Raw genomic sequence first — 285,893 nt, forward strand, 5'->3', positions numbered from 1 at the left:
GTTCAGCGACGTCAGGACTCCTGCCTAGTTGCGAGGGACAACTAGGGATTCTCCTCGAGGCTTGTCAGGGCAATTGGGACGCCTCTCCAGCTGAGGCGGGAGACCAAGGGTCCCTTTCCACGTGCCACAGGAATCCTGGGACTCCTATCAAGTTTCATGAGGAGTCAGGGATCGTCTCCTTTGGAGGCACTGATCTCCGCGTCCCTCTGGAATTTTCAAAGGATGTGAGGCCTCCGGTCGCGATGAGGTGGGGAACTAGGTCATTCTCTGTGGTCTCCACAGGTTATTCAAACATCCTTTTGTCTTGGAAGATGCAAGACGAGCCTGCATTCAAGTCACTGCAGGCATATCCGGCCTTATTTCGAGTCACGGCATCGCGGTGTCCATTCCACTTAAGGCCGCAAACTCAGGGTCCCTCTCACATACCTAGAGCTGAGAGAAGCCTCCTCTTGAGGTGCTTGTGGTAAGGTGGTATTCCTCTGGAGTCGAAGCCAGGGACTAACCTCTCATCTCGAGTTGATTTTTGGTCCACGGAGCTCTTTCGTGTTGCTACAGTGACCTCAGGATCCCTCTAGCCTTGAAACAGTGTTCTTGGGCTTTCTCTGGAGTGCCATCAAGGAAATCAAGGCTCCTTTCCTGTGTGATGTGCAACACGGCATTGCTCTGCACGCAGTGCAGGGGAATCGGGCCTCATCTCGCGGCGAGGGGGAAGTCTCATGGTTTTTCTCGAGTTGCGGCGGGAACCTGGGGTATATTCTCGAGTTACGACGGGGATGGCCCTTCCACACACGTGTTTGTTCAGCGACGTCAGGACTCCTGCCTAGTTGCGAGGAACAACTCGGGATTCTCCTCGAGGCTTGGCATGGCAATTGGGACGCCTCTCCACCTGAGGCGGGAGACCGAGGGTCCCTTTTCACGTGCCACAGGAATCCTGGGACTCCTATCAAGTTTCACGAGGAGTCAGGCATCGTCTCCTTTGGAGGCATTGATCTCCGCGTCCCTCTGGAGTTTTCAAAGGATGTGAGGGCTCCGGTCGCGATGAGGTGGGGAACTAGGTCTTTCTCTGTGGTCTCCACAGGGGATTCAGACATCCTTTCGTCTTGGGAGATGCAAGACGAGCCTGCAATCAAGTCATTGCAGGGATATCCGGCCTTATTTCGAGTCAGGGCATCGCGGTGTCCATTCCACTAGAGGCCACAAACTCAGGGTCCCTCTCACATACCTAGAGCTGAGAGAAGTCTCCTCTTGAGGTGCTTGTGGTAAGGTGGTATTCCTCTGGAGTCGAAGCCAGGGACAAACCTCTCAACTCGAATTGATTTGTGGACCACGGAGCTCTTTCCTGTTGCTACAGTGAACTCAGGATCCCTCTAGCCTTGAAACAGTGTTCTTGGGCTTTCTCTGGAGTGCCATCAAGGAAATCAAGGCTCCTTTCCTGTCTGATGTGCAAAACGGCATTGCTCTGCACGCAGTGCAGGGGAAACGGGCCTCATTTCGCGGCGAGGGGGAAGTCTCATGGTTTTTCTCGAGTTGCGGCCGGAAATTGGGGTGTATTCTCGAGTTACGACGGGGATGGCCCTTCCACACACGTGTTTGTTCAGCGACGTCAGGACTCCTGTGTAGTTGCGAGGGACAACTCGGGATTCTCCTCGAGGCTTGGCAGGGCAATTGGGACGCCTCTCCAGCTGAGGCGGGAGACCAAGTGTCCCTTTCCACGTGCCACAGGAATCCTGGGACTCCTATCAAGTTTCACGAGGAGTCAGGCATCGTCTTCTTTGGAGGCACTGATCTCCCCGTCCCTCTGGAGTTTTCAAAGGATGTGAGGCCTCCGGTCGCGATGAGCTGGGGAACTAGGTCTTTCTCTGAGGTCTCCACAGGGGATTCAGACATCCTTTCGTCTTGCGAGATGCAAGACGAGCCTGCATTCAAGTCACTGCAAGGATATCCGGCCTTATTTCGAGTCAGGGCATCGCGGTGTCCATTCCACTTGAGGCCGCAAACTCAGGGTCCCTCTCACATACCTAGAGCTGAAAGAAGCCTCCTCTTGAGGTGCTTGTGGTAAGGTGGTATTCCTCTGGAGTCGAAGCCAGGGACTAACCTCTCATCTCGAGTTGATTTTTGGTCCACGGAGCTCTTTCGTCTTGCTACAGTGCCCTCAGGATCCCTCTAGCCTTGAAACAGTGTTCTTGGGCTTTCTCTGGAGTGCCATCAAGGAAATCAAGGCTCCTTTCCTATGTGATGTGCAACACGGCATTGCTCTGCACGCAGTGCAGGGGAATCAGGCCTCATCTCTCGGCGAGGGGGAAGTCTCATGGTTTTTCACGAGTTGCGGCGGGAACCTGGGGTATATTCTCGATTTACGACGGGGATGGCCCTTCCACACAGGTGTTCGTTCAGCGACGTCAGGACTCCTGCCTAGTTGCAAGGGACAACTCGGGATTCTCCTCGAGGCTTGGCAGGGCAATTGGGACGCCTCTCCAGCTGAGGCGGGAGACCAAGGGTCCCTTTCCACGTGCCACAGGAATCCTGGGACTCCTATCAAGTTTCACGAGGAGTCAGGCATCGTCTCCTTTGGAGGCACTGATCTCCGCGTCCCTCTGGAGTTTTCAAAGGATGTGTGGCCTGCGATCACGTTGAGGTGGGGAACTAGGTCTTTCTCTGTGGTCTCCACAGGGGATTCAAACATTCTTTCGTCTTGGGAGATGCAAGACGAGCCTGCATTCAAGTCACTGCAGGCATATCCGGCCTTGTTTCGAGTCAGGGCATCGCGGTGTCCATTCCACTTGAGGCCGCAAACTCAGGGTCCCTCTCACATACTTAGAGCAGAGAGAAGCCTCCTCTTGAGGTGCTTGTCGTAAGGTGGTATTCCTCTGGAGTAGAAGCCAGGAACTAATCTCTCATCTCGAATTGATTTGTGGTCCACGGAGCTCTTTCATGTTGCTACAGTGACCTCAGGATCACTCTAGCCTTAAAACAGTGTTCTTGGGGTTTCTCTGGAGTGCCATCCAGGAAATCAAGGCTCCTTTCCTGTGTGATGTGCAACACGGAATTGCTCTGCATGCAGTGCAGGGAAATCGGGCCTCATCTGGCGGCGAGGGGGAATTCTCATGGTTTTTCTCGAGTTGCGGCGGGAACCTGGGGTATATTCTCGAGTTACGACGGGGATGGCCCTTCCACACACGTGTTTGTTCAGCGACGGCAGGACTCCTGCCTAGTTGCGAGGGACGACTCGGGATTCTCCTCGAGGCTTGGCAGGGCAATTGGGACGCCTCTCCAGCTGAGGCGGGAGACCAAGGGTCCCTTTCAACGTGCCACAGGAATCCTTGGACTCCTATCAAGTTTAACGAGGAGTCAGGCATCGTCTCCTTTGGAGGCACTGATCTCCGCGTCCCTCTGGAGTTTTCAAAGGATGTGATGCCTCCGGTCGCGATGAGGTGGGGAACTAGGTCTTTCTCTGTGGTCTCCACAGTGGATTCAGACATCCTTTCGTCTTGGGAGATGCAAGACGAGCCTGCATTCAAGTCACTGCAGGCATATTCAGCCTTATTTTGAGTCAGGGCATCTCGTTGTCCATTCCACTTGAGGCCGCAAACTCAGGGTCCCTCTCACATACCTAGAGCTGAGAGAAGCCTCCTCTTGAGGTGCTTGTGGTAAGGTGGTATTCCTCTGGAGTCGAAGCCAGGGACTAACCTCTCATCTAGAGTTGATTTGTGGTCCACGGAGCTCTTTCGTGTTGCTACAGTGACCTCAGGATCCCTCTAGCCTTGAAACAGTGTTCTTGGGCTTTCTCTGGAGTGCCATCAAGGAAATCAAGGCTCCTTTCCTCTGTGATGTGCAACACGGCATTGCTCTGCACGCAGTGCAGGGGAATCGGGCCTCATCTCGCGGCGAGGGGGAAGTCTCATGGTTTTTCTCTAGTTGCGCGGGAACCTGGGGTATATTCTCGAGTTACGCCGGGGATGGCCCTTCCACACACCTGTTTGTTCAGCACCGTCAGGACTCCTGCTTAGTTGCGAGAGACAACTCGGGATTCTCCTCGAGGCTTGGCAGGGCAATTGGGACGCCTCTCCAGCTGAGGCGGGAGACCAAGGGTCCCTTTCCACGTGCCACAGGAATCCTGGGACTCCTATCAAGTTTCACGAGAAGTCAGGCATCATCTCCTTTGGAGGCACTGATCTCCGTGTCCCTCTGGAGTTTTCAAAGGATGTGAGGCCTCCGGTCGCAATGAGGTGGGAAACTAGGTCTTTCTCTGTGGTCTCCACAGGGGACTCAGGCATCCTTTCGTCTTGGGAGATGCAAGAGGAGCCTGCATTCAAGTCACTGCAGGGATATCGGGCCTTTTGTCGAGTCAGGGCATCACGGTGTCCATTCCACTTGAGGCCGCAAACTCAGGGTCCCTCTCACATACCTAGAGCTGAGAGAAGCCTCCTCTTGAGGTTCTTGTGGTAAGCTGGTATTCCTCTGGAGTCGAAGCCAGGGACTAACCTCTCATCTCGAGTTGAATCTTGGTCCACGGACCTCTTTCAAGTTGCTACAGTGACCTCAGGATCCCTCTAGCCTTGAAACAGTGTTCTTGGGGTTTCTCTGGAGTGCCATCAAGGAAATCAAGGCTCCTTTCATGTGTCATGTGCAACACGGTGTTCCTCTGCACGCAGTGCAGGGGAATCGGGCCTCATCTCGCGGCGAAGGGGACGTCTCATGGTTTTTCTCGAGTTACGGCGCGAACCTGGGGTATATTCTCGAGTTACGACGGGATGGCTCTTCCACACACGTGTTTGTTCAGCGACGTCAGGACTCCTGCCTAGTTGCGAGGGACTACTCGGGATTATCTTCGAGGCTTGGCAGGGCAATTGGGACGCCTCTCCAGCTGAGGCGGAAGACCAAGTGTCCCTTTCCACGTGCCACAGGAATCCTGGGACTCCTATCAAGTTTCACGAGGAGTCAGTCATCGTCTCGTTTGGAGGCACTGATCTCCGCGTACCTCTGCAGTTTTCGAAGGATGTGAGGCCTCCTGTCGCGATGAGGTGGGGAACCTTGTCTTTCTCTGTGGTCTCCACAGGGGATTCAGACATCCTTTCGTCTTGGGAGATGCAAGAGGAGCCTGCATTCAAGTCACTGCAGGGATATCCGGCCTTATTTCGAGTCAGGGCATCGCGGTGTCCATTCCACTTGAGGCCGCAAACTCAGGGTCCCTCTCACATACCTAGAGCTGAGAGAAGCCTCCTCTTGAGGTGCTTGTGGTAAGGTGGTATTCCTCTGGAGTCGAAGCCAGGGACTAACCTCTCATCTCGAGTTGATTTTTGCTCCATGGACCTCATTGGTGTTGCTACAGTGACCTCAGGATCCCTCTAGCCTTGAAACAGTGTTCTTGGGCTTTCTCTGGAGTGCCCTCAAGGAAATCAAGGCTCCTTTCCTCTGTGATATGCAACACGGAATTGCTCTGCACTGCATGCAGGGGAATTGGACCACATCTCGCGGCGAGGGGGAAGTCTCATGGTTTTTCTGGAGTTGAGGCGGGAACCTGGGGTATATTCTCGAGTTACGAAAGGGATGGCCCTTCCACACACGTGTTTGTTCAGCGATGTCAGGACTCCTGCCTAGTTGCGAGGGACAACTCGGGATTCTCCTCGAGGCTTGGCAGGGCAATTGGGACGCCTCTCCAGTTGTGGCGGGAGCCCAAGGGTCCCTTTCCTCGTGATAAAGGAATCCTGGGACTCCTATCAAGTTTCACGAGGAGTCAGGCATCGTCTCCTTTGGAGGGACTGATCTCCACGTTCCTCTGGAGTTTTCAAAGGATGTGAGGCCTCCGGTCGCGATGAGGTGGGGAACTAGGTCTTTCTCTGTGGTCTCCACAGGGGATTCAGACATCCTTTCGTCTTGGGAGGTGAAAGACGAGCCTGCACTCAAGTCACTGCATTGATATCCAGCCTTATTTCGAGTCAGGGCCTCCCCGTTTCCATTCCACTTGAGACCGCAAACTCAGGGTCCCTCTCACATACCTAGAGCTGAGAGAAGCCTCCTCTTGAGGGGCTTCTGGTAAGGTGCATACCTAGAGCTGAGAGAAGCCTCGTCTTGAGGAGCTTCTGGTAAGGTGGTATTCCTCTGGAGTCGAAGCCAGGGACTAACATCTCATCTCGAGTTGATTTTTGGTCCACGGAGCTCTTTCGTGTTGCTACAGTGACCTCAGGATCCCTCTAGCCTTGAAACATTGTTCTTGGGATTTCTCTGCAGTGCCATCAAGGAAATCAAGGCTCCTTTCCTGTGTGATGTGCAACACGGAATTGCTCTGCACGCAGTACAGGGGAATCGGGCCTCATCTCGCGGCGAGGGGGAAGTCTCATGGTTTTTCTCGAGTTGCGGCGGGAACGTGGGGTATATTCCCGAGTTACGACGGGGATGGCCCTTCCACCCACGTGTTAGTTCAGCCACTTCAGGACTCCTGCCTAGTTCAGAGGGACAACTCGGGATTCTCCTCGAGGCTGGGCAGGGCAATTGGGACGCCTCTCCAGCTGAGGTGGGAGACCAAGGGTCCCTTTCCACGTGCCACAGGAATTCTGGGACTCTTATCAAGTTTCACGAGGAGTCAGGCATCGTCTCCTTTGGAGGCACTGATCTCCGCGTCCCTCTGGAGTTTTCAAAGGATGTGAGGCCTCCGGTCGCGATGAGGTGGGGAACTAGGTGTTTCTCTGTGGTGGTCACAGGGGATTCAGACATACTTTCGTCATGGGAGATGCAAGACGAGCCTGCATTCAAGGCACTGCAGGGATATCCGGCCTTATTTCGAGTCAGGGCATCGCGGTGTCCATTCCACTTGAGGCTGCAAACTCAGGGTCACTCTCACATTCTTAGAGCTGAGAGAAGCCTCCTCTTGAGGTGCTTGTGGTAAGGTGGTATTCCTCTGGAGTCGAAGCCAGGGACTAACCTCGCATCTCGAGTTGATTCTTGGTCCACGGAGCTCTTTCGTGTTGCTACAGTGACCTCAGGATCCCTCTAGCCTTGAAACAGTGTTCTAGGTGTTTCTCTGGAGTGCCATCAAGGAAATCAAGGTTCCTTTCATGTGTGATGTGCAACACGGAATTGCTCTGCACGCAGTGCAGGGGAATCGGGCCTCATCTCGCGGCGAGGGGGAAGTCTCATGGTTTTTCTCGAGTTGCGGCGGGAACCTGAGGTGTATTCTCGAGTTACGACGGGGATGGCCCTTCCACCCACGTGTTTGTTCAGCAACGTCAGGACTCCTGCCTAGTTGCGAGGGACAACTCGGGATTCTCCTCGAGACTTGGCATGGCAATTGGGACGCCTCTCCATCTGAGGCAGCAGACCAAAGGTCCCTTTTCACGTGCCACAGGAATCCTGGGACTCCTATCAAGTTTCACGAGGAGTCAGGCATCGTCTCCTTTGGAGGCACTGATCTCCGTGTACCTCTGGAGTTTTCAAAGGATGTGAGGCCTCCGGTCGCGATGAGGTGGGGAACTAGGTTTTTCTCTGAGGTCTCCACAGGGGATTCAGATATCTTTTCGTCATGGGAGATGCAAGACGAGCCCTCATTCAAATCACTGCAGGGATATCCGGCTTGACTTCGAGTCAGGGCATAGCGGTGTCCATTCCATTTGAGGCCGCAAACTCAGGGTCCCTCTCACATACCTAGAGCTGAGAGAAGCATCCCTTGAGGTGCTTGTGGTAAGGTGGTAATCCTCTGGAGTCGAAGCCAGGGACTAACCCCTCATCTCGAGTTGATTTTTGGTCCATGGAGCTCGTTCGTGTTCCTACAGTGACCTCAGGATCCCTCTAGCCTTGAAACAGTGTTCTTGGGGTTTCTCTGGAGTGCCATCAAGGAAATCAAGGCTCCTTTCATGTGTGATGTGCAACACGGAATTGCTCTGCACGCAGTGCAGGGGAATCGGGCCTCATCTCACGGTGAGGGGGAAGTCTCATGGTTTTTCTCGAGTTGCGGCGGGAACCTGGGGTATATTCTCGAGTTACGACGGGGATGGCCCTTCCACCCACGTGTTTGTTCAGCGACGTCAGGACTCCTGCCTAGTTGCGAGGGACAACTCGGGATTTTCCTCGAGGCTGGGCAGGGCAATAGGGACGCCCCTCCAGCTGAGGCGGGGGACCAAGTGTTCCTGTCCTCGTGCCACAGGAATCCTGGGACCTCTATCAAGTTTCACGAGGAGTCAAGCATCGTCGCCTTTGGAGGCACTGATCTCCGCGTACCTCTGGAGTTTTCAAAGGATGTGAGGCCACTGGTCGCCATGAAGTGGGGAACTAGGTCTTTCTCTGTGGTCTCCACAGGGGATTCAGACATCCTTTCGTCTTGGGAGATGCAAGACGAGCCTGCATTCAAGTCACTGCAGGGATATCCGGCCTTATTTCGAGTCAGGGCATCGCGATGTCCATTCCACTTGAGGCCGCTAACTCAGGTTCCCTCTCACATACCTAGAGCTGAGAGAAGCCTCCTCTTGAGGTGCTTGTGGTAAGGTGGTGTTCTTCTGGATTCGAAGCCAGGGACTAACCTCTCATCTCGAGTTGATTTTTGGCCCACGGAGCTCTTTTGTGTTCATACAGTGACCTCAGGATCCCTCTACCCTTGAAACAGTGTTCTTGGGCTTTCCCTGGAGTGCCATCAAGCAAATCAAGGCTCATTTCATGTGTGATGTGCAACACGGAATTGCTCTGCACGCAGTGCAGTGGAATCGGGCCTGATCTCACGGCGAGGGGGAAGTCTCATGGTTTTTCTCGAGTTGCGGCGGGAACCTGGGGTATATTCTCGAGTTACGACGGGGATGGCCCTTCCACACACGTGTTTGTTCAGCGACGTCAAAACTTCTGCCTAGTTGCGAGGGACAACTCGGGATTCTCCTCGAGGCTTGGAAGGGGAATTGGGACGCCTCTCCAGCTGAGGCGGGAGACCAAGGGTCCCTTTCCACGTGCCACAGGAATCCTGGGACTCCTATCAAGTTTCACGAGGAGTCAGGCATCGTCTCCTTTGGAGGCACTGATCTCCGGGTCCCTCTGTAGTTTTCAAAGGATGTGAGGCCTCCGGTCGCGATGAGGTGGGGAACTAGGTCTTTCTCTGTGGTCTCCACAGGGGATTCAGACATCCTTACGTCTTGGGAGATGCAAGACGAGCCTGCATTCAAGTCACTGCAAGCATATCCGGCCTTATTTCGAGTCAGGGCATCGCGGTGTCCATTCCACTTGAGGCCGCAAACTCAGGGTCTCTCTCACATACCTAGAGCTCAGAGAAACCTCCTCTTGAGGTGCTTGTTGTAAGTTGGTATTCCTCTGGAGTAGAAGAGAGGGACTAACCTCTCATCTCGAGTTGATTTGTGGTCCACGGAGCTCTTTTGTGTTGCTACAGTGACCTCAGGATCCCTCTAGCCTTGAAACACTGTTCTTGGGGTTTCTCTGGAGTGCCATCAAGGAAATCAAGGCTCCTTTCCTGTGTGATGTGCAACACGGCATTGCTCTGCACGCAGTGCAGGGGAATTGGGCCTCATCTCGCGGCGAAGGGGAAGTCTGATGGTTTTTCTCTAGTTGCGGCGGGAACCTGGGTATATTCTCGAGTTACGACGGGGATGCCCCTTCCACACACGTGTTCGTTCAGCGACGTCGGGACTCCTGCCTAGTTGCGAGAGACAACTCGGGATTCTCTTCGAAGCTTGGCAGGGCAATTGGGAAGCCTCTCCAGCTAAGGCGGGAGACCAAGGGACCCTTTCCACGTGCCACAGGAATCCTGGGACTCCTATCAAGTTTCACGAGGAGTCAGGCATCGTCTCCTTTGGAGGCACTGATCTCCGCGTCCCTCTGGAGTTTTCCAAGGATGTGAGGCCTCCGGTCGCGATGAGGTGGGGAACTAGGTCTTTCTCTGTGGTCTCCACAGGGGATTCAGACATGCTTTCGTCTTGGGACATGGAAGACGAGCCTGCATTCAAGTCACTGCAGGGATATCCGGCCTTATTTCGAGTCAGGGCATCGCGGTGTCCATTCCACTTGAGGCCGCAATCTCAGGGTCCCTCTCTCATACATAGAGCTGAGAGAAGCCTCCTCTTGAGGTGCTTGTGATAAAGTGGTATTCCTCTGGAGTCGAAGCCAGGGACTAACCTCTGATCTCCTGTTGATTTTTGGTCCCCGGAGCTCTTTCGTGTTTCTACAGTGACCTCAGGATCCCTTTAGCCTTGAAACAGTGTTCTTGGGGTTTCTCTGGAGTGCCATCAAGGAAATCAAGGCTCCTTTCCTGTGTGATGTGCAACACGGCATTGCTCTGCACGCAGTGCAGGGGAATCGGGCCTCATCTCGGGGCGAGGGGGAAGTCTCATGGTTTTTCTCGACTTGCGGCGGGAACCTGGGATATATTCTCGAGTTGCGACGGGGATGGCCCTTCCACACACGTGTTTGTTCAGCGACGTCAGGACTCCTGCCTAGTTGCGAGGGACAACTAGGGATTCTCCTCGAGGCTTGTCAGGGCAATTGGGACGCCTCTCCAGCTGAGGCGGGAGACCAAGGGTCCCTTTCCACGTGCCACAGGAATCCTGGGACTCCTATCAAGTTTCATGAGGAGTCAGGGATCGTCTCCTTTGGAGGCACTGATCTCCGCGTCCCTCTGGAATTTTCAAAGGATGTGAGGCCTCCGGTCGCGATGAGGTGGGGAACTAGGTCATTCTCTGTGGTCTCCACAGGTTATTCAAACATCCTTTTGTCTTGGAAGATGCAAGACGAGCCTGCATTCAAGTCACTGCAGGCATATCCGGCCTTATTTCGAGTCACGGCATCGCGGTGTCCATTCCACTTAAGGCCGCAAACTCAGGGTCCCTCTCACATACCTAGAGCTGAGAGAAGCCTCCTCTTGAGGTGCTTGTGGTAAGGTGGTATTCCTCTGGAGTCGAAGCCAGGGACTAACCTCTCATCTCGAGTTGATTTTTGGTCCACGGAGCTCTTTCGTGTTGCTACAGTGACCTCAGGATCCCTCTAGCCTTGAAACAGTGTTCTTGGGCTTTCTCTGGAGTGCCATCAAGGAAATCAAGGCTCCTTTCCTGTGTGATGTGCAACACGGCATTGCTCTGCACGCAGTGCAGGGGAATCGGGCCTCATCTCGCGGCGAGGGGGAAGTCTCATGGTTTTTCTCGAGTTGCGGCGGGAACCTGGGGTATATTCTCGAGTTACGACGGGGATGGCCCTTCCACACACGTGTTTGTTCAGCGACGTCAGGACTCCTGCCTAGTTGCGAGGAACAACTCGGGATTCTCCTCGAGGCTTGGCATGGCAATTGGGACGCCTCTCCACCTGAGGCGGGAGACCGAGGGTCCCTTTTCACGTGCCACAGGAATCCTGGGACTCCTATCAAGTTTCACGAGGAGTCAGGCATCGTCTCCTTTGGAGGCATTGATCTCCGCGTCCCTCTGGAGTTTTCAAAGGATGTGAGGGCTCCGGTCGCGATGAGGTGGGGAACTAGGTCTTTCTCTGTGGTCTCCACAGGGGATTCAGACATCCTTTCGTCTTGGGAGATGCAAGACGAGCCTGCAATCAAGTCATTGCAGGGATATCCGGCCTTATTTCGAGTCAGGGCATCGCGGTGTCCATTCCACTAGAGGCCACAAACTCAGGGTCCCTCTCACATACCTAGAGCTGAGAGAAGTCTCCTCTTGAGGTGCTTGTGGTAAGGTGGTATTCCTCTGGAGTCGAAGCCAGGGACAAACCTCTCAACTCGAATTGATTTGTGGACCACGGAGCTCTTTCCTGTTGCTACAGTGAACTCAGGATCCCTCTAGCCTTGAAACAGTGTTCTTGGGCTTTCTCTGGAGTGCCATCAAGGAAATCAAGGCTCCTTTCCTGTCTGATGTGCAAAACGGCATTGCTCTGCACGCAGTGCAGGGGAAACGGGCCTCATTTCGCGGCGAGGGGGAAGTCTCATGGTTTTTCTCGAGTTGCGGCCGGAAATTGGGGTGTATTCTCGAGTTACGACGGGGATGGCCCTTCCACACACGTGTTTGTTCAGCGACGTCAGGACTCCTGTGTAGTTGCGAGGGACAACTCGGGATTCTCCTCGAGGCTTGGCAGGGCAATTGGGACGCCTCTCCAGCTGAGGCGGGAGACCAAGTGTCCCTTTCCACGTGCCACAGGAATCCTGGGACTCCTATCAAGTTTCACGAGGAGTCAGGCATCGTCTTCTTTGGAGGCACTGATCTCCCCGTCCCTCTGGAGTTTTCAAAGGATGTGAGGCCTCCGGTCGCGATGAGCTGGGGAACTAGGTCTTTCTCTGAGGTCTCCACAGGGGATTCAGACATCCTTTCGTCTTGCGAGATGCAAGACGAGCCTGCATTCAAGTCACTGCAAGGATATCCGGCCTTATTTCGAGTCAGGGCATCGCGGTGTCCATTCCACTTGAGGCCGCAAACTCAGGGTCCCTCTCACATACCTAGAGCTGAAAGAAGCCTCCTCTTGAGGTGCTTGTGGTAAGGTGGTATTCCTCTGGAGTCGAAGCCAGGGACTAACCTCTCATCTCGAGTTGATTTTTGGTCCACGGAGCTCTTTCGTCTTGCTACAGTGCCCTCAGGATCCCTCTAGCCTTGAAACAGTGTTCTTGGGCTTTCTCTGGAGTGCCATCAAGGAAATCAAGGCTCCTTTCCTATGTGATGTGCAACACGGCATTGCTCTGCACGCAGTGCAGGGGAATCAGGCCTCATCTCTCGGCGAGGGGGAAGTCTCATGGTTTTTCACGAGTTGCGGCGGGAACCTGGGGTATATTCTCGATTTACGACGGGGATGGCCCTTCCACACAGGTGTTCGTTCAGCGACGTCAGGACTCCTGCCTAGTTGCAAGGGACAACTCGGGATTCTCCTCGAGGCTTGGCAGGGCAATTGGGACGCCTCTCCAGCTGAGGCGGGAGACCAAGGGTCCCTTTCCACGTGCCACAGGAATCCTGGGACTCCTATCAAGTTTCACGAGGAGTCAGGCATCGTCTCCTTTGGAGGCACTGATCTCCGCGTCCCTCTGGAGTTTTCAAAGGATGTGTGGCCTGCGATCACGTTGAGGTGGGGAACTAGGTCTTTCTCTGTGGTCTCCACAGGGGATTCAAACATTCTTTCGTCTTGGGAGATGCAAGACGAGCCTGCATTCAAGTCACTGCAGGCATATCCGGCCTTGTTTCGAGTCAGGGCATCGCGGTGTCCATTCCACTTGAGGCCGCAAACTCAGGGTCCCTCTCACATACTTAGAGCAGAGAGAAGCCTCCTCTTGAGGTGCTTGTCGTAAGGTGGTATTCCTCTGGAGTAGAAGCCAGGAACTAATCTCTCATCTCGAATTGATTTGTGGTCCACGGAGCTCTTTCATGTTGCTACAGTGACCTCAGGATCACTCTAGCCTTAAAACAGTGTTCTTGGGGTTTCTCTGGAGTGCCATCCAGGAAATCAAGGCTCCTTTCCTGTGTGATGTGCAACACGGAATTGCTCTGCATGCAGTGCAGGGAAATCGGGCCTCATCTGGCGGCGAGGGGGAATTCTCATGGTTTTTCTCGAGTTGCGGCGGGAACCTGGGGTATATTCTCGAGTTACGACGGGGATGGCCCTTCCACACACGTGTTTGTTCAGCGACGGCAGGACTCCTGCCTAGTTGCGAGGGACGACTCGGGATTCTCCTCGAGGCTTGGCAGGGCAATTGGGACGCCTCTCCAGCTGAGGCGGGAGACCAAGGGTCCCTTTCAACGTGCCACAGGAATCCTTGGACTCCTATCAAGTTTAACGAGGAGTCAGGCATCGTCTCCTTTGGAGGCACTGATCTCCGCGTCCCTCTGGAGTTTTCAAAGGATGTGATGCCTCCGGTCGCGATGAGGTGGGGAACTAGGTCTTTCTCTGTGGTCTCCACAGTGGATTCAGACATCCTTTCGTCTTGGGAGATGCAAGACGAGCCTGCATTCAAGTCACTGCAGGCATATTCAGCCTTATTTTGAGTCAGGGCATCTCGTTGTCCATTCCACTTGAGGCCGCAAACTCAGGGTCCCTCTCACATACCTAGAGCTGAGAGAAGCCTCCTCTTGAGGTGCTTGTGGTAAGGTGGTATTCCTCTGGAGTCGAAGCCAGGGACTAACCTCTCATCTAGAGTTGATTTGTGGTCCACGGAGCTCTTTCGTGTTGCTACAGTGACCTCAGGATCCCTCTAGCCTTGAAACAGTGTTCTTGGGCTTTCTCTGGAGTGCCATCAAGGAAATCAAGGCTCCTTTCCTCTGTGATGTGCAACACGGCATTGCTCTGCACGCAGTGCAGGGGAATCGGGCCTCATCTCGCGGCGAGGGGGAAGTCTCATGGTTTTTCTCTAGTTGCGCGGGAACCTGGGGTATATTCTCGAGTTACGCCGGGGATGGCCCTTCCACACACCTGTTTGTTCAGCACCGTCAGGACTCCTGCTTAGTTGCGAGAGACAACTCGGGATTCTCCTCGAGGCTTGGCAGGGCAATTGGGACGCCTCTCCAGCTGAGGCGGGAGACCAAGGGTCCCTTTCCACGTGCCACAGGAATCCTGGGACTCCTATCAAGTTTCACGAGAAGTCAGGCATCATCTCCTTTGGAGGCACTGATCTCCGTGTCCCTCTGGAGTTTTCAAAGGATGTGAGGCCTCCGGTCGCAATGAGGTGGGAAACTAGGTCTTTCTCTGTGGTCTCCACAGGGGACTCAGGCATCCTTTCGTCTTGGGAGATGCAAGAGGAGCCTGCATTCAAGTCACTGCAGGGATATCGGGCCTTTTGTCGAGTCAGGGCATCACGGTGTCCATTCCACTTGAGGCCGCAAACTCAGGGTCCCTCTCACATACCTAGAGCTGAGAGAAGCCTCCTCTTGAGGTTCTTGTGGTAAGCTGGTATTCCTCTGGAGTCGAAGCCAGGGACTAACCTCTCATCTCGAGTTGAATCTTGGTCCACGGACCTCTTTCAAGTTGCTACAGTGACCTCAGGATCCCTCTAGCCTTGAAACAGTGTTCTTGGGGTTTCTCTGGAGTGCCATCAAGGAAATCAAGGCTCCTTTCATGTGTCATGTGCAACACGGTGTTCCTCTGCACGCAGTGCAGGGGAATCGGGCCTCATCTCGCGGCGAAGGGGACGTCTCATGGTTTTTCTCGAGTTACGGCGCGAACCTGGGGTATATTCTCGAGTTACGACGGGATGGCTCTTCCACACACGTGTTTGTTCAGCGACGTCAGGACTCCTGCCTAGTTGCGAGGGACTACTCGGGATTATCTTCGAGGCTTGGCAGGGCAATTGGGACGCCTCTCCAGCTGAGGCGGAAGACCAAGTGTCCCTTTCCACGTGCCACAGGAATCCTGGGACTCCTATCAAGTTTCACGAGGAGTCAGTCATCGTCTCGTTTGGAGGCACTGATCTCCGCGTACCTCTGCAGTTTTCGAAGGATGTGAGGCCTCCTGTCGCGATGAGGTGGGGAACCTTGTCTTTCTCTGTGGTCTCCACAGGGGATTCAGACATCCTTTCGTCTTGGGAGATGCAAGAGGAGCCTGCATTCAAGTCACTGCAGGGATATCCGGCCTTATTTCGAGTCAGGGCATCGCGGTGTCCATTCCACTTGAGGCCGCAAACTCAGGGTCCCTCTCACATACCTAGAGCTGAGAGAAGCCTCCTCTTGAGGTGCTTGTGGTAAGGTGGTATTCCTCTGGAGTCGAAGCCAGGGACTAACCTCTCATCTCGAGTTGATTTTTGCTCCATGGACCTCATTGGTGTTGCTACAGTGACCTCAGGATCCCTCTAGCCTTGAAACAGTGTTCTTGGGCTTTCTCTGGAGTGCCCTCAAGGAAATCAAGGCTCCTTTCCTCTGTGATATGCAACACGGAATTGCTCTGCACTGCATGCAGGGGAATTGGACCACATCTCGCGGCGAGGGGGAAGTCTCATGGTTTTTCTGGAGTTGAGGCGGGAACCTGGGGTATATTCTCGAGTTACGAAAGGGATGGCCCTTCCACACACGTGTTTGTTCAGCGATGTCAGGACTCCTGCCTAGTTGCGAGGGACAACTCGGGATTCTCCTCGAGGCTTGGCAGGGCAATTGGGACGCCTCTCCAGTTGTGGCGGGAGCCCAAGGGTCCCTTTCCTCGTGATAAAGGAATCCTGGGACTCCTATCAAGTTTCACGAGGAGTCAGGCATCGTCTCCTTTGGAGGGACTGATCTCCACGTTCCTCTGGAGTTTTCAAAGGATGTGAGGCCTCCGGTCGCGATGAGGTGGGGAACTAGGTCTTTCTCTGTGGTCTCCACAGGGGATTCAGACATCCTTTCGTCTTGGGAGGTGAAAGACGAGCCTGCACTCAAGTCACTGCATTGATATCCAGCCTTATTTCGAGTCAGGGCCTCCCCGTTTCCATTCCACTTGAGACCGCAAACTCAGGGTCCCTCTCACATACCTAGAGCTGAGAGAAGCCTCCTCTTGAGGGGCTTCTGGTAAGGTGCATACCTAGAGCTGAGAGAAGCCTCGTCTTGAGGAGCTTCTGGTAAGGTGGTATTCCTCTGGAGTCGAAGCCAGGGACTAACATCTCATCTCGAGTTGATTTTTGGTCCACGGAGCTCTTTCGTGTTGCTACAGTGACCTCAGGATCCCTCTAGCCTTGAAACATTGTTCTTGGGATTTCTCTGCAGTGCCATCAAGGAAATCAAGGCTCCTTTCCTGTGTGATGTGCAACACGGAATTGCTCTGCACGCAGTACAGGGGAATCGGGCCTCATCTCGCGGCGAGGGGGAAGTCTCATGGTTTTTCTCGAGTTGCGGCGGGAACGTGGGGTATATTCCCGAGTTACGACGGGGATGGCCCTTCCACCCACGTGTTAGTTCAGCCACTTCAGGACTCCTGCCTAGTTCAGAGGGACAACTCGGGATTCTCCTCGAGGCTGGGCAGGGCAATTGGGACGCCTCTCCAGCTGAGGTGGGAGACCAAGGGTCCCTTTCCACGTGCCACAGGAATTCTGGGACTCTTATCAAGTTTCACGAGGAGTCAGGCATCGTCTCCTTTGGAGGCACTGATCTCCGCGTCCCTCTGGAGTTTTCAAAGGATGTGAGGCCTCCGGTCGCGATGAGGTGGGGAACTAGGTGTTTCTCTGTGGTGGTCACAGGGGATTCAGACATACTTTCGTCATGGGAGATGCAAGACGAGCCTGCATTCAAGGCACTGCAGGGATATCCGGCCTTATTTCGAGTCAGGGCATCGCGGTGTCCATTCCACTTGAGGCTGCAAACTCAGGGTCACTCTCACATTCTTAGAGCTGAGAGAAGCCTCCTCTTGAGGTGCTTGTGGTAAGGTGGTATTCCTCTGGAGTCGAAGCCAGGGACTAACCTCGCATCTCGAGTTGATTCTTGGTCCACGGAGCTCTTTCGTGTTGCTACAGTGACCTCAGGATCCCTCTAGCCTTGAAACAGTGTTCTAGGTGTTTCTCTGGAGTGCCATCAAGGAAATCAAGGTTCCTTTCATGTGTGATGTGCAACACGGAATTGCTCTGCACGCAGTGCAGGGGAATCGGGCCTCATCTCGCGGCGAGGGGGAAGTCTCATGGTTTTTCTCGAGTTGCGGCGGGAACCTGAGGTGTATTCTCGAGTTACGACGGGGATGGCCCTTCCACCCACGTGTTTGTTCAGCAACGTCAGGACTCCTGCCTAGTTGCGAGGGACAACTCGGGATTCTCCTCGAGACTTGGCATGGCAATTGGGACGCCTCTCCATCTGAGGCAGCAGACCAAAGGTCCCTTTTCACGTGCCACAGGAATCCTGGGACTCCTATCAAGTTTCACGAGGAGTCAGGCATCGTCTCCTTTGGAGGCACTGATCTCCGTGTACCTCTGGAGTTTTCAAAGGATGTGAGGCCTCCGGTCGCGATGAGGTGGGGAACTAGGTTTTTCTCTGAGGTCTCCACAGGGGATTCAGATATCTTTTCGTCATGGGAGATGCAAGACGAGCCCTCATTCAAATCACTGCAGGGATATCCGGCTTGACTTCGAGTCAGGGCATAGCGGTGTCCATTCCATTTGAGGCCGCAAACTCAGGGTCCCTCTCACATACCTAGAGCTGAGAGAAGCATCCCTTGAGGTGCTTGTGGTAAGGTGGTAATCCTCTGGAGTCGAAGCCAGGGACTAACCCCTCATCTCGAGTTGATTTTTGGTCCATGGAGCTCGTTCGTGTTCCTACAGTGACCTCAGGATCCCTCTAGCCTTGAAACAGTGTTCTTGGGGTTTCTCTGGAGTGCCATCAAGGAAATCAAGGCTCCTTTCATGTGTGATGTGCAACACGGAATTGCTCTGCACGCAGTGCAGGGGAATCGGGCCTCATCTCACGGTGAGGGGGAAGTCTCATGGTTTTTCTCGAGTTGCGGCGGGAACCTGGGGTATATTCTCGAGTTACGACGGGGATGGCCCTTCCACCCACGTGTTTGTTCAGCGACGTCAGGACTCCTGCCTAGTTGCGAGGGACAACTCGGGATTTTCCTCGAGGCTGGGCAGGGCAATAGGGACGCCCCTCCAGCTGAGGCGGGGGACCAAGTGTTCCTGTCCTCGTGCCACAGGAATCCTGGGACCTCTATCAAGTTTCACGAGGAGTCAAGCATCGTCGCCTTTGGAGGCACTGATCTCCGCGTACCTCTGGAGTTTTCAAAGGATGTGAGGCCACTGGTCGCCATGAAGTGGGGAACTAGGTCTTTCTCTGTGGTCTCCACAGGGGATTCAGACATCCTTTCGTCTTGGGAGATGCAAGACGAGCCTGCATTCAAGTCACTGCAGGGATATCCGGCCTTATTTCGAGTCAGGGCATCGCGATGTCCATTCCACTTGAGGCCGCTAACTCAGGTTCCCTCTCACATACCTAGAGCTGAGAGAAGCCTCCTCTTGAGGTGCTTGTGGTAAGGTGGTGTTCTTCTGGATTCGAAGCCAGGGACTAACCTCTCATCTCGAGTTGATTTTTGGCCCACGGAGCTCTTTTGTGTTCATACAGTGACCTCAGGATCCCTCTACCCTTGAAACAGTGTTCTTGGGCTTTCCCTGGAGTGCCATCAAGCAAATCAAGGCTCATTTCATGTGTGATGTGCAACACGGAATTGCTCTGCACGCAGTGCAGTGGAATCGGGCCTGATCTCACGGCGAGGGGGAAGTCTCATGGTTTTTCTCGAGTTGCGGCGGGAACCTGGGGTATATTCTCGAGTTACGACGGGGATGGCCCTTCCACACACGTGTTTGTTCAGCGACGTCAAAACTTCTGCCTAGTTGCGAGGGACAACTCGGGATTCTCCTCGAGGCTTGGAAGGGGAATTGGGACGCCTCTCCAGCTGAGGCGGGAGACCAAGGGTCCCTTTCCACGTGCCACAGGAATCCTGGGACTCCTATCAAGTTTCACGAGGAGTCAGGCATCGTCTCCTTTGGAGGCACTGATCTCCGGGTCCCTCTGTAGTTTTCAAAGGATGTGAGGCCTCCGGTCGCGATGAGGTGGGGAACTAGGTCTTTCTCTGTGGTCTCCACAGGGGATTCAGACATCCTTACGTCTTGGGAGATGCAAGACGAGCCTGCATTCAAGTCACTGCAAGCATATCCGGCCTTATTTCGAGTCAGGGCATCGCGGTGTCCATTCCACTTGAGGCCGCAAACTCAGGGTCTCTCTCACATACCTAGAGCTCAGAGAAACCTCCTCTTGAGGTGCTTGTTGTAAGTTGGTATTCCTCTGGAGTAGAAGAGAGGGACTAACCTCTCATCTCGAGTTGATTTGTGGTCCACGGAGCTCTTTTGTGTTGCTACAGTGACCTCAGGATCCCTCTAGCCTTGAAACACTGTTCTTGGGGTTTCTCTGGAGTGCCATCAAGGAAATCAAGGCTCCTTTCCTGTGTGATGTGCAACACGGCATTGCTCTGCACGCAGTGCAGGGGAATTGGGCCTCATCTCGCGGCGAAGGGGAAGTCTGATGGTTTTTCTCTAGTTGCGGCGGGAACCTGGGTATATTCTCGAGTTACGACGGGGATGCCCCTTCCACACACGTGTTCGTTCAGCGACGTCGGGACTCCTGCCTAGTTGCGAGAGACAACTCGGGATTCTCTTCGAAGCTTGGCAGGGCAATTGGGAAGCCTCTCCAGCTAAGGCGGGAGACCAAGGGACCCTTTCCACGTGCCACAGGAATCCTGGGACTCCTATCAAGTTTCACGAGGAGTCAGGCATCGTCTCCTTTGGAGGCACTGATCTCCGCGTCCCTCTGGAGTTTTCCAAGGATGTGAGGCCTCCGGTCGCGATGAGGTGGGGAACTAGGTCTTTCTCTGTGGTCTCCACAGGGGATTCAGACATGCTTTCGTCTTGGGACATGGAAGACGAGCCTGCATTCAAGTCACTGCAGGGATATCCGGCCTTATTTCGAGTCAGGGCATCGCGGTGTCCATTCCACTTGAGGCCGCAATCTCAGGGTCCCTCTCTCATACATAGAGCTGAGAGAAGCCTCCTCTTGAGGTGCTTGTGATAAAGTGGTATTCCTCTGGAGTCGAAGCCAGGGACTAACCTCTGATCTCCTGTTGATTTTTGGTCCCCGGAGCTCTTTCGTGTTTCTACAGTGACCTCAGGATCCCTTTAGCCTTGAAACAGTGTTCTTGGGGTTTCTCTGGAGTGCCATCAAGGAAATCAAGGCTCCTTTCCTGTGTGATGTGCAACACGGCATTGCTCTGCACGCAGTGCAGGGGAATCGGGCCTCATCTCGGGGCGAGGGGGAAGTCTCATGGTTTTTCTCGACTTGCGGCGGGAACCTGGGATATATTCTCGAGTTGCGACGGGGATGGCCCTTCCACACACGTGTTTGTTCAGCGACGTCAGGACTCCTGCCTAGTTGCGAGGGACAACTAGGGATTCTCCTCGAGGCTTGTCAGGGCAATTGGGACGCCTCTCCAGCTGAGGCGGGAGACCAAGGGTCCCTTTCCACGTGCCACAGGAATCCTGGGACTCCTATCAAGTTTCATGAGGAGTCAGGGATCGTCTCCTTTGGAGGCACTGATCTCCGCGTCCCTCTGGAATTTTCAAAGGATGTGAGGCCTCCGGTCGCGATGAGGTGGGGAACTAGGTCATTCTCTGTGGTCTCCACAGGTTATTCAAACATCCTTTTGTCTTGGAAGATGAAAGACGAGCCTGCATTCAAGTCACTGCAGGCATATCCGGCCTTATTTCGAGTCACGGCATCGCGGTGTCCATTCCACTTAAGGCCGCAAACTCAGGGTCCCTCTCACATACCTAGAGCTGAGAGAAGCCTCCTCTTGAGGTGCTTGTGGTAAGGTGGTATTCCTCTGGAGTCGAAGCCAGGGACTAACCTCTCATCTCGAGTTGATTTTTGGTCCACGGAGCTCTTTCGTGTTGCTACAGTGACCTCAGGATCCCTCTAGCCTTGAAACAGTGTTCTTGGGCTTTCTCTGGAGTGCCATCAAGGAAATCAAGGCTCCTTTCCTGTGTGATGTGCAACACGGCATTGCTCTGCACGCAGTGCAGGGGAATCGGGCCTCATCTCGCGGCGAGGGGGAAGTCTCATGGTTTTTCTCGAGTTGCGGCGGGAACCTGGGGTATATTCTCGAGTTACGACGGGGATGGCCCTTCCACACACGTGTTTGTTCAGCGACGTCAGGACTCCTGCCTAGTTGCGAGGAACAACTCGGGATTCTCCTCGAGGCTTGGCATGGCAATTGGGACGCCTCTCCACCTGAGGCGGGAGACCGAGGGTCCCTTTTCACGTGCCACAGGAATCCTGGGACTCCTATCAAGTTTCACGAGGAGTCAGGCATCGTCTCCTTTGGAGGCATTGATCTCCGCGTCCCTCTGGAGTTTTCAAAGGATGTGAGGGCTCCGGTCGCGATGAGGTGGGGAACTAGGTCTTTCTCTGTGGTCTCCACAGGGGATTCAGACATCCTTTCGTCTTGGGAGATGCAAGACGAGCCTGCAATCAAGTCATTGCAGGGATATCCGGCCTTATTTCGAGTCAGGGCATCGCGGTGTCCATTCCACTAGAGGCCACAAACTCAGGGTCCCTCTCACATACCTAGAGCTGAGAGAAGTCTCCTCTTGAGGTGCTTGTGGTAAGGTGGTATTCCTCTGGAGTCGAAGCCAGGGACAAACCTCTCAACTCGAATTGATTTGTGGACCACGGAGCTCTTTCCTGTTGCTACAGTGAACTCAGGATCCCTCTAGCCTTGAAACAGTGTTCTTGGGCTTTCTCTGGAGTGCCATCAAGGAAATCAAGGCTCCTTTCCTGTCTGATGTGCAAAACGGCATTGCTCTGCACGCAGTGCAGGGGAAACGGGCCTCATTTCGCGGCGAGGGGGAAGTCTCATGGTTTTTCTCGAGTTGCGGCCGGAAATTGGGGTGTATTCTCGAGTTACGACGGGGATGGCCCTTCCACACACGTGTTTGTTCAGCGACGTCAGGACTCCTGTGTAGTTGCGAGGGACAACTCGGGATTCTCCTCGAGGCTTGGCAGGGCAATTGGGACGCCTCTCCAGCTGAGGCGGGAGACCAAGTGTCCCTTTCCACGTGCCACAGGAATCCTGGGACTCCTATCAAGTTTCACGAGGAGTCAGGCATCGTCTTCTTTGGAGGCACTGATCTCCCCGTCCCTCTGGAGTTTTCAAAGGATGTGAGGCCTCCGGTCGCGATGAGCTGGGGAACTAGGTCTTTCTCTGAGGTCTCCACAGGGGATTCAGACATCCTTTCGTCTTGCGAGATGCAAGACGAGCCTGCATTCAAGTCACTGCAAGGATATCCGGCCTTATTTCGAGTCAGGGCATCGCGGTGTCCATTCCACTTGAGGCCGCAAACTCAGGGTCCCTCTCACATACCTAGAGCTGAAAGAAGCCTCCTCTTGAGGTGCTTGTGGTAAGGTGGTATTCCTCTGGAGTCGAAGCCAGGGACTAACCTCTCATCTCGAGTTGATTTTTGGTCCACGGAGCTCTTTCGTCTTGCTACAGTGCCCTCAGGATCCCTCTAGCCTTGAAACAGTGTTCTTGGGCTTTCTCTGGAGTGCCATCAAGGAAATCAAGGCTCCTTTCCTATGTGATGTGCAACACGGCATTGCTCTGCACGCAGTGCAGGGGAATCAGGCCTCATCTCTCGGCGAGGGGGAAGTCTCATGGTTTTTCACGAGTTGCGGCGGGAACCTGGGGTATATTCTCGATTTACGACGGGGATGGCCCTTCCACACAGGTGTTCGTTCAGCGACGTCAGGACTCCTGCCTAGTTGCAAGGGACAACTCGGGATTCTCCTCGAGGCTTGGCAGGGCAATTGGGACGCCTCTCCAGCTGAGGCGGGAGACCAAGGGTCCCTTTCCACGTGCCACAGGAATCCTGGGACTCCTATCAAGTTTCACGAGGAGTCAGGCATCGTCTCCTTTGGAGGCACTGATCTCCGCGTCCCTCTGGAGTTTTCAAAGGATGTGTGGCCTGCGATCACGTTGAGGTGGGGAACTAGGTCTTTCTCTGTGGTCTCCACAGGGGATTCAAACATTCTTTCGTCTTGGGAGATGCAAGACGAGCCTGCATTCAAGTCACTGCAGGCATATCCGGCCTTGTTTCGAGTCAGGGCATCGCGGTGTCCATTCCACTTGAGGCCGCAAACTCAGGGTCCCTCTCACATACTTAGAGCAGAGAGAAGCCTCCTCTTGAGGTGCTTGTCGTAAGGTGGTATTCCTCTGGAGTAGAAGCCAGGAACTAATCTCTCATCTCGAATTGATTTGTGGTCCACGGAGCTCTTTCATGTTGCTACAGTGACCTCAGGATCACTCTAGCCTTAAAACAGTGTTCTTGGGGTTTCTCTGGAGTGCCATCCAGGAAATCAAGGCTCCTTTCCTGTGTGATGTGCAACACGGAATTGCTCTGCATGCAGTGCAGGGAAATCGGGCCTCATCTGGCGGCGAGGGGGAATTCTCATGGTTTTTCTCGAGTTGCGGCGGGAACCTGGGGTATATTCTCGAGTTACGACGGGGATGGCCCTTCCACACACGTGTTTGTTCAGCGACGGCAGGACTCCTGCCTAGTTGCGAGGGACGACTCGGGATTCTCCTCGAGGCTTGGCAGGGCAATTGGGACGCCTCTCCAGCTGAGGCGGGAGACCAAGGGTCCCTTTCAACGTGCCACAGGAATCCTTGGACTCCTATCAAGTTTAACGAGGAGTCAGGCATCGTCTCCTTTGGAGGCACTGATCTCCGCGTCCCTCTGGAGTTTTCAAAGGATGTGATGCCTCCGGTCGCGATGAGGTGGGGAACTAGGTCTTTCTCTGTGGTCTCCACAGTGGATTCAGACATCCTTTCGTCTTGGGAGATGCAAGACGAGCCTGCATTCAAGTCACTGCAGGCATATTCAGCCTTATTTTGAGTCAGGGCATCTCGTTGTCCATTCCACTTGAGGCCGCAAACTCAGGGTCCCTCTCACATACCTAGAGCTGAGAGAAGCCTCCTCTTGAGGTGCTTGTGGTAAGGTGGTATTCCTCTGGAGTCGAAGCCAGGGACTAACCTCTCATCTAGAGTTGATTTGTGGTCCACGGAGCTCTTTCGTGTTGCTACAGTGACCTCAGGATCCCTCTAGCCTTGAAACAGTGTTCTTGGGCTTTCTCTGGAGTGCCATCAAGGAAATCAAGGCTCCTTTCCTCTGTGATGTGCAACACGGCATTGCTCTGCACGCAGTGCAGGGGAATCGGGCCTCATCTCGCGGCGAGGGGGAAGTCTCATGGTTTTTCTCTAGTTGCGCGGGAACCTGGGGTATATTCTCGAGTTACGCCGGGGATGGCCCTTCCACACACCTGTTTGTTCAGCACCGTCAGGACTCCTGCTTAGTTGCGAGAGACAACTCGGGATTCTCCTCGAGGCTTGGCAGGGCAATTGGGACGCCTCTCCAGCTGAGGCGGGAGACCAAGGGTCCCTTTCCACGTGCCACAGGAATCCTGGGACTCCTATCAAGTTTCACGAGAAGTCAGGCATCATCTCCTTTGGAGGCACTGATCTCCGTGTCCCTCTGGAGTTTTCAAAGGATGTGAGGCCTCCGGTCGCAATGAGGTGGGAAACTAGGTCTTTCTCTGTGGTCTCCACAGGGGACTCAGGCATCCTTTCGTCTTGGGAGATGCAAGAGGAGCCTGCATTCAAGTCACTGCAGGGATATCGGGCCTTTTGTCGAGTCAGGGCATCACGGTGTCCATTCCACTTGAGGCCGCAAACTCAGGGTCCCTCTCACATACCTAGAGCTGAGAGAAGCCTCCTCTTGAGGTTCTTGTGGTAAGCTGGTATTCCTCTGGAGTCGAAGCCAGGGACTAACCTCTCATCTCGAGTTGAATCTTGGTCCACGGACCTCTTTCAAGTTGCTACAGTGACCTCAGGATCCCTCTAGCCTTGAAACAGTGTTCTTGGGGTTTCTCTGGAGTGCCATCAAGGAAATCAAGGCTCCTTTCATGTGTCATGTGCAACACGGTGTTCCTCTGCACGCAGTGCAGGGGAATCGGGCCTCATCTCGCGGCGAAGGGGACGTCTCATGGTTTTTCTCGAGTTACGGCGCGAACCTGGGGTATATTCTCGAGTTACGACGGGATGGCTCTTCCACACACGTGTTTGTTCAGCGACGTCAGGACTCCTGCCTAGTTGCGAGGGACTACTCGGGATTATCTTCGAGGCTTGGCAGGGCAATTGGGACGCCTCTCCAGCTGAGGCGGAAGACCAAGTGTCCCTTTCCACGTGCCACAGGAATCCTGGGACTCCTATCAAGTTTCACGAGGAGTCAGTCATCGTCTCGTTTGGAGGCACTGATCTCCGCGTACCTCTGCAGTTTTCGAAGGATGTGAGGCCTCCTGTCGCGATGAGGTGGGGAACCTTGTCTTTCTCTGTGGTCTCCACAGGGGATTCAGACATCCTTTCGTCTTGGGAGATGCAAGAGGAGCCTGCATTCAAGTCACTGCAGGGATATCCGGCCTTATTTCGAGTCAGGGCATCGCGGTGTCCATTCCACTTGAGGCCGCAAACTCAGGGTCCCTCTCACATACCTAGAGCTGAGAGAAGCCTCCTCTTGAGGTGCTTGTGGTAAGGTGGTATTCCTCTGGAGTCGAAGCCAGGGACTAACCTCTCATCTCGAGTTGATTTTTGCTCCATGGACCTCATTGGTGTTGCTACAGTGACCTCAGGATCCCTCTAGCCTTGAAACAGTGTTCTTGGGCTTTCTCTGGAGTGCCCTCAAGGAAATCAAGGCTCCTTTCCTCTGTGATATGCAACACGGAATTGCTCTGCACTGCATGCAGGGGAATTGGACCACATCTCGCGGCGAGGGGGAAGTCTCATGGTTTTTCTGGAGTTGAGGCGGGAACCTGGGGTATATTCTCGAGTTACGAAAGGGATGGCCCTTCCACACACGTGTTTGTTCAGCGATGTCAGGACTCCTGCCTAGTTGCGAGGGACAACTCGGGATTCTCCTCGAGGCTTGGCAGGGCAATTGGGACGCCTCTCCAGTTGTGGCGGGAGCCCAAGGGTCCCTTTCCTCGTGATAAAGGAATCCTGGGACTCCTATCAAGTTTCACGAGGAGTCAGGCATCGTCTCCTTTGGAGGGACTGATCTCCACGTTCCTCTGGAGTTTTCAAAGGATGTGAGGCCTCCGGTCGCGATGAGGTGGGGAACTAGGTCTTTCTCTGTGGTCTCCACAGGGGATTCAGACATCCTTTCGTCTTGGGAGGTGAAAGACGAGCCTGCACTCAAGTCACTGCATTGATATCCAGCCTTATTTCGAGTCAGGGCCTCCCCGTTTCCATTCCACTTGAGACCGCAAACTCAGGGTCCCTCTCACATACCTAGAGCTGAGAGAAGCCTCCTCTTGAGGGGCTTCTGGTAAGGTGCATACCTAGAGCTGAGAGAAGCCTCGTCTTGAGGAGCTTCTGGTAAGGTGGTATTCCTCTGGAGTCGAAGCCAGGGACTAACATCTCATCTCGAGTTGATTTTTGGTCCACGGAGCTCTTTCGTGTTGCTACAGTGACCTCAGGATCCCTCTAGCCTTGAAACATTGTTCTTGGGATTTCTCTGCAGTGCCATCAAGGAAATCAAGGCTCCTTTCCTGTGTGATGTGCAACACGGAATTGCTCTGCACGCAGTACAGGGGAATCGGGCCTCATCTCGCGGCGAGGGGGAAGTCTCATGGTTTTTCTCGAGTTGCGGCGGGAACGTGGGGTATATTCCCGAGTTACGACGGGGATGGCCCTTCCACCCACGTGTTAGTTCAGCCACTTCAGGACTCCTGCCTAGTTCAGAGGGACAACTCGGGATTCTCCTCGAGGCTGGGCAGGGCAATTGGGACGCCTCTCCAGCTGAGGTGGGAGACCAAGGGTCCCTTTCCACGTGCCACAGGAATTCTGGGACTCTTATCAAGTTTCACGAGGAGTCAGGCATCGTCTCCTTTGGAGGCACTGATCTCCGCGTCCCTCTGGAGTTTTCAAAGGATGTGAGGCCTCCGGTCGCGATGAGGTGGGGAACTAGGTGTTTCTCTGTGGTGGTCACAGGGGATTCAGACATACTTTCGTCATGGGAGATGCAAGACGAGCCTGCATTCAAGGCACTGCAGGGATATCCGGCCTTATTTCGAGTCAGGGCATCGCGGTGTCCATTCCACTTGAGGCTGCAAACTCAGGGTCACTCTCACATTCTTAGAGCTGAGAGAAGCCTCCTCTTGAGGTGCTTGTGGTAAGGTGGTATTCCTCTGGAGTCGAAGCCAGGGACTAACCTCGCATCTCGAGTTGATTCTTGGTCCACGGAGCTCTTTCGTGTTGCTACAGTGACCTCAGGATCCCTCTAGCCTTGAAACAGTGTTCTAGGTGTTTCTCTGGAGTGCCATCAAGGAAATCAAGGTTCCTTTCATGTGTGATGTGCAACACGGAATTGCTCTGCACGCAGTGCAGGGGAATCGGGCCTCATCTCGCGGCGAGGGGGAAGTCTCATGGTTTTTCTCGAGTTGCGGCGGGAACCTGAGGTGTATTCTCGAGTTACGACGGGGATGGCCCTTCCACCCACGTGTTTGTTCAGCAACGTCAGGACTCCTGCCTAGTTGCGAGGGACAACTCGGGATTCTCCTCGAGACTTGGCATGGCAATTGGGACGCCTCTCCATCTGAGGCAGCAGACCAAAGGTCCCTTTTCACGTGCCACAGGAATCCTGGGACTCCTATCAAGTTTCACGAGGAGTCAGGCATCGTCTCCTTTGGAGGCACTGATCTCCGTGTACCTCTGGAGTTTTCAAAGGATGTGAGGCCTCCGGTCGCGATGAGGTGGGGAACTAGGTTTTTCTCTGAGGTCTCCACAGGGGATTCAGATATCTTTTCGTCATGGGAGATGCAAGACGAGCCCTCATTCAAATCACTGCAGGGATATCCGGCTTGACTTCGAGTCAGGGCATAGCGGTGTCCATTCCATTTGAGGCCGCAAACTCAGGGTCCCTCTCACATACCTAGAGCTGAGAGAAGCATCCCTTGAGGTGCTTGTGGTAAGGTGGTAATCCTCTGGAGTCGAAGCCAGGGACTAACCCCTCATCTCGAGTTGATTTTTGGTCCATGGAGCTCGTTCGTGTTCCTACAGTGACCTCAGGATCCCTCTAGCCTTGAAACAGTGTTCTTGGGGTTTCTCTGGAGTGCCATCAAGGAAATCAAGGCTCCTTTCATGTGTGATGTGCAACACGGAATTGCTCTGCACGCAGTGCAGGGGAATCGGGCCTCATCTCACGGTGAGGGGGAAGTCTCATGGTTTTTCTCGAGTTGCGGCGGGAACCTGGGGTATATTCTCGAGTTACGACGGGGATGGCCCTTCCACCCACGTGTTTGTTCAGCGACGTCAGGACTCCTGCCTAGTTGCGAGGGACAACTCGGGATTTTCCTCGAGGTTTGGCAGGGCAATAGGGACGCCCCTCCAGCTGAGGCGGGGGACCAAGTGTTCCTGTCCTCGTGCCACAGGAATCCTGGGACTCCTATCAAGTTTCACAAGGAGTCAGGCATCGTCTCCTTTGGAGGCACTGATCTCCGCATACCTCTGGAGTTTTCAAAGGATGTGAGGCCTCCGGTCGCGATGACGTGCGGAACTAGGTCTTTCTCTGTGGTCTCCACAGGGGATTCAGACACCCTTTCGTCTTGGGAGATGCAAGGCGAGCCTGCATTCAAGTCACTGCAGGGATATCCGGCCTTATTTTGAGTCCAGGCATCCCCATGTTCAGTCTACTTGAGACCTCAGTATCAGGGTCCCTCTCACATACCTAGAGCTGAGAGAAGCCTCCTCTTGAGGTGCTTGTGGTAAGGTGGTATTCCTCTGGAGTCGAAGCCCGGGACTAACCTCACATCTCGAGTTGATTCTTGGTCCACGGAGCTCTTTCGTGTTGCTACAGTGACCTCTGGATCCCTCTAGCCTTGAAACTGTGCCCTTGGGGTTTCTCTGGAGTGCCATCAAGGAAATCAAGGCTCCTTTCATGTGTGATGTGCAACACGGCATTGCTCTGCACGCAGTGCAGGGGAATCGGGCCTTATCTCGCGGCGAGGGGGAAGTCTCATGGTTTTTCTCGAGTTGTGGCAGGAACCTGGGGTATATTCTCGAGTTACGACGGGGATGGCCCTTCCACACACGTGTTTGTTCAGCGACGTCAGGAGTCATACCTAGATGTGAGGGACAACCCGAGATTCTCCTCGAGGCTTGGCAGGGCAATTGGGACGCCTCTCCAGCTGAGGCGGGAGACCAAGGGTCCCTTTCCACGTGCCACAGGAATCCTGGGACTCCTATCAAGGTTCACAAGTAGTCAGGCATCGTCTCTTTTGGAGGCACTGATCTCCCAATACCTCTGGAATTTTCAAAGGATGTGAGGCCTCCGGTAGCGATGAGGTGGGAACTAAGTCTTTCTCTGTGGTCTCCACAGGGGAAACAGATATAATTTCGTCATGGGAGATGCAAGATGAGCCTGCATTCAAGTCACTGCAGGGATATCCGACCTTATTTCGCCTCAGGGCATCACGGTGTCCATTCCACTTGAGGCAGCAAACTCAGGGTCCCTCTCACATACCTAGAGCTGAGAGAAGCCTCCTCTTGAGGTGCTTGTGGTAAGGTGGTATTCCTCTGGAGTCGAAGCCAGGGACTAACCACTCATCTCGAGTTGATTTTTGGTCCACGGAGCTCTTTCTTGTTACTACAGTGACCTCAGGATCCCTCTCGCCTTGAAACAGTGTTCTTGGGGTTTCTCTGGAGTGCCATCAAGGAAATCAAGGCTCCTTTCATGTGTGATGTGCAACACAGACTTGCTCTGCACGCAGTGCACGGGAATCGGGGTTCATTTTGCGGAGAGGGGGAAGTCCCATGGTTTTTGTCGACTTGCGGCGGGAACCTTGGGTATATTCTCGAGTTACGACGGGGATGGCCCTTCCACCCACGTGTTTGTTCAGCAACGTCAAGAGTCATACCTAGATGTGAGGGACAACCCGGGATTCTCCTCGAGGCTTGTCAGGGCAATTGGGACGCCTCTCCAGCTGAGGCGGGAGATCAAGGGTCCCTGTCCACGTGCCACAGGAAACCTGGGACTCCTATCAAGGTTCACAAGTAGTCAGGCATCGTCTCTTTTGGAGGCACTGATCTCCCAATACCTCTGGAATTTTCAAAGGATGTGAGGCCTCCGGTAGCGATGAGGTGGGAACTAAGTCTTTCTCTGTGGTCTCCACAGGGGATTCAGATATCCTTTCGTCATGGGAGATGCAAGATGAGCCTGTATTCAAGTCACTGCAGGGATATCCGGCCTTATTTCGCCTCAGGGCATCACGGTGTTCTTTCCACTTGAGGGCGCAAACTCAGGGTCCCTCTCACATATCTAGAGCTGAGAGAAGCCTGCTCTTGAGGTGCTTGTGGTAAGGTGCTATTCCTCTGGAGTCAAAGCCAGGGACTAACCTCTCATCTCGAGTTGATTTTTGGTCCACGGAGCTCTTTCATGTTGCTACAGTGACCTCAGGAACCCCCTAGCCTTGATACAGTGTTCTTGGGGTTTCTCTGGAGTGCCATCAAGGAAATCAAGGCTCCTTTCATGTGTGATGTGCAACACGGAATTGCTCTGCACGCAGTGCAGGGGAATCGGGCCTCATCTCGCGGTGAGGGGGAAGTCTCATGGTTGTTCTCGAGTTACGGCGGGAACCTGGGGTGTATTCTCGAGTTACGACGGGGATGGCCCTTCCACCCACGTGTTTGTTCAGCGACGTCAGGACTCCTGCCTAGTTGCGAGGGACAACTCGGGATTCTCCTCGAGACTTGGCATGGCAATTGGGACGCCTCTCCATCTGAGGCAGGAGACCAAAGGTCCCTTTCCACGTGCCACAGAAATCCTGGGACTCCTATCAAGTTTCACGAGGAGTCAGGCATCTTCTCCTTTGGAGGCACTGATCTCCGCGTACCTCTGGAGTTTTCAAAGGATGTGAGGCCTCCGGTCGCGATGAGGTGGGGAACTACGTCTTCCTCTCTGATCTCCACAGGGGATTCAGACATCCTTTCGTCTTGGGAGACGCAAGACGAGCCTGCATTCTAGTCACTGCAGGGATACCCGGCCTTATTTCGAGTCGGCATCGCGGTGTCCATTCCACTTGAGGCCGCAAACTCAGGGTCCCTCTCACATACCTAGAGCTGAGAGAAGCCTCCTCTTGAGGTGCTTCTGGTAAGGTGGTATTCCTCTGGAGTCGAAGCCAGGGACTAACCTCTCATCTCGAGTTGATTTTTGGTCCACGGAGCTCTTTCGTGTCACTACAGTGACCTCAGGATCCCTCTAGCCTTGAAACAGTGTTCTTGGGGTTTCTCTGGAGTGCCATCAAGGAAATCAAGGCTCCTTTCCTGTGTGATGTGCAACACGGAATTGCTCTGCACGCAGTGCAGGGGAATCGGGCCTCATCTCGCGGCGAGGGGGAAGTCTCATGGTTTTTCTCGAGTTGCGGCGAGAACCTGGGGTATATTCCCGAGTTACGACGGGGATGGCCCTTCCACCCACGTGTTAGTTCAGCCACTTCAGGACTCCTGCCTAGTTCAGAGGGACAACTCGGGATTCTCCTCGAGGCTGGGCAGGGCAATTGGGACGCCTCTCCAGCTGAGGTGGGAGACCAAGGGTCCCTTTCCACGTGCCACAGGAATCCTGGGACTCCTATCAAGTTTCACGAGGAGTCAGGCATCGTCTCCTTTGGAGGCACTGATCTCCGTGTACCTCTGGAGTTTTCAAAGGATGTGAGGCCTCCGGTCGCGATGAGGTGGGGAACTAGGTCTTTCTCTGTGGTGGTCACAGGGGATTCAGACATACTTTCGTCATGGGAGATGCAAGACGAGCCTGCATTCAAGGCACTGCAGGGATATCCGGCCTTATTTCGAGTCAGGGCATCGCGGTGTCCATTCCACTTGAGGCTGCAAACTCAGGGTCACTCTCACATTCTTAGAGCTGAGAGAAGCCTCCTCTTGAGGTGCTTGTGGTAAGGTGGTATTCCTCTGGAGTCGAAGTCAGGGACTAACCTCTCATCTCGAGTTGATTCTTAGTCCACGGAGCTCTTTCGTGTTGCTACAGTGACCTCAGGATCCCTCTAGCCTTGAAACAGTGTTCTTGGGATTTCTCTACAGTGCCATCAAGGAAATCAAGGCTCCTTTCATGTGTGATGTGCAACACGGCATTGCTCTGCACGCAGTGCTACGGAATCGGGCCTCATCTCGCGGCGAGGGGGAAGTCTCATGGTTTTTCTCGAGTTGCGGCGGGAACCTGGGGTATATTCTCGAGTTACGACGGGGATGGCCCTTCCACACACGTGTTTGTTCAGCGACGTCAGGACTCCTGCCTAGTTGTGAGGGACAACTCGGGATTCTCCTCGAGGCTTGGCAGGGAAATTGGGACGCCTCTCCAGCTGATGCGGGAGACCAAGTTTCCCTTTCCACGTGCCACAGGAATCCTGGGACTCCTGTCAAGTTTCACGAGGAGTCAGGCATCGTCTCCTTTTGAGGCACTGATCGCCGCGTACCTCTGGAGTTTTCAAAGATGGGAGGCCTTCGGTCGCGATGAGATGGGGAACTAGGTCTTTCTCTGTGGTCTCCACAAGGGATTCAGACATCCTTTTGTCTTGGGAGATGCAAGACGAGCCTGCATTCAAGTCACTGCAGGGATATCCGGTCTTATTTTGAGTCCAGGCATCCCCATGTCCATTCCACTTGAGATCGCAAACTCAGGGTCCCTCTCACATACCTAGAGCTGAGAGAAGCCTCCTCTTGAGGGGCTTCTGGTAAGGTGCATACCTAGAGCTGAGAGAAGCCTCGTCTTGAGGAGCTTCTGGTAAGGTGGTATTCCTCTGGAGTCGAAGCCAGGGAATAACCTCTCATCTCGAGTTGATTTTGGGTCTACAGAGCTCTTTCGTTTTGCTACAGTGACCTCAGGATCCCTCTAGCCTTGAAACAGTGTTCTTGGGGATTCTCTGGAGTGCCATCAAGGAAATCAAGGCTCCTTTCATGTGTGATGTGCAACACGGAATTGCTCTGCACGCAGTGCAGGGGATTCGGGCCTCTTCTCCCGGCGAGGGGGAAGTCTCATGGTTTTTCTCGAGTTGCGGCGGGAACCTGGGGTATATTCTCGAGTTACGATGGGGATGGCCCTTCCACACACGTGTTTATTCATTGACGTCAGGACTCCTGCCTAGTTGCGAGGGACAACTCGGGATTCTCCTCGAGGCTTGGCAGGGCTATTTGGACGCCTCTCCAGCTGAGGCGGGAGATCAAGGGTCCCTTTCTACGTGCCACAGGGATCCTGGGACTCCTACCAGGTTTCCCGAGGAGTCAGGCATCGTCTCCTTTGTAGGCACTGATCTCAGCGTACCTCTGGAGTTTTCAAAGGAAGTGAGGCGTCCGGTCGCGATGAGGTGGGGAACTAGGTCTTTCTCTGTGGTCTCCACAGGGGATTCAGACATCCTTTCATCTTGGGAGATGCAAGCCGAGCCTGCATTCAAGTCACTGCAGGGATATCCGGCCTTATATCGAGTCAAGGCATCGCGGTGTCCATTCCACTTGAGGCCGCAAACTCAGGGTCCCTCTCACATACCTAGAGCTGAGAGAAGCCTCCTCTTGAGGTGCTTGTTGTAAGGTCGTATTCCTCTGGAGTCGAAGCCAGGGACTAACCTCTCATCTCAAGTTGATTTTTGGTCCACGGATCTCTTTCCTGTTGCTACAGTGACCTCAGGATCCCTCTAGCCTTGATAGAGTGTTCTTGGGGTTTCCCTGGAGTGCCATCAAGGAAATCAAGGGTCCTTTCATGTGTGATGTGCAACACGGAATTGCTCTGCATGCAGTTCAGGGGAATCGGGCCTCATCTCGCGGCGAGGGGGAAGTCTCATGGTTTTTCTCGAATTGCGGCGGGAACCTAGGGTATATTCTCGAGTTATGTCGGGGATGGCCCTTCCACACACGTGTTTGTTCAGCCACGTCAGGACTCCTGCCTCGTTTCGAGGGACAACTCGGGATTCTCCTCGAGGCTTGACACGGCAATTGGGATGCCTCTCCAGCTGAGGCGGGAGACCAAGGGTCCCTTTCCACGTGCCACAGGAATCCTGGGACTCCTATCAAGTTTCACGAGGAGTCAGGCATCCTCTCCTTTGGAGGCACTGATCTACACGTACCTCTGGAGTTTTTAAATGATGTGAGGCCTCGACTCGCGCTGAGGTTTGGAACTAGGTCTTTCTCTGTGGTCTCCACAGGGGATTCAGACATCCTTTCACCTTGGGAGATGCAAGACGAGCCTGCATTCAAGTCACTGCAGGGATATCCGGCCTTATGTCGAGTCAGGGCAACCCCATGTCCATTCGACTTGAGGCTGCAAACTCAGGGTCCCTCTCACATACCTAGAGCTGAGAGAAGCCTCCTCTTGAGGTGCTTGTGGTAAGGTGGTATTGAAAGGGTAAGAGGCAGCAAGGCCAGGGATCTCTAAATGGAGGAAAAAGGCTGTAAGTGCCAGACATTTTTATCTCTCTTAAGCGGCAGGAAGAAACAAACCAGAGATCGGTTTTTCCTTCTCTATACAAATTTAAAAGGAGGTTTCTCTTAACATTCTGTGTTGCCATGACACCTGGTCTCACCTAAAGCTAACTACTCTCAAACTTTGAGTTAACCAATACATGCCTTTTTCGTATGGAAATGTTGTCTTAAGCTATGTTAATGAACTCCAGACTCTATCTTAAAGTTGGTTCCGCCAAACGGCCTAACTTACTTACTCAGGTATTGTTCCCCTAATCTATGTAAACCGAACTATTTGTTGGTATTCTGCCCTTCTACAAAATTCAAGTCAATTGTTTTATGGCCTGGGATGAATTATCTGATGCCATTCTAAATTTTATGACATTACTTTCATTTCATTAACAGACTGTGAGTGACTATATAACATACAGCTAAAGACTAGGAGGGGGGTACTCTTTTGCCCCCTTCTGATGCCTATGTCAGAAGCTTTCTCTATACTTTAATAAAACTTTATTACACAAAATCTCTGAGCGATCCAGCCTCGTCTCTGGCCCCGGATTGAATTCGTCTCCTCCGGAGGCCAAGAATCCCGCGTCTTATCGTTCAGCAAGAAACTTTCATCTTGGGGGCTTGTCCGGTATCCTTCAGGACAAGGTAAGGATGCTTGGAGCTCTAGTTCTTTGTTCTCCTAGAGAACACATTTTCCACTGTACTTTACTAACTCTATGGTGTGCTTGTGTGAATGAATGAAATGCCCTGCGCGAAGCAAATGAGGAGCCCTGCTCTGCGGTCCCACGGTGACCTCATAAGGCTATGGCAGAAACCTGTCGGGGGTTTATACCGACCTGCCAATGCCAAGAGGCAACCAATGTCTCCTTCAGGAACTGACCAGAAACGGGCAAAGCGTGTGGACCAAACTCTCCTTTCTCGGTCAAACTTTTCGGTCTCTTTGACCATTTCATAACTCCTTGGGAATTAGAAATACTAACCTTATCTATCGGATCATAGACTTTCAAGGGACTTGTGACCTATGTTGCTGCTATACTGTGGTCTAGGTCTCAAACTTGGATTGGTAGTCAGGAAGCGCCTAGCCTCGCTAGGCATGGAAAGTTCGGAAGCTAGATGGAGCTGTAACTCCCGGAGCGTCTCTGAGGTTAAAGGTTATTTGGATTGAAACTGCAATGGTTTTTTCCTTTGGTAACACTGGCTCTTAGTGGACCAGAGGAGGCTCTTATACCGGTGTGGTGACGCTTGGAAGGAGCATCTCAGTTTAAAGTTCGTGCAGGTCTTATTGCGGTCAGGAGTGTACTCAGGGTTGTGCACAGGCACTCAGGTGACGAATGTGTCCCCCAGAGGTCTTAGCTTGGGAAGCATTCCGGAAGGTTACTCTGATTGCACCCTGGGTGGCATCAGAGGCAAGCAAGGTGAAGAGCTGGACGTCAGTCAGGGATGCCATCAGGTCTACCCCTGGTGCATCCCCATCCCGTCTCGGTGGAAGAACCGGGAGGGACGAGTGTGACGCCTGCGTCGGTAAGGGACAGACTAAGTCCGACCAGGAAGGAAAAGCTTTTGGTGTAAAGTCTGTCTACACCCCCATCTAGAGCAGGGAGGGACGCCTCCGGTAGAAAAAATGGCGCTGGTCGCTTTTTTCTCTCTTACAGATGGGAGCTAACAATTCCAGCCTCACTCCTTTGAACTGTATCCTGAAAAACTGGGATAGATTTGATCCCCAGGGCTTGAAGAAGACACACCTGGTCTTCCTATGTGATACTGCATGGCCGCGGTACCCACTGGGAGTCAGGCGGTCCCAGCTACAGAACCAGACTGGGACTATAACACTGCTAAAGGAAGATGGGATCAGAGTCATTTTGTCAGATGTATTCTTGAAGGACTCAGACAGGCACGTTCTAAGCCTTTAAACTATGGCAAACTGGCAGACATAGAACAGGAGGAGAAAGAAGCTCCTGGTAAATTCCTAGATAGACTGAGAGAAGCCCTTCACAGATTCACTGAGATTGATCCCGAAAGTGAAGAAGGGAAAGTGATCTTAAAAGATAAATTTCTCACTCAGTCGGCTCCAGATATTCGCCGTAAGTTATCAAAACGGGCGTATGGACCAAATCAGTCTTTAGATAATCTGTTACAACTGGCTCAGACAGTCTATTATGGTAGGGAATATGAAGAAAAGAAAAAAAGGCAGAAAAAGACGAAGGAAGAAGCCCTCGCAATGGCTATGAAAACCGTTCTTAAGCAGCCTGAAAATAATGCCCAGAGGGACCCAGGTGAAAAGGGATGGGCTTGCTATTGCTGTGGAAAGGAGGGGCATCTCAAGCGGGATTGCCCTCAGGCATCTAAGCCGCCCCCGGCTCCATGTCCGGTCTGCAAGGGACCACACTGGAGGAGAGACTGCCCCCAGAGGCGTAGGTCTCAGGGGTCTGACTCTCAAGACAATCAGGACTGAAGGTGCCCGGGGGTCCCCACACAAGCTCCCGTCCTAATTACACCTGAGGAACCCCGGGTATTGATAACGGTGGGAGGCCAATCCATCAATTTCCTTTTAGATACTGGGGCAACTTACTCCGTGCTTACTGAAGCCCCTGGCCCACTTTCTTCCCGATCCGCTTCCGTAATGGGACTGTCTGGACGAGCCAAAAGGTATTACTTCAGTTATTCTCTATCATGCAACTGGGATTCTGTGCTATTTTCACACGAGTTTCTTATCGTGCCAGAATCACCCTCACCCCTTTTGGGGAGGGATATACTGAGTAAGGTCCATGCCTCTGTTTTCATGAATATGGAGCCTTCCCTTTCTCTCCCTTTAGTTGAACAAAATGTGAATCCTAGAGTATGGGCTGATGGAAAATCTGTGGGTCGAGCACAAAATGCTATTCCTGTAGTTGTCAAGCTCAAGGACCCACACCTATTCCCACATAAGAAGCAGTATCCACTAAAACCTGAGGTTAAGGAAGGGTTAAAACCCATCATTGAGAATTTAAAAGAGCAGGGACTATTAGTTCCCTGTAACAGTCCATGCAACACTCCTATTTTGGGTGTAAAAAAATCAAATGATAAATGGAGATTAGTTCAAGATTTACAAATAATAAATGAGGCTGTGGTTCCTTTACACCCCGTGGTGCCTAATCCCTATACTCTATTGTCTGAAATTCCTGAACGAGCCAAATATTTTTCAGTAATTGATTTAAAAGATGCCTTCTATTCAGTGCCTTTGGCGGAGGAAAGTCAATTTCTATTTGCCTTTGAAGACCCCACACAGCCAGCTTCCCAGTTAACCTGGACAGTTTTGCCCCAGGGATTTCGTGACAGTCCTCACTTATTTGGACAAAGTTTGTCACGGGATCTACAAAACTTTAATAGCTCTGAAGCGGTAGTGTTACAATATGTAGATGATATTTTGCTCTGTGCTGAGACAGAGGAAGCTTGTTCACGAGCCTCAGAAGATTTCTTAAACTTTCTGGCAGGCTGCGGTTACAAGGCATCAAGAGAAAAGGCTCAGCTTTGTCAACAATCTGTTAGATATCTGGGCCTAATCATCTCAGAAGGGACTAGGGCCATAGGCCCTGAGAGAATTAAACCTATACTAAACCATCCCCTACCTATGACTTTAGGACAATTGAGAGGATTTTTGGGAATCACAGGCTACTGTCGTATTTGGATTCCGAGCTATGGGGAACTTGCCCGGCCTTTATATAAACTTATAGCTGAAACTCAGCAGGCCCAAACCGACAAACTGGTTTGGTCTCCAGATACTCAAAAGGCTTTTAAGGTTCTTCAGACTGCTCTCCTGCAAGCTCCGGCTTTGAGTTTGCCCACAGGGTCAGAATTTAACCTGTTTGTCACTGAAAGAAAAGGTATGGCCTTGGGAGTTTTGACACAACCCCGGGGGCCTCACCAGCAACCTATTGCTTATCTAAGCAAAGAATTAGATGTAATTGCACGTGGGTGGCCCCACTGCCTAAGAGTAATTGGGGCAGCGGCTTTATTAGCACCTGAAGCTTTAAAAATAATTAATGGGCGAAACCTTACTGTATTGACTTCTCATGATGTGAGTGGAATCTTAAATTCTAAGGTTAATATTTGGATGACAGACAGTAGGCTTCTTAAATATCAGTCACTGTTGTTAGAAGGACCAGTAACTAACCTTAAAGTTTGTGGAAATTTAAATCCTGCCACTTTCCTTCCTGAGAAGGAAGATGAAACACCTGGTCACGATTGTTCCCAATTCCTAACCTTAAACTATGCAGCTCGGGAGGATCTAATGGATACCCCATTAGACAATCCTGACATGGAAATATTTACAGACGGCAGTTCTTTTGTTCGGGATGAAAAGCGCAAAGCAGGTTACGCTGTGGTGACTGCTGAACACGTTTTAGAAGCAAAATCTCTCCCCCAGGGAACCAGTGCCCAGTTAGCGGAGCTTGTGGCTCTGACCCGAGCTCTAGAGTTAAGCAAAGGGCAGCGAGTAAATATCTACACTGATTCTGAGTATGCTTATTTGACTTTACATGCTCATGCTGCAATATGGAAAGAGAAAGACAGTTTAAAACAGCAACAGGAGAACCTATTAAGCATTTCAGAGAGATTGAGAGACTTTTAACTGCTATCTATTGTCCTAAAGAAGTAGCGGTTATGCATTGCAAAGGGCACAACAGGGATGGGAGTAAAGTAGCTGCCGGTAACCTGTTAGCTGACTCTCAAGCCAAAAAAGCGGCACTTTATGAAACCCCCTCCCTACAGACGCCTTTGATCTGGACAGGTCCTGTGGAACAGGAAAAACCACAATATACTGAGGAAAAATTAGAAAGATATGAGAAAAGAGGCGCAAAGATTACTGATAAAGGATGGTTACAGTCCGAGGATGGACGATTAATAATTCCTGAAAAATGCTCAATGGAAAATTCTTAAGGGTTTACATCAGAGTTTTCATTTGGGTGTAAAAAGTACTTACCAGATGGCTTCTCGTTTGTTTGAAGGTAAAAATATAATGAAAACTTTAAAGAACATTATCAAACGGTGTGAGGTATGTCAGAAAAATAACCCAAAGACTGAAAAGCTAGCAAAATCTGGATTACAACGAAAGGGAAAGTATCCTGGAGAAGACTGGGAAATTGATTTTACTCATATGCCAAAAGCTAATGGATATTCTTGCTTACAAGTTTGGGTGGATACTTTTACTGGATGGATTGAGGCGTTCCCCTGTCGTAGTGAACAAGCTAAAGAGGTTATAAAGATTTTAATCCATGAAATTATCCCCAGGTTTGGGCTGCCACGGAGCCTTCAGAGTGACCATGGCTCCGCCTTTAAAGCTGCTGTAACTCAGGGGGTGTCTAAAGCTCTAGGAATAGAGTATCACTTACACTGCTCCTGGAGACCCCAATCCTCAGGAAAGGTTGAAAAAGCTAATGACGTTATCAAAAGACATCTGCGCAAATTAACTCAAGAAACGCAGGACAACTGGATTAAAGTCCTACCCATAGCTTTAATGAGGGCTCGAACTGCCCCAAAAAAGGAGGGACTGTCCCCCTTTGAATGTATTTATGGAAGGCCTTTCTTACGCACAGACATTGTTATAGATCCTGAGGCCTTAGAGTTAACTAATTATGTAACTCAACTCTCAGCTTTTCAACAGGCATTAACAGAACTCCGGGAGACGACTCCTGACCCAGCCTCTGAATCCAGCAAGCCTCTATTTGAGCCAGGAACCGAGGTCCTCATAAAAACATTGGGATCTGGGGGCCCATCCCTTGAGCCCCTCTGGGAAGGCCCTTACCAGGTTATTCTTTCTTCTCCCACAGCTGTCAAAGTCCCAGGAATTGATTCGTGGGTACATCACACTCGAGTCAAGAGGTGGCACCCTGACCAGAACTAAGTGATGTCATTTTATGTTTTACTTTCTATGCTCTGACTTTGTATGTTTCAGATGGGCCTGATAATCTATGTGAGCCTACTTCTGCTGACTCCAGAAATCCTGAGTCTGCCCTTTGATCCTCAAGACAGTGCCTTCCTGTCCTGGGCTCACTCCTATGCTGCATTCCACAATCGGTCTAACTGCTGGGTCTGCGGAGCACTCCCCTCTTCATCAGTGGAAGGCTTCCCGTGGTGGACATCTCCACTTCAAGGAAAGGACTTTCTCCAAGTCTGCGAATACCTTCGACAACAATCACATGTGATGCCTCTTCTTCGTCTGATGACATCTAACAACCCTAGAATGGTCTGGTGCAATACTTTGTACCTTCACTATGGACGTAACGTGACTTTTAATTCTGATTGTTTTGTTTTTGCTGTTTGCTCCCTGCATCTGTAACTGTGTAACTGGATTTGTTTCTAGTCGCCTGAAAGCTTTTAAGTTACAAATGGTTGCTCAAACTCCTGCTATCACTGCAGCTTCTTCCGACTACTATTTGGGGCCCCTGGATCAGACATCCTCACTATGAGGATTAGGAGAATATGTTGCCTCACCAATTTAGGGACAATGCCCCTTGTCAGCTCGGAAGCAGTTATGGAATGAAAACGACGCCCCTTTTCCCTAGGCAACATAATTCTCCTAAAAAAAAAAGGTGGGGAATGAGAGGGTAACAGGCAGGAAGGCCAGGGGTCTCCAAATGGAGGAAAGAGGCTGTAAGTGCCAGACATTTTTATCTCTCTTAAGCGGCAGGAAGAAACAAACCAGCGATCAGTTTTTCCTTCTCTATACAAATTTAAAAGGAGGTTTCTCTTAACATTCTGTGTTGCCATGACACCTGGTCTCACCTAAAGCTAACTACTCTCAAACTTTGAGTTAACCAATACATGCCTTTTTCGTATGGAAATGTTGTCTTAAGCTATGTTAATGAACTCCAGACTCTATCTTAAAGTTGGTTCCGCCAAACGGCCTAACTTACTTACTCAGGTATTGTTCCCCTAATCTATGTAAACCGAACTATTTGTTGGTATTCTGCCCTTCTACAAAATTCAAGTCAATTGTTTTATGGCCTGGGATGAATTATCTGATGCCATTCTAAATTTTATGACATTACTTTCATTTCATTAACAGACTGTGAGTGACTATATAACATACAGCTAAAGACTAGGAGGGGGGTACTCTTCTGCCCCCTTCTGATGCCTATGTCAGAAGCTTTCTCTATACTTTAATAAAACTTTATTACACAAAAGCTCTGAGCGATCCAGCTTCGTCTCTGGCCCCGGATTGAATTCGTCTCCTCCGGAGGCCAAGAATACCGCGTCTTATCGTTCAGCAACAAACTTTCAGTATTCCTCTGGAGTCGAAGCCAGGGACTAACCTCTCATCTCGAGTTGATTTTTGGTACACGGAGTTCTTTCGTGTTGCTACAGTGACCTCAGGATCCCTCTAGCCTTGAAACAGTGTTCTTGGGGTTTCTCTGGAGTGCCATCAAGGAAATCAAGGCTCCTTTCATGTGTGATGTGCAACACGGAATTGCTCTGCACACAGTGCAGGGGAATCGGGCCTCATCTCGGGGCGAGGGGGAAGTCTCATGGTTTTTCTCGAGTTGCGGCGGGAACCTGGGGTATATTCTCGAGTTATGACGGGGATGGCCCTTCCACACACGTGTTTGTTCAGCGACATCAGGACTCCTGCCTCGTTGCGAGGGACAACTCGGGATTCTCCTCGAGGCATGGCAGGGCAATTGGGACGCCTCTCCAGCTGAGGCGGGAGACCAAGGGTCCCTTTCCACATGCCACAGGGATCCTGGGACTCCTATCAAGTTTCATGAGGAGTCAGGCATCGTCTCCGTTGGAGGCACTGATCTCCGTGTACCTCTGGAGTTTTCAAAGGATGTGAGGCCTCCGGTCGCGATGAGGTGGGGAACTAGGTCTTTCTCTTTGGTCTCCACAGGGGATTCAGACATTCTTTCGTTTTGGGAGATGCAAGACGAGCCTGCATTCAAGGCACTGCAGGGATATCCGGCCTTATTTCGAGTCAGGGCATCGCGGTGTCCATTCCACTTGAGGTCGCAAAATCAGGGACCCTCTCACATACCTAGAGCTGAGAGAAGCCTCCTCTGGAGGTGCTTGTGGTAAGGGGGTATTCCTCTGGAGTCGAAGCCAGGGACTAACCTCTCATCTCGAGTTGATTTTTGGTCCACGGAGCTCTTTCGTGTCGCTACAGTGAACTCAGGATCCCTCTAGCCTTGAAAGAGTGTTCTTGGGGTTTCTCTGGAGTGCCATCAAGGAAATCAAGGCTCCTTTCATGTGTGATGTGCAACACGGAATTGCTCTGCACGCAGTGCAGTGGTATCGGGCCTCATCTCGCGGCGAGGAGGAAGTCTCTTGGTTTTTCTCGAGTTGCGGCGGGAACCTGTTGTATATTCTCGAGTTACGACGGGGATGACCCTTCCACACACGGGTTTTTTCAGCGACGTCAGGACTCCTGCCTAGTAGCGAGGGACTACTCGGGATTCTCCTCGAGGCTTGGCAGGGCAATTCGGACGCCTCTCCAGCTGAGGCGGGAGACCAAGGGTCCCTTTCCACGTGCCACAGGCATCCTGGGACTCCTATCAAGTATCACGAGGAGTCAGGCATCGTCTCCTTTAGAGGCACTGATCTCCGCGTACCTCTGGAGTTTTCAAAGGATGTGAGGCCTCCGGTCGTGATGAGGTGGGGAACTAGGTCTTTCTCTGTGGTCTCCACAGGAGATTCAGACATCCTTTCGTCTTGGGAGATGCAAGACGAGCCTGCATTCAAGTCACTGCAGGGATATCCGGCCTTATTTCGAGTAAGGGCATCGCGGTGTCCATTCCACTTGAGGCCACAAACTCAGGGTCCCTCCCACATACCTAGAGCTGAGAGAAGCCTCCTCGTGAGGTGCTTGTGGTAAGGTGGTATTCCTCTGGACTCGAAGCCAGGGACTAACCTCTCATCTCGAGTGGATTTTTGGTCCATGGAGCTCTTTTGTGTTGCTACAGTGACGTCAGGCTCCCTCTAGCCTTGAAACAGTGTTCTTGGGGATTCTCTCGCGTGCCATCAAGGAAATCAATGCTCCTTTCATGTTTGATGTGCAACACGGAATTACTCTGCACGCAGTGCAGTGGAATCTGGCCTCGTCTCGCAGTGAGAGGGAAGTCTTATTTTTTTTCTCGAGTTGCGGCGGGAACCTGGGGTATATTCTCGAGTTACGACGAGGATGGCCCTTCCACACACGTGTATGTTCAGCGACGTCAGGACTCCTGCCTAGTTTCTAGGGACAACTCGGTATTCTCCTCAAGGCTCGTCAGGGCAAATGGGACGCCTCTCCAGCTGAGGCGGGTGACCAAGGGTCGCTTTTCACGTGCCACAGGTATCCTGGCTCTCCTATCATTTTCACGAGGAGTCAGGCATCGTCTCCTATTGAGGCACTGATCTCCGCGTACCTATGGAGTTTTCAAAGGATGTGAGGCCTCCGGTTGCGATGAGGGGGGAAACTAAGTCTTTCTCTGTAGTCTCCAGAGGGGACTCAGAAATCCTTTCGTCTTGGGAGATGCAAGACGAGCCTGCATTCAAGTCAGTGCAAGGATAGCCGGCCTTATTTCGAGTCAGGGCATCTCGGTGTCCATTCCACTTGAGGCCGCAAACTCAGGGTCCCTCTCACATACCTAGAGCTGAGAGAAGCCCCCTCTTGAGGTGCTTATGTTAAGGTGGTATTCCTCTGGAGTCGAAGCCAGGGACTAACCTCTCATCTCGAGTTGATTCTTGGTCCACGGAGCTCTTTCGTGTTGCTACAGTGACCTCAGGATCCCTCTAGCCTTGAAACAGTGTTCTTGGGGATTCTCTGGAGTGCCATCAAGGAAATCAAGGCTCCTTTCATGTTTGATGTGCAACACGGAATTACTCCGCATGCAGTGCAGGGGAATCGGGCCTCGCCTCGCGGCGAGGGGGAACTCTCATGGATTTTCTCGAGTTGCGGCGGCAACCTGGGGTATATTCTCGAGTTACGTCAGAGATGGCCCTTCCACACAGGTGTTTGTTCACCGACGACAGGACTCCTGCCTGGTTGCGAGGGACAACTCGGGGTTCTCCTCGAGGCTTGGCAGGGCAATTGGGACGCCTCTCCAGCTGAGGCGGGAGACCTAGGGTCCCGTTCCACGAGTCACAGGAATCCTGGGACTCCTATCAAGTTTCACGAGGAGTCAGGCATCGTCTCCTTTGGAGGCACTGATCTCCGCGTCCCTCTGAAGTTTTCAAAGGATGTGAGGCCTCCGGTCGCGATGAGGTGGGGAACTAGGTCTTTCTCTGTGGTCTCCACAGGGGATTCAGACATCCTTTTTTCTTGGGAGATGCAAGACGAGCCTGCATTCAAGTCACTGCAGGCATATCCGGCCTTATTTCGAGTCAGGGCATCGCGGTGTCCATTCCACTTGAGGCCGCAAACTCAGGGTCCCTCTCTCATACCTAGAGCTGAGAGATGACTCCTCTTGAGGTGCTTGTGGTAAGGTGGTATTCCTCTGGAGTCGAAGCCAGGGACTAACCTCTCATCTCGAGTTGATTTATGGTCCCCGGAGGTCTTTCGTGTTGCTACAGTGACCTCAGGATCCCTCTAGCCTTGAAACAGTGTTCTTGGGATTTCTCTGGAGTGCCATCAAGGATATCAAGGCTCCTTTCCTGTGTGATGTGCAACACGGCATTGCTCTGCACGCAGTGCAGGGGAATCGGGCCACATCTCACGGCGAAGGGGAAGTCTCATTGTTTTTCTCGAGTTGCGGCGGGAACCTGGGGTATATCCTCGAGTTTCGATGGGGATGGCCCTTCCACACACGTGTTTGTTCAGCGACGTCAGGACTCCTGCCTAGTTGTGAGGGACAACTCGGGATTCTCCTCGAGGCTTGGCAGGGCAATTGGGACGACTGTCCAGCTGAGGCGGGAGACCAAGGGTCCCTTTCCACGTGCCACAGGAATCCTGGGACTCCTATCAAGTTTCACGAGGAGTCAGGCATCGTCTCCTTTGGAGGCACTGATCTCCGCGTCCCTCTGGGGTTTTCAAAGGATGTGAGGCCTCTGGTCGCGATGAGGTGGGGAAGTAGGTCTTGCTCTGTGGTCTGCACAGGGGATTCAGACATCCTGTCGTCTTGCGAGATGCAAGACGAGCCTGCATTCAAGTCACTGCAGGAATATCCGGCCTTATTTCGAGTCAGGGCATCGCGGTGTCCATTCCACTTGAGGCCGCAAACTCAGGGTCCCTCTCACATACCTAGAGCTGAGAGAAGCCTCCTCTTGAGGTGCTTGTGGTAAGGTGGTATTCCTCTGGAGTCGAAGCCAGGGACTAACCTCTCATCTCGAGTTGATTTTTGGTCCACGGAGCTCTTTCGTGTTGCTACATTGACCTCAGGATCCTCTAGCCTTGAAACAGTGTTCTTGGGGTATCTCTGGAGTGCCATCAAGGAAATCAAGGCTCCTTTCCTGTGTGATGTGCAACACGGCATTGCTCTGCACGCAGTGCAGGGGAATCGGGCCTCATCTCGCGGCGAGGGGGAAGTCTCATGGTTTTTCTCGAGTTGCGGCGGGAACCTGGGGTATATTCTCGAGTTACGACGGGGATGGCCCTTCCACACACGTGTTTGTTCAGCGACGTCAGGACTCCTGCCTCGTTGCGAGGGACAACTCGGGATTCTCCTCGAGGCTTGGCAGGGCAATTGGGACGCCTCTCCAGCTGAGGCGGGAGACCAAGGGTCCCTTTCCACATGCCACAAGGATCCTGGGACTCCTATCAAGTTTCATGAGGAGTCAGGCATCGTCTCCGTTGGAGGCACTGATCTCCGTGTACCTCTGGAGTTTTCAAAGGATGTGAGGCCTCCGGTCGCGATGAGGTGGGGAACTAGGTCTTTCTCTTTGGTCTCCACAGGGAATTCAGACAATCTTTCGTTTTGGGAGATGCAAGACGAGCCTACATTCAAGTAACTGCAGGGATATCCGGCCTTATTTTGAGTCAGGGCATCGCGGTGTCCATTCCACTTGAGGTCGCAAAATCAGGGACCCTCTCACATACCTAGAGCTGAGAGAAGCCTCCTCTGGAGGTGCTTGTGGTAAGGGGGTATTCCTCTGGAGTCGAAGCCAGGGACTAACCTCTCATCTCGAGTTGATTTTTGGTCCACGGAGCTCTTTCGTGTCGCTACAGTGACCTCAGGATCCCTCTAGCCTTGAAAGAGTGTTCTTGGGGTTTCTCTGGAGTGCCATCAAGGAAATCAAGGCTCCTTTCATGTGTGATGTGCAACACGGAATTGCTCTGCACGCAGTGCTGTGGTATCGGGCCTCATCTCGCGGCGAGGAGGAAGTCTCTTGGTTTTTCTCGAGTTGCGGCGGGAACCTGTTGTATATTCTCGAGTTACGACGGGGATGACCCTTCCACACACGTGTTTGTTCAGCGAGGTCAGGACTCCTGCCTCGTAGCGAGGGACTACTCGGGATTCTCCTCGAGGCTTGGCAGGGCAATTCGGACGCCTCTCCAGCTGAGGCGGGAGACCAAGGGTCCCTTTCCACGTGCCACAGGCATCCTGGGACTCCTATCAAGTATCACGAGGAGTCAGGCATCGTCTCCTTTAGAGGCACTGATCTCCGCGTACCTCTGGAGTTTTCAAAGGATGTGAGGCCTCCGGTCGTGATGAGGTGGGGAACTAGGTCTTTCTCTGTGGTCTCCACAGTAGATTCAGACATCCTTTCGTCTTGGGAGATGCAAGACGAGCCTGCATTCAAGTCACTGCAGGCATATCCGGCCTTATTTCGAGTCAGGGCATCGCGGTGTCCATTCCACTTGAGGCCGCAAACTCAGGGTCCCTCTCAGATACCTAGAGGTCAGAGAAGCCTCCTCTTGAGGTGCTTGTGGTAAGGTGGTATTCCTCTGAAGTCGAAGCTAAGGACTAACCTCTCATCTCTGGTTGATTTTTGATCCACGGAGCTCTTTATTGTTGCTACAGTGACCTCAGGATCCCTCTAGCCTTGAAACAGTGTTCCTGGGCTTTCTCTGGAGTGCCATCAAGGATATCAAGTCTCCTTTCCTGTGTGATGTGCAACACGGCATTGCTCGGCACGCAGTGCAGGGGAATCGGGCCTCATCTCGCGGCGAGGGGGAAGTCTCATGGTTTTTCTCGAGTTGCGGCGGGAACCTGGGGTATATTCTCGAGTTACGACGGGGATGGCCCTTCCACACACGTGTTTGTTCACCGACGTCAGGACTCCTGCCTAGTTGCGAGGGACAACTCGGGATTCTCCTCGAGGCTTGGCAGGGCAATTGGGACCACTCTCCAGCTGAGGCGGGAGACCTAGGGTCCCGTTCCACGAGTCACAGGAATCCTGGGACTCCTATCAAGTTTCACGAGGAGTCAGGCATCGTCTACTTTGGAGGCACCTATCTCCGCGTCCCTCTGGAGTTTTCAAAGGATGTGAGGCCTCCGGTCGCGATGAGGTGGGGAACTAGGTCTTTCTCTGTGGTCTTCACAGGGGATTCAGACATCCTTTCGTCTTTCGAGATGCAAGATGCGCCTGCATTCAAGTCACTGCAGGGATATCCGGCCTTATTTCGAGTCAGGGCATCGCGGTGTCCATTCCACTTGAGGCCGCAAACTCAGGGTCCCTCTCACATACCTAGAGCTGAGAGAAGCCTCCTCTTGAGGTGCATCTGGTAAGGTGGTATTCCTCTGGAGTCGAAGCCAGGGACTAACCTTTCATCTCGAGTTGATTTGTGGTCCACGGAGCTCTTTCGTGTTACTACAGTGACCTCAAGATCCCTCTAGCCTTGAAACAGTGTTCTTGGGCTTTCTCTGGAGTGCCATCAAGGAAATCAAGGCTCCTTTCCTGTGTGATGTGCAACACGGCATTGCTCTGCACGCAGTGCAGGGGAATCGGGCCTCATCTCGCGGCGAGGGGGAAGTCTCATGGTTTTTCTCGAGTTGCGGCGGGAACCTGGGGTATATTCTCGAGTTACGACGGGGATGGCCCTTCCACACACGTGTTTGTTCAGCGACGTCAGGACTCCTGCCTCGTTGCGAGGGACAACTCGGGATTCTCCTCGAGTCATGGCAGGGCAATTGGACGCCTCTCCAGCTGAGGCGGGAGACCAAGGGTCCCTTTCCACATGCCACAGGGATCCTGGGACTCCTATCAAGTTTCATGAGGAGTCAGGCATCGTCTCCGTTGGAGGCACTGATCTCCGTGTACCTCTGGAGTTTTCAAAGGATGTGAGGCCTCCGGTCGCGATGAGGTGGGGAACTAGGTCTTTCTCTTTGGTCTCCACAGGGAATTCAGACATTCTTTCGTTTTGGGAGATGCAAGACGAGCCTACATTCAAGTAACTGCAGGGATATCCGGCCTTATTTCGAGTCAGGGCATCGCGGTGTCCATTCCACTTGAGGTCGCAAAATCAGGGACCCTCTCACATACCTAGAGCTGAGAGAAGCCTCCTCTGGAGGTGCTTGTGGTAAGGGGGTATTCCTCTGGAGTCGAAGCCAGGGACTAACCTCTCATCTCGAGTTGATTTTTGGTCCACGGAGCTCTTTCGTGTCGCTACAGTGACCTCAGGATCCCTCTAGCCTTGAAAGAGTGTTCTTGGGGTTTCTCTGGAGTGCCATCAAGGAAATCAAGGCTCCTTTCATGTGTGATGTGCAACACGGAATTGCTCTGCACGCAGTGCTGTGGTATCGGGCCTCATCTCGCGGCGAGGAGGAAGTCTCTTGGTTTTTCTCGAGTTGCGGCGGGAAGCTGTTGTATATTCTCGAGTTACGACGGGGATGACCCTTCCACACACGGGTTTTTTCAGCGACGTCAGGACTCCTGCCTCGTAGCGAGGGACTACTCGGGATTCTCCTCGAGGCTTGGCAGGGCAATTCGGACGCCTCTCCAGCTGAGGCGGGAGACCAAGGGTCCCTTTCCACGTGCCACAGGCATCCTGGGACTCCTATCAAGTATCACGAGGAGTCAGGCATCGTCTCCTTTAGAGGCACTGATCTCCGGGTACCTCTGGAGTTTTCAAAGGATGTGAGGCCTCCGGTCGTGATGAGGTGGGGAACTAGGTCTTTCTCTGTGGTCTCCACAGGAGATTCAGACATCCTTTCGTCTTGGGAGATGCAAGACGAGCCTGCATTCAAGTCACTGCAGGCATATCCGGCCTTATTTCGAGTCAGGGCATCGCGGTGTCCATTCCACTTGAGGCCGCAAACTCAGGGTCCCTCTCAGATACCTAGAGGTCAGAGAAGCCTCCTCTTGAGGTGCTTGTGGTAAGGTGGTATTCCTCTGAAGTCGAAGCTAAGGACTAACCTCTCATCTCGGGTTGATTTTTGATCCACGGAGCTCTTTAGTGTTGCTACAGTGACCTCAGGATCCCTCTAGCCTTGAAACAGTGTTCTTGGGCTTTCTCTGTAGTGCCATCAAGGATATCAAGGCTCCTTTTCTGTGTGATGTGCAACACGGCATTGCTCGGCACGCAGTGCAGGGGAATCGGGCCTCATCTCGCGGCGAGGGGGAAGTCTCATGGTTTTTCTCGAGTTGCGGCGGGAACCTGGGGTATATTCTCGAGTTACGACGGGGATGGCCCTTCACACACGTGTTTGTTCAGCGACGACAGGACTCCTGCCTAGTTGCGAGGGACAACTCGGGATTCTCCTCGAGGCTTGGCAGGGCAATTGGGACGCCTCTCCAGCTGAGGCGGGAGACCAAGGGTCCCTTTCCACGTGCCACAGGAATCCTGGGACTCCTATCAAGTTTCACGAGGAGTCAGGCATCGTCTCCTTTGGAGGCACTGATCTCCGCGTCCCTCTGGAGTTTTCAAAGAATGTCAGGCCTCTGGTCACGATGAGGTGGGAAAGTAGGTCTTGCTCTGTGGTCTCCACAGGGGATTGAGACATCCTTTTGTCTTGCGAGATGCAAGACGAGCCTGCATTCAAGTCACTGCAGGGAAATCCGGCCTTATTTCGAGTCAGGGCATCGCGGTGTCCATTCCACTTGAGGCCGCAAACTCAGGGTCCCTCTCACATACCTAGAGCTGAGAGAAGCCTCCTCTTGAGGTGCTTCTGGTAAGGTGGTATTCCTCTGGAGTCGAAGCCAGGGACTAACCTCTCATCTCGAGTTGATTTGTGGTCCACGGAGCTCTTTCGTGTTGCTACAGTGACCTCAAAATCCCTCTAGCCTTGAAACAGTGTTTTTGGGGTTTCTCTGGAGTGCCATCAAGGAAATCAAGGCTCCTTTCCTGTGTGATGTGCAACACGGCATTGCTCTGCACGCAGTGCAGGGGAATCGGGCCTCATCTCGCGGCGAGGGGGAAGTCTCATGGTTTTTCTCGAGTTGCGGCGGGAACCTGGGGTATATTCTCGAGTTACGACGGGGATGGCCCTTCCACACACGTGTTTGTTCAGCGACGTCAGGACTCCTGCCTCGTTGCGAGGGACAACTCGGGATTCTCCTCGAGGCTTGGCAGGGCAATTGGGACGCCTCTCCAGCTGAGGCGGGAGACCAAGGGTCCCTTTCCACATGCCACAGGGATCCTGGGACTCCTATCAAGTTTCATGAGGAGTCAGGCATCGTCTCCGTTGGAGGCACTGATCTCCGTGTACCTCTGGAGTTTTCAAAGGATGTGAGGCCTCCGGTCGTGATGAGGTGGGGAACTAGGTCTTTCTCTGTGGTCTCCACAGTAGATTCAGACATCCTTTCGTCTTGGGAGATGCAAGACGAGCATGCATTCAAGTCACTGCAGGCATATCCGGCCTTATTTCTAGTCAGGGCATCGCGGTGTCCATTCCACTTGAGGCCGCAAACTCAGGGTCCCTCTCAGATACCTAGAGGTCAGAGAAGCCTCCTCTTGAGGTGCTTGTGGTAAGGTGGTATTCCTCTGAAGTCGAAGCTAAGGACTAACCTCTCATCTCGGGTTGATTTTTGATCCACGGAGCTCTTTAGTGTTGCTACAGTGACCTCAGGATCCCTCTAGACTTGAAACAGTGTTCCTGGGCTTTCTCTGGAGTGCCATCAAGGATATCAAGTCTCCTTTCCTGTGTGATGTGCAACACGGCATTGCTCGGCACGCAGTGCAGGGGAATCGGGCCTCATCTCGCGGCGAGGGGGAAGTCTCATGGTTTTTCTCGAGTTGCGGCGGGAACCTGGGGTATATTCTCGAGTTACGACGGGGATGGCCCTTCCACACACGTGTTTGTTCACCGACGTCAGGACTCCTGCCTAGTTGCGAGGGACAACTCGGGATTCTCCTCGAGGCTTGGCAGGGCAATTGGGACCACTCTCCAGCTGAGGCGGGAGACCTAGGGTCCCGTTCCACGAGTCACAGGAATCCTGGGACTCCTATCAAGTTTCACGAGGAGTCAGGCATCGTCTCCTTTGGAGGCACCTATCTCCGCGTCCCTCTGGAGTTTTCAAAGGATGTGAGGCCTCCGGTCGCGATGAGGTGGGGAACTAGGTCTTTCTCTGTGGTCTTCACAGGGGATTCAGACATCCTTTCGTCTTTCGAGATGCAAGATGCGCCTGCATTCAAGTCACTGCAGGGATATCCGGCCTTATTTCGAGTCAGGGCATCGCGGTGTCCATTCCACTTGAGGCCGCAAACTCAGGGTCCCTCTCACATACCTAGAGCTGAGAGAAGCCTCCTCTTGAGGTGCTTCTGGTAAGGTGGTATTCCTCTGGAGTCGAAGCCAGGGACTAACCTCTCATCTCGAGTTGATTTGTGGTCCACGGAGCTCTTTCGTGTTACTACAGTGACCTCAAGATCCCTCTAGCCTTGAAACAGTGTTCTTGGGCTTTCTCTGGAGTGCCATCAAGGAAATCAAGGCTCCTTTCCTGTGTGATGTGCAACACGGCATTGCTCTGCATGCAGTGCAGGGGAATCGGGCCTCATCTCGCGGCGAGGGGGAAGTCTCATGGTTTTTCTCGAGTTGCGGCGGAACCTGGGGTATATTCTCGAGTTACGACGGGGATGGCCCTTCCACACACGTGTTTGTTCAGCGACGTCAGGACTCCTGCCTCGTTGCGAGGGACAACTCGGGATTCTCCTCGAGTCATGGCAGGGCAATTGGACGCCTCTCCAGCTGAGGCGGGAGACCAAGCGTCCCTTTCCACATGCCACAGGGATCCTGGGACTCCTATCAAGTTTCATGAGGAGTCAGGCATCGTCTCCGTTGGAGGCACTGATCTCCGCATACCTCTGGAGTTTTCAAAGGATGTGAGGCCTCCGGTCGCGATGAGGTGGGGAACTTGGTCTTTCTCTTTGGTCTCCACAGGGAATTCAGACATTCTTTCGTTTTGGGAGATGCAAGACGAGCCTACATTCAAGTAACTGCAGGGATATCCGGCCTTATTTCGAGTCAGGGCATCGCGGTGTCCATTCCACTTGAGGTCGCAAAATCAGGGACCCTCTCACATACCTAGAGCTGAGAGAAGCCTCCTCTGGAGGTGCTTGTGGTAAGGGGGTATTCCTCTGGAGTCGAAGCCAGGGACTAACCTCTCATCTCGAGTTGATTTTTGGTCCACGGAGCTCTTTCGTGTCGCTACAGTGACCTCAGGATCCCTCTAGCCTTGAAAGAGTGTTCTTGGGGTTTCTCTGGAGTGCCATCAAGGAAATCAAGGCTCCTTTCATGTGTGATGTGCAACACGGAATTGCTCTGCACGCAGTGCTGTGGTATCGGGCCTCATCTCGCGGCGAGGAGGAAGTCTCTTGGTTTTTCTCGAGTTGCGGCGGGAACCTGTTGTATATTCTCGAGTTACGACGGGGATGACCCTTCCACACACGGGTTTTTTCAGCGACGTCAGGACTCCTGCCTCATAGCGAGGGACTACTCGGGATTCTCCTCGAGGCTTGGCAGGGCAATTCGGACGCCCCTCCAGCTGAGGCGGGAGACCAAGGGTCCCTTTCCACGTGCCACAGGCATCCTGGGACTCCTATCAAGTATCACGAGGAGTCAGGCATCGTCTCCTTTAGAGGCACTGATCTCCGGGTACCTCTGGAGTTTTCAAAGGATGTGAGGCCTCCGGTCGTGATGAGGTGGGGAACTACGTCTTTCTCTGTGGTCTCCACAGGAGATTCAGACATCCTTTCGTCTTGGGAGATGCAAGACGAGCCTGCATTCAAGTCACTGCAGGCATATCCGGCCTTATTTCGAGTCAGGGCATCGCGGTGTCCATTCCACTTGAGGCCGCAAACTCAGGGTCCCTCTCAGATACCTAGAGGTCAGAGAAGCCTCCTCTTGAGGTGCTTGTGGTAAGGTGGTATTCCTCTGAAGTCGAAGCTAAGGACTAACCTCTCATCTCGGGTTGATTTTTGATCCACGGAGCTCTTTAGTGTTGCTACAGTGACCTCAGGATCCCTCTAGCCTTGAAACAGTGTTCCTGGGCTTTCTCTGGAGTGCCATCAAGGATATCAAGTCTCCTTTCCTGTGTGATGTGCAACACGGCATTGCTCGGCACGCAGTGCAGGGGAATCGGGCCTCATCTCGCGGCGAGGGGGAAGTCTCATGGTTTTTCTCGAGTTGCGGTGGGAACCTGGGGTATATTCTCGAGTTACGACGGGGATGGCCCTTCCACACACGTGTTTGTTCACCGACGTCAGGACTCCTGCCTAGTTGCGAGGGACAACTCGGGATTCTCCTCGAGGCTTGGCAGGGCAATTGGGACGACTCTCCAGCTGAGGCGGGAGACCTAGGGTCCCGTTCCACGAGTCACAGGAATCCTGGGACTCCTATCAAGTTTCACGAGGAGTCAGGCATCGTCTCCTTTGGAGGCACCTATCTCCGCGTCCCTCTGGAGTTTTCAAAGGATGTGAGGCCTCCGGTCGCGATGAGGTGGGGAACTAGGTCTTTCTCTGTGGTTTTCACAGGGGATTCAGACATCCTTTCGTCTTTCGAGATGCAAGATGCGCCTGCATTCAAGTCACTGCAGGGATATCCGGCCTTATTTCGAGTCAGGGCATCGCGGTGTCCATTCCACTTGAGGCCGCAAACTCAGGGTCCCTCTCACATACCTAGAGCTGAGAGAAGCCTCCTCTTGAGGTGCTTCTGGTAAGGTGGTATTCCTCTGGAGTCGAAGCCAGGGACTAACCTCTCATCTCGAGTTGATTTGTGGTCCACGGAGCTCTTTCGTGTTGCTACAGTGACCTCAAGATCCCTCTAGCATTGAAACAGTGTTCTTGGGCTTTCTCTGGAGTGCCATCAAGGAAATCAAGGCTCCTTTCCTGTGTGATGTGCAACACGGCATTGCTCTGCACGCAGTGCAGGGGAATCGGGCCTCATCTCGCGGCGAGGGGGAAGTCTCATGGTTTTTCTCGAGTTGCGGCGGGAACCTGGGGTATATTCTCGAGTTACGACGGGGATGGCCCTTCCACACACGTGTTTGTTCAGCGACGTCAGGACTCCTGCCTCGTTGCGAGGGACAACTCGGGATTCTCCTCGAGTCATGGCAGGGCAATTGGACGCCTCTCCAGCTGAGGCGGGAGACCAAGCGTCCCTTTCCACATGCCAAAGGGATCCTGGGACTCCTATCAAGTTTCATGAGGAGTCAGGCATCGTCTCCGTTGGAGGCACTGATCTCCGTGTACTTCTGGAGTTTTCAAAGAATGTGAGGCCTCCGGTTGCGATGAGGTGGGGAACTAGGTCTTTCTCTTTGGTCTCCACAGGGGATTCAGACATTCTTTCGTTTTGGGAGATGCAAGACGAGCCTGCATTCAAGTAACTGCAGGGATATCCGGCCTTATTTCGAGTCAGGGCATCGCGGTGTCCATTCCACTTGAGGTCGCAAAATCAGGGACCCTCTCACATACCTAGAGCTAAGAGAAGCCTCCTCTGGAGGTGCTTGTGGTAAGGGGGTATTCCTCTGGAGTCGAAGCCAGGGACTAACCTCTCATCTCGAGTTGATTTTTGGTCCACGGAGCTCTTTCGTGTCGCTACAGTGACCTCAGGATCCCTCTATCCTTGAAAGAGTGTTCTTGGGGTTTCTCTGGAGTGCCATCAAGGAAATCAAGGCTCCTTTCATGTGTGATGTGCAAAACGGAATTGCTCTGCACGAAGTGCAGTGGTATCGGGCCTCATCTCGCGGCGAGGAGGAAGTCTCTTGGTTTTTCTCGAGTTGCGGCGGGAACCTGTTTTATATTCTCGAGTTAGGACGGGGATGACCCTTCCACACACGGGTTTTTTCAGCGACGTCAGGACTCCTGCCTAGTAGCGAGGGACTACTCGGGATTCTCCTCGAGGCTTGGCAGGGCAATTGGGACGACTGTACAGCTGAGCGGGAGACCAAGGGTCCCTTTCCACGTGCCACAGGAATCCTGGGACTCCTATCAAGTTTCACGAGGAGTCAGGCATCGTCTCCTTTGGAGGCACTGATCTCCGCGTCCCTCTGGGGTTTTCAAAGGATGTGAGGCCTCTGGTCGCGATGAGGTGGGGATGTAGGTCTTACTCTGTGGTCTGCAAAGGGGATTCAGACATCGTTTCGTCTTGGGAGATGCAAGACGAGCCTGCATTCAAGTCACTGCAGGGAAATCCGGCCTTATTTCGAGTCAGGGCATCGCGGTGTCCATTCCACTTGAGGCCGCAAACTCAGGGTCCCTCTCACATACCTAGAGCTGAGAGAAGCCTCCTCTTGAGGTGCTTGTGGTAAGGTGGTATTCCTCTGGAGTCGAAGCCAGGGACTAACCTCTCATCTCGAGTTGATTTTTGGTCCACGGAGCTCTTTCGTGTTGCTACAGTGACCTCAGGATCCCTCTAGCCTTGAAACAGTGTTCTTGGGCTTTCTCTGTAGTGCCATCAAGGATATCAAGGCTCCTTTTCTGTGTGATGTGCAACACGGCATTGCTCTGCACGCAGTGCAGGGGAATCGGGCCTCATCTCGCGGCGAGGGGGAAGTCTCATGGTTTTTCTCGAGTTGCGGCGGGAACCTGGGGTATATTCTCGAGTTACGACGGGGATGGCCCTTCACACAAGTGTTTGTTCAGCGACGACAGGACTCCTGCCTAGTTGCGAGGGACAACTCGGGATTCTCCTCGAGGCTTGGCAGGGCAATTGGGACGCCTCTCCAGCTGAGGCGGGAGACCAAGGGTCCCTTTCCACGTGCCACAGGAATCCTGGGACTCCTATCAAGTTTCACGAGGAGTCAGGCATCGTCTCCTTTGGAGGCACTGATCTCCGCGTCCCTCTGGAGTTTTCAAAGAATGTCAGGCCTCTGGTCACGATGAGGTGGGAAAGTAGGTCTTGCTCTGTGGTCTCCACAGGGGATTCAGACATCCTTTTGTCTTGCGAGATGCAAGACGAGCCTGCATTCAAGTCACTGCAGGGAAATCCGGCCTTATTTCGAGTCAGGGCATCGCGGTGTCCATTCCACTTGAGGCCGCAAACTCAGTGTTCCTCTCACATACCTAGAGCTGAGAGAAGCCTCCTCTTGAGGTGCTTGTGGTAAGGTGGTATTCCTCTGGAGTCGAAGCCAGGGACTAACCTCTCATCTCGAGTTGATTTGTGGTCCACGGAGCTCTTTCGTGTTGCTACATTGACCTCAGGATCCTGTAGCCTTGAAACAGTGTTCTTGGGGTATCTCTGGAGTGTCATCAAGCAAATCAAGGCTCCTTTCCTGTGTGATGTGCAACACGGCATTGCTCTGCACACAGTGCAGGGGAATCGGGCCTCATCTCTCGGCGAGGGGGAAGTCTCATGGTTTTTCTCGAGTTGCGGCGGGAACCTGGGGTATATTCTCGAGTTACGACGGGGATGGCCCTTCCACACACGTGTTTGTTCAGCGACGTCAGGACTCCTGCCTCGTTGCGAGGGACAACTCGGGATTCTCCTCGAGGCTTGGCAGGGCACTTGGGACGCCTCTCCAGCTGAGGCGTGATACCAAGGGTCCCTTTCCACGTGCCACAGGAATCCTGGGACTCCTATCAAGTTTCACAAGGAGTCAGGCATCGTCTCCTTTGGAGGCACTCATCTCCGCGTCCCTCTGGAGTTTTCAAAGGATGTGAGGCCTCCGGTCGGGATGAGGTGGGGAACTAGGTCTTTCTCTGTGGTCTCCACAGGGGAATCAGACATCCTTTCGTCTTGGGAGATGCAAGATGAGCCTGCATTCAAGTCACTGCAGGGATATCCGGCTTTATTTCGAGTCAGGGCATCGCGGTGTCCATTCCACTTGAGGCCGCAAACTCAGGGTCCCTCTCACATACCTAGAGCTCAGAGAAGCCTCCTCTTGAGGTGCTTGTGGTAAGGTGGTATTCCTCTGGAGTCGAAGCCAGGGGCTAACCTCTCATCTCGAGTTGATTTTTGGTCCACGGAGCTCTTTCGTGTTGCTACAGTGACCTCAGGATCCCTCTACCTTGAAACAGTGTTCTTGGGCTTTCTCTGGAGTGCCATCAAGGAAATCAAGGGTCCTTTCCTGTGTGATGTGCAACACGGCATTGCTCTGCAAGCAGTGCAGGGGAATCGGGCCTCATCTCGCGGCGAGGGGGAAGTCTCATGGTTTTTCTCGAGTTGCGGCGGGAACCTGGGGTATATTCTCGAGTTACGCCGGGGATGGCCCTTCCACAAACGTGTTTGTTCAGTGACGTCAGGACTCCTGCCTAGTTGCGAGGGACAACTCGGGATTCTCCTCGAGGCTTGGCAGGGCAATTGGGACGCCTCTCCAGCTGAGGCGGGAGACCAAGGGTCCCTTTCCACGTGCCACAGGAATCCTGGGACTCCTATCAAGTTTCACGAGGAGTCAGGCATCGTCTCCTTTGGAGGCACTGATCTCCGCGTCCCTCTGGAGTTTTCAAAGGATGTGAGGCCTCCGGTCGCGATGAGGTGGGGAACTAGGTCTTTCTCTGTGGTCTCCACAGGGTATTCAGACATCCTTTCGTCTTGGGAGATGCAAGACGAGCCTGCATTCAAGTCACTGCAGGCATATCCGGCCTTATTTCGAGTCAGGGCATCGCGGTGTCCATTCCACTTGAGGCCGCAAACTCAGGGTCCCTCTCACATATCTAGAGCTCAGAGAAGCCTCCTCTTGAGGTGCTTGTGGTAAGGTGGTATTCCTCTGGAGTCGAAGCCAAGGACAAACCTCTCATCTCGAATTGATTTTTGGTCCAAGGAGCTCTTTCGTGTTGCTACAGTGACCTCAGGATCCTCAGGCCTTGAAACAGTGTTCTTGGGCTTTCTCTGGAGTGCCATCAAGGAAATCAAGGCTCCTTTCATGTGTGATGTGCAACACGGCATTGCTCTGCACGCAGTGCAGGGGAATCGGGCCTCATCTCAAGGCGAGGGGGAAGTCTCATGGTTTTTCTCGAGTTGCGGCGGGAACCTGGGGTATATTCTCGAGTTACGACGGGATGTCCCTTACACACACGTGTTTGTTCAGCGACGTCAGGACTCCTGCCTAGTTGCGAGGGACAACTCGGGATTCTCCTCGAGGCTTGGCAGGGCAATTGGGACGACTCTCCAGCTGAGTCGGGAGACCTAGGGTCCCGTTCCACGAGTCACAGGAATCCTGGGACTCCTATCAAGTTTCAAGAGAAGTCAGGCATCGTCTCCTTTGGAGGCACTGATCTCCGAGTCCCTCTGGAGTTTTCAAAGGATGTGAGGCCTCCGGTCGCGATGAGGTGGGGAACTAGGTCTTTCTCTGTGGTCTCCACAGGGGATTCAGATATCCTTTCGTCTTGGGAGATGCAAGACGAGCCTGCATTCAAGTCACTGCAGGCATATCCGGCCTTATTTCGAGTCAGGGCATCGCGGTGTCCATTCCACTTAAGGCCGCAAACTCAGGGTCCCTCTCACATACCTAGAGTTGAGAGATGCCTCCTCTTGAGGTGCTTCTGGTAAGGTGGTATTCCTCTGGAGTCGAAGCCAGGGACTAACCTCTCATCTCGAGTTGATTTTTGGTCCACGGAGCTCTTTCGTGTTGCTACAGTGACCTCAGGATCCCTCTAGCCTTGAAACAGTGTTCTTGGGCTTTCTCTGGAGTGCCATCAAGGATATCAAGGCTCCTTTCCTCTGTGATGTGCAACACGGCATTGCTCTGCATGCAGTGCAGGGGAATCGGGCCTCATCTCGCGGCGAGGGGGAAGTCTCATGGTTTTTCTCGAGTTGCGGCGGGAACCTGGGGTATATTTTCGAGTTACGACGGGGATGGCCCTTCACACACGTGTTTGTTCAGCGACGTCAGGACTCCTGCCTAGTTGCGAGGGACAACTCGGGATTCTCCTCGAGGCTTGGCAGGGCAATTGGGACGCCTCTCCAGCTGAGGCGGGAGACCAAGGGTCCCTTTCCACGTGCCACAGGAATCCTGGGACTCCTATCAAGTTTCACGAGGAGTCAGGCATCGTCTCCTTTGGAGGCACTGATCTCCGCGTCCCTCTGGAGTTTTCAAAAATGTGAGGCCTCTGGTCATGATGAGGTGGGGATGTAGGTCTTGCTCTGTGGGCTGCACAGGGGATTCAGACATCCTTTCGTCTTGCGAGATGCAAGACAAGCCTGCATTCAAGTCACTGCAGGGAAATCCGGCCTTATTTCGAGTCAGGGCATTGCGGTGTCCATTCCACTTGAGGCCGCAAACTCAGGGTCCCTCTCACATACCTAGAGCTCAGAGAAACCTCCTCTTGAGGTGCTTGTGGTTAGGGGGTATTCCTCTCGAGTCGAAGCCAGGGACTAACTTCTCATCTCGAGTTGATTTTTGGTCCACGGAGCTCTTTCGTATTGCTACAGTGACCTCAGGAACCCTCTAGCCTTGAAACAGTGTTCTTGGGCTTTCTCTGGAGTGCCATCAAGGATATCAAGGCTCCTTTCCTGTGTGATGTGCAACACGGCATTGCTCTGCATGCAGTGCAGGGGAATCGGGCCTCATCTCGCGGCGAGGGGGAAGTCTCATGGTTTTTCTCGAGTTGCGGCGGGAACCTGGGGTATATTCTCGAGTTACGACGGGGATGGCCCTTCACACACGTGTTTGTTCAGCGACGTCAGGACTCCTGCCTAGTTGCGAGGGACAACTCGGGATTCTCCTCGAGGCTTGGCAGGGCAATTGGGACGCCTCTCCAGCTGAGGCGGGAGACCAAGTGTCCCTTTCCACGTGCCACAGGAATCCTGGGACTCCTATCAAGTTTCACGAGGAGTCAGGCATCGTCTCCTTTGGAGGCACTGATCTCCGCGTCCCTCTGGAGTTTTCAAAGGATGTGAGCCCTCCGGTCGAGATGAGGTGGGGAACTAGGTCTTTCTCTGTGGTCTCCACAGGGGATTCAGACATCCTTTCGTCTTGCGAGATGCAAGACGAGCCTGCATTCAAGTCACTGCAGGCATATCCGGCCTTATTTCGAGTCAGGGCATTGCGGTGTCCATTCCACTTGAGGCCGCAAACTCAGGGTCCCTCTCACATACCTAGAGCTGAGAGAAGCCTCCGCTTGAAGTGCTTGTGATAAGGTGGTATTCCTCTGGAGTCGAAGCCAGGGACTAACCTCTCATCTCGAGTTGATTTTTGGTCCACGGAGCTCTTTCGTGTTGCTACAGTGACCTCAGGATCCCTCTAGCCTTGAAACAGTGTTCTTGGGCTTTCTCTGGAGTGCCATCAAGGAAATCAAGGCTCCTTTCCTGTGTGATGTGCAACACGGCATTGCTCTGCATGCAGTGCAGGGGAATCGGGCCTCATCTCGCGGCGAGGGGGAAGTCTCATGGTTTTTCTCGAGTTGCGGCGGGAACCTGGGGTATATTCTCGAGTTACGCCGGGGATGGCCCTTCCACACACGTGTTTGTTCAGTGACGTCAGGACTCCTGCCTAGTTGCGAGGGACAACTCGGGATTCTCCTCGAGGCTTGGCAGGGCAATTGGGACGCCTCTCCAGCTGAGGCGGGAGACCAAGGGTCCCTCTCCACGTGCCACAGGAATCCTGGGACTCCTATCAAGTTTCATGAGAAGTCAGGCATCGTCTCCTTTGGAGGCAGTGATCTCCGAGTCCGTCTGGAGTTTTCAAAGGATGTGAGGCCTCCGGTCGCGATGAGGTGGGGAACTAGGTCTTTCCCTGTGGTCTCCACAGGGGATTCAGACATCCTTTCGTCTTGGGAGATGCAAGACGAGCCTGTATTCAAGTCACTGCAAGCATATCCGGCCTTATTTCTAGTCAGGGCATCGCGGTGTCCATTCCACTTGAGGCCGCAAACTCAGGGTCCCTCTCACATACCTAGAGCTCAGAGAAGCCTCCTCTTGAGGTGCTTGTGGTAAGGTGGTATTCCTCTGGAGTCGAAGCCAAGGACAAACCTCTCATCTTGAGTTGATTTTTGGTCCACGGAGCTCTTTCGTGTTGCTACAGTAACCTCAGGATCCCTCTAGCCTTGAAACAGTGTTCTTGGGCTTTCTCTGGAGTGCCATCAAGGAAATCAAGGCTCCTTTCCTGTGTGATGTGCAACACGGCATTGCTCTGCATGCTGTGCAGGGAAATCGGGCCTCATCTCTTGGCGAGGGGGAAGTCTCATGGTTTTTCTCGAGTTGCGGCGGGAACCTGGGGTATATTCTCGAGTTACGCCAGGGATGGCCCTTCCACACACGTGTTTGTTCAGCGACGTCAGGACTCCTGCCTAGTTGCGAGGGACAACTCGGGATTCTCCTCGAGGCTTGGCAGGGCAATTGGGACGCCTCTCCAGCTGAGGCGGGAGACCAAGTGTCCCTTTCCACGTGCCACAGGAATACTGGGACTCCTATCAAGTTTCACGAGGAGTGAGGCATCGTCTCCTTTGGAGGCACTGATCTCCGCGTCCCTCTGGAGTTTTCAAAGGATGTGAGGCCTCTGGTCGCGATGAGGTGGGGAACTAGGTCTTTCTCTGTGGTCTCGACAGGGGATTCAGACATCCTTTCCTCTTGGGAGATGCAAGGCGAGCCTGCATTCAAGTCACTGCACGGATATCCGGCCTTATTTCGAGTCAGGGCATCGCGGTGTCCATTCCACTTAAGGCCGCAAACTCAGGGTCCCTCTCACATACCTAGAGCTGAGAGAAGCCTCCTCTTGAGGTGCTTGTGGTAAGGTGGTATTCCTCTGGAGTCGAAGCCAGGAACTAACCTCTCATCTCGAGTTGATTTTTGGTCCACGGAGCTCTTTCGTGTTGCTACAGTGACCTCAGGATACCTTTAGCCTTGAAACAGTGTTCTTGGGCTTTCTCTGGAGTGCCATCAAGGATATCAAGGCTCCTTTCCTGTGTGATGTGCAACACGGCATTGCTCTGCATGCAGTGCAGGGGAATTGGGCCTCATCTCGCGGCGAGGGGGAAGTCTCATGGTTTTTCTCGAGTTGCGGCGGGAACCTGGGGTATATTCTCGAGTTACGACGGGGATGTCCCTTTACACACGTGTTTGTTCAGTGACGACAGGACTCCTGCCTAGTTGCGAGGGACAACTCGGGATTCTCCTCGAGGCTTGGCAGGGCAATTGGGACGCCTCTCCAGCTGAGGCGAGAGACCAAGTGTCCCTTTCCACGTGCCACAGGAATCCTGGGACTCCTATCAAGTTTCACGAGGAGTCAGGCATCGTCTCCTTTGGAGGCACTGATCTCCGCGTCCCTCTGGAGTTTTCAAAGAATGTGAGGCCTCTGGTCGCGATGAGGTAGGGAAGTAGGTCTTGCTCTGTGGTCTCCACAGGGGATTCAGACATCCTTTCGTCTTGCGAGATGCAAGACGAGCCTGCATTCTAGGCACTGCAGGCATATCCGGCCTTATTTCGAGTCAGGGCATCGCGGTGTCCATTCCACTTGAGGCCGCAAACTCAGTGTCCCTCTCACATACCTAGAGCTGAGAGAAGCCTCCTCTTGAGGTGCTTGTGGTAAGGTGGTATTCCTCTGGAGTCGAAGCCAGGGACTAACCTCTTATCTCGAGTTGATTTGTGGTCCACGGAGCTCTTTCGTGTTGCTACAGTGACCTCAAGATCCCTCTAGCCTTGAAACAGTGTTCTTGGGCTTTCTCTGGAGTGCCATCAAGGAAATCAAGGCTCCTTTCCTCTGTGATGTGCAACACGGCATTGCTCTGCACGCAGTGCAGGGGAATCGGGGCTCATTTAGCGGCGAGGGGGAAGTCTCATGGTTTTTCTCGAGTTGCGGCGGGAACCTGGGGTATATTCTCGAGTTACGACGGGGATGGCCCTTCCACCCACGTGTTTGTTCAGCGACGTCAGGTCTCCTGCCTAGTTGCGAGGGACAACTCGGGATTCTCCTCGAGGCTTGGCAGGGCAATTGGGACGCCTCTCCAGCTGAGGCGGGAAACCAAGTGTCCCTTTCCACGTGCCACAGGCCTCCTGGGACTCCTATCAAGTTTCACGAGGAGTCAGGCATCGTCTCCTTTGGAGGCACTGATCTCCGCGTCCCTCTGGAGTTTTCAAAGGATGTGAGGCCTCCGGTCGCGATGAGGTGGGGAACTAGGTCTTTCTCTGTGGTCTCCACAGGGTATTCAGACATCCTTTCGTCTTGGGAGATGCAAGACGAGCCTGCATTCAAGTCACTGCAGGCATATCCGGCCTTATTTCAAGTCAGGGCATCGCGGTGTCCATTCCACTTGAGGCCGCAAACTCAGGGTCCCTCTCACATATCTAGAGCTCAGAGAAGCCTCCTCTTGAGGTGCTTGTGGTAAGGTGGTATTCCTCTGGAGTCGAAGCCAAGGACAAACCTCTCATCTCGAGTTGATTTTTGGTCCACGTAGCTCTTTCGTGTTGCTACAGTGACCTCAGGATCCCTCTAGCCTTGAAACAGTGTTCTTGGGCTTTCTCTGGAGTGCCATCAAGGAAATCAAGGCTCCTTTCATGTGTGATGTGCAACACGGCATTGCTCAGCACGCAGTGCAGGGGAATCGGGCCTCATCTCAAGGTGAGGGGGAAGTCTCATGGTTTTTCTCGAGTTGCGGCGGTAACCTGGGGTATATTCTCGAGTTACGACGGGATGTCGCTTACACACACGTGTTTGTTCAGCGACGTCAGGACTCCTGCCTAGTTGCGAGGGACAACTCGGGATTCTCCTCGAGGCTTGGCAGGGCAATTGGGACGACTCTCCAGCTGAGTCGGGAGACCTAGGGTCCCGTTCCACGAGTCACAGGAATCCTGGGACTCCTATCAAGTTTCACGAGAAGTCAGGCATCGTCTCCTTTGGAGGCACTGATCTCCGAGTCCCTCTGGAGTTTTCAAAGGATGTGAGGCCTCCGGTCGCGATGAGGTGGGGAACTAGGTCTTTCTCTGTGGTCTCCACAGGGGATTCAGATATCCTTTCGTCTTGGGAGATGCAAGACGAGCCTGCATTCAAGTCACTGCAGGCATATCCGGCCTTATTTCGAGTCAGGGCATCGCGGTGTCCATTCCACTTAAGGCCACAAACTCAGGGTCCCTCTCACATACCTAGAGTTGAGAGATGCCTCCTCTTGAGGTGCTTGTGGTAAGGTGGTATTCCTCTGGAGTCGAAGCCAGGGACTAACCTCTCATCTCGAGTTGATTTTTGGTCCACGGAGCTCTTTCGTGTTGCTACAGTGACCTCAGGATCCCTCTAGCCTTGAAACAGTGTTCTTGGGCTTTCTCTGGAGTGCAATCACGGAAATCAAGGCTCCTTTCCTGTGTGATGTGCAACACGGCATTGCTCGGCACACAGTGCAGGGGAATCGGGCCTCATCTCGCGGCGAGGGGGAAGTCTCATGGTTTTTCTCGAGTTGCGGCGGGAACCTGGGGTATATTCTCGAGTTACGACGGGGATGGCCCTTCCACCCACGTGTTTGTTCAGCGACGTCAGGTCTCCTGCCTAGTTGCGAGGGACAACTCGGGATTCTCCTCGAGGCTTGGCACGGCAATTGGGACGCCTCTCCAGCTGAGGTGGGAAACCAAGTGTCCCTTTCCACGTGCCACAGGCCTCCTGGGACTCCTATCAAGTTTCACGAGGAATCAGGCATTGTCTCCTTTGGAGGCACTCATCTCCGCGTCCCTCTGGAGTTTTCAAAGGATGTGAGGCCTCCGGTCGGAATGAGGTGGGGAACTAGGTCTTTCTCTGTGGTCTCCACAGGGGATTCAGACATCCTTTCGTCTTGGGAGATGCAAGATGAGCCTGCATTCAAGTCACTGCAGGCATATCCGGCCTTATTTCGAATCAGGGCATCGCGGTGTCCATTCCACTTGAGGCCGCAAACTCAGGGTCCCTCTCACATACCTAGAGCTGAGAGAAGCCTCCTCTTGAGGTGCTTGTGGTTAGGTGATATTCCTCTGGAGTCGAAGCCAGGGGCTAACCTCTCATCTCGAGTTGATTTTTGGTCCACGGAGCTCTTTCGTGTTGCTACAGTGACCTCAGGATCCCTCTACCTTGAAACAGTGTTCTTGGGCTTTCTCTGGAGTGCCATCAAGGAAATCAAGGCTCCTTTCCTGTGTGATGTGCAACACGGCATTGCTCTGCATGCTGTGCAGGGAAATCGGGCCTCATCTCTTGGCGAGGGGGAAGTCTCATGGTTTTTCTCGAGTTGCGGCGGGAACCTGGGGTATATTCTCGAGTTACGCCAGGGATGGCCCTTCCACACACGTGTTTGTTCAGCGACGTCAGGACTCCTGCCTAGTTGCGAGGGACAACTCGGGATTCTCCTCGAGGCTTGGCAGGGCAATTGGGACGCCTCTCCAGCTGAGGCGGGAGACCAAGTGTCCCTTTCCACGTGCCACAGGAATACTGGGACTCCTATCAAGTTTCACGAGGAGTGAGGCATCGTCTCCTTTGGAGGCACTGATCTCCGCGTCCCTCTGGAGTTTTCAAAGGATGTGAGGCCTCTGGTCGCGATGAGGTGGGGAACTAGGTCTTTCTCTGTGGTCTCGACAGGGATTTCAGACATCCTTTCCTCTTGGGAGATGCAAGGCGAGCCTGCATTCAAGTCACTGCACGGATATCCGGCCTTATTTCGAGTCAGGGCATCGCGGTGTCCATTCCACTTAAGGCCGCAAACTCAGGGTCCCTCTCACATACCTAGAGCTGAGAGAAGCCTCCTCTTGAGGTGCTTGTGGTAAGGTGGTATTCCTCTGGAGTCGAAGCCAGGAACTAACCTCTCATCTCGAGTTGATTTTTGGTCCACGGAGCTCTTTCGTGTTGCTACAGTGACCTCAGGATACCTTTAGCCTTGAAACAGTGTTCTTGGGCTTTCTCTGGAGTGCCATCAAGGATATCAAGGCTCCTTTCCTGTGTGATGTGCAACACGGCATTGCTCTGCATGCAGTGCAGGGGAATTGGGCCTCATCTCGCGGCGAGGGGGAAGTCTCATGGTTTTTCTCGAGTTGCGGCGGGAACCTGGGGTATATTCTCGAGTTACGACGGGGATGGCCCTTTACACACGTGTTTGTTCAGTGACGACAGGACTCCTGCCTAGTTGCGAGGGACAACTCGGGATTCTCCTCGAGGCTTGGCAGGGCAATTGGGACGCCTCTCCAGCTGAGGCGAGAGACCAAGTGTCCCTTTCCACGTGCCACAGGAATCCTGGGACTCCTATCAAGTTTCACGAGGAGTCAGGCATCGTCTCCTTTGGAGGCACTGATCTCCGCGTCCCTCTGGAGTTTTCAAAGAATGTGAGGCCTCTGGTCGCGATGAGGTAGGGAAGTAGGTCTTGCTCTGTGGTCTCCACAGGGGATTCAGACATCCTTTCGTCTTGCGAGATGCAAGACGAGCCTGCATTCTAGGCACTGCAGGCATATCCGGCCTTATTTCGAGTCAGGGCATCGCGGTGTCCATTCCACTTGAGGCCGCAAACTCAGTGTCCCTCTCACATACCTAGAGCTGAGAGAAGCCTCCTCTTGAGGTGCTTGTGGTAAGGTGGTATTCCTCTGGAGTCGAAGCCAGGGACTAACCTCTTATCTCGAGTTGATTTGTGGTCCACGGAGCTCTTTCGTGTTGCTACAGTGACCTCAAGATCCCTCTAGCCTTGAAACAGTGTTCTTGGGCTTTCTCTGGAGTGCCATCAAGGAAATCAAGGCTCCTTTCCTCTGTGATGTGCAACACGGCATTGCTCTGCACGCAGTGCAGGGGAATCGGGGCTCATTTAGCGGCGAGGGGGAAGTCTCATGGTTTTTCTCGAGTTGCGGCGGGAACCTGGGGTATATTCTCGAGTTACGACGGGGATGGCCCTTCCACCCACGTGTTTGTTCAGCGACGTCAGGTCTCCTGCCTAGTTGCGAGGGACAACTCGGGATTCTCCTCGAGGCTTGGCAGGGCAATTGGGACGCCTCTCCAGCTGAGGCGGGAAACCAAGTGTCCCTTTCCACGTGCCACAGGCCTCCTGGGACTCCTATCAAGTTTCACGAGGAGTCAGGCATCGTCTCCTTTGGAGGCACTGATCTCCGCGTCCCTCTGGAGTTTTCAAAGGATGTGAGGCCTCCGGTCGCGATGAGGTGGGGAACTAGGTCTTTCTCTGTGGTCTCCACAGGGTATTCAGACATCCTTTCGTCTTGGGAGATGCAAGACGAGCCTGCATTCAAGTCACTGCAGGCATATCCGGCCTTATTTCGAGTCAGGGCATCGCGGTGTCCATTCCACTTGAGGCCGCAAACTCAGGGTCCCTCTCACATATCTAGAGCTCAGAGAAGCCTCCTCTTGAGGTGCTTGTGGTAAGGTGGTATTCCTCTGGAGTCGAAGCCAAGGACAAACCTCTCATCTCGAGTTGATTTTTGGTCCACGTAGCTCTTTCGTGTTGCTACAGTGACCTCAGGATCCCTCTAGCCTTGAAACAGTGTTCTTGGGCTTTCTCTGGAGTGCCATCAAGGAAATCAAGGCTCCTTTCATGTGTGATGTGCAACACGGCATTGCTCAGCACGCAGTGCAGGGGAATCGGGCCTCATCTCAAGGTGAGGGGGAAGTCTCATGGTTTTTCTCGAGTTGCGGCGGTAACCTGGGGTATATTCTCGAGTTACGACGGGATGTCGCTTACACACACGTGTTTGTTCAGCGACGTCAGGACTCCTGCCTAGTTGCGAGGGACAACTCGGGATTCTCCTCGAGGCTTGGCAGGGCAATTGGGACGACTCTCCAGCTGAGTCGGGAGACCTAGGGTCCCGTTCCACGAGTCACAGGAATCCTGGGACTCCTATCAAGTTTCACGAGAAGTCAGGCATCGTCTCCTTTGGAGGCACTGATCTCCGAGTCCCTCTGGAGTTTTCAAAGGATGTGAGGCCTCCGGTCGCGATGAGGTGGGGAACTAGGTCTTTCTCTGTGGTCTCCACAGGGGATTCAGATATCCTTTCGTCTTGGGAGATGCAAGACGAGCCTGCATTCAAGTCACTGCAGGCATATCCGGCCTTATTTCGAGTCAGGGCATCGCGGTGTCCATTCCACTTAAGGCCACAAACTCAGGGTCCCTCTCACATACCTAGAGTTGAGAGATGCCTCCTCTTGAGGTGCTTGTGGTAAGGTGGTATTCCTCTGGAGTCGAAGCCAGGGACTAACCTCTCATCTCGAGTTGATTTTTGGTCCACGGAGCTCTTTCGTGTTGCTACAGTGACCTCAGGATCCCTCTAGCCTTGAAACAGTGTTCTTGGGCTTTCTCTGGAGTGCAATCACGGAAATCAAGGCTCCTTTCCTGTGTGATGTGCAACACGGCATTGCTCGGCACACAGTGCAGGGGAATCGGGCCTCATCTCGCGGCGAGGGGGAAGTCTCATGGTTTTTCTCGAGTTGCGGCGGGAACCTGGGGTATATTCTCGAGTTACGACGGGGATGGCCCTTCCACCCACGTGTTTGTTCAGCGACGTCAGGTCTCCTGCCTAGTTGCGAGGGACAACTCGGGATTCTCCTCGAGGCTTGGCACGGCAATTGGGACGCCTCTCCAGCTGAGGTGGGAAACCAAGTGTCCCTTTCCACGTGCCACAGGCCTCCTGGGACTCCTATCAAGTTTCACGAGGAATCAGGCATTGTCTCCTTTGGAGGCACTCATCTCCGCGTCCCTCTGGAGTTTTCAAAGGATGTGAGGCCTCCGGTCGGAATGAGGTGGGGAACTAGGTCTTTCTCTGTGGTCTCCACAGGGGATTCAGACATCCTTTCGTCTTGGGAGATGCAAGATGAGCCTGCATTCAAGTCACTGCAGGCATATCCGGCCTTATTTCGAATCAGGGCATCGCGGTGTCCATTCCACTTGAGGCCGCAAACTCAGGGTCCCTCTCACATACCTAGAGCTGAGAGAAGCCTCCTCTTGAGGTGCTTGTGGTTAGGTGATATTCCTCTGGAGTCGAAGCCAGGGGCTAACCTCTCATCTCGAGTTGATTTTTGGTCCACGGAGCTCTTTCGTGTTGCTACAGTGACCTCAGGATCCCTCTACCTTGAAACAGTGTTCTTGGGCTTTCTCTGGAGTGCCATCAAGGAAATCAAGGGTCCTTTCCTGTGTGATGTGCAACACGGCATTGCTCTGCAAGCAGTGCAGGGGAATCGGGCCTCATCTCGCGGCGAGGGGGAAGTCTCATGGTTTTTCTCGAGTTGCGGCGGGAACCTGGGGTATATTCTCGAGTTACGCCGGGGATGGCCCTTCCACAAACGTGTTTGTTCAGTGACGTCAGGACTCCTGCCTAGTTGCGAGGGACAACTCGGGATTCTCCTCGAGGCTTGGCAGGGCAATTGGGACGCCTCTCCAGCTGAGGCGGGAGACCAAGGGTCCCTTTCCACGTGCCACAGGAATCCTGGGACTCCTATCAAGTTTCACGAGGAGTCAGGCATCGTCTCCTTTGGAGGCACTGATCTCCGCGTCCCTCTGGAGTTTTCAAAGGATGTGAGGCCTCCGGTCGCGATGAGGTGGGGAACTAGGTCTTTCTCTGTGGTCTCCACAGGGTATTCAGACATCCTTTCGTCTTGGGAGATGCAAGACGAGCCTGCATTCAAGTCACTGCAGGCATATCCGGCCTTATTTCGAGTCAGGGCATCGCGGTGTCCATTCCACTTGAGGCCGCAAACTCAGGGTCCCTCTCACATATCTAGAGCTCAGAGAAGCCTCCTCTTGAGGTGCTTGTGGTAAGGTGGTATTCCTCTGGAGTCGAAGCCAAGGACAAACCTCTCATCTCGAGTTGATTTTTGGTCCAAGGAGCTCTTTCGTGTTGCTACAGTCACCTCAGGATCCTCAGGCCTTGAAACAGTGTTCTTGGGCTTTCTCTGGAGTGCCATCAAGGAAATCAAGGCTCCTTTCATGTGTGATGTGCAACACGGCATTGCTCTGCACGCAGTGCAGGGGAATCGGGCCTCATCTCGCGGCGAGGGGGAAGTCTCATGGTTTTTCTCGAGTTGCGGCGGGAACCTGGGGTATATTCTCGAGTTACGACGGGATGTCCCTTATACACACGTGTTTGTTCAGCGACGTCAGGACTCCTGCCTAGTTGCGAGGGACAACTCGGGATTCTCCTCGAGGCTTGGCAGGGCAATTGGGACGACTCTCCAGCTGAGGCGGGAGACCTAGGGTCCCGTTCCACGAGTCACAGGAATCCTGGGACTCCTATCAAGTTTCAAGAGAAGTCAGGCATCGTCTCCTTTGGAGGCACTGATCTCCGAGTCCCTCTGGAGTTTTCAAAGGATGTGAGGCCTCCGGTCGCGATGAGGTGGGGAACTAGGTCTTTCTCTGTGGTCTCCACAGGGGATTCAGATATCCTTTCGTCTTGGGAGATGCAAGACGAGCCTGCATTCAAGTCACTGCAGGCATATCCGGCCTTATTTCGAGTCAGGGCATTGCGGTGTCCATTCCACTTGAGGCCGCAAACTCAGGGTCTCTCTCACATACCTAGAGCTGAGAGAAGCCTCCGCTTGAAGTGCTTGTGGTAAGGTGGTATTCCTCTGGAGTCGAAGCCAGGGACTAACCTCTCATCTCGAGTTGATTTTTGGTCCACGGAGCTCTTTCGTGTTGCTACAGTGACCTCAGGATCCCTCTAGCCTTGAAACAGTGTTCTTGGGCTTTCTCTGGAGTGCCATCAAGGATATCAAGGCTCCTTTCCTGTGTGATGTGCAACACGGCATTGCTCTGCATGCAGTGCAGGGGAATCGGGCCTCATCTCGCGGCGAGGGGGAAGTCTCATGGTTTTTCTCGAGTTGCGGCGGGAACCTGGGGTATATTCTCGAGTTACGCCGGGGATGGCCCTTCCACACACGTGTTTGTTCAGTGACGTCAGGACTCCTGCCTAGTTGCGAGGGACAACTCGGGATTCTCCTCGAGGCTTGGCAGGGCAATTGGGACGCCTCTCCAGCTGAGGCGGGAGACCAAGGGTCCCTCTCCACGTGCCACAGGAATCCTGGGACTCCTATCAAGTTTCATGAGAAGTCAGGCATCGTCTCCTTTGGAGGCAGTGATCTCCGAGTCCGTCTGGAGTTTTCAAAGGATGTGAGGCCTCCGGTCGCGATGAGGTGGGGAACTAGGTCTTTCCCTGTGGTCTCCACAGGGGATTCAGACATCCTTTCGTCTTGGGAGATGCAAGACGAGCCTGCATTCAAGTCACTGCAAGCATATCCGGCCTTATTTCTAGTCAGGGCATCGCGGTGTCCATTCCACTGGAGGCCGCAAACTCAGGGTCCCTCTCACATACCTAGAGCTCAGAGAAGCCTCCTCTTGAGGTGCTTGTGGTAAGGTGGTATTCCTCTGGAGTCGAAGCCAAGGACAAACCTCTCATCTTGAGTTGATTTTTGGTCCACGGAGCTCTTTCGTGTTGCTACAGTAACCTCAGGATCCCTCTAGCCTTGAAACAGTGTTCTTGGGCTTTCTCTGGAGTGCCATCAAGGAAATCAAGGCTCCTTTCCTGTGTGATGTGCAACACGGCATTGCTCTGCATGCTGTGCAGGGAAATCGGGCCTCATCTCTTGGCGAGGGGGAAGTCTCATGGTTTTTCTCGAGTTGCGGCGGGAACCTGGGGTATATTCTCGAGTTACGCCAGGGATGGCCCTTCCACACACGTGTTTGTTCAGCGACGTCAGGACTCCTGCCTAGTTGCGAGGGACAACTCGGGATTCTCCTCGAGGCTTGGCAGGGCAATTGGGACGCCTCTCCAGCTGAGGCGGGAGACCAAGTGTCCCTTTCCACGTGCCACAGGAATACTGGGACTCCTATCAAGTTTCACGAGGAGTGAGGCATCGTCTCCTTTGGAGTCACTGATCTCCGCGTCCCTCTGGAGTTTTCAAAGGATGTGAGGCCTCTGGTCGCGATGAGGTGGGGAACTAGGTCTTTCTCTGTGGTCTCCACAGGGGATTCAGACATCCTTTCCTCTTGGGAGATGCAAGACGAGCCTGCATTCAAGTCACTGCACGGATATCCGGCCTTATTTCGAGTCAGGGCATCGCGGTGTCCATTCCACTTGAGGCCGCAAACTCAGGGTCCCTCTCACATACCTAGAGCTGAGAGAAGCCTCCTCTTGAGGTGCTTGTGGTAAGGTGGTATTCGTCTGGAGTCGAAGCCAGGGACTAACCTCTCATCTCGAGTTGATTTTTGGTCCACGGAGCTCTTTCGTGTTGCTACAGTGACCTCAGGATCCCTCTAGCCTTGAAACAGTGTTCTTGGGCTTTCTCTGGAGTGCCATCAAGGATATCAAGGCTCCTTTCCTGTGTGATGTGCAACACGGCATTGCTCTGCATGCAGTGCAGGGGAATCGGGCCTCATCTCGCGGCGAGGGGGAAGTCTCATGGTTTTTCTCGAGTTGCGGCGGGAACCTGGGGTATATTCTCGAGTTACGCCGGGGATGGCCCTTCCACACACGTGTTTGTTCAGTGACGTCAGGACTCCTGCCTAGTTGCGAGGGACAACTCGGGATTCTCCTCGAGGCTTGGCAGGGCAATTGGGACGCCTCTCCAGCTGAGGCGGGAGACCAAGGGTCCCTCTCCACGTGCCACAGGAATCCTGGGACTCCTATCAAGTTTCATGAGAAGTCAGGCATCGTCTCCTTTGGAGGCAGTGATCTCCGAGTCCGTCTGGAGTTTTCAAAGGATGTGAGGCCTCCGGTCGCGATGAGGTGGGGAACTAGGTCTTTCCCTGTGGTCTCCACAGGGGATTCAGACATCCTTTCGTCTTGGGAGATGCAAGACGAGCCTGCATTCAAGTCACTGCAAGCATATCCGGCCTTATTTCTAGTCAGGGCATCGCGGTGTCCATTCCACTGGAGGCCGCAAACTCAGGGTCCCTCTCACATACCTAGAGCTCAGAGAAGCCTCCTCTTGAGGTGCTTGTGGTAAGGTGGTATTCCTCTGGAGTCGAAGCCAAGGACAAACCTCTCATCTTGAGTTGATTTTTGGTCCACGGAGCTCTTTCGTGTTGCTACAGTAACCTCAGGATCCCTCTAGCCTTGAAACAGTGTTCTTGGGCTTTCTCTGGAGTGCCATCAAGGAAATCAAGGCTCCTTTCCTGTGTGATGTGCAACACGGCATTGCTCTGCATGCTGTGCAGGGAAATCGGGCCTCATCTCTTGGCGAGGGGGAAGTCTCATGGTTTTTCTCGAGTTGCGGCGGGAACCTGGGGTATATTCTCGAGTTACGCCAGGGATGGCCCTTCCACACACGTGTTTGTTCAGCGACGTCAGGACTCCTGCCTAGTTGCGAGGGACAACTCGGGATTCTCCTCGAGGCTTGGCAGGGCAATTGGGACGCCTCTCCAGCTGAGGCGGGAGACCAAGTGTCCCTTTCCACGTGCCACAGGAATACTGGGACTCCTATCAAGTTTCACGAGGAGTGAGGCATCGTCTCCTTTGGAGGCACTGATCTCCGCGTCCCTCTGGAGTTTTCAAAGGATGTGAGGCCTCTGGTCGCGATGAGGTGGGGAACTAGGTCTTTCTCTGTGGTCTCGACAGGGGATTCAGACATCCTTTCCTCTTGGGAGATGCAAGACGAGCCTGCATTCAAGTCACTGCACGGATATCCGGCCTTATTTCGAGTCAGGGCATCGCGGTGTCCATTCCACTTGAGGCCGCAAACTCAGGGTCCCTCTCACATACCTAGAGCTGAGAGAAGCCTCCTCTTGAGGTGCTTGTGGTAAGGTGGTATTCCTCTGGAGTCGAAGCCAGGAACTAACCTCTCATCTCGAGTTGATTTTTGGTCCACGGAGCTCTTTCGTGTTGCTACAGTGACCTCAGGATACCTTTAGCCTTGAAACAGTGTTCTTGGGCTTTCTCTGGAGTGCCATCAAGGATATCAAGGCTCCTTTCCTGTGTGATGTGCAACACGGCATTGCTCTGCACGTAGTGCAGGGGAATTGGGCCTCATCTCGCGGCGAGGGGGAAGTCTCATGGTTTTTCTCGAGTTGCGGCGGGAACCTGGGGTATATTCTCGAGTTACGACGGGGATGGCCCTTTACACACGTGTTTGTTCAGTGACGACAGGACTCCTGCCTAGTTGCGAGGGACAACTCGGGATTCTCCTCGAGGCTTGGCAGGGCAATTGGGACGCCTCTCCAGCTGAGGCGAGAGACCAAGTGTCCCTTTCCACGTGCCACAGGAATCCTGGGACTCCTATCAAGTTTCACGAGGAGTCAGGCATCGTCTCCTTTGGAGGCACTGATCTCCGCGTCCCTCTGGAGTTTTCAAAGAATGTGAGGCCTCTGGTCGCGATGAGGTAGGGAAGTAGGTCTTGCTCTGTGGTCTCCACAGGGGATTCAGACATCCTTTCGTCTTGCGAGATGCAAGACGAGCCTGCATTCAAGGCACTGCAGGCATATCCGGCCTTATTTCGAGTCAGGGCATCGCGGTGTCCATTCCACATGAGGCCGCAAACTCAGTGTCCCTCTCACATACCTAGAGCTGAGAGAAGCCTCCTCTTGAGGTGCTTGTGGTAAGGTGGTATTCCTCTGGAGTCGAAGAGAGGGACTAACCTCTTATCTCGAGTTGATTTGTGGTCCACGGAGCTCTTTCGTGTTGCTACAGTGACCTCAAGATCCCTCTAGCCTTGAAACAGTGTTCTTGGGCTTTCTCTGGAGTGCCATCAAGGAAATCAAGGCTCCTTTCCTCTGTGATGTGCAACACGGCATTGCTCTGCACGCAGTGCAGGGGAATCGGGCCTCATCTCGCGGCGAGGGGGAAGTCTCATGGTTTTTCTCGAGTTGCGGCGGGAACCTGGGGTATATTCTCGAGTTACGACGGGGATGGCCCTTCCACCCACGTGTTTGTTCAGCGACGTCAGGTCTCCTGCCTAGTTGCGAGGGACAACTCGGGATTCTCCTCGAGGCTTGGCAGGGCAATTGGGACGCCTCTCCAGCTGAGGCGGGAAACCAAGTGTCCCTTTCCAAGTGCCACAGGCCTCCTGGGACTCCTATCAAGTTTCACGAGGAGTCAGGCATCGTCTCCTTTGGAGGCACTGATCTCCGCGTCCCTCTGGAGATTTCAAAGGATGTGAGGCCTCCGGTCGCGATGAGGTGGGGAACTAGGTCTTTCTCTGTGGTCTCCACAGGGTATTCAGACATCCTTTCGTCTTGGGAGATGCAAGACGAGCCTGCATTCAAGTCACTGCAGGCATATCCGGCCTTATTTCGAGTCAGGGCATCGCGGTGTCCATTCCACTTGAGGCCGCAAACTCAGGGTCCCTCTCACATATCTAGAGCTCAGAGAAGCCTCCTCTTGAGGTGCTTGTGGTAAGGTGGTATTCCTCTGGAGTCGAAGCCAAGGACAAACCTCTCATCTCGAGTTGATTTTTGGTCCAAGGAGCTCTTTCGTGTTGCTACAGTGACCTCAGGATCCCTCTAGCCTTGAAACAGTGTTCTTGGGCTTTCTCTGGAGTGCCATCAAGGAAATCAAGGCTCCTTTCATGTGTGATGTGCAACACGGCATTGCTCAGCACGCAGTGCAGGGGAATCGGGCCTCATCTCAAGGTGAGGGGGAAGTCTCATGGTTTTTCTCGAGTTGCGGCGGTAACCTGGGGTATATTCTCGAGTTACGACGGGATGTCCCTTACACACACGTGTTTGTTCAGCGACGTCAGGACTCCTGCCTAGTTGCGAGGGACAACTCGGGATTCTCCTCGAGGCTTGGCAGGGCAATTGGGACGACTCTCCAGCTGAGTCGGGAGACCTAGGGTCCCGTTCCACGAGTCACAGGAATCCTGGGACTCCTATCAAGTTTCACGAGAAGTCAGGCATCGTCTCCTTTGGAGGCACTGATCTCCGCGTACCTCTGGAGTTTTCAAAGGATGTGAGGCCTCCGGTCGCGATGATGTGGGGAACTAGGTCTTTCTCTGTGGTCTCCACAGGGGATTCAGATATCCTTTCGTCTTGGGAGATGCAAGACGAGCCTGCATTCAAGTCACTGCAGGCATATCCGGCCTTATTTCGAGTCAGGGCATCGCGGTGTCCATTCCACTTAAGGCCACAAACTCAGGGTCCCTCTCACATACCTAGAGTTGAGAGATGCCTCCTCTTGAGGTGCTTGTGGTAAGGTGGTATTCCTCTGGAGTCGAAGCCAGGGACTAACCTCTCATCTCGAGTTGATTTTTGGTCCACGGAGCTCTTTCGTGTTGCTACAGTGACCTCAGGATCCCTCTAGCCTTGAAACAGTGTTCTTGGGCTTTCCCTGGAGTGCCATCAAGGATATCAAGGCTCCTTTCCTCTGTGATGTGCAACACGGCATTGCTCTGCATGCAGTGCAGGGGAATCGGGCCTCATCTCGCGGCGAGGGGGAAGTCTCATGGTTTTTCTCGAGTTGCGGCGGGAACCTGGGGTATATTTTCGAGTTACGACGGGGATGGCCCTTCACACACGTGTTTGTTCAGCGACGTCAGGACTCCTGCCTAGTTGCGAGGGACAACTCGGGATTCTCCTCGAGGCTTGGCAGGGCAATTGGGACGCCTCTCCAGCTGAGGCGGGAGACCAAGTGTCCCTTTCCACGTGCCACAGGAATCCTGGGACTCCTATCAAGTTTCACGAGGAGTCAGGCATCGTCTCCTTTGGAGGCACTGATCTCCGCGTCCCTCTGGAGTTTTCAAAAATGTGAGGCCTCTGGTCATGATGAGGTGGGGAAGTAGGTCTTGCTCTGTGGGCTGCACAGGGGATTCAGACATCCTTTCGTCTTGGGAGATGCAAGATGAGCCTGCATTCAAGTCACTGCAGGCATATCCGGCCTTATTTCGAATCAGGGCATCGCGGTGTCCATTCCACTTGAGGCCGCAAACTCAGGGTCCCTCTCACATACCTAGAGCTGAGAGAAGCCTCCTCTTGAGGTGCTTGTGGTAAGGTCATATTCCTCTGGAGTCGAAGCCAGTGGCTAACCTCTCATCTCGAGTTGATTTTCGGTCCACGGAGCTCTTTCGTGTTGCTACAGTGACCTCAGGATCCCTCTACCTTGAAACAGTGTTCTTGGGCTTTCTCTGGAGTGCCATCAAGGAAATCAAGGGTCCTTTCCTGTGTGATGTGCAACACGGCATTGCTCTGCAAGCAGTGCAGGGGAATCGGGCCTCATCTCGCGGCGAGGGGGAAGTCTCATGGTTTTTCTCGAGTTGCGGCGGGAACCTGGGGTATATTCTCGAGTTACGCCGGGGATGGCCCTTCCACAAACGTGTTTGTTCAGTGACGTCAGGACTCCTGCCTAGTTGCGAGGGACAACTCGGGATTCTCCTCGAGGCTTGGCAGGGCAATTGGGACGCCTCTCCAGCTGAGGCGGGAGACCAAGGGTCCCTTTCCACGTGCCACAGGAATCCTGGGACTCCTATCAAGTTTCACGAGGAGTCAGGCATCGTCTCCTTTGGAGGCACTGATCTCCGCGTCCCTCTGGAGTTTTCAAAGGATGTGAGGCCTCCGGTCGCGATGAGGTGGGGAACTAGGTCTTTCTCTGTGGTCTCAACAGGGTATTCAGACATCCTTTCGTCTTGGGAGATGCAAGACGAGCTTGCATTCAAGTCACTGCAGGCATATCCGGCCTTATTTCGAGTCAGGGCATCGCGGTGTCCATTCCACTTGAGGCCGCAAACTCAGGGTCCCTCTCACATATCTAGAGCTCAGAGAAGCCTCCTCTTGAGGTGCTTGTGGTAAGGTGGTATACCTCTGGAGTCGAAGCCAAGGACAAACCTCTCATCTCGAGTTGATTTTTGGTCCAAGGAGCTCTTTCGTGTTGCTACAGTGACCTCAGGATCCTCAGGCCTTGAAACAGTGTTCTTGGGCTTTCTCTGGAGTGCCATCAAGGAAATCAAGGCTCCTTTCATGTGTGATGTGCAACACGGCATTGCTCTGCACGCAGTGCAGGGGAATCGGGCCTCATCTCAAGGCGAGGGGGAAGTCTCATGGTTTTTCTCGAGTTGCGGCGGGAACCTGGGGTATATTCTCGAGTTACGACGGGATGTCCCTTACACACACGTGTTTGTTCAGCGACGTCAGGACTCCTGCCTAGTTGCGAGGGACAACTCGGGATTCTCCTCGAGGCTTGGCAGGGCAATTGGGACGACTCTCCAGCTGAGTCGGGAGACCTAGGGTCCCGTTCCACGAGTCACAGGAATCCTGGGACTCCTATCAAGTTTCACGAGAAGTCAGGCATCGTCTCCTTTGGAGGCACTGATCTCCGAGTCCCTCTGGAGTTTTCAAAGGATGTGAGGCCTCCGGTCGCGATGAGGTGGGGAACTAGGTCTTTCTCTGTGGTCTCCACAGGGGATTCAGATATCCTTTCGTCTTGGGAGATGCAAGACGAGCCTGCATTCAAGTCACTGCAGGCATATCCGGCCTTATTTCGAGTCAGGGCATCGCGGTGTCCATTCCACTTAAGGCCGCAAACTCAGGGTCCCTCTCACATACCTAGAGTTGAGAGATGCCTCCTCTTGAGGTGCTTGTGGTAAGGTGGTATTCCTCTGGAGTCGAAGCCAGGGACTAACCTCTCATCTCGAGTTGATTTTTAGTCCACGGAGCTCTTTCGTGTTGCTACAGTGACCTCAGGATCCCTCTAGCCTTGAAACAGTGTTCTTGGGCTTTCTCTGGAGTGCCATCAAGGATATCAAGGCTCCTTTCCTCTGTGATGTGCAACACGGCATTGCTCTGCATGCAGTGCAGGGGAATCGGGCCTCATCTCGCGGCGAGGGGGAAGTCTCATGGTTTTTCTCGAGTTGCGGCGGGAACCTGGGGTATATTTTCGAGTTACCACGGGGATGGCCCTTCACACACGTGTTTGTTCAGCGACGTCAGGACTCCTGCCTAGTTGCGAGGGACAACTCGGGATTCTCCTCGAGGCTTGGCAGGGCAATTGGGACGCCTCTCCAGCTGAGGCGGGAGACCAAGGGTCCCTTTCCACGTGCCACAGGAATCCTGGGACTCCTATCAAGTTTCACGAGGAGTCAGGCATCGTCTCCTTTGGAGGCACTGATCTCCGCGTCCCTCTGGAGTTTTCAAAAATGTGAGGCCTCTGGTCATGATGAGGTGGGGAAGTAGGTCTTGCTCTGTGGGCTGCACAGGGGATTCAGACATCCTTTCGTCTTGCGAGATGCAAGACAAGCCTGCATTCAAGTCACTGCAGGGAAATCCGGCCTTATTTCGAGTCAGGGCATTGCGGTGTCCATTCCACTTGAGGCCGCAAACTCAGGGTCCCTCTCACATACCTAGAGCTCAGAGAAGCCTCCTCTTGAGGTGCTTGTGGTTAGGGGGTATTCCTCTCGAGTCGAAGCCAGGGACTAACTTCTCATCTCGAGTTGATTTTTGGTCCACGGAGCTCTTTCGTATTGCTACAGTGACCTCAGGAACCCTCTAGCCTTGAAACAGTGTTCTTGGGCTTTCTCTGGAGTGCCATCAAGGATATCAAGGCTCCTTTCCTGTGTGATGTGCAACACGGCATTGCTCTGCATGCAGTGCAGGGGAATCGGGCCTCATCTCGCGGCGAGGGGGAAGTCTCATGGTTTTTCTCGATTTGCGGCGGAAACCTGGGGTATATTCTCGAGTTACGACGGGGATGGCCCTTCCACACACGTGTTTGTTCAGCGACGTCAGGACTCCTGCCTAGTTGCGAGGGACAACTCGGGATTCTCCTCGAGGCTTGGCAGGGCAATTGGGACGCCTCTCCAGCTGAGGCGGGAGACCAAGTGTCCCTTTCCACGTGCCACAGGAATCCTGGGACTCCTATCAAGTTTCACGAGGAGTCAGGCATCGTCTCCTTTGGAGGCACTGATCTCCGCGTCCCTCTGGAGTTTTCAAAGGATGTGAGCCCTCCGGTCGAGATGAGGTGGGGAACTAGGTCTTTCTCTGTGGTCTCCACAGGGGATTCAGACATCCTTTCGTCTTGCGAGATGCAAGACGAGCCTGCATTCAAGTCACTGCAGGCATATCCGGCCTTATTTCGAGTCAGGGCATTGCGGTGTCCATTCCACTTGAGGCCGCAAACTCAGGGTCCCTCTCACATACCTAGAGCTGAGAGAAGCCTCCGCTTGAAGTGCTTGTGGTAAGGTGGTATTCCTCTGGAGTCGAAGCCAGGGACTAACCTCTCATCTCGAGTTGATTTTTGGTCCACGGAGCTCTTTCGTGTTGCTACAGTGACCTCAGGATCCCTCTAGCCTTGAAACAGTGTTCTTGGGCTTTCTCTGGAGTGCCATCAAGGATATCAAGGCTCCTTTCCTGTGTGATGTGCAACACGGCATTGCTCTGCATGCAGTGCAGGGGAATCGGGCCTCATCTCGCGGCGAGGGGGAAGTCTCATGGTTTTTCTCGAGTTGCGGCGGGAACCTGGGGTATATTCTCGAGTTACGCCGGGGATGGCCCTTCCACACACGTGTTTGTTCAGTGACGTCAGGACTCCTGCCTAGTTGCGAGGGACAACTCTGGATTCTCCTCGAGGCTTGGCAGGGCAATTGGGACGCCTCTCCAGCTGAGGCGGGAGACCAAGGGTCCCTCTCCACGTGCCACAGGAATCCTGGGACTCCTATCAAGTTTCATGAGGAGTCAGGCATCGTCTCCTTTGGAGGCAGTGATCTCCGAGTCCGTCTGGAGTTTTCAAAGGATGTGAGGCCTCCGGTCGCGATGAGGTGGGGAACTAGGTCTTTCCCTGTGGTCTCCACAGGGGATTCAGACATCCTTTCGTCTTGGGAGATGCAAGACGAGCCTGCATTCAAGTCACTGCAAGCATATCCGGCCTTATTTCTAGTCAGGGCATCGCGGTGTCCATTCCACTTGAGGCCGCAAACTCAGGGTCCCTCTCACATACCTAGAGCTCAGAGAAGCCTCCTCTTGAGGTGCTTGTGGTAAGGTGGTATTCCTCTGGCGTCGAAGCCAAGGACAAACCTCTCATCTTGAGTTGATTTTTGGTCCACGGAGCTCTTTCGTGTTGCTACAGTAACCTCAGGATCCCTCTAGCCTTGAAACAGTGTTCTTGGGCTTTCTCTGGAGTGCCATCAAGGAAATCAAGGCTCCTTTCCTGTGTGATGTGCAACACGGCATTGCTCTGCATGCTGTGCAGGGAAATCGGGCCTCATCTCTTGGCGAGGGAGAAGTCTCATGGTTTTTCTCGAGTTGCGGCGGGAACCTGGGCTATATTCTCGAGTTACGCCAGGGATGGCCCTTCCACACACGTGTTTGTTCAGCGACGTCAGGACTCCTGCCTAGTTGCGAGGGACAACTCGGGATTCTCCTCGAGGCTTGGCAGGGCAATTGGGACGCCTCTCCAGCTGAGGCGGGAGACCAAGTTTCCCTTTCCACGTGCCACAGGAATACTGGGACTCCTATCAAGTTTCACGAGGAGTCAGGCATCGTCTCCTTTGGAGGCACTGATCTCCGCGTCCCTCTGGAGTTTTCAAAGGATGTGAGGCCTCTGGTCGCGATGAGGTGGGGAACTAGGTCTTTCTCTGTGGTCTCGACAGGGGATTCAGACATCCTTTCCTCTTGGGAGATGCAAGACGAGCCTGCATTCAAGTCACTGCACGGATATCCGGCCTTATTTTGAGTCAGGGCATCGCGGTGTCCATTCCACTTGAGGCCGCAAACTCAGGGTCCCTCTCACATATCTAGAGCTCAGAGAACCCTCCTCTTGAGGTGCTTGTGGTAAGGTGGTATTCCTATGGAGTCAAAGCCAAGGACAAACCTCTCATCTCGAGTTGATTTTTGGTCCTCGGAGCTCTTTCGTGTTACTACAGTGACCTCAGGATCCCTCTAGCCTTGAAACAGTGTTCTTGGGGTTTCTCTGGAGTGCCATCAAGGAAATCAAGGCTCCTTTTCTGTGTGATGTGCAACACGGCATTGCTCTGCACGCAGTGCAGGGGAATCGGGCCTCATCTCGCGTCGAGGGGGAAGTCTCATGGTTTTTCTCGAGTTGCGGCGGGAACCTGGGGTATATTCTCGAGTTACGACGGGGATGGCCCTTCCACACACGTGTTTGTTCAGCGACGTCAGGACTCCTGCCTAGTTGCGAGGGACAACTCGGGATTCTCCTCGAGGCTTGGCAGGGCAATTGGGACGCCTCTCCAGCTGAGGCGGGAGACCAAGGGTCCCTCTCCACGTGGCACAGGAATCCTGGAACTCCTATCAAGTTTCACGAGGAGTCAGGCATCGTCTCCTTTGGAGGCAGTGATCTCCGAGTCCGTCTGGAGTTTTCAAAGGATGTGAGGCCTCCGGTTGCGATGAGGTTGGGAACTAGGTCTTGCTCTGTGGTCTCCACAGGGGATTCAGACATCCTTTCGTCTTGGGTTATGCAAGACGAGCCTGCATTCATGTCACTGCAAGCATATCCGGCCTTACTTCTAGTCAGGGCATCGCGGTGTCCATTCCACTTGAGGCCGCAAACTCAGGGTCCCTCTCACATACCTAGAGCTCAGAGAAGCCTCCTCTTGAGGTGCTTGTGGTAAGGTGGTATTCCTCTGGAGTCGAAGCCAGGGACAAACCTCTCATCTCGAGATGATTTTTGGTCCACGGAGCTCTTTCGTGTTGCTACAGTAACCTCAGGATCCCTCTAGCCTTAAAACAGTGTTCTTGGGGTTTCTCTGGAGTGCCATCAAGGAAATCAAGGCTCCTTTCCTGTGTGATGTGCAACACGGCATTGCTCTGAACGCAGTGCAGGGAAATCGGGCCTAATCTCTTGGCGAGGGGGAAGTCTCATGGTTTTTCTCGAGTTGCGACGGGAACCTGGGGTATATTCTCGAGTTACGCCGGAGATGGCCCTTCCACACACGTGTTTGTTCAGCGACGTCAGGACTCCTGCCTAGTTGCGAGGGACAACTCGAGATTCTCCTCGAGGCTTGGCAGGGCAATTGGGACGCCTCTCCAGCTGAGGCGGGAGACCAAGGGTCCCTTTCCAGGTGCCACAGGAATCCTGGAACTCCTATCAAGTTTCACGAGGTGTCAGGCATCGTCTCCTTTGGAGGCAGTGATCTCCGCATCCCTCTGGAGTTTTCAAAGGATGTGAGGCCTCCGGTCGCGATGAGGTGGGGAACTCGGTCTTTCTCTGTGGTCTCCACAGGGGATTAAGACAACCTTTCGTCTTGGGAGATGCAAGACGAGCCTGCATTCAAGTCATTGCAGGCATATCCGGCCTTATTTTTAGTCAGGGCATCGGGTGTCCATTCCACTTGAGGCCGCAAACTCAGGGTCCCTCTCACATACCTAGAGCTCAGAGAAGCCTCCTCTTGAGGTGCTTGTGGTAAGGTGGTATTCCTCTGGATTCGAAGCCAAGGACTAACCTCTCATCTCGAGTTGATTTGTGGTCCACGGAGCTCTTTCGTGTTGCTACAGTGACCTCAGGATCCCTCTAGCTTTGAAACAGTGTTCTTGGGCTTTCTCTGGAGTGCCATCAAGGAAATCAAGGCTTCTTTCCTGTGTGATGTGCAACACGGCATTGCTCTGCACGCAGTGCAGGGGAATCGGGCCTCATCTCGCGGCGAGGGGGAAGTCTCATGGTTTTTCTAGAGTTGCGGCGGGAACCTGGGGTATATTCTCGAGTTAAGACCGGGATGGCCCTTCCACACATGTGTTTGTTCTGCGATGTCAGGACTCCTGCCTAGTTGTGAGGGACAACTCGGGATTCTCGTCGAGGCTTGACAGGGCAATTGGGACGCCTCTCCAGCTGAAGCGGGAGACTAAGGGTCCCTTTCCACGTTCCACAGGAATTCTGGGACTCCTATCAAGTTTCACGAGGAGTCAGGCATCGTCTCCTTTGCAGGCACTGATCTCCCCGTTCCTCTGGAGTTTTCAAAGGATGTGAGGCCTCCGGTCGCGATGACGTGGGGAACTAGGTCTTTCTCTGTGGTCTCCGCAGGGGATTCAGACATCCTTTCGTCTTGGGAGATGCAAGACGAGCCTGCATTCAAGTCACTGCAGGCATATCCGGCCTTATTTCGAGTCAGGGCATCGCGGTGTCCATTCCACTTGAGGCCGCAAACTCAGGGTCCCTCTCACATACCTAGAGCTGAGAGAAGCATCCTCTTGAGGTGCTTGTGGTAAGGTGGTATTCCTCTGGAGTCGAGGCCAGGGACTAACCTCTCATTTCGAGTTGATTTTTTGTCCACGGAGATCTTTTGTGTTGCTACAGTGACCTCAGGATCCCTCTAGCCTTGAAACAGTGTTCTTGGGCTTTCTCTGGAGTGCCATCAAGGAAATCAAGGCTCCTTTCCTGTGTGATGTGCAACACGGCATTGCTCTGCACGCAGTGCAGGGGAATCGGGCCTCATCTCGCGGCGAGGGGGAAGTCTCATGGTTTTTCTCGAGTTGCGGCGGGAACCTGGGGTATATTCTCGAGTTACGACGGGGATGGCCCTTCCACACACGTGTTTGTTCTGCGACGTCAGGACTCCTGCCTAGTTGCGAGGGACAACTCGGGATTCTCCTCGAGGCTTGGCAGGGCAATTGGGACGCCTCTCCAGCTGAGGCGGGAGACCAAGGGTCCCTTTCCACGTGCCACAGGAATCCTGGGACTCCTATCAAGTTTCACGAGGAGTCAGGCATCGTCTCCTTTGGAGGCACTGATCTCCGCGTCCCTCTGGAGTTTTCAAAGGATGTGAGGCCTCCGGTCGCCATGAGGTGGGAAACTAGGTCTTTCTCTGTGGTCTCCACAGGGGATTCAGACATCCTTTCGTCTTGGGAGATGCAAGACGAGCCTGCATTCAAGTCACTCCAGGCATATCCGGCTTTACTTCGAGTCAGGGCATCGTGGTGTCCATTCCACTTGAGGCCGCAAACTCAGGGTCCCTCTCACATACCTAGAGCTGAGAGATGCCTCCTCTTGAGGTGCTTGTGGTAAGGTGTTATTCCTCTGGAGTCGAAGCCAGGGACTAACCTCTAATCTCTAGTTGATTTTTGGTCCACGGAGCTCTTTCGTGTTGCTACAGTGACCTAAGGATCCCTCTAGCCTTGAAACAGTGTTCTTGGGCTTTCTCTGGAGTGCCATCAAGGATATCAAGGCTCCTTTCCTGGGTGATGTGCAACACGGCATTGCTCTGCACGCAATGCTGGGGAATCGGGCCTCATCTCGCGGCGAGGGGGAAGTCTCATGGTTTTTCTCGAGTTGCGGCGGGAACCTGGGGTATATTCTCGACTTACGACGGGGTTGGCCCTTCCACACACGTGTTTGTTCAGCGACGTCAGGACTCCTGCCTAGTTGCGAGGGACAGGTCGGGATTCTCCTCGAGGCTTGGCAGGGCAATTGGGACGCCTCTCCAGCTGAGGCGGGAGACCAAGTGTCCCTTTCCACGTGCCACAGGAATCCTGGGACTGCTATCAAGTTTCACGAGGAGTCAGGCATCATCTCCTTTGGAGGCACTGATCTCCGCGTCCCTCTGGAATTTTCAAACGATGTGAGGCCTCCGGTCGCGATGAGGTGGGGAACTAGGTCCTTCTCTGTGGTCTCCACTGGGGATTCAGACATACTTTCGTCTTGGGAGATGCAAGACGAGCCTGCATTCAAGTCACTGCAGGCATATCCGGCCTTATTTCGATTCAGGGCATCGCGTTGTCCATTCCACTTGAGGCCGCAAACCCAGGGTCCCTCTCACATACCTAGAGCTGAGAGAAGCCTCCTCTTGAGGTGCTTGTGGTAAGGTGGTATTCCTCTGGAGTCGAAGCCAGGGACTAACCTCTCATCTCGAGTTGATTTTCGGTCCACGGAGCTCTTTCGTGTTGCTACAGTGACCTCAGGATCCCTCTAGCCTTGAAACAGTGTTCTTGGGCTTTCTCTGGAGTGCCATTAAGGAAATCAAGGCTCCTTTCCTGTGTGATGTGCAACACGGCATTGCTCTGCACGCAGTGCAGGGGAATCGGGCCTCATTTCGCGGCGAGGGGGAAGTCTCATGGTTTTTCTCGAGTTGCGGCGGGAACCTGGGGTATATTCTTGAATTAACACGGGGATGGCCCTTCCACACACGTGTTTGTTCTGCGATGTCAGGACTCCTGCCTAGTTGTGAGGGACAACTCGGGATTCTCGTCGAGGCTTGACAGGGCAATTGGGACGCCTCTCCAGCTGAGGCGGGAGACCAAGGGTCCCTTTCCACGTTCCACAGGAATCCTGGGACTCCTATCAAGTTTCACGAGGAGTCAGGCATCGTCTCCTTTGGAGGCACTGATCTCCCCGTTCCTCTGGAGTTTTCAAAGTATGTGAGACCTCCGTTCGCGATGAAGTGGGGAACTAGGTCTTTCTCTGTGGTCTCCACAGGGGATTCAGACATCCTTTTGTCTTGGGAGATGCAAGACGAGCCTGCATTCAAGTCACTGCAGGGATATCCGGCCTTATTTCGAGTCAGGGCATCGCGGTGTCCATTCCACTTGAGGCCGCAAACTCAGGGTCCCTTTCACATACCTAGAGCTGAGAGAATCCTCCTCTTGAGGTGCTTGTGGTAAGGAGGTATTCCTCTGGAGTCGAAGCCAGGGACTAACCTCTCATCTCGAGTTGATTTTTGGTCCACGGAGCTCTTTCGTGTTGCTACAGTGACCTCAGGATCCCTCTAGCCTTGAAACAGTGTTCTTGGGCTTTCTCTGGAGTGCCATCGAGGAAATCAAGGCTCCTTTCCTGTGTGATGTGCAACACGGCATTGCTCTGCACGCAGTACAGGCAAATCGGGCCTCATCTCGCAGCGAAGGGGAAGTCTCATGGTTTTTCTCGAGTTGCGGCGGGAACCTGGGGTATATTCTCGAGTTACGACGGGGATGGCCCTTCCACACACGTGTTTGTTCAGCGACGTCAGGACTCCTGCCTAGTTGCGAGGGACAACTCGGGATTCTCCTCGAGGCTTGGCAGGGCAATTGGGATGCCTCTCCAGCTGAGGCGGGAGACCAAGGGTCCCTTTCCACGTGGCACAGGAATCCTGGAACTCCTATCAAGTTTCACGAGGAGTCAGGCATCGTCTCCTTTGGAGGCACTGATCTCCGCGTCCCTCTGGAGTTTTCAAAGGATGTGAGGCCTCCGGTCGCGATGAGGTGTGGAACTAAGTCTTTCTCTGTGGTCTCCACAGGGGATTCAGACATCCTTTCGTCTTGCGAGATGCAAGACGAGCCTGCATTCAAGTCAGTGCAGGCATATCCGGCCTTACTTCGAGTCAGGGCATCGCGGTGTCCATTCCACTTGAGGCCGCAAACTCAGGGTCCCTCTCACATACCTAGAGCTGAGAGAAGCCTCCTCTTGAGGTGCTTGTGGTAAGGTGGTATTCCTCTGGAGTCAAGGCCAGGGACTAACCTCTCATCTCGAGTTGATTTTTTGTCCACGGAGATCTTTCATGTTGCTACAGTGACCTCAGGATCCCTCTAGCCTTGAAACAGTGTTCTTGGGCTTTCTCTGGAGTGCCATTAAGGAAATCAAGGCTCCTTTCCTGTGTGATGTGCAACACGGCATTGCTCTGCAAGCAGTGCAGTGGAATCGGGCCTCATGTCGCGGCGAGGGGGAAGTCTCATGGTTTTTCACGAGTTGCGGCGGGAACCTGGGGTATATTCTCGAGTTACGACGGGGATGGCCCTTCCACACACGTGTTTGTTCTGCGATGTCAGGACTCCTGCCTAGTTGCGAGGGAAAACTCGGGATTCTCCTCGAGACTTGGCAGGGCCATTGGGACGCCTCTCCAGCTGAGGCGGGAGACCAAGGGTCCCTTTCCACGTGTCACAGGAATCCTGGAACTCCTATCAAGTTTCTCGAGGAGTCAGGCATCGTCTCCTTTGGAGGCACTGATCTCCGCGTCCGTCTGGAGTTTTCAAAGGATGTGAGGCCTCCGGTCGCGATGAGGTGGGGAACTAGGTCTTTCTCTGTAGTCTCCACAGGGGATTCAGACGACCTTTCGTCTTGGGAGATGCAAGACGAGCATGCATTCAAGTCACTGCAGGCATATCCGGCGTTATTTCGAGTTAGGGCATCGCGATGTCCATTCCACTTGAGGCTGCAAACTCAGGGTCCCTCTCACATACCTAGAGCTGAGAGAAGCCTCCTCTTGAGGTGCTTGTGGTAAGGTGGTATTCCTCTGGAATCAAAGCCAGGGACTAACATGCCATCTCGAGTTGATTTTTCGTCCACGGAGCTGTTTCGTGTTGCTACAGTGACCTCAGGATCCCTCTAGCCTTGAAACAGTGTTCTTTGGGTTTCTCTGGAGTGCCATCAAGGAAATCAAGGCTCCTTTCCTGTGTGATGTGCAACACGGCATTGCTCTGCACGCAGTGCAGGGGAATCGGCCTCATCTCGCTGCGAGGGGGAAGTCTCATCTTTTTCTCGAGTTGCGGCGGGAACCTGGGGTATATTCTCGAGATACGACGGGGATGGCCCTTCCACACACGTGTTTGTTCAGCGACGTCAGGACTCCTGCCTAGTTGCGAGGGACAACTCGGGATTCTCCTCGAGGCTTGGCAGGGCAATTGGGACGCCTCTCCAGCTGAGGCGGGAGACCAAGGGTCCCTTTGCACGTGCCACAGGAATCCTGGGACTCCTATCAAGTTTCACGAGGAGTCAGGCATCGTCTCCTTTGGAGGCACTGATCTCCGCGTCCCTCTGGAGTTTTCAAAGGATGTGAGGCCTCCGGTCACGATGAGGTGGGAAACTAGGTCTTTCTCTGTGGTCTCCACATGGGATTCAGACATCCTTTCGTCTTGGGAGATGCAAGACGAGCCAGCATTCAAGTCACTGCAGGCATATCCGGCCTTATTTCGAGTCAGGGCATCGCAGTGTCCATTCCACTTGAGGCCGCAAACTCAGGGTCCCTCTCACATACCTAGAGCTGAGAGAAGCCTTCCCTTGTGGTGCTTGTGGTAAGGTGGTATTCCTCTGGAGTCGAAGCCAGGAACTAACCTCTCATCTCGAGTTGATTTGGGGTTCACGGAGCTCTTTCTTGTTGCTACAGTGACCTCAGGATCCCTCTAGCCTTGAAACAGTGTTCTTGGGCTTTTTCTGGAGTGCCATCAAGGAAATCAAGGCTCCTTTCCTGTGTGATGTGCAACACGGCATTGCTCTGCACGCAGTGCAGGGGAATCAGGCCTCATCTCGCGGCGAGGGGGATGTCTCATGGTTTTTCTCGAGTTGCGGCGGGAACCTGGGGTATATTCTCGAGTTACGACGGGGATGGCCCTTCCACACACGTGTTTGTTCACCGACGTCAGGACTCCTGCCTAGTTGCGAGGGACAACTCGGGATTCTCCTCGAGGCTTGGCAGGGCAATTGGGACGCCTCTCCAGCTGAGGTGGGAGACCAAGGGTCCCTTTCCACGTGCCACAGGAATCCTGGGACTCCTATCAAGTTTCACGAGGAGTCAGGCATCGTCTCCTTTGGAGGCAATGATCTCCGCGTCCCTCTGGAATTTTGAAAGGATGTGAGGCCTCCGGTCGCGATGAGGTGGAGAACTAGGTCTTTCTCTCTGGTCTCCACAAGGGATTCAGACAACCTTTCGTCTTGGGAGATGAAAGACGAGCCTGCATTCAAGTCACTGCAGGCATATCCGGCCTTATTTCTAGTCAGGGCATCGCGGTGTCCATTCCACTTGAGGCCACAAACTCAGGGTCCCTCTCACATACCTAGAGCTGAGAGAAGCCTCCTCTTGAGGTGCTTGTGGTAAGGTGGTATTCCTCTAGAGTCGAAGCCAAGGACTAACCTCTCATCTCGAGTTGATTTTTGGTCCACGGAGCTCTTTCGTGTTGCTACAGTGACCTCAGGATCCCTCTAGCCTTGAAACAGTGTTCTTGGGCTTTCTCTGGAGTGCCATCAAGGATATCAAGGCTCCTTTCCTGTGTGATGTGCAACACGGCATTGCTCTGCACGCAGTGCAGGGGAATCGGGCTTCATCTCGCGGCGAGGGGGAAGTCTCATGGTTCTTCTCAAATTGAGCTGGGAACCTGAGGTATATTCTCGAGTTACGACGGGGATGGCCCTTCCACACACGTGTTTGTTCAGCGACGTCAGGACTCCTGCCTAGTTGCGAGGGACAACTCGGGATTCTCCTCGAGGCATGGCAGGGAAATTGGGACGCCTCTCCACCTGAGGCGGGAGCCCTAGGGTCCCTTTCCACGTGCCACAGGAATCCTGGGACTCCTATCAAGTTTCACGAGGAGTCAGGCATCGTCTCCTTTGGAGGCACTGATCTCCGCGTCCCTCTGGAATTTTCAAAGGATGTGAGGCCTCCGGTTGCGATGAGGTGGGGAACTAGGTCTTTCTCTGTGGCCTCCACAGGGGATTCAGTCATCCTTTCGTCTTGGGAGATGCAAGACGAGCCTGCATTCAAGTCACTGCAGGCATATCCGGCCTTATTTCGAGTCAGGGAATCGCGGTGTTCATTCCACTTGAGGCCGCAAACTCAGGGTCCCTCTCACATACCTAGAGCTGAGAGAAGCCTCCTCTTGAGGTGCTTGTGGTAAGGTGGTATTCCTCTGGAGTCGAAGCCAGGGACTAACCTCTCATCTCGAGTTGATTTTTGGTCCACGGAGCTCTTTCGTGTTGCTACAGTGACCTCAGGATCCCTCTAGCCTTGAAACAGTGTTCTTGGGCTTTCTCTGGAGTGCCATCAAGGAAATCAAGGCTCCTTTCCTGTGTGATGTGCAACACGGCATTGCTCTGCACGCAGTGCAGGGGAATCGGGCCTCATCTTGCGGCAAGGGGGAAGTCTCATGGTTTTTCTCGAGTTGCGGCGGGAACCTGGGGTATATTCTCGAGTTACGACGGGGATGGCCCTTCCACACACGTGTTTGTTCAGCGACGACAGGACTCCTGCCTAGTTGCGAGGGACAACTCGGGATTCTCCTCGAGGCTTGGCAGGGCAATTGGGACGCCTCTCCAGCTGAGGCGGGAGACCAAGGGTCCCTTTCCACGTGCCACAGGAATCCTGGGCCTCCTATCAAGTTTCCCGAGGAGTCAGGCATCGTCTCCTTTGGAGGCACTGATCTCTGCGTCCCTCTGGAGTTTTCAAAGGATGTGAGGCCTCCGGTCGCGATGAGGTGGGGAACTAGGTCTTTCTCTGTGGTCTCCACAGGGTATTCAGGCATCCTTTCGTCTTGGGAGATGCAAGACGAGCCTGCATTCAAGTCACTGCAGGCATATCCGGCCTTATTTCGAGTCATGGCATCGCGGTGTCCATTTCACTTGAGATCGCAAACTCAGGGTCCCTCTCACATACCTAGAGCTGAGAGAAGCCTCCTCTTGAGGTGCTTGTGGTAAGGTGGTATTCCTCTGGAGTCGAAGCCAGGGACTAACCTCTCATCTCGAGTTGATTTTTGGTCCACGGAGCTCTTTCGTGTTGCTACAGTGACCTCAGGATCCCTCTAGCCTTGAAACAGTGTTCTTGGGCTTTCTCTGGAGTGCCATCAAGGAAATCAAGACTCCTTTCCTGTGTGATGTGCCACACGGCATTGCTCTGCATGCAGTGCAGGGGAATCGGCCCTCATCTTACGGCAAGGGAGAAGTCTCATGGTTTTTCTCGAGTTGCGGCGGGAACCTGGGGTATATTCTCGAGTTACGACGGGGATGGCCCTTCCACACACGTGTTTGTTCAGCGACGGCAGGACTCCTGCCTAGTTGCAAGGGACAACTCGGGATTCTCCTCGAGGCTTGGCAGGGCAATTGGGACGCCACTCCAGCTGAGGCGGGAGACCAAGGGTCCCTTTCCACGTGCCACAGGAATCCTGGGACTCTTATCAAGTTTCACGAGGAGTCAGGCATCGTCTCCTTTGGAGGCACTGATCTCTGCGTCCCTCTGGAGATTGCAAAGGATGTGAGGCCTCCGGTCGCGATGAGGTGGGGAACTAGGTCTTTCTCTGTGGTCTCCACAGGGGATTCAGGCATCCTTTCGTCTTGGGAGATGCAAGACGAGCCTGCATTCAAGTCACTGCAGGCATATCCGCCCTTATTTCGAGTCATGGCATCACGGTGTCCATTCCACTTGAGGCCGCAAACTCAGGGTCCCTCTCACATACCTAGAGCTGAGAGAAGCCTCCTCTTGAGGTGCTTGTGGTAAGGTGGTATTCCTCTGGAGTCGAAGCCAGGGCCTAACCTCTCATCTCGAGTTGATTTCTGGTCTACGGAGTGCTTTCGTGTTGCTACAGTGACCTCAGGATCCCTCTAGCCTTGAAACAGTGTTCTTGGGCTTTCTCTGGAGTGCCATCAAGGAAATCAAGGCTCCTTTCCTGTGTGATGTGCAACACAGCATTGCTCTGCACGCAGTGCAGGGGAATCGGGCTTCATCTCGCAGCGAGGGGGAAGTCTCTTGATTTTTCTCGAGTTGCGGCGGGAACCTGGGCTATATTCTCGAGTTACGACGGGGATGGCCCTTCCACACACGTGTTTGTTCAGCGACATCAGGACTCCTGCCTAGTTGCGAGGGACAACTCGGGATTCTCCTCGAGGCTTGGCAGGGCAATTGGGACGCCTCTTCAGCTGAGGCGGGAAACCAAGGGTCCCTTTCCACGTGCCACAGTAATCCTGGGTCTCCTATCAAGTTTCACGAGGAGTCACGCATCGTCTCCTTTGGAGGCACTGATCTCTGCGTCCCTCTGGAGTTTTCAAAGGATGTGAGGCCTCCGGTCGCGATGATGTGGGGAACTAGGTTTTTCTCTGTGGTCTCCACAGGGTATTCAGGCATCCTTTCGTCTTGGGAGATGCAAGACGAGCCTGCATTCAAGTCACTGCAGGGATATCCGGCCTTATTTCGAGTCAGGGCATCGCGGTGTCCATTCCACTTGCGGTCGCAAACTCAGGGTCCCTCTCACATACCTAGAGCTGAGAGAAGCCTCCTCTTGAGGTGCTTGTGGTAAGGTGGTATTCCTCTGGAGTCGAAGCCAGGGCCTAACCTCTCATCTCGAGTTGATTTTTGGTCCACGGAGCTCTTTCGTGTTGCTACAGTGACCTCAGGATCCCTCTAGCCTTGAAACAGTGTTCTTGGGCTTTCTCTGGAGTGCCATCAAGGAAATCAAGGCTCCTTTCCTGTGTGATGTGCAACACAGCATTGCTCTGCACGCAGTGCAGGGGAATCGGGCTTCATCTCGCGGCGAGGGGGAAGTCTCATGGTTTTTCTCGAGTTGCGGCGGGAACCTGGGCTATATTCTCGAGTTACGACGGGGATGGCCCTTCCACACACGTGTTTGTTCAGCGACATCTGGACTCCTGCCTAGTTGCGAGGGACCACTCGGGATTCTCCTCGAAGCTTGGCAGGGCAATTGGGACGCCTCTCCAGCTGAGGCGGGAAACCAAGGGTCCCTTTCCACGTGCCACAGTAATCCTGGGACTCCTATCAAGTTTCACGAGGAGTCACGCATCGTCTCCTTTGGAGGCACTGATCTCTGCGTCCCTCTGGAGTTTTCAAAGGATGTGAGGCCTCCGGTCGCGATGAGGTGGGGAACTAGGTCTTTCTCTGTGGTCTCCACAGGGTATTCAGGCATCATTTCGTCTTGGGAGATGCAAGACGAGCCTGCATTCAAGTCACTGCAGGCATATCCGGCCTTATTTCGAGTCAGGGCATCGCGGTGTCCATTCCACTTGCGGTCGCAAACTCAGGGTCCCTCTCACATACCTAGAGCTGAGAGAAGCCTCCTCTTGAGGTGCTTGTGGTAAGGTGGTATTCCTCTGGAGTCGAAGCCAGGGCCTAACCTCTCATCTCGAGTTGATTTTTGGTCCACGGAGCTCTTTCGTGTTGCTACAGTGACCTCAGGATCCCTCTAGCCTTGAAACAGTGTTCTTGGGCTTTCTCTGGAGTGCCATCAAGGAAATCAAGGCTCCTTTCCTGTGTGATGTGCCACACGGCATTGCTCTGCATGCAGTGCAGGGGAATCGGGCCTCATCTTGCGGCAAGGGTGAAGTCTCATGGTTTTTCTCGACTTGCGGCAGGAACCTGGGCTATATTCTCGAGTTACGACGGGGATGGCCCTTCCACACACGTGTTTGTTCAGCGACGTCAGGACTCCTGCCTAGTTGCGAGGGACAACTCGGGATTCTCCTCGAAGCTTGGCAGGGCAATTGGGACGCCTCTCCAGCTGAGGCGGGAAACCAAGTGTCCCTTTCCACGTGCCACAGTAATCCTGGGACTCCTATCAAGTTTCACGAGGAGTCACGCATCGTCTCCTTTGGAGGCACTGATCTCTGCGTCCCTCTGGAGTTTTCAAAGGATGTGAGGCCTCCGGTCGCGTTGAGGTGGGGAACTAGGTCTTTCTCTGTGGTCTCAACAGGGGATTCAGACAACCTTTCGTCTTGGGAGATGCAAGACCAGCATGCATTCAAGTCACTGCAGGGATATCCGGCCTTATTTCGAGTCAGGGCATCGCGGTGTCCATTCCACGTGAGGCCGCAAACTCAGGGTCCCTCTCACATACCTAGAGCTGAGAGAAGCCTCCTCTTGAGGTGCTTCTGGTAAGGTGGTATTCCTCTGGAGTCGAAGCCAGGGACTAACCTCTCATCTCGAGTTGATTTTTGGTCCACGGAGCTCTTTCGTGTTGCTACGGTGACCTCAGGATCCCTCTAGCCTTGAAACAGTGTTCTTGGGGTTTCTCTGGAGTGCCATCAAGGAAATCAAGGCACCTTTCCTGTGTGATGTGCAACACGGCATTGCTCTGCACGCAGTGCACGGCAATCGGGCCTCATCTCGCGGCGAGGGGGAAGTCTCATGGTTTTTCTCGAGTTACGGCGGGAACCTGGGGTATATTCTCGAGTTACGACGGGGATGGCCCTTCCACACACCTGTTTGTTCAGCGACGTCAGGACTCCTGCCTAGTTGCGAGGGACAACTCGGGATTCTCCTCGAGGCTTGGCAGGGCAATTGGGACGCCTCTCCAGCTGAGGCAGGAGAACAAGTGTCCCTTTCCACGTGCCACAGGAATCCTGGGACTCCTATCAAGTTTCACGAGGAGTCAGGCATCGTCTCCTTTGGAGGCACTGATCTCCGCATCCCTCTGGCGTTTTCAAAAAATGTGAGGTCTCCGGTCGCCATGAGGTGGGGAACTAGGTCTTTCTCTGTGGTCTCCACAGGGGATTCAAACATCCTTTCGTCTTGGGAGATGCAATATGAGCCTGCATTCAAGTCACTGCAGGCATATCCGGCCTTATTTCGAGTCAGGGCATCGCGGTGTCCATTCCACTTGCGGTCGCAAACTCAGGGTCCCTCTCACATACCTAGAGCTGAGAGAAGCCTCCTCTTGAGGTGCTTGTGGTAAGGTGGTATTCCTCTGGAGTCGAAGCCAGGGCCTAACCTCTCATCTCGAGTTGATTTTTGGTCCACGGAGCTCTTTCGTGTTGCTACAGTGACCTCAGGATCCCTCTAGCCTTGAAACACTGTTCTTGGGCTTTCTCTGGAGTGCCATCAAGGAAATCAAGAGTCCTTTCCTGTGTGATGTGCCACACGGCATTGCTCTGCATGCAGTGCAGGGGAATCGGCCCTCATCTTACGGCAAGGGAGAAGTCTCATGGTTTTTCTCGAGTTGCGGCGGGAACCTGGGGTATATTCTCGAGTTACGACGGGGATGGCCCTTCCACACACGTGTTTGTTCAGCGACGGCAGGACTCCTGCCTAGTTGCAAGGGACAACTCGGGATTCTCCTCGAGGCTTGGCAGGGCAATTGGGACGCCACTCCAGCTGAGGCGGGAGACCAAGGGTCCCTTTCCACGTGCCACAGGAATCCTGGGACTCTTATCAAGTTTCACGAGGAGTCAGGCATCGTCTCCTTTGGAGGCACTGATCTCTGCGTCCCTCTGGAGATTGCAAAGGATGTGAGGCCTCCGGTCGCGATGAGGTGGGGAACTAGGTCTTTCTCTGTGGTCTCCACAGGGGATTCAGGCATCCTTTCGTCTTGGGAGATGCAAGACGAGCCTGCATTCAAGTCACTGCAGGCATATCCGCCCTTATTTCGAGTCATGGCATCACGGTGTCCATTCCACTTGAGGCCGCAAACTCAGGGTCCCTCTCACATACCTAGAGCTGAGAGAAGCCTCCTCTTGAGGTGCTTGTGGTAAGGTGGTATTCCTCTGGAGTCGAAGCCAGGGCCTAACCTCTCATCTCGAGTTGATTTCTGGTCTACGGAGTGCTTTCGTGTTGCTACAGTGACCTCAGGATCCCTCTAGCCTTGAAACAGTGTTCTTGGGCTTTCTCTGGAGTGCCATCAAGGAAATCAAGGCTCCTTTCCTGTGTGATGTGCAACACAGCATTGCTCTGCACGCAGTGCAGGGGAATCGGGCTTCATCTCGCAGCGAGGGGGAAGTCTCATGGTTTTTCTCGAGTTGCGGCGGGAACCTGGGCTATATTCTCGAGTTACGACGGGGATGGCCCTTCCACACACGTGTTTGTTCAGCGACATCAGGACTCCTGCCTAGTTGCGAGGGACAACTCGGGATTCTCCTCGAGGCTTGGCAGGGCAATTGGGACGCCTCTTCAGCTGAGGCGGGAAACCAAGGGTCCCTTTCCACGTGCCACAGTAATCCTGGGTCTCCTATCAAGTTTCACGAGGAGTCACGCATCGTCTCCTTTGGAGGCACTGATCTCTGCATCCCTCTGGAGTTTTCAAAGGATGTGAGGCCACCGGTCGCGATGATGTGGGGAACTAGGTTTTTCTCTGTGGTCTCCACAGGGTATTCAGGCATCCTTTCGTCTTGGGAGATGCAAGACGAGCCTGCATTCAAGTCACTGCAGGGATATCCGGCCTTATTTCGAGTCAGGGCATCGCGGTGTCCATTTCATTGCGGTCGCAAACTCAGGGTCCCTCTCACATACCTAGAGCTGAGAGAAGCCTCCTCTTGAGGTGCTTGTGGTAAGGTGGTATTCCTCTGGAGTCGAAGCCAGGGCCTAACCTCTCATCTCGAGTTGATTTTTGGTCCACGGAGCTCTTTCGTGTTGCTACAGTGACCTCAGGATCCCTCTAGCCTTGGAACAGTGTTCTTGGGCTTTCTCTGGAGTGCCATCAAGGAAATCAAGGCTCCTTTCCTGTGTGATGTGCAACACGGCATTGCTCTGCACGCAGTGCAGGGGAATCGGGCCTCATCTCACGCGAGGGGGAAGTCTCTTGATTTTTCTCGAGTTGCGGCGGGAACCTGGGGTATATTCTCGAGTTAAGACGGGGATGGCCCTTCCACACACGTGTTTGTTCAGCGTCGTCAGGACTCCTGCCTAGTTGCGAGGGACAACTCGGGATTCTCCTCGAGGCTTGGCAGGGCAATTGGGACGCCTCTCCAGCTGAGGCGGGAGACCAAGGGTCCCTTTCCACCTGCCACAGGAATCCTGGGACTCCTATCAAGTTTCACGAGGAGTCAGGCATCGTCTCCTTTGGAGGCACTGATCTCCGCGTCCCTCTGGAGTTTTCAAAGGATGTGAGGCCTCCGGTCGCCATGAGGTGGGGAACTAGGTCTTTCTCTGTGGTCTCCACAGGGAATTCAGACATCCTTTCGTCTTGGGAGATGCAAGACAAGCCTGCATTCAAGTCACTGCAGGCATATCCGCCCTTATTTCGAGTCAGGGCATCACGGTGTCCATTCCACTTGAGGCCGCAAACTCAGGGTCCCTCTCACATACCTAGAGCTGAGAGAAGCCTCCTCTTGAGGTGCTTGTGGTAAGGTGGTATTCCTCTGGAGTCGAAGCCAGGGCCTAACCTCTCATCTCGAGTTGATTTCTGGTCTACGGAGTGCTTTCGTGTTGCTACAGTGACCTCAGGATCCCTCTAGCCTTGAAACAGTGTTCTTGGGCTTTCTCTGGAGTGCCATCAAGGAAATCAAGGCTCCTTTCCTGTGTGATGTGCAACACAGCATTGCTCTGCACGCAGTGCAGGGGAATCGGGCTTCATCTCGCAGCGAGGGGGAAGTCTCATGGTTTTTCTCGAGTTGCGGCGGGAACCTGGGCTATATTCTCGAGTTACGACGGGGATGGCCCTTCCACACACGTGTTTGTTCAGCGACATCAGGACTCCTGCCTAGTTGCGAGGGACAACTCGGGATTCTCCTCGAGGCTTGGCAGGGCAATTGGGACGCCTCTCCAGCTGAGGCGGGAGACCAAGGGTCCCTTTCCACGTGCCACAGTAATCCTGGGACTCCTATCAGTTTCACGAGGAGTCACGCATCGTCTCCTTTGGAGGCACTGATCTCTGCGTCCCTCTGGAGTTTTCAAAGGATGTGAGGCCTCCGGTCGCGATGAGGTGGGGAACTAGGTCTTTCTCTGTGGTCTCCACAGGGTATTCAGGCATCCTTACGTCTTGGGAGATGCAAGACGAGCCTGCATTCAAGTCACTGCAGGCATATCCGGCCTTATTTCGAGTCAGGGCATCGCGGTGTCCATTCCACTTGCGGTCGCAAACTCAGGGTCCCTCTCACATACCTAGAGCTGAGAGAAGCCTCCTCTTGAGGTGCTTGTGGTAAGGTGGTATTCCTCTGGAGTCGAAGCCAGGGCCTAACCTCTCATCTCGAGTTGATTTTTGGTCCACGGAGCTCTTTCGTGTTGCTACAGTGACCTCAGGATCCCTCTAGCCTTGAAACAGTGTTCTTGGGCTTTCTCTGGAGTGCCATCAAGGAAATCAAGGCTCCTTTCCTGTGTGATGTGCCACACGGCATTGCTCTGCATGCAGTGCAGGGGAATCGGGCCTCATCTGGCGGCAAGGGTGAAGTCTCATGGTTTTTCTCGAGTTGCGGCGGGAACCTGGGGTATATTCTCGAGTTACGACGGGGATGGCCCTTCCACACACGTGTTTGTTCAGCGACGTCAGATCTCCTGCCTAGTTGCGAGGGACAACTCCGGATTCTCCTCGAGGCTTGGCAGGGCATTTGAGAGGACTCTCCAGCTGAGGCAGGAGACCAAGTGTCCCTTTCCACGTGCCACAGGAATCCTGGGACTCCTATCAAGTTTCACGAGGAGTCAGGCATCGTCTCCTTTGGAGGCACTGATCTCCGCGTTCGTCTGGAGTTTTCAAAGGATGTGAGGCCTCCGGTCGAGATGAGGTGGGCAACTAGTTCTTTCTCTGTGGTCTCCACGGGGGATTCAGACAACCTTTCGTCTTGGGAGATGCAGGACGAGCCTGCATTCAAGTCACTGCAGGCATATTCGGCCTTATTTCGAGTCAGGGCATCGCGGTGCCCATTTCACTTGAGGCCGCAAACTCAGGGTTCCTCTCACATACCTAGAGCTGAAAGAAGCCTCCTCTTGAGGTGCTTGTGGTAAGGTGGTATTCCTCTGGAGTCGAAGCCAGGGACTAACCTCTCATCTCGAGTTGATTTTTGGTCCCCAGAGCTCTTTCGTGTTACTACAGTGACCTCAGGATCCCTCTAGCCTTGAAATAGTGTTCTTGGGCTTTCTCTGGAGTGCCATCAAGGAAATCAAGGTTCCTTTCCTGTGTGATGTGCAACACGGCATTACTCTGCACGCAGTGCAGGGGAATCGGGCCTCATCTTGCGGCGAGGGGGAAGTCTCATGGTTTTTCTCGAGTTGCGGCGGGAACTTGGGGTATATTCTCGAGTTACGACGGGGATGGCCCTTCCACACACGTGTTTGTTCAGCCACGTCAGGACTCCTGCCTAGTTGCGAGGGACAACTCGGGATTCTCCTCGAGGCTTGGCAGGGCAATTGGGAGCCCCTCCAGCTGAGGCGGGAGACCAAGGGTCCCTTTCCACGTGCCACAGGAATCCTGGGACCCTTATCAAGTTTCACGAGGAGTCAGGCGTCGTCTCCTTTTCAGGCACTGATCTCCGCGTCGCTCTGGAGTTTTCAAAGGATGTGAGGCCTAAGGTCGCGATGAGGTGGGGAACTAGGTTTTTCTCTGTGGTCTCCACAGGCGATTCAGACCTCCTTTCGTGTTGGGAGATGCAAGACGAGCCTGCATTCAAGTCACTGCAGGCATATCCGGCCTTATTTCCAGTCAGGGCATCGCGGTGTCCATTCCACTTGAGGCCGCAAACTCAGGGTCCCTCTCACATACATAGAGGTGAGAGAAGCCTCCTCTTGAGGTGCTTGTGGTAAGGTGGTATTCCTCTGGAGTCGAAGAGAGGGACTAACCTCTCATCTCTAGTTGATTTGTGGTCCACAGAGCTCTTTCATGTTGCTACAGTGACCTCAGGATCCCTCTAGCCTTGAAACAGTGTTCTTGGGGTTTCTCTGGAGTGCCATGAAGGAAATCAAGGCTCCTTTCCTGTGTGATGTGCAAAACGGCATTGCTCTGCACGCAGTGCAGGGGAATCGGGCCTCATCTCGCGGCGAGGGGGAAGTCTCATGGTTTTTCTCGAGTTGCGGCGGGAACCTGGGGTATATTCTCGAGTTACGACGGGGATGGCCCTTCCACACACGTGTTTGTTCAGCGACGTCAGGACTCCTGCCTAGTTGTGAGGGACAACTCGGGATTCTCCTCGAGGCTTGGCAGGGCAATTGGGACGCATCTCCAGCTGAGGCGGGAGAGCAAGGGTCCCTTTCCACGTGCCACAGGAATCCTGGGACTCCTATCAAGTTTCACGAGGAGTCAGGCATCGTCTCCTTTGGAGGCACTGATCTCCGCCTCCCTCTGAGGTTTTCAAAGGATGTGAGGCCTCCGGTCGCGATGAGTTGGGGAACTAGGTCTTTCTCTGTGGTCTGCAAAGGGGATTCAGACATCCTTTCGTCTTGGGAGAAGCAAGACGAGCCTGCATTCAAGTCACTGCAGGCATATCCGGCCTTATTTCGAGTCAGGGCATCGCGCTGTCCATTCCACTTGAGGCCGCAAACTCAGGGTCCCTCTCACATACCTAGAGCTGAGAGAAGCCTCCTCTTGAGGTGCTTGTGGTAAGGTGGTATTCCTCTGGAGTCGTAGCCAGGGACTAACCTCTCATCTTGAGGTGATTTGTGGTCCACGGAGCTCTTTCGTGTTGCTACAGTGACCTCAGGATCCCTCCAGCCATGAAACAGTGTTCTTGGTCTTTCTCTGGAGCGCCATCAAGGAAATCAAGGCTCCTTTCCTGTGTTATGTGCAACACGGCATTGCTCTGCACGCAGTGCAGGGGAATCGGGCCTCATCTCGCGGCGAGGGGGAAGTCTCTTGGTTTTTCTCGAGTTGCGGCGGGAACCTGGGGTATATTCTCGAGTTAAGACGGGGATGGCCCTTCCACACACGTGTTTGTTCAGCGTCGTCAGGACTCCTGCCTAGTTGCGAGGGACAACTCGGGATTCTCCTCGAGGCTTGGCAGGGCAATTGGGACGCCTCTCCAGCTGAGGCGGGAGACCAAGGGTCCCTTTCCACCTGCCACAGGAATCCTGGGACTTCTATCAAGTTTCACGAGGAGTCAGGAATCGTCCCCTTTGGAGACACTGATCTCCGCGTATCTCTGGAGTTTTCAAAGGATGTGAGGCCTCCGGTCGTGATGAGGTGGGGAACTAGGTCTTTCTCTGTGTTCTCCACAGGCGATTCAGACATCCTTTCGTATTGGGAGATGCAAGACGAGCCTGCATTCAAGTCACTGCAGGCATATCCGGCCTTATTTCGAGTCAGGGCATCGCGGTGTCCATTCCACTTGAGGCCACAAACTCAGGGTCCCTCTCACATACCTAGAGCTGAGAGAAGCCTCCTCTTGAGGTGCTTGTGGTAAGGTGGTATTCCTCTGGAGTCGAAGCCAAGGACTAACCTCTCATCTCGAGTTGATTTTTGGTCCACGGAGCTCTTTCGTGTTGCTACAGTGACCTCAGGATCCCTCTAGCCTTGAAACAGTGTTCTTGGGCTTTCTCTGGAGTGCCATCAAGGAAATCAAGGCTCCTTTCCTGTGTGATGTGCAACACGTCATTGCTCTGCACGCAGTGCAGGGGAATCGGGCCTCATCTCGCGGCGAGGGGGAAGTCTCATGGTTTTTCTCGAGTTGCGGCGGGAACCTGGGGTACATTCTCGAGTTACGACGGGGATGGCCCTTCCAAACACGTGTCTGTTCAGCGACGTCAGGACTCCTGCCTAGTTGCGAGGGACAACTCGGGATTCTCCTCGAGGCTTGGCAGGGCAAGTGGGACGTCTCTCCAGCTGAGGCGGGAGACCAATGGTCCCTTTCCACGTACCACAGGAATCCTGGGACTCCTATCAAGTTTCACGAGGAGTCAGGCATCGTCTCCTTTGGAGGCACTGATCGCCGCGTTCCTCTGGAGTTTTCAAAGGATGAGAGCCCTCCGGTCGCGATGAGGTGGGGAACTAGGTCTTTCTCTGTGGTCTGCAAAGGGGATTCAGACATCCTTTCGTCTTGGGAGATGGAAGACGAGCCTGCATTCAAGTCACTGCAGGCATATCCGGCCTTATTTCGAGTCAGGGCATCGCGGTGTCCATTCCACTTGAGGCCGCAAACTCAGGGTCCCTCTCACACACCTAGAACTGAGAGAAGCCTCCTCGTAAGGTGCTTGTGGTAAGGTGTTATTCCTCTGGAGTCGAAGCCAGGGACTAACCTCTCATCTCGAGTTGATTTGTGGTCCACGGAGGTTTTTCTCCTTGCTACAGTGACCTCAGGTTCCCTCTAGCCTTGAAACAGTGTTCTTGGGGTTTCTCTGGAGTGCCATCAAGGAAATCAAGGCTCCTTTCCTGTGTGATGTGCAACACGCCATTGCTCTGCACACAGTGCAGGGGAATCATGCCTCATCTCGCGGCGAGGGGGAAGTCTCATGGTTTTTCTCGAGTTGCGGCGGGAACCTGGGGTATATTCTCGAGTTTCGACTGGGATGGCCCTTCCACACACGTGTTTGTTCAGCGACGACAGGACCCCTGCCTAGTTGCGAGGGACAACTCGGGATTCTCCTCGAGGCTTGGCAGGGCAATTGGGAAGCCTCTCCAGCTGAGGCGGGAGACCAAGGGTCCCTTTCCACGTGCCACAGGAATCCTGGGACTCCTATCAAGTTTCACGAGGAGTCAGGCATCGTCTCCTTTGGAGGCACTGATCTCCGCGTCCCTCTGGAGTTTTCAAAGGATGTGAGGCCTCTGGTCGCGATGAGGTGGGGAACTAGGTCTTTCTCTGTGGTCTCCACAGGGGATTCAGACATCCTTTCATCTTGGGAGATGCAAGACGAACATGCATTCAAGTCACTGCAGGCATATCCGACCTTATTTCGAGTCAGGGCATCTTGGTGTCCATTCCACTTGAGGCCGCAAAATCAGGGTCCCTCTCACATACCTAGAGCTGAGAGAAGCCTCCTCTTGAGGTGCTTGTGGTAAGGTGGTATTCCTCTGGAGTCGAAGCCAGGGACTAACCTCTAATCTCGAGTTGATTTTTGGTCCACGGAGCTCTTTCGTGTTGCTACAGTGATCACAGGATGCCTCTAGCCTTGAAACAGTGTACTTGGGGTTTCTCTGGAGTGCCATCAAGGAAATCAAGGCTCCTCTCCTGTGTGATGTGCAACACGGCATTGTTCTGCACGCAGTGCAGGGGAATCGGGCCTCATCTCGCGGCGAGGGGGAAGTCTCATGGTGTTTCTCGAGTTGCGGCGTGAACCTGGGGTATATTCTCGAGTTACGACGGGGATGGCCCTTCCACACACGTGTTTGTTCAACGATGTCAGGACTCCTGCCTAGTTGCGAGGGACAACTCGGGATTCTCCCCGAGGCTTGGCAGGGCAATTGGGACGCCTCTCCAGCTGAGGCGGGAGACCAAGGCTCCCTTTCCACGTGCCACAGGAATCTTGGGACTCCTATCAAGTTTCACGAGGAGTCAGGCATCGTCTACTTTGGAGGCACTGATCTCCGCATCCCTCTGGAGTTTTCAAAGGATGTGAGGCCTCCGGTCGCGATGAGGTGGGGAACTAGGTCTTTCTCTGTGTTCTCCACAGGGGATTCAGACATCCTTTCGTCTTGGGAGATGCAAGACGAGCCTGCATTCAAGTCACTGCAGGGATATCCGGCCTTATTTCGAGTCAGGGCATCGCGGTGTCCATTCCACTTGAGGCCGCAAACTCATGGTCCCTCTCACACACCTAGAGCTGAGAGAAGCCTCCTCTTGATGTGCTTGTGGTAAGGTGGTATTCCTCTGGAGTCGAAGCCAGGGGCTAACCTCTCATCTCGAGTTGATTTTTGGTTCACGGAGCTTTTTCGTCTTGCTACAGTGACCTCAGGATCCCTCTAGCCTTGAAACAGTGTTCTTGGGGTTTCTCTGGAGTACCATCAAGGAAATCAAGGCTCCTTTCCTGTGTGATGTGCAACACGTCATTGCTATGCACGCAGTGCAGGGGAATCGGGTCTCATCTCGCGGCGAGGGGGAAGTCTCATGGTTTTTCTCGATTTGCGGCGGGAAACTGGGGTATATTCTCGAGTTACGAGGGGGATGGCCCTTCCACACACGTGTTTGTTCAGCGACGTCAGTACTCCTGCCTAGTTGCGAGGGACAACTCGGGATTCTTCTCCTCGCAGCTTGGCAGGGCAATTGGGACGCCTCTCCAGCTGAGGCGGGAGACCGAGGGTCCCTTTCCACGTACCACAGGAATCCTGGGACTCCTATCAAGTTTCTCGAGGAGTCAGGCATCGTCTCCTTTGGAGGCACTGATCTCCGCGTCCCTCTGGAGTTTTCCAAGGATGTGAGGCCTCCGGTCGCGATGAGGTGGGGAAGTAGGTCTTTCTCTGTGGTCTCCACAGGGGATTCAGACATCCTTTCATCTTGGGAGATGCAAGACGAGCCTGCATTCAAGTCAGTGCAGGCATATCCGGCCTTATTTCGAGTCAGGGCATCGCGGTGTCTATTCCACTTGAGGCCGCAAACTCAGTGTCCCTCTCACATTCCTAGAGCTGACAGAAGCATCCTCTTGAGGTGCTTGTGGTAAGGTGTTATTCCTCTGGAATCGAAGCCAGGGACTAACCTCTCATCTCGAGTTGATTTGTGGTCCACGGAGCTTTTTCGTGTTGCTACAGTGATCTCAGGATCCCTCTAGCCTTGAAACAGTGTTCTTGGGGTTTCTCTGGTATGCCATCAAGAAATCAAGGCTCCTTTCCTGTGTGATGTGCAACACGGCATTGCTCTGCACGCAGTGCAGGGGAATCAGGCCTCATCTGGCGGCCAGGGGGAAGTCTCATGGTTTTTCTCGAGTTGCGGCGGGAACCTGGGGTATATTCTCGAGTTTCGACTGGGATGGCCCTTCCACACACGTGTTTGTTCAGCGACGACAGGACCCCTGCCTAGTTGCGAGGGACAACTCGGGATTCTCCTCGAGGCTTGGCAGGGCAATTGGGACGCCTCTCCAGCTGAGGCGGGAGACCAAGGGTCCCTTTCCACGTGCCACAGGAATCCTGGGACTCCTATCAAGTTTCACGAGGAGTCAGGCATCGTCTCCTTTGGAGGCACTGATCTCCGCGTCCCTCTGGAGTTTTCAAAGGATGTGAGGCCTCTGGTCGCGATGAGGTGGGGAACTAGGTCTTTCTCTGTGGTCTCCACAGGGGATTCAGACATCCTTTCATCTTGGGAGATGCAAGACGAGCATGCATTCAAGTCACTGCAGGCATATCCGACCTTATTTCGAGTCAGGGCATCTTGGTGTCCATTCCACTTGAGGCCGCAAAATCAGGGTCCCTCTCACATACCTAGAGCTGAGAGAAGCCTCCTCTTGAGGTGCTTGTGGTAAGGTGGTATTCCTCTGGAGTCGAAGCCAGGGACTAACCTCTAATCTCGAGTTGATTTTTGGTCCACGGAGCTCTTTCGTGTTGCTACAGTGATCACAGGATGCCTCTAGCCTTGAAACAGTGTTCTTGGGGTTTCTCTGGAGTGCCATCAAGGAAATCAAGGCTCCTCTCCTGTGTGATGTGCAACACGGCATTGTTCTGCACGCAGTGCAGGGGAATCGGGCCTCATCTCGCGGCGAGGGGGAAGTCTCATGGTGTTTCTCGAGTTGCGGCGTGAACCTGGGGTATATTCTCGAGTTACGACGGGGATGGCCTTTCCACACACGTGTTTGTTCAACGATGTCAGGACTCCTGCCTAGTTGCGAGGGACAACTCGGGATTCTCCCCGAGGCTTGGCAGGGCAATTGGGACGCCTCTCCAGCTGAGGCGGGAGACCAAGGCTCCCTTTCCACGTGCCACAGGAATCTTGGGACTCCTATCAAGTTTCACGAGGAGTCAGGCATCGTCTACTTTGGAGGCACTGATCTCCGCATCCCTCTGGAGTTTTCAAAGGATGTGAGGCCTCCGGTCGCGATGAGGTGGGGAACTAGGTCTTTCTCTGTGTTCTCCACAGGGGATTCAGACATCCTTTCGTCTTGGGAGATGCAAGACGAGCCTGCATTCAAATCACTGCAGGGATATCCGGCCTTATTTCGAGTCAGGGCATCGCGGTGTCCATTCCACTTGAGGCCGCAAACTCATGGTCCCTCTCACACACCTAGAGCTGAGAGAAGCCTCCTCTTGATGTGCTTGTGGTAAGGTGGTATTCCTCTGGAGTCGAAGCCAGGGGCTAACCTCTCATCTCGAGTTGATTTTTGGTTCACGGAGCTTTTTCGTCTTGCTACAGTGACCTCAGGATCCCTCTAGCCTTGAAACAGTGTTCTTGGGGTTTCTCTGGAGTACCATCAAGGAAATCAAGGCTCCTTTCCTGTGTGATGTGCAACACGTCATTGCTATGCACGCAGTGCAGGGGAATCGGGTCTCATCTCGCGGCGAGGGGGAAGTCTCATGGTTTTTCTCGATTTGCGGCGGGAAACTGGGGTATATTCTCGAGTTACGAGGGGGATGGCCCTTCCACACACGTGTTTGTTCAGCGACGTCAGTACTCCTGCCTAGTTGCGAGGGACAACTCGGGATTCTTCTCCTCGCAGCTTGGCAGGGCAATTGGGACGCCTCTCCAGCTGAGGCGGGAGACCGAGGGTCCCTTTCCACGTGCCACAGGAATCCTGGGACTCCTATCAAGTTTCTCGAGGAGTCACGCATCGTCTCCTTTGGAGGCACTGATCTCCGCGTCCCTCTGGAGTTTTCCAAGGATGTGAGGCCTCCGGTCGCGATGAGGTGGGGAAGTAGGTCTTTCTCTGTGGTCTCCACAGGGGATTCAGACATCCTTTCATCTTGGGAGATGCAAGACGAGCCTGCATTCAAGTCAGTGCAGGCATATCCGGCCTTATTTCGAGTCAGGGCATCGCGGTGTCTATTCCACTTGAGGCCGCAAACTCAGTGTCCCTCTCACATTCCTAGAGCTGACAGAAGCATCCTCTTGAGGTGCTTGTGGTAAGGTGTTATTCCTCTGGAATCGAAGCCAGGGACTAACCTCTCATCTCGAGTTGATTTGTGGTCCACGGAGCTTTTTCGTGTTGCTACAGTGATCTCAGGATCCCTCTAGCCTTGAAACAGTGTTCTTGGGGTTTCTCTGGTATGCCATCAAGAAATCAAGGCTCCTTTCCTGTGTGATGTGCAACACGGCATTGCTCTGCACGCAGTGCAGGGGAATCAGGCCTCATCTGGCGGCCAGGGGGAAGTCTCATGGTTTTTCTCGAGTTGCGGCGGGAACCTGGGGTATATTCTCGAGTTTCGACTGGGATGGCCCTTCCACACACGTGTTTGTTCAGCGACGACAGGACCCCTGCCTAGTTGCGAGGGACAACTCGGGATTCTCCTCGAGGCTTGGCAGGGCAATTGGGACGCCTCTCCAGCTGAGGCGGGAGACCAAGGGTCCCTTTCCACGTGCCACAGGAATCCTGGGACTCCTATCAAGTTTCACGAGGAGTCAGGCATCGTCTCCTTTGGAGGCACTGATCTCCGCGTCCCTCTGGAGTTTTCAAAGGATGTGAGGCCTCTGGTCGCGATGAGGTGGGGAACTAGGTCTTTCTCTGTGGTCTCCACAGGGGATTCAGACATCCTTTCATCTTGGGAGATGCAAGACGAGCATGCATTCAAGTCACTGCAGGCATATCCGACCTTATTTCGAGTCAGGGCATCTTGGTGTCCATTCCACTTGAGGCCGCAAAATCAGGGTCCCTCTCACATACCTAGAGCTGAGAGAAGCCTCCTCTTGAGGTGCTTGTGGTAAGGTGGTATTCCTCTGGAGTCGAAGCCAGGGACTAACCTCTAATCTCGAGTTGATTTTTGGTCCACGGAGCTCTTTCGTGTTGCTACAGTGATCACAGGATGCCTCTAGCCTTGAAACAGTGTTCTTGGGGTTTCTCTGGAGTGCCATCAAGGAAATCAAGGCTCCTCTCCTGTGTGATGTGCAACACGGCATTGTTCTGCACGCAGTGCAGGGGAATCGGGCCTCATCTCGCGGCGAGGGGGAAGTCTCATGGTGTTTCTCGAGTTGCGGCGTGAACCTGGGGTATATTCTCGAGTTACGACGGGGATGGCCCTTCCACACACGTGTTTGTTCAACGATGTCAGGACTCCTGCCTAGTTGCGAGGGACAACTCGGGATTCTCCCCGAGGCTTGGCAGGGCAATTGGGACGCCTCTCCAGCTGAGGCGGGAGACCAAGGCTCCCTTTCCACGTGCCACAGGAATCTTGGGACTCCTATCAAGTTTCACGAGGAGTCAGGCATCGTCTACTTTGGAGGCACTGATCTCCGCATCCCTCTGGAGTTTTCAAAGGATGTGAGGCCTCCGGTCGCGATGAGGTGGGGAACTAGGTCTTTCTCTGTGTTCTCCACAGGGGATTCAGACATCCTTTCGTCTTGGGAGATGCAAGACGAGCCTGCATTCAAATCACTGCAGGGATATCCGGCCTTATTTCGAGTCAGGGCATCGCGGTGTCCATTCCACTTGAGGCCGCAAACTCATGGTCCCTCTCACACACCTAGAGCTGAGAGAAGCCTCCTCTTGATGTGCTTGTGGTAAGGTGGTATTCCTCTGGAGTCGAAGCCAGGGGCTAACCTCTCATCTCGAGTTGATTTTTGGTTCACGGAGCTTTTTCGTCTTGCTACAGTGACCTCAGGATCCCTCTAGCCTTGAAACAGTGTTCTTGGGGTTTCTCTGGAGTACCATCAAGGAAATCAAGGCTCCTTTCCTGTGTGATGTGCAACACGTCATTGCTATGCACGCAGTGCAGGGGAATCGGGTCTCATCTCGCGGCGAGGGGGAAGTCTCATGGTTTTTCTCGATTTGCGGCGGGAACCTGGGGTATATTCTCGAGTTACGACGGGGATGGCCCTTCCTCACACGTGTTTGTTCAGCGACGTCAGGACTCCTGCCTAGTTGCGAGGGACAACTCGGGATTCGCCTCGAGGCTTGGCAGGGCAATTGGGACGCCTCTCCAGCTGAGGCGGGAGACCAAGGGTCCCTTTCCCCGTGCCACAGGAATCCTGGGACTCCTATCAAGTTTCATGAGGAGTCAGGCATTGTCTCCTTTGGAGGCATTGATCTCCGGGTTCCTCTGGAATTTTCCATGGATGTGAGTCCTCCGGTCGCGGTGAGGTGGGGAAGTAGGTTTTTCTCTGTGGTCTCCACAGGGGATTCAGATATCCTTTCTTCTTGGGAGATGCAAGACGAGCCTGCATTCAAGACACTGCAGGGATATCCGGCCTTATTTCGAGTCAGGGCATCGCGGTGTCCATTCCACTTGAGGCCGCAAACTCAGGGTCCCTCTCACACACCTAGAGCTGAGAGAAGCCTCCTCTTGAGGTGCTTGTGGTAAGGTGGTATTCCTCTGGAGTCAAGCTAGGGACTAAACTCTCATCTCTAGTTGATTTGTGGTCCACGGAACTCTTTCGTGTTGCTACAGTGATCTCAGGATCCCTCTAGCCTTGAAACAGTTTTCTTGGGGTTTCTCTGGAGTGCCATCAAGGAAATCAAGGCTCCTTTCCTGTGTGATGTGCAACACGGCATTGCTCTGCACGCAATGCAGGGGAATCGGGCCTCATCTCGCGGCGAGGGGGAAGTCTCATGGTGTTTCTCGAGTTGCGGCGGGAACCTGGGGTATATTCTCGAGTTACGTCGGGGATGTCCCTTCCACCCACGTGTTTGTTCAGCGACGTCAGGACTCCTGCCTAGTTGCGAAGGACAACTCGTGATTCTCCTCGAGGCTTGGCAGGGCAATTGGGACGCCTCTCCAGCTGAGGCGGGAGACCAAGGGTCCCTTTCCACATGCCACAGGAATCCTGGGACTCCTATCAAGTTTCTCGAGGAGTCAGGCATCGTCTCCTTGGGAGGCACTGATCTCCGCGTCCCTCTGGAGTTTTCAAAGGATGTGAGGCCTCTGGTCGCGATGAGTTGGGGAACTAGGTCTTTCTCTGTGGTCTCCACAGGGGATTCAGACATCCTTTCGTCGTGGGAGATGCAAGACGAGCCAGCATTCAAGTCACTGCAGGGATATCCGGCCTTATTTCGAGTCAGGGCATCGCGGTGTCCATTCCTCTTGAGGCCGCAAACTCAGGGTCCCTCTCACACACCTAGAGTTGAGAGAAGCCTCCTCTTGATGTGCTTGTGGTAAGGTGGTATTCCTCTGGATTCGAAGCCAGGGGCTAACCTCTCATCTCGAGTTGATTTTTGGTTCACGGAGCTTTTTCGTCTTGCTACAGTGATCTCAGGATCCCTCAAGCCTTGAAACAGTGTTCTTGGGGTTTCTCTGGAGTGCCATCAAGGAAATCAAGGCTCCTTTCCTGTGTGATGTGCAACACGGCATTGCTCTGCACGCAGTGCAGGGGAATCGGGCCTCATCTCACGGCGAGCGGGAAGTCTCATGGTTTTTCTCGAGTTGCGGCGGGAACCTGGGGTATATTCTCGAGTTACGACGGGGATGGCCCTTCCACAAACTTGTTTGTTCAGCGACGTCAGGACTCCTGCCTAGTTTCGAGGGACAACTCGGTATTCTCTTCGAGGCTTGGCAGGGCAATTGGGACGCCTCTCCAGCTGAGGCAGGAGACCAAGGGTCCCTTTCCACGTTCCACAGGAATCCTGGGACTCCTATCAAGTTTCACGAGGAGTCAGGCATCGTCTCCTTTGGAGGCACTGATCTCCGCGTACCTCTGGAGTTTTCAAAGGATGTGAGGCCTCCGGTCGCCATGAGGTGGGGAACTAAGTCTTTCTCTGTGGTCTCCACAGGGGATTCAGACATCCTTTCGTCTTGCGAGATGCAAGACGAGCCTGCATTCAAGTCACTGCAGGCATATCCGGCCTTATTTCGAGTCAGGGCATCGCGGTGTCCATTCCACTTGAGGCCGCAAACTCAGGGTCCCTCTCACATACCTAGAGCTCAGAGAAGCCTCCTCTTGAGGTGCTTGTGGTAAGGTGGTATTCCTCTGGAGTCGAGGCCAGGGACTAACCTCTCATCTCGAGTTGATTTTTTGTCCACGGAGATCTTTCGTGTTGCTACAGTGACCTCAGGATCCCTCTAGCCTTGAAACAGTGTTCTTGGGCTTTCTCTGGAGTGCCATCAAGGAAATCAAGGCTCCTTTCCTGTGTGATGTGCAACACGGCATTGCTCTGCACGCAGTGCTGGGGAATCGGGCCTCATCTCGCGGCGAGGGGGGAGTCTCATGGTTTTTCTCGAGTTGCGGCGGGAACCTGGGGTATATTCTCGACTTACGACGGGGTTGGCCCTTCCACACACGTGTTTGTTCTGCGACGTCAGGACTCCTGCCTAGTTGTGAGGGACAACTCGGGATTCTCCTCGAGGCTTGGCAGGGCAATTGGGACGCCTCTCCAGCTGATGCGGCAGACCAAGTGTCCCTTTCCACGTGCACCAGGAATCCTGGGACTGCTATCATGTTTCACGAAGTGTCAGGCATCATCTCCTTTGGAGGCACTGATCTCCGTGTCCCTCTGGAATTTTCAAACGATGTGAGGCCTCCGCTCGCGATGAGATGGGGAACTAGGTCCTTCTCTGTGGTCTCCACAGGGGATTCAGACATCCTTTCGTCTTGCGAGATGCAAGACGAGCCTGCATTCAAGTCACTGCAGGCATATCCGGCCTTATTTCGATTCAGGGCATCGCGGTGTCCATTCCACTTGAGGCCGCAAACCCAGGGTCCCTCTCACATACCTAGAGCTGAGAGAAGCCTCCTCTTGAGGTGCTTGTGGTAAGGTGGTATTCCTCTGGAGTCGAAGCCAGTGACTAACCTCTCATCTCGAGTTGATTTTCGGTCCACGGAGCTCTTTCGTGTTGCTACACTGACCTCAGGATCCCTCTAGCCTTGAAACAGTGTTCTTGGGCTTTCTCTGGAGTGCCATTAAGGAAATCAAGGCTTCTTTCCTGTGTGATGCGCAACACGGCATTGCTCTGCACACAGTGCAGGGGAATCGGGCCTCATCTCGCGGCGAGGGGGAAGTCTCATGGTTTTTCTCGAGTTGCGGCGGGAACCTGGGGTATATTCTCGAATTAAGACGGGGATGGCCCTTCCACACATGTGTTTGTTCTGCGATGTCAGGACTCCTGCCTAGTTGTGAGGGACAACTCGGGATTCTCGTCGAGGCTTGACAGGGCAATTGGGACGCCTCTCCAGCTGAGGCGGGAGACCAAGGGTCCCTTTCCACGTGCCACAGGAATCCTGGGACTCCTATCAAGTTTCACGAGGAGTCAGGCATCGTCTCCTTTGGAGGCACTGATCTCCGCGTCCCTCTGGAGTTTTCAAAGGATGTGAGGCCTCCGGTCGCCATGAGGTGGGGAACTAAGTCTTTCTCTGTGGTCTCCACAGGGGATTCAGACATCCTTTCGTCTTGCGAGATGCAAGACGAGCCTGCATTCAAGTCACTGCAGGCATATCCGGCCCTATTTCGAGTCAGGGCATCGCGGTGTCCATTCCACTTGAGGCCGCAAACTCAGGGTCCCTCTCACATACCTAGAGCTCAGAGAAGCCTCCTCTTGAGGTGCTTGTTTTAAGGTGGTATTCCTCTGGAGTCGAGGCCAGGGACTAACCTCTCATCTCGAGTTGATTTTTTGTCCACGGAGATCTTTCGTGTTGCTACAGTGACCTCAGGATCCCTCTAGCCTTGAAACAGTGTTCTTGGGCTTTCTCTGGAGTGCCATCAAGGAAATCAAGGCTCCTTTCCTGTATGATGTGCAACACGGCATTGCTCTGCACACAGTGCAGGGGAATCGGGCCTCATCTCGCGGCGAGGGGGAAGTCTCATGGTTTTTCTCGAGTTGCGGCGGGAACCTGGGGTATATTCTTGAGTTACGACGGGGATGGCCCTTCCACACACGTGTTTGTTCTGCGACGTCAGGACTCCTGCCTAGTTGCGAGGGACAACTCGGGATTCTCGTCGAGGCTTGGCAGGGCAATTGGGACGCCTCTCCAGCTGAGGCGGGAGACCAAGGGTCCCTTTCCACGTGCCACAGGAATCCTGGGACTCCTATCAAGTTTCACGAGGAGTCAGGCACCGTCTCCTTTGGAGGCACTGATCTCCGCGTCCCTCTGGAGTTTTCAAAGGATGTGAGGCCACCGGTCGCGATGAGGTGGGGAACTAGGTCTTTCTCTGTGGTCTCCACAGGGGATTCAGACACCTTTCGTCTTGGGAGATGCAAGACGAGCCTGCATTCAAATCACTCCAGGCATATCCGGCCTTACTTCGAGTCAGGGCATCGTGGTGTCCATTCCACTTGAGGCCGCAAACTCAGGGTCCCTCTCACATACCTAGAGCTGAGAGATGCCTCCTCTTGAGGTGCTTGTGGTAAGGTGGTATTCCTCTGGAGTCAAAGCCAGGGACTAACCTCTCATCTCGAGTTGATTTTTGGTCCACGGAGCTCTTTCGTGTTGCTTCAGTGACCTCAGTATCCCTCTAGCCTTGAAACAGTGTTCTTGGGCTTTCTCTGGAATGCCATCAAGGATATCAAGGCTCCTTTCCTGTGTGATGTGCAACACGGCATTGCTCTGCACGCAGTGCAGGGGAATCGGCCTCATCTCGCTGCGAGGGGGAAGTCTCATGGTTTTTCTCGAGTTGCGGCGGGAACCTGGAGTTTATTCTCGAGATACGACGGGGATGGCCCTTCCACACACGTGTTTGTTCAGCGACGTCAGGACTCCTGCCTAGTTGCGAGGGACAACTCGGGATTCTCCTCGAGGCTTGGCAGGGCAATTGGGACGCCTCTCCAGCTGAGGCGGGAGACCAAGGGTCCCTTTGCACGTGCCACAGGAATCCTGGGACTCCTATCAAGTTTCACGAGGAGTCAGGCATCGTCTCCTTTGGAGGCACTGATCTCCGCGTCCGTCTGGAATTTTCAAAGGATATGAGGCCTCCGGTCACGATGAGGTGGGAAACTAGGTCTTTCTCTGTGGTCTCCACAGGGGATTCAGACATCCTTTCGTCTTGGGAGATGCAAGACGAGCCAGCATTCAAGTCACTGCAGGCATATCCGGCCTTATTTCGAGTCAGGGCATCGCAGTGTCCATTCCACTTGAGGCCGCAAACTCAGGGTCCCTCTCACATACGTAGAGCTGAGAGAAGCCTCCTCTTGTGGTGCTTGTGGTAAGGTGGTATTCCTCTGGAGTCGAAGCCAGGAACTAACCTCTCATCTCGAGTTGATTTGGGGTTCACGGAGCTCTTTCGTGTTGCTACAGTGACCTCAGGATCCCTCTAGCCTTGAAACAGTGTTCTTGGGCTTTCTCTGGAGTGCCATCAAGGAAATCAAGGCTCCTTTCCTGTGTGATGTGCAACACCGCATTGCTCTGCACGCAGTGCAGGGGAATCGGGCCTCATCTCGCGGCGAGGGGGAAGTCTCATGGTTTTTCTCGAGTTGCGGTGGAAACCTGGGGTATATTCTCGAGTTACGACGGGGATGGCCCTTCCACACACGTGTTTGTTCAGCGACGTCAGGACTCCTGCCTAGTTGCGAGGGACAACTCGGGATTCTCCTCGAGGCTTGGCAGGGCAATTGGGAAGCCTCTCCAGCTGAGGCGGGAGACCAAGGGTCCCTTTCCACGTGCCACAGGAATCCTGGGACTCCTATCAAGTTTCACGAGGAGTCAGGCATCGTCTCCTTTGGAGGCAATGATCTCCGCGTCCCTATGGAATTTTCAAAGGATGTGAGGCCTCCGGTCGCGATGAGGTGGGGAACTAGGTCTTTCTCTGTGGTCTCCACAAGGGATTCAGAAAACCTTTCGTCTTGGGAGATGAAAGACGAGCCTGCATTCAAGTCACTGCAGGCATATCCGGCCTTATTTCGAGTCAGGGCATGGCGGTGTCCATTCCACTTGAGGCCGCAAACTCAGGGTCCCTCTCACATACCTAGAGCTGAGAGAAGCCTCCTCTTGAGGTGCTTGTGGTAAGGTGGTATTCCTCTGGAGTCGAAGCCAGGGACTAACCTCTCATCTCGAGTTGATTTTTGGTCCACGGAGCTCTTTCGTGTTGCTACAGTGACCTTAGGATCCCTCTAGAATTGAAACAGTGTTCTTGGGCTTTCTCTGGAGTGCCATCAAGGAAATCAAGGTCCTTTCATGTGTGATGTGCAACACGGCATTGCTCTGCACGCAGTGCAGGGGAATCGGGCCTCATCTCAGGGCGAGGGGGAAGTCTCATGGTTCTTCTCAAATTGAGCTGGGAACCTGGGGTATATTCTCGAGTTACGACGGGGATGGCCCTTCCACACACGTGTTTGTTGAGCGACGTCAGGACTCCTGCCTAGTTGTGAGGGACAACTCGGAATTCTCCTCGAGGCTTGACAGGGCAATTGGGACGCCTCTCCAGCTGAGGCGGGAGACCAAGGGTCCCTTTCCACGTGCCACAGGAATCCTGGGACTCCTATCAAGTTTCACGAGGAGTCAGGCATCGTCTCCTTTGGAGGCACTGATCTCCGCGTCCCTCTGGAGTTTTCAAAGTATGTGAGGCCTCCGGTCGCGATGAGGTGGGGACCTAGGTCTTTCTCTGTGGTCTCCACAGGGGATTCAGACATCCTTTCGTCTTGGGAGATGCAAGACGAGCCTGCATTCAAGTCACTGCAGGCATATCCGGCCTTATTTCGAGTCAGGGCATCGCGGTGTCCATTCCACTTGTGGCCGCAAACTCAGGGTCCCTCTCACATACCTAGAGCTGAGAGAAGCCTCCTCGTGAGGTGCTTGTGGTTAGGTGGTATTCCTATGGAGTGGAAGTCAGGGACTAACCTCTCATCTCGAGTTGATTTTTGGTCCACGGAGCTCTTTCGTGTTGCTACAGTGACCTCAGGATCCCTCTAGCCTTGAAACAGTGTCTTGGGCTTTCTCTGGAGTGCCATCAAGGAAATCAAGGCTCCTTTCTTGTGTGATGTGCAACACGGCATGGCTCTGCACGCAGTGCAGGGGAATCGGGCCTCATCTCACGGCGAGGGGGAAGTCTCATGGTTTTTCTCGAGTTGCGGCGGGAACCTGGGGTATATTCTCGAGTTACGACGGGGATGGCCCTTCCACACACGTGTTTGTTGAGCGACGTCAGGACTCCTGCCTAGTTGTGAGGGACAACTCGGGATTCTCCTCGAGGCTTGGCAGGGCAATTGGGACGCCTCTCCAGCTGAGGCGGGAGACCAAGGCTCCCTTTCCACGTGCCACAGGAATCCTGGGACTCCTATCAAGTTTCACGAGGAGTCAGGCATCGTCTCCTTTGGAGGCACTGATCTCCGCGTCCCTCTGGAGTTTTCAAAGTATGTGAGGCCTCCGGTCGCGATGAGGTGGGGACCTAGGTCTTTCTCTGTGGTCTCCACAGGGGATTCAGACATCCTTTCGTCTTGGGAGATGCAAGACGAGCCTGCATTCAAGTCACTGCAGGCATATCCGGCCTTATTTCGAGTCAGGGCATCGCGGTGTCCATTCCACTTGTGGCCGCAAACTCAGGGTCCCTCTCACATACCTAGAGCTGAGAGAAGCCTCCTCGTGAGGTTCTTGTGGTTAGGTGGTATTCCTATGGAGTGGAAGTCAGGGACTAACCTCTCATCTCGAGTTGATTTTTGGTCCACGGAGCTCTTTCGTGTTGCTACAGTGACCTCAGGATCCCTGTAGCCTTGAAACAGTGTCTTGGGCTTTCTCTGGAGTGCCATCAAGGAAATCAAGGCTCCTTTCTTGTGTGATGTGCAACACGGCATTGCTCTGCACGCAGTGCAGGGGAATCGGCCCTCATCTTACGGCAAGGGGGAAGTCTCATGGTTTTTCTCGAGTTGCGGCGGGAACCTGGGGTATATTCTCGAGTTACGACGGGGATGGCCCTTGCACACACGTGTTTGTTCAGCGACGTCAGGATTCCTGCCTAGTTGCGAGGGACAACTCAGGATTCTCCTCGAGGCTTGGCAGGGCAATTGGGACGCCTCTCCAGCTGAGGCGGGAGACCAAGGGTCCCTTTCCACGTGCCACAGGAATCCTGGGACTCCTATCAAGTTTCACGAGGAGTCAGGCATCGTCTCCTTTGGAGGCACTGATCTCCCCGTTCCTCTGGAGTTTTCAAAGTATGTGAGGCCTCCGGTCACGATGAGGTGGGAAACTAGGTCTTTCTCTGTGGTCTCCACAGGGGATTCAGACATCCTTTCGTCTTGGGAGATGCAAGACGAGCCTGCATTCAAGTCACTGCAGGCATATCCGGCCTTACTTCGAGTCAGGGCATCGCGGTGTCCATTCCACTTGAGGCCGCAAACTCAGGGTCCCTCTCACATACCTAGAGCTGAGAGAAGCCTCCTCTTGAGGTGCTTGTGGTAAGCTGGTATTCCTCTGGAGTCAAGGCCAGGGACTAACCTCTCATCTCGAGTTGATTTTTTGTCCACGGAGATCTTTCATGTTGCTACAGTGACCTCAGGATCCCTCTAGCCTTGAAACAGTGTTCTTGGGCTTTCTCTGGAGTGCCATCAAGGAAATCAAGGCTCCTTTCCTGTGTGATGTGCAACACGGCATTGCTCTGCACGCAGTGCAGTGGAATCGGGCCTCATGTCGCGGCGAGGGGGAAGTCTCATGGTTTTTCGCGAGTTGCGGCGGGAACCTGGGGTATATTCTCGAGTTACGACGGGGATGGCCCTTCCACACACGTGTTTGTTCAGCCACGTCAGGACTCCTGCCTAGTTGCGAGGGACAACTCGGGATTCTCCTCGAGGCTTGGCAGGCCATTGGGACGCCTCTGCAGCTGAGGCGGGCGACTAAGGTTCCCTTTCCACGTGCCCCAGGAATCCTGGGACTCCTATCAAGTTTCACGAGGAGTCAGGCATCGTCTCCTTTGGAGGCACTGATCTCCGCGTCCCTCTGGAGTTTTCAAAGGATGTGAGGCCTCGGTCGCAATAAGGTGGGGAAATAGGTCTTTCTCTGTGGTCTCCACAGGGGATTCAGACATCCTTTCGTCTTGGGAGATGCAAGACGAGCCAGCATTCAAGTCACTGCAGGGATATCCGGCCTTACTTCGAGTCAGGGCATCGTGGTGTCCATTCCATTTGAAGCCGCAAACTCAGGGTCCCTCTCACATACCTAGAGCTGAGAGATTCCTCCTCTTGAGGTGCTTGTGGTAAGGTGGTATTCCTCTGGAGTCGATGCCAGGGCCTAACCTCTCATCTCGAGTTGATTTTTGGTCCACGGAGCTCTTTCGTATTGCTACAGTGACCTCAGGATCCCTCTAGCCTTGAAACAGTGTTCTTGGGGTTTCTCTGGAGTTCCATCAAGGATATCAAGGCTCCTTTCCTGTGTGATGTGCAACACTGCACTGCTCTGCACGCAGTGCAGGGGAATCGAGCCTCATCTCGCGGCGAGGGGGAAGTCTCATGTTTTTTCTCCAGTTGCGGCGGGAACCTGGGGTATATTCTCGAGTTACGACGGGGATGGCCCTTCCACACACGTGTTTGTTCAGCGACGTCAGGACTCCTGCCTAGTTGCGAGGGACAACTCAGGATTCTCCTCGAGGCTTGGCAGGGCAATTGGGACGCCTCTCCAGCTGAGGCGGGAGACCAAGGGTCCCTTTCCACGTGCCACAGGAATCCTGGGACTCCTATCAAGTTTAACGAGGAGTCAGGCATCGTCTCCTTTGGAGGCACTTTTCTCTGCGTCCCTCTGGAGTTTTCAAAGGATGTGAGGCCTCCGGTCGAGATGAGGTGGGAAACTAGGTCTTTCTCTCTGGTCTCCACAGGGGATTCAGACATCCTTTCGTCTTGGAAGATGCAAGACGAGCCTGCATTCAAGTCACTGCAGGCATATCCGGCCTTACTTCGAGTCAGGGCATCGCGGTGTCCATTCCACTTGAGGCCGCAAACTCAGGGTCCCTCTCACATACCTAGAGCTGAGAGATGCCTCCTCTTGAGGTGCTTGTGGTAAGGTGGTATTCCTCTGGAGTCGAAGCCAGGGACTAACCTCTCATCTCGAGTTGATTTTTGGTCCACGGAGGTCTTTCGTGTTGCTTCAGTGACCTCAGTATCCCTCTAGCCTTGAAACAGTGATCTTGGGCTTTCTCTGGAGTGCCATCAAGGATATCAAGGCTCCTTTCCTGTGTGATGTGCAACACGGCATTGCTCTGCACGCAGTGCAGGGGAATCGGGCCTCATCTCGCGGCGAGGGGGAAGTCTCATGGTTTTTCTCGAGGTGCGGGGGGAACCTGGGGTATATTCTCGAGTTACGACGGGGATGGCCCTTCCACACACGAGTTTGTTCAGCGACGTCAGGACTCCTGCCTAGTTGCGAGGGACAACTCGGGATTCTCCTCGAGGCTTGGCAGGGCAATTGGGACGCCTCTCCAGCTGAGGCGGGAGACCAAGGCTCCCTTTCCACGTGCCACAGGAATCCTGGAACTCCTATCAAGTTTCACGAGGAGTCAGGCATCGTCTCCTTTGGAGGCACTGATCTCCGCGTCCGTCTGGAGTTTTCAAAGGATGTGAGGCCTCCGGTCGCGATGAGGTGGGGAACTAGGTCTTTCTCTGTGGTCTCCACAGGGGATTCAGACGACCTTTATTCTTGGGAGATGCAAGACGAGCCAGCATTCAAGTCACTGCAGGCATATCCGGCCTTATTTCGAGTCAGGGCATCGCGATGTCCATTCCACTTGAGGCTGCAAACTCAGGGTCCCTCTCACATACCTAGAGCTGAGAGAAGCCTGCTCTTGAGGTGCTTGTGGTAAGGTGGTATTCCTCTGGAGTCGAAGCCAGGGACTAACCTCTCATCTCGAGTTGATTTTTGGTCCACGGAGCTCTTTCGTGTTGCTAGAGTGACCTCAGGATCCCTCTAGCCTTGAAACAGTGTTCTTGGGCTTTCTCTGGAGTGCCATCAAGGAAATCAAGGCTCCTTTCCTATGTGATGTGCAACACGGCATGGCTCTGCACGCAGTGCAGGGGAATCGGGCCTCATCTCACGGCGAGGGGGAAGTCTCATGGTTTTTCTCGAGTTGCGGCGGGAACCTGGGGTATATTCTCGAGTTACGACGGGGATGGCCCTTCCACACACGTGTTTGTTGAGCGACGTCAGGACTCCTGCCTAGTTGTGAGGGACAACTCGGGATTCTCCTCGAGGCTTGGCAGGGCAATTGGGACGCCTCTCCAGCTGAGGCGGGAGACCAAGGGTCCCTTTCCACGTGCCACAGGAATCCTGGGACTCCTATCAAGTTTCACGAGGAGTCAGGCATCGTCTCCTTTGGAGGCACTGATCTCCGCGTCCCTCTGGAGTTTTCAAAGCATGTGAGGCCTCCGGTCGCGATGAGGTGGGGACCTAGGTCTTTCTCTGTGGTCTCCACAGGGGATTCAGACATCCTTTCGTCTTGGGAGATGCAAGACGAGCCTGCATTCAAGTCACTGCAGGGATATCCGGCCTTATTTCGAGTCAGGGCATCGCGGTGTCCATTCCACTTGAGGCCGCAAACTCAGGGTCCCTCTCACATACCTAGAGCTGAGAGAAGCCTCCTCGTGAGTTGCTTGTGGTTAGGTGATATTCCTCTGGAGTGGAAGTCAGGGACTAACCTCTCATCTCGAGTTGATTTTTGGTCCACGGAGCTCTTTCGTGTTGCTACAGTGACCTCAGGAGCCCTCTAGCCTTGAAACAGTGTCTTGGGCTTTCTCTGGAGTGCCATCAAGGAAATCAAGGCTCCTTTCTTGTGTGATGTGCAACACGGCATTTCTCTGCACGCAGTGCAGGGGAATCGGCCCTCATCTTACGGCAAGGGGGAAGTCTCATGGTTTTTCTCGAGTTGCGGCGGGAACCTGGGGTATATTCTCGAGTTACGCCGGGGATGGCCCTTCCACACACGTGTTTGTTCAGCGACGTCAGGACTCCTGCCTAGTGGCCAGGGACAACTCGGGATTCTCCTCGAGGCTTGGCAGGGCAATTGGGACGCCTCTCCAGCTGAGGCGGGAGACCAAGGGTCCCTTTCCACGTGCCACAGGAATCCTGGGACTCCTATCAAGTTTCACGAGGAGTCAGGCATCGTCTACTTTGGAGGCACTGATCTCCACGTCCCACTGGAGTTTTCAAAGGATGTGAGGCCTCCGGTCGTGATGACGTGGGGAACTAGGTCTTTCTCTGTGGTCTCCACAGGGGATTCAGACATCCTTTCGTCTTGGGAGATGCAAGACGAGCCTGCATTCAAGTCACTGCAGGCATATCCGGCCTTATTTCGAGTCAGGGCATCGCGGTGTCCATTCCACTTGAGGCCGCAAGCTCAGGGTCCCTCTCACATACCTAAAGCTGAGAGAAGCCTCCTCTTGAGGTGCTTGTGGTAAGGTGGTATTCCTCTGGAGTCGAAGCCAGGGCCTAACCTCTCATCTCGAGTTGATTTTTGGTCCACGGAGCTCTTTCGTGTTGCTACAGTGACCTCAGGATCCCTCTAGCCTTGAAACAGTGTTCTTGGGCTTTCTCTGGAGTGCCATCAAGGAAATCAAGGCTTCTTTCCTGTGTGATGTGCAACACGGCATTGCTCTGCACGCAGTGCAGGGGAATCGGGCCTCATCTTGCGGCAAGGGGGAAGTCTCATGGTTTTTCTCGAGTTGCGGCGGGAACCTGGGGTATATTCTCGAGTTACGACGGGGATGGCCCTTCCACACACGTGTTTGTTCAGCGACGTCAGGACTCCTGCCTAGTTGCAAGGGACAACTCGGGATTCTCCTCGAGGCTTGGGAGGCAATTGGGACGCCACTCCAGCTGAGGCGGGAGACCAAGGGTCCCGTTCCACGAGTCACAGGAATCCTGGGACTCCTATCAAGTTTCACGAGGAGTCAGGCATCGTCTCCTTTGGAGGCACTGATCTCTGCGTCCCTCTGGAGATTGCAAAGGATGTGAGGCCTCCGGTCGCGATGAGGTGGGAAACTAGGTCTTTTTCTGTGGTCTCCACAGGGTATTCAGGCATCCTTTCGTCTTGGGAGATGCAAGACGAGCCTGCATTCAAGTCACTGCAGGCATATCCGGCCTTATTTCGAGTCAGGGCATCGCGGTGTCCATTCCACTTGAGGTCGCAAACTCAGGGTCCCTCTCACATACATAGAGCTGAGAGAAGCCTCCTCTTGAGGTGCTTGTGGTAAGGTGGTATTCCTCTGGAGTCGAAGCCAGGGACTAACCTCTAATCTCGAGTTGATTTTTGGTCTACGGAGTTCTTTCATTTTACTACAGTGACCTCAGGATCCCTCTAGCCTTGAAACAGTGTTCTTGGGCTTTCTCTGGAGTGCCATCAAGGAAATCAAGGCTCCTTTCATGTGTGATGTGCAACACGGCATTGCTCTGCACGCAGTGCAGGGGAATCGGGCCTCATCTCACGGCGAGGGGGAAGTCTCATGGTTTTTCTCGAGTTGCTGCGGGAACCTGGGGTATATTCTCGAGTTACGACGGGGATGGCCCTTCCACACACGTGTTTGTTCAGCGACGTCAGGACTCCTGCCTAGTTGCGAGGGACAACTCGGGATTCTCCTCGAGGTTTGGCAGGGCCATTGGGACGCCTCTGCAGCTGAGGCGGGAGACCAAGTGTCCCTTTCCACGTGCCCCAGGAATCCTGGGACTCCTATCAAGTTTCACGAGGAGTCAGGCATCGTCTCCTTTGGAGGCACTGATCTCCGCGTACCTCTGGAGTTTTCAAAGGATGTGAGGCCTCGGTCGCAATAAGGTGGGGAAATAGGTCTTTCTTTGTGGTCTCCACAGGGGATTCAGACATCCTTTCGTCTTGGGAGATGCAAGACGAGCCTGCATTCAAGTCACTGCAGGGATATCCGGCCTTACTTCGAGACAGGGCATCGTGGTGTCCATTCCATTTGAAGCCGCAAACTCAGGGTCCCTCTCACATACCTAGAGCTGAGAGATTCCTCCTCTTGAGGTGCTTGTGGTAAGGTGGTATTCCTCTGGAGTCGAAGCCAGGGACTAACCTCTCATCTCGAGTTGATTTTTGGTCCACGGAGCTCTTTCTTGTTGCTACAGTGACCTCAGGATCCCTCTAGCCTTGAAACAGTGTTCTTGGGCTTTCTCTGGAGTGCCATCAAGGAAATCAAGGCTCCTTTCCTATGTGATGTGCAACACGGCATGGCTCTGCACGCAGTGCAGGGGAATCGGGCCTCATCTCACGGCGAGGGGGAAGTCTCATGGTTTTTCTCGAGTTGCGGCGGGAACCTGGGGTATATTCTCGAGTTACGACGGGGATGGCCCTTCCACACATGTGTTTGTTGAGCGACGTCAGGACTCCTGCCTAGTTGTGAGGGACAACTCGGGATTCTCCTCGAGGCTTGGCAGGGCAATTGGGACGCCTCTCCAGCTGAGGCGGGAGACCAAGGGTCCCTTTCCACGTGCCACAGGAATCCTGGGACTCCTATCAAGTTTCACGAGGAGTCAGGCATCGTCTCCTTTGGAGGCACTGATCTCCGCGTCCCTCTGGAGTTTTCAAAGCATGTGAGGCCTCCGGTCGCGATGAGGTGGGGACCTAGGTCTTTCTCTGTGGTCTCCACAGGGGATTCAGACATCCTTTCGTCTTGGGAGATGCAAGACGAGCCTGCATTCAAGTCACTGCAGGGATATCAGGCCTTATTTCGAGTCAGGGCATCGCGGTGTCCATTCCACTTGAGGCCGCAAACTCAGGGTCCCTCTCACATACCTAGAGCTGAGAGAAGCCTCCTCGTGAGGTGCTTGTGGTTAGGTGATATTCCTCTGGAGTGGAAGTCAGGGACTAACCTCTCATCTCGAGTTGATTTTTGGTCCACGGAGCTCTTTCGTGTTGCTACAGTGACCTCAGGAGCCCTCTAGCCTTGAAACAGTGTCTTGGGCTTTCTCTGGAGTGCCATCAAGGAAATCAAGGCTCCTTTCTTGTGTGATGTGCAACACGGCATTTCTCTGCACGCAGTGCAGGGGAATCGGCCCTCATCTTACGGCAAGGGGGAAGTCTCATGGTTTTTCTCGAGTTGCGGCGGGAACCTGGGGTATATTCTCGAGTTACGCCGGGGATGGCCCTTCCACACACGTGTTTGTTCAGCGACGTCAGGACTCCTGCCTAGTGGCCAGGGACAACTCGGGATTCTCCTCGAGGCTTGGCAGGGCAATTGGGACGCCTCTCCAGCTGAGGCGGGAGACCAAGGGTCCCTTTCCACGTGCCACAGGAATCCTGGGACTCCTATCAAGTTTCACGAGGAGTCAGGCATCGTCTACTTTGGAGGCACTGATCTCCACGTCCCTCTGGAGTTTTCAAAGGATGTGAGGCCTCCGGTCGTGATGACGTGGGGAACTAGGTCTTTCTCTGTGGTCTCCACAGGGGATTCAGACATCCTTTCGTCTTGGGAGATGTAAGACGAGCCTGCATTCAAGTCACTGCAGGCATATCCGGCCTTATTTCGAGTCAGGGCATCGCGGTGTCCATTCCACTTGAGGCCGCAAGCTCAGGGTCCCTCTCACATACCTAAAGCTGAGAGAAGCCTCCTCTTGAGGTGCTTGTGGTAAGGTGGTATTCCTCTGGAGTCGAAGCCAGGGCCTAACCTCTCATCTCGAGTTGATTTTTGGTCCACGGAGCTCTTTCGTGTTGCTACAGTGACCTCAGCATCCCTCTAGCCTTGAAACAGTGTTCTTGGGCTTTCTCTGGAGTGCCTTCAAGGAAATCAAGGCTTCTTTCCTGTGTGATGTGCAACACGGCATTGCTCTGCACGCAGTGCAGGGGAATCGGGCCTCATCTTGCGGCAAGGGGGAAGTCTCATGGTTTTTCTCGAGTTGCGGCGGGAACCTGGGGTATATTCTCGAGTTACGACGGGGATGGCCCTTCCACACACGTGTTTGTTCAGCGACGTCAGGACTCCTGCCTAGTTGCAAGGGACAACTCGGGATTCTCCTCGAGGCTTGGGAGGCAATTGGGACGCCACTCCAGCTGAGGCGGGAGACCAAGGGTCCCGTTCCACGAGTCACAGGAATCCTGGGACTCCTATCAAGTTTCACGAGGAGTCAGGCATCGTCTCCTTTGGAGGCACTGATCTCTGCGTCCCTCTGGAGATTGCAAAGGATGTGAGGCCTCCGGTCGCGATGAGGTGGGGAACTAGGTCTTTTTCTGTGGTCTCCACAGGGTATTCAGGCATCCTTTCGTCTTGGGAGATGCAAGACGAGCCTGCATTCAAGTCACTGCAGGCATATCCGGCCTTATTTCGAGTCAGGGCATCGCGGTGTCCATTCCACTTGAGGTCGCAAACTCAGGGTCCCTCTCACATACATAGAGCTGAGAGAAGCCTCCTCTTGAGGTGCTTGTGGTAAGGTGGTATTCCTCTGGAGTCGAAGCCAGGGACTAACCTCTAATCTCGAGTTGATTTTTGGTCCACGGAGTTCTTTCATTTTACTACAGTGACCTCAGGATCCCTCTAGCCTTGAAACAGTGTTCTTGGGGTTTCTCTGGAGTGCCATCAAGGAAATCAAGGCTCCTTTCATGTGTGATGTGCAACACGGCATTGCTCTGCACGCAGTGCAGGGGAATCGGGCCTCATCTCGCGGCGAGGGGGAAGTCTCATGGTTTTTCTCGAGTTGCGGCGGGAACCTGGGGTATATTCTCGAGTTACGACGGGGATGGCCCTTCCACACACGTGTTTGTTCAGCCACGTCAGGACTCCTGCCTAGTTGCGAGGGACAACTCGGGATTCTCCTCGAGGCTTGGCAGGGCCATTGGGACGCCTCTGCAGCTGAGGCGGGAGACCAAGGTTCCCTTTCCACGTGCCCCAGGAATCCTGGGACTCCTATCAAGTTTCACGAGGAGTCAGGCATCGTCTCCTTTGGAGGCACTGATCTCCGCGTACCTCTGGAGTTTTCAAAGGATGTGAGGCCTCGGTCGCAATAAGGTGGGGAAATAGGTCTTTCTCTGTGGTCTCCACAGGGGATTCAGACATCCTTTCGTCTTGGGAGATGGAAGCCGAGCCTGCATTCAAGTCACTGCAGGGATATCCGGCCTTACTTCGAGACAGGGCATCGTGGTGTCCATTCCATTTGAAGCCGCAAACTCAGGGTCCCTCTCACATACCTAGAGCTGAGAGATTCCTCCTCTTGAGGTGCTTGTGGTAAGGTGGTATTCCTCTGGAGTCGATGCCAGGGCCTAACCTCTCATCTCGAGTTGATTTTTGGTCCACGGAGCTCTTTCATATTGCTACAGTGACCTCAGGATCCCTCTAGCCTTGAAACAGTGTTCTTGGGGTTTCTCTGGAGTGCCATCAAGGATATCAAGGCTCCTTTCCTGTGTGATGTGCAACACTGCACTGCTCTGCACGCAGTGCAGGGGAATCGAGCCTCATCTCGCGGCGAGGCGGAAGTCTCATGTTTTTTCTCCAGTTGCGGCGGGAACCTGGGGTATATTCTCGAGTTAGGACGGGGATGGCCCTTCCACACACGAGTTTGTTCAGCGACGTCAGGACTCCTGCCTAGTTGCGAGGGACAACTCGGGATTCTCCTCGAGGCTTGGCAGGGCAATTGGGACGCCTCTCCAGCTGAGGCGGGAGACCAAGGCTCCCTTTCCACGTGCCACAGGAATCCTGGAACTCCTATCAAGTTTCACGAGGAGTCAGGCATCGTCTCCTTTGGAGGCACTGATCTCCGCGTCCGTCTGGAGTTTTCAAAGGATGTGAGGCCTCCGGTCGCGATGAGGTGGGGAACTAGGTCTTTCTCTGTGGTCTCCACAGGGGATTCAGACGACCTTTCTTCTTGGGAGATGCAAGACGAGCCAGCATTCAAGTCACTGCAGGCATATCCGGCCTTATTTCGAGTCAGGGCATCGCAGTGTCCATTCCACTTGAGGCCGCAAACTCAGGGTCCCTCTCACATACCTAGAGCTGAGAGAAGCCTCCTCTTGTGGTGCTTGTGGTAAGGTGGTATTCCTCTGGAGTCGAAGCCAGGAACTAACCTCTCATCTCGAGTTGATTTGGGGTTCACGGAGCTCTTTCGTGTTGCTACAGTGACCTCAGGATCCCTCTAGCCTTGAAACAGTGTTCTTGGGCTTTCTCTGGAGTGCCATCAAGGAAATCAAGGCTCCTTTAAGTTTGATGTGCAACACCGCATTGCTCTGCACGCAGTGCAGGGGAATCGGGCCTCATCTCGCGGCGAGGGGGAAGTCTCATGGTTTTTCTCGAGTTGCGGTGGAAACCTGGGGTATATTCTCGAGTTAAGACGGGGATGGCCCTTCCACACACGTGTTTGTTCAGCGACGTCAGGACTCCTGCCTAGTTGCGAGGGACAACTCGGGATTCTCCTCGAGGCTTGGCAGGGCAATTGGGACGCCTCTCCAGCTGAGGCGGGAGACCAAGGGTCCCTTTACACGTGCCACAGGAATCCTGGGACTCCTATCAAGTTTCACGAGGAGTCAGGCATCGTCTCCTTTGGAGGCAATGATCTCCGCGTCCCTATGGAATTTTCAAAGGATGTGAGGCCTCCGGTCGCGATGAGGTGGGGAACTAGGTCTTTCTCTGTGGTCTCCACAAGGGATTCAGAAAACCTTTCGTCTTGGGAGATGAAAGACGAGCCTGCATTCAAGTCACTGCAGGCATATCCGGCCTTATTTCTATTCAGGGCATCGCGGTGTCCATTCCACTTGAGGCCGCAAACTCAGGGTCCCTCTCACATACCTAGAGCTGAGAGAAGCCTCCTCTTGAGGTGCTTGTGGTAAGGTGGTATTCCTCTGGAGTCGAAGCGAGGGACTAACCTCTCATCTCGAGTTGATTCTTGGTCCACGGAGCTCTTTCGTGTTGCTACAGTGACCTTAGGATCCCTCTAGAATTGAGACAGTGTTCTTGGGCTTTCTCTGGAGTGCCATCAAGGAAATCAAGGTCCTTTCATGTGTGATGTGCAACACGGCATTGCTCTGCACGCAGTGCAGGGGAATCGGGCCTCATCTCGCGGCGAGGGGGAAGTCTCATGGTTCTTCTCAAATTGAGCTGGGAACCTGGGGTATATTCTCGAGTTACGACGGGGATGGCCCTTCCACACACGTGTTTGTTCAGCGATGTCAGGACTCCTGCCTAGTTGCGAGGGACAACTCGGGATTCTCCTCGAGGCTTGGCAGGGCAATTGGGACGCCTCTCCAGCTGAGGTGGGAGACCAAGGGTCCCTTTCCACGTGCCACAGGAATCCTGGGACTCCTATCAAGTTTCACGATGAGTCAGGCATCGTCTCCTTTGGAGGCACTGATCTCCGCGTCCCTCTGGAATTTTCAAAGGATGTGAGGCCTCCGGTCGCGATGAGGTGGGGAACTAGGTCTTTCTCTGTGGTCTCCACAAGGGATTCAGACAACCTTTCGTCTTGGGAGATGAAAGACGAGCCTGCATTCAAGTCACTGCAGGCATATCCGGCCTTATTTCGAGTCAGGGCATCGCGGTGTCCATTCCACTTGAGGCCGCAAACTCAGGGTCCCTCTCACATACCTAGAGCTCAGAGAAGCCTCCTCTTGAGGTGCTTGTGGTAAGGTGGTATTCCTCTGGAGTCGAAGCCAGGGACTAACCTCTCATGTCGAGTTGATTTTTGGTCCACAGAGCTCTTTCGTGTTGCTACAGTGACCTCAGGATCCCTCTAGCCTTGAAACAGTGTTCTTGGGCTTTCTCTGGAGTGCCATCAAGGAAATCAAGGTCCTTTCATGTGTGATGTGCAACACGGCATTGCTCTGCACGCAGTGCAGGGGAATCAGTCCTCATTCGCGGAGAGGGGGAAGTCTCATGGTTTTTCACGGGTTGCGGCGGGAACCTGGGGTATATTTTCGAGTTACGACGGGGATGGCCCTTCCACACACGTGTTTGTTTAGCGACGTCAGGACTCCTGCCTAGTTGCGAGGGACAACTCGGGATTCTCCTCGAGGCTTGGCAGGGCAATTGGGACGCCTCTCCAGCTGAGGCGGGAGACCAAGGGTCCCTTTCCACGTGCCACAGGAATCCTGGGACTCCTATCAAGTTTCACGAGGAGTCAGGCATCCTCTCCTTTGGAGGCACTGATCTCCGCGTCCCTCTGGAGTTTTCAAAGCATGTGAGGCCTCCGATCGCGATGAGGTGGGGACCTAGGTCTTTCTCTGTGGTCTCCACAGGGGATTCAGACAACCTTTCGTCTTGGGAGATGCAAGACGAGCCTGCATTCAAGTCACTGCAGGCATATCCGGCCTTATTTTGACTCAGGGCATCGCGGTGTCCATTCCACTTGAGGCCGCAAACTCAGGGTCCCTCTCACATACCTAGAGCTGAGAGAAGCCTCCTCGTGAGGTGCTTGTGGTTAGGTGGTATTCCTCTGGAGTGGAAGTCAGGGACTAACCTCTCATCTCGAGTTGATTTTTGGTCCACGGAGCTCTTTCGTGTTGCTACAGTGACCTCAGGATCCCTCTAGCCTTGAAACAGTGTCTTGGGCTTTCTCTGGAGTGCCATCAAGGAAATCAAGGCTCCTTTCTTGTGTGATGTGCAACACGGCATTGCTCTGCACGCAGTGCAGGGTAATCGGCCCTCATCTTACGGCAAGGGGGAAGTCTCATGGTTTTTCTCGAGTTGCGGCGGGAACCTGGGGTATATTCTCGAGTTACGACGGGGATAGCCCTTCCACACACGTGTTTGTTCAGCGACGTCAGGACTCCTGCCTAGTTGCGAGGGACAACTCGGGATTCTCCTCGAGGCTTGGCAGGGCAATTGGGTCGCCTCTCCAGCTGAGGCGGGAGACCAAGGGTCCCTTTCCACGTGCCACAGGAATCCTGGGACTCCTATCAAGTTTCACGAGGAGTCAGGCATCGTCTCCTTTGGAGGCACTCATCTCCACGTCCCTCTGGAGTTTTCAAAGGATGTGAGGCCTCCGGTCGCCATGAGGTGGGGAACTAGGTCTTTCTCTGTGGTCTCCACAGGGGATTCAGACATCCTTTCGTCTTGGGAGATGCAAGACGAGCCTGCATTCAAGTCACTGAAGGCATATCCGGCCTTATTTCGAGTCAGGGCATCGCGGTGTCCATTCCACTTGAGGCCGCAAGCTCAGGGTCCCTCTCACATACCTAAAGCTGAGAGAAGCCTCCTCTTGAGGTGCTTGTGGTAAGGTGGTATTCCTCTGGAGTCGAAGCCAGGGCCTAACCTCTCATCTCGAGTTGATTTTTGGTCCACGGAGCTCTTTCGTGTTGCTACAGTGACCTCAGCATCCCTCTAGCCTTGAAACAGTGTTCTTGGGCTTTCTCTGGAGTGCCATCAAGGAAATCAAGGCTTCTTCCTGTGTGATGTGCAACACGGCATTTCTCTGTACGCAGTGCAGGGGAATCGGGCCTCATCTTGCGGCAAGGGGGAAGTCTCATGGTTTTTCTCGAGTTGCGGCGGGAACCTGGGGTATATTCTCGAGTTACGACGGGGATGGCCCTTCCACACACGTGTTTGTTCAGCGACGTCAGGACTCCTGCCTAGTTGCAAGGGACAACTCGGGATTCTCCTCGAGGCTTGGCAGGGCAATTGGGACGCCACTCCAGCTGAGGCGGGAGAACAAGGGTCCCGTTCCACGAGTCACAGGAATCCTGGGACTCCTATCAAGTTTCACGAGGAGTCAGGCATCGTCTCCTTTTGAGGCACTGATCTCTGCGTCCCTCTGGAGATAGCAAAGGATGTGAGGCCTCCGGTCGCGATGAGGTGGGGAACTAGGTCTTTCTCTGTGGTCTCCACAGGGTATTCAGGCATCCTTTCGTTTTGGGAGATGCAAGACGAGCCTGCATTCAAGTCACTGCAAGCATATCCGGCCTTATTTCCAGTCAGGGCATCGCGGTGTCCATTCCACTTGAGGCCGCAAACTCAGGGTCTCTCTCACATACATAGAGGTGAGAGAAGCCTCCTCTTGAGGTGCTTGTGGTAAGGTGGTATTCCTCTGGAGTCGAAGAGAGGGACTAACCTCTCATCTCTAGTTGATTTGTGGTCCACGGAGCTCTTTCATGTTGCTACAGTGACCTCAGGATCCCTCTAGCCTTGAAACAGTGTTCTTGGGGTTTCTCTGGAGTGCCATCAAGGAAATCAAGGCTCCTTTCCTGTGTGATGTGCAACACGGCATTGCTCTGCATGCAGTGCAGGGGAATCGGGCCTCATCTCGCGGCGAGGGGGAAGTCTCATGGTTTTTCTCGAGTTGCGGCGGGAACCTGGGGTATATTCTCGAGTTACGAAGGGGATTGCCCTTCCACGCACGTGTTTGTTCCGCGACGTCAGGACTCCTGCCTAGGTGCGAGGGACAACTCGGGATTCTCCTCGAGGCTTGACAGGGCAATTGGGACGCCTCTCCAGCTGAGGCGGGAGACCAAGGGTCCCTTTCCACGTGCCACAGGAATCCTGGGACTCCTATCAAGTTTCACGAGGAGTCAGGCATCGACTCCTTTGGAGGCACTGATCTCTGCGTCCCTCTGGACTTTTCAAAGAATGTGAGTTCTCCGATCGCGATGAGGTGGGGAATTAGGTCTTTCTCTGTGGTTTCCACAGGGGATTCAGACATCCTTTTGTCTTGGGAGATGCAAAACAAGCCTGCATTCAAGTCACTGCAGGCATATCCGGCCTTATTTCGAGTCAGGGCATCGCGGTGTCCATTCCACTTGAGGCCGCAAACTCAGGGTCCCTCTCACACACCTAGAGCTGAGAGAAGCCTCCTCTTGAGGTGCTTGTGGTAAGGTGGTATTCCTCTGGAGTCGAAGCCAGGGACTAACCTCTCATCTCGAGTTGATTTGTGGTCCACGGAGCTCTTTCGTGTTGGTACAGTGACCTCAGGATCCCTCTAGCCTTGAAACAGTGTTCTTGGGGTTTCTCTGGAGTGCCATCAAGGAAATCAAGGCTCCTTTCCTGTGTGATGTGCAACACGGAATTGCTCTGCCTGCAGTGCAGGGGAATCAGGCCTCATCTCGCGGCAAGGGGGAATTCTCATGGTTTTTCTCGAGTTGCGGCGGGAACCTGGGGTATATTCTCAAGTTACGACGGGGATGGCCATTCCACCCACGTGTTTGTTCAGCGACGTCAGGACTCCTGCCTAGTTGCGAGGGACAACTCGGGATTCTCCTCGAGGCTTGGCAGGGCAATTGGGACGCCTCTCCAGCAGAGGCGGGAGACCAAGGGTCCCTTTCCACGTGCCACAGGAATCCTGGGACTCCTATCAAGTTTCACGAGGAGTCAGGCATCGTCTCCTTTGGAGGCACTGATCTCCGCGTACCTCTGGAGTTTTCATAGGATGTGAGGCCTCCGGTCGCAATGAGGTGGGTTACTAGGTCTTTCTCTATGGTCTCCACAGGGGATTCAAACATCTTTTCATCTTGGGAGATGCAAGACGAGCCTTCATTCAAGTCACTGCAGGGATATTCGGCCTTATTTCGAGTCAGGGCATCGCGGTGTCCATTCCACTTGAGGCCGCAAACTCAGGGTCCCTCTCACATACCTAGAGCTGAGAGAAGCCTCCTCTTGAGGTGTTTGTGGTAAGGTGGTATTCCTCTGGAGTCGAAGCCAGGGACTAACCTCTCATCTCGTGTTGATTTTTGGTCCACGGAGCTCTTTCTTGTTGCTACAGTGACCTCAGGATCCCTCTAGCCTTGAATCAGTGTTCTTGGGGTTTCTCTGGAGTGCCATTAAGGAAATCAAGGCTCCTTTCATGTGTGATGTGCAACACGGAATTGCTCTGCACGCAGTGCAGGGGAATCGGGCCTCATCTCACGGCGAGGGGGAAGTCTCATGGTTTTTCTCGAGTTGCGGCAGGAACCTGGGGTATATTCTCGAGTTACGTCGGGGATGGCCCTTCCACACACGTGTTTGTTCAGCGACGGCAGGACTCCTGCCTAGTTGCGAGGGACAACTCGGGATTCTCCTCGAGGCTTGGCAGGGCAATTGAGACGCCTCTCCAGCTGAGGCGGGAGACCAAGGGTCCCTTTCCACGTGCCCCAGGAATCCTGGGACTCTTATCAAGTTTCACGAGGAGTCAGGCATCGTCTCCTTTTGAGGCACTGATCTCCGCGTACCTCTGGAGTTTTCAAAGGATGTGAGGCCTCCGGTCGCGATGAGGTGGGGAACTAGGTCTTTCTCTATGGTCTCCACAGGGGATTCAGACATCCTTTCGTCTTGGGAGATGCAAGACGAGACTGCATTCAAGTCACTGCAGGGATATCCGGCCTTATTTCGAGTCAGGGCATCGCGGTGTCCATTCCACTTGAGGCCGCAAACTCAGGGTCCCTCTCACATACCTAGAGCTGAGAGAAGCCTCCTCTTGAGGTGCTTGTGGTAAGGTGGTATTCCTCTGGAGTCGAAGCCAGGGACTAACCTCTCATCTGGAGTTGATTTTTGGGCCACGGAGCTCTTTCGTGTGGCTACAGTGACCTCAGGATCCCTCTAGCCTTGAAACAGTGTTCTTGGGGTTTCTCTGGAGTGCCATCAAGGAAATCAAGGCTCCTTTCATGTGTGATGTGCAACACGGAATTGCTCTGCACGCAGTGCAGGGGAATCGGGCCTCATCTCGCGGCGAGGGGGAAGTCTCATGGTTTTTCTCGAGTTGTGGCGTTAACCTGGGGTATATTCTCGAGTTACGACGGGGATGGCCCTTCCACCCACGTGTTTGTTCAGCGACGTCAGGACTCCTGCCTAGTTGCGAGGGACAACTCGGGATTCTCCTCGAGGCTTGGCAGGGCAATTGGGACGCCTCTCCAGCTGAGGCGGGAGACCAAGCGTCCTTTTCCACGTGCCACAGGAATCCTGGGACGCCTATCAAGTTTCACGAGTCAGGCATCGTCTCCTTTGGAGGCACTGATCTCCGCGTACCTCTGAAGTTTTCAAAGGATGTGAGGCCTCCGGTCGCGATGAGGTGGGGAACTAGGTCTTTCTCTGTGGTCTCCACAGGGGATTCAGACATCCTTTCGTCTTGGGAGATGCAAAACGAGCCTGCATTCAAGTCACTGCAGGGATATCCGGCCTTATTTCGAGTCAGGGCATCGCGGTGTCCATTCCACTTGAGCCCGCAAACTCAGGGTCCCTCTCACATACATAGAGCTGAGAGAAGCCTCCTCTTGAGGTGCTTGTGGTAAGGTGGTATTCCTCTGAAGTCGAAGTCAGGGACTAACCTCTCATCTCGAGTTGATTTTTGGTCCACGGAGCTCTTTCGTGTTGCTACAGTGACCTCAGGATCCCTCTAGCCTTGAAACAGTGTTCTTGGGGTTTCTCTGGAGTGCCATCAAGGAAATCAAGGCTTTTTTCATGTGTGATGTGCAACACGAAATTGCTCTGCACGCAGTGCAGGGGAATCGGGCCTCATCTCGCGGTAGGGGGAAGTCTCATGGTATTTCTCGAGTTGCGGCGGGAACCTGGGGTATATTCTCGAGTTACGACGGGGATGGCCCTTCCACCCACGTGTTTGTTCAGCGACGTCAGGACTCCTGCCTAGTTGCGAGGGACAACTCGGGATTCTCCTCGAGGCTTGGCAGGGCAATTGGGACGCCTCTCCAGCTGAGGCGGGAGACCAAGGGTCCCTTTCCACGTGCCACAGGAATCCTGGGACTCCTATCAAGTTTCACGAGGAGTCAGGCATCGTCTCCGTTCGAGGCACTGATCTCCGCGTACCTCTAGAGTTTTTAAAGGATGTGAGGCCTCCGATCGCGATGAAGTGGGGAATTAGGTCTTTCTCAGTGGTCTCCACAGTGGATTCAGACATCCTTTCGTCTTGGGAGATGCAAGACGAGCCTGCATTCAAGTCACTGCAGGGATATCCGTCCTTATTTTGAGTCAAGGCATCGCGGTGTCCATTCCACTTGAGGCCGCAAACTCAGGGTCCCTCTCACATATCAAGAGCTGAGATAAGCCTCCTCTTGAGGTGCTTGTGGTAAGGTGGTATTCCTCTGGAGTCGAAGCCAGGGACTAACCTCTCATCTCGAGTTGATTTTTGGTCTACGGAGCTCTTTCGTGTTGCTACAATGACCTCAGGATCCCTCTAGCCTTGAAACAGTGTTCTTGGGGTTTCTCTGGAGTGCCACCAAGGAAATCAAGGCTCCTTTCATGTGTGATGTGCAACATGGAATTGCTCTGCACGCAGTGCAGGGGAATCGGGCCTCATCTCGCGGCGAGGGGGAAGTCTCATGGTTTTACTCGAGTTGCGGTGGGAACCTGGGGTATATTCTCGAGTTACGACGGGGATGGCCCTTCCAGCCACGTGTTTGTTCAGCGACGTCAGGACTCCTGCCTAGTTGCGAGGGACAACTCGGGATTCTCCTCGAGGCTTGGCAGGGCAATTGGGACGCCTCTCCAGCTGAGGCGGGAGACCAAGGGTCCCTTTCCACGTACCACAGGAATCCTGGGACTCCTACCAAGTTTCACGAGGATTCAGGCATCGTCTCCTTTGGAGGCACTGATCTCCGCGTACCTCTGGAGTTTTCAAACGATGTGAGGCCTCCGGTCGTGATGAGGTGGAGAACTAGGTCTTTTTCTGTGGTCTCCACAGGGGATTCAGACATCCTTTCATCTTGGGAGATGCAAGACGAGCCTGCATTCAAGTCACTGCAGGGATATCCGGCCTTATTTCGAGTCAGGGCATCGCGGTGTCCATTCCACTTGAGGCCGCAAACTCAGCACATAGCTAGAGCTGAGAGAAGCCTCCTCTTGAGGTGCTTGTGGTAAGGTGGTATTCCTCTGGAGTCGAAGCCAGGGACTAACCTCTCATCTCGAGTTGATTTTTGGTCCACGGAGCTCTTTCGTGTTGCTAGAGTGACCTCAGGATCCCTCAAGCCTTGAAACAGTGTTCTTGGGGTATCTCTGGAGTGCCATCAAGGAAATCAAGGCTCCTTTCTTGTTTGATGTGCAACACTGAATTGCTCTGCACGCAGTGCAGGGGAATCGGGCCTCATCTCACGGCGAGGGGGAAGTCTCATGGTTTTTCTCGACTTGCGGCGGGAACCTGGGGTATATTCTCGAGTTACGATGGGAATGGCCCTTCCACCCACGTGTTTGTTCAGCGAAGGCAGGACTCCTGCCTAGTTGCGAGGGACAACTCGGGATTCTCCTCGAGGCTTGACAGGGCAATTCGACACCTCTCCAGCTGAGGCGGGAGACCAAGGGTCCCTTTCCACGTGCCACAGGAATCCTGGGACTCCTACCAAGTTTCACGAGGAGTCAGGCATCGTTTCCTTTGGAGTCACTGATCTCCGTGTACCTCTGGAGTTTTCAAAGGATATGAGGCCTCCGGTGGTGATGAGGTGGAGAACTAGGTCTTTTTCTGTGGTCTCCACAGGGGATTAAGACATCCTTTCATCTTGGGAGATGCAAGACGAGCCTGCATTCAAGTCACTGCAGGGATATCCGGCCTTATTTCGAGTCAGGGCATCGCGGTGTGCATTCCACTTGAGGCCGCAAACTCAGCACATAGCTAGAGCTGAGAGAAGCCTCCTCTTGAGGTGCTTGTGGTAAGGTGGTATTCCTCTGGAGTCGAAGCCAGGGACTAACCTCTCATCTCGAGTTGATTTTTGGTCCACGGAGCTCTTTCGTGTTGCTACAGTGACCTCAGGATCCCTCTAGCCTTGAAACAGTGTTCTTGGGGTTTCTCTGGAGTGTCATCAAGGAAATCAAGGCTACTTTCATGTGTGATGTGACAACGGAATTGCTCTGCACACAGTGCAGGGGAATCGGGCCTCATCTCGCGGCGAGGGGGAAGTCTCATGGTTTTTCTCGAGTTGCAGCGGAAACCTGGGGTATATTCTCGAGTTACGACGGGGATGGCCCTTCCACACACGTGTGTGTTTAGCGACGTCAGGACACCTGCCTAGTTGCGAGGGACAACTCGGGATTCTCCTCGAGGCTTGGCAGGGCAATTGGGAAGCCTCTCCAGCTGAGGCGGGAGACCAAGGGACCCTTTCCAAGTATCACAGGAATCCTGGGACTCCTATCAAGTTTCACGAGGAGTCAGGTATTGTCTCCTTTGGAGGCACTGATTTCCGCGTTCCTCTGGAGTTTTCAAAGGATGTGAGGCTATCGGTCGCGATGAGGTGGGGAACGAAGTCTTTCTCTGTGCTTTCCACAGGGGACTCAGACATCCTTTCGTCTTGGGAGATGCAAGACAAGCCTGCATTGAAGTCACTGCAGGGATATCCGGCCTTATTTCGAGTCAGGGCATCACGGTGTCCATTCCACTTGAGGCCGCAAAGTCAGGGTCCCTCTCACATACCTAGAGCTGAGAGAAGCCTCCTCTTGAGGTGCTTATGGTAAGGTAGTATTCCTCTGGTGTCGAAGCCAGGGACTAACCTCTCATCTCGAGTTGGTTTTTGGTCCACGGAGCTCTTTCGTGCAGCTACAGTAACCTCAGGATCCCTCTAGCCTTGAAACAGTGTTCTTGGGGTTTCTCTGGAGTGCCATCAAGGAAATCAAGGCTCCTTTCATGTGTGATGTGCAACACGGAATTGCTCTGCACGCACTGCAGGGGAATCTGGCCTCATCTCGCGGCGAGGGGGACGTCTCATGGTTTTTCTCGAGTTGCGGCGGGAACCTGGGGTATATTCTCGAGTTACGACGGGGATGGCCCTTCCACCCACGTGTTTGTTCAGTGACGTCAGGACTCCTGCCTAGTTGCGAGGGACAACTCGGGATTCTCCTCGAGGCTTGGCAGGGCAATTGGGACGCCTCTCCAGCTGAGGCGGGAAACCAAGGGTCCCTTTGCACGTGCCACAGGAATCCTGGGACTCCTATCAAGTTTCACGAGGAATCAGGCATCGTCTCCCTAGGAGGCACTGATCTCCGCGTACGTCTGGAGTTTTCAAAGGATGTGAGGCCTCCGGTCGCGATGAGGTGGGGAACTTGGTCTTTCTCTGTGGTCTCCAGAGAGGATTCAGACATCCTTTCGTCTTGGGAGATGCAAGACGAGCCTGCATTCAAGTCACTGCAGGGATATCCGGCCTTATTTCGCGCCAGGGCATCTCAGTGTCCATTCCACTTGAGGCCGCAAACTCAGGGTCCCTCTCACATACCTAGAGCTGAGAGAAGCCTCCTTTTGAGGTGCTTGTGGTAAGGTGGTATGCCTCTGGAGTCGAAGCCAGGGACTAACCTCTCATCTCGAGTTGATTTTTGGTCCACGGAGCTCTTTCGTGTTGCTACAGTGACCTCAGGATCCCTCTAGCCTTGAAACAGTGTTCTTGGGGTTTCTCTGGAGTGCCATCCAGGAAATCAAGGCTTCTTTCATGTTTGATGTTCAACACGGAATTGCTCTGCATGCAATGCAGGAGAATAGGGCCTCATCTCACGGCGAGGGGGATGTCTCATGGTTTTTCTCGAGTTGCCCCGAGAACCTGGGGTATATTCTCGAGTTACGACGGGGATGGCCCTTCCACACACGTGTTTGTTCAGCGACGTCACGACTCCTTCCTAGTTGCGAGGGACAACTCGGGATTCTCCTCGAGGCTTGGCAGGGCAATTGGGACGCCTCTCCAGCTGAGGCGGGAGACCAAGGGTCCCTTTCCACGTGCCACAGGATCCTGGGACTCCTATCAAGTTTCACGAGGAGTCAGGCATCGTCTCCTTTGGAGGCACTGATCTCCGCGTACCTCTGGAGTTTTCAAAGGATGTGAGGCCTCCGGTCGCGATGAGGTGGGGAACTAGGTCTTTCTCTGTGGTCTCCACAGGGGATTCAGACATCCTTTCGTCTTGGGAGATGCAAGACGAGCCTGCATTCAAGTCACTGCAGGGATATCCGGCCTTATTTCGAGTCAGGGCATCCCGTTGTCCATTCGACTTGAGGCCGCTAACTCAGGGTCCCTCTCACATACCTAGAGCTGAGAGAAGCCTCCTCTTGAGGTGCTTGTGGTAAGGTGGTATTCCTCTGGAGTTGAAGCCAGGGACTAACCTCTCATCTCCAGTTGATTTGTGGTCCACGGAGCTCTTTCGTGTTGCTACAGTGACCTCAGGATCTCTCTAGCCTTGAAACAGTGTTCTTGGGCTTTCTCTGGAGTCCCATCAAGGAAATCAAGGCTCCTTTCATGTGTGATGTGCAACACGGAATTGCTCTGCACGCAGTGCAGGGGAATCGGGCCTCATCTCCCGGCGAGGGGGAAGTCTCATGGTTTTTCTCGAGTTGCGGCGGTAACCTGGGGTATATTCTCGAGTTACGACGGGGATGGCCCTTCCACCCACGTGTTTGTTCAGCGACGGCAGGACTCCTGCCTAGTTGCGAGGGAAAATTCGGGATTCTCCTCGAGGCTTGGCAGGGCAATTGGGACGCCTCTCCAGCTGAGGCGGGAGACCAAGGGTCCCTTTCCACGTGCCACTGGAATCCTGGGACTCCTATCAAGTTTCACGAGGAGTCAGGCATCGTCTCCTTTGGAGGCACTGATCTCCGCGTACGTCTGGAGTTTTCAAAGGATGTGAGGCCTCCGGTCGCGATGAGGTGGGGAACTAGGTCTTTCTCTGTGGTCTCCACAGGGGATTCAGACATTCTTTCGTCTTGGGAGATGCAAGACCAGCCTGCATTCAAGGCACTGCAGGGATATACGGCCTTATTTCGCATCAGGGCATCGCAGTGTCCATTCCACTTGAGGCCGCAAAGTCATTGTCCCTCTCACATACCTAGAGCTGAGAGAAGCCTCCTCTTGAGGTGCTTGTGGTAAGGTGGTATTCCTCTGGAGTCGAAGCCAGGGACTAACCTCTCATCTCGAGTTGATTTTTGGTCCACGGAGCTCTTTCGTGTTGCTACAGTGACCTCAGGATCCCTCTAGCCTTGAAACACTGTTTTTGGGGTTTCTCTGGAGTGCCATCAAGGAAATCAAGGCTCCTTTCATGTGTGATGTGCAACACGGAATTGCTCTGCACGCACTGCAGGGGAATCGGGCCTCATCTCGCGGCGACGGGGAAGTCTCATGGTTTTTCTCGAGTTGCGGCGGGAACCTGGGGTATATTCTCGAGTTACGACGGGGATGGCCCTTCCACCCACGTGTTTGTTCAGCGACGGCAGGACTCCTGCCTAGTTGCGAGGGAAAACTCGGGATTCTCCTCGAGGCTTGGCAGGGCAATTGGGACGCCTCTCCAGCTGAGGCGGGAGACCAAGGGTCCCTTTCCATGTGCCACAGGAATCCTGGGACTCCTATCAAGTTTCCCGAGAAGTCAGGCATCGTCTCCCTTGGAGGCACTGATCTCCGCGTACGTCTGGAGTTTTCAAAGGATGTGAGGCCTCCGGTCGCGATGATGTGGGGAACTAGGTCTTTCTCTGTGGTCTCCACTGTGGATTCAGACATCCTTTCCTCTTGGGAGATGCAAGACGAGCCTGCATTCAAGTCACTGCAGGGATATCCGGCCTTATTTCGAGTCAGGGCATCGCAGTGTCCATTCCACTTGAGGCCGCAAAGTCAGGGTCCCTCTCACATAGCTAGAGCTGAGAGAAGCCTCCTCTTGAGGTGCTTGTGGTAAGGTGGTATTCCTCTGGTGTCGAAGCCAGGGACTAACCTCTCATCTCGAGTTGATTTTTGGCCCACGGAGCTCTTTCGTGTTGCTACAGTGAACTCAGGATCCCTCTAGCCTTGAAACACTCTTCTTGGGGTTTCTCTGGAGTGCCATCAAGGAAATCAAGGCTCCTTTCATGTTTGATGTGCAATACGGAATTGCTTTGAATGCAGTGCAGGGGAATCGGGCCTCATCTTGCGGCGAGGGGGAAGTCTCATGGTTTTTCACGAGGTGCGGCGGGAACCTGGGGTATATTCTCGAGTTACGACGGGGATGGCCCTTCCACCCACGTGTTTGTTCAGCGACGTCAGGACTCCTGCCTACTTGCGAGGGTCAACTCGGGATTCTCCTCGAGGCTTGGCAGGGCAATTGGGACGCCTCTCCAGCTGAGGCGGGAGACCAAGGGTCCCTTTCCACGTGCCACAGGAATCCTGGGACTCCTATCAAGTTTCACGAGGAGTCAGGCATCATCTCCTTTGGAGGCACTGATCTCAGGGTACCTCTGGAATTTTCAAAGTAGGTGAAGCCTCCGGTCGCGATGAGGTGGGGAACTAGGTCTTTCTCTGTGGTCTCCACAGGGGATTCAGACATCCTTTCCTCTTGGGAGATGCAAGACGAGCCTGCATTCAAGTCACTGCAGGGATATCCGGCCTTATTTCGAGTCAGGGCATCGCAGTGTCCATTCCACTTGATGCCGCAAAGTCAGGGTCCCTCTCACATACCTAGAGCTGAGAGAAGCCTCCTCTTGAGGTGCTTGTGGTAAGGTGGTATTCCTCTGGTATCGAAGCCAGGAACTAACCTCTCATCTCGAGTTGATTTGGGGTTCACGGAGCTCTTTCGTGTTGCTACAGTGACCTCAGGATCCCTCTAGCCTTGAAACAGTGTTCTTGGGCTTTCTCTGGAGTGCCATCAAGGAAATCAAGGCTCCTTTCAAGTGTGATGTGCAACACCGCATTGCTCTGCACGCAGTGCAGGGGAATCGGGCCTCATCTCGCGGCGAGGGGGAAGTCTCATGGTTTTTCTCGAGTTGCGGTGGAAACCTGGGGTATATTCTCGAGTTACGACGGGGATGGCCCTTCCACACACGTGTTTGTTCAGCGACGTCAGGACTCCTGCCTAGTTGCGAGGGACAACTCGGGATTCTCGTCGAGGCTTGGCAGGGCAATTGGGACGCCTCTCCAGCTGAGGCGGGAGACCAAGGGTCCCTTTCCACGTGCCACAGGAATCCTGGGACTCCTATCAAGTTTCACGAGGAGTCAGGCATCGTCTCCTTTGGAGGCAATGATCTCCGTGTCCCTATGGAATTTTCAAAGGATGTGAGGCCTCCGGTCGCGATGAGGTGGGGAACTAGGTCTTTCTCTGTGGTCTCCACAAGGGATTCAGAAAACCTTTCGTCTTGGGAGATGAAAGACGAGCCTGCATTCAAGTCACTGCAGGCATATCCGGCCTTATTTCTAGTCAGGGCATCGCGGTGTCCATTCCACTTGAGGCCGCAAACTCAGGGTCCCTCTCACATACCAAGAGCTGAGAGAAGCCTCCTCTTGAGGTGCTTGTGGTAAGGTGGTATTCCTCTGGAGTCGAAGCCAGGGACTAACCTCTCATCTCGAGTTGATTTTTGGTCCACGGAGCTCTTTCGTGTTGCTACAGTGACCTTAGGATCCCTCTAGAATTGAGACAGTGTTCTTGGGCTTTCTCTGGAGTGCCATCAAGGAAATCAAGGTCCTTTCATGTGTGATGTGCAACACGGCATTGCTCTGCACGCAGTGCAGGGGAATCGGGCCTCATCTCGCGGCGAGGGGGAAGTCTCATGGTTCTACTCAAATTGAGCTGAGAACCTGGGGTATATTCTCGAGTTACGACGGGGATGGCCCTTCCACACACGTGTTTGTTCAGCGACGTCAGGACTCCTGCCTAGTTGCGAGGGACAACTCGGGATTCTCCTCGAGGCTTGGCAGGGCAATTGGGACGCCTCTCCAGCTGAGGTGGGAGACCAAGGGTCCCTTTCCACGTGCCACAGGAATCCTGGGACTCCTATCAAGTTTCACGATGAGTCAGGCATCGTCTCCTTTGGAGGCACTGATCTCCGCGTCCCTCTGGAATTTTCAAAGGATGTGAGGCCTCCGGTCGCGATGAGGTGGGGAACTAGGTCTTTCTCTGTGGTCTCCACAAGGGATTCAGACAACCTTTCGTCTTGGGAGATGAAAGACGAGCCTGCATTCAAGTCACTGCAGGCATATCCGGCCTTATTTCTAGTCAGGGCATAGCGGTGTCCATTCCACTTGAGGCCGCAAACTCAGGGTCCCTCTCACATACCTAGAGCTCAGAGAAGCCTCCTCTTGAGGTGCTTGTGGTAAGGTGGTATTCCTCTGGAGTCGAAGCCAGGGACTAACCTCTCATGTCGAGTTGATTTTTGGTCCACGGAGCTCTTTCGTGTTGCTACAGTGACCTCAGGATCCCTCTAGCCTTGAAACAGTGTTCTTGGGCTTTCTCTGGAGTGCCATCAAGGAAATCAAGGTCCTTTCATGTGTGATGTGCAACACGGCATTGCTCTGCACGCAGTGCAGGGGAATCAGTCCTCATTCGCGGAGAGGGGGAAGTCTCATGGTTTTTCACGGGTTGCGGCGGGAACCTGGGGTATATTTTCGAGTTACGACGGGGATGGCCCTTCCACACACGTGTTTGTTTAGCGACGTCAGGACTCCTGCCTAGTTGCGAGGGACAACTCGGGATTCTCCTCGAGGCTTGGCAGGGCAATTGGGACGCCTCTCCAGCTGAGGCGGGAGACCAAGTGTCCCTTTCCACATGCCACAGGAATCCTGGGACTCCTATCAAGTTTCACGATAAGTCAGGCATCGTCTCCTTTGGAGGCACTGATCTCCGCGTCCCTCTGGAGTTTTCAAAGGATGTGAGGCCTCCGGTCGCGATGAGGTGGGGAACTAGGTCTTTCTCTGTGGTCTCCACAGGGGATTCAGACATCCTTTCGTCTTGGGAGATGCAAGACGAGCCTGCATTCAAGTCACTGCAGGGATATCCGGCCTTATTTCGAGTCAGGGCATCGCGGTGTCCATTCCGCTTAAGGCCGCAAACTAAGGGTCCCTCTCACATACCTAGAGCTGAGAGAAGCCTGCTCTTGAGGTGCTTGTGGTAAGGTGGTATTCCTCTGGAGTGGAAGTCAGGGACTAACCTCTCATCTCGAGTTGATTTTTGGTCCACGGAGCTCTTTCGTGTTGCTACAGTGACCTCAGGATCCCTCTAGCCTTGAAACAGTGTCTTGGGCTTTCTCTGGAGTGCCATCAAGGAAATCAAGGCTCCTTTCTTGTGTGATGTGCAACACGGCATTGCTCTGCACGCAGTGCAGGGTAATCGGCCCTCATCTTACGGCAAGGGGGAAGTCTCATGGTTTTTCTCGAGTTGCGGCGGGAACCTGGGGTATATTCTCGAGTTACGACGGGGATGGCCCTTCCACACACGTGTTTGTTCAGCGACGTCAGGACTCCTGCCTAGTTGCGAGGGACAACTCGGGATTCTCCTCGAGGCTTGGCAGGGCAATTGGGACGCCTCTCCAGCTGAGGCGGGAGACCAAGGGTCCCTTTCCACGTGCCACAGGAATCCTGGGACTCCTATCAAGTTTCACGAGGAGTCAGGCATCGTCTCCTTTGGAGGCACTGATCTCCACGTCCCTCTGGAGTTTTCAAAGGATGTGAGGCCTCCGGTCGCCATGAGGTGGGGAACTAGGTCTTTCTCTGTGGTCTCCACAGGGGATTCAGACATCCTTTCGTTTTCGGAGATGCAAGACGAGCCTGCATTCAAGTCACTGCAGGCATATCCGGCCTTATTTCGAGTCAGGGCATCGCGGTGTCCATTCCACTTGAGGCCGCAAGCTCAGGGTCCCTCTCACATACCTAAAGCTGAGAGAAGCCTCCTCTTGAGGTGCTTGTGGTAAGGTGGTATTCCTCTGGAGTCGAAGCCAGGGCCTAACCTCTCATCTCGAGTTGATTTTTGGTCCACGGAGCTCTTTCGTGTTGCTACAGTGACCTCAGGATCCCTCTAGCCTTGAAACAGTGTTCTTGGGCTTTCTCTGGAGTGCCATCAAGGAAATCAAGGCTTCTTTCCTGTGTGATGTGCAACACGGCATTGCTCTGTACGCAGTGCAGGGGAATCGGGCCTCATCTTGCGGCAAGGGGGAAGTCTCATGGTTTTTCTCGAGTTGCGGCGGGAACCTGGGGTATATTCTCGAGTTACGACGGGGATGGCCCTTCCACCCACGTGTTTGTTCAGCGACGTCAGGACTCCTGCCTAGTTGCAAGGGACAACTAGGGATTCTCCTCGAGGCTTGGCAGGGCAATTGGGACGCCACTCCAGCTGAGGCGGGAGACCAAGGGTCCCGTTCCACGAGTCACAGGAATCCTGGGACTCCTATCAAGTTTCAGGAGGAGTCAGGCATCGTCTCCTTTGGAGGCACTGATCTCTGCGTCCCTCTGGAGATAGCAAAGGATGTGAGGCCTCCGGTCGCGATGAGGTGGGGAACTAGGTCTTTCTCTGTGGTCTCCACAGGGTATTCAGGCATCCTTTCGTTTTGGGAGATGCAAGACGAGCCTGCATTCAAGTCACTGCAGGCATATCCGGCCTTATTTCCAGTCAGGGCATCGCGGTGTCCATTCCACTTGAGGCCGCAAACTCAGGGTCCCTCTCACATACATAGAGGTGAGAGAAGCCTCCTCTTGAGGTGCTTGTGGTAAGGTGGTATTCCTCTGGAGTCGAAGAGAGGGACTAACCTCTCATCTCTAGTTGATTTGTGGTCCACGGAGCTCTTTCATGTTGCTACAGTGACCTCAGGATCCCTCTAGCCTTGAAACAGTGTTCTTGGGGTTTCTCTGGAGTGCCATCAAGGAAATCAAGGCTCCTTTCCTGTGTGATGTGCAACACGGCATTGCTCTGCATGCAGTGCAGGGGAATCGGGCCTCATCTCGCGGCGAGGGGGAAGTCTCATGGTTTTTCTCGAGTTGCGGCGGGAACCTGGGGTATATTCTCGAGTTACGAAGGGGATTGCCCTTCCACGCACGTGTTTGTTCCGCGACGTCAGGACTCCTGCCTAGGTGCGAGGGACAACTCGGGATTCTCCTCGAGGCTTGACAGGGCAATTGGGACGCCTCTCCAGCTGAGGCGGGAGACCAAGGGTCCCTTTCCACGTGCCACAGGAATCCTGGGACTCCTATCAAGTTTCACGAGGAGTCAGGCATCGACTCCTTTGGAGGCACTGATCTCTGCGTCCCTCTGGAGTTTTCAAAGGATGTGAGTTCTCCGATCGCGATGAGGTGGGGAATTAGGTCTTTCTCTGTGGTTTCCACAGGGGATTCAGACATCCTTTTGTCTTGGGAGATGCAAAACAAGCCTGCATTCAAGTCACTGCAGGCATATCCGGCCTTATTTCGAGTCAGGGCATCGCGGTGTCCATTCCACTTGAGGCCGCAAACTCAGGGTCCCTCTCACACACCTAGAGCTGAGAGAAGCCTCCTCTTGAGGTGCTTGTGGTAAGGTGGTATTCCTCTGGAGTCGAAGCCAGGGACTAACCTCTCATCTCGAGTTGATTTGTGGTCCACGGAGCTCTTTCGTTTTGCTACAGTGACCTCAGGATCCCTCTAGCCTTGAAACAGTGTTCTTGGGGTTTCTCTGGAGTGCCATCAAGGAAATCAAGGCTCCTTTCCTGTGTGATGTGCAACACGGAATTTCTCTGCCTGCAGTGCAGGGGAATCAGGCCTCATCTCGCGGCAAGGGGGAATTCTCATGGTTTTTCTCGAGTTGCGGCGGGAACCTGGGGTATATTCTCAAGTTACGACGGGGATGGCCCTTCCACCCACGTGTTTGTTCAGCGACGTCAGGACTCCTGCCTAGTTGCGAGGGACAACTCGGGATTCTCCTCGAGGCTTGGCAGGGCAATTGGGACGCCTCTCCAGCAGAGGCGGGAGACCAAGGGTCCCTTTCCACGTGCCACAGGAATCCTGGGACTCCTATCAAGTTTCACGAGGAGTCAGGCATCGTCTCCTTTGGAGGCACTGATCTCCGCGTACCTCTGGAGTTTTCATAGGATGTGAGGCCTCCGGTCGCGATGAGGTGGGTTACTAGGTCTTTCTCTATGGTCTCCACAGGGGATTCAAACATCTTTTCATCTTGGGAGATGCAAGACGAGCCTGCATTCAAGTCACTGCAGGGATATTCGGCCTTATTTCGAGTCAGGGCATCGCGGAGTCCATTCCACTTGAGGCCGAAAACTCAGGGTCCCTCTCACATACCTAGAGCTGAGAGAAGCCTCCTCTTGAGGTGCTTGTGGTAAGGTGGTATTCCTCTGGAGTCGAAGCCAGGGACTAACCTCTCATCTCGTGTTGATTTTTGGTCCACGGAGCTCTTTCTTGTTGCTACAGTGACCTCAGGATCCCTCTAGCCTTGAATCAGTGTTCTTGGGGTTTCTCTGGAGTGCCATCAAGGAAATCAAGGCTCCTTTCATGTGTGATGTGCAACACGGAATTGCTCTGCACGCAGTGCAGGGGAATCGGGCCTCATCTCACGGCGAGGGGGAAGTCTCATGGTTTTTCTCGAGTTGCGGCGGGAACCTGGGGTATATTCTCGAGTTACGTCGGGGATGGCCCTTCCACACACGTGTTTGTTCAGCGACGTCAGGACTCCTGCCTAGTTGCGAGGGACAACTCGGGATTCTCCTCGAGGCTTGGCAGGGCAATTGAGACGCCTCTCCAGCTGAGGCGGGAGACCAAGGGTCCCTTTAAACGTGCCCCAGGAATCCTGGGACTCTTATCAAGTTTCACGAGGAGTCAGGCATCGTCTCCTTTTGAGGCACTGATCTCCGCGTACCTCTGGAGTTTTCAAAGGATGTGAGGCCTCCGGTCGCGATGAGGTGGGGAACTAGGTCTTTCTCTATGGTCTCCACAGGGGATTCAGACATCCTTTCGTCTTGGGAGATGCAAGACGAGACTGCATTCAAGTCACTGCAGGGATATCCGGCCTTATTTCGAGTCAGGGCATCGCGGTGTCCATTCCACTTGAGGCCGCAAACTCAGGGTCCCTCTCACATACCTAGAGCTGAGAGAAGCCTCCTCTTGAGGTGCTTGTGGTAAGGTGGTATTCCTCTGGAGGCGAAGCCAGGGACTAACCTCTCATCTCGAGTTGATTTTTGGTCCACGGAGCTCTTTCGTGTTGCTACAGTGACCTCAGGATCCCTCTAGCCTTGAAACACTGTTTTTGGGGTTTCTCTGGAGTGCCATCAAGGAAATCAAGGCTCCTTTCATGTGTGATGTGCAACACGGAATTGCTCTGCACGCACTGCAGGGGAATCGGGCCTCATCTCGCGGCGACGGGGAAGTCTCATGGTTTTTCTCGAGTTGCGGCGGGAACCTGGGGTATATTCTCGAGTTACGACGGGGATGGCCCTTCCACCCACGTGTTTGTTCAGCGACGGCAGGACTCCTGCCTAGTTGCGAGGGAAAACTCGGGATTCTCCTCGAGGCTTGGCAGGGCAATTGGGACGCCTCTCCAGCTGAGGCGGGAGACCAAGGGTCCCTTTCCATGTGCCACAGGAATCCTGGGACTCCTATCAAGTTTCCCGAGAAGTCAGGCATCGTCTCCCTTGGAGGCACTGATCTCCGCGTACGTCTGGAGTTTTCAAAGGATGTGAGGCCTCCGGTCGCGATGATGTGGGGAACTAGGTCTTTCTCTGTGGTCTCCACTGTGGATTCAGACATCCTTTCCTCTTGGGAGATGCAAGACGAGCCTGCATTCAAGTCACTGCAGGGATATCCGGCCTTATTTCGAGTCAGGGCATCGCAGTGTCCATTCCACTTGAGGCCGCAAAGTCAGGGTCCCTCTCACATAGCTAGAGCTGAGAGAAGCCTCCTCTTGAGGTGCTTGTGGTAAGGTGGTATTCCTCTGGTGTCGAAGCCAGGGACTAACCTCTCATCTCGAGTTGATTTTTGGCCCACGGAGCTCTTTCGTGTTGCTACAGTGAACTCAGGATCCCTCTAGCCTTGAAACACTCTTCTTGGGGTTTCTCTGGAGTGCCATCAAGGAAATCAAGGCTCCTTTCATGTTTGATGTGCAATACGGAATTGCTTTGAATGCAGTGCAGGGGAATCGGGCCTCATCTTGCGGCGAGGGGGAAGTCTCATGGTTTTTCACGAGGTGCGGCGGGAACCTGGGGTATATTCTCGAGTTACGACGGGGATGGCCCTTCCACCCACGTGTTTGTTCAGCGACGTCAGGACTCCTGCCTACTTGCGAGGGTCAACTCGGGATTCTCCTCGAGGCTTGGCAGGGCAATTGGGACGCCTCTCCAGCTGAGGCGGGAGACCAAGGGTCCCTTTCCACGTGCCACAGGAATCCTGGGACTCCTATCAAGTTTCACGAGGAGTCAGGCATCATCTCCTTTGGAGGCACTGATCTCAGGGTACCTCTGGAATTTTCAAAGTAGGTGAAGCCTCCGGTCGCGATGAGGTGGGGAACTAGGTCTTTCTCTGTGGTCTCCACAGGGGATTCAGACATCCTTTCCTCTTGGGAGATGCAAGACGAGCCTGCATTCAAGTCACTGCAGGGATATCCGGCCTTATTTCGAGTCAGGGCATCGCAGTGTCCATTCCACTTGATGCCGCAAAGTCAGGGTCCCTCTCACATACCTAGAGCTGAGAGAAGCCTCCTCTTGAGGTGCTTGTGGTAAGGTGGTATTCCTCTGGTATCGAAGCCAGGAACTAACCTCTCATCTCGAGTTGATTTGGGGTTCACGGAGCTCTTTCGTGTTGCTACAGTGACCTCAGGATCCCTCTAGCCTTGAAACAGTGTTCTTGGGCTTTCTCTGGAGTGCCATCAAGGAAATCAAGGCTCCTTTCAAGTGTGATGTGCAACACCGCATTGCTCTGCACGCAGTGCAGGGGAATCGGGCCTCATCTCGCGGCGAGGGGGAAGTCTCATGGTTTTTCTCGAGTTGCGGTGGAAACCTGGGGTATATTCTCGAGTTACGACGGGGATGGCCCTTCCACACACGTGTTTGTTCAGCGACGTCAGGACTCCTGCCTAGTTGCGAGGGACAACTCGGGATTCTCGTCGAGGCTTGGCAGGGCAATTGGGACGCCTCTCCAGCTGAGGCGGGAGACCAAGGGTCCCTTTCCACGTGCCACAGGAATCCTGGGACTCCTATCAAGTTTCACGAGGAGTCAGGCATCGTCTCCTTTGGAGGCAATGATCTCCGTGTCCCTATGGAATTTTCAAAGGATGTGAGGCCTCCGGTCGCGATGAGGTGGGGAACTAGGTCTTTCTCTGTGGTCTCCACAAGGGATTCAGAAAACCTTTCGTCTTGGGAGATGAAAGACGAGCCTGCATTCAAGTCACTGCAGGCATATCCGGCCTTATTTCTAGTCAGGGCATCGCGGTGTCCATTCCACTTGAGGCCGCAAACTCAGGGTCCCTCTCACATACCAAGAGCTGAGAGAAGCCTCCTCTTGAGGTGCTTGTGGTAAGGTGGTATTCCTCTGGAGTCGAAGCCAGGGACTAACCTCTCATCTCGAGTTGATTTTTGGTCCACGGAGCTCTTTCGTGTTGCTACAGTGACCTTAGGATCCCTCTAGAATTGAGACAGTGTTCTTGGGCTTTCTCTGGAGTGCCATCAAGGAAATCAAGGTCCTTTCATGTGTGATGTGCAACACGGCATTGCTCTGCACGCAGTGCAGGGGAATCGGGCCTCATCTCGCGGCGAGGGGGAAGTCTCATGGTTCTACTCAAATTGAGCTGAGAACCTGGGGTATATTCTCGAGTTACGACGGGGATGGCCCTTCCACACACGTGTTTGTTCAGCGACGTCAGGACTCCTGCCTAGTTGCGAGGGACAACTCGGGATTCTCCTCGAGGCTTGGCAGGGCAATTGGGACGCCTCTCCAGCTGAGGTGGGAGACCAAGGGTCCCTTTCCACGTGCCACAGGAATCCTGGGACTCCTATCAAGTTTCACGATGAGTCAGGCATCGTCTCCTTTGGAGGCACTGATCTCCGCGTCCCTCTGGAATTTTCAAAGGATGTGAGGCCTCCGGTCGCGATGAGGTGGGGAACTAGGTCTTTCTCTGTGGTCTCCACAAGGGATTCAGACAACCTTTCGTCTTGGGAGATGAAAGACGAGCCTGCATTCAAGTCACTGCAGGCATATCCGGCCTTATTTCTAGTCAGGGCATAGCGGTGTCCATTCCACTTGAGGCCGCAAACTCAGGGTCCCTCTCACATACCTAGAGCTCAGAGAAGCCTCCTCTTGAGGTGCTTGTGGTAAGGTGGTATTCCTCTGGAGTCGAAGCCAGGGACTAACCTCTCATGTCGAGTTGATTTTTGGTCCACGGAGCTCTTTCGTGTTGCTACAGTGACCTCAGGATCCCTCTAGCCTTGAAACAGTGTTCTTGGGCTTTCTCTGGAGTGCCATCAAGGAAATCAAGGTCCTTTCATGTGTGATGTGCAACACGGCATTGCTCTGCACGCAGTGCAGGGGAATCAGTCCTCATTCGCGGAGAGGGGGAAGTCTCATGGTTTTTCACGGGTTGCGGCGGGAACCTGGGGTATATTTTCGAGTTACGACGGGGATGGCCCTTCCACACACGTGTTTGTTTAGCGACGTCAGGACTCCTGCCTAGTTGCGAGGGACAACTCGGGATTCTCCTCGAGGCTTGGCAGGGCAATTGGGACGCCTCTCCAGCTGAGGCGGGAGACCAAGTGTCCCTTTCCACATGCCACAGGAATCCTGGGACTCCTATCAAGTTTCACGATAAGTCAGGCATCGTCTCCTTTGGAGGCACTGATCTCCGCGTCCCTCTGGAGTTTTCAAAGGATGTGAGGCCTCCGGTCGCGATGAGGTGGGGAACTAGGTCTTTCTCTGTGGTCTCCACAGGGGATTCAGACATCCTTTCGTCTTGGGAGATGCAAGACGAGCCTGCATTCAAGTCACTGCAGGGATATCCGGCCTTATTTCGAGTCAGGGCATCGCGGTGTCCATTCCGCTTAAGGCCGCAAACTAAGGGTCCCTCTCACATACCTAGAGCTGAGAGAAGCCTGCTCTTGAGGTGCTTGTGGTAAGGTGGTATTCCTCTGGAGTGGAAGTCAGGGACTAACCTCTCATCTCGAGTTGATTTTTGGTCCACGGAGCTCTTTCGTGTTGCTACAGTGACCTCAGGATCCCTCTAGCCTTGAAACAGTGTCTTGGGCTTTCTCTGGAGTGCCATCAAGGAAATCAAGGCTCCTTTCTTGTGTGATGTGCAACACGGCATTGCTCTGCACGCAGTGCAGGGTAATCGGCCCTCATCTTACGGCAAGGGGGAAGTCTCATGGTTTTTCTCGAGTTGCGGCGGGAACCTGGGGTATATTCTCGAGTTACGACGGGGATGGCCCTTCCACACACGTGTTTGTTCAGCGACGTCAGGACTCCTGCCTAGTTGCGAGGGACAACTCGGGATTCTCCTCGAGGCTTGGCAGGGCAATTGGGACGCCTCTCCAGCTGAGGCGGGAGACCAAGGGTCCCTTTCCACGTGCCACAGGAATCCTGGGACTCCTATCAAGTTTCACGAGGAGTCAGGCATCGTCTCCTTTGGAGGCACTGATCTCCACGTCCCTCTGGAGTTTTCAAAGGATGTGAGGCCTCCGGTCGCCATGAGGTGGGGAACTAGGTCTTTCTCTGTGGTCTCCACAGGGGATTCAGACATCCTTTCGTTTTCGGAGATGCAAGACGAGCCTGCATTCAAGTCACTGCAGGCATATCCGGCCTTATTTCGAGTCAGGGCATCGCGGTGTCCATTCCACTTGAGGCCGCAAGCTCAGGGTCCCTCTCACATACCTAAAGCTGAGAGAAGCCTCCTCTTGAGGTGCTTGTGGTAAGGTGGTATTCCTCTGGAGTCGAAGCCAGGGCCTAACCTCTCATCTCGAGTTGATTTTTGGTCCACGGAGCTCTTTCGTGTTGCTACAGTGACCTCAGGATCCCTCTAGCCTTGAAACAGTGTTCTTGGGCTTTCTCTGGAGTGCCATCAAGGAAATCAAGGCTTCTTTCCTGTGTGATGTGCAACACGGCATTGCTCTGTACGCAGTGCAGGGGAATCGGGCCTCATCTTGCGGCAAGGGGGAAGTCTCATGGTTTTTCTCGAGTTGCGGCGGGAACCTGGGGTATATTCTCGAGTTACGACGGGGATGGCCCTTCCACCCACGTGTTTGTTCAGCGACGTCAGGACTCCTGCCTAGTTGCAAGGGACAACTAGGGATTCTCCTCGAGGCTTGGCAGGGCAATTGGGACGCCACTCCAGCTGAGGCGGGAGACCAAGGGTCCCGTTCCACGAGTCACAGGAATCCTGGGACTCCTATCAAGTTTCAGGAGGAGTCAGGCATCGTCTCCTTTGGAGGCACTGATCTCTGCGTCCCTCTGGAGATAGCAAAGGATGTGAGGCCTCCGGTCGCGATGAGGTGGGGAACTAGGTCTTTCTCTGTGGTCTCCACAGGGTATTCAGGCATCCTTTCGTTTTGGGAGATGCAAGACGAGCCTGCATTCAAGTCACTGCAGGCATATCCGGCCTTATTTCCAGTCAGGGCATCGCGGTGTCCATTCCACTTGAGGCCGCAAACTCAGGGTCCCTCTCACATACATAGAGGTGAGAGAAGCCTCCTCTTGAGGTGCTTGTGGTAAGGTGGTATTCCTCTGGAGTCGAAGAGAGGGACTAACCTCTCATCTCTAGTTGATTTGTGGTCCACGGAGCTCTTTCATGTTGCTACAGTGACCTCAGGATCCCTCTAGCCTTGAAACAGTGTTCTTGGGGTTTCTCTGGAGTGCCATCAAGGAAATCAAGGCTCCTTTCCTGTGTGATGTGCAACACGGCATTGCTCTGCATGCAGTGCAGGGGAATCGGGCCTCATCTCGCGGCGAGGGGGAAGTCTCATGGTTTTTCTCGAGTTGCGGCGGGAACCTGGGGTATATTCTCGAGTTACGAAGGGGATTGCCCTTCCACGCACGTGTTTGTTCCGCGACGTCAGGACTCCTGCCTAGGTGCGAGGGACAACTCGGGATTCTCCTCGAGGCTTGACAGGGCAATTGGGACGCCTCTCCAGCTGAGGCGGGAGACCAAGGGTCCCTTTCCACGTGCCACAGGAATCCTGGGACTCCTATCAAGTTTCACGAGGAGTCAGGCATCGACTCCTTTGGAGGCACTGATCTCTGCGTCCCTCTGGAGTTTTCAAAGGATGTGAGTTCTCCGATCGCGATGAGGTGGGGAATTAGGTCTTTCTCTGTGGTTTCCACAGGGGATTCAGACATCCTTTTGTCTTGGGAGATGCAAAACAAGCCTGCATTCAAGTCACTGCAGGCATATCCGGCCTTATTTCGAGTCAGGGCATCGCGGTGTCCATTCCACTTGAGGCCGCAAACTCAGGGTCCCTCTCACACACCTAGAGCTGAGAGAAGCCTCCTCTTGAGGTGCTTGTGGTAAGGTGGTATTCCTCTGGAGTCGAAGCCAGGGACTAACCTCTCATCTCGAGTTGATTTGTGGTCCACGGAGCTCTTTCGTTTTGCTACAGTGACCTCAGGATCCCTCTAGCCTTGAAACAGTGTTCTTGGGGTTTCTCTGGAGTGCCATCAAGGAAATCAAGGCTCCTTTCCTGTGTGATGTGCAACACGGAATTTCTCTGCCTGCAGTGCAGGGGAATCAGGCCTCATCTCGCGGCAAGGGGGAATTCTCATGGTTTTTCTCGAGTTGCGGCGGGAACCTGGGGTATATTCTCAAGTTACGACGGGGATGGCCCTTCCACCCACGTGTTTGTTCAGCGACGTCAGGACTCCTGCCTAGTTGCGAGGGACAACTCGGGATTCTCCTCGAGGCTTGGCAGGGCAATTGGGACGCCTCTCCAGCAGAGGCGGGAGACCAAGGGTCCCTTTCCACGTGCCACAGGAATCCTGGGACTCCTATCAAGTTTCACGAGGAGTCAGGCATCGTCTCCTTTGGAGGCACTGATCTCCGCGTACCTCTGGAGTTTTCATAGGATGTGAGGCCTCCGGTCGCGATGAGGTGGGTTACTAGGTCTTTCTCTATGGTCTCCACAGGGGATTCAAACATCTTTTCATCTTGGGAGATGCAAGACGAGCCTGCATTCAAGTCACTGCAGGGATATTCGGCCTTATTTCGAGTCAGGGCATCGCGGAGTCCATTCCACTTGAGGCCGAAAACTCAGGGTCCCTCTCACATACCTAGAGCTGAGAGAAGCCTCCTCTTGAGGTGCTTGTGGTAAGGTGGTATTCCTCTGGAGTCGAAGCCAGGGACTAACCTCTCATCTCGTGTTGATTTTTGGTCCACGGAGCTCTTTCTTGTTGCTACAGTGACCTCAGGATCCCTCTAGCCTTGAATCAGTGTTCTTGGGGTTTCTCTGGAGTGCCATCAAGGAAATCAAGGCTCCTTTCATGTGTGATGTGCAACACGGAATTGCTCTGCACGCAGTGCAGGGGAATCGGGCCTCATCTCACGGCGAGGGGGAAGTCTCATGGTTTTTCTCGAGTTGCGGCGGGAACCTGGGGTATATTCTCGAGTTACGTCGGGGATGGCCCTTCCACACACGTGTTTGTTCAGCGACGTCAGGACTCCTGCCTAGTTGCGAGGGACAACTCGGGATTCTCCTCGAGGCTTGGCAGGGCAATTGAGACGCCTCTCCAGCTGAGGCGGGAGACCAAGGGTCCCTTTAAACGTGCCCCAGGAATCCTGGGACTCTTATCAAGTTTCACGAGGAGTCAGGCATCGTCTCCTTTTGAGGCACTGATCTCCGCGTACCTCTGGAGTTTTCAAAGGATGTGAGGCCTCCGGTCGCGATGAGGTGGGGAACTAGGTCTTTCTCTATGGTCTCCACAGGGGATTCAGACATCCTTTCGTCTTGGGAGATGCAAGACGAGACTGCATTCAAGTCACTGCAGGGATATCCGGCCTTATTTCGAGTCAGGGCATCGCGGTGTCCATTCCACTTGAGGCCGCAAACTCAGGGTCCCTCTCACATACCTAGAGCTGAGAGAAGCCTCCTCTTGAGGTGCTTGTGGTAAGGTGGTATTCCTCTGGAGTCGAAGCCAGGGACTAACCTCTCATCTCGAGTTGATTTTTGGGCCACGGAGCTCTTTCGTGTGGCTACAGTGACCTCAGGATCCCTCTAGCCTTGAAACAGTGTTCTTGGGGTTTCTCTGGAGTGCCATCAAGGAAATCAAGGCTCCTTTCATGTGTGATGTGCAACACGGAATTGCTCTGCACGCAGTGCAGGGGAATCGGGCCTCATCTCGCGGCGAGGGGGAAGTCTCATGGTTTTTCTCGAGTTGCGACGTTAACCTGGGGTATATTCTCGAGTTACGACGGGGATGGCCCTTCCACCCACGTGTTTGTTCAGCGACGTCAGGACTCCTGCCTAGTTGCGAGGGACAACTCGGGATTCTCCTCGAGGCTTGGCAGGGCAATTGGGACGCCTCTCCAGCTGAGGCGGGAGACCAAGCGTCCTTTTCCACGTGCCACAGGAATCCTGGGACGCCTATCAAGTTTCACGAGTCAGGCATCGTCTCCTTTGGAGGCACTGATCTCCGCGTACCTCTGAAGTTTTCAAAGGATGTGAGGCCTCCGGTCGCGATGAGGTGGGGAACTAGGTCTTTCTCTGTGGTCTCCACAGGGGATTCAGACATCCTTTCGTCTTGGGAGATGCAAAACGAGCCTGCATTCAAGTCACTGCAGGGATATCCGGCCTTATTTCGAGTCAGGGCATCGCGGTGTCCATTCCACTTGTGGCCGCAAACTCAGGGTCCCTCTCACATACATAGAGCTGAGAGAAGCCTCCTCTTGAGGTGCTTGTGGTAAGGTGGTATTCCTCTGAAGTCGAAGTCAGGGACTAACCTCTCATCTCGAGTTGATTTTTGGTCCACGGAGCTCTTTCGTGTGGCTACAGTGACCTCAGGATCCCTCTAGCCTTGAAACAGTGTTCTTGGGGTTTCTCTGGAGTGCCATCAAGGAAATCAAGGCTTTTTTCATGTGTGATGTGCAACACGAAATTGCTCTGCACGCAGTGCAGGGGAATCGGGCCTCATCTCGCGGTAGGGGGAAGTCTCATGGTATTTCTCGAGTTGCGGCGGGAACCTGGGGTATATTCTCGAGTTACGACGGGGATGGCCCTTCCACCCACGTGTTTGTTCAGCGACGTCAGGACTCCTGACTAGTTGCGAGGGACAACTCGGGATTCTCCTCGAGGCTTGGCAGGGCAATTGGGACGCCTCTCCAGCTGAGGCGGGAGACCAAGGGTCCCTTTCCACGTGCCACAGGAATCCTGGGACTCCTATCAAGTTTCACGAGGAGTCAGGCATCGTCTCCGTTGGAGGCACTGATCTCCGCGTACCTCTAGAGTTTTTAAAGGATGTGAGGCCTCCGATCGCGATGAAGTGGGGAATTAGGTCTTTCTCAGTGGTCTCCACAGTGGATTCAGACATCCTTTCGTCTTGGGAGATGCAAGACGAGCCTGCATTCAAGTCACTGCAGGGATATCCGTCCTTATTTTGAGTCAAGGCATCGCGGTGTCCATTCCACTTGAGGCCGCAAACTCAGGGTCCCTCTCACATATCAAGAGCTGAGAGAAGCCTCCTCTTGAGGTGCTTGTGGTAAGGTGGTATTCCTCTGGAGTCGAAGCCAGGGACTAACCTCTCATCTCGAGTTGATTTTTGGTCTACGGAGCTCTTTCGTGTTGCTACAATGACCTCAGGATCCCTCTAGCCTTGAAACAGTGTTCTTGGGGTTTCTCTGGAGTGCCACCAAGGAAATCAAGGCTCCTTTCATGTGTGATGTGCAACACGGAATTGCTCTGCACGCAGTGCAGGGGAATCGGGCCTCATCTCACGGCGAGGGGGAAGTCTCATGGTTTTTCTCGAGTTGCGGTGGGAACCTGGGGTATATTCTCGAGTTACGACGGGGATGGCCCTTCCAGCCACGTGTTTGTTCAGCGACGTCAGGACTCCTGCCTAGTTGCGAGGGACAACTCGGGATTCTCCTCGAGGCTTGGCAGGGCAATTGGGACGCCTCTCCAGCTGAGGCGGGAGACCAAGGCTCCCTTTCCACGTGCCACAGGAATCCTGGGACTCCTACCAAGTTTCACGAGGATTCAGGCATCGTCTCCTTTGGAGGCACTGATCTCCGCGTACCTCTGGAGTTTTCAAACGATGTGAGGCCTCCGGTCGTGATGAGGTGGAGAAATAGGTCTTTTTCTGTGGTCTCCACAGGGGATTCAGACATCCTTTCATCTTGGGAGATGCAAGACGAGCCTGCATTCAAGTCACTGGAGGGATATCCGGCCTTATTTCGAGTCAGGGCATCGCGGTGTCCATTCCACTTGAGGCCGCAAACTCAGCACATAGCTAGAGCTGAGAGAAGCCTCCTCTTGAGGTGCTTGTGGTAAGGTGGTATTCCTCTGGAGTCGAAGGCAGGGACTAACCTCTCATCTCGAGTTGATTTTTGGTCCACGGAGCTCTTTCGTGTTGCTAGAGTGACCTCAGGATCCCTCAAGCCTTGAAACAGTGTTCTTGGGGTATCTTTGGAGTGCCATCAAGGAAATCAAGGCTCCTTTCTTGTTTGATGTGCAACACTGAATTGCTCTGCACGCAGTGCAGGGGAATCGGGCCTCATCTGGCGGCGAGGGGGAAGTCTCATGGTTTTTCTCGACTTGTGGCGGGAACCTGGGGTATATTCTCGAGTTACGACGGGGATGGCCCTTCCACCCACGTGTTTGTTCAGCGACGGCAGGACTCCTGCCTAGTTGCGAGGGACAACTCGGGATTCTCCTCGAGGCTTGACAGGGCAATTCGACACCTCTCCAGCTGAGGCGGGAGACCAAGGGTCCCTTTCCACGTGCCACAGGAATCCTGGGACTCCTACCAAGTTTCACGAGGAGTCAGGCATCGTTTCCTTTGGAGGCACTGATCTCCGCGTACCTCTGGAGTTTTCAAAGGATATGAGGCCTCCGGTCGTGATGAGGTGGAGAACTAGGTCTTTTTCTGTGGTCTCCACAGGGGATTAAGACATCCTTTCATCTTGGGAGATGCAAGACGAGCCTGCATTCAAGTCACTGCAGGGATATCCGGCCTTATTTCGAGTCAGGGCATCGCGGTGTGCATTCCACTTGAGGCCGCAAACTCAGCACATAGCTAGAGCTGAGAGAAGCCTCCTCTTGAGGTGCTTGTGGTAAGGTGGTATTCCTCTGGAGTCGAAGCCAGGGACTAACCTCTCATCTCGAGTTGATTTTTGGTCCACGGAGCTCTTTCGTGTTGCTACAGTGACCTCAGGTTCCCTCTAGCCTTGAAACAGTGTTCTTGGGGTTTCTCTGGAGTGCCATCAAGGAAATGAAGGCTCCTTTCATGTGTGATGTGCAACACGGAATTGCTCTGCACGCAGTGCAGGGTAATCGGGCCTCATCTCGCGGCGAGGGGAAAGTCTTTAAACCGAAGATTATTCTCTCCCAATCTTGACTCTCTGTTTTCTACCTCAGAACACCTCTATTTCCTCCTTTCCCGTTCTCTTCCCAATCCAATTCTGTGAATCCTTGTAGGTGTCTGAGATACGGAGAACACTCTGGGAACAGACAGCTGCGTAGATCTCTCTCTCTCCTCTTGAGTCCCCCCTTTTCTCCTCCTGCTCATCTCTATCTCCCTCCTCCCTTTTCTCCTGTTCATGTAACTCTGTGAACCTCTCTGGGTGTCTCTAACAGGGGAGAATCTTTTCGCCATTAACCTAGAAGTTTTATTATCAGTGCTGTAGCATTGGAGAAGTCCTGAGACTACAGGAAGAATAAAACTGAAATCCAGAGGCAGGAAACTTAAGCCCAAAACCTGAGAACACCAGAAAACTCCTGACTACATGGAACTTTAAGCAATAAGTGACCGTCCAAAAGCCTCCATACCTACACTGAAACCAACCACCACCCAAGAGCCAGTAAGTTTTAGAGCAAGATATACCACGCAAATTCTCCAGCAACACAGGAACATAGCCCCGAATGTCAACATACAGGCTGCCCAAGGTGACACCTAACACATAGACCCATCTCAAAACTCATTACTGGGCACTCCATTGCTCTCCATAAAGAAGAAATCAAGTTCCACGCACCAGTACACTGACGCAAGCTTCCCTAACCGGGAAACCTTGACAAGCCAATCGTCTAACCCCACCCACTGGGTAAATCCTCCACAATAAAAAGGAACCACAGACCACCAGAATACAGAAAGTCCACTCCAGACACAGCAATCTAAACAAGATGAAAAGGCAAAGAAATACCCAACAGGTAAAGGAACATGAAAAATGCCCACCAAGTCAAACAAAAGAGGAGGAGATAGGGAATCTACCTGAAAAAGAATTTAGAATAATGATAATAAAAATGATCCAAAATCTTGAAAACAAAATGGAGTTACAGATAAATAGCCTGGAGACAAAGATTGAAAAGATACAAGAATTGTTTAATAAAGACCTAGAAGAAATAAAAAAGAGTCAATTAAAAATGAACAATGCAATGAATGAGATCAAAAACACTTTGGAGGGAACCAAGAGTAGAATAACGGAGGCAGAAGATAGGATAAGTGAGGTAGAAGATAAAATGGTGGAAATAAATGAAGCAGAGAGGAAAAAAGAAAAAATGATCAAAAGAAATGAGGACAACCTCAGGGACCTCTGGGACACTGTGAAACGCCCCAACATTCGAATCATAGGAGTCCCAGAAGAAGAAGACAAAAAGAAAGGCCATGAGAAAATACTCGAGGAGATAATAGCTGAAAACTTCCCTAAAATGGGGAAGGAAATAGCCACTCAAGTCCATGAAACCCAGAGAGTCCCAAACAGGATAAACCCAAGGCGAAACACCCCAAGACACATATTAATCAAACTGACAAAGATCAAACACAAAGAACAAATATTAAAAGCAGCAAGGGAAAAACAACAAATAACACACAAAGGGATTCCCATAAGGATAACAGCTGACCTATCAATAGAAACCCTCCAGGCCAGAAGGGAATGGCAGGACGTCCTGAAAGGAATGAAAGAGAATAACCTACAACCTAGATTACTGTATCCAGCAAGGATCTCATTCAGATATGAAGGAGAACTCAAAAGCTTTACAGATAAGCAAAAGCTGAGAGAATTCAGCACCACCAAACCAGCTCTTCAACAAATGCTAAAGGATCTTCTCTAGACAGGAAATGCAGAAAGGTTGTATAAACGTGAACCCAAAACAACAAAGTAAATGGCAACGGGACCACACCTATCAATAATTACCTTAAATGTAAATGGGTTGAATGCCCCAACCAAAAGACAAAGATTGGCTGAATGGATACAAAAACAAGACCCCCATATATGCTGTCTACAAGAGACCCACCTCAAAACAAGAGACACATACAGACTAAAAGTGAACGGCTGGAAAAAAATATTTCATGCAAATGGAGACCAAAAGAAAGCAGGAGTCGCAATACTCATATCAGATAAAATAGACTTTCAAATAAAAGCTGTGAAAAGAGACAAAGAAGGACACTACATAATGATCAAAGGATCAATCCAAGAAGAAGATATAACAATTATAAATATATATGCACCCAACATAGGAGAACCGCAATATGTACGGCAAACACTAACGAGTATGAAAGAGGAAATTAATAGTAACACAATAATAGTGGGAGACTTTAATACCCCACTCATAACTATGGATAGATCAACTAAACAGAAAATTAACAAGGAAACACAAACTTTAAATGACACAATGGACCAGCTAGACCTAATTGATATCTATAGGACATTTCACCCCAAAACAAGTAACTTCACCTTTTTCTAAAGTGCTCAAGGCTCCTTTCATGTTTGATGTGCAGCATGGAATTGCTCTGCACGCACTGCAGGGGAATCTGGCCTCATCTCGCGGCGAGGGGGACGTCTCATTGTTTTTCTCGAGTTGCGGCGGGAACCTGGGGTATATTCTCGAGTTACGACGGGGATGGCCCTTCCACCCACGTGTTTGTTCAGCGACGTCAGGACTCCTGCCTAGTTGCGAGGGACAACTCGGGATTCTCCTCGAGGCTTGGGAGGCAATTGGGACGCCTCTCCAGCTGAGGCGGGAGACCAAGGGTCCCTTTCCACGTGCCACAGGAATCCTGGGACTCCTATCAAGTTTCACGAGGAGTCAGGCATCGTCTCCTTTGGAGGCACTGATCTCCGCGTACCTCTGGAGTTTTCAAAGGATGTGAGGCCTCCGGTCGCCATGAGGTGGGGAAATAGGTCTTTCTCTGTGGTCTCAACAGGGGATTCAGACATCCTTTCGTCTTGGGAGATGCAAGACGAGCCTGCATTCAAGTCACTGCAGGGATATCCGGCCTTAATTCGAGTCAGGGCATCGCGGTGTCCATTCGACTTGAGGCCGCAAACTCAGGGTCCCTCTCACATACCTAGAGCTGAGAGAAGCCTCCTCTTGAGGTGCTTGTGGTAAGGTGGTATTCCTCTGGAGTTGAAGCCAGGGACTAACCTCTCATTTCCAGTTGATTTGTGGTCCACGGAGCTCTTTCGTGTTGCTACAGTGACCTCAGGATCCCTCTAGCCTTGAAACACTGTTCTTGGGCTTTCTCTGGAGTGCCATCATGGAAATCAAGGCTCCTTTCATGTTTGATGTGCAATACGGAATTGCTTTGAATGCAGTGCAGGGGAATCGGGCCTCATCTTGCGGCGAGGGGGAAGTCTCATGGTTTTTCTCGAGTTGCGGCGGGAACCTGGGGTATATTCTCGAGTTACGACGGTGATGGCCCTTCCACCCACGTGTTTGTTCAGCGACGTCAGGACTCCTGCCTAGTTGCGAGGGTCAACTCGGGATTCTCCTCGAGGCTTGGCAGGGCAATTGGGACGCCTCTCCAGCTGAGGCGGGAGACCAAGGGTCCCTTTCCACGTGCCACAGGAATCCTGGGACTCCTATCAAGTTTCACGAGGAGTCAGGCATCGTCTCCTTTGGAGGCACTGATCTCCGCGTACCTCTGGAGTTTTCAAAGGAAGTGAGGCCTCCGGTCGCGATGAGGTGGGGAACTAGGTCTTTCTCTGTGGTCTCCACAGGGGATTCAGACATCCTTTCGTCTTGGGAGATGCAAGACGAGCCTGCATTCAAGTCACTGCAGGGATATCCGGCCTTATTTCGAGTCAGGGCATCGCGGTGTCCATTCGACTTGAGGCCGGAAACTCAGGGTCCCTCTCACATACGTAGAACTGAGAGAAGCCTCCTGTTGAGGTGCTTTAGTAAGGTGGTATTCCTCTGGAGTTGAAGCCAGGGACTAACCTCTCATCTCCAGTTGATTTGTGGTCCACGGAGCACTTTCGTGTTGCTACAGTGACCTCAGGATCTCTCTAGCCTTGAAACACTGTTCGTGGGGTTTCTCTGGAGTGCCATCAAGGAAATCAAGGCTCCTTTCATGTGTGATGTGCAACACGGAATTGCTCTGCACGCAGTGCAGGGGAATCGGGCCTCATCTCACGGCGAGGGGGAAGTCTCATGGTTTTTCTCGAGTTGCGGCGGGAACCTGGGGTATATTCTCGAGTTACGACGGGGATGGCCCTTCCACCCACGTGTTTGTTCAGCGACGTCAGGACTCCTGCCTAGTTGCGAGGGACAACTCGGGATTCTCCTCGAGGCTTGGGAGGGCAATTGGGACGCCTCTCCAGCTGAGGCGGGAGACCAAGGGTCCCTTTGCACGTGCCACAGGATTCCTGGGACTCCTATCAAGTTTCACGAGGAGTCAGACATCGTCTCCCTTGGAGACACTGATCTCCGCGTACGTCTGGAGTTTTCAAAGGATGTGAGGCCTCCGGTCGCGATGAGGTGGGGAACTAGGTCTTTCTCTGTGGTCTCCACAGGGGATTCAGACATCCTTTCGTCTTCGGAGATGCAAGACGAGCCTGCATTCAAGTCACTGCAGGGATATCCGGCATTATTTCGCGTCAGGGCATCGCGGTGTCCATTCCACTTGAGGCCGCAAACTCAGGGTCCCTCTCACACACCTAGAGCTGAGAGAAGCCTCCTCTTGAGGTGCTTGTGGTAAGGTGGTATTCCTCTGGAGTCGAAGCCAGGGACTAACCTCTCATCTCGAGTTGATTTTTGGTCCACAGAGCTCTTTCGTGTTGCTACAGTGACCTCAGGATCCCTCTAGCCTTGAAACACTGTTCTTGGGCTTTCTCTGGAGTGCCATCAAGGAAATCAAGGCTCCTTTCATGTGTGATGTGCAATACGGAAATGCTTTGAATGCAGTGCAGGGGAATCGGGCCTCATCTTGCGGCGAGGGGGAAGTCTCATGGTTTTTCTCGAGTTGCGGCGGGAACCTGGGGTATATTCTCGAGTTACGACGGGGATGGCCCTTCCACCCACGTGTTTGTTCAGCGACGTCAGGACTCCTGCCTAGTTGCGAGGGTCAACTCGGGATTCTCCTCGAGGCTTGGCAGAGCAATTGGGACCCCTCTCCAGCTGAGGCGGGAGACCAAGGGTCCCTTTCCACGTGCCACAGGAATCCTGGGACTCCTGTCAAGTTTCACGAGGAGTCAGGCATCGTCTCCCTTGGAGACACTGATCTCCGCGTACGTCTGGAGTTTTCAAAGGATGTGAGGCCTCCGGTCGTGATGAGGTGGGGAACTAGGTCTTTCTCTGTGGTCTCCACAGGGGATTCAGACATCCTTTCCTCTTGGGAGATGCAAGACGAGCCTGCATTCAAGTCACTGCAGGGATATCCGGCCTTATTTCGAGTCAGGGCATCGCAGTGTCCATTCCATTTGAGGCCGCAAAGTCAGGGTCCCTCTCACATACCTAGAGCTGAGAGAAGCCTCCTCTTGAGGTGCTTGTGGTAAGGTGGTATTCCTCTGGTGTCGAAGCCAGGGACTAACCTCTCATCTCCAGTTGATTTTTGGCCCACGGAGCTCTTTCTTGTTGCTACAGTGACCTCAGGATCCCTCTAGCCTTGAAACAGTGTTCTTGGGCTTTCTCTGGAGTGCCATCAAGGAAATCAAGGTTCCTTTCATGTTTGATGTGCAATACGGAATTGCTTTGAATACAGTGCAGGGGAATCGGGCCTCATCTTGCGGCGAGGGGGAAGTCTCATGGTTTTTCTCGAGTTACGGCGGGAACCTGGGGTATATTCTCGAGTTACGACGGGGATGGCCCTTCCACCCACGTGTTTCTTCAGCGACGTCAGGACTCCTGCCTAGTTGCGAGGGACAACTCGGGATTCTCCTCGAGGCTTGGGAGGGCAATTGGGACGCCTCTCCAGCTGAGGCGGGAGACCAAGGGTCCCTTTCCACGTGCCACAGGAATCCTGGGACTCCTATCAAGTTTCACGAGGAGTCAGGCATCGTCTCCTTTGGAGGCACTGATCTCCGTGTACCTCTGGAGTTTTCAAATGATGTGAAGACTCCGGTAGCCATGAAGTGGGAAACTAGGTCTTTCTCTGTGGTCTCCACAGGGGATTCAGACATCCTTTCATCTTGGGAGATGCAAGACGAGCCTGCATTCAAGTCACTGCAGGGATATCTGGCCGTATTTCGCGTCAGGGCATCGCGGTGTCCATTCCACTTGAGGCCGCAAACTGAGGGTCCCTCGCACATAGCTAGAGCTGAGAGAAGCCTCCTCCTGAGGTGCTTGTAGTAAGGTGGTATTCCTCTGGAGTCGAAGCCAGGGACTAACCTCTCATCTCGAGTTGATTTTTGGTCCACGGAGCTCTTTCGTGTTGCTACAGTGACCTCAGGATCCCTCTAGCCTTGAAACAGTGTTCTTGGGGTTTCTCTGGAGTGCCATCAAGGAAATCAAGGCTTCTTTCATGTTTGATGTTCAACACGGAATTGCTCTGCATGCAGTGCAGGGGAATCGGGCCTCATCTCACGGCGAGGGGGAAGTCTCATGGTTTTTCTCGAGTTGTGGCGGGAACCTGGGGTATATTCTCGAGTTACGACGGGGATGGCCCTGCCACCCACGTGTTTGTTCAGCGACGTCAGGACTCCTTCCTAGTTGCGAGGGACAACTCAGGATTCTCCTCGAGGCTTGGCAGGGCAATTGGAACGCCTCTCCAGCTGAGGCGGGAGACCAAGTGTCCCTTTCCACGTGCCACAGGAATCCTGGGACTCCTATCAAGTTTCACGAGGAGTCAGGAATTGTCTCCTTTGGAGGCACTGATCTCCGTGTACCTCTGGAGTTTTCAAAGGATGTGAGGCCTCCGGTCGCGATGAGGTGGGGAACTAGGTCTTTCTCTGTGGTTCCACAGGGGATTCAGACATCCTTTCGTCTTGGGAGATGCAAGACGAGCCTGCATTCAAGTCACTGCAGGGATATTCTTCCTTATTTCGAGTCAGGGCATCGCAGTGTCCATTCCACTTGAGGCCGCAAAGTCAGGGTCCCTCTCACATACCTAGAGCTGAGAGAAGCCTCCTCTTGAGGTGCTTGTGGTAAGGTGGTATTCCTCTGGAGTTGAAGCCAGGGACTAACCTCTCATCTCCAGTTGATTTGTGGTCCACGGAGCTCTTTCTTGTTGCTACAGTGACCTCAGGATCCCTCTAGCCTTGAAACACTGTTCTTGGGCTTTCTCTGGAGTGCCATCATGGAAATCAAGGCTCCTTTCATGTTTGATGTGCAATACGGAATTGCTTTGAATGCAGTGCAGGGGAATCGGGCCTCATCTTGCGGCGAGGGGGAAGTCTCATGGTTTTTCTCGAGTTGCGGCGGGAACCTGGGTTATATTCTCGAGTTACGACGGGGATGGCCCTTCCACCCACGTGTTTGTTCAGCGACGTCAGGACTTCTGCCTAGTTGCGAGGGTCAACTCGGGATTCTCCTCGAGGCTTGGCAGGGCAATTGGGACGCCTCTCCAGCTGAGGCGGGAGACCAAGGGTCCCTTTCCACGTGCCACAGGAATCCTGGGACTCCTATCAAGTTTCACGAGGAGTCAGGCATCGTCTCCTTTGGAGGCACTGATCTCCGCGTACCTCTGGAGTTTTCAAAGGATGTGAGGCCTCCGGTCGCGATGAGGTGGGGAACTAGGTCTTTCTCTGTGGTCTCCACAGGGGATTCAGACATCCTTTCGTCTTGGGAGATGCAAGACGAGCCTGCATTCAAGTCACTGCAGGGATATCCGGCCTTATTTCGAGTCAGGGCATCGCGATGTCCATTTGACTTGAGGCCGAAAACTCAGGGTCCCTCTCACATACGTAGAACTGAGAGAAGCCTCCTGTTGAGGTGCTTTGGTAAGGTGGTATTCCTCTGGAGTTGAAGCCAGGGAATAACCTCTCATCTCCAGTTGATTTGTGGTCCACGGAGCTCTTTCGTGTTGCTACAGTGACCTCAGGATCTCTCTAGCCTTGAAACAGTGTTCTTGGGGTTTCTCTGGAGTGCCATCAAGGAAATCAAGGCTCCTTTCATGTGTGATGTGCAACACGGAATTGCTCTGCACGCACTGCAGGGGAATCGGGCCTCATCTCACGGCAAGGGGGAAGTCTCATGGTTTTTCTCGAGTTGCGGCGGGAACCTGGGGTATATTCTCGAGTTACGACGGGGATGGCCCTTCCACCCACGTGTTTGTTCAGCGACGGCAGGACTCCTGCCTAGTTGCGAGGGTCAACTCGGGATTCTCCTCGAGGCTTGGCAGGGCAATTGGGACGCCTCTCCAGCTGAGGCGGGAGACCAAGGGTCCCTTTCCACGTGCCACAGGAATCCTGGGACTCCTATAAAGTTTCACGAGGAGTCAGGCATCGTCTCCCTTGGAGGCACTGATCTCCGCGTACCTCTGGAGTTTTCAAAGGATGTGAGGCCTCCGGTCACGATGAGGTGGGGAACTAGGTCTTTCTCTGTGGTCTCCACAGGGGATTCAGACATCCTTTCCTCTTGGGAGATGCAAGACGAGCCTGCATTCAAGTCACTGCAGGGATATCCGGCCTTATTTCGAGTCAGGGCATCGCAGTGTCCATTCCACTTGAGGCCGCAAACTCAGGGTCCCTCTCACATACCTAGAGCTGAGAGAAGCCTCCTCTTGAGGTGCTTGTGGTAAGGTGGTATTCCTCTGGTGTCGAAGCCAGGGACTAACCTCTCATCTCCAGTTGATTTTTGGCCCACGGAGCTCTTTTGTGTTGCTACAGTGACCTCAGGATCCCTCTAGCCTTGAAACAGTGTTCTTGGGCTTTCTCTGGAGTGCCATCAAGGAAATCAAGGTTCCTTTCATATTTGATGTGCAATACGGAATTGCTTTGAATACAGTGCAGGGGAATCGGGCCTCATCTTGCGGCGAGGGGGAAGTCTCATGGTTTTTCTCGAGTTGCGGCGGGAACCTGGGGTATATTCTCGAGTTAGGACGGGGATGGCCCTTCCACCCACGTGTTTGTTCAGCGACGGCAGGACTCCTGCCTAGTTGCGAGGGAAAACTCGGGATTCTCCTCGAGGCTTGGCAGGGCAATTGGGACGCCTCTCCAGCTGAGGCGGGAGACCAAGGGTCCCTTTGCACGTGCCACAGGAATCCTGGGACTCCTATCAAGTTTCACGAGGAGTCAGGCATCGTCTCCCTTGGAGACACTGATCTCCGCGTACGTCTGGAGTTTTCAAAGGATGTGAGGCCTCCGGTCGCGATGAGGTGGGGAACTAGGTCTTTCTCTGTGGTCTCCACAGGGGATTCAGACATCCTTTCGTCTTCGGAGATGCAAGAGGAGCCTGCATTCAAGTCACTGCAGGGATATCCGGCGTTATTTCGCGTCAGGGCATCGCAGTGTCCATTCCACTTGAGGCCGCAAACTCAGGGTCCCTCTCACATACCTAGAGCTGAGAGAAGCCTCCTCTTGAGGTGCTTGTGGTAAGGTGGTATTCCTCTGGAGTCGAAGCCAGGGACTAACCTCTCATCTCGAGTTGATTTTTGGTCCACAGAGCTCTTTCGTGTTGCTACAGTGACCTCAGGATCCCTCTAGCCTTGAAACACTGTTCTTGGGCTTTCTCTGGAGTGCCATCAAGGAAATCAAGGCTCCTTTCATGTGTGATGTGCAATACGGAATTGCTTTGAATGCAGTGCAGGGGAATCGGGCCTCACCTTGCGGCGAGGGGGAAGTCTCATGGGTTTTCTCGAGTTGCGGCGGGAACCTGGGGTATATTCTCGAGTTAGGACGGGGATGGCCCTTCCACCCACGTGTTTGTTCAGCGACGTCAGGACTCCTGCCTAGTTGCGAGGGACAACTCGGGATTCTCCTCGAGGCTTGGCAGGGCAATTGGGACGCCGCTCCAGCTGAGGCGGGAGACCAAGGGTCCCTTTCCACGTGCCACAGGAATCCTGGGACTCCTATCAAGTTTCACGAGGAGTCAGACATCGTCTCCATTGGAGGCACTGATCTCAGTGTACCTCTGGAGTTTTCAAAGTATGTGAAGCCTCTGTCGCGATGAGGTGGGGAACTACGTCTTTCTCTGTGGTCTCCACAGGGGATTCAGACATCCTTTCGTCTTGGGAGATGCAAGACGAGCCTGCATTCAAGTCACTGCAGGGATATCCGGCCTTATTTCGAGTCAGGGCATGGCGGTGTCCATTCCACTTGAGGCCGCAAACTCAGGGTCCCTCTCACATACCTAGAGCTGAGAGAAGCCTCCTCTTGAGGTGCTTGTGGTAAGTTGGTTTCCTCTGGAGTCGAAGCCAGGGACTAACCTCTCATCTCGAGTTGATTTTTGGTCCACGGAGCTCTTTCGTGTAGCTACAGTGACCTCAGGATCCCTCTAGCCTTGAAACAGTGTTCTTGGGGTTTCTCTGGAGTGACATCAAGGAAATCAAGGCTCCTTTCATGTTTGATGTGCAGCACGGAATTGCTCTGCACGCACTGCAGGGGAATCTGGCCTCATCTCGCGGCGAGGGGGACGTCTCATTGTTTTTCTCGAGTTGCGGCGGGAACCTGGGGTATATTCTCGCGTTACGACGGGGATGGCCCTTCCACACACGTGTTTGTTCAGCGACGTCAGGACTCCTGCCTAGTTGCGAGGGACAACTCGGGATTCTCCTCGAGGCTTGGGAGGCAATTGGGACGCCTCTCCAGCTGAGGCGGGAGACCAAGGGTCCCTTTCCACGTGCCACAGGAATCCTGGGACTCCTATCAAGTTTCACGAGGAGTCAGGCATCGTCTCCTTTGGAGGCACTGATCTCCGCGTACCTCTGGAGTTTTCAAAGGATGTGAGGCCTCCAATCACGATGAGGTGGGGAACTAGGTCTTTCTCTGTGGTCTCCACAGGGGATTCAGACATCCTTTCGTCTTGGGAGATGCAAGACGAGCCTGCATTCAAGTCACTGCAGGGATATCCGGCCTTATTTCGAGTCAGGGCATCGCAGTGTCCATTCCACTCGAGGCCGCAAACTCAGGGTCCCTCTCACATACCTAGAGCTGAGAGAAGCCTCCTCTTGAGGTGCTTGTGGTAAGGTGGTATTCCTCTGGAGTCGAAGCCAGGGACTAACCTCTCATCTCGAGTTGATTTTTGGTCCACGGAGCTCTTTCGTGTTGCTACAGTGACCTCAGGATCCCTCTAGCCTTGAAACAGTGTTCTTGGGGTTTCTCTGGAGTGCCATCAAGGAAATCAAGGCTCCTTTCATGTTTGATGTGAAATGCGAAATTGCTCTGCACGCAGTGCAGGGGAATCGGGCCTCATCTCAGGGCGAGGGGGAAGTCTCATGGTTTTTCTCGAGTTACGGCGGGAACCTGGGGTATATTCTCGAGTTACGACGGGGATGGCCCTTCCACCCACGTGTTTCTTCAGCGACGTCAGGACTCCTGCCTAGTTGCGAGGGACAACTCGGGATTCTCCTCGAGGCTTGGGAGGGCAATTGGGACGCCTCTCCAGCTGAGGCGGGAGACCAAGGGTCCCTTTCCACGTGCCACAGGAATCCTGGGACTCCTATCAAGTTTCACGAGGAGTCAGGCATCGTCTCCTTTGGAGGCACTGATCTCCGCGTAACTCTGGAGTTTTCAAAGGATGTGAGGCCTCCGGTCGTGATGAGGTGGGGAACTAGGTCTTTCTCTGTGATCTCCACAGGGGATTCAGACATCCTTTCGTCTTGGGAGATGCAAGACGAGCCTGCATTCAAGTCACTGCAGGGATATCCGGCCTTAATTCGAGTCAGGGCATCGCGGTGTCCATTCGACTTGAGGCCGCAAACTCAGGGTCCCTCTCACATACCTAGAGCTGAGAGAAGCCTCCTCTTGAGTTGCTTGTGGTAAGGTGGTATTCCTCTGGAGTTGAAGCCAGGGACTAACCTCTCATCTCCAGTTGATTTGTGGTCCACGGAGCTCTTTCTTGTTGCTGCAGTGACCTCAGGATCCCTCTAGCCTTGAAACAGTGTTCTTGGGGTTTCTCTGAGTCCCATCAAGGAAATCAAGGCTCCTTTCATGTGTGATGTGCAACACGGAATTGCTCTGCACGCAGTGCAGGATATCGGGCCTCATCTCGCGGCGAGGGGGAAGTCTCATGGTTTTTCTCGTGTTGCGCCAGGAACCTGGGGTATATTCTCGAGTTGCGACGGGGATGCCCTTCCACACACGTATTTGTTCAGCGATGTCAGGACTCCTGCCTAGTTGCGAAGGACAACTCGGGATTCTCCTCGAGGCTTGGCAGGGCAATTGGGACGCCTCTCCAGCTGAAGCGGGAGACCAAGAGTCCCTTTCCACGTGCCACAGGAATCCTGGGACTCCTATCAAGTTTCACGAGGAGTCAGGCATCGTCTCCTTTGGAGGCACTGATCTCCGAGTACCTCTGGAATTTTCAAAGGATGTGAGGCCTCCGGTCACGATGAGGTGGGGAACTAGGTCTTTATCTGTGGTCTCCACAGGGGATTCAGACATCCTTTCTTCTTCGGAGATGCAAGACGAGCCTGCATTCAAGTCACTGCAGGGATATCTGGCCTTATTTCGAGTCAGGGAATCGCGGTGACCATTCCACTTGTGGCCGCAAACTCAGGGTCCCTCTCACATACATAGAGCTGAGAGAAGCCTCCTCTTGAGGTGCTTGTGGCAAGGTGGTATTCCTCTGGAGTTGAAGCCAGGGACTAACCTCTCATCTCGAGTTGGTTTGTGGTACACGGAGCTCTTTGGTGTTGCTACAGTGACCTCAGGATCTCTCTAGCCTTGAAACAGTGTTCTTGGGGTTTCTCTGAAGCGCCATCAAGGAAATCAAGGCTCCTTTCATGTGTGATGTGCAACACGGAATTGCTCTGCACGCAGTGCAGGGCAATCGGGCCTCATCTCGCGGCGAGGGGGAAGTCTCACGGTTTTTCTCGAGTTGCGGCGGGAACCTGGGGTATATTCTCGTGTTACGACGGGGATGGCCCTTCCACACACGTGTTTGTTCAGCGACGGCAGGACTCCTGCCTAGTTGCGAGGGAAAACTCGGGATTCTCCTCGAGGCTTGGCAGGGCAATTGGGACGCCTCTCCAGCTGAGGTGGGAGACCAAGGGTCCCTTTCCACGTGCCACAGGAATCCTGGGACTCCTATCAAGTTTCACGAGGAGTCAGGCATCATCTTCCTTGGAGGCACTGATCTCCGCGTAGGTCTGGAGTTTTCAAAGGATGTGAGGCCTCCGGTCGCGATGAGGTGGGGAACTAGGTCTTTCTCTGTGGTCTCCACAGGGGATTCAGACATCCTTTCTTCTTCGGAGATGCAAGACGAACCTGCATTCAAGTCACTGCAGGGATATCCGGCATTATTTCGCGTCAGGGCATCGCAGTGTCCATTCCACTTGAGGCCGCAAACTCAGGGTCCCTCTCACATAGCTAGAGCTGAGAGAAGCCTCCTCTTGAGGTAAGCCTCCTGCTTGTGGTAAGGTGGTATTCCGCTGGAGTCGAAGTCAGGGACTAACCTCTCATCTCGACTTGATTTTTGGTCCACGGAGCTCTTTCGTGTTGCTACAGTGACCTCAGGATCCCTCTAGCCTTGAAACACTGTTCTTGGGCTTTCTCTGGAGTGCCATCAAGGAAATCAAGGCTCCTTTCATGTGTGATGTGCAACACGGAATTGCTCTGCACGCAGTGCAGGGCAATCGGGCCTCATCTCGCGGCGTGGGGGAAGTCTCATGGTTTTTCTCGAGTTGCGGCGGGAACCTAGGGTATATTCTCGAGTTACGACGGGGATGGCCCTTCGACACACGTGTTTGTTCAGCGACATCAGGACTCCTGCCTAGTTGCGAGGGACAACTCGGGATTCTCCTCGAGGCTTGGCAGGGCAATTGGGACGCCTCTCCAGCTGAGGCGGGAGACCAATGGTCCCTTTCCACGTGCCACAGGAATCCTGGGACTCGTATCAAGTTTCACGAGGAGTCAGGCATCGTCTCCTTTGGAGGCACTGATCTCCGCGTACTTCTGGAGTTTTCAAAGGATGTGAGGCCTCCGGTCGCGATGAGGTGGGGAACTAGGTCTTTCTCTGTGGTCTCCACAGGGGATTCAGACATCCTTTCGTCTTCGCAGATGCAAGACGAGCCTGCATTCAAGTCACTGCAGGGATATCCGGCCTTATTTCGAGTCAGGGTATCGCGGTGTCCATTCCACTTGTGGCCGCAAACTCAGGGTCCCTCTCACATACCTAGAGCTGAGAAAAGCCCCCTCTTAAGGTGCTTGTGGTAAGGTGGTATTCCTCTGGAGTTGAAGCCAGGGACTAACCTCTCATCTCGAGTTGATTTTTGGTCCACGGAGCTCTTTCGTGTTGCTACAGTGACCTCAGGATCCCTCTAGCCTTGAAACAGTGTTCTTGGGGTTTCTCTGGAGTGCCATCAAGGAAATCAAGGCTCCTTTCATGTGTGATGTGCAACACGGAATTGCTCTGCACGCAGTGCAGGGGAATCGGGCCTCATCTCGCGGCGAGGCGGAAGTCTCATGGTTTTTCTCAAGTTGCGGCGGGAACCTGGGGTATATTCTCGAGTTACGACGGGGATGGCCCTTCCACACACGTGTTTGTTCAGCGACGGCAGGACTCCTGCCTAGTTGCGAGGGAAAACTCGGGATTCTCCTCGAGGCTTTGCAGGGCAATTGGGATGCCTCTCCAGCTGAGGCAGGAGACCAAGCGTCCCTTTCCACGTGCCACAGGAATCCTGGGACTCCTATCAAGTTTCACGAGGAGTCAGGCATCGTCTCCCTTGGAGGCACTGAACTCCGCATACGTCTGGAGTTTTCAAAGGAAGTGAGGCCTCCGGACGCGATGAGGTGGGGAACTAGGTCTTTCTCTGTGGTCTCCACAGGGGATTCAGACATCCTTTCGTCTTGCGAGATGCAAGACGAGCCTGCATTCAAGTCACTGCAGGGATATCCGGCCTTATTTCGCGTCAGGGCATCGCAGTGTCCATTCCACTTGAGGCTGCAAACTCAGGGTCCCTCTCACATACCTAGAGCTGAGAGAAGCCTCCTCTTGAGGTGCTTGTGGTAAGGTGGTATTCCTCTGGAGTCGAAGCCAGGGACTAACCTCTCATCTCGAGTTGATTTTTGGTCCATGGAGCTCTTTCGTGTTGCTACAGTGACCTCAGGATCCCTCTAGCCTTGAAACAGTGTTCTTGGGGTTTCTCTGGAGTGCCATCAAGGAAATCAAGGCTCCTTTCATGTTTGATGTGAAATACGGAATTGCTTTGAATGCAGTGTAGCGGAATCGGGCCTCATCTTGCGGCGAGGGGGCAGTCTCATGGTTTTTCTCGAGTTGCGGCGGGAACCTGGGGTATATTCTCGAGTTACGACGGGGATGGCCCTTCCAGCCACGTGTTTGTTCAGCGACGTCAGGACTCCTGCCTAGTTGCGAGCGACAACTCGGGATTCTCCTCGAGGCTTGGCAGGGCAATTGGGACGCCTCTCCAGCTGAGGCGGCAGACAAAGGGTCCCTTTCCACGTGCCACAGGAATCCTGGGACTCCTATCAAGTTTCACGAGGAGTCAGGTATCGTCTCCTTTGGAGGCACTGATCTCCGCGTCCCTCTGGAGTTTTCAAAGGATGTGAGGCCTCCGGTCGCGATGAGGTGGGGAACTAGGTCTTTCTCTGTGGTCTCCACAGGGGATTCAGACATCCTTTCATCTTGGGAGATGCAAGACGAGCCTGCATTCAAGTCACTGCAGGGATATCCGGCCTTATTTCGAGTCAGGGCATCGCGGTGTCCATTCCACTTGAGGCCGCAAACTCAGCGTCCCTCTCACATACTTAGAGCTGAGAGAAGCCTCCTCTTGAGGTGCTTGTGGTAAGGTGGTATTCCTCTGGAGTCGAAGCCAGGGACTAACTTCTCATCTCGAGTTGATTTTTGGTCCACGGAGCTCTTTCGTGTAGCTACAGTGACCTCAGGATCCCTCTAGCCTTGAAACAGTGTTCTTGAGGTTTCTCTGGAGTGCCATCAGGGAAATCAAGGCTCCTTTCATGTGTGATGTGCAACACGGAATTGCTCTGCACGCAGTGCAGGGGAATCGGGCCTCATCTCGCGGCGAGGGGGAAGTCTCATGATTTTTCTCGAGTTGCGGCGGGAACCTGAGGTATATTCTCAAGTTGCGACGGGGATGGCCCTTCCACCCATGTGTTTGTTCAGCAACGTCAGGACTCCTGCCTTGTTGCGAGGGAAAACTCGGGATTCTCCTCGAGGCTTGGCAGGGCAATTGGGACGCCTCTCCAGCTGAGGCGGGAGACCAAATGTCCCTTTCCAGGTGCCACAGGAATCCTGGGACTCCTATCAAGGTTCACGAGTAGTCTGGCATCGTCTCCTTTGGAGGCACTGATCTCCGCGTACCTCTGGAGTTTTCAAAGGATGTGAGGCCTCCGGTCGCGATGAGGTGGGGAACTAGGTGTTTCTCTGTGGTCTCCACAGGGGATTCAGACATCATTTCGTCTTGGGAGATGCAAGACGAGCCTGCATTCAAGTCACTGCAGGGATATCCGGCCTTATTTCGCGTCAGGGCATCGCAGTGTACATTCCACTTGAGGCAGCAATCTCAGTGTCCCTCTCACATACCTAGAGCTGAGAGAAGCCTCCTCTTGAGGTGCTTGTGGTAAGGTGGTATGCCTCTGGAGTCGAAGCCAGGGACTAACCTCTCATCTCGAGTTGATTTTTGGTACACGGTGCTCTTTCGTGTTGCTACAGTGACCTCAGGATCCCTCTAGCCTTGAAACAGTGTTCTTGGGGTTTCTCTGGAGTGCCATCAAGGAAATCAAGGCTTCTTTCATGTTTAATGTGCAACACGGAATTGCTCTGCATGCAGTGCAGGGGAATCGGGCCTCATCTCACGGCGAGGGGGAAGTCTCATGGTTTTTCTCGAGTTGCGGCGGGAACCTGGGGTATATTCTCGAGTTACGACGGGGATGGCCCTTCCACCCACGTGTTTGTTCAGCGACGTCAGGACTCCTTCCTAGTTGCGAGGGACAACTCGGGATTCTCCTCGAGGCTTGGCAGGGCAATTGGAACGCCTCTCCAGCTGAGGCGGGAGACCAAGGGTCCCTTTCCACGTGCCACAGGAATCCTGGGACTCCTATCAAGTTTCACGAGGAGTCAGGTATCGTCTCCTTTGGAGGCACTGATCTCCGTGTACCTCTGGAGTTTTCAAAGGATGTGAGGCCTCCGGTCACGATGAGGTGGGGAACTAGGTCTTTCTCTGTGGTCTCCACAGGGGTCTCAGACATCCTTTCGTCTTCGGAGATGCAAGACGAGCCTGCATTCAAGTCACTGCAGGGACATCCGGCCTTATTTCGAGTCAGGGCATCGCGGTGTCCATTCCACTTGTGGCCGCAAACTCAGGGTCCCTCTCACATACCTAGAGCTGAGTGAAGCCTCCTCTTGAGGTGCTTGTGGTAAGGTGGTATTCCTCTGGAGTGGAAGCCAGGGACTTACCTCTCATCTAGAGTTGATTTGTGGTCCACGGAGCTCTTTCGTGTTGCTACAGTGACCTCAGGATCCCTCTAGCCTTGAAACAGTGTTCTTGGGGTTTCTCTGGAGTGCCATCAAGGAAATCAAGGCTCCTTTCATGTGTGATGTGCAACACGGAATTGCTCTGCACGCAGTGCAGGGGAATCGGGCCTCATCTCGCGGCGAGGGGGAAGTCTCATGGTTTTTCTCGAGTTGCGGAGGGAACCTGTGATATATTCTCGAGTTACGACGGGGATGGCCCTTCCACACACGTGTTTGTTCAGCGACGTCAGGACTCCTGCCTAGTTGCGAGGGACAACTCGGGATTCTCCTCGAGGCTTGGCAGGGCAACTGGGACGCCTCTCCAGCTGAGGCGGGAGACCAAGGGTCCCTTTCCACGTGCCACAGGAATCCTGGGACTCCTATCAAGTTTCACGAGGAGTCAGGCATCGTCTCCTTTGGAGGCACTGATCTCCGCGTAACTCTGGAGTTTTCAAAGGATATGAGGACTCCGGTCGCGATGAGGTGGGGAACTAGGTCTTTTTCTGTGGTCTCCACAGGGGACTCAGACATCCTTTCGTCTTCGGAGATGCAAGACGAGCCTGCATTCAAGTCACTGCAGGGATATCCGGCCTTATTTCGAGTCAGGGCATCGCGGTGTCCATTCCACTTGAGGCCGCAAACTCAGCGTCCCTCTCACATACCTAGAGCTGAGAGAAGCCTCCTCTTGAGGTGCTTGTGGTAAGGTGGTATTCCTCTGGAGTCGTAGCCAGGGACTAACCTCTCATCTCGAGTTGATTTTTGGTCCACGGAGCTCTTTCGTGTTGCTGCAGTGACCTCAGGATCCCTCTAGCCTTGAATCACTGCTCTTGGGGTTTCTTTGGAGTGCCATCAAGGAAATCAAGGCTCCTTTCATGTGTGATGTGCAACACGGAATTGCTCTGCACGCAATGCACGGGAATCGGGCCTCATCTCGCGGCGAAGGGGAAGTCTCATGGTTTTTCTCGAGTTGCGGCGGGAACCTGGGGTATATTCTCGAGTTACGACGGGGATGGTCCTTCCACCCACGTGTTTGTTCAGCGACGTCAGGACTCCTGCCTAGTTGCGAGGGACAACTCGGGATTCTCCTCGAGGCTTGGCAGGTCAATTGGGACGCCTCTCCAGCTGAGGCGGGAGACCAAGGGTCCCTTTCCACGTGCTACAGGAATCCTGGGACTCGTATCAAGTTTCACGAGGAGTCAGGCATCGTCTCCTTTGGAGGCACTGGTCTCCGCGTACCTCTGGAGTTTTCAAAGGATGTGAGGCCTCCGGTGACCATGAACTGCTGAACTAGGTCTTTCTCTGTGGTCTCCACAGGGGATTCAGACATCCTTTCATCTTGGGAGATGCAAGACGAGCCTGCATTCAAGTCACTGCAGGGATATCCGGGCTTATTTTGCGTCAGGACATCGCAGTATACATTCCACTTGAGGCAGCAAAGTCAGGGTCCCTCTCACATACCTAGAGCTGAGAGAAGCCTCCTCTTGAGGTGCTTGTGGTAAGGTGGTATGCCTCTGGAGTCGAAGCCAGGGACTAACCTCTCATCTCGAGTTGATTTTTGGTCCACGGAGCTCTTTCGTGTTGTTACAGTGACCTCAGGATCCCTCTAGCCTTGAAACAGTGTTCTTGGGGTTTCTCTGGAGTGCCATCAAGGAAATCAAGGCTTCTTTCATGTTTAATGTGCAACACGGAATTGCTCTGCATGCAGTGCAGGGGAATTGGGCCTCATCTCACGGCGAGGGGGAAGTCTCATGGTTTTTCTCGAGTTGCGGCGGGAACCTGGGGTATATTCTCGAGTTACGACGGGGATGGCCCTTCCACCCACGTGTTTGTTCCGCGACATCAGGACTCCTTCCTAGTTGCGAGAGACAACTCGGGATTCTCCTCGAGGCTTGGCAGGGCAATTGGGACGCCTCTCCAGCTGAGGCAGGAGACCAAGGGTCCCTTTCCACGTGCCACAGGAATCCTGGGACTCCTATCAAGTTTCACGAGGAGTCAGGCATCGTCTCCTTTGGAGGCACTGATCTCCGCGTACCTCTGGAGTTTTCAAAGGATTTGAGGCCTCCGGTCACGATGAGGTGGGGAACTAGGTCTTTCTCTGTGGTCTCCACAGGGGATTCAGACATCCTTTCGTCTTCGGAGATGCAAGACGAGACTGCATTCAAGTTACTGCAGGGATATCTCGCCTTATTTCGAGTCAGGGCATCGCGGTGTCCATTCCACTTGAGGCCGCAAACTCAGGGTCCCTCTCACACACCTAGAGCTGAGAGAAGCCTCCTCTTGAGGTGCTTGTGGTAAGGTGGTATTCCTCTGGAGTCGAAGCCAGGGACTAACCTCTCATCTCGAGTTGATTTGTAGTCCACGGAGCTCTTTCGTGTTGCTACAGTGACCTCAGGATCCCTCTAGCCTTGAAACAGTGTTCTTGGGGTTTCTCTGGAGTGCCATCAAGGAAATCAAGGCTCCTTTCATGTGTGATGTGCAACACGGAATTGCTCTGCACGCAGTGCAGGGGAATCGGGCCTCATCTCGCGGCGAGGGGGAAGTCTCATGGTTTTTCTCGAGTTGCGGCGGGAACCTGGGGTATATTCTCGAGTTACGACGGGGATGGCCCTTCCACACACGTGTTTGTTCAGCGACGTCAGGACTCCTGCCTAGTTGCGAGGGACAACTCGGGATTCTCCTCGAGGCTTGGCAGGGCAATTGGGACGCCTCTCCAGCTGAGGCGGGAGACCAAGGGTCCCTTTCCACGTGCCACAGGAATCCTGGGACTCCTATCAAGTTTCACGAGGAGTCAGGCATCGTCTCCTTTGGAGGGAGTGATCTCAGTGTACCTCTGGAATTTTCAAAGTATGTGAGGCTTCCGGTCGCGATGAGGTGGGGAACTAGGTCTTTCTCTGTGGTCTCCACAGGGGATTCAGACATCCTTTCGTCTTGGGAGATGCAAGACGAGCCTGCATTCAAGTCACTGCAGGGATATCCGGCCTTATTTCGAGTCAGGGCATCGCGGTGTCCATTCCACCTCAGGCCGCAAACTCAGGGTCCCTCTCACATACCTAGAGCTGAGAGAAGCCTCCTCTTGAGGTGCTTGTGGTAAGGTGGTATTCCTCTGGAGTGGAAACCAGGGACTAACCTCTCATCTCCAGTTGATTTGTGGTCCAGGGAGCTCTTTCGTGTTGCTACAGTGACCTCAGGATCTCTCTAGCCTTGAAACAGTGTTCTTGGGATTTCTCTGGAGTGCCATCAAGGAAATCAAGGCTCCTTTCATGTGTGATGTGCAACACGGAATTGCTCTGCACACACTGCAGGGGAATCGGGCCTCATCTCACGGCGAGGGGGAAGTCTCTTGGTTTTTCTCGAGTTACGGCGGGAACCTGGGGTATATTCTCGAGTTACGACGGGGATGGCCCTTCCACCCAAGTTTTTGTTCAGCGACGGCAGGACTCCTGCCTAGTTGCGAGGGAAAACTTTGGATTCTCCTCGAGGCTTGGCAGGGCAATTGGGACCCCTCTCCAGCAGAGGCGGGAGACCAAGGGTCCCTTTCCACGTGCCACAGGAATCCTGGGACTCCTATCAAGTTTCACGAGGAGTCAGGCATCGTCTCCTTTGGAGGCACTGATCTCCGCGTACCTCTGGAGTTTTCAAAGGATGTGAGGACTCCGGTCGCGATGAGGTGGGGAACTAGGTCTTTCTCTGTGGTCTCCACAGGGGATTCAGACATCCTTTCATCTTGGGAGATGCAAGACGAGCCTGCATTCAAGTCACTGCAGGGATATCCGGCCTTATTTCGAGTCAGGGCATCGCGGTGTCCATTCCACTTGAGGCCGCAAACTCAGCGTCCCTCTCACATACTTAGAGCTGAGAGAAGCCTCCTCTTGAGGTGCTTGTGGTAAGGTGGTATTCCTCTGGAGTCGAAGCCAGGGACTAACTTCTCATCTCGAGTTGATTTTTGGTCCACGGAGCTCTTTCGTGTAGCTACAGTGACCTCAGGATCCCTCTAGCCTTGAAACAGTGTTCTTGAGGTTTGTCTGGAGTGCCATCAGGGAAATCAAGGCTCCTTTCATGTGTGATGTACAACACGGAATTGCTCTGCACGCAGTGCAGGGGAATCGGGCCTCATCTCGCGGCGAGGGGGAAGTCTCATGGTTTTTCTCGAATTTCGGCGGGAACCTGAGGTATATTCTCAAGTTGCGACGGGGATGGCCCTTCCACCCATGTGTTTGTTCAGCGACGTCAGGACTCCTGCCTTGTTGCGAGGGAAAACTCGGGATTTTCCTCGAGGCTTGGCAGGGCAATTGGGACGCCTCTCCAGCTGAGGCGGGAGACCAAATGTCCCTTTCCACGTGCCACAGGAATCCTGGGACTCCTATCAAGGTTCACGAGTAGTCAGGCATCGTCTCCTTTGGAGGCACTGATCTCCGCGTACCTCTGGAGTTTTCAAAGGATGTGAGGCCTCCGGTCGCGATGAGGTGGGGAACTAGGTGTTTCTCTGTGGTCTCCACAGGGGATTCAGACATCCTTTCGTCTTGGGAGATGCAAGACGAGCCTGCATTCAAGTCACTGCAGGGATATCCGGCCTTATTTCGCGTCAGTTCATCGCAGTGTACATTCCACATGAGGCAAAAAACTCAGTGTCCCTCTCACAGACCTAGAGCTGAGAGAAGCCTCCTCTTGAGGTGCTTGTGGTAAGGTGGTATGCCTCTGGAGTCGAAGCCAGGGACTAACCTCTCATCTCGAGTTGATTTTTGGTACACGGTGCTCTTTCGTGTTGCTACAGTGACCTCAGGATCCCTCTAGCCTTGAAACAGTGTTCTTGGGGTTTCTCTGGAGTGCCATCAAGGAAATCAAGGCTTCTTTCATGTTTAATGTGCAACACGGAATTGCTCTGCATGCAGTGCAGGGGAATCGGGCCTCATCTCACGGCGAGGGGGAAGTCTCATGGTTTTTCTCGAGTTGCGGCGAGAACCTGGGGTATATTCTCGAGTTACGACGGGGATGGCCCTTCCACCCACGTGTTTGTTCAGCGACGTCAGGACTCCTTCCTAGTTGCGAGCGACAACTCGGGATTCTCCTCGAGGCTTGGCAGGGCAATTGGAACGCCTCTCCAGCTGAGACGGGAGACCAAGGGTCCCTTTCCACGTGCCACAGGAATCCTGGGACTCCTATCAAGTTTCACGAGGAGTCAGGAATCGTCTCCCTTGGAGGCACTGATCTCCGCGTACCTCTGGAGTTTTCAAAGGATGTGAGGCCTCCGGTCTCGATGAGGTGGGGAACTAGGTCCTTCTCTGTGGTCTCCACAGGGGATTCAGACATCCTTTCTTCTTCGGAGATGCAAGACGAGCCTGCATTCAAGTCACTGTAGGGATATCCAGCCTTATTTCGAGTCAGGGCATCGCGGTGTCCATTCGACTTGAGGCCGCAAACTCAGGGTCCCTCTCACATACCTAGAGCTGAGAGAAGCCTCCTCTTGAGGTGCTTGTGGTAAGGTGGTATTCCTCTGGAGTCGAAGCCAGGGACGAACCCCTCATCTCGAGTTGATTTTTGGTCCACGGAGCTCTTTCGTGTGGCTACAGTGACCTCAGGATCCCTCTAGCCTTGAAACAGTGTTCTTGGGGTTTCTCTGGAGTGCCATCAAGGAAATCAAGGCTCCTTTCATGTGTGATGTGCAACACAGAATTGCTCTGCACGCAGTGCAGGGGAATCGGGCCTTATCTCGCGGCGAGAGGGAAGTCTCATGGTTTTTCTCGAGTTGTGCCAGGAACCTGGGGTATATTCTCGAGTTACGACGGGGATGGCCCTTCCACACACGTGTTTGTTCAGCGACGTCAGGACTCTTGCCTAGTTGCGATGGACAACTCGGGATTCTCCTCGAGGGTTGGCAGGGCCATTGGGACGCCTCTCCAGCTGAGGCGGGAGACCAAGGGTCCCTTTCCACGTGCCACAGGAATCCTGGGACTCCTATCAAGTTTCACGAGGAGTCAGGCATCGTCTCCTTTGGAGGCACTGATCTTCGCGTACCTCTGGAGTTTTCAATGGATGTGAGGCTTCCGGTCACGATGAGGTGGGGAACTAGGTCTTTATCTGTGGTCTCCACAGGGGATTCAGACATCCTTTCTTCTTCGGAGATGCAAGACGAGCCTGCATTCAAGTCACTGCAGGGATATCCGGCCTTATTTCGAGTCAGGGCATCATGGTGTCCATTCCACTTGTGGCCACAAACTCAGGGTCCCTCTCACATATCTAGAGCTGAGAGAAGCCTCCTCTTGAGGTGCTTGTGGTAAGGTGGTATTCCTCTGGAGTTGAAGCCAGGGACTAACCTCTCATCTCGAGTTGATTTGTGCTACACGGAGCTCTTTCATGTTGCTACAGTGACCTCAGGATCTCTCTAGCCTTGAAACAGTGTTCTTGGGATTTCTATGGAGTGCCATCAAGGAAATCAAGTCTCCTTTCATGTGTGATGTGCAACACGGAATTGCTCTGTGCGCAGTGCAGGGGAATCGGGCCTCATCTTGCGGCGTGGGGGAAGTCTCATGGTTTTTCTCGAGTTGCGGCGGGAACCTGGGGTATATTCTCGAGTTACGACGGGGATAGCCCTTCCACACACGAGTTTGTTCAGCGACGGCAGGACTCCTGCCTAGTTGCGAGGGACAACTCGGGATTCTCCTCGAGGCTTGGCAGGGCAATTGGGACGCCTCTCCAGTTGAAGCGGGAGACCAAGGGTCCCTTTCCACGTGCCACAGGAATCCTGGGACTCCTATCAAGTTTCACGAGGAGTCAGGCATCGTCTCCTTTGGAGGCACTGATCTCTGTGTACCTCTGCAGTTTTCAAAGTATGTGAGGCCTCCGGTCGCGATCAGGTGGGGAACTAGGTCTTTCTCTGTGGTCTACACAGGGGATTCAGACTTCCTTTCGTCTTGGGAGATGCAAGACGAGCCTGCATTCAATTCACTGCAGGGATATCCGGCCTTATTTCGAGTCAGGGCATCGCGGTGTCCATTCCACTTGAGGCCGCAAACTCAGGGTCCCTCTCACATACCTAGAGCTGAGAGAAGCCTCCTCTTGAGGTGCTTGTGGTAAGGTGGTATTCCTCTGGAGTCGAAGCCAGGGACTAACTTCTCATCTCGAGTTGATTTTTAGTCCACGGAGCTCTTTCGTGTAGCTACAGTGACCTCAGGATCCCTCTAGCCTTGAAACAGTGTTCTTGAGGTTTCTCTGGAGTGCCATCAAGGAAATCAAGGCTCCTTTCATGTGTGATGTACAACACGGAGTTGCTCTGCATGCAGTGCAGGGGAATCGGGCCTCATCTCGCGGCGAGGGGGAAGTCTCATGGTTTTTCTCGAGTTGCGGCGGGAACCTGGGGTATATTCTCGAGTTACGACGGGGATGGCCCTTCCAGCCACGTGTTTGTTCAGCGACGTCAGGACTCCTGCCTTGTTGCGAGGGAAAACTCGATATTCTCCTCGAGGCTTGGCAGGGCAATTGCGACGCCTCCCCAACTGAGGCGGGAGACCAAGGGTCCCTTTCCACGTGCCACAGGAATCCTGGGACTCCTATCAAGTTTCACGAGGAGTCAGGCATCGTCTCCTTTGGAGGCACTGATCTCCGCGTACTTCTGGAGTTTTCAAAGGATGTGAGGCCTCCGGTCGCCATGAAGTGGGGAAAGAGGTCTTTCTCTGTGGTCTCCACAGGGGATTCAGACATCCTTTCATCTTGTGAGATGCAAGTCGAGCCTGTATTCAAGTCACTGCAGGGATATCCGGCCTTATTTCCCGTCAGGGCATCGCAGTGTCCATTCCACTTGAGGCCGCAAACTCAGGGTCCCTCTCACATACCTAGAGCTGAGAGAAGCCTCCTCTTGAGGTGCTTGTGGTAAAGTGGTATTCCTCTGGAGTCGAAGCCAGGGACTAACCTCTCATCTCGAGTTGATTTTTGGTCCACGGAGCTCTTTCGTGTAGCTACAGTGACCTCAGGATCCCTCTAGCCTTGAAACAGTGTTCTTGGGGTTTCTCTGGAGTGCCATCAAGGAAATCAAGGCTCCTTTCATGTGTGATGTGCAACACGGAATTGCTCTGCACGCAGTGCAGGGGAATCGGGCCTCATCTCGCGGCGAGGGGGAAGTCTCATGGTTTTTCTCGAGTTGCGGCGGGAACCTGGGTTATATTCTCGAGTTACGACGGGGATGGCCCTTCCAGCCACGTGTTTGTTCAGCGACGTCAGGACTCCTGCCTAGTTGCGAGCGACAACTCGGGATTCTCCTCGAGGCTTGGCAGGGCAATTGGGACGCCTCTCTAGCTGAGGCGGTAGACCAAGGGTCCCTTTCCACGTGCCACAGGAATCCTGGGACTCCTATCAATTTTCACGAGGAGTCAGGTATCGTCTCCTTTGGAGGCAGTGATCTCCGTGTACCTCTGGAGTTTTCAAAGGATGTGAGGCCTACGGTCACGATGAGGTGGGGAACTAGGTCTTTCTCTGTGGTCTCCACAGGGGTCTCAGACATCCTTTCGTCTTCGGAGGTGCAAGACGAGCCTGCATTCAAGTCACTGCAGGGACATCCGGCCTTATTTCGAGTCAGGGCATCGCGGTGTCCATTCCACTTGTGGCCGCAAACTCAGTGTCCCTCTCACATACCTAGAGCTGAGTGAAGCCTCCTCTTGAGGTGCTTGTGGTAAGGTGGTATTCCTCTGGAGTCGAAGCCAGGGACTAACCTCTCATCTCGAGTTGATTTGTGGTCCACGGAGCTCTTTCGTGTTGCTACAGTGACCTCAGGATCCCTCTAGCCTTGAAACAGTGTTCTTGGGGTTTCTCTGGAGTGCCATCAAGGAAATCAAGGCTCCTTTCATGTGTGATGTGCAACACGGAATTGCTCTGCACGCAGTGCAGGGGAATCGGGCCTCATCTCGCGGCAAGGGGGAAGTCTCATGGTTTTTCTCGAGTTGCGGAGGGAACCTGTGATATATTCTCGAGTTACGACGGGGATGGCCCTTCCACACACGTGTTTGTTCAGCGACGTCAGGACTCCTGCCTAGTTGCGAGGGACAACTCGGGATTCTCCTCGAGGCTTGGCAGGGCAATTGGGACGCCTCTCCAGCTGAGGCGGGAGACCAAGGGTCCCTTTCTACGTGCCACAGGAATCCTGGGACTCCTATCAAGTTTCACGAGGAGTCAGGCATCGTCTCCTTTGGAGGCACTGATCTCTGTGTACCTCTGCAGTTTTCAAAGTATGTGAGGCCTGCGGTCGCGATCAGGTGGGGAACTAGGTCTTTCTCTGTGGTCTCCACAGGGGATTCAGACTTCCTTTCGTCTTGGGAGATGCAAGACGGGCCTGCATTCAATTCACGGCAGGGATATCCGGCCTTATTTGGAGTCAGGGCATCGCGGTGTCCATTCCACTTGAGGCCGCAAACTCAGGGTCCCTCTCACATACCTAGAGCTGAGAGAAGCCTCCTCTTGAAGTGCTTGTGGTAAGGTGGTATTCCTCTGGAGTCGAAGCCAGGGACTAACTTCTCATCTCGAGTTGATTTTTGGTCCACGGAGCTCTTTCGTGTAGCTACAGTGACCTCAGGATCCCTCTAGCCTTGAAACAGTGTTCTTGGGGTTTCTCTGGAGTGCCATCAAGGAAATCAAGGCTCCTTTCATGTGTGATGTACAACACGGAGTTGCTCTGCACGCAGTGCAGTGGAATCGGGCCTCATTTCGCGGCGAGGGGGAAGTCTCATGGTTTTTCTCGAGTTGCGGCGGGAACCTGGGGTATATTCTCGAGTTAGGATGGGAATGGCCCTTCCAGCCACGTGTTTGTTCAGCGACGTCAGGACTCCTGCCTTGTTGCGAGGGAAAACTCGATATTCTCCTCGAGGCTTGGCAGGGCAATTGGGACGCCTCTCCAGCTGAGGCGGGAGACCAAGGGTCCCTTTCCACGTGCCACAGGAATCCTGGGACTCCTATCAGTTTTCACGAGGAGTCAGGCATCGTCTCCTTTGGAGGCACTGATCTCCGCGTACCTCTGGAGTTTTCAAAGGATGTGAGGCCTCCGGTCGCCATGAAGTGGGGAAATAGGTCTTTCTCTGTGGTCTCCACAGGGGATTCAGACATCCTTTCATCTTCTGAGATGCAAGTCGAGCCTGTATTCAAGTCACTGCAGGGATATCCGGCCTTATTTCCCGTCAGGGCATCGCAGTGTCCATTCCACTTGAGGCCGCAAACTCAGGGTCCCTCTCACATACCTAGAGCTGAGAGAAGCGTCCTCTTGAGGTGCTTGTGGTAATGTGGCTTCCTCTGGAGTCAAAGCCAGGGACTAACCTCTCATCTCGAGTTGATTTTTGGTCCACGGAGCTCTTTCGTGTAGCTACAGTGACCTCAGGATCCCTCTAGCCTTGAAACAGTGTTCTTGGGGTTTCTCTGGAGTGCCATCAAGGAAATCAAGGCTCCTTTCATGTGTGATGTGCAGCACGGAATTGCTCTGCACGCACTGCAGGGGAATCTAGCCTCATCTCGCGGCGAGGGGGAAGTCTCATGGTTTTTCTCGAGTTGCGGCGGGAACCTGGGTTATATTCTCGAGTTACGACGGGGATGGCCCTTCCACACACGTGTTTCTTCAGCGATATCAGGACTCCTGCCTAGTTGCGAGGGACAACTCTGGATTCTCCTGAGGCTGGGAGGGCAATTGGGACGCCTCTCCAGCTGAGGCGGCAGACCAAGGGTCCCTTTCCACGTGCCACAGGAATCCTGGGACTCCTATCAAGTTTCACGAGGAGTCAGGTATCGTCTCCTTTGGAGGCACTGATATCCGCGTCCCTCTGGAGTTTTCAAAGGATGTGAGGCCTCCGGTCGCGATGAGGTGGGGAACTAGGTCTTTCTCTGTGGTCTCCACAGGGGATTCAGACATCCTTTCATCTTGGGAGATGCAAGACGAGCCTGCATTCAAGTCACTGCAGGGATATCCGGCCTTATTTCGAGTCAGGGCATCGCGGTGTCCATTCCACTTGAGGCCGCACACTCAGCGTCCCTCTCACATACTTAGAGCTGAGAGAAGCCTCCTCTTGAGGTGCTTGTGGTAAGGTGGTATTCCTCTGGAGTCGAAGCCAGGGACTAACTTCTCATCTCGAGTTGATTTTTGGTCCACGGAGCTCTTTCGTGTAGCTACAGTGACCTCAGGATCCCTCTAGCCTTGAAACAGTGTTCTTGAGGTTTCTCTGGAGTGCCATCAGGGAAATCAAGGCTCCTTTCATGTGTGATGTACAACACGGAATTGCTCTGCACGCAGTGCAGGGGAATCGGGCCTCATCTCGCGGCGAGGGGGAAGTCTCATTATTTTTCTCGAGTTGCGGCGGGAACCTGAGGTATATTCTCAAGTTGCGACGGGGATGGCCCTTCCACCCATGTGTTTGTTCAGCGACGTCAGGACTCCTGCCTTGTTGCGAGGGAAAACTCGGGATTCTCCTCGAGGCTTGGCAGGGCAATTGGGACGCCTCTCCAGCTGAGGCGGGAGACCAAATGTCCCTTTCCAGGTGCCGCAGGAATCCTGGGACTCCTATCAAGGTTCATGAGTAGTCAGGCATCGTCTCCTTTGGAGGCACTGATCTCCACGTACCTCTGGAGTTTTCAAAGGATGTGAGGCCTCCGGTCGCGATGAGGTGGGGAACTAGGTGTTTCTCTGTGGTCTCCACAGGGGATTCAGACATCCTTTCGTCTTGGGAGATGCAAGACGAGCCTGCATTCAAGTCACTGCAGGGATATCCGGCCTTATTTCGCGTCAGGGCATCGCAGTGTACATTCCACTTGAGGCAGCAATCTCAGTGTCCCTCTCACATACCTAGAGCTGAGAGAAGCCTCCTCTTGAGGTGCTTGTGGTAAGGTGGTATGCCTCTGGAGTCGAAGCCAGGGACTAACCTCTCATCTCGAGTTGATTGTTGGTACACGGTGCTCTTTGGTGTTGCTACAGTGACCTCAGGATCCCTCTAGCCTTGAAACAGTGTTCTTGGGGTTTCTCTGGAGTGCCATCAAGGAAATCAAGGCTCCTTTCATGTGTGATGTGCAACACGGAATTGCTCTGCATGCAGTGCAGGGGAATCGGGCCTCATCTCATGGCGAGGGGGAAGTCTCATGGTTTTTCTCGAGTTGCGGCTAGAACCTGGGGTATATTCTCGAGTTACGACGGGGATGGCCCTTCCAACCACGTGTTTGTTCAGCGACGTCAGGACTCCTGCCTAGTTGCGAGGGACAACTCGGGATTCTCCTCGAGGCTTGGCAGGGCAATTGGAACGCCTCTCCAGCTGAGGCGGGAGACCAAGGGTCCCTTTCCACGTGCCACAGGAATCCTGGGACTCCTATCAAGTTTCACGAGGAGTCAGGAATCGTCTCCCTTGGAGGCACTGATCTCCGCGTACCTCTGGAGTTTTCAAAGGATGTGAGGCCTCCGGTCTCGATGAGGTGGGGAACTAGGTCCTTCTCTGTGGTCTCCACAGGGGATTCAGACATCCTTTCTTCTTCGGAGATGCAAGACGAGCCTGCATTCAAGTCACTGCAGGGATATCCGGCCTTATTTCGAGTCAGGGCATCGCGGTGTCCATTCGACTTGAGGCCGCAAACTCAGGGTCCCACTCACATACCTAGAGCTGAGAGAAGCCTCCTCTTGAGGTGCTTGTTGTAAGGTGGTATTCCTCTGGAGTCGAAGCCAGGGACGAACCTCTCATCTCGAGTTGATTTTTGGTCCACGGAGCTCTTTCGTGTGGCTACAGTGACCTCAGGATCCCTCTAGCCTTGAAACAGTGTTCTTGGGGTTTCTCTGGAGTGCCATCAAGGAAATCAAGGCTCCTTTCATGTGTGATGTGCAACACGGAATTGCTCTGCACGCAGGGCAGGGGAATCGGGCCTTATCTCGCGGCGAGGGGGAAGTCTCATGGTTTTTCTCGAGTTGCGGCTTGAACCTTGGGTATATTCTCGAGTTACGACGGGGATGGCCCTTCCACACACGTGTTTGTTCAGCGACGTCAGGACTCCTGCCTAGTTGCGAGGGACAACTCGGGATTCTCCTCGAGGGTTGGCAGGGCCATTGGGACGCCTCTCCAGCTGAGGTGGGAGACCAAGGGTCCCTTTCCACGTGCCACAGGAATCCTGGGACTCCTATCAAGTTTCACGAGGAGTCAGGCATCGTCTCCTTTGGAGGCACTGATCTCCGCGTACTTCTGGAGTTTTCAAAGGATGTGAGGCCTCCGGTCGCCATGAAGTGGGGAAAGAGGTCTTTCTCTGTGGTCTCCACAGGGGATTCAGACATCCTTTCATCTTGTGAGATGCAAGTCGAGCCTGCATTCAAGTCACTGCAGGGACATCCGGCCTTATTTCGAGTCAGGGCATCGCGGTGTCCATTCCACTTGTGGCCGCAAACTCAGGGTCCCTCTCACATACCTAGAGCTGAGTGAAGCCTCCTCTTGAGGTGCTTGTGGTAAGGTGGTATTCCTCTGGAGTGGAAGCCAGGGACTTACCTCTCATCTCGAGTTGATTTGTGGTCCACGGAGCTCTTTCGTGTTGCTACAGTGACCTCAGGATCCCTCTAGCCTTGAAACAGTGTTCTTGGGGTTTCTCTGGAGTGCCATCAAGGAAATCAAGGCTCCTTTCATGTGTGATGTGCAACACGGAATTGCTCTGCACGCAGTGCAGGGGAATCGGGCCTCATCTCGCGGCGAGGGGGAAGTCTCATGGTTTTTCTCGAGTTGCGGAGGGAACCTGTGATATATTCTCGAGTTACGACGGGGATGGCCCTTCCACACACGTGTTTGTTCAGCGACGTCAGGACTCCTGCCTAGTTGCGAGGGACAACTCGGGATTCTCCTCGAGGCTTGGCAGGGCAACTGGGACGCCTCTCCAGCTGAGGCGGGAGACCAAGGGTCCCTTTCCACGTGCCACAGGAATCCTGGGACTCCTATCAAGTTTCACGAGGAGTCAGGCATCGTCTCCTTTGGAGGCACTGATCTCCGCGTACCTCTGGAGTTTTCAAAGGATGTGAGGACTCCGGTCGCGATGAGGTGGGGAACTAGGTCTTTTTCTGTGGTCTCCACAGGGGACTCAGACATAATTTCGTCTTGGGAGATGCAAGACGAGCCTGCATTCAAGTCACTGCAGGGATATCCGGCCTTATTTCGAGTCAGGGCATCGCGGTGTCCATTCGACTTGAGGCCGCAAACTCAGCGTCCCTCTCACATACCTAGAGCTGAGAGAAGCCTCCTCTTGAGGTGCTTGTGGTAAGGTGGTATTCCTCTGGAGTCGAAGCCAGGGACTAACCTCTCATCTCGAGTTGATTTTTGGTCCACGGAGCTCTTTCGTGTTGCTGCAGTGACCTCAGGATCCCTCTAGCCTTGAATCACTGCTCTTGGGGTTTCTTTGGAGTGTCATCAAGGAAATCAAGGCTCCTTTCATGTGTGATGTGCAACACGGAATTGCTCTGCACGCACTGCACGGGAATCGGGCTTCATCTCGCGGCGAGGGGGAAGTCTCATGGTTTTTCTCAAGTTGCGGCGGGAACCTGGGGTATATTCTCGAGTTACGACGGGGATGGTCCTTCCACCCACGTGTTTGTTCAGCGACGTCAGGACTCCTGCCTAGTTGCGAGGGACAACTCGGGATTCTCCTCGAGGCTTGGCAGGGCAATTGGGACGCCTCTCCAGCTGAGGCGGGAGACCAAGGGTCCCTTTCCACGTGCCACAGGAATCCTGGGACTCGTATCAAGTTTCACGAGGAGTCAGGAATCGTCTCCTTTGGAGGCACTGGTCTCCGCATACCTCTGGAGTTTTCAAAGGATGTGAGGCCTCCGGTGACCATGAACTGCTGAACTAGGTCTTTCTCTGTGGTCTCCACAGGGGATTCAGACATCCTTTCATATTGGGAGATGCAAGACGAGCCTGCATTCAAGTCACTGCAGGGAAATCCGGCCTTATTTTGCGTCAGGGCATCGCAGTATACATTCCACTTGAGGCAGCAAAGTCAGGGTCCCTCTCACATACCTAGAGCTGAGAGAAGCCTCCTCTTGAGGTGCTTGTGGTAAGGTGGTATGCCTCTGGAGTCGAAGCCAGGGACTAACCTCTCATCTCGAGTTGATTTTTGGTACACGGTGCTCTTTCGTGTTGCTACAGTGACCTCAGGATCCCTCTAGCCTTGAAACAGTGTTCTTGGGGTTTCTCTGGAGTGCCATCAAGGAAATCAAGGCTTCTTTCATGTTTGATGTGCAACACGGAATTGCTCTGCATGCAGTGCAGGGGAATCGGTCCTCATCTCACGGCGAGGGGGAAGTCTCATGGTTTTTCTCGAGTTGCGGCGAGAACCTGGGGTATATTCTCGAGTTACGACGGGGATGGCCCTTCCACCCACGTGTTTGTTCAGCGACGTCAGGACTCCTTCCTAGTTGCGAGGGACAACTCGGGATTCTCCTCGAGGCTGGCAGGGCAATTGGGACGCCTCTCCAGTTGAGGCGGGAGACCAAGGGTCCCTTTCCACGTGCCACAGGAATCCTGGGACTCCTATCAAGTTTCACGAGGAGTCAGGAATCGTCTCCCTTGGAGGCACTGATCTCCGCGTACGTCTGGAGTTTTCAAAGGATGTGAGGCCTCCGGTCGCGATGAGGTGGGGAACTAAGTCCTTCTCTGTGGTCTCCACAGGGGATTCAGACATCCTTTCGTCTTCGGAAATGCAAGACGAGCCTGCATTCAAGTCACTGCAGGGATATCCGGCCTTATTTCGAGTCAGGGCATCGCGGTGTCCATTCGACTTGAGGCCGCAAACTCAGGGTCCCTCTCACATACCTAGAGCTGAGAGAAGCCTCCTCTTGAGGTGCTTGTGGTAATGTGGTTTCCTCTGGAGGCAAAGCCAGGGACTAACCTCTCATCTCGAGTTGATTTTTGGTCCACGGAGCTCTTTCGTGTAGCTACAGTGACCTCAGGATCCCTCTAGCCTTGAAACAGTGTTCTTGGGGTTTCTCTGGAGTGCCCTCAAGGAAATCAAGGCTCCTTTCATGTGTGATGTGCAGCACGGAATTGCTCTGCACGCACTGCAGGGGAATCTGGCCTCATCTCGTGGCGAGGGGGAAGTCTCATGGTTTTTCTCGAGTTGCGGAGGGAACCTGTGATATATTCTCGAGTTAGGACGGGGATGGCCCTTCCACACATGTGTTTCTTCAGCGACGTCAGGACTCCTGCCTAGTTGCGAGGGACAACTCGGGATTCTCCTCGAGGCTTGGCAGGGCAATTGGGACGCCTCTCCAGCGGAGGCGGGAGACCAAGGGTCCCTTTCCACGTGCCACAGGAATCCTGGGACTCCTATCAAGGTTCACGAGGAGTCAGGCATCGTCTCCTTTGGAGGCACTGGTCTCCGCGTACCTCTGGAGTTTTCAAAGGATGTGAGGCCTCCGATCGCGATGAGGTGGGGAACTAGGTGTTTCTCTGTGGTCTCCACAGGAGATTTAGACATCCTTTCGTCTTCGGAGATGCAAGACGAACCTGCATTCAAGTCACTGCAGGGATATCCGGCCTTATTTCGAGTCAGGGCGTCGCGGTGTCCATTTCACTTGAGGCCACAAACTCAGGGTCCCTCTCACATAGCTAGAGCTGAGAGAAGCCTTCTCTTGAGGTGCTTGTGGTAAGGTGGTATTCCTCTGGAGTCGAAGCCAGGGACTAACCTCTCATCTCGAGTTGATTTTTGGTCCACGGAGCTCTTTCGTGTTGCTACAGTGACCTCAGGATCCCTCTAGCCATGAATCACTGCTCTTGGGGTTTCTCTGGAGTGCCATCAAGGAAATCAAGGCTCCTTTCATGTGTGATGTGCAACACGGAATTGCTCTGCACGCACTGCAGGGGAATCGGGCCTCATCTCGCGGCGAGGGGGAAGTCTCATGGTTTTTCTCGAGTTGCGGCGGGAACCTCGGGTATATTCTCGAGTTAGGACGGGGATGGTCCTTCCACCCACGTGTTTGTTCAGCGACGTCAGGACTTCTGCCTAGTTGCGAGGGACAACTCGGGATTCTCCTCGAGGCTTGGCAGGGCAATTGGGACGCCTCTCCAGCTGAGGCGGGAGACCAAGGGTCCCTTTCCACGTGCCACAGGAATCCTGGGACTCTTATCAAGTTTCACGAGGAGTCAGGCATCGTCTCCTTTGGAGGCACTGATCTCCGCGTAACTCTGGAGTTTTCAAAGGATGTGAGGCCTCCGGTGACCATGAAGTGGGGAACTAGGTCTTTCTCTGTGGTCTCCACAGGGGATTCAGACATCCTTTCATCTTGGGAGATGCAAGACGAGCCTGCATTCAAGTCACTGCAGGGATATCCAGCCTTATTTCGCGTCAGGGCATCGCAGTGTACATTCCACTTGAGGCAGCAAACTCAGGGTCCCTCTCACATACCTAGAGCTGAGAGAAGCCTCCTCTTGAGGTGCTTGTGGTAAGGTGGTATGCCTCTGGAGTCGAAGCCAGGGACTAACCTCTCATCTCGAGTTGATTGTTGGTACACGGTGCTCTTTCGTGTTGCTACAGTGACCTCAGGATCCCTCTAGCCTTGAAACAGTGTTCTTGGGGTTTCTCTGGAGTGCCATCAAGGAAATCAAGGCTTCTTTCATGTTTAATGTGCAACACGGAATTGCTCTGCATGCAGTGCAGGGGAATCGGGACTCATCTCACGGCGAGGGGGAAGTCTCATGGTTTTTCTCGAGTTGCGGCGGGAACCTGGGGTATATTCTCGAGTTACGATGGGGATGGCCCTTCCACCCACGTGTTTGTTCCGCGACGTCAGGACTCCTTCCTAGTTGCGAGAGACAACTCGGGATTCTCCTCGAGGCTTGGCAGGGCAATTGGGACGCCTCTCCAGCTGAGGCAGGAGACCAAGGGTCCCTTTCCACGTGCCACAGGAATCCTGGGACTCCTATCAAGTTTCACGAGGAGTCAGGCATCGTCTCCTTTGGAGGCACTGATCTCCGCGTACCTCTGGAGTTTTCAAAGGATTTGAGGCCTCCGGTCACGATGAGGTGGGGAACTAGGTCTTTATCTGTGGTCTCCACAGGGGATTCAGACATCCTTTCTTCTTCGGAGATGCAAGACGAGCCTGCATTCAAGTCACTGCAGGCATATCCGGCCTTATTTCGAGTCAGGGCATCATGGTGTCCATTCCACTTGTGGCCGCAAACTCAGGGTCCCTCTCACATACCTAGAGCTGAGAGAAGCCTCCTCTTGAGGTGCTTGTGGTAAGGTGGTATTCCTCTGGAGTTGAAGCCAGGGACTAACCTCTCATCTCGAGTTGATTTGTGGTACACGGAGCTCTTTCGTGTTGCTACAGTGACCTCAGGATCTCTCTAGCCTTGAAACAGTGTTCTTGGGATTTCTATGGAGTGCCATCAAGGAAATCAAGGCTCCTTTCATGTGTGATGTGCAACACGGAATTGCTCTGCACGCAGTGCAGGGGAATCGGGCCTCATCTCGCGGCGAGGGGGAAGTCTCATGGTTTTTCTCGAGTTGCGGCGGGAACCTGGGGTATATTCTCGAGTTACGACGGGGATAGCCCTTCCACACACGAGTTTGTTCAGCGACGGCAGGACTCCTGCCTAGTTGCGAGGGAAAACTCGGGATTCTCCTCGAGGCTTGGCAGGGCAATTGGGACGCCTCTCCAGCTGAGGCGGGAGACCAAGGGTCCCTTTCCACGTGCCACAGGAATCCTGGGACACCTATCAAGTTTCACGAGGAGTCAGGCATCGTCTCCTTTGGAGGCACTGATCTTTGTGTACATCTGCAGTTTTCAAAGCATGTGAGGCCTCCGGTCGCGATGAGGTGGGGAACTAGGTCTTTCTCTGTGGTCTACACAGGGGATTCAGACTTCCTTTCGTCTTGGGAGATGCAAGACGGGCCTGCATTCAATTCACTGCAGGGATATGCGGCCTTATTTCGAGTCAGGGCATCGCAGTGTCCATTCCACTTGAGGCCGCAAACTCAGGGTCCCTCTCACATACCTAGAGCTGAGAGAAGCCTCCTCTTGAGGTGCTTGTGGTAAGGTGGTATTCCTCTGGAGTCGAAGCCAGGGACTAACTTCTCATCTCGAGTTGATTTTTGGTCCACGGAACTCTTTCTTGTTGCTACAGTGACCTCAGGATCCCTCTAGCCTTGAAACAGTGTTCTTGGGGTTTCTCTGCAGTGCCATCAAGGAAATCAAGGCTCCTTTCATGTGTGATGTACAACACGCAGTTGCTCTGCACGCAGTGCAGGGGAATCGGGCCTCATCTCGCGGCGAGGGGGAAGTCTCATGATTTTTCTCGAGTTGCGGCGGGAACCTGGGGTATATTCTCGAGTTACGACGGGAATGGCCCTTCCACCCACGTGTTTGTTCAGCGACGTCAGGACTCCTGCCTTGTTGCGAGGGAAAACTCGATATTCTCCTCGAGGCTTGGCAGGGCAATTGGGACGCCTCTCCAGCTGAGGCGGGAGACCAAGGGTCCCTTTCCACGTGCCACAGGAATCCTGGGACTCGTATCAAGTTTCAAGAGGAGTCAGGCATCGTCTCCTTTGGAGGCACTGATCTCCGCGTACTTCTGGAGTTTTCAAAGGATGTGAGGCCTCCGGTCGCCATGAAGTGGGGAAATAGGTCTTTCTCTGTGGTCTCCACAGGGGATTCAGACATCCTTTCATTTTGTGAGATGCAAGTCGAGCCTGTATTCAAGTCACTGCAGGGATATCCGGCCTTATTTCCCGTCAGGGCATCGCAGTGTCCATTCCACTTGAGGCCGCAAACTCAGGGTCCCTCTCACATACCTAGAGCTGAGAGAAGCCTCCTCTTGAGGTGCTTGTGGTAAGGTGGTATTCCTCTGGAGTCGAAGCCAGGGACTAACCTCTCATCTCGAGTTGATTTTTGGTCCACGGAGCTCTTTCGTGTAGCTACAGTGACCTCAGGATCCCTCTAGCCTTGAAACAGTGTTCTTGGGGTTTCTCTGGAGTGCCATCAAGGAAATCAAGGCTCCTTTCATGTTTGATGTGCAATACGGAATTGTTTTGAATGCAGTGCAGGGGAATCGGGCCTCATCTTGCGGCGAGGGGGAAGTCTCATGGTTTTTCTCGAGTTGCGGCGGGAACCTGGGGTATCTTCTCGAGTTACGACGGGGATGGCCCTTCCACACATGTGTTTCTTCAGCGACGTCAGGACTCCTGCCTAGTTGCGAGGGACAACTCGGGATTCTCCTCGAGGCTTGGCAGGGCAATTGGGACGCCTCTCCAGCTGAGGCGGGAGACCAAGGGTCCCTTTCCACGTGCCACAGGAATCCTGGGACTCCTATCAAGGTTCACGAGGAGTCAGGCATCGTCTCCTTTGGAGGCACTGGTCTCCGCATACCTCTGGAGTTTTCAAAGGATGTGAGGCCTCCGATCGCGATGAGGTGGGGAACTAGGTGTTTCTCTGTGGTCTCCACAGGAGATTTAGACATCCTTTCGTCTTCGGAGATGCAAGACGAACCTGCATTCAAGTCACTGCAGGGATATCCGGCCTTATTTCGAGTCAGGGCGTCGCGGTGTCCATTTCACTTGAGTCCACAAACTCAGGGTCCCTCTCACATAGCTAGAGCTGAGAGAAGCCTCCTCTTGAGGTGCTTGTGGTAACGTGGTATTCCTCTGGAGTCGAAGCCAGGGACTAACCTCTCATCTCGAGTTGATTTTTGGTCCACGGAGCTCTTTCGTGTTGCTACAGTGACCTCAGGATCCCTCTAGCCATGAATCACTGCTCTTGGGGTTTCTCTGGAGTGCCATCAAGGAAATCAAGGCTCCTTTCATGTGTGATGTGCAACACGGAATTGCTCTGCACGCACTGCAGGGGAATCGGGCCTCATCTCGCGGCGAGGGGGAAGTCTCATGGTTTTTCTCGAGTTGCGGCGGGAACCTCGGGTATATTCTCGAGTTACGCCGGGGATGGTCCTTCCACCCACGTGTTTGTTCAGCGACGTCAGGACTTCTGCCTAGTTGCGAGGGACAACTCGGGATTCTCCTCGAGGCTTGGCAGGGCAATTGGGACGCCTCTCCAGCTGAGGCGGGAGACCAAGGGTCCCTTTCCACGTGCCACAGGAATCCTGGGACTCCTATCAAGTTTCACGAGGAGTCAGGCATCGTCTCCTTTTGAGGCACTGATCTCCGCGTAACTCTGTAGTTTTCAAAGGATGTGAGGCCTCCGGTGACCATGAAGTGGGGAACTAGGTCTTTCTCTGTGGTCTCCACAGGGGATTCAGACATCCTTTCGTCTTGGGAGACGCAAGACGAGCCTGCATTCAAGTCACTGCAGGGATATCCAGCCTTATTTCGCGTCAGGGCATCGCAGTGTACATTCCACTTGAGGCAGCAAACTCAGGGTCCCTCTCACATACCTAGAGCTGAGAGAAGCCTCCTCTTGAGGTGCTTGTGGTAAGGTGGTATGCCTCTGGAGTCGAAGCCAGGGACTAACCTCTCATCTCGAGTTGATTTTTGGTACACGGTGCTCTTTCGTGTTGCTACAGTGACCTCAGGATCCCTCTAGCCTTGAAACAGTGTTCTTGGGCTTTCTCTGGAGTGCCATCAAGGAAATCAAGGCTTCTTTCATGTTTAATGTGCAACACGGAATTGCTCTGCATGCAGTGCAGGGGAATTGGGCCTCATCTCACGGCGAGGGGGAAGTCTCATGGTTTTTCTCGAGTTGCGGCGGGAACCTGGGGTATATTCTCGAGTTACGACGGGGATGGCCCTTCCACCCACGTGTTTGTTCCGCGACGTCAGGACTCCTTCCTAGTTGCGAGAGACAACTCAGGATTCTCCTCGAGGCTTGGCAGGGCAATTGGGACGCCTCTCCAGCTGAGGCAGGAGACCAAGGGTCCCTTTCCACGTGCCACAGGAATCCTGGGACTCCTATCAAGTTTCACGAGGAGTCAGGCATCGTCTCCTTTGGAGGCACTGATCTCCGCGTACCTCTGGAGTTTTCAAAGGATTTGAGGCCTCCGGTCACGATGAGGTGGGGAACTAGGTCTTTATCTGTGGTCTCCACAGGGGATTCAGACATCCTTTCTTCTTCGGAGATGCAAGACGAGCCTGCATTCAAGTCACTGCAGGCATATCCGGCCTTATTTCGAGTCAGGGCATCATGGTGTCCATTCCACTTGTGGCCGCAAACTCAGGGTCCCTCTCACATACCTAGAGCTGAGAGAAGCCTCCTCTTGAGGTGCTTGTGGTAAGGTGGTATTCCTCTGGAGTTGAAGCCAGGGACTAACCTCTCATCTCGAGTTGATTTGTGGTACACGGAGCTCTTTCGTGTTGCTACAGTGACCTCAGGATCTCTCTAGCCTTGAAACAGTGTTCTTGGGATTTCTATGGAGTGCCATCAAGGAAATCAAGGCTCCTTTCATGTGTGATGTGCAACACGGAATTGCTCTGCACGCAGTGCAGGGGAATCGGGCCTCATCTCGCGGCGAGGGGGAAGTCTCATGGTTTTTCTCGAGTTGCGGCGGGAACCTGGGGTATATTCTCGAGTTACGACGGGGATGGCCCTTCCACACACGAGTTTGTTCAGCGACGGCAGGACTCCTGCATAGTTGCGAGGGAAAACTCGGGATTCTCCTCGAGGCTTGGCAGGGCAATTGGGACGCCTCTCCAGCTGAGGCGGGAGACCAAGGGTCCCTTTCCACGTGCCACAGGAATCCTGGGACACCTATCAAGTTTCACGAGGAGTCAGGCATCGTCTCCTTTGGAGGCACTGATCTCTGTGTACATCTGCAGTTTTCAAAGCATGTGAGGCCTCCGGTCGCGATCAGGTGGGGAACTAGGTCTTTCTCTGTGGTCTACACAGGGGATTCAGACTTCCTTTCGTCTTGGGAGATGCAAGACGGGCCTGCATTCAATTCACTGCAGGGATATGCGGCCTTATTTCGAGTCAGGGCATCGCAGTGTCCATTCCACTTGAGGCCGCAAACTCAGGGTCCCTCTCACATACCTAGAGCTGAGAGAAGCCTCCTCTTGAGGTGCTTGTGGTAAGGTGGTATTCCTCTGGAGTCGAAGCCAGGGACTAACTTCTCATCTCGAGTTGATTTTTGGTCCACGGAGCTCTTTCGTGTAGCTACAGTGACCTCAGGATCCCTCTAGCCTTGAAACAGTGTTCTTGGGGTTTCTCTGCAGTGCCATCAAGGAAATCAAGGCTCCTTTCATGTGTGATGTACAACACGGCATTGCTCTGCACGCAGTGCAGTGGAATCGGGCCTCATCTCGCGGCGAGGGGGAAGTCTCATGGTTTTTCTCGAGTTGCGGCGGGAACCTGGGGTATATTCTCGAGTTACGACGGGAATGGCCCTTCCACCCACGTGTTTGTTCAGCGACGTCAGGACTCCTGCCTTGTTGCGAGGGAAAACTCGATATTCTCCTCGAGGCTTGGCAGGGCAATTGGGACGCCTCTCCAGCTGAGGCGGGAGACCAAGGGTCCCTTTCCACGTGCCACAGGAATCCTGGGACTCGTATCAAGTTTCAAGAGGAGTCAGGCATCGTCTCCTTTGGAGGCACTGATCTCCGCGTACTTCTGGAGTTTTCAAAGGATGTGAGGCCTCCGGTCGCCATGAAGTGGGGAAATAGGTCTTTCTCTGTGGTCTCCACAGGGGATTCAGACATCCTTTCATTTTGTGAGATGCAAGTCGAGCCTGTATTCAAGTCACTGCAGGGATATCCGGCCTTATTTCCCGTCAGGGCATCGCAGTGTCCATTCCACTTGAGGCCGCAAACTCAGGGTCCCTCTCACATACCTAGAGCTGAGAGAAGCCTCCTCTTGAGGTGCTTGTGGTAAGGTGGTATTCCTCTGGAGTCGAAGCCAGGGACTAACCTCTCATCTCGAGTTGATTTTTGGTCCACGGAGCTCTTTCGTGTAGCTACAGTGACCTCAGGATCCCTCTAGCCTTGAAACAGTGTTCTTGGGGTTTCTCTGGAGTGCCATCAAGGAAATCAAGGCTCCTTTCATGTTTGATGTGCAATACGGAATTGTTTTGAATGCAGTGCAGGGGAATCGGGCCTCATCTTGCGGTGAGGGGGAAGTCTCATGGTTTTTCTCGAGTTGCGGCGGGAACCTGGGGTATCTTCTCGAGTTACGACGGGGATGGCCCTTCCACCCACGTGTTTGTTCAGCGACGTCAGGACTCCTGCCTAGTGGCGAGGGACAACTCGGGATTCTCCTCGAGGCTTGGCAGGGCAATTGGAACGCCTCTCCAGCTGAGGCGGGAGACCAAGGTTCCCTTTCCACGTGCCACAGGAATCCTGGGACTCCTATCAAGTTTCACGAGGAGTCAGGCATCGTCTCCTTTGGAGGCACTGATTTCCGCATCCCTCTGGAGTTTTCAAAGGATGTGAGGCCTCCGCTCACGATGAGGTGGGGAACTAGGTGTTTCTCTGTGGTCTCCACAGGGGATTCAGACATCCTTTCGTCTTGGGAGATGCAAGACGAGCCTGCCTTCAAGTCACTGCAGGGATATCCGGCCTTATTTCGAGTCAGGGCATCGCGGTGCCTTTCCACTTGTGGCCGCAAACTCAGGGTCCCTCTCACATACCTAGAGCTGAGAGAAGCCTCCTCTTGAGGTGCTTGTGGTAAGGTGGTATTCCTCTGGAGTTGAAGCCAGGGACTAACCTCTCATCTCGAGTTGATTTTTGGTCCACGGAGCTCTTTCGTGTTGCTACAGTGACCTCAGGATCTCTCTAGCCTTGAAACAGTGTTCTTGGGGTTTCTCTGGAGTGCCATCAAGGAAATCAAGGCTCCTTTCATGTGTGATGTGCAACACGGAATTGCTCTGCACGCAGTGCAGGGGAATCGGGCCTCATCTCACGGCGAGGGGGAAGTCTCATGGTTTTTCTCGAGTTGCCGAGGGAACCTGGGGTATAATCTCGAGTTATGACGGGGATGGCCCTTCCACCCACGTGTTTGTTCAGCAACGGCAGGACTCCTGCGTAGTTGCGAGGGACAACTCGGGATTCTCCTCGAGGCTTGGCAGGGCAATTGGGACGCCTCTCCAGCTGAGGCGGGAGACCAAGTGTCCCTTTCCACGTGCCACAGGAATCCTGGGACTCCTATCAAGTTTCACGAGGAGTCAGGCATCGTCTCCCTTGGAGGCACTGATCTCCGCGTACGTCTGGAGTTTTCAAAGGATGTGAGGCATCCGGTCGCGATGAGGTGGGGAACTAGGTCTTTCTCTGTGGTCTCCACAGGGGATTCAGACATCCTTTCGTCTTGGGAGATGCAAGACGAGCCTGCATTCAAGGCACTGCAGGGATATCCGGTGTTATTTCGCGTCAGGGCATCGCAGTGTCCATTCCACTTGAGGCCGCAAACTCAGGGTCCCTCTCACATACCTAGAGGTGAGAGAAGCCTCCTCTTGAGGTGCTTGTGGTAAGGTGGTATTCCTCTGGAGTCGAAGCCAGGGACTAACCTCTCATCTCGAGTTGATTTTTGGTCCACGGAGCTCTTTCGTGTTGCTACAGTGACCTCAGGATCCCTCTAGCCTTGAAACAGTGTTCTTGGGTTTTCTCTGGAGTGCCATCAAGGAAATCAAGGCTCCTTGAATGTTTGATGTGCAATACGGAATTGTTTTGAATGCAGTGCAGGGGAATCGGGCCTCATCTTGCGGCGAGGGGGAAGTCTCATGGTTTTTCTCGAGTTGCGGCGGGAACCTGGGGTATCTTCTCGAGTTACGACGGGGATGGCCCTTCCACCCACGTGTTTGTTCAGCGACGTCAGGACTCCTGCCTAGTGGCGAGGGACAACTCGGGATTCTCCTCGAGGCTTGGCAGGGCAATTGGGACGCCTCTCCAGCTGAGGCGGGAGACCAAGGGTCCCTTTCCACGTGCCACAGGAATCCTGGGACTCCTATCAAGTTTCACGAGGAGTCAGGCATCGTCTCCTTTGGAGGCACTGATCTCCGCGTACCTCTGGAGTTTTCAAAGGATGTGAGGCCTCCGGTCACGATGAGGTGGGGAACTAGGTCTTTCTCTGTGGTCTCCACAGGGGATTCAGACATCCTTTCGTCTTGGGAGACGCAAGACGAGCCTGCATTCAAGTCACTGCAGGGATATCCGGCCTTATTTCGAGTCAGGGCATCGCGGTGTCCATTCCACTTGAGGCCGCAAACTCAGGGTCCCTCTCACATACCTAGAGCTGAGAGAAGCCTCCTCTTGAGTTGCTTGTGGTAAGGTGGTATTCCTCTGGAGTCGAAGCCAGGGACTAACCTCTCATCTCGAGTTGATTTGTGGTCCACGGAGCTCTTTCGTATGGCTACAGTGACCTCAGGATCCCTCTAGCCTTGAAACAGTGTTCTTGGGGTTTCTCTGGAGTGCCATGAAGGAAATCAAGACTCCTTTCATGTGTGATGTGCAACACGGAATTGCTCTGCACGCAGTGCAGGGGAATCGGGCCTCATCTCGCGGCGAGGTGGAAGTCTCATGGTTTTTCTCGAGTTGCGGCGGGAACTTGGGGAATATTCTCGAATTACGACGGAAATATCCCTTCCACACACGTGTTTGTTCAGCGTCGTCAGGACTCCTGCCTAGTTGCGAGGGACAACTCGGGATTCTCCTCGAGGCTTGGCAGGGCAATTGGGACGCCTCTCCAGCTGAGGCGGGAGACAAAATGTCCCTTTCCACGTGCCACAGGAATCCTGGGACTCCTATCAAGTTTCACGAGGAGTCAGGCATCGTCTCCTTTGGAGGCACTGATCTCCGCGTACCTCTGGAGTTTTCAAAGGATGTGAGGCCTCCGGTCGCGATGAGATGGGGAACTAGGTCTTTCTCTGTGGTCTCCACAGGGGATTCAGACATCCTTTCATCTTGGGAGATGCAAGACGAGCCTGCATTCAAGTCACTGCAGGGATATCCGGCCTTATTTCAAGTCAGGGCATCGCGATGTCCATTCCATTTCAGGCCGCAAACTCAGGGTCCCTCTCACATAGCTAGAGTTGAGAGAAGCCTCCTCTTGAGGTGCTTGTGGTAAGGTGGTATTCCTCTGGAGTCGAAGCCAGGGACTAACCTCTCATCTCCAGTTGATTTGTGGTCCACGGAGCTCTTTCGTGTTGCTACAGTGACCTCAGGATCCCTCTAGCCTTGAAACACTGTTCTTGGGTTTTCTCTGGAGTGCCATCAAGGAAATCAAGGCTCCTTTCATGTGTGATGTGCAACACGGAATTGCTCTGCACGCAGTGCAGGGGAATCGGGCCTCATCTCGCGGCGAGGGGGAAGTCTCATGGTTTTTCTCGAGTTGCGGCGCGAACCTCGGGTATATTCTCAAGTTACGACAGGGATGGCCCTTCCACACACGTGTTTGTTCAGCGACGTCAGGACTCCTGCCTAGTTGCGAGGGACAACTCGGGATTCTCCTCGAGGGTTGGCAGGGCAACTGGGACGCCTCTCCATCTGAGGCGGGAGACCAAGGGTCCCTTTCCACGTGCCACAGGAATCCTGGGACTCTTATCAAGTTTCACGAGGAGTCAGGCATCGTCTCCTTTGGAGGCACTGCTCTCCGCGTACCTCTGGAGTTTTCAAAGGATGTGAGGCCTCCGGTCGCGATGAGGTGGGGAACTAGGTCCTTCTCTGTGGTCTCCACAGGGGATTCAGACATCCTTTCGTCTTGGGAGATGCAAGACGAGCCTGCATTCAAGTCACTGCAGGGATATCCGGCCTTTTTTCGAGTCAGGGCATCGCGGTGTCAATTCGACTTGAGGCCGCAAACTCAGGGTACCTCTCACATACCTAGAGCTGAGAGAAGCCTCCTCTTGAGGTGCTTGTGGTAAGGTGGTATTCCTCTGGAGTCGAAGCCAGGGACTAACCTCTCATCTCGAGTTGATTTTTGGTCCACGGAGCTCTTTCGTGTTGCTACAGTGACCTCAGGATGCCTCTAGCCTTGAAACAGTGTTCTTGGGGTTTCTCTGGAGTGCCATCAAGGAAATCAAGGCTCCTTTCATGTGTGATGTGCAACACGGAATTGCTCTCCACGCAGGCAGGGTTATCAGGCCTCATCTCGCGGCGAGGGGGAAGTCTCATCGTTTTTCTCGAGTTGCGGCGGGAACCTGGGGTATATTCTAGAGTTACGACGGGGATGGCCCTTCTACACACGTGTTTGTTCAGCGATGGCAGGACTCCTGCCTAGTTGAGAGGGACAACTCGGGATTCTCCTCGAGGTTTGGCAGGGCAATTGGGACGCCTCTCCAGCCGAGGCGGGAGACCAAGGTTCCCTTTCCACGTGCCACAGGAATCCTGGAACTCCTATCAAGTTTCACAAGGAGTCAGGCATCGTCTCCTTTGGAGGCACTGATCTCCGCGTACCTCTGGAGTTTTCAAAGGATGTGAGGCCTCCGGTCGCGATGAGGTGGGGAACTAGGTCTTTCTCTGTGGTCTCCACATGGGATTCAGACATCCTTTCATCTTGGGAGATGCAAGACGAGCCTGCATTCAAGTCACTGAAAGGATATCCGGCCTTATTTCGAGTCAGGGCATCGCGGTGTGCATTCCACTTGAGGCCGCAAAATCAGGGTCCCTCTCACATACCTAGAGCTGAGAGAAGCCTCCTTTTGAGGTGCTTGTGTTGAGGTGGTATTCCTCTGGAGTGGAAGCCAGGGACTAAACTCTCATCTCGAGTTGATTTGTGGTCCACGGAGCTCTTTCGTGTTGCTACAGTGACCTCAGGATCCCTCTAGCCTTGAAACAGTGTTCTTGGGGTTTCTCTGGAGTGCCATCAAGGAAATCAAGGCTCCTTTCATGTGTGATGTGCAACACGTAATTGCTCTGCACGCAGTGCAGGGGAATCGGGCCTCATCTCGCGGCGAGGGGGAAGTCTCATGATTTTTCTCGAGTTGCGGCGGGAACCTGGGGTATATTCTCGAGTTACGACAGGGATGGCCCTTCCACCCACGTGTTTGTTCAGTGACGTCAGGACTCCTGCCTAGTTGCCAGGGACAACTCGCGATTCTCCTCGAGGCTTGGCAGGGCAATTGGGACGCCTCTCCAGCGGAGGCGGGAGACCAAGGGTCCCTTTCCACGTGCCACAGGAATCCTGGGTCTCCTATCAAGTTTCACGAGGAGTCAGGCATCGTCTCCTTTTGAGGCACTGATCTCCCCGTACCTCTGGAGTTTTCAAAGGATGTGAGGCCTCCGGTCGCGATGAGGTGGGGAACTAGGTCTTTCTCTGTGGTCTCCACAGGGGATTCAGACATCCTTTCGTCTTGGGAGATGCAAGACGAGCCTGCATTCTAGTCACTGCAGGGATATCCGGCCTTATTTCGAGTCAGGGCATCGCGGTGTCCATTCCACTTGAGGCCACAAAATCAGGGTCCCTCTCACATACCTAGAGCTGAGAGAAGCCTCCTCTTGAGGTGCTTGTGGTAAGGTGGTATTCCTCTGGAGTCGAAGCCAGGGACTAACCTCTCATCTCGAGTTGATTTTTGGTCCACGGAGCTCTTTCGTGTTGCTACAGTGACCTCAGGATCCCTCTAGCCTTGAAACAGTGTTCTTGGGGTTTCTCTGGAGTGGCACCAAGGAAATCAATGCTCCTTTCATGTGTGATGTGCAACACGGAATTGCTCTGCATGCAGTGCAGGAGAATCGAGCCTCATCACGCGGCGAGGGGGAAGTCTCATGGTTTTTCTCGAGTTGCGGCGGGAACCTGGGGTATATTCTCGAGTTACGACGGGGATGGCCCTTCCACCCACGTGTTTGTTCAGCGACGTCAGGAATCCTGCCTAGTTGCGAGGGACAACTCGGGATACTCCTCGTGGCTTGGCAGGGCAATTGGGACGCCTCTATAGCTGAGGCGGGAGACCAAGGGTCCCTTTCCACGTGCCACAGGAATCCTGGGACTCCTATCAAGTTTCACGAGGAGTCAGGCATCGTCTCCTTTGGAGGCACTGATCTCCGCGTACCTCTGGAGTTTTCAAAGGATGTGAGGTCTCCGGTCGCCATGAGGTGGGAAACAAGGTCTTTCTCTGTGGTCTCCACAGGGGATTCAGACATCTTTTCATCTTTGGAGATGCAAGACGAGCGTGCATTCAAGTCACTGCAGGGATATCCGGCCTTGTTTCGAGTCAGGGCATCGCGTTGTCCATTCCACTTGAGGCCGCAAACTCAGGGTCCCTCTCACATACCTAGAGCAGAGAGAAGCCTCCTCTTGAGGTGCTTGTGGTAAGGTGGTATTCCTCTGGAGTCGAAGAAAGGGACTAACCTCTCATCTCGAGTTGATTTTTGGTCCACGGAGCTCTTTTGTGTTGCTACAGTGACCTCAGGTTCCCTGTAGCCTTGAAACAGTGTTCTTGGGGATTCTCTGGAGTGCCATCAAGGGAATCAAGGCTCCTTTCATGTGTGATGTGCAACACGGAATTGCTCTGCACGCAGTGCAGGGGAATCGGGCCTCATCTCGCGGTGAGAGGGAAGTCTCATGGTTTTTCTCGAGTTGCGGCGGGAACCTGGGTATATTCTCGAGTTACGACGGGGATGGCCCTTCCACCCACGTGTTTGCTCAGCGACGTTAGGACTCCTGCCTAGTTGCGAGGGACAACTCGGGATTCTCCTCGAGGCTTGGCAGGGCAATTGGGACGCCTCTCCAGCTGAGGCGGTAGACCAAGGGTCCCTTTCCACATGCCACAGGAATCCTGGGACTCCTATCAAGTTTCTCGAGGAGTCAGGCATCTTCTCCTTTGGAGGCACTGATCTCCGCGTCCCTCTAGAGGTTTCAAAGGATGTGAGGCTTCCGGTCGCATGACGTGGGGAACTAGGTCTTTCTCTGTGGTCTCCACAGGGGATTCAGACATCCTTTCGTCTTGGGAGATGCAAGACGAGCGTGCATTCAAGTCACTGCAGGGATATCCGGCCTTGTTTCGAGTCAGGGCATCGCGGTGTCCATTCCACTTGAGGCCACAAACTCAGGGTCCCTCTCACATACCTAGAGCAGAGAGAAGCCTCCTCTTGAGGTGCTTGTGGTAAGGTGGTATTCCTCTGGAGTCGAAGCCAGGGACTAACCTCTCATCTCGAGTTGATTTTTGGTCACGGAGCTCTTTTGTGTTGCTACCGTGACCTCAGGATCCCTCTAGCCTTGAAACAGTGTTCTTGGGCTTTCTCGGCAGTACCAACAAGGAAATCAAGGCTCCTTTCCTGTGTGATGTGCAACACGGCATTGCTCTGCACGTAGTGCAGGGGAATCGGGCCTCATCTCGCGGCGAGGCGGAAGTCTCATGATTTTTCTCGAGTGAGTTACGACGGGGATGGCCCTTCCACACACGTGTTTGTTCAGCGACGTCAGGACTCCTGCCTAGTTGCGAAGGAAAACTCGGGATTCTCCTCGAGGCTTGGCAGGGCAATTGGGACGCCTCTCCAGCTGAGGCGGGAGACCAAGGGTCCCTTTCCACGTGCCACAGGAATCCTGGGACTCCTATCAAGTTTCACGAGGAGTCAGGCATCTTCTCCTTTCGAGGCACTGATCTCCGCGTCCCAATAGAGGTTTCAAAGGATGTGAGGCCTCCGGTCGCGATGAGATGGGGAACTAGGTCTTTCTCTGTGGTCTCCACAGGGGATTCAGACATCCTTTAGTCTTGGGAGATGCAAGACGAGCCTGCATTCAAGTCACTGCAGGGATATCCGGCCTTATTGCGAGTCAGGGCATCGCGGTGTCCATTCCACTTGAAGCCGCAAACTCAGGGTCCCTCTCACATACCTAGAGCTGAGAGAAGCCTCCTCTTGAGGTGCTTGTGGTAAAGTGGTATTCCTCTGGAGTCGAAGCCAAGGACTAACCTCTCATCTCGAGTTGATTTTTGGTCCAGGGAGCTCTTTCGTGTTGCTACAGTGACCTCAGGATCCCTCTAGCCTTGAGACAGTGTTCTTGGGGTTTCTGTGGAGTGCCATCAAGGAAATCAAGGCTCCTTTCCTGTGTGATGTGCAACACGGGATTGTTCTGCACGCAGTGCAGGGGAATCGGGCCTCATCTCGCGGCGAGGGGGAAGTCTCATGGTTTTTCTCGAGGTGCGGCGGGAACCTGGGGTATATTCTTGAGTTACGACGGGGATGGCCCTTCCACACATGTGTTTGTTCAGCGACGTCGGGATTCCTGCCTAGTTGCGAGGGACAACTCGGGATTCTCCTCGAGGCTTGGCAGGGCAATTGGGACGCCTCTCCAGCTGAGGCGGGAGACCAAGGGTCCCTTTCCACGTGCCACAGGAATCCTGGGACTCCTATCAAGTTTCACGAGGAGTCAGGCATCGTCTCCTTTGGAGGCACTGATCTCCGCGTCCCTATGGAGTTTTCAAAGGATGTGAGGCCTCCAGGCGCGACGAGGTCGGGAACTAGGTCTTTCTCTGTGGTCTCCACAGGGGATTCAAACATCCTTTCGTCTTGGGAGATGCAAGACGAGCCTGCATTCAAGTCACTGCAGGCATATCCGGCCTTATTTCGAGTCAGGGCATCGCTGTGTCCATTCCACTTGAGGCCCCAAACTCAGGGTCCCTCTCACATACCTAGAGCTGAGAGAAGCCTCCTCTTGAGGTGCTTGTGGTAAGGTGGTATTCCTCTGGAGTCAAAGCCAAGGACTAACCTCTCATGTCGAGTTGATTTTTGGTCCACGGAGGTTTTTCGTGTTGCTACAGTGACCTCAGGATCCCTCTAGCCTAGAAACAGTGTTCTTGGGGTTTCTCTGGAGTGCCATCAAGGAAATCAAGGCTCCTTTCCTGTTTGCTGTGCAACACGGCACTGATCTGCACGCAGTGCAGGGGAATCGGGCCTCATCTCACGGCGAGGGGGAAGTCTCATGGTTTTTCTCCAGTTTCGGCTGGAAGCTGTTGTATATTCTCGAGTTACGACGGGGATGGCCCTTCCACACACGTGTTTGTTCAGCGACGTCAGGACTCCTGCCTAGTTGCGAAGGACAACTCGGGATACTCCTCGTGGCTTGGCAGGGCAATTGGGACGCCTCTATAGCTGAGGCGGGAGACCAAGGGTCCCTTTCCACGTGCCACAGGAATCCTGGGACTCCTATCAAGTTTCACGAGGAGTCAGGCATCGTCTCCTTTGGAGGCACTGATCTCCGCGTACCTCTGGAGTTTTCAAAGGATGTGAGGTCTCCGGTCGCCATGAGGTGGGAAACAAGGTCTTTCTCTGTGGTCTCCACAGGGGATTCAGACATCTTTTCATCTTTGGAGATGCAAGACGAGCGTGCATTCAAGTCACTGCAGGGATATCCGGCCTTGTTTCGAGTCAGGGCATCGCGTTGTCCATTCCACTTGAGGCCGCAAACTCAGGGTCCCTCTCACATACCTAGAGCAGAGAGAAGCCTCCTCTTGAGGTGCTTGTGGTAAGGTGGTATTCCTCTGGAGTCGAAGAAAGGGACTAACCTCTCATCTCGAGTTGATTTTTGGTCCACGGAGCTCTTTTGTGTTGCTACAGTGACCTCAGGTTCCCTGTAGCCTTGAAACAGTGTTCTTGGGGTTTCTCTGGAGTGCCATCAAGGGAATCAAGGCTCCTTTCATGTGTGATGTGCAACACGGAATTGCTCTGCACGCAGTGCAGGGGAATCGGGCCTCATCTCGCGGTGAGAGGGAAGTCTCATGGTTTTTCTCGAGTTGCGGCGGGAACCTGGGTATATTCTCGAGTTACGACGGGGATGGCCCTTCCACCCACGTGTTTGCTCAGCGACGTTAGGACTCCTGCCTAGTTGCGAGGGACAACTCGGGATTCTCCTCGAGGCTTGGCAGGGCAATTGGGACGCCTCTCCAGCTGAGGCGGTAGACCAAGGGTCCCTTTCCACATGCCACAGGAATCCTGGGACTCCTATCAAGTTTCTCGAGGAGTCAGGCATCTTCTCCTTTGGAGGCACTGATCTCCGCGTCCCTCTAGAGGTTTCAAAGGATGTGAGGCTTCCGGTCGCATGACGTGGGGAACTAGGTCTTTCTCTGTGGTCTCCACAGGGGATTCAGACATCCTTTCGTCTTGGGAGATGCAAGACGAGCGTGCATTCAAGTCACTGCAGGGATATCCGGCCTTGTTTCGAGTCAGGGCATCGCGGTGTCCATTCCACTTGAGGCCACAAACTCAGGGTCCCTCTCACATACCTAGAGCAGAGAGAAGCCTCCTCTTGAGGTGCTTGTGGTAAGGTGGTATTCCTCTGGAGTCGAAGCCAGGGACTAACCTCTCATCTCGAGTTGATTTTTGGTCACGGAGCTCTTTTGTGTTGCTACTGTGACCTCAGGATCCCTCTAGCCTTGAAACAGTGTTCTTGGGCTTTCTCGGCAGTACCAACAAGGAAATCAAGGCTCCTTTCCTGTGTGATGTGCAACACGGCATTGCTCTGCACGTAGTGCAGGGGAATCGGGCCTCATCTCGCGGCGAGGCGGAAGTCTCATGATTTTTCTCGAGTGAGTTACGACGGGGATGGCCCTTCCACACACGTGTTTGTTCAGCGACGTCAGGACTCCTGCCTAGTTGCGAAGGAAAACTCGGGATTCTCCTCGAGGCTTGGCAGGGCAATTGGGACGCCTCTCCAGCTGAGGCGGGAGACCAAGGGTCCCTTTCCACGTGCCACAGGAATCCTGGGACTCCTATCAAGTTTCACGAGGAGTCAGGCATCGTCTCCTTTGGAGGCACTGATCTCCGCGTCCCTCTGGAGTTTTCAAAGGATGTGAGGCCTACGGTCGCGATGAGGTGGGGAACTAGGTCTTTCTCTGTGGTCTCCACAGGGGATTCAGACATCCTTTCGTCTTGGGAGATGCAAGACGAGCCTGCATTCAAGTCACTGCAGGGATATCCGGCCTTATTTCGAGTCAGGTCATCGCAGTGTCCATTCTACTTGAGGCCGCAAACTCAGGGTCCCTCTCACATACCTAGAGCTGAGAGAAGCCTCCTCTTGAGGTGCTTTTGGTAAGGTGGTATTCCTCTGGAGTGGAAGCCAGCGACTAACCTCTCATCTCGAGTTGATTTTTGGTCCACGGAGATTTTTCGTCTTTCTACCGTGACCTCAGGATCCCTCTAGCCTTGAAAGAGTGTTCTTGGGGTTTCTCTGGAGTGCCATCAAGGAAATCAAGGCTCCTTTCCTGTGTGATGTGCAACTCGGCATTGCTCTGCACGCAGTGCAGGGGAATCGGGCCTCATCTCGCGGCGAGGGGGAAGTCTCATGGTTTTTCTCGAGTTGCGGCGGGAACCTGGGGTATATTCTCGATTACGACGGGGATGGCCCTTCCACACACGTGTTTGTTCAGCGACGTCAGGACTCCTGCCTAGTTGCGAGGGACAACTCGGGGTTCTCCTCGAGGCTTGGCATGGCAATTGGGATGCCTCTCCAGCTGAGGCGGGAGACCAAGGGTCCCTTTCCACGTGCCACAGGAATCCTGGGACTCCTATCAAGTTTCACGAGGAGTCAGGCATCGTCTCCTTTGGAGGCACTGATCTCCGCGTCCCTATGGAGTTTTCAAAGGATATGAGGCCTCCGGTCTCGATGAGGTGGGGAACTAGGTCTTTCTCTGTGGTCTCCACAGGGGATTCAGACATCCTTTCGTCTTGGGAGATGCAAGACAAGCCTGCATTCAAGTCACTGCAGGGATATCTGGCCTTATTTCGAGTCAGGGCATCGCGGTGTCCATTCCACTTGAGGTCGCAAACTCAGGGTCCCTCTCACATACCTAGAGCTGAGAGAAGCCTCCTCTTGAGGTGCTTGTGGTAAGGTGGTATTCCTCTGGAGTCGAAGACAGGGACTAACCTGTCATGTCGAGTTGATTTTTGGTCCACGGAGGTTTTTCGTCTTGCTACAGTGACCTCAGCATCCCTCTAGCCTAGAAACAGTGTTCTTGGGGTTTCTCTGGAGTGCCATCAAGGAAATCAAGGCTCCTTTCCTGTGTGCTGTGCAACACGGCACTGATTTGCACGCAGTGCAGGGGAATCGGGCCTCATCTCGCGGCGAGCGGGAAGTCTCATGGTTTTTCTCGATTGCGGCGGGAACCTGTGGTATATTCTCGAGTTACGACGGGGATGGCCCTTCCACCCACGTGTTTGTTCAGCGACGTCAGGACTCCTGCCTAGTTGCGAGGGACAACTCGGGATTCTCCGCGAGGCTTGGCAGGGCAATTGGGACGCCTCTCCAGCTGAGGCGGGAGACCAAGTTTCCCTTTCCACGTGCGACAAGAATCCTGGGACTCCTATCAAGTTTCACGAGGAGTCAGGCATCGTCTCCTTTGGAGGCACTGATCTCCGCATACCTCTGGAGTTTTCAAAGGATGTGAGGCCTCGGGTCGCGATGAGGTGGGGAACTAGGTCTTTCTCTGAGGTCTCCACAGGGGATTCAGACATCCTTTCATCTTGGGAGATGCAAGACGAGCCTGCATTCAAGTCACTGCAGGGATATACGGTCTTATTTCAAGTCAGGGCATCGCGGTGTCCATTCCACTTGAGGCCGCAAACTCAGGGTCCCTCTCACATACCTAGAGCTGAGAGAAGCCTCCTCTTGAGGTGCTTGTGTTAAGGTGGTATTCCTCTGGAGTCGAAGCCAGGGACTAACCTCTCATCTCGAGTTGATTTTTGGTCCACGGAGCTTTTTCGTGTTGCTACAGTGACCTCAGGATCCCTCTAGCCTTGAAACAGTGTTCTTGGGGTTTCTCTGGAGTGCCATCAAGGAAATCAAGGCTCCTTTCATGTTTGATGTGCAACACTGAATTGCTCTGCATGCAGTGCAGGGGAATCAGGCATCATCTCGCGGCGATGGGGAAGTCTCATGGTTTTTCTCGAGTTGCGGCGGGACCATAGGGTATATTCTCGAGTTATGACGGGGATGGCCCTTCCAACCACGTGTTTGTTCAGCGACGTCAGGACTTCTGTTTTGTTGCGAGGGACAACTCGGGATTCTCCTCGAGGCTTGGCAGGGCAGTTGGGACGCCTCTCCAGCTGAGGCGGGAGACCAAGGGTCCCTTTCCACGTGCCACAGGAATCCTGGGACACCTATCAAGTTTCACGAGGAGTCAGGCATCGTCTTCATTGGAGGCACTGATCTCCGCGTACCTCTGGAGTTTTCAAAGGATGTGAGGCCTCCGGTCGCGATGAGGTGGAGAACAAGATCTTTCTCTGAGGTCTCCACAGGGGATTCAGACATCCTTTCGTCTTGGGAGATGCAAGACGAGCCTGCATTCAAGTCACTGCAGGGATATCCGGACTTATTTCGAGTCAGGGCATCGCGGTGTCCATTCCACTTGAGTCCGCAAAATCAGGGTCCCTCTCACATAGCTAGAGCTGAGAGAAGCCTCCTCTTGAGGTGCGTGTGGTAAGGTGGTATTCCTCTGGAGTCGAAGCCAGGGACTAACCTGTCATGTCGAGTTGATTTTTGGGCCACGGAGCTCTTTCGTGTTGCTACAGTGACCTCAGGATCCCTCTAGCCTGGAAACAGTGTTCTTGGGGTTTCTCTGGAGTGCTATCAAGGAAATCAAGTCTTCTTTCATGTGTGATGTGCAACACTGAATTGCTCTGCACGGAGTGCAGGGGAATCGGGCCTCATCTCACGGTGAGGGGGAAGTCTCATGGTTTTTCTCGAGTTGCGGTGGGAACCTGGGGTATATTGTCGAGTTACGACGGGGATGGCCCTTCCACACACGTGTTTGTTCAGCGAAGGCAGGACTCCTGCCTAGTTGCGAGGGACAACTCGGGATTCTCCTCGAGGCTTGGCAGGGCAATTGGGACGCCTCTCCAGCTGAGGCGGGAGACCAAGGGTCCCTTTCCACGTGCCACAGGAATCCTGGGACTCCTATCAAGTTTCACGAGGAGTCAGGCATCGTCTCCTTTGGAGGCACTGATCTCCGCGTAACTCTGGAGTTTTCAAAGGATGTAAGGCCTCCGGTCGCGATGAGGTGGGGAACTAGGTCTTTTTCTGTGGTCTCCAAAGGGGATTCAGACATCGTTTCGTCTTGGGAGATGCAAGACGAGCCTGCATTCAAGTCACTGCAGGGATATCCGGCCTTATTTCGAGTCAGGGCATTGCGGTGTCCATTCCACTTGAGGCCGCAAACTCAGCACATAGCTAGAGTTGAGAGAAGCCTCCTCTTGAGGTGCTTGTGGTAAGGTGGTATTCCTCTGGAGTCGAAGCCAGGGACTAACCTCTCATCTCGAGTTGATTTTTGGTCCACGGAGCTCTTTCGCGTTGCTACAGTGACCTCAGGATCCCTGTAGCCTTGAAACAGTGTTCTTGGGGTTTCTCTGGAGTGCCATCAAGGAAATCAAGGCTCCTTTCCTGTGTGCTGTGCAACACGGCACTGATCTGCACGCAGTGCAGGGGAATCGGGCCTCATCTCGCGGCGAGGGGGAAGTCTCATTGTTTTTCTCCAGTTTCGGCTGGAAGCTGTTGTATATTCTCGAGTTACGACGGGGATGGCCCTTCCACACACGTGTTTGTTCAGCGACGTCAGGACTCCTGCCTAGTTGCGAGGGACAACTCGGGATTCTCCTTGAGGCTTGGCAGGGCAATTGGGACGCCTCTCCAGCTGAGGCGGGAGACCAAGGGTCCCGTTCCACGTGCCACAGGAATCCTGGAACTCCTATCAAGTTTCACGAGGAGTCAGGCATCGTCTCCTTTGGAGGCACTGATCTCCGCATCCCTCTGGAATTTTCAAAGGATGTGAGGCCTCTGGTCTCGATGAGGTGGGGAACTAGGTCTTTCTCTGTGGTCTCCACAGGGGATTCAGACATCCTTTCGTCTTGGGAGATGCAAGACGAGCCTGCATTCAAGTCACTGCAGGGATATCCGACCTTATTTCGAGTCAGGGCATCACGGTGTCCATTCCACTTGAGGCCGCAAACTCAGGGTCCCTCTCACATACCTAGAGCTGAGAGAAGCCTCCTCTTGAGGTGCTTGTGGTAAGGTGGTATTCCTCTGGAGTCGAAGCCAGGGACTAACATCTCATCTCGAGTTGATTTGGGGTCCACGGAGGTGTTTCGTCTTGCTACAGTGACCTCAGGATCCCTCTAGCCTTGAAAGAGTGTTCTTGGGGTTTCTCTGGAGTGCCATCAAGGAAATCAAGGCTCCTTTCCTGTGTGATGTGCAACACGTTATTGGTCTGCATGCAGTGCAGGGGGATCGGGCCTCATCTCGCGGCGAGGGGGAAGTCTCATGGTTTTTCTCGAGTTGCGGCGGGAACCTGGGGTATATTCTCGAGTTACGACGGGGATGGCCCTTCCACACATGTGTTTGTTCAGCGACGTCAGGACTCCTGCCTAGTTGCGAGGGACAACTCGGGATTCTCCTTGATGCCTGGCAGGGCAATTGGGACGCCTCTCCAGCTGAGGCGGGAGACCAAGGGTCCCTTTCCACGTGCCACAGGAATCCTGGGACTCCTATCAAGTTTCACGAGGAGTCAGGCATCGTCTCCTTTGGAGGCACTGATCTCCGCCTCCCTCTGGAGTTTTCAAAGGATGTGAGGCCTCCGGTCGCGATGAGGTGGGGAACTAGGTCTTTCTCTGTGGTCTCCACAGGGGACTCAGACATCCTTTCGTCTTTGGAGATGCAAGACGAGCCTGCATTCAAGTCACTGCAGGGATATCCGGCCTTATTTCGAGTCAGGTCATCGCAGTGTCCATTCTACTTGAGGCCGCAAACTCAGGGTCCCTCTCACATATCTAGAGCTGAGAGAAGCCTCCTCTTGAGGTGCTTTTGGTAAGGTGGTATTGCTCTGGAGTGGAAGCCAGGGACAAACCTCTCATCTCGAGTTGATTTTTGGTCCACGGAGATTTTTCGTCTTTCTACCGTGACCTCAGGATCCCTCTAGCCTAGAAAGAGTGTTCTTGGGGTTTCTCTGGAGTGCCATCAAGGAAATCAAGGCTCCTTTCCTGTGTGATGTGCAACTCGGCATTGCTCTGCACGCAGTGCAGGGGAATCGGGCCTCATCTCGCGGCGAGGGGGAAGTCTCATGGTTTTTCTCGAGTTGCGGCGGGAACCTGGGGTATATTCTCGATTACGACGGGGATGGCCCTTCCACACACGTGTTTGTTCAGCGACGTCAGGACTCCTGCCTAGTTGCGAGGGACAACTCGGGGTTCTCCTCGAGGCTTGGCATGGCAATTGGGATGCCTCTCCAGCTGAGGCGGGAGACCAAGGGTCCCTTTCCACGTGCCACAGGAATCCTGGGACTCCTATCAAGTTTCACGAGGAGTCAGGCATCGTCTCCTTTGGAGGCACTGATCTCCGCGTCCCTCTGGAGTTTTCAAAGGATATGAGGCCTCCGGTCTCGATGAGGTGGGGAACTAGGTTTTTCTCTGTGGTCTCCACAGGGGATTCAGACATCCTTTCGTCTTGGGAGATGCAAGACAAGCCTGCATTCAAGTCACTGCAGGGATATCTGGCCTTATTTCGAGTCAGGGCATAGTGGTGTCCATTCCACTTGAGGCCGCAAACTCAGGGTCCCTCTCACATACCTAGAGCTGAGAGAAGCCTCCTCTTGAGGTGCTTGTGGTAAGGTGGTATTCCTCTGGAGTCGAAGACAGGGACTAACCTGTCATGTCGAGTTGATTTTTGGTCCACGGAGGTTTTTCGTCTTGCTACAGTGACCTCAGGATCCCTCTAGCCTAGAAACAGTGTTCTTGGGGTTTCTCTGGAGTGCCATCAAGGAAATCAAGGCTCCTTTCCTGTGTGATGTGCAACTCGGCATTGCTCTGCACGCAGTGCAGGGGAATCGGGCCTCATCTCGCGGCGAGGGGGAATTGTCATGGTTTTTCTCGAGTTGCGGCGGGAACCTGGGGTATATTCTCGAGTTACGACGGGGATGGCCCTTCCACACACACGTTTGTTCAGCGACGTCAGGACTCCTGCCTAGTTGCGAGGGACAACTCGGGATTCTCCTCGAGGCTTGGCAGGGCAATTGGGACGCCTCTCCAGCTGAGGCGGGGGACCAAGGGTCCCTTTCCACGTGCCACAGGAATCCTGGGACTCCTATCAAGTTTCACGAGGAGTCAGGCATCGTCTCCTTTGGAGGCACTGATCTCCGCCTCCCTCTGGAGTTTTCAAAGGATGTGAGGCCTCCGGTCGCGATGAGGTGGGGAACTAGGTCTTTCTCTGTGGTCTCCACAGGGGATTCAGACATCCTTTCGTCTTGGGAGATGCAAGACGAGCCTGCATTCAAGTCACTGCAGGGATATCTGGCCTTATTTCGAGTCAGGGCATCGCGGTGTCCATTCCACTTGAGGCCGCAAACTCAGGGTCCCTCTCACATACCTAGAGCTGAGAGAAGCCTCCTCTTGAGGTGCTTGTGGTAAGGTGGTATTCCTCTGGAGTCGAAGACAGGGACTAACCTGTCATGTCGAGTTGATTTTTGGTCCACGGAGGTTTTTCGTCTTGCTACAGTGACCTCAGGATCCCTCTAGCCTAGAAACAGTGTTCTTGGGGTTTCTCTGGAGTGCCATCAAGGAAATCAAGGCTCCTTTCCTGTGTGCTGTGCAACACGGCACTGATCTGCACGCAGTGCAGGGGAATCGGGCCTCATCTCGCGGCGAGGGGGAAGTCTCATGGTTTTTCTCGAGTTTCGGCTGGAAGCTGTTGTATATTCTCGAGTTACGACGGGGATGGCCCTTCCACCCACGTGTTTGTTCAGCGACGTCAAGACTCCTGCCTAGTTGCGAGGGACAAATCGGGATTCTCCTCGAGGCTTGGGAGGGCAATTGGGACGCCTCTCCAGCTGAGGCGGGAGACCAAGTGTCCCTTTCCACGTGCCACAGGAATCCTGGGACTCCTATCAAGTTTCATGAGGAGTCCGGCATCGTCTCCTTTGGAGGCACTGATCTCCCCGTCCCTCTGGAGTTTTCAAAGGATGTGAGGCCTCCGGTCGCGATGAGGTGGGGAACTAGGTCTTTCTCTGTGGTCTGCACTGGGGATTCAGACATCCTTTCGTCTTCGGAGATGCAAGACGAGCCTGCATTCAAGTCACTGCAGGGATATCCGGCCTTATTTCGAGTCAGGGCATCGTGATGTCCATTCCACATGAGGCCGCAAACTCAGGGTCCCTCTCATATACCTAGAGCTGAGAGAAGCCTCCTCTTGAGGTGCTTGTGGTAAGGTGGTATTCCTGTGGAGTCGAAGCCAGGGACTAACCTCTCATCTCGAGTTGATTTGGGGTCCACGGAGCTCTTTCGTGTTGCTACAGTGACCTCAGGATCCCTCTAGCCTTGAAACAGTGTTCTTGGGGTTTCTCTGGAGTGCCATCAAGGAAATCAAGGCTCCTTTCCTGTGTGATGTGCAACACGGAATTGCTCTGCACGCAGTGCAGGGGAATCAGGCCTCATCTCGCGGCGAGGGGGAAGTCTCATGGTTTTTCTCGAGTTGCGGCGGGAACCTGGGGTATATTCTCGAGTTACGACGGGGATGGCCCTTCCACACACGTGTTTGTTCAGCGACGTCAGGACTCCTGCCTAGTTGCGAGGAACAACTCGGGATTCTCCTTGAGGTTTGGCAGGGCAATTGAAACGCCTCTCCAGCTGAGGCGGGAGACCAATGGTCCCTTTCCACGTGCCACAGGAATCCTGGGACTCCTATCAAGTTTCACGAGGAGTCAGGCATCGTCTCCTTTAGAGGCACTGATCTCCGTATCCCTCTGGAGTTTCCGAGTATGTGAGGCCTCCGGTCGCGATGAGGTAGGGAACTAGGTCTTTCTCTGTGGTCTCCACAGGGGATTCAGACATCCTTTCGTCTTGGGAGATGCAAGACGAGCCTGCATTCAAGTCACTGCAGGGATATCCAGCCTTATTTTGAGTCAGGGCATCGCGGTGTCCATTCCAGTTGAGGCCGCAAACTCAGGGTCCCTCTCACATACCTAGAGCTGAGAGAAGCCTCCTCTTGAGGTGCTTGGGGTAAGGTGGTATTCCTCTGGAGTCGAAGCCAGGAACTAACCTCTCATCTCGAGTTGATTTGGGGTCCACGGAACTCTTTCTTGTTGCTACAGTGACCTCAGGATCCCTCTAGCCTTGAAACAGTGTTCTTGGGGTTTCTCTGGAGTGCCATCAAGGAAATCAAGGCTCCTTTCCTGTGTGATGTGCAACACGTCATTGGTCTGCATGCAGTGCAGGGGAATCGGGCCTCATCTCGCGGCGAGGGGGAAGTCTCATGGTTTTTCTCGAGTTGCCGCGGGAACCTGGGGATATTCTTGAGTTACGACGGGGATGGCCCTTCCACACACGTGTTTGTTCAGCGACGTCAGGACACCTGCCTAGTTGCGAGGGACAACTCGGGATTCCCCTCGAGGCTTGGCAGGGCAATTGGGACGCCTCTCCAGCTGATGCGGGAGACCAAGGGTCCCTTTCCACGTGCCACAGGAATCCTGGGACTCCTATCAAGTTTCACGAGGAGTCAGGCATCGTCTCCTTCGGAGGCATTGATCTCCGCATCCCTCTGGAGTTTTCAAAGGATGTGAGGCCTCCGGTCTCCATGAGGTGGGGAACTAGGTCTTTCTCTGTGGTTTCCACAGGGGATTCAGACATCCTTTCCTCTTCGGAGATGCAAGACGAGCCTGCATTCAAGTAACTGCAGGGATATCCGGCCTTATTTCGAGTCAGGGCATCGCGGTGTCCATTCCACTTGAGGCCGCAAACTCAGGGTCCCTCTCACATACCTAGAGCTGAGCGAAGCCTCCTCTTGAGTTGCTTGTGGTAAGGTGGTATTACTCTGGTGTCGAAGCCAGGGACTAACCTCTCATCTCGAGTTGATTTTTTGTCCAAGGAGGTTTTTCGTCTTGCTACAGTGACCTCAGGATCCCTCTAGCCTTGAAACAGTGTTCTTGGGGTTTCTCTGGAGTGCCATCAAGGAAATCAAGGCTCCTTTTCTGTGTGATGTGCAACACGGGATTGGTCTGCACGCAGTGCAGGGGAATCGGGCCTCATCTCGCGGCGAGGGGGAAGTCTCATGGTTTTTCTCGAGTTGCTGCAGAAACCTGGGGTATATTCTCGAGTTATGACGGGGATGGCCCTTCCACACACGTGTTTGTTCAGCGACGTCAGGACTCCTGCCTAGTTGCGAGGGACAACTCGGGATTCTCCTCGAGGCTTGGCAGGGCAATTGGGACGCCTCTCCAGCTGAGGCAGGAGACCAACGGTCCGTGTCCACGTGCCACAGGAATCCTGGGACTCCTATCAATTTTCACGAGGAGTCAGGCATCGTCTCCTTTGGAGGCACTCATCTCCGTGTCCCTCTGGAGTTTTCAAAGGATGTGAGGCCTCCGGTCGCGATGAGGTGGGGACCTAGGTCTTTCTCTGTGGTATCCACAGGGGATTCAGACATCCTTTCGTCTTGGGAGATATAAGACGAGCCTGCATTCAAGTCACTGCAGGGATTTCCGGCCTTATTTCGAGTCAGGGCATCGCGGTGTGCATTCCACTTGAGGCTGCAAACTCAGGGTCCCTCTCACATACCTAGAGCTGAGAGAAGCCTCCTCTTGAGGTGCTTGTGGTAAGGTGGTATTCCTCTGGAGTCGAAGCCAGGGACTAACCTCTCATCTCGAGTTGATTCTTGGTGCACGGAGGTGTTTCGTCTTGCTACAGTGACCTCAGGATTCCTCTAGCCTTGAAACAGTGTTCTTGGGGTTTCTCTGGAGTGCCATCAAGGAAATCAAGGCTCCTTTCCTGTGTGATGTGCAACACGGCATTGCTCTGCACGCAGTGCAGGGGAATCGGGCCTCATCTTGTGGTGAGGGGGAATTGTCATGGTTTTTCTCGAGTTGCGGCGGGAACCTGAGTTATATTCTCGAGGTACGACGGGGATGGCCCTTCCACACACATGTTTGTTCAGCGACGTCAGGACTCCTGCCTAGTTGCGAGGGACAACTCGGGATTCTCCTCGAGGCTTGGCAGGGCAATTGGGACGCCTCTCCAGCTGAGGCGGGGGACCAAGGGTCCCTTTCCACGTGCCACAGGAATCCTGGGACTCCTATCAAGTTTCACGAGGAGTCAGGCATCGTCTCCTTTGGAGGCACTGATCTCCGCCTCCCTCTGGAGTTTTCAAAGGATGTGAGGCCTCCGGTCGCGATGAGGTGGGGAACTAGGTCTTTCTCTGTGGTCTCCACAGGGGATTCAGACATCCTTTCGTCTTGGGAGATGCAAGACGAGCCTGCATTCAAGTCACTGCAGGGATATCTGGCCTTATTTCGAGTCAGGGCATCGCGGTGTCCATTCCACTTGAGGCCGCAAACTCAGGGTCCCTCTCACATACCTAGAGCTGAGAGAAGCCTCCTCTTGAGGTGCTTGTGGTAAGGTGGTATTCCTCTGGAGTCGAAGACAGGGACTAACCTGTCATGTCGAATTGATTTTTTGTCCAAGGAGGTTTTTCATCTTGCTACAGTGACCTCAGGATCCCTCTAGCCTAGAAACAGTGTTCTTGGGGTTTCTCTGGAGTGCCATCAAGGAAATCAAGGCTCCTTTCCTGTGTGCTGTGCAACACGGCACTGATCTGCACGCAGTGCAGGGGAATCGGGCCTCATCTCGCGGCGAGGGGGAAGTCTCATGGTTTTTCTCGAGTTTCGGCTGGAAGCTGTTGTATATTCTCGAGTTACGACGGGGATGGCCCTTCCACCCACGTGTTTGTTCAGCGACGTCAAGACTCCTGCCTAGTTGCGAGGGACAAATCGGGATTCTCCTCGAGGCTTGGCAGGGCAATTGGGACGCCTCTCCAGCTGAGGCGGGAGACCAAGTGTCCCTTTCCACGTGCCACAGGAATCCTGGGACTCCTATCAAGTTTCATGAGGAGTCCGGCATCGTCTCCTTTGGAGGCACTGATCTCCCCGTCCCTCTGGAGTTTTCAAAGGATGTGAGGCCTCCGGTCGCGATGAGGTGGGGAACTAGGTCTTTCTCTGTGGTCTGCACTGGGGATTCAGACATCCTTTCGTCTTGGGAGATGCAAGACGAGCCTGCATTCAAGTCACTGCAGGGATATCCGGCCTTATTTTGAGTCAGGGCATCGTGATGTCCATTCCACATGAGGCCGCAAACTCAGGGTCCCTCTCATATACCTAGAGCTGAGAGAAGCCTCCTCTTGAGGTCCTTGTGGTAAGGTGATATTCTTCTGGAGTCGAAGCCAGGGACTAACCTCTCATCTCGAGTTGATTTGGGGTCCACGGAGCTCTTTCGTGTTGCTACAGTGACCTCAGGATCCCTCTAGCCTTGAAACAGTGTTCTTGGGGTTTCTCTGGAGTGCCATCAAGGAAATCAAGGCTCCTTTCCTGTGTGATGTGCAACACGGAATTGCTCTGCACGCAGTGCAGGGGAATCGGGCCTCATCTCCCGGCGAGGGGGAAGTCTCATGGTTTTTCTCGAGTTGCGGCGGGAACCTGGGGTATATTCTCGAGTTACGACGGGGATGGCCCTTCCACACACGTGTTTGTTCAGCGACGTCAGGACTCCTGCCTAGTTGCGAGGAACAACTCGGGATTCTCCTTGAGGTTTGGCAGGGCAATTGAAACGCCTCTCCAGCTGATGCGGGAGACCAATGGTCCCTTTCCACGTGCCACAGGAATCCTGGGACTCCTATCAAGTTTCACGAGGAGTCAGGCATCGTCTCCTTTAGAGGCACTGATCTCCGTATCCCTCTGGAGTTTCCGAGTATGTGAGGCCTCCGGTCGCGATGAGGTGGGGAACTAGGTCTTTCTCTGTGGTCTCCACAGGGGATTCAGACATCCTTTCGTCTTGGGAGATGCAAGACGAGCCTGCATTCAAGTCACTGCAGGGATATCCAGCCTTATTTTGAGTCAGGGCATCGCGGTGTCCATTCCAGTTGAGGCCGCAAACTCAGGGTCCCTCTCACATACCTAGAGCTGAGAGAAGCCTCCTCTTGAGGTGCTTGGGGTAAGGTGGTATTCCTCTGGAGTCGAAGCCAGGAACTAACCTCTCATCTCGAGTTGATTTGGGGTCCACGGAACTCTTTCTTGTTGCTACAGTGACCTCAGGATCCCTCTAGCCTTGAAACAGTGTTCTTGGGGTTTCTCTGGAGTGCCATCAAGGAAATCAAGGCTCCTTTCCTGTGTGATGTGCAACACGGCATTGCTCTGCACGCAGTGCAGGGGAATCGGGCCTTATCTCGCGGCGAGGGGGAAGTCTCATGGTTTTTCTCGAGTTGCGGCGGGAACCTGAGGTATATTCTCGAGTTACGACGGGGATGGCACTTCCTACACAGGTGTTTGTTCAGCGACGTCAGAACTCCTGCCTAGTTACGAGGGACAACTCGGGATTCTCCTCGAGGCTTGGCAGGGCAATTGGGACGCCTCTCCAGCTGAGGCGGGAGACCAAGGGTCCCTTTCCACGTGCCACAGGAATCCTGGGACTCCTATCAAGTTTCACGAGTAGTCAGGCATCGTCTCCTTTGGAGGCACTGATCTCCGCGTCCCTCTGGAGTTTTCCAAGGATGTGAGGCCTCCGGTCGCGATGAGGTGGGGAACTAGGTCTTTCTCTGTGGTCTCCACAGGGAATTCAGACATCCTTTCGTCTTGGGAGATGCAAGACGAGCCTGCATTCAAGTCACTGCAGGCATATCCGGCCTTATTTCGAGTCAGTGCATCGCGGTGTCCATTCCACTTGAGGCGGCAAACTTAGGGTCCCTCTCACATACCTAGAGCTGAGAGAAGCCTCCTCTTGAGGTGCTTGTGTTAAGGTGGTATTCCTCTGGAGTCGAAGCCAGGGACTAACCTCTCATCTCGAGTTGATTTTTGGTCCACGGAGGTTTTTCGTCTTGCTACAGTGACCTCAGGATCCCTCTAGCCTTGAAACAGTGTTCTTGGGGTTTCTCTGGAGTGCCATCAAGGAAATCAAGGCTCCTTTCCTGTGTGATGTGCAACACGGCATTGCTCTGCACGCAGTGCAGGGGAATCGGGCCTCATCTCGCGGCGAGGGGGAAGTCTCCTTGTTTTTCTCGAGTTGCGGCGGGAACCTGTTGTATATTCTCGAGTTACGACGGGGATGGCCCTTCCACACACGTGTTTGTTCAGCGACGTCAGGACTCCTGCCTAGTTACGAGGGACAACTCGGGATTCTCCTTGAGGCTTGGCAGGGCAATTGAGACGCCTCTCCAGCTGAGGCGGGAGACCAAGGGTCCCTTTCCACGTGCCACAGGAATCCTGGGACTCCTATCAAGTTTCACTTGGAGTCAGACATCGTCTCCTTTGGAGGCACTGATCTCCGCGTACCTCTGGAGTTTTCAAAGGATGTGAGGCCTCCGGTCACGATGAGGTGGGGAACTAGGTCTTTCTCTGTGGTCTCCACAGGGGATTCAGACATCCTTTCGTCTTGGGAGATGTAAGACGAGACTGCATTCAAGTCACTGCAGGGATATCCGGCCTTATTTCGAGTCAGGGCATCGCGGTGTCCATTCAACTTGAGGCCGCAAACTCAGGGTCCCTCTCACATAGCTAGAGCTGAGAGAAGCCTCCTCTTGATGTGCTTGTGGTAAGGTGGTATTCCTCTGGAGTCGAAGCCAGGGACTAACCTCTCATCTCGAGTTGATTTGGGGTCCTCGGAGATCTTTCGTGTTGCTACAGTGACCTCAGGATCCCTGTAGCCTTGAAACAGTGTTCTTGGGGTTTCTCTGGAGTGCCATCAAGGAAATCAAGGCTCCTTTCCTGTGTGATGTGCAACACGGCATTGCTCTGCACGCAGTGCAGGGGAATCGGGCCTCATCTCGCGGCGAGGTGGAAGTCTCATGGTTTTTCTCGAGTTGCGGCTGAAACCTGTTGTATATTCTCGAGTTACGACAGGGATGGCCCTTCCACACACGTGTTTGTTCAGCGACGTCAAGACTCCTGCCTAGTTTCGAGGGACAACTCGGGATTCTCCTTGAGTCTTGGCAGGGCAATTGGGACGCCTCTCCAGCTGAGGCGGGAGACCAAGTGTCCCTTTCCACGTGCCGCAGGAATCCTGGGACTCCTATCAAGTTTCACGAGGAGTCAGGCATCGTCTCCATTGGAGGCACTGATCTCCGCGTCCCTCTGGAGTTTTCAAAGGATGTGAGGCCTCTGATCGCGATGAGGTGGGGAACTATGTCTTTCTCTCTGGTCTCCACTGGGGATTCAGACATCCTTTCGTCTTGGGAGATGCAAGACGAGCCTGCATTCAAGTCACTGCAGGGATATCCAGCCTTATTTCGAGTCAGGGCATCGTGATGTCCATTCCACTTGAGGCCTCAAACTCATGGTCCCTCTCACATACCTAGAGCTGAGAGAAGCCTCCTCTAGAGGTGCTTGTGGTAAGGTGGTATTCCTCTGGAGTCGAAGCCAGGGACTAAACTCTCATCTCGAGTTGATTTTTGGTCCACGGAGGTTTTTCGTCTTGCTACAGTGACCTCAGGATCCCTCTAGCCTTGAAACAGTGTTCTTGGGGTTTCTCTGGAGTGCCATCAAGGAAATCAAGGCTCCTTTGCTGTGTGATGTGCAACACGGCATTGCTCTGCACACAGTGCAGGGGAATCGGGCCTCATCTCGCGGCGAGGGGGAATTCTCATGGTTTTTCTCGAGTTGCAGCGGGAACCTGGGGTATATTCTCGAGTTACGACGGGGATGGCACTTCCACACACATGTTTGTTCAGCGACGTCAGGACTCTGCCTAGTTGCGAGGGACAACTCGGGATTCTCCTCGAGGCTTGGCAGGGCAATTGGGACGCCTTTCCAGCTGAGGCGGGAGACCAAAGGTCCCTTTCCACGTGCCACAGGAATCCTGGGACTCCTATCAAGTTTCACGAGGAGTCAGGCATCGTCTCCTTTTGAGGCACTGATCTCCGCATCCCTCTGGAGTTTTCAAAGGATGTGAGGCCTCCGGTCTCGATGAGGTGGGGAACTTTGTCTTTCTCTGTGGTCTCCACAGGGGATTCAGACATCCTTTCGTCTTGGGAGATGGAAGACGAGCCTGCATTCAAGTCACTGCAGGGATATCCGGCCTTATTTCGAGTCAGGGCATCGCGGTGTCGATTCCACTTGAGGCCGCAAACTCAGGGTCCCTCTCACATACCTAGAGCTGAGAGAAGCCTCCTCTTGAGGTGCTTTTGGTAAGGTGGTATTACTCTGGAGTCGACGCCAGGGACTAACCTCTCATCTCGAGTTGATTTTTGGTCCACGGAGCTCTTTCGTGTTGCTACAGTGACCTCAGGAACCCTCTAGCCTTGAAACAATGTTCTTGGGCTTTCTCTGGAGTGCCATCAAGGAAATCAAGGCTCCTTTCATGTGTGATGTGCAACACGGAAATGCTCTGCACGCAGTGCAGGGGAATCGGGCCTCATCTCGCGGCGAGGGGGAAGTCTCATGATTTTTCTCGAGTTGCGGCGGGAACCTGGGGTATATTCTCGAGTTACGACGGGGATTGACCTTCCACCCACGTGTTTGTTCAGCGACGTCAGGACTCCTGCCTAGTTGTAAGGGACAACTCGGGATTCTCCTCGAGGCTTGGCAGGGCAATTGGGACGCCTCTCCAGCTGAGGCGGGAGAACAAGGGTCCCTTTCCACGTGCCACAGGAATCCTGCGACTCCTAACAAGTTTCACGAGGAGTCAGGCATCGTCTCCTTTGGAGGCACTGATCTCCGCGTCCCTCTGGAGTTTTCAAACGATGTAAGGCCTCCGGTCGCGATGAGGTGGGGAACTAGGTCTTTCACTGTGGTCTCCACAGGGGATTCAGACATCCTTTCGTCTTGGGAGATGCAAGACGAGCCTGCATTCAAGTCACTGCAGGGAAATCCGGGCTTATTTCGAGTCAGGGCATCGCGGTGTCCATTCCACTTGAGGCCGCAAACTCAGGGTCCCTCTCACATACCTAGATCTGAGAGAAGCCTCCTCTTGAGGTGCTTTTGGTAAGGTGGTATTCCTCTGGAGTCGAAGCCAGGGACTAACCTCTCATCTCGAGTTGATTTGGGGTCCTCGGAGCTCTTTCGTGTTGCTACAGTGACCTCAGGATCCCTCTAGCCTTGAAACAGTGTTCTTGGGGTTTCTCTGGAGTGCCATCAAGGAAATCAAGGCTCCTTTCCTGTGTGATGTGCAACACGGCATTAGTCTGCACGCAGTGCAGGGGAATCGGGCCTCATCTCGCGGCGAGGGGGAAATCTCATGGTTTTTCTCGAGTTGCGGCGGGAACCTGGGGTATATTCTCGAGTTACGACGGGGATGGCCCTTCCACACACGTGTTTGTTCAGCGACGTCAGGACTCCTGCCTAGTTACGAGGGACAACTCTTGATTCTCCTCGAGGCTTGGCAGGGCAATTGGGACGCCTCTCCATCTGAGGCGGGAGACCAAGGGTCCCTTTCCACGTGCCACAGGAATCCTGGGTCTCCTATCAAGTTTCACTTGGAGTCAGGCATCGTCTCCTTTGGAGGCACTGATTTCCGCATCCCTCTGGAGTTTTCAAAGTATGTGAGGCCTCTGGTCTCGATGAGGTGCGGAACTAGGTCTTTCTCTGTGGTCTCCACAGGGGATTCAGACATCCTTTCGTCTTGGGAGATGCAAGACGAGCGTGCATTCAAGTCACTGCAGGGATATCCGGCCTTATTTCGAGTCAGGGGATCGCGGTGTCCATTCCACTTGAGGCCGCAAACTCAGGGTCCCTCTCACATGCCTAGAGCTGAGAGAAGCCTCCTCTTGAGGTCCTTGTGGTAAGGTGGTATTCGTCTGGAGTCGAAGCCAGGGACTAACCTCTCATGTCGAGTTGATTTGGGGTCCACGGAGCTCTTTCGTGTTGCTACAGTGACCTCAGGATCTCTCTAGCCTTGAAACAGTGTTCTTGGGGTTTCTCTGGAGTGCCATCAAGGAAATCAAGGCTCCTTTCCTGTGTGATGTGCAACACGGCATTAGTCTGCATGCAGTGCAGGGGAATCGGGCCTCACCTCGCGGCGACGGGGAAGTCTCATGGTTTTTCTCGAGTTGCGGCGGGAACCTGGGGTATATTCTCGAGTTACGACGGGGATGGCCCTTCCACACACGTGTTTGTTCAGCGACGTCAGTACACCTGCCTAGTTGCGAGGGACAAGTCGGGATTCTCCTCGAGGCTTGGCAGGGAAATTGGGACGCCTCTCCAGCTGAGGCGGGAGACCAAGGGTCCCTTTCCACGTGCCACAGGAATCCTGGGACTCCTATCAAGTTTCACGAGGAGTCAGGCATCGTCTCCTTTGGAGGCACTGATCTCCGCATCCCTCTGGAGTTTTCAAAGGATGTGAGGCCTCTGTTCTCGATGAGGTGGGGAACTAGGTCTTTCTCTGTGCTCTCCACAGGGGATTCAGACATCCTTTCGTCTTGGGAGATGCAAGACGAGCCTGCATTCAAGTCACTGCAGGGATATCCGGCCTTATTTCGAGTCAGGGCATCGCGGTGTCCATTCCACTTGAGGCCGCAAACTCAGGGTCCCTCTCACATGCCTAGAGCTGAGAGAAGCCTCCTCTTGAGGTCCTTGTGGTAAGGTGGTATTCGTCTGGAGTCGAAGCCAGGGACTAACCTCTCATGTCGAGTTGATTTGGGGTCCACAGAGCTCTTTCGTGTGGCTACAGTGACCTCAGGATCCCTCTAGACTTGAAACAGTGTTCTTGGGGTTTCTCTGGAGTGCCATCAAGGAAATCAAGGCTCATTTCCTGTGTGATGTGCAGCACGGCATTAGTCTGCATGCAGTGCAGGGGAATCGGGCCTCATCTCGCGGCGAGGGGGAAGTCTCATTTTTTTTCTCGAGTTGCGGTGGGAACCTGGGGTATATTCTCGAGTTACGACGGGGATGGCCCTTCCACACACGTGTTTGTTCAGCGACGTCAGGACTCCTGCCTAGTTGCGACGGACAACTCGGGATTCTCCTCGAGGCTTGGCAGGGCAATTGGGACGCCTCTCCAGCTGAGGCGGGAGACCAAGGGTCCCTTTCCACGTGCCACAGGAATCCTGGGACTCCTATCAAGTTTCACGAGGAGTCAGGCATCGTTTCCTTTGGAGGCACTGATCTCCGCGTCCCTCTGGAGTTTTCCAAGGATGTGAGGCCTCCGGTCGCGATGAGGTGGGGAACTAGGTCTTTCTCTGTGGTCTCCACAGGGGATTCAGACATCCTTTCGTCTTGGGAGTTGCAAGACGAGCCTGCATTCAAGTCACTGCAGGCATATCCGGCCTTATTTCGAGTCAGGGCATCGCGGTGTCCATTCCACTTGAGGCCGCAAACTCAGGGTCCCTCTCACATAGCTAGAGCTGAGAGAAGCCTCCTCTTGAGGTGCTTGTGGTAAGGTGGTATTCCTCTGGAGTCGAAGCCAGGGACTAACCTCTCATCTCGAGGTGATTTTTTGTCCACGGAGGTTTTTTGTTTTGCTACAGTGACCTCAGGATCCCTCTAGCCTTGAAACAGTGTTCTTGAGCTTTCTCTGGAGTGCCATCAAGGAAATCAAGGCTCCTTTCCTTTGTGATGTGCAAAACGGCATTGCTCTGCACGCAGTGCAGGGGAATCGGGCCTCATCTCGCGGCGAGGGGGAAGTCTCATGGTTTTTCTCATGTTGCGGCGGCAACCTGGGGTATATTCTCGAGTTGCGACGGGGATGGCCCTTCCACACACGTGTTTGTTCAGCGACGTCAGGACTCCTGCCTAGTTGCGAGGGACAACTCGGGATTCTCCTCGCGCTTGGCAGGGCAATTGGGACGCCTCTCCAGCTGAGGCGAGAGACCAAGGGTCCCTTTCCACGTGCCACAGGAATCCTGGGACTCCTATCAAGTTTCACGAGGAGTCAGGCATCGTCTCCATTGGAGGCACTGATCTCCACCTCCCTCTGGAGTTTTCAAAGGATGTGACGCCTCCGGGTGCGATGAGGTGGGGAACTAGGTCTTTCTCTGTGGTCTCCACAGGGGCTTCAGACATCCTTTCATGTTGGGAGATGCAAGACGAGCCTGCATTCAAGTCACTGCAGGGATATCCGGCCTTATTTCGAGTCAGGGCATCGCGTTGTCCATTCCACTTGAGGCCGCAAACTCAGGGTTCCTCTCACATACCTAGAGCTGAGAGAAGCCTCCTCTTGAGGTCCTTGTGGTAAGGTGGTATACCTCTGGAGTCGAAGCCAGGGACTAACCTCTCATCTCGAGTTGATTTTTGGTCCACGGAGCTCTTTCGTGTTGCTACAGTGACCTCAGGACCCCTCTAGCCTTGAAACAGTGTTCTTGGGGTTTCTCTGTAGTGCCATCAAGGAAATCAAGGCTCCTTTCCTGTGTGATGTGCAACACGGCATTGTTCTGCATGCAGTGCAGGGGAATCGGGCCTCATCTCGCGGCGAGGGGGAAATCTCATGGTTTTTCTCGAGTTGCGGCGGGAACCTGGGGTATATTCTCGAGTTACGACGGGGATGGCACTTCCAAACACGTGTTTGTTCAGCGACGTCAGGACTCCTGCCTAGTTACGAGGGACAACTCTTGATTCTCCTCGAGGCTTGGCAGGGCAATTGGGATGCCTCTCCAGCTGAGGCGGGAGACCAAGGGTCCCTTTCCACGTGCCACAGGAATCCTGGGTCTCATATCAAGTTTCACTTGGAGTCAGGCATCGTCTCCTTTGGAGGCACTGATTTCCGCATCCCTCTGGAGTTTTCAAAGGATGTGAGGCCTCTGGTCTCGATGAGGTGGGGAACTAGGTCTTTCTCTGTGCTCTCCACAGGGGATTCAGACATCCTTTCGTCTTGGGAGATGCAAGACGAGCCTGCATTCAAGTCACTGCAGGGATATCCGGCCTTATTTCGAGTCAGGGCATCGCGGTGTCCATTCCACTTGAGGCCGCAAACTCAGGGTCCCTCTCACATGCCTAGAGCTGAGAGAAGCCTCCTCTTGAGGTCCTTGTGGTAAGGTGGTATTCGTCTGGAGTCGAAGCCAGGGACTATCCTCTCATGTCGAGTTGATTTGGGGTCCACGGAGCTCTTTCGTGTGGCTACAGTGACCTCAGGATCCCTTTAGCCTTGAAACAGTGTTCTTGGGGTTTCTCTGGAGTGCCATCAAGGAAATCAAGGCTCATTTCCTGTGTGATGTGCAACACGGCATTAGTCTGCATGCAGTGCAGGGGAATCGGGCCTCATCTCGCGGCGAGGGGGAAGTCTCATTTTTTTTCTCGAGTTGCGGTGGGAACCTGGGGTATATTCTCGAGTTACGACGGGGATGGCCCTTCCACACACCTGTTTGTTCAGCGACGTCAGGACTCCTGCCTAGTTGCGACGGACAACTCGGGATTCTCCTCGAGGCTTGGCAGGGCAATTGGGACGCCTCTCCAGCTGAGGCGGGAGACCAAGGGTCCCTTTCCACGTGCCACAGGAATCCTGGGACTCCTATCAAGTTTCACGAGGAGTCAGGCATCGTCTCCTTTGGAGGCACTGATCTCCGCGTCCCTCTGGAGTTTTCCAAGGATGTGAGGCCTCCGGTCGCGATGAGGTGGGGAATTAGGTCTTTCTCTGTGGTCTCCACAGGGAATTCAGACATCCTTTCGTCTTGGGAGATGCAAGACGAGCCTGCATTCAAGTCACTGCAGGCATATCCGGCCTTATTTCGAGCCAGGGCATCGCGGTGTCCATTCCACTTGAGGCCGCAAACTCAGGGTCCCTCTCACATAGCTAGAGCTGAGAGAAGCCTCCTCTTGAGGTGCTTGTGGTAAGGTTGTATTCCTCTGGAGTCGAAGCCAGGGACTAACCTCTCATCTCGAGTTGATTTTTGTCCACGGAGGCTTTTTGTCTTGCTACAGTGACCTCAGGATTCCTCTAGACTTGAAACAGTGTTCTTGGGGTTTCTCTGGAGTGCCATCAAGGAAATCAAGGCTCCTTTCCTGTGTGATGTGCAACACGGCATTGATCTGCACGCAGTGCAGGGGAACCGGAACTCATCTCGCGGCGAGGGGGAATTCTCATTGTTTTTCTTGAGTTGCGGCTGGAACCTGTTATATATTCTCGAGTTACGACGGGGATGGCCCTTCCACACACGTGTTTGTTCAGCGACGTCAGGACTCCTGCCTAGTTTCGAGGGACAACTCGGGATTCTCCTTGAGGCTTGGTAGGGCAATTGGGACGCCTCTCCAGCTGAGGCGGGAGACCAAGGGTCCCGTTCCACGTGCTGCAGGCATCCTGGGACTCCTATCAAGTTTCACGAGGAGTCAGGCATCGTCTCCATTGGAGGCACTGATCTCCGCGTCCCTCTGGAATTTTCAAAGGATGTGAGGCCTCCGGTCGCGATGAGGTGGGGAACTAGGTCTTCTCTTTGGTCTCCACTGGGGATTCAGAACATGCTTTCATCTTGGGAGATGCAAGACGAGCCTGCATTCAAGTCACTGCAGGGATATCCAGCCTTATTTTGAGTCAGGGCATCGTGATGTCCATTCCATTTGAGGCCGCAAACTCAGGGTCCCCCTCACATAGCTAGAGGTGAGAGAAGCCTCCTCTTGAGGTGCTTGTGGTAAGGTGGTATTCCTCTGGAGTCAAAGCCAGGGACTAACCTGTCATCTCGAGTTGATTTTAGGTCCTCGGAGGTTTTTCGTCTTGCTACAGTGACCTCAGGATCCCTCTAGCCTTGAAACAGTGTTCTTGGGGTTCTCTGGAGTGCCATCAAGGAAATCAAGGCTCCTTTCCTTTGTGATGTGCAAAACGGCATTGCTCTGCACGCAGTGCAGGGGAATCGGGCCTCATCTCGCGGCGAGGGGGAAGTCTCATGGTTTTTCTCATGTTGCGGCGGGAACCTGGGGTATATTCTCGAGTTGCGACGGGGATGGCCCTTCCACACACGTGTTTGTTCAGCGACGTCAGGACTCCTGCCTAGTTGCGAGGGACAACTCTGGATTCTCCTCGAGGCTTGGCAGGGCAATTGGGACGCCTCTCCAGCTGAGGCGGGAGACCAAGGGTCCCTTTCCACGTGCCACAGGAATCCTGGGACTCCTATCAAGTTTCACGAGGAGTCAGGCATCGTCTCCTTTGGAGGCACTGATCTCCACCTCCCTCTGGAGTTTTCAAAGGATGTGAGGCCTCCGGTCGCGATGAGGTGGGGAACTAGGTCTTTCTCTGTGGTCTCCACAGGGGCTTCAGACATCCTTTCGTCTTGGGAGATGCAAGACGAGCCTGCATTCAAGTCACTGCAGGGATATCCGGCCTTATTTCGAGTCAGGGCATCGCGTTGTCCATTCCACTTGAGGCCGCAAACTCAGGGTCCCTCTCACATACCTAGAGCTGAGAGAAGCCTCCTCTTGAGGTCCTTTTGGTAAGGTGGTATACCTCTGGAGTCGAAGCCAGGGACTAACCTCTCATCTCGAATTGATTTTTCGTCCACGGAGCTCTTTCGTGTTGCTACAGTGACCTCAGGATCCCTCTAGCCTTGAAACAGTGTTCTTGGGGTTTCTCTGGAGTGCCATCAAGGAAATCAAGGCTCCTTTCCTTTGTGATGTGCAAAACGGCATTGCTCTGCACGCAGTGCAGGGGAATCGGGCCTCATCTCACGGCGAGGGGGAAGTCTCCTGGTTTTTCTCGAGTTGCGGTGGGAACCTGGGGTATATTCTCGAGTTACAATGGGGATGGCCCTTCCACACACGTTTTTGTTCAGCCACGTCAGGACTCCTGCCTAGTTGCGAGGGACAACTCGGGATTCTCCTAGAGGCTTGGCAGGGCAACTGGGACGCCTCTCCAGCTGAGGCGGGAGACCAAGGGTCCCTTTCCACGTGCCACAGGAATCCTGGACTCCTATCAAGTTTACGAGGGCTCAGGCTTCGTCTCCTTTTGAGGCATTGATCTCCGCATTCCTCCTACCAAGTTTAATGAAACGTGTGATAAACAAATGGAGCATGAAAACGTCTGAAAAATACGAGGAGCATGAAAAGGTCTGAAAAATAAGAAGAGCCCGAAAAGGTGTGAAAAATATGAAGAGCATGAAATGGTCTTAAAAATATGAAGAGCATGAAAAGGTTTGAAAAATATGAAGAGCACGAAAAGACCTGAAAAATATGAGGAGCACAAAAAGGTGTGAAAAATACGAGGAGCATGAAAAGGTGTAAAAAATACGAGGAGAATGAAAAGATGTGAAAAATACCAGGAGCATGAAAAGGTGTGAAAAATATGAAGAGCCTGAAAAGATGTCAAAAATATGAAGAGCATGAAAAGGTCTGAAAAATACGAGGAGCATGAAAATGTGTGAAAAATACGAGGAGCATGAAAAGGTGTGAAAAACATGAGGAGCAAGAACGGTGTGAAAAATATGAATAGCATGAGAAGGCCTGACAAATAGGCGGAGGTTATAAAAGTCTGAAAAATACGAGGAGCATGAAAAGGTCTGAAAAATATGAAGAGCATGAAAACGTCGTTGTAAAAAATACGAGGAGCATGAAAGGGTGTGAAAATTACGAGGAGCATGAAAAGGTCTGAAAAATACGAGGGGTAGGAAAAGTTGTTAAAAATATGAGGAGCATGAAAAGGTGTGAAAAATATGAAGAGCATGAAAAGGCCTGAAAAACAATCGGATGATAAGAAGGTCTTAAAAATACAAAGAGCATGAAAAGTTGTGAAAAATTCGAGGAACATGAAATGGTCTGAAAAATACGAGTAGTATGAAAATGTGTGAAAAATACGAGGAGCATGAAAACGTGTGAAAACATGTGGAGCTTGGAAAGGTGTGAGAAATACGAGGAGCATGAAAAGGTGTGAAAAATATGAGGAGCATGAAAAGGTGTGAAAAATACGTGGAGCATGGAAAGGTGTGAAAAATACGAGGAGCATGAAAAGGTGTGAAAAATAGGAGGAGCATGAAAAGGTTTGAAAAATATGAGGAGCATGAAAAGGTGTGAAAATTACGAGGACCATGAAAAGGTCTGAGGAATGGAAGGAGCATAAAAATGTCTGAAAAATACGAGGAGCATGAAAAGGTCTGAAATATATGAGGAGCATGAAAAGGTCTAAAAAATATGAAGAGCATGAAAACAGCTGAAAAATACGAGGAGCATGAAAAGGTCTGAAAAAAACGAAGAGCCTGAAAAGTTGTGAAAAATAGGAAGAGCATGAAAAGCTGTGAAAAATACAAGCAGCATGAAAAGGTCTCAAATATATGAGGAGCATAAAAAGATGTGAAAAATACGAGGAGGATGAAAAGTTGTGAAAACTACGAGAATTAAAACGTGTGCAAAAGACGAGGAGCATGAAAAGGTGTGAAAAATATGAAGAGCATGAAAAGTTGGAAAAATACGAGGAGCATGAAAAGGTGTGAAAGATACGAGGAGCATGAAGAGGTGTGAAATATACGAGGAGCATGAAAAGGTGTGAAAAATACGAGGAGCATGAAAAGGTGTGAAAAATATGAACAGCATGAAAAGCTCCGAAAAATAGTCGGAGGATAAGATGGTCTGAAAAATTCGAGGAGCATGAAAGGTCTGAAAAATACGAAGAGACTGAAAAGTTGTGAAAAATACGAGGAGCATGAAAAGGTCTCAAAAATACGAGTAGTATGAAAATGTGTGAAAAATACGAGGAGTATGAAAAGGTGTAAAAAATACGAGGAGCATGAAAAGGCCTGATACATATGAGGAGCATGAAAAGGTCTGAAAAATATGAAGAGCACGAAAAGGTCTGAAAAATACGAGGAGCATGAAAAGGTGTGAAAAATACAAGGAGCATGAAAAGGTCTGAAAAATACGGGGAGCATGATATGGTATGAAAAATACGAAGAGCACGAAAAGGTCTGAAAAATACGAGGAACACGAAAAGGTGTGAATAATATGAAGAGCATGAAAAGGTCTGAAAAATATTAGGAGCATGAAAAGGTCTGAAAAGTAGTAAGAGCATGAAAAGGTGTGAAAAAAAGAGGAGCATGAAAAGTTCTTAAAAATACGAAGAGCACGAAAAGGTGTGAAGAATACAAGGAGCATGAAGGCGTGTGAAAAATACGAGGAGCATGAAAAAGTGTGAAACATACGATGAGCATGAAAAGGTCTCAAAAATAGGAGGAGCATAAAAAGGTCTGAAAAATATGAGGGGCATGAAGAGCTGTGAAAAATACAAGGAGCATGAAAAGGCCTGAAAAACAGGAGGAGCATAAAAAGGTCTGAAAAATTCGAGAAGCATGAAAATTTGTGAAAACTACGATCACGAAAATGTGTGAAAAATACGAGGAGCATGAAAAGGTGTGAAAAATACGGGGAGCACGAAAAGGTGTGAAAAATACGAGGAGCATGAAAAGGTGTGAAAAATATGAAGACCATGAAAAGGTCTGAAAAATAGGTAGAGCACGAAAATGTGTGAAAAATAAGAAGAGCACGAAAAGGTGTGAAAAATAAGAGGACCATAAAAGGTGTGAAAAATATGAGGAGCGTGAAAAGGTGAGAAAAATAGGAGGAGCATGAAAAGGTGTGAAAAATACAAGGGGCATGAAAATGCCTGATACATACGAGGAGCATGAAAAGGTCTGAAAAATACGGGGAGCACGAAAAGGTCTGAAAAATACGAGGAGCATGAAAAGGTGTTGAAAATACGAGGAGAATGAAAAGCTCTGAAAAATACCAGTAGTATGAAAATGTGTGAAAAATACGAGCAGCATGAAAAGGTGTGAAAAATACGAGGAGCATGAAAGGTCTGAGAAATGGAAGGAGCATGAAAAGGTTTGAAAAATACGAGGAGCATGAAAAGGTCTCAAAAATACGGGGAGCATTAAATGGTATGAAAAATACGAAGAGCACGAAAAGGTCTGAAAAATACGAGGAAAACGAAAAGGTGTGAATAATACGAAGAGCATGAAAAGGTCTGAAAAATATTAGGAGCATGAAAAGGTCTGAAAAGTAGGAAGAGCATGAAAAGGTGTGAAAAAAGGAGGAGCATGAAAAGGTGTGAAAAATACGAGGAGCATGAAATGGCCTCAAAAATAGGAGGAGAATAAAAAGGTCTGAAAAATACGAGGAGCATGAAAAGCTGTGAAAAATACAGGAGCATGAAAAGGCCAGAAAAATAGAGGGGGAAAAAAAGGGCTGAAAATTCGAGGAGCATGAAAAGTTGGGAAAACTACCATCATGAAAACATGTGAAAAATACGAGGGGCATGAAAAGGTGTGAAAAATACGGGGAGCACGAAAAGGTGTGAAAAATAAGAGGAGCATGAAAAGGTGTGAAAAAATATGAAGACCATGAAAAGGCCTGAAAAATAGGAGTGGCAAAAAACTCTGAAAAATACGAGGAGCATGAAAAGGTCTCAAAAATATGAAGAGCCTGAAAAGGTGTGAAAAATATGAAGGGCATGAAAAGCTGTGAAAAATACGAGGAGCATGAAAAGGTCTGAGAAATACGAGGAGCATGAAAAGGTCTGAGAAATAAGAGAAGAATAAAAAGGTCTGAAAAATTCGAGGAGCATGAAAAGTTCTGAGAAATACGCAGAGTATGAAAAAGTGTGACAAATACGAGGAGCATGAAAGGTTTGAAAAATATGAAAAGCATGAAAAGGTCTGAAAAATATGAGGAGCATGAAAAGGTGTAAAAAACACGAAGAGCATGAAAAGGTCTGAGAAATAAGAGGAGCATAAAAAGGTCTGAAAAATATGAGGAGCATGAAAAGGTGGGAAAAATACGAGAGCCATGAAAAGGTCTGAAAAATACGAGTAGTATGAAATGGTGTGAAAAATACGAGGAGCATGAAAAGGTGTGAAAAATACGAGGAGCATGAAACGGTCTGAAAAATATGAAGAGCCCAAAAAGGTCTGAAAAATATGAAGAGCATGAAAAGGCGTGAAATTTCGAGGAGCATGAAAAGGAGTGAAAAATGCGAGGAGCATGAAAAGGTCTGAGAAATGGGAGGAGCATAAAAGGTCTGAAAAATACGAGGAGCATGAAAAGGAGTGAAAAATGCGAACAGCATGAAAAGGTCTGAGAAATGGGAGGAGCATAAAAAGATCAGAAAAATATGAGGAGCATGAAAAGGTCTGAAAAACATGAAGAGCCTGAAAAGTGTGAAAAATATGAAGAGCTTGAAAAGGTCTGAAAAATATGAAGAGCACGAAAATGTGTGAAAAATATGAAGAACACGAAAAGATCTGAAAACTATGAGGACCACGAAAAGGTGTGAAAAATACAAGAGGCACGAAAAGGTGTGAAAAATACGAGGAGACTGAAAACATGTGAAAAATACGAGGAGCATGAAAAGGTGTGAAAAAAACGAGGAGCATGAACAGGCGTGAATAATACGAGGAGCATGAAAAGGCGTGAAAAATACGAGGAGCATGAAAAGGTGTGAAAAATATGAGGAACATGAAAAGGTCTGAAAAATATGAGGAGCATGAAAAGGTGTAAAAAACACGAGAAGCATGAAAAGGTCTGAGAAATAAGAGGAGCATCAAAAGGTCTGAAAAATACGAGGAGCATGAAAAGGTCTGAAAAATACGAGGATTATGAAAAAGTCAGACAAATACGAGGAAAATGAAAGGTCTGAAAAATATGAAGAGCATGAAAAGGTGTGAAAAATATGAAGAGCATGTAAAGGTTGAAAAATACGAGGAGCATGAAAATGTCTGAAATATATGAAGAGCACGTAAAGGTCTGAAAAATACGACGGACTCGAAAAGGTGTGAATAATACGAGGCGCATGAAAAGGTCTGAGAAATAGGAGCATGAAAAGGTCTGTGAAATAGGAGGAGCATAAAAAGTTCTGAAAAATACGAGGAGTATGAAAAGGTGTGAAAAATTCGAGGAGCATGAAAAGGTCTGAGAAATAAGAGGAGCATAAAAAGGTCTGAAAAATACGCGGAGCATAAAAAGATGTAAAAAACACGAGAAGAATGAAGTGGTCTGAAAAATATGAGGAGCATGAAAAGGTCTGAAACATATGAGAAGCTAGAAAAGGTCTGAAAAATATGAAGAGCCTGAAAAGGTGTGAAAAATATGAAGAGCATGAAAAGGTGTGAAAAATATGAAGAACATGAAAAGGTGTGAAAAATACGAGGAGCATGAAGTGGTGTGAAAAATACGAGGAGCATGAAAATGTGTGAAAAATACAAGGAGCATGAAATGGTCTGAAATATATAAAAAGCATGAAAAGGTCTGAAAAACATGAAGGGCCTGAAAAGGTGTGAAAAATATGAAGAGCATGAAAATGTCTGAAAAATATGAAGAGCACGAAAAGGTGTGAAAAATATGAAGAGCACGAAAAGGTCTGATATATATGAGGACAACGAAACGGTGTGAAAAATACAAGGATCACGAAAAGTTGTGAAAAATATGAAGAGCCCGAAAATGTGTGAAGAATAGGAGGAGCACAGAAAGGTGTGAAAAATACACGGAGCATGAAAAGGTGTGAACAACACAAGAAGCATGAAAAGGTGTGAAAAATACGAGGATCATGAAAAGGTGTGAAAAATATGTGGAGCATGAAAAGGTCTGAAAAACACGAGGAGCAAGAAAAGGTCTGAAAAATACAAGGAGCATGAAAACGTCTGAGAAATACGAGGAGCATGAAAAGGTCTGAAAAATATGAGGAGCATTAAAAATTTTGAAAAATACGAAGAGACTAAAAAGGTGTGAAAAATACGAGGAGCATGAAAAGGTGTGAAAAATACGAAGAGCATGAAAAGGTCTGAAAAATACGAGGAGTATGAAAAGGTGTGAAAAATATGAGGAGCATGAAAAGTTCTGCAAAATACGAGGAGCATGAAAAGGTGTGAAAAATACAAGGAGCATGAAAAGGTCTGAAAAATACGGGGAGCATGATATGGTATGAAAAATACGAAGAGCACGAAAAGGTCTGAAAAATACGAGGAACACGAAAAGGTGTGAATAATATGAAGAGCATGAAAAGGTCTGAAAAATATTAGGAGCATGAAAAGGTCTGAAAAGTAGTAAGAGCATGAAAAGGTGTGAAAAAAAGAGGAGCATGAAAAGTTCTTAAAAATACGAAGAGCACGAAAAGGTGTGAAGAATACAAGGAGCATGAAGGCGTGTGAAAAATACGAGGAGCATGAAAAAGTGTGAAACATACGATGAGCATGAAAAGGTCTCAAAAATAGGAGGAGCATAAAAAGGTCTGAAAAATATGAGGGGCATGAAGAGCTGTGAAAAATACAAGGAGCATGAAAAGGCCTGAAAAACAGGAGGAGCATAAAAAGGTCTGAAAAATTCGAGAAGCATGAAAATTTGTGAAAACTACGATCACGAAAATGTGTGAAAAATACGAGGAGCATGAAAAAGTGTGAAAAATACGGGGAGCACGAAAAGGTGTGAAAAATACGAGGAGCATGAAAAGGTGTGAAAAATATGAAGACCATGAAAAGGTCTGAAAAATAGGTAGAGCACGAAAATGTGTGAAAAATAAGAAGAGCACGAAAAGGTGTGAAAAATAAGAGGACCATAAAAGGTGTGAAAAATATGAGGAGCGTGAAAAGGTGAGAAAAATAGGAGGAGCATGAAAAGGTGTGAAAAATACAAGGGGCATGAAAATGCCTGATACATACGAGGAGCATGAAAAGGTCTGAAAAATACGGGGAGCACGAAAAGGTCTGAAAAATACGAGGAGCATGAAAAGGTGTTGAAAATACGAGGAGAATGAAAAGCTCTGAAAAATACCAGTAGTATGAAAATGTGTGAAAAATACGAGCAGCATGAAAAGGTGTGAAAAATACGAGGAGCATGAAAGGTCTGAGAAATGGAAGGAGCATGAAAAGGTTTGAAAAATACGAGGAGCATGAAAAGGTCTCAAAAATACGGGGAGCATTAAATGGTATGAAAAATACGAAGAGCACGAAAAGGTCTGAAAAATACGAGGAAAACGAAAAGGTGTGAATAATACGAAGAGCATGAAAAGGTCTGAAAAATATTAGGAGCATGAAAAGGTCTGAAAAGTAGGAAGAGCATGAAAAGGTGTGAAAAATATGAGGAGCATGAAAAGGTGTGAAAAATACGACGAGCATGAAATGGCCTCAAAAATAGGAGGAGAATAAAAAGGTCTGAAAAATACGAGGAGCATGAAAAGCTGTGAAAAATACAGGAGCATGAAAAGGCCAGAAAAATAGAGGGGGAAAAAAAGGGCTGAAAATTCGAGGAGCATGAAAAGTTGGGAAAACTACCATCATGAAAACATGTGAAAAATACGAGGGGCATGAAAAGGTGTGAAAAATACGGGGAGCACGAAAAGGTGTGAAAAATAAGAGGAGCATGAAAAGGTGTGAAAAAATATGAAGACCATGAAAAGGCCTGAAAAATAGGAGTGGCAAAAAACTCTGAAAAATACGAGGAGCATGAAAAGGTCTCAAAAATATGAAGAGCCTGAAAAGGTGTGAAAAATATGAAGGGCATGAAAAGCTGTGAAAAATACGAGGAGCATGAAAAGGTCTGAGAAATACGAGGAGCATGAAAAGGTCTGAGAAATAAGAGAAGAATAAAAAGGTCTGAAAAATTCGAGGAGCATGAAAAGTTCTGAGAAATACGCAGAGTATGAAAAAGTGTGACAAATACGAGGAGCATGAAAGGTTTGAAAAATATGAAAAGCATGAAAAGGTCTGAAAAATATGAGGAGCATGAAAAGGTGTAAAAAACACGAAGAGCATGAAAAGGTCTGAGAAATAAGAGGAGCATAAAAAGGTCTGAAAAATATGAGGAGCATGAAAAGGTGGGAAAAATACGAGAGCCATGAAAAGGTCTGAAAAATACGAGTAGTATGAAATGGTGTGAAAAATACGAGGAGCATGAAAAGGTGTGAAAAATACGAGGAGCATGAAACGGTCTGAAAAATATGAAGAGCCCAAAAAGGTCTGAAAAATATGAAGAGCATGAAAAGGCGTGAAATTTCGAGGAGCATGAAAAGGAGTGAAAAATGCGAGGAGCATGAAAAGGTCTGAGAAATGGGAGGAGCATAAAAGGTCTGAAAAATACGAGGAGCATGAAAAGGAGTGAAAAATGCGAACAGCATGAAAAGGTCTGAGAAATGGGAGGAGCATAAAAAGATCAGAAAAATATGAGGAGCATGAAAAGGTCTGAAAAACATGAAGAGCCTGAAAAGTGTGAAAAATATGAAGAGCTTGAAAAGGTCTGAAAAATATGAAGAGCACGAAAATGTGTGAAAAATATGAAGAACACGAAAAGATCTGAAAACTATGAGGACCACGAAAAGGTGTGAAAAATACAAGAGGCACGAAAAGGTGTGAAAAATACGAGGAGACTGAAAACATGTGAAAAATACGAGGAGCATGAAAAGGTGTGAAAAAAACGAGGAGCATGAACAGGCGTGAATAATACGAGGAGCATGAAAAGGCGTGAAAAATACGAGGAGCATGAAAAGGTGTGAAAAATATGAGGAACATGAAAAGGTCTGAGAAATATGAGGAGCATGAAAAGGTGTAAAAAACACGAGAAGCATGAAAAGGTCTGAGAAATAAGAGGAGCATCAAAAGGTCTGAAAAATACGAGGAGCATGAAAAGGTCTGAAAAATACGAGGATTATGAAAAAGTCAGACAAATACGAGGAAAATGAAAGGTCTGAAAAATATGAAGAGCATGAAAAGGTGTGAAAAATATGAAGAGCATGTAAAGGTTGAAAAATACGAGGAGCATGAAAATGTCTGAAATATATGAAGAGCACGTAAAGGTCTGAAAAATACGACGGACTCGAAAAGGTGTGAATAATACGAGGCGCATGAAAAGGTCTGAGAAATAGGAGCATGAAAAGGTCTGTGAAATAGGAGGAGCATAAAAAGTTCTGAAAAATACGAGGAGTATGAAAAGGTGTGAAAAATTCGAGGAGCATGAAAAGGTCTGAGAAATAAGAGGAGCATAAAAAGGTCTGAAAAATACGAGGAGCATAAAAAGATGTAAAAAACACGAGAAGAATGAAGTGGTCTGAAAAATATGAGGAGCATGAAAAGGTCTGAAACATATGAGAAGCTAGAAAAGGTCTGAAAAATATGAAGAGCCTGAAAAGGTGTGAAAAATATGAAGAGCATGAAAAGGTGTGAAAAATATGAAGAACATGAAAAGGTGTGAAAAATACGAGGAGCATGAAGTGGTGTGAAAAATACGAGGAGCATGAAAATGTGTGAAAAATACAAGGAGCATGAAATGGTCTGAAATATATAAAAAGCATGAAAAGGTCTGAAAAACATGAAGGGCCTGAAAAGGTGTGAAAAATATGAAGAGCATGAAAATGTCTGAAAAATATGAAGAGCACGAAAAGGTGTGAAAAATATGAAGAGCACGAAAAGGTCTGATATATATGAGGACAACGAAAAGGTGTGAAAAATACAAGGATCACGAAAAGTTGTGAAAAATATGAAGAGCCCGAAAATGTGTGAAGAATAGGAGGAGCACAGAAAGGTGTGAAAAATACACGGAGCATGAAAAGGTGTGAACAACACAAGAAGCATGAAAAGGTGTGAAAAATACGAGGATCATGAAAAGGTGTGAAAAATATGTGGAGCATGAAAAGGTCTGAAAAACACGAGGAGCAAGAAAAGGTCTGAAAAATACAAGGAGCATGAAAACGTCTGAGAAATACGAGGAGCATGAAAAGGTCTGAAAAATATGAGGAGCATTAAAAATTTTGAAAAATACGAAGAGACTAAAAAGGTGTGAAAAATACGAGGAGCATGAAAAGGTGTGAAAAATACGAAGAGCATGAAAAGGTCTGAAAAATACGAGGAGTATGAAAAGGTGTGAAAAATATGAGGAGCATGAAAAGTTCTGCAAAATACGAGGAGCATGAAACTGTCTGAAAAATATGAAGAGTCCGAAGAGGTCTGAAAAATATGAAGAGCACGAAAAGGTGTGAAACATACGAGGAGCATGAAAAGGAGTGAAAAATGTGAGGAGCATGAAAAGTTCTGAGAATTTGGAGGAGCATGAAAAGGTCTGAAAAATACGAGGAGCATGAAAAGGTGTGAAAAATATGAAGAGCATGAAAAGGCCCGAAAAATATTCGGAGGATAAGATGGTCTGAAAAATACGAGGAGCATGAAAAGGTCTGAAAAATATGAGGAGCTAGAAAAGGTCTGAAAAAAATGAAGAGGCTGAAAAGGTGTGAAAAAAACGAGGAGCATGAAAAGGTGTGAAAAATACGAGGAGCATGAAAAGTTCTGACAAATATGAGGAGCATGAAAAGGCCTGAAAAATATGAGAAGCATGAAAAGGTCTGAAAAATACGAGGAGCTAGAAAAGATCTGAGAATTATGAGCAGCATGAAAAGATCTGAGAAATACGAGGAGCATGAAAAGGTGTGAAAAATACGAGGAGCATGAAAAGGTGTGAAGAACACGAAGGGCATGAAAAGGTCTGAAAAATATGAGGAGCTAGAAAAGGTCTGAAAAAAATGAAGAGCCTGAAATGGTGTGAAAAATACGAGAAGCATGAAAAGGTCTGAAAAATACGAGGAGCATGAAAAGGTCTGAAAAATATGAAGAACCTGAAAATATGTGAAAAATATGAAGAGCATGAAAAGGTGTGAAAAATACGAGGAACATGAAAAGGTCTGCAAAATATGAGGAGCATGGAAAGGTCTGAAAAATATGAAGAGCCTGAAAAGGTCTGAAAAATATGAAGAGCACGAAGAGGTGTGAAAAATATGAAGAGCACAAAAAGTTCTGAAAATCACGAGGAGCATGAAAAGGTCTGACAAATACGAGGAGCATGAAAAGATGTGAAAAATACGAGGAGCATGAAAAGGTCTGAAAAATACGAGGAGCATGAAAAGCTCTGAAAAATACGAGGAGCATGAAAAGGTGTGAAATATACGAGGATCATGAAAAGGAGTGAAAAATGCGAGGAGCATGAAAAGTTCTGAAAAATAGGAGGAGCATAGAAAGGTCTGAAAAATATGAGGAGCATGAAAAGGTGTGAAAAATACAAGGAACATGAAAAGGTGTGAAAAATACGAGGAGCATGAAAAGGTGTGAAAATTCTGAGCAGCATGCAAAGGTCTGAAAAATACGAGGAGCGAAAAAGGGTGAAAAATACGAAGAGCATGAAACGTGTTATAAATACAGGGAGCATGAAAACGTCTGAAAAATACGAGGAGCATGAAAAAGTCTGAAAAATACGAGGAGCATGACAAGGTCTGAAAAACATGAGGAGCATGAAATGGTCTGAAAAGTACGAGGAGCATGAAAAGGTCTGAAAAATACGAGCAGCATGAAAAGGACTGCAATATATGAAGAGCATGAAAAGGTGTCAAAAATATGAGGAGCATGTAGAGGTGTGAAAAATATGAGGAGAATGAAACTGTATAAAAAATCTTAGGAGCATGAAATGGTGTGAAATATACGAGGAGCATGAAACGGTGTGTAAAATACGAGGAGCATGAAAATGTGTGAAAAATATGAAGAGCATGAAAGGGTATGAAAAATATGGGGCGCATGAAATGGTTTGAAAAATAAGAGTAGCATGAAATGGTGTGAAAAAATGAGGAGCATGAAAAGATCTGAAAATTAAGAGGAGCATGAAACGGTGTGAAAAATATGAAGAGCATGAAAAGGTGTGAAAAATATGAGGAGCATGAAACACTTGAAAAACACGAGATCATGAAATGGAGTGAACAACACGAAGAGCATGGAAAGCTGTGAAAAATATCAAGAGCATGAAAAGGTCTGAAAAATATGAAAAGCATGAAAAAGTGTCAAAAATATGAAGAGCATGAAAAGTGTGAAAAATACGAAGAGACTGAAAAGGTGTGAAAAACACGAAGAGCATGAAAAAGTGTGAAAAATACGAAGAGCTTGAAAAGGTGTGACAAATACAAAGAGCATGTAAAGTTGTGAAAAATACGAGGAGCATGAAAAGGTCTGAAAAATATGTAGAGCATGAAAAAGTGTCAAAAATAAGGGGAGCATGAAAAGGTGTCAAAAATATGAAGAGCATGAAACGGTGTCAAAAGTATGAGTAGCATGTGAAGGTTGAAAAATAAGAGGAGCATGAATTTGTATAAAAAATATGAGGAGCATGAAACGGTGTGTAAAATATGAAGAGGATGAAAAGGTGTGAAAAATATGAGGAGCATGAAAAGGTGTAAAAAATATGAGGAGCATGAAATGTGTGAAAAACACGAAGGGCATGCAAAGGTGTGAAAAATATCAAGAGCATGAAAAGGTCTGAAAAATATGAAGAGCATGAAAAGGTGTGAAAAATATCAAGAGCATGAAAGATGTGAAAAACACGAAGGGCATGAAAAGGTGTGAAAAATATCAAGAGCTTGAAAAGGTCTGAGGAATATGAAGAGCATGAAAAGGTATGAAAAATTCAAAGAGCATGAAACGATGTGAAAAATACGAAGGGCAAGAAAACGTGTGAAAAATATCAAGAGCATGAAAAGGTCTGAGGAATATGAAGAGCATGAAAAGGTATGAAAAATTCAAAGAGCATGAAAAGATGTGAAAAATACGAAGAGCATGAAAAGTTGTGAAAAATACCAGGAGCATGAAAAGGTGTGAAAAATACTAGGAGCATGAAAAGGTGTGAAAAGTACGAGGAGCATTAAAATGTCTGAAAATTATGAGAGCATGAAAAGGTGTGAAAAAAACGAAGAGCATGAAAAGCTGTGAAAAATATAAAAAGCATGAAAAGGTCTGAAAAATATGAAGAGCATGAAAAGGTGAGAAAAATATGAACAACATGAAAAAATGTGAAAAATAAGAAGAGCATGAAAGGGTGTGAAAAACATGCAGAGCATGTAAAAGTGTGGAAAATAAGAAGAGCATGAAAAGGTGTGACAAATACGAAGAGCATGAAAAGTTGTGAAAAATACGAGGAGCATGAATCTGTATGAAAAATATGAGGAGCATGAAACGGTGTAAAAAATATGAAGAGCATGCAAAGGTGTGAAAATTATGAGGAGTATGAAAACGTCTTAAAAATACGAGAAGCATGAAAAGGTCTGAAAAATATGTGCAGCATGAAAAGGTGTCAAAAATATGAGAAGAATGAAAAGGTTTGTAAAATATGAAGAGCATGAAAAGGTGTCAAAAATATGAGGAACATGTAAAGGTGTGAAAAATATGAGGGGCATGAATCTGAATGAAAAATATGAGGAGGATGAAAACGTGTGAAAAACGTGAATACAATGAAAAGGTGCGAAAAATATGAGGAGTTTGAAAAGGTCTGAAAAATATGAGAACACGAAAAGGTGTGAAAAACACGAAGAGCATGAAAATGTGTGAAAAATAAGAACAGCCTGAAAAGGTGTGAAAAACACGAAGAGCATGAAAAGGTCCGAAAAATACGAAGAGCTTGAAAAGGTGTGACAAATACAAACTTCATGAAAAGTTGTGAAAAATACGAGGAGCATGAAAAGGTGTGAAAAACACGAGGAGCATGAAAAGGTCTGAAAAATACGAGGAACATTAAAGGGTCTGAAAAAAACGAGGAGCATGAAAAGTTGTGAAGAATACGAGGAGCATGAAAAGATCTGAAAAATACGAGGAGCATGAAAGGATCTGAAAAATACGAGGAGCATGAAATGGTCTGAAATACACGAGGGGCATGAAAAGGTCTGAAAAATATGAAGAGCATGAAAAGGTGTCAAAAATATGAGGAGCATGAAAAGGAGTGAAAAATATGAAGAGTAAGAAAAGGTGTCAAAAATATGAGGAGCATTTAAAGGTGTGAAAAATAGGAAGAGCATGAATCTGTATGAAAAATATGAGAAGCATGAAACGGTGTGAAAAATAGGAAGAGCATGTAAAGGTGTCAAAAATATGAGGAGCATGAAACGGTGTGAAAAATGTGAGGAGTATGAAAAGGTGTCAAAAATATGAGGAGCATGAAAAGTTCTGAAAAACTTGAAGAACATTAAAAGGTGTCAAAATATGTGGAGCATGAAAAGCTGTGATAAATATGAGGAGCATGAAAAGGTGTGAAAAATATGAAGAGCTTCAAAAGATTTCAAAAATATGAGGGGCATGAAAAGTTGTGAAAAATATGAAGACCATGAAAAGGTGTGAAAAATATCAAGAGCATGAAACGGTCTGAAAAATATGAGGAGCAGGAAACTGTCTGAAAAATATAGGGGCATGAAAAACTGTCAAAAATATGTGGAGCATGAAATGGTGTGAAAAAAGTGAAGAGCATGAAAAGGTGTGAAAAATATGACGAGCATGAAATGGTGGGAAATATACGAAGAGCATGAAAAGGTGTGAAAAACACGAATAGCATGAAAAGGTGTGAAAAATATCAAGAGCATGAAACGGCCTGAAAAATTCGAAGAGCAGGAAAAGGTGTGAAAAACCCGAAGAGCATGAAGAGGTTTGAAAAATATGAAGAGCATGAAAAGGTCTGCAAAATACGAGAAGCATGAAAAGGTCTGAAATATACGAGGAGCATGAAAAGGTGTGAAAAATATGAGGAGCATGAAAAGGTGTGAAAAATACGAGGAGCATGAAATGGTCTGAAAAAACGAGGAGCATGAAAAGGTGTGAAAAATACAAGGAACATGAAAAGGTGTGAAAAATACGAGGAGCATGAAAAGGTGTGAAAATTCTGAGCAGCATGAAAAGGTCTGAAAAATACGAGGAGCAAAAAAGGGTGAAAAACACGAAGAGCATGAAACGTGTTATAAATACAGGGAGCATGAAAACGTCTGAAAAATACGAGGAGCATGAAAAAGTCTGAAAAATACGAGGAGCATGACAAGGTCTGAAAAACATGAGGAGCATGAAATGGTCTGAAAAGTACGAGGAGCATGAAAAGGTCTGAAAAATACGAGCAGCATGAAAAGGACTGCAATATATGAAGAGCATGAAAAGGTGTCAAAAATATGAGGAGCATGTAGAGGTGTGAAAAATATGAGGAGAATGAAACTGTATAAAAAATCTTAGGAGCATGAAATGGTGTGAAATATACGAGGAGCATGAAACGGTGTGTAAAATACGAGGAGCATGAAAATGTGTGAAAAATATGAAGAGCATGAAAGGGTATGAAAAATATGGGGCGCATGAAATGGTGTGAAAAATAAGAGTAGCATGAAATGGTGTGAAAAAATGAGGAGCATGAAAAGATCTGAAAATTAAGAGGAGCATGAAACGGTGTGAAAAATAAGAGGAGCATGACATGGTTTGAAAAAATGAGGAGCATGAAAAGATCTAAAAATTAAGAGAAGCATTTTAAGGTCTGAAAAACACAAGGAGCATGAAAAGGTGTGAAAAATACGAGGAGCATGAAAAGGTGTGAAATATACGAGGAGCATGAAAAGCTCTGAAAAATATGAAGAGCATGAAAAGGTGTCAAAAATATAAGGAGCATGAAAAGGTGTGAAAAATACAAAGAGCAGGAAAAGGTGTGAAAAATACAAAGAGAAGGAAAAGGTGTGAAGATTATCAAAAGCATGAAAAGGTCTGAAAAATATGAAGAGCATGATATGGTGTCCAAAATATGAGGAGCATTAAAAGGTGTCGAAAATATGAGAAGCATGTAAAGGTGTGAAAAATATGAGGAGCATGAAACTGTATGAAAAATTAGAGGAGGATGAAACGGTGTGAAAAATATGAAGAGCATGAAAAGGTGTGAAAAATATGAGGAGCATGAAACACTTGAAAAACACGAGACCATGAAATGGAGTGAACAACACGAAGAGCATGGAAAGCTGTGAAAAATATCAAGAGCAAGAAAAGGTCTGAAAAATATGAAAAGCATAAAAACGTGTCAAAAATATGAAGAGCATGAAAAGTGTGAAAAATACGAAGAGACTGAAAAGGTGTGAAAAACACGAAGAGCATGAAAAGGTGTGAAAAATACGAAGAGCTTGAAAAGGTGTGACAAATACAAAGAGCATGTAAAGTTGTGAAAAATACGAGTAGCATGAAAAGGTCTGAAAAATATGTAGAGCATGAAAAAGTGTCAAAAATAAGGGGAGCAGGAAAAGGTGTCAAAAATATGAAGAGCATGAAACGGTGTCAAGAGTATGAGTAGCATGTGAAGGTTGAAAAATAAGAGGAGCATGAATTTGTATAAAAAATATGAGGAGCATGAAACGGTGTGAAAGATATGAAGAGCATGAAAAGGTGTGAAAAATATGAGGAGCATGAAAAGGTGTAAAAAATATGAGGAGCATGAAATGTGTGAAAAACACGAAGGGCATGCAAAGGTGTGAAAAATATCAAGAGCATGAAAAGGTCTGAAAAATATGAAGAGCATGAAAAGGTGTGAGAAATATCAAGAGCATGAAAGATGTGAAAAACACGAAGGGCATGAAAAGGTGTGAAAAATATCAAGAGCTTGAAAAGGTCTGAGGAATATGAAGAGCATGAAAAGGTATGAAAAATTCAAAGAGCATGAAACGATGTGAAAAATACGAAGAGCATGAAAAGGTGTGAAAAATACTAGGAGCATGAAAAGGTGTGAAAAGTACGAGGAGCATTAAAATGCCTGAAAATTATGAATAGCATGAAAAAGTGTGAAAAGTACGAGGAGCATGAAAAGGTCTGAAATATACGAGGAGCATGAAAAGGTGTGAAAAATATGAAGAGCATGAAAAAATGTGCAAAATAAGAAGAGCATGATAGGGTGTGAAAAACATGCAGTGCATGTAAAAGTGTGGAAAATAAGAAGAGCATGAAAAGGTGTGACAAATACGAAGAGCATGGAAAGTTGTGAAAAATACGAGCAGCATGAAAAGTTGTGAAAAATACGAGTAGCATGAAAAGGTCTGAAAAATATGTAGAGCATGAAAAAGTGTCAAAAATAAGGGGAGCAGGAAAAGGTGTCAAAAATATGAAGAGCATGAAACGGTGTCAAGAGTATGAGTAGCATGTGAAGGTTGAAAAATAAGAGGAGCATGAATTTGTATAAAAAATATGAGGAGCATGAAACGGTGTGAAAGATATGAAGAGCATGAAAAGGTGTGAAAAATATGAGGAGCATGAAAAGGTGTAAAAAATATGAGGAGCATGAAATGTGTGAAAAACACGAAGGGCATGCAAAGGTGTGAAAAATATCAAGAGCATGAAAAGGTCTGAAAAATATGAAGAGCATGAAAAGGTGTGAGAAATATCAAGAGCATGAAAGATGTGAAAAACACGAAGGGCATGAAAAGGTGTGAAAAATATCAAGAGCTTGAAAAGGTCTGAGGAATATGAAGAGCATGAAAAGGTATGAAAAATTCAAAGAGCATGAAACGATGTGAAAAATACGAAGAGCATGAAAAGGTGTGAAAAATACTAGGAGCATGAAAAGGTGTGAAAAGTACGAGGAGCATTAAAATGCCTGAAAATTATGAATAGCATGAAAAAGTGTGAAAAGTACGAGGAGCATGAAAAGGTCTGAAATATACGAGGAGCATGAAAAGGTGTGAAAAATATGAAGAGCATGAAAAAATGTGAAAAATAAGAAGAGCATGATAGGGTGTGAAAAACATGCAGTGCATGTAAAAGTGTGGAAAATAAGAAGAGCATGAAAAGGTGTGACAAATACGAAGAGCATGGAAAGTTGTGAAAAATACGAGCAGCATGAAAAGTTGTGAAAAATATGAGGAGCATGAAAAGGTGTGAAAAATATGAATAGCATGAAAAAGTGTGAAAAGTACGAGGAGCATGAAAAGGTCTGAAAAATATGTAGAGCATGAAAAGGTGTCAAAAACATGAGGAGCATGAAAAGCTGTCAAAAATATGAGGAGCATGAAAAGCTGTCAAAAATATGGGGAGCATGTAAAAGTGTGAAAAATATGAGGAGCATGAAACGGTCTGAAAAATAGGAGCAGCATGAAACAGTGTGAAAAATAAGAGGAGCGTGAAACGGTGTGAAAAAATGAGGAACATGAAAAGATCTGAAAATTAAGAGGAGCATGTAAAGGTCTGAAATATACGAGGAGCATGAAAAGCTCTGAAAAAAACAGGAGCATGAAAAGGTCTGAAATATACGAGGAGTAAGAAAAGGTCTGAAAAATATGAAGAGCATGAAAAGGTGTCAAAAATATAAGGAGCATGAAAAGGTGTGAAAAATACGAAGAGCAGGAAAAGGTGTGAAAAACACGAAGAGCATGAAAAGCTTTCAAAAATATCAAAAGCATGAAAAGGTCTGAAAAATATGAAGAGCATAATAAGGTGTCAAGGATATGAGGAGCATTAAAAGCTGTTGAAAATATGAGAAGCATGTAAAGGTGTGAAATATATGAGGAGCATGAAACTGTATGAAAACTTAGAGGAGGATGAAACGGTGTGAAAAATATGAAGAGCATGAAAAGGTGTGAAAAATATGAGGAGCATGAAACGGTGTGAAATTTCCAGGAGCATGAAAAGGTCTGAAAAATATGTGGAGGCTGAAAAGGTGTGAAAAATATTAGGAGCATGAAACGGTGTGAAAAATACGAAGAGCATGATAAGGTGTAAAAAATATCAGCAGCATTAAAACGTGTGAAAAATAGGAAGAGCATGAAACACTGTGAAAAACACGAAGAGCATGAAAAGGTTAAAAAAGTATCAAGAGCATGAAAAGGTCTGAAAAATATGAAAAGCATGAAAAGGTGTGAATAATATGAACAGCATGAAAAGGTGTGAAAAATACGAGGAGCATGAAAAGGTCTGAAAAATACGAGGAGCATGAAACTGTCTGAAAAATATGAGGAGCATGAAACGGTCTGAAAAAAATGAGGAGCATGAAAAGTTGTGAAAAATACGAAGAGCATGAGAAGGTGTGAAAAATACGAGGATCATGAAAAGGTGTGAAAATTACGAGGAGCATGAAAAGGTCTGAAAAATACGAGGAGCATGAAAAGGTCTGAAAAATACGAGGAGCATGAAAAGGACTGCAATATATGAAGAGCATGAAAAGGTGTCAAAAATATGAGGAGCATGTAGAGGTGTGAAAAATATGAGGAGAATGAAACTGTATGAAAAATCTGAGGAGCATGAAATGGTGTGAAATAAACGAGGAGCATGAAAAGGTGTGTAAAATACGAGGAGCATGAAAATGTGTGAAAAATACGAAGAGCATGAAAGGGTATGAAAAATATGAGGAGCATGAAACGGTGTGAAAAATAAGAGGAGCATGAAATGGTTTGAAAAAATGAGGAGCATGAAAAGATCTGAAAATTAAGAGGATCATTTAAACGTCTGAAAAATACGAGGAGCATGAAAAGCTCTGAAAAATACGAGCAGCATGAAAAGGTGTGAAATATACGAGGAGCATGAAAAGGTGTGAAAAATATGAAGAGCATGCAAAGGTGTGAAAATTATGAGGAGTATGAAAACGTCTTAAAAATACGAGGAGCATGAAAAGGTCTGAAAAATATGTGCAGCATGAAAAGTTGTCAAAAATATGAGAAGAATGAAAAGGTGTGTAAAATATGAAGAGCATGAAAAGGTGTCAAAATATGAGGAACATGTAAAGGTGTGAAAAATGTGAGGGGCATGAATCTGTATGAAAAATATGATGAGGATGAAAAGGTGTGAGAAATATCAAGAGCATGAAAGATGTGAAAAACACGAAGGGCATGAAAAGGTGTGAAAAATATCAAGAGCTTGAAAAGGTCTGAGGAATATGAAGAGCATGAAAAGGTATGAAAAATTCAAAGAGCATGAAACGATGTGAAAAATACGAAGAGCATGAAAAGGTGTGAAAAATACTAGGAGCATGAAAAGGTGTGAAAAGTACGAGGAGCATTAAAATGCCTGAAAATTATGAATAGCATGAAAAAGTGTGAAAAGTACGAGGAGCATGAAAAGGTCTGAAATATACGAGGAGCATGAAAAGGTGTGAAAAATATGAAGAGCATGAAAAAATGTGAAAAATAAGAAGAGCATGATAGGGTGTGAAAAACATGCAGTGCATGTAAAAGTGTGGAAAATAAGAAGAGCATGAAAAGGTGTGACAAATACGAAGAGCATGGAAAGTTGTGAAAAATACGAGCAGCATGAAAAGTTGTGAAAAATATGAGGAGCATGAAAAGGTGTGAAAAATATGAATAGCATGAAAAAGTGTGAAAAGTACGAGGAGCATGAAAAGGTCTGAAAAATATGTAGAGCATGAAAAGGTGTCAAAAACATGAGGAGCATGAAAAGCTGTCAAAAATATGAGGAGCATGAAAAGCTGTCAAAAATATGGGGAGCATGTAAAAGTGTGAAAAATATGAGGAGCATGAAACGGTCTGAAAAATAGGAGCAGCATGAAACAGTGTGAAAAATAAGAGGAGCGTGAAACGGTGTGAAAAAATGAGGAACATGAAAAGATCTGAAAATTAAGAGGAGCATGTAAAGGTCTGAAATATACGAGGAGCATGAAAAGCTCTGAAAAAAACAGGAGCATGAAAAGGTCTGAAATATACGAGGAGTAAGAAAAGGTCTGAAAAATATGAAGAGCATGAAAAGGTGTCAAAAATATAAGGAGCATGAAAAGGTGTGAAAAATACGAAGAGCAGGAAAAGGTGTGAAAAACACGAAGAGCATGAAAAGCTTTCAAAAATATCAAAAGCATGAAAAGGTCTGAAAAATATGAAGAGCATAATAAGGTGTCAAGGATATGAGGAGCATTAAAAGCTGTTGAAAATATGAGAAGCATGTAAAGGTGTGAAATATATGAGGAGCATGAAACTGTATGAAAACTTAGAGGAGGATGAAACGGTGTGAAAAATATGAAGAGCATGAAAAGGTGTGAAAAATATGAGGAGCATGAAACGGTGTGAAATTTCCAGGAGCATGAAAAGGTCTGAAAAATATGTGGAGGCTGAAAAGGTGTGAAAAATATTAGGAGCATGAAACGGTGTGAAAAATACGAAGAGCATGATAAGGTGTAAAAAATATCAGCAGCATTAAAACGTGTGAAAAATAGGAAGAGCATGAAACACTGTGAAAAACACGAAGAGCATGAAAAGGTTAAAAAAGTATCAAGAGCATGAAAAGGTCTGAAAAATATGAAAAGCATGAAAAGGTGTGAATAATATGAACAGCATGAAAAGGTGTGAAAAATAGGACGAGAATGAAAAGGTCTGAAAAATACGAGGAGCATGAAACTGTCTGAAAAATATGAGGAGCATGAAACGGTCTGAAAAAAATGAGGAGCATGAAAAGTTGTGAAAAATACGAAGAGCATGAGAAGGTGTGAAAAATACGAGGATCATGAAAAGGTGTGAAAAATACGAGGAGCATGAAAAGGTCTGAAAAATACGAGGAGCATGAAAAGGTCTGAAAAATACGAGGAGCATGAAAAGGACTGCAATATATGAAGAGCATGAAAAGGTGTCAAAAATATGAGGAGCATGTAGAGGTGTGAAAAATATGAGGAGAATGAAACTGTATGAAAAATCTGAGGAGCATGAAATGGTGTGAAATAAACGAGGAGCATGAAAAGGTGTGTAAAATACGAGGAGCATGAAAATGTGTGAAAAATACGAAGAGCATGAAAGGGTATGAAAAATATGAGGAGCATGAAACGGTGTGAAAAATAAGAGGAGCATGAAATGGTTTGAAAAAATGAGGAGCATGAAAAGATCTGAAAATTAAGAGGATCATTTAAACGTCTGAAAAATACGAGGAGCATGAAAAGCTCTGAAAAATACGAGCAGCATGAAAAGGTGTGAAATATACGAGGAGCATGAAAAGGTGTGAAAAATATGAAGAGCATGCAAAGGTGTGAAAATTATGAGGAGTATGAAAACGTCTTAAAAATACGAGGAGCATGAAAAGGTCTGAAAAATATGTGCAGCATGAAAAGTTGTCAAAAATATGAGAAGAATGAAAAGGTGTGTAAAATATGAAGAGCATGAAAAGGTGTCAAAATATGAGGAACATGTAAAGGTGTGAAAAATGTGAGGGGCATGAATCTGTATGAAAAATATGATGAGGATGAAAAGGTGTGAAAAACATGAATATAATGAAAAGGTGCGAAAAATATGAGGAGTTTGAAAAGGTCTGAAAAATACGAGACCATGAAAAGGTGTGGAAAACACGAAGAGCATGAAAATCTGTGAAAAATAAGAACAGCCTGAAAAGGTGTGAAAAACATGAAGAGCATGAAAAGGTCCGAAAAAAACGAAGAGCTTGAAAAGGTGTGACAAATACAAACATCATGAAAAGTAGTGAAAAATACAAGGAGCATGAAAAGGTGTGAAAAACACGAGGGGCATGAAAAGGTCTGAAAAATATGAAGAGCATGAAAAGGTGTCAAAAATATGAGGAGCATGAAAAGGAGTGAAAAATATGAAGAGCATGAAATGGTGTAAAAAATATGAGGAGCATTTAAAGGTGTGAAAAATAGGAAGAGCATGAATCTGTATGAAAAATATGAGGAGCATGAAACGGTGTGAAAAATAGGAAGAGCATGTAAAGGTGTCAAAAATATGAGGAGCATGAAAAGTTCTGAAAAACTTGAAGAACATTAAAAGGTGTCAAAAATATGTGGAGCATGAAAAGGTGTGATAAATATGAGGAGCATGAAAAGGTGTGAAAAATATGAAGAGCTTCAAAAGATTTCAAAAATATGAGTAGCATGAAAAGTTATGAAAAATATGAAGACCATGAAAAGGTGTGAAAAATATCAAGAGCATGAAACGGTCTGAAAAATATGAGGAGCTGGAAACTGTCTGAAAAATATAGGGGCATGAAAAACTGTCAAAAATATGTGGAGCATGAAATGGTGTGAAAAAAGTGAAGAGCATGAAAAGGTGTGAAAAACACGAAGAGCATGAAAAGGTGTGAAAAATATCAAGAGCATGAAACGGCCTGAAAAATTCGAAGAGCAGGAAAAGGTGTGAAAAACCCGAAGAGCATGAAGAGGTTTGAAAAATACGAAGAGCATGAAAAGGTCTGCAAAATACGAGAAGCATGAAAAGGTCTGAAATATACGAGGAGCATGAAAAGGTGTGAAAAATATGAGGAGCATGAAAAGGTGTGAAAAATACGAGGAGCATGAAATGGTCTGAAAAAACGAGGAGCATGAAAAGGTGTGAAAAATACGAGGAACATGAAAAGGTGTGAAAAATACGAGGAGCATGAAAAGGTGTGAAAATTCCGAGCAGCATGAAAAGGTCTGAAAAATACGAGGAGCAAAAAAGGGTGAAAAATACGAAGAGCATGAAACGTGTTATAAATACAGGGAGCATGAAAACGTCTGAAAAATACGAGGAGCATGAAAAGGTCTGAAAAATACGAGGAGCATGAAAAGGTGTGAAATATACGAGGAGCATGAAAAGGTGTGAAAAATATGAAGAGCATGCAAAGGTGTGAAAATTATGAGGAGTATGAAAACGTCTTAAAAATACGAGGAGCATGAAAAGGTCTGAAAAATATGTGCAGCATGAAAAGTTGTCAAAAATATGAGAAGAATGAAAAGGTGTGTAAAATATGAAGAGCATGAAAAGGTGTCAAAATATGGGGAACATGTAAAGGTGTGAAAAATGTGAGGGGCATGAATCTGTATGAAAAAAAGATGAGGATGAAAAGGTGTGAAAAACATGAATATAATGAAAAGGTGCAAAAAATATGAGGAGTTTGAAAAGGTCTGAAAAATACGAGACCATGAAAAGGTGTGGAAAACACGAAGAGCATGAAAATCTGTGAAAAATAAGAACAGCCTGAAAAGGTGTGAAAAATATGAAGAGCATGAAAAGGTCCGAAAAAAACGAAGAGCTTGAAAAGGTGTGACAAATACAAACATCATGAAAAGTTGTGAAAAATACGAGGAGCATGAAAAGGTGTGAAAAACACGAGGAGCATGAAAAGGTCTGAAAAATACGAGGAACATTAAAGGGTCTGAAAAAAACGAGGAGCATGAAAAGTTGTGAAGAATACGCGGAGCATGAAAAGGTGTGAAAAACACGAGGGGCATGAAAAGGTCTGAAAAATATGAAGAGCATGAAAAGGTGTCAAAAATATGAGGAGCATGAAAAGGAGTGAAAAATATGAAGAGCATGAAATGGTGTCAAAAATATGAGGAGCATTTAAAGGTGTGAAAAATAGGAAGAGCATGAATCTGTATGAAAAATATGAGGAGCATGAAACGGTGTGAAAAATAGGAAGAGCATGTAAAGGTGTCAAAAATATGAGGAGCATGAAACGGTGTGAAAAATGTGAGGAGCATGAAAAGGTGTCAAAAATATGAGGAGCATGAAAAGTTCTGAAAAACTTGAAGAACATTAAAAGGTGTCAAAAATATGTGGAGCATGAAAAGGTGTGATAAATATGAGGAGCATGAAAAGGTGTGAAAAATATGAAGAGCTTCAAAAGATTTCAAAAATATGAGTAGCATGAAAAGTTATGAAAAATATGAAGACCATGAAAAGGTGTGAAAAATATCAAGAGCATGAAACAGTCTGAAAAATATGAGGAGCAGGAAACTGTCTGAAAAATATAGGGGCATGAAAAACTGTCAAAAATATGTGGAGCATGAAATGGTGTGAAAAAAGTGAAGAGCATGAAAAGGTGTGAAAAATATGACGAGAATGAAACGGTGGGAAATATACGAAGAGCATGAAAAGGTGTGAAAAACACGAATAGCATGAAAAGGTGTGAAAAATATCAAGAGCATGAAACGGCCTGAAAAATTCGAAGAGCAGGAAAAGGTGTGAAAAACCCGAAGAGCATGAAGAGGTTTGAAAAATACGAAGAGCATGAAAAGGTCTGCAAAATACGAGAAGCATGAAAAGGTCTGAAATATACGAGGAGCATGAAAAGGTGTGAAAAATATGAGGAGCATGAAAAGGTGTGAAAAATACGAGGAGCATGAAATGGTCTGAAAAAACGAGGAGCATGAAAAGGTTTGAAAAATACGAGGAACATGAAAAGGTGTGAAAAATACGAGGAGCATGAAAAGGTGTGAAAATTCCGAGCAGCATGAAAAGGTCTGAAAAATAGGAGGAGCAAAAAAGGGTGAAAAATACGAAGAGCATGAAACGTGTGATAAATAAAGGGAGCATGAAAACGTCTGAAAAATACGAGGAGCATGAAAAGGTCTGAAAAATACGAGGAGCATGACAAGGTCTGAAAAACATGAGGGGCATGAAATGGTCTGAAAAGTACGAGGAGCATGAAAAGGTCTGAAAAATACGAGCAGCATGAAAAGGACTGCAATATATGAAGAGCATGAAAAGGTGTCAAAAATATGAGGAGCATGTAGACGTGTGAAAAATATGAGGAGAATGAAACTGTATGAAAAATCTGAGGAGCATGAAATGGTGTGAAATATACGAGGAGCATGAAACGGTGTGTAAAATACGAGGAGCATGAAAATGTGTGAAAAATATGAAGAGCATGAAAGGGTATGAAAAATATGGGGCGCATGAAATGGTGTGAAAAATAAGAGTAGCATGAAATGGTGTGAAAAAATGAGGAGCATGAAAAGATCTGAAAATTAAGAGGAGCATGAAAAGGTGTGAAATATACGAGGAGCATGAAAAGGTCTGAAAAATATGAAGAGCATGAAAAGGTGTCAAAAATATAAGGAGCATGAAAAGGTGTGAAAAATACGAAGAGCAGGAAAAGGTGTGAAAAATACGAAGAGAAGGAAAAGGTGTGAAAATTATCAAAAGCATGAAAAGGTCTGAAAAATATGAAGAGCATGATAAGGTGTCCAAAATATGAGGAGCATTAAAAGGTGTCGAAAATATGAGAAGCATGTAAAGGTGTGAAAAATATGAGGAGCATGAAACTGTATGAAAAATTAGAGGAGGATGAAACGGTGTGAAAAATATGAAAAGGTGTGAAAAATACGAGGAGCATGAAACACTTGAAAAACATGAGATCATGAAATGGAGTGAACAACACGAAGAGCATGGAAAGCTGTGAAAAATATCAAGAGCATGAAAAGGTCTGAAAAATATGAAAGCATGAAAACGTGTCAAAAATATGAAGAGCCTGAAAAGTGTGAAAAATACGAAGAGACTGAAAAGGTGTGAAAAACACGAAGAGCATGAAAAGGTGTGAAAAATACGAAGAGCTTGAAAAGGTGTGACAAATACAAAGAGCATGTAAAGTTGTGAAAAATACGAGGAGCATGAAAAGGTCTGAAAAATACGAGGAGCATGAAGACGTCTGAAAAATACGACAAGCATGAAAAGGTCTGAAAAATATGTAGAGCATGAAAAAGTGTCAAAAATATGGGGAGCATGAAAAGGTGTCAAAAATATGAAGAGCATGAAATGGTGTCAAAAGTATGAGTAGCATGTGAAGGTTGAAAAATAAGAGGAGCATGAATTTGTATAAAAAATATGAGGACCAAATCTATAGATTCAAAGCAATCCCTATCAAGCTACTGATGGTATTTTTCACAGAACTAGACCAAAGAATTTCACAATTTGTATGGAAATACCAAAAACCTCGAATAGCCAAAATAATCTTCAGAAAGAAGAACGGAACTGGAGGAATCAACCTGCCTGACTTCAGACTCTACTACAAAGCCACAGTCATCAAGACAGTATGGTACTGGCACAAAGACAGAAATATAGATCAATGGAACAGAATAGAAAGCCCAGAGATAAATCCACGAACCTATGGACACCTTATCTTTGACAAAGGAGGCAAGGATATACAATGGAAAAAAAGACAACCTCTTTAACAAGTGGTGCTGGGAAAACTGGTCAACCACTTGTAAAAGAATGAAACTAGAACACTTTCTAACACCATACACAAAAATTAACTCAAAATGGATTAAAGATCTAAATGTAAGACCAGAAACTATAAAACTCCTAGAGGAGAACATAGGCAAAACACTCTCCGACATAAATCACAGCAAAATCCTCTATGACCCACCTCCCAGAATATTGGAAATAAAAGCAAAACTAAACAAATGGGACCTAATGAAACTTAAAAGCTTTTGCACTACAAAGGAAACTATAAGCAAGGTGAAAAGACAGCCCTCAGATTGGGAGAAAATAATAGCAAATGAAGAAACAGACAAAGGATTAATCTCAAAAATATACAAGCAACTCCTGCACCTCAATTCCAGAAAAATAAATGACCCAATCCAAAAATGGGCCAAAGAACTAAACAGACATTTCTCCAAAGAAGACATACAGATGGCTAACAAACACATGAAAAGATGCTCAACATCACTCATTATTAGAGAAATGCAAATCAAAACCACAATGAGGTACCATTACACGCCAGTCAGGATGGCTGCTATCCAAAAGTCTACAAGCAATAAATGCTGGAGAGGGTGTGGAGAAAAGGGAACCCTCTTACACTGTTGGTGGGAATGCAAACTAGTACAGCCGCTATGGAAAACAGTGTGGAGATTTCTTAAAAAACTGGAAATAGAACTGCCATATGACCCAGCAATCCCACTTCTGGGCATACACACTGAGGAAACCAGATCTGAAAGAGACACGTGCACCCCAATGTTCATTGCAGCACTGTTTATAATAGCCAGGACATGGAAGCAACCTAGATGCCCATCAGCAGATGAATGGATAAGGAAGCTGTGGTACATATACACCATGGAATATTACTCAGCCATTAAAAAGAATTCATTTGAACCAGTCCTAATGAGATGGATGAAGCTGGAGCCCATTATACAGAGTGAAGTAAGCCAGAAAGATAAAGAACATTACAGCATACTAACACATATATATGGAATTTAAAGGTGATAACGATAACCCTATATGCAAAACAGAAAAAGAGACACAGAAATACAGAACAGACTTTTGAACTTTGTGGGAGAATGTGAGGGTGGGATATTTCAAAAGAACAGCATGTATACTATCTATGGTGAAACAGATCACCAGCCCAGGTGGGATGCATGAGACAAGTGCTCCGGCCTGGTGCACTAGGAAGACCCAGAGGAATCGGGTGGAGAGGGAGGTGGGAGGAGGGATCGGGATTGGGAATACATGTAAATCCATGGCTGATTCATATCAATGTATGACAAAACCCACTGGAAAAAAAAAATAAATAAAAAAAAAAAAGAAAAGAAAAAAAAAATGAGGAGCATGAAACGGTGTGAAAAATATGAAGAGCATGAAAAGGTGTGAAAAATATGAGGAGCATGAAAAGGTGTAAAAAATATGAGGAGCATGAAACGTGTGAAAAACACGAAGGGCATGCAAAGGTGTGAAAAATATCAAGAGCATGAAAAGGTCTGAAAAATATGAAGAGCATGAAAAGGTGTGAAAAAATATCAAGAGCATGAAAGATGTGAAAAACACGAAGGGCATGAAAAGGTGTGAAAAACATCAAGAGCATGAAAAGGTCTGAGGAATATGAAGAGCATGAAAAGGTATGAAAAATTCAAAGAGCATGAAAAGATGTGAAAAATACGAAAAGCATGAAAAGTTGTGAAAAATACCAGGAGCATGAAAAGGTGTGAAAAATACTAGGAGCATGAAAAGGTGTGAAAAGTACGAGGAGGATTAAAATGCCTGAAAATTATGAATAGCATGAAAAAGTGTGAAAAGTACGAGGAGCATGAAAAGGTCTGAAAAATACGAGGAGCATGAAAAGGTGTGAAAAATATGAAGAGCATGAAAAAATGTGAAAAATAAGAAGAGCATGATAGGGTGTGAAAAACATGCAGAGCATGTGAAAGTGTGGAAAATAAGAAGAGCATGAAAAGGTATGAAAAATTCAAAGAGCACGAAAAGATGTGAAAAATACCAGGAGCATGAAAAGGTGTGAAAAATACTAGGAGCATGAAAAGGTGTGAAAAGTGCGAGGAGCATTAAAATGTCTGAAAAATATGAGAGCATGAAAAGGTGTGAAAAACACGAAGATCATGAAAAGCTGTGAAAAATATAAAAAGCATGAAAAGGTCTAAAAAATATGAAGAGCATGAAAAGGTGTGAAAAATATGAAGAGCATGAAAAGGTGTGACAAATACGAAGAGCATGAAAAGTTGTGAAAAATACCAGGAGCATGAACAGTTGTGAAAAATACGAGGACATGAAAAGGTGTGAAAAATATGAATAGCATGAAAAAGTGTGAAAAGTACGAGGAGCATGAAAACGTCTTAAAAATACGAGGCACATGAAAAGGTCTGAAAAATATGTAGAGCATGAACAGGTGTCAAAACTATGAGGAGAATGAAAAGGTGTGAAAAATATGAAGAGCATGAAAAGGTGTCAAAAATATGAGGAACATGTAAAGGTGTGAAAAATATGAGGAGCATGAATCTGTATGAAAAATATGAGGAGCATGAAATGGTGTGAAACATATGAAGAGCATGAAAAGGTGTGAAAATTATGAGAAGGATGAAAACGTCTTAAAAATATGAGGAGCATGAAAAGGTCTGAAAAATATGTGGAGCATGAAAAGGTGTCAGAAATATGAGGAGAATGAAAAGGTGTGTAAAATATGAAGAGCATGAAAAGGTGTCAAAAATATGAGGAACATGTAAAGGTGTGAAAAATATGAGGAGCATGAATCTGTATGAAAAATATGAGGAGGATGAAACGGTGTGAAAAATATGAATATCATGAAAAGGTGTGAAAAATATGAGGAGTTTGAAAAGGTCTGAAAAATACGAGAGCATGAAAAGGTGTGAAAAACACGAAGAGCATGAAAATGTGTGAAAAATATGAACAGCCTGAAAAGGTGTGAAAAACACGAAGAGCATGAAAAGGTCCGAAAAAAACGAAGAGCTTGAAAAGGTGTGACAAATACAAACATCATGAAAAGTTGTGAAAAATACGAGGAGCATGAAAAGGTGTGAAAAAAACGAGGAGCATGAAAAGGTCTGAAAAATACGAGGAGCATGAAAGGGTCTGAAAAATACGAGGAGCATGAAAAGGTCTGAAAAATACGAGGAGCATGAAAGGGTCTGAAAAATACGAGGAGCATGAAATGGTCTGAAATACACGAGGGGCATGAAAAGGTCTGAAAAATATGAAGAGCATGAAACGGTCTGAAAAATATGAGGAGCATGAAAAGGTGTGAAAAATATGAGGAGCATGAAAAGGTGTCAAAAATATGAGGAGCATTTAAAGGTGTGAAAAATAGGAAGAGCATGAATCTGTATGAAAATTATGAGGAGCATGAAACGGTGTGAAAAATAGGAAGAGCATGAAAAGTTGTCGAAAATATGAGGAGCATGAAACGGTGTGAAAAATGTGAAGAGCATGAAAAGGTGTCAAAAATAAGAGGAGCATGAAAAGGTCTGAAAAACATGAAAAGCATTAAAAGATGTCAAAAATATGACGAGCATGAAAAGGTGTGAAAAATATGAAGAGCTTCAAAAGATTTCAAAAATATGAGGAGCATGAAAAGTTGTGAAAAATATGAAGACCATGAAAAGGTATGAAAAATATCTAGACCATGAAACGGTCAGAAAAATATGAGGAGCATGAATAGGTGTCAAAAATATGAGGAGTATGAAACGGTGTGAAAATATGAAGAGCATGAAACGGTCTGAAAAATATGAGGAGCATGAAAAGGTATTAAAAATATGAGGAGCATGTAAAGGTATGAAAAATATGAGAAGCATGTATCTGGATGAAAAATATGAGGAGTATGTAACGGTGTGAAAATACGAGGAGCATGAAAAGGTGTGGAAAATATGAGGAGCATGAAAAGGTGTGAAAAATATGAGGAGGATGAAACGGTCTGAAAATATTGAGGAGCATGAAAAGTTCTGAAATATAGGAGGACCATGAAATGGTCTGAAAAATATGAGGAGCATGAAAAGGTGTTAAAAATATTAGAAGCATGAAACGGTGTGAAAAATATGAAGAGCATGATAAGGTGTGAAAAATATCAGCAGCATTAAAACGTGTGAAAAATAGGAAGAGCATGAAACACTGTGAAAAACACGAAGAGCATGAAAAGTTTGGAAAAATATCAATAGTATGAAAAGGTCTGAAAAATATGAAAAGCATGAAAAGGTGTGAATAATATGAATAGGATGAAAAGGTGTGGAAAATACGAGGAGCATGAAAAGATCTGAAAAATACGAGGAGCATGAAACGGTCTGAAAAATATGAGGAGCATGAAACTGTCTGAAATTTATGAGGAGCATGAAACGGTCTGAGAAACATGAAGAGCACGAAAAGGTGTGAATAATATGAAGAGCAAGAAAAGGTGTGACAATAAGAAGAGCACGAAAAGGTGTGAAAAAGACGAGGAGCATGAAAACGTGTGAAAAATATGAAGAGCATGAAAAGGTCTGAGAAACATGAAGAGCACGAAAAGGTGTGAATAATATGAAGAGCACGAAAAGCTCTGAAATTTACGAGGAGCACGAAAAGCTGTGGAATATACGAGGAGCATGAAAAGTTGTGAAAAATACGAGGAGAATGCAAAGGTGTGAAAATTACAACGAGGAAGAAAAAGTGTGAAAAATAGGAGGAACACGAAAACGTGTGAAAAATACGAGGAGCCTGAAAAGGTGTGAAAAATATGAGGAGCTCGAAAAGTTGTGAAAAATACGAGGAGCACGAAAAGGTCTGAAATATACGAGGAGCATGAAAGGGTGTGAAAAATATGAAGAGCACAAAAGTTCTGAAAAATATGAAGAGCATGAAAAGGTGTGAAAAATATGAAGAGCATGAAAAATTCTGAAAAATACGAGGAGAACGAAAAGGTGTGAAAAATAGGAGGAGCACGAAAAGGTGTGAAAAATGCGAGGATCATGAAAAGCTGTGAAAAATATGAGGAGCACGAAACGGAGTGAAAAATACGAGGAGCATGAAAATGTGTGAAAAATACGAGGAGCACAAAACTGTGTGAAAAATACGAGGAGCATGAAAAGGTCTGAAAAATACGAGGAGCATGAAAAGGTGTGAAAAATACGAGGAGCATGAAAAGATCTGAAAAATACGAGGAGCATGAAAAGGCCTGAAAAATAGGAAGAGCATGAATAGACCTGAAAAATATGAGAAGCTAGAAAAGGTGTGAAAAATATGAAGAACATGAAAAATTTGAAAAATTTGAGGAGATAGAAAAGCTGTGAAAATATGAAGAGCATGAAACGGTGTGAAAAATACGAAGACCATGAAAAGCTGTGAAAATTATGAAGAGCATGAAAAGGTGTGAAAAATAAGAAGAGAATGAAAAGGTCTGAAAAATACGAGGAGCCTGAAAAGGTCAGAAAAATATTAGGAGCATGAAAAGTTGTCAAAAATATGAGGAGCATCAAAAGGTGTGAAAAATTAGAGGAGCATGAAACGGACTGAAAAATACGAGGAGCATGAAACGGTCAGAAAAATATGAGGAGCATGAATAGGTGTCAAAAATATGAGGAGTATGAAACGGTGTGAAAATATGAAGAGCATGAAACGTTCTGAAAAATATGAGCAGCATGAAACGGTCTGAAAAAAATGAGGAGCTTGAAAAGTTCTGAAATATAGGAGCACCATGAAAAGGTGTGAAAAATATGAGGAGCATGAAAAGGTGGGAAAAATATGAGGAGCATGAAACGGTCTGAAAAAAATGAGGAGCTTGAAAAGTTCTGAAATATAGGAGGACCATGAAAAGGTGTGAAAAATATGAGGAGCATGAAAAGGTGTGATTAATATGAATAGCATGAAAAGGTGTGGAAAATACCAGGAGCATGAAAAGATCTGAAAAATACGAGGAGCATGAAACGGTCTGAAAAATATGAGGAGCATGAAACTGTCTGAAAAATATGAGGAGCATGAAACGGTCTGAAAAAAATGAGGAGCTTGAAAAGTTCTGAAATATAGGAGGACCATGAAAAGGTGTGAAAAATATGAGGAGCATGAAAAGGTGTGATTAATATGAATAGCATGAAAAGGTGTGGAAAATACCAGGAGCATGAAAAGATCTGAAAAATACGAGGAGCATGAAACGGTCTGAAAAATATGAGGAGCATGAAACTGTCTGAAAAATATGAGGAGCATGAAACGGTCTGAAAAAAATGAGGATCATGAGAAGTTGTGAAAAATACGAAGAGCATTAGAAGTTGTGAAAAATACGAGGATCATGAAAAGGTCTGAGAAATAAGAGGAGCATAAAAAGGTCTGAAAATTACGCGGAGCATGAAATGGTCAGAAAAATATGAGGAGCATGAAAAGGTGTCAAAAATATGAGGAGCATGAAAATGTGTGAAAAATACGAGGAGCATGAAAAGGTCTGAAAAATAGGAGGAGCATGAATAGATCTGAAAAATATGAGGACCTAGAAAAGGTGTGAAAAATATGAAGAACATGAAAAATTTGAAAAATTTGAGGAGATAGAAAAGGTGTGAAAATATGAAGAGCATGAAACGGTGTGAAAAATCCGAGGAGCATGAAAAGGTCTGAAAAATATGAAGAGCACGAAAAGGTCTGAAAAATACGAGGAGCACGAAAAGGTGTGAAAAATATGAGAAGCACGAAAAGGTGTCAAAAATATGAGGAGCATGCAAAGGTGTGAAAAATACGAAGAGCATGAAAAGCTGTGAAAATTATGAAGAGCATGAAAAAGTGTGAAAATTATGAAGAGCATGAAAAGGTGTGAAAAATATGAAGAGAACGAAAAGGTCTGAAATATACGAGGAGCCTGAAAAGGTCAGAAAAATATTAGGAGCATGAAAAGTTGTCAAAAATATGAGGAGCATGAAAAGGTGTGAAAAATTAGAGGAGCATGAAACGGACTGAAAAATACGAGGAGCATGAAACAGTCAGAAAAATATGAGGAGCATGAATAGGTGTGAAAAATATGAGAAGTATGAAACGGTGTGAAAATATGAAGAGCATGAAACGGTCTGAAAAATATGAGGAGCATGAAAAGGTGTCAAAAATATGAGGAGCATGAAGAGGTGTGAAAAAAATGAGGAGCATGAAACGGTCTGAAAAAAATGAGGAGCATGAAAAGTTCTGAAATATAGGAGGACCATGAAAAGGTCTGAAAAATATGAGGAGCAAGAAAAGGTGTTAAAATATTAGGAGCATGAAACGGTGTGAAAAATATGAAGAGCATGATAAGGTGTGAAAAATATGAGCAGCATTAAAACGTGTGAAAAATAGGAAGAGCATGAAACACTGTGAAAAACACGAAGAGCATGAAAAGTTTGGAAAAATATCAATAGCATGAAAAGGTCTGAAAAATATGAAAAGCATGAAAAGGTGTGAATAATATGAACAGCATGAAAAGGTGTGGAAAATACGAGGAGCACGAAAAGATCTGAAAAATACGAGGAGCATGAAACGGTCTGAAAAATATGAGGAGCATGAAACTGTCTGAAAAATGTGAGAAGCATGAAATGTTCTGGAAAATACGAGGAGGCTGAAAAGTTCTGAAAAATACAAGGAGCATGAAAAGGTGTGAAAAATTCGAGGAGCATGAAAAGGTCTGAGAAATAAGAGGAGCATAAAAAGGTCTGCAAATTACGCGGAGCATGAAAAGGTGGAATAAACACGAGAAGCATGAAAAGGTCTGAAAAATATGAGGAGCATGAAAAGGTGTGAAAAATATGAAGAGCATGAAAAATTCTGAAAAATACGAGGAGCATGAAAAGGTGTGAAAAATAGGAGGAGCACGAAAAGGTGTGAAAAATACGAGGTTCATGAAAAGTTGTGAAAAATATGAGGAGCATGAAGAGATGTGAAAAATACGAGGAGCACAAAAAGGTGTGAAAAATACGAGGAGCATGAATATGTGTGAAAAATACGAGGAGCATGAAGACATGTGAAAAATACGAGGATCATGAGAAGTTGTGAAAAATATGAGGAGCATGAAGAGATGTGAAAAATACGAGGAGCACAAAAAGGTGTGAAAAATACGAGGAGCATGAAAAGGTCTGAAAAATTCGAGGTGCATGAAAAGGCCTGAAAAATAGGAGGAGCATGAATAGATCTGAAAAATATGAGGAGCTAGAAAAGGTGTGAAAATTATGAAGAACATGAAAAATTTGAAAAATTTGAGGAGATAGAAAATGTGTGAAAATATGAAGAGCATGAAAAGGTGTGAAAAATACGAGGAGCATGAAAAGGTCTGAAAAATATGAAGAGCATGAAAAGGTCTGAAAAATACGAAGAGCACGAAAAGGTGTGAAAATTGTGAAGAGCATGAAAAAGTGTGAAAATTATGAAGAGCATGAAAAGGTGTGAAAAATACGAAGAGAATGAAAAGGTGTGAAAAATATGAAGAGAATGAAAAGGTCTGAAAAATCCGAGGAGCCTGAAAAGGTCAGAAAAATATTAGGAGCATGAAAAGTTGTCAAAAATATGAGGAACAAGTAAAGGTATGAAAAATATGAGGAGCATGAATCTGGATGAAAAATATGAGGAGTATGAAACGGTGTGAACAATAGGAGGAGCACGAAAAGGTATGAAAAATACGAGGATCATGAAAAGTTGTGAAAAATATGAGGAGCACGAAAAGATGTGAAAAATACGAGGAGCATAAAAAGGTGTGAAAAATACGAGGAGCATGAAAATGTGTGAAAAATACGAGGAGCATGAAAATGTGTGAAAAATACGAGGAGCATGAAAAGGTGTGAAAAATATGAAGAGCATGAAAAGCTGTGAAAATTAGGAAGAGCATGAAAAAGTGTGAAAAATATGAGGAGCATGAAAAGGTGTGAAAGATACGAAGAGCATGAAAAGCTGTGAAAATTAGGAAAAGCATGAAAAAGTGTGAAAATATGAAGAGCATGAAAAGGTGTGAAAGATACGAAGAGCATGAAATGGTGTGAAAAATATGAAGAGAATGAAAAGGTCTGAAAAATACGAGGAGCCTGAAAAGGTCATAAAAATATTAGGAGCATGAAAAGTTGTCAAAAACATGAGGAGCATGAAAAGGTGTGAAAAATTAGAGGAGCATGAAACGGACTGAAAAATACGAGGAGCATGAAACGGTCAGAAAAATATGAGGAGCATGAATAGGTGTCAAAAATATGAGAAGTATGAAATGGTGTGAAAATATGAAGAGCATGAAACGGACTGAAAAATATGAGGAGCATGAAACAGTCAGAAAAATATGAGGAGCAAGAATAGGTGTCATAAATATGAGGAGTATGAAATGGTGTGAAAATATGAAGAGCATAAAACGGTCTGAAAAATATGAGGAGCATGAAAAGGTGTCAAAAATATGAGGAACAAATAAAGGTATGAAAAATATGAGGAGCATGAATCTGGATGAAAAATATGAGGAGTATGAAACGGTGTGAACAATAGGAAGAGCATGAAAAGGTCTGAAAAATACGAGGAGCATGAAAAGGTCTGAAAAATATGAAGAGCCTGAAAAGGTGTGAAAAATATGAAGAACAAGAAAATGTCTGAAAAGTATGAAGGGCACGAAAAGGTGTGACAAATAGGACGAGAAAGAAAAGGTGTGAAAAATACGAGGAGCATGAAAAGGTGTGACAAATACGAGGAGCATGAAAAGGTGTCAAAAATACGAGGAGCATGAAAAGGTGTGAAAAATACGAGGAGCATGAAAAGGTCTGAAAGATATGAGGAGCATGAAAAGGTGTGAAAAATTAGAGGAGCATGAATCGGTCTGAAAAATATGAAGAGCCCGAAAAGGTCTGATAAATATGAAAAGCACGAAAAGGTGTGAAAAATATGAAGAGCATGAAAAGGCGTGAAATTTCGAGGAGCATGAAAAGGAGTGAAAAATTTGAAGAGCATGAAAAGGTCTGAGAAATTGGAGGAGCATAAAAAGTTCTGAAAAATATGAAGAGCCTGAAAAGGTGTGAAAAATATGAAGAACAAGAAAATGTCTGAAAAGTATGAAGAGCATGAAAAGATCTGAAAAATACGAGGAGCACGAAAAGGTGTCAAAAATAAGAGGAGCATGAAAAGGTCTGAAAAACATGAAGAGCCTGAAAAGTTTGAAAAATATGAAGAGCTTGAAATGGTCTGAAAAATATGAAGAGCACGAAAAGGTGTGAAAAATATGAAGAGAATGAAAAGGTGTGAAAAATACGAGGAGCATGAAAAGGTGTGAAAAATACGAGGAGCACGAAAAGGTGTGAAAAATATGAAGAGCACGATAAGGTCTGAAAAATATGAGGACCACGAAAAGGTGTGAAAAATACGAGGAGCACGAAAAGGTGTGAAAAATACGAGTAGCATGTAAAGGTTGAAAAATAAGAGGAGCATGAATTTGTATAAAAAATATGAGGAGCATGAAACGGTGTGAAAAATATGAAGAGCAAGAAAAGGTGTCAAAAATATGAGTAGGGTTGAAAAATAAGAGGGGCATGAATTTGTATAAAAAATATAAGGAACATGAAACGGTATGAAAAATATGAAGAGCATGAAAAAGTGTGAAAAATATGAGGAGCATGAAAAGGTGTGAAAAATATGAAGAGCATATAAATGTCTGAAAAATACGAGGAGCATGAAAAGGTGTGAATAATACGAGACACATGAAAAGGTCTGAGAAATAGGAGCATGAAAAGGTCTGAGAAATAGGAGGAGCATATAAAGTTCTGAAAAATACGAGGAGCATGAAAAAGTGTGAAAAATACGAGGAACATGAAAAGGTGGGACAAATACGTGGAGTATGAAAAGGTCTGAAAAACATGAGGAGCCTGAAAAGTTTGAAAAATATGAAGAGCTTGAAATGGTCTGAAAAATATGAAGAGGACGAAAAGGTGTGAAAAATATGAAGAGCACGAAAAGATCTGAAAAATATGAGGACCACGAAAAGGTGTGCAAAATACAAGGAGCACGAAAAGGTGTGAAAAATACGAGTAGCATGTAAAGGTTGAAAAATAAGAGGAGCATGAATTTGCATAAAAAATATGAGGAGCATGAAACGGTGTGAAAAATATGAAGAGCATGAAAAGGTGTCAAAAATATGAGGAGCATGAAAATGTGTGAAAAATATGAAGAGCATGTAAAGGTCTGAAAAATACGAGGAGCATGAAAATGTCTGAAAAATATGAAGAGCACGTAAAGGTGTGAAAAATATGAAGAGCATGAAAAGGTGTAAAAAACATGAGAAGAATGAAATGGTCTGAAATATATGAGGAGCATGGAAAGGTCTGAAACATATGAGAAGCTAGAAAAGTTGTGAAAAATATGAGGAGCCTGAAAAGGTGTGAAAAATATGAAAAGGTGTGAAAAATACGAGGAGCATGAAGAGGTGTGAAAAATACGAGGAGCATGAAACGGTCCGAAAAATTTGAGGAGCATGAAAAGGTGTAATAAACACGAGAAGCATGAAAAGATCTGAAAAATACGAGGAGCATGAAAAGGTCTGAAAAATATGAGGAGCTAGAAAAGTTGTGAAAAATACGAGGAGCACGAAAAGGTCTGAAATATACGAGGAGCATGAAAAGGTCTGAAAAATATGAGGAGCTAGAAAAGGTGTGAAGAATATGAAGAACATGAAAAATTTGAAAAATTTGAGGAGATAGAAAAGGTGTGAAAATATGAAGAGCATGAAAAGGTGTGAAAAATACGAGGAGCATGAAAAGGTCTCAAAAATATGAAGAGCACGAAAAGGTCTGAAAAATACGAAGAGCACGAAAAGGTGTGAAAAATATGAGAAGCACGAAAAGGTGTGAAAATTATGAGGAGCATGAAAAGGTGTGAAAAATACGACGAGCATGAAAAGCTGTGAAAATTATGAAGAGCATGAAAAAGTGTGAAAATTATGAAGAGCATGAAAAGGTGTTAAAAATACGAAGAGCATGAAAAGGTCTCAAAAATATGAAGAGCACGAAAAGGTCTGAAAAATACGAAGAGCACGAAAAGGTGTGAAAAATATGAGAAGCACGAAAAGGTGTGAAAATTATGAGGAGCATGAAAAGGTGTGAAAAATACGAAGAGCATGAAAAGGTCTCAAAAATATGAAGAACACGAAAAGGTCTGAAAAATACGAGGAGCCTGAAAAGGTCAGAAAAATATTAGGAGCATGAAAAGTTGTCAAAAACATGAGGAGCATGAAAAGGTGTGAAAAATTAGAGGAGCATGAAACGGACTGAAAAATACGAGGAGCATGAAACGGTCAGAAAAATATGAGGAGCATGAATAGGTATCAAAAATATGAGAAGTATGAAATGGTGTGAAAATATGAAGAGCATGAAACGGACTGAAAAATACGAGGAGCATGAAACGGTCAGAAAAATATGAGGAGCATGAATAGGTGTCAAAAATATGAGGAGTATGAAATGGTGTGAAAATATGAAGAGCATGAAACGGTCTGAAAAATATGAGGAGCATGAAAAGGTGTCAAAAATATGAGGAGCATGAAGAGGTGTGAAAAATTAGAGGAGCATGAAACGGACTGAAAAATACGAGGAGCATGAAACAGTCAGAAAAATATGAGGAGCATGAATAGGTGTGAAAAATATGAGGAGTATGAAACGGTGTGAAAATATGAAGAGCATGAAACGGTCTGAAAAATATGAGGAGCATGAAAAGGTGTCAAAAATATGAGGAGCATGAAGAGGTGTGAAAAAAATGAGGAGCATGAAACGGTCTGAAAAAAATGAGGAGCATGAAAAGTTCTGAAATATAGGAGGACCATGAAAAGGTCTGAAAAATATGAGGAGCAAGAAAAGGTGTTAAAATATTAGGAGCATGAAACGGTGTGAAAAATATGAAGAGCATGATAAGGTGTGAAAAATATGAGCAGCATTAAAACGTGTGAAAAATAGGAAGAGCATGAAACACTGTGAAAAACACGAAGAGCATGAAAAGTTTGGAAAAATATCAATAGCATGAAAAGGTCTGAAAAATATGAAAAGCATGAAAAGGTGTGAATAATATGAACAGCATGAAAAGGTGTGGAAAATACGAGGAGCACGAAAAGATCTGAAAAATACGAGGAGCATGAAACGGTCTGAAAAATATGAGGAGCATGAAACTGTCTGAAAAATGTGAGAAGCATGAAATGTTCTGGAAAATACGAGGAGGCTGAAAAGTTCTGAAAAATACAAGGAGCATGAAAAGGTGTGAAAAATTCGAGGAGCATGAAAAGGTCTGAGAAATAAGAGGAGCATAAAAAGGTCTGCAAATTACGCGGAGCATGAAAAGGTGGAATAAACACGAGAAGCATGAAAAGGTCTGAAAAATATGAGGAGCATGAAAAGGTGTGAAAAATATGAAGAGCACGAAAAATTCTGAAAAATACGAGGAGCATGAAAAGGTGTGAAAAATAGGAGGAGCACGAAAAGGTGTGAAAAATACGAGGTTCATGAAAAGTTGTGAAAAATATGAGGAGCATGAAGAGATGTGAAAAATACGAGGAGCACAAAAAGGTGTGAAAAATACGAGGAGCATGAATATGTGTGAAAAATACGAGGAGCATGAAGACATGTGAAAAATACGAGGATCATGAGAAGTTGTGAAAAATATGAGGAGCATGAAGAGATGTGAAAAATACGAGGAGCACAAAAAGGTGTGAAAAATACGAGGAGCATGAAAAGGTCTGAAAAATTCGAGGTGCATGAAAAGGCCTGAAAAATAGGAGGAGCATGAATAGATCTGAAAAATATGAGGAGCTAGAAAAGGTGTGAAAATTATGAAGAACATGAAAAATTTGAAAAATTTGAGGAGATAGAAAATGTGTGAAAATATGAAGAGCATGAAAAGGTGTGAAAAATACGAGGAGCATGAAAAGGTCTGAAAAATATGAAGAGCATGAAAAGGTCTGAAAAATACGAAGAGCACGAAAAGGTGTGAAAATTGTGAAGAGCATGAAAAAGTGTGAAAATTATGAAGAGCATGAAAAGGTGTGAAAAATACGAAGAGAATGAAAAGGTGTGAAAAATATGAAGAGAATGAAAAGGTCTGAAAAATCCGAGGAGCCTGAAAAGGTCAGAAAAATATTAGGAGCATGAAAAGTTGTCAAAAATATGAGGAACAAGTAAAGGTATGAAAAATATGAGGAGCATGAATCTGGATGAAAAATATGAGGAGTATGAAACGGTGTGAACAATAGGAGGAGCACGAAAAGGTATGAAAAATACGAGGATCATGAAAAGTTGTGAAAAATATGAGGAGCACGAAAAGATGTGAAAAATACGAGGAGCATAAAAAGGTGTGAAAAATACGAGGAGCATGAAAAGGTGTGAAAAATACGAGGAGCATGAAAAGGTGTGAAAAATACGAGGAGCATGAAAAGGTGTGAAAAATATGAAGAGCATGAAAAGCTGTGAAAATTAGGAAGAGCATGAAAAAGTGTGAAAAATATGAGGAGCATGAAAAGGTGTGAAAGATACGAAGAGCATGAAAAGCTGTGAAAATTAGGAAAAGCATGAAAAAGTGTGAAAATATGAAGAGCATGAAAAGGTGTGAAAGATACGAAGAGCATGAAATGGTGTGAAAAATATGAAGAGAATGAAAAGGTCTGAAAAATACGAGGAGCCTGAAAAGGTCATAAAAATATTAGGAGCATGAAAAGTTGTCAAAAACATGAGGAGCATGAAAAGGTGTGAAAAATTAGAGGAGCATGAAACGGACTGAAAAATACGAGGAGCATGAAACGGTCAGAAAAATATGAGGAGCATGAATAGGTGTCAAAAATATGAGAAGTATGAAATGGTGTGAAAATATGAAGAGCATGAAACGGACTGAAAAATATGAGGAGCATGAAACAGTCAGAAAAATATGAGGAGCAAGAATAGGTGTCATAAATATGAGGAGTATGAAATGGTGTGAAAATATGAAGAGCATAAAACGGTCTGAAAAATATGAGGAGCATGAAAAGGTGTCAAAAATATGAGGAACAAATAAAGGTATGAAAAATATGAGGAGCATGAATCTGGATGAAAAATATGAGGAGTATGAAACGGTGTGAACAATAGGAAGAGCATGAAAAGGTCTGAAAAATACGAGGAGCATGAAAAGGTCTGAAAAATATGAAGAGCCTGAAAAGGTGTGAAAAATATGAAGAACAAGAAAATGTCTGAAAAGTATGAAGGGCACGAAAAGGTGTGACAAATAGGACGAGAAAGAAAAGGTGTGAAAAATACGAGGAGCATGAAAAGGTGTGACAAATACGAGGAGCATGAAAAGGTGTCAAAAATACGAGGAGCATGAAAAGGTGTGAAAAATACGAGGAGCATGAAAAGGTCTGAAAGATATGAGGAGCATGAAAAGGTGTGAAAAATTAGAGGAGCATGAATCGGTCTGAAAAATATGAAGAGCCCGAAAAGGTCTGATAAATATGAAAAGCACGAAAAGGTGTGAAAAATATGAAGAGCATGAAAAGGCGTGAAATTTCGAGGAGCATGAAAAGGAGTGAAAAATTTGAAGAGCATGAAAAGGTCTGAGAAATTGGAGGAGCATAAAAAGTTCTGAAAAATATGAAGAGCCTGAAAAGGTGTGAAAAATATGAAGAACAAGAAAATGTCTGAAAAGTATGAAGAGCATGAAAAGATCTGAAAAATACGAGGAGCACGAAAAGGTGTCAAAAATAAGAGGAGCATGAAAAGGTCTGAAAAACATGAAGAGCCTGAAAAGTTTGAAAAATATGAAGAGCTTGAAATGGTCTGAAAAATATGAAGAGCACGAAAAGGTGTGAAAAATATGAAGAGAATGAAAAGGTGTGAAAAATACGAGGAGCATGAAAAGGTGTGAAAAATACGAGGAGCACGAAAAGGTGTGAAAAATATGAAGAGCACGAAAAGATCTGAAAAATATGAGGACCACGAAAAGGTGTGCAAAATACAAGGAGCACGAAAAGGTGTGAAAAATACGAGTAGCATGTAAAGGTTGAAAAATAAGAGGAGCATGAATTTGTATAAAAAATATGAGGAGCATGAAACGGTGTGAAAAATATGAAGAGCAAGAAAAGGTGTCAAAAATATGAGTAGGGTTGAAAAATAAGAGGGGCATGAATTTGTATAAAAAATATAAGGAACATGAAACGGTATGAAAAATATGAAGAGCATGAAAAAGTGTGAAAAATATGAGGAGCATGAAAAGGTGTGAAAAATATGAAGAGCATATAAATGTCTGAAAAATACGAGGAGCATGAAAAGGTGTGAATAATACGAGACACATGAAAAGGTCTGAGAAATAGGAGCATGAAAAGGTCTGAGAAATAGGAGGAGCATATAAAGTTCTGAAAAATACGAGGAGCATGAAAAAGTGTGAAAAATACGAGGAACATGAAAAGGTGGGACAAATACGTGGAGTATGAAAAGGTCTGAAAAACATGAGGAGCCTGAAAAGTTTGAAAAATATGAAGAGCTTGAAATGGTCTGAAAAATATGAAGAGGACGAAAAGGTGTGAAAAATATGAAGAGCACGAAAAGATCTGAAAAATATGAGGACCACGAAAAGGTGTGCAAAATACAAGGAGCACGAAAAGGTGTGAAAAATACGAGTAGCATGTAAAGGTTGAAAAATAAGAGGAGCATGAATTTGCATAAAAAATATGAGGAGCATGAAACGGTGTGAAAAATATGAAGAGCATGAAAAGGTGTCAAAAATATGAGGAGCATGAAAATGTGTGAAAAATATGAAGAGCATGTAAAGGTCTGAAAAATACGAGGAGCATGAAAATGTCTGAAATATATGAAGAGCACGTAAAGGTCTGAAAAATACGCAGAGCATGAAAAGGTGTAAAAAACATGAGAAGAATGAAATGGTCTGAAATATATGAGGAGCATGGAAAGGTCTGAAACATATGAGAAGCTAGAAAAGTTGTGAAAAATATGAGGAGCCTGAAAAGGTGTGAAAAATATGAAAAGGTGTGAAAAATACGAGGAGCATGAAGAGGTGTGAAAAATACGAGGAGCATGAAACGGTCCGAAAAATTTGAGGAGCATGAAAAGGTGTAATAAACACGAGAAGCATGAAAAGATCTGAAAAATACGAGGAGCATGAAAAGGTCTGAAAAATATGAGGAGCTAGAAAAGTTGTGAAAAATACGAGGAGCACGAAAAGGTCTGAAATATACGAGGAGCATGAAAAGGTCTGAAAAATATGAGGAGCTAGAAGAGGTGTGAAGAATATGAAGAACATGAAAAATTTGAAAAATTTGAGGAGATAGAAAAGGTGTGAAAATATGAAGAGCATGAAAAGGTGTGAAAAATACGAGGAGCATGAAAAGGTCTCAAAAATATGAAGAGCACGAAAAGGTCTGAAAAATACGAAGAGCACGAAAAGGTGTGAAAAATATGAGAAGCACGAAAAGGTGTGAAAATTATGAGGAGCATGAAAAGGTGTGAAAAATACGACGAGCATGAAAAGCTGTGAAAATTATGAAGAGCATGAAAAAGTGTGAAAATTATGAAGAGCATGAAAAGGTGTTAAAAATACGAAGAGCATGAAAAGGTCTCAAAAATATGAAGAGCACGAAAAGGTCTGAAAAATACGAAGAGCACGAAAAGGTGTGAAAAATATGAGAAGCACGAAAAGGTGTGAAAATTATGAGGAGCATGAAAAGGTGTGAAAAATACGAAGAGCATGAAAAGGTCTCAAAAATATGAAGAACACGAAAAGGTCTGAAAAATACGAGGAGCCTGAAAAGGTCAGAAAAATATTAGGAGCATGAAAAGTTGTCAAAAACATGAGGAGCATGAAAAGGTGTGAAAAATTAGAGGAGCATGAAACGGACTGAAAAATACGAGGAGCATGAAACGGTCAGAAAAATATGAGGAGCATGAATAGGTATCAAAAATATGAGAAGTATGAAATGGTGTGAAAATATGAAGAGCATGAAACGGACTGAAAAATACGAGGAGCATGAAACGGTCAGAAAAATATGAGGAGCATGAATAGGTGTCAAAAATATGAGGAGTATGAAATGGTGTGAAAATATGAAGAACATGAAACGGTCTGAAAAATATGAGGAGCATGAAAAGGTGTCAAAAATATGAGGAACAAGTAAAGGTATGAAAAATATGAGGAGCATGAATCTGGATGAAAAATATGAGGAGTATGAAATGGTGTGAACAATAGGAAGAGCATGAAAAGGTCTGAAAAATACGAGGAGCATGAAAAGGTCTGAAAAATATGAAGAGCCTGAAAAGGTGTGAAAAATATGAAGAACAAGAAAATGTCTGAAAAGTATGAAGAGCACGAAAAGGTGTGACAAATAGGAGGAGAACGAAAAGGTGTGAAAAATACGAGGAGCATGAAAAGGTGTGACAAATACGAGGAGCATGAAAAGGTGTCAAAAATACGAGGAGCATGAAAAGGTGTGAAAAATACGAGGAGCATGAAAAGGTCTGAAAGATATGAGGAGCATGAAAAGGTGTGAAAAATTAGAGGAGCATGAATCCGCCTGAAAAATATGAAGAGCCCGAAAAGGTGTGAAAAATATGAAGAGCATGAAAAGGCGTGAAAATTCGAGGAGCATGAAAAGGAGTGAAAAATGCGAGGAGCATGAAAAGGTTTGAGAAATTGGAGGAGCATAAAAAGGTCTGAAAATTATGAAGAGCCTGAAAAGGTGTGAAAAATATGAAGAACAAGAAAATGTCTGAAAAGTATGAAGAGCACGAAAAGGTGTGACAAATAGGAGGAGAACGAAAAGGTGTGAAAAATATGAGGAGCATGAAAAGGTGTCAAAAATACGAGGAGCATGAAAAGGTCTGAAAAACATGAAGAGCCTGAAAAGTTTGAAAAATATGAAGAGCTTGAAATGGTCTGAAAAATATGAAGAGCACGAAAAGGTGTGAAAAATATGAAGAGCATGAAAAGATCTGAAAAATATGAGGACCACGAAAAGGTGTGAAAAATACGAGTAGCATGTAAAGGTTGAAAAATAAGAGGAGCATGAAACGGTGTGAAAAACATGAAGAGCATGAAAAGGTGTGAAAAATATGAACAGCATGTAAAGGTCTGAAAAATATGAGGAGCATGAAAATGTCTGAAATATATGAGGAGCACGTAAAGGTCTGAAAAATACAAGGAGCATGAATAGGTGTGAAAAATACAAGGATCATGAAATGGTCTGAAATATATGAGGAGCATGAAAAGGTGTGAATAATACGAGGCGCATGAAAATGTCTGAGAAACAGGAGCATGAAAAGGTCTGAGAAATAGGAGTAGCATAAAAAGTTCTGAAAAATACGAGGAGCATGAAAAGGTGTGCAAAATTCGAGGAGCATGAAAAGGTCTGAGAAATAAGAGGAGCATAAAAAGGTCTGAAAAATACGCGAAGCATGAAAAGGTGTAAAAAACATGAGAAGAATGAAATGGTCTGTAAAATATGAGGAGCATGGAAAGGTCTGAAACATATGAGAAGCTAGCAAAGGTGTGAAAAATATGAAGAGCCTGAAAAGGTGTGAAAAATATGAAGAGCATGAAAATGTCTGAAATATATGAAGAGCACGTAAAGGTCTGAAAAATACGAGGAGCATGAAAAGGTGTGCAAATTCGAGGAGCATGAAATGGTCTGAAATATATGAGGAGCATGAAAAGGTCTGAAAAACATGAAGGGCCTGAAAAGGTGTGAAAAATATGAAGAGCATGAAAAGGTCTGAAAAATACGAGAAGCATGAAAAGGTCTGAAAAATATGAAGAGCCTGAAAAGGTGTGAAAAATATGAAGAACAAGAAAATGTCTGAAAAGTATGAAGAGCACGAAAAGGTGTGAAAAATACGAGGAGCATGAAAAAGTCTGAATAATATGAGGAGCATGAAAAGGTGTTAAAAATATTAGGAGCATGAAATGGTGTGAAAAGTATGAAGAGCATGATAAGGTGTGAAAAATATGAGGAGCATGAAACGGTCTGAAAAAAATGAGGAGCATGAAAAGTTCTGAAATATAGGAGGACCATGAAAAGGTCAGAAAAATATGAGAAGCATGAAAAGGTGTTAAAAATATTACGAGCATGAAATTGTGTGAAAAATATGAAGAGCATGATAAGGTGTGAAAAATATGAGCAGCATTAAAACGTGTGAAAAATAGGAAGATCATGAAACACTGTGAAAAACACAAAGAGCATGAAAAGATTGGAAAAATATCAATAGCATGAAAATGTCTGAAAAATATGAAAAGCATGAAAAGGTGTGAATAATATGAACAGCATGAAAAGGTGTGGAAAATACGAGGAGCATGAAAAGATCTGAAAAATAGGAGGAGCATGAAACGGTCTGAAATATTTGAGGAGCATAAAACTTTCTGAAAAATATCAAGAGCATGAAAAGGTCTAAGGAATATGAAGAGCATGAAAAGGTATGAAAAAATCAAAGAGCATGAAAAGATGTGAAAAATACGAAGAGTATGAAAAGTTGTGAAATATACCAGGAGCATGAAAAGGTGTGAAAAGTACGAGGAGCATTAAAATGTCTGAAAAATACCAGAGCATGAAAAGCTGTGAAAAATATAAAAATCATGAAAAGGTCTGAAAAATATGAAGAGCATGAAAAGGTGTGAAAAATATGAAGAGCATGAAAAAATGTGAAAAATAAGAAGAGCATAAAAGGTGTGAAAAACATGCAGAGCATGTAAAAGTGTGGAAAATAAGAAGAGCATGAAAAGGTGTGACAAATACGAAGACCTAGAAAAGGTCTGAAAAATACGAGGAGCATGAAAACGTCTTAAAAATACGAGGCACATGAAAAGGTTTGAAAAATATGTAGAGCATGAACAGGTGTCAAAAATATGATGAGAATGAAAAGGTGTGAAAAATATGAAGAGCATGAAAAGGTGTCAAAAATATGAGGAGCATGAAACGGTGTGGAAAATGTGAAGAACATGAAAAGGTGTCAAAAATATGAGGAGCATGAAACGGTGTGGAAAATGTGAAGAACATTAAAAGGTGTCAAAAATATGAGGAGCATGAAAAGGTGTGAAAAAATATGAGGAGCATGAAAAGGTGTCAAAAATATGAGGAGCATGAAACGGTGTGGAAAATGTGAAGAGCATGAAAAGGTGTCAAAAATATGAGGAGCATGAAAAGGTGTGAAAAAATATGTGGAGAATGAAAAGGTGTCAAAAATATGAGGAGCATGAAAAGGTGTGAAAAATATGAGGAGCATGAAAAGGTGTGAAAAATATGAAGAGCTTCAAAAGATTTCAAAAATATGAGGAGCATGAAAAGCTGTGAAAAATATGAAGACCATAAAAAGGTGTGAAAAATATCAAGAGCATGAAACGGTCTGAAAAATATGAGGAGCAGGAAACTGTCTGAAAAATATGAGGGGCATGAAAAGCTCTGAAAAATACGAGGAGCATGAAAAGGTCTGAAAAATATGTAGAGCATGAAAAAGTGTCAAAAATATGGGGAGCATGAAAAGGTGTCAAAAATATGAAGAGCATGAAACGGTGTCAAAAATATGAGTAGCATGTAAAGGTTAAAAAATAAGAGGAGCATGAATTTGTATAAAAAACATGAGGAGCATGAAACGGTGTGAAAAATATGAAGAGCTTGAAAAGGTGTAAAAAATATGAGGAGCATGAAAAGGTGTAAAAAATATGAAGAGCATGAAATGTGTGAAAAACACGAAGGGCATGCAAAGGTGTGAAAAATATCAACAGCATGAAAAAGTCTGAAAAATATGAAGAGCATGAAAAGGTGTGAAAATTATGAGGAGTATGAAAACGTCTTAACAATAGGAGGAGCATGAAAAGGTCTGAAAAATATGTGGAGCTTGAAAAGGTGTCAAAAGTATGAGGAGAATGAAAAGGTGTGTAAAATATGAAGAGCATGAAAAGGTGTCAAAAATATGAGGAACATGTAAAGGTGTGAAAAATATGAGGAGCATGAATCTGTATGAAAAATATGAGGAGGATGAAACGGTGTGAAAAATATGTATAACATGAAAAGGTGTGAAAAATATGAGGAGCTTGAAAAGGTCTGAAAAATATGAGAGCATGAAAAGGTGTGAAAAACTCGAAGAGAATGAAAATGTATGAAAAATAAGAACAGCCTGAAAAGGTGTGAAAAACACGAAGAGCATGAAAAGGTGTGACAAATACAAACAGCATGAAAAGTTGTGAAAAATACGAGGAGCATGAAAAGGTGTGAAAAATATGAGGAGCATGAAAAGGTCTGAAAAATACGAGGAGCATAAAAGGGTCTGAAAAATAAAAGGAGCATGAAAAGGTCTGAAAAATACGAGGAGCATGAAAAGATCTGAAAAATACGGGGAGCATGAAAGGGTCTGAAAAATACGAGGAGCATGAAATGGTCTGAAATGCACGAGGGGCAGGAAAAGGTGTGAAAAATATGAAGAGCATGAAAAGGTGTCAAAAATATGAGGAGCATGAAAAGGTGAGAAAAATATGAAGAGCATGAAAACTTGTCAAAAATAGGAGCATTTAAAGGTGTGAAAAATAGGAAGAGCATGAATCTGTATGGAAAATATGAGGAGCATGAAACGGTGTGAAAAATAGGAAGAGCATGAAAAGGTGTCAAAAATATGAGGAGCATTTAAAGGTGTGAAAAATAGGAAGAGCATGAATCTGTATGAAAAATATGAGGAGCATGAAACGGCGTGAAAAATAGGAAGAGCATGAATAGGTGTCAAAAATATGAGGAGCATGAAACGGTGTGAAAAATGTGAAGAGCATGAAAAGGTGTCAATAATATGAGGAGCATGAAAAGGTGTGAAAAATATGAAGAGCATGAAAAGGTGTCAAAAATATGAGGAGCATTTAAAGGTGTGCAAAATAGGAAGAGCATGAATCTGTATGAAAAATATGAGGAACATGAAACGGTGTGAAAAATGTGATGAGCATGAATAGGTGTCAAAAATATGAGGAGCATGAAACGGTGTGAAAAATGTGAAGAGCATGAAAAGGTGTCAAAAATATGAGGAGCATGAAACCTTGTGAAAAATGTGAAGAGCATGAAAAGGTGTCAAAAATATGAGGAGCATGAAAAGGTCTGAAAAACATGAAGAACATTAAAAGGTGTCAAAAATATGAGGAGAATGAAAAGGTGTGAAAAATATGAAGAGCATGAAAAGGTGTGAAAAATATGAAGAGCATGAAAAAATGTGAAAAATAAGAAGAGCATGAAAAGGTGTGAAAAACATGCAGAGCATGTAAAAGTGTGGAAAATAAGAAGAGCATAAAAAGGTGAGACAAATACGAAGAGCATGAAAAGGTCTGAAAAATACGAGGAGCATGAAAACGTCTTAAAAATTCCAGGCACATGAAAAGGTCTGAAAAATATGTAGAGCATGAACAGGTGTCAAAAATATGAGGAGAATGAAAAGGTGTGAAAAATATGAAGAGCATGTAAAGGTGTGAAAAATATGAGGAGCATGAATCTGTATGAAAAATATGAGGAGCATGAAACGGTGTGCAAAATAGGAAGAGCATGAAAAGGTGTGAAAATTATGAGGAGTATGAAAACGTCTTAAAAATATGAGGAGCATGAAAAGGTCTGAAAAATATGTGGAGCATGAAAAGGTGTCAAAAATATCAGGAGCGTGTAGAGGTGTGAAAAATATGAGGAGAATGAAACTGTATGAAAGTCTGCGGAGCATGAAATGGTGTGACATATACGAGGAGCATGAAAAGTTGTGAAAAATACGAAGAGCATGGAAGGTGTGAAAAACACGAGGATCATGTAAAGGTGTGAAAAATACGAGGAGCATGAAAATGTGTCAAAAATATGAGGAGCATGAAAAGACCTGAAAAATAGGAGGAGCATACAAAGGTCTGAAAAATACGAGGAGCATGAAAAGGTCTGAAAAATATGAAGAGCCTGAAAAGGTGTGAAAAATATGAACAACAAGAAAATGTCTGAAAAGTATGAAGAGCAAGAAAAGGTGTGAA

The sequence above is a fragment of the Cervus elaphus genome, chromosome 18, assembly GCF_910594005.1.
Source record: "Cervus elaphus chromosome 18, mCerEla1.1, whole genome shotgun sequence".
NCBI classification, from domain to species: Eukaryota; Metazoa; Chordata; class Mammalia; order Artiodactyla; family Cervidae; genus Cervus; species Cervus elaphus.